Source organism: Lithobates pipiens, unplaced genomic scaffold (assembly GCF_037356315.1).
Source record: "Lithobates pipiens isolate NorthernLeopardFrog02 unplaced genomic scaffold, aLitPip1_a1.2 Scaffold_1, whole genome shotgun sequence".
Taxonomy (NCBI): Eukaryota; Metazoa; Chordata; class Amphibia; order Anura; family Ranidae; genus Lithobates; species Lithobates pipiens.
In genome coordinates, this window is record NW_027507685.1 from 63,030,286 (window position 1) to 63,314,366 (window position 284,081).

Sequence of the window (284,081 nt, forward strand, 5' to 3'; positions counted from 1 at the left end):
GATTTATATAAAGAGCTATAGTAGCGATGGAATATGCTATTAATGGTGGACGGTTCAGAGGTAATCTCTCCCTCTGGAGTCCTGACTGATGGTATCGCTGACGGAGCAGTATTCACTTTAACCAGCAAAGACAGTCTTCGTCCCACTTTTTCTCCCTCTCCAAAATTCACTTGTCTCTGAAATATATGCCTATTGTCAATCTTGCCCCTAACAATCGTCTTGTACTCTTGGTGTTTATCTAACCAAGCCTTCTGTGTGGAAGGGTTTGGATTTGTAATATACTGCCGTTCTGCTACTAGCGCCGCCTTAGAAGCTTCCTCTTCCCGTTTTTTCATCCCGACCTTATTTCTAGCAATTTGCTGAATAAAAAGTCCTCTTAAAAAAGCTTTTAAAGGGGGGCGTGGCTAGCCGGCGGAGCGGATGGACGCTCAGTGAAGAGCTCCTCGCACACACGGGCCAAAAGGGGGAGATTATCCGTTTCACAAGCCTCGTTTCCTGGCGAAATTCACCTCAGGAGGAGCGGGCAAGCCTGGAGATGCCTCAGCGCAAAAGAAAAAGCGGTGGAAAACCGAATAAGCTGCCAGACTACTTCCTTACACAGCGGAGGCAGACGGAGCAAGATGGTGGCGGTGCACGAGGTGGAAAAGAGCATGGCGCTTACACAGCATCCAACAGACAGGTACCAACTCCGAACCTCCCAGACCATCCACACCGCTATTCAGAGAAAACCACTAGCACTCCCTCGTTGTCGGGGGTGACTAGCCCTGCCAAAAGCAAGCCGAGGCTGGATAGTGGTGACAGAGAGGAGGCTGAAGCAAGTTTGGATTCCTCTCTGGAAGACACCAGAGAGTTGCAGGATTCCCTGTCAGAATTCCCCACAGCGAATGCCCCTATTCTGGACACAACATTGAAAGAGATGCTGGTGTCACTGCGCTCCACGATCCATGCTGACATTCAGACTCTCACTAGGAACTTTAAATCAGAATTATCCTCAGTGTCGCAGAGAGTGGCTCATGTTGAATCTAAAATGGGTGAATTTGCTACAACTTTCAATGACCTGGTGGATGCCCATAATGACAGGGATGAAGAAATGATGCTCATGAAACTGAAATTAGCAAATTTGGAGGATAGGTCTAGGAGGAATAATATTAAAATTCGCGGCATTCCTGAATCCGTTAAACCTCCAGACCTGAAACATCACTTCTTACAGATTGCTAAAACAATCCTCCCAGAGGCACCGCTGGAAGACTTACTTGTGGACCGCATCCATAGACTTCCCAAACCTAAACATGTGGCTGCCCATCTTCCGAGGGATACCATCGTCCGTATCCATTTCTACCACATCAAGGATCAGTTTATGGCAGCAACAAGACGCAGAGAATCCCTACCAGAAGATTTGCAGGAATTATCCTTCTTTGCTGATCTGTCGGCGTTTACGATGCAACAACGCAGGCAACTATCCACCATCACGAAAGCGTTACATAACCATCGCATTCTTTATAGGTGGATCTACCCTGCTCGCTTACAAATTGTTCGTGAGGACACTACTCATACCATCTCTACCTTGAAAGAAGGTCTGCGGCTCCTAAAGGACTGGCAAATCCTAGAACCAGAACGTGCGGACGACTCAGATTAAGGATGAGTATGCTTATTGCCATGTGTTCAAGAAAAGGACACGAGCTCAATAGTTTCTAAGTTCTTTTTTATATTCTCCCCCTGATGGCCCGACCGCCATGTAGCCGTTTCAGTTGATCTACGTTTATTTTGTTAGATTTCTATTTCTGTTTGCAGAATTTACTGCCTTTTGAGTCCCCTGTAAGTTGAGCGGTAAATTTTACTGCACTGGTCTGCAAGTAGTTCGCTCACGTACGTGGCGGATTCCTTCCATTGACCGATCTACTCTGCACCATTTTGTGGTCAGTTAATAAGTTTATAATCTCTATTGCACTCTTATCTGTGTGGTATTGTAAACGAGCCATAATTACAGTGTCCTAACCTTCTCTCAGGTGCTCATACGGACTCAGTTTTTTTTTTTTCTGTTTAACAGGTCCTCTTGAGTAGGGAAATAAGTCGTAATAAATTTTACTAGTTTGACTAAAAGAAGGTGATTCCCCTTCGACACCATGCCTTTTCGCATCTCATCACTCAATGTTAAAGGCCTTAATAGCCCTTTCAAACGTCAATTGGCATGGAAAGAAGCTAAACGCTTACATAGCGATGTCATTTGTTTTCAAGAAACCCACTTTGCTACCCACAAAGCACCTGCGTTCCAAAACCGGCAATTCCCCCATGTCTTTCTAGCGAATTTCTCTAAAAAGAAAAGAGGGGTGGCTATCGCTGTTAAGAATACAGTCCAATTTAAACTTATAGAGGTTCTCTTAGATGACTTAGGCCGTTATGTTGTGCTAGTATGTGAAATCAATAATATGACAATAACTCTGGTTAATGTGTATGCACCGAATGTCAAACAACTCTCTTTCTTGAACAAACTATGGAAAAAGGTGTCTGCAGTTAAACAGGGGAGGGTGGTGTGGTGCGGAGATTTTAATGTGGTTCCTGGGGGGGAGATGGATCTCTCCAGTACGGGTAAACGTCAAAAAAAAAGGGTATCTCTGGGGAGCTTCATCTCTCGCTCAGAGCTTTTTGATGTATGGAGGTGTCAACACGCATCTGAAAAAGATTTTACTTTTTATTCAAATGTTCATCATAGTTACTCACGTATTGATATGTTCTTAGTGGATAAATTTACCTTACAGCAAATCTCCAAATCGGAGATCCACTGCATCACATGGTCTGACCATGCACCGATTTCGGTTGATGTAGGGGATACCCGATTGGAAACAAGGGCCAATAGATGGAGAAACGATATCTATACGTTATCTCAACCAGAGCATAGGAAATATATTGAGGAGGAACTTGTAGCATTCTTTGATCGCAATGTACCCTCAGTGAGTGATCCCTTCGTTATATGGAACTCCCATAAAGCCTTCATAAGAGGTTTGCTTATTCAGTTAAACTGTAGGGTCAGGAAACAACGAACGGAAAAATTAGACAACTTGTTGAAAAAAATAAGTCAGTTGGAATCTGAAAACAAACGACAAACCACCCAATCCCTTAGGGAACAATTGTTTTTAACTAGACAGGAATTAAGATCCCTATTGGTAGCACAACATGACCGCCATTACCGATCTCTTAAAGCCCAGAACTATGGTTTTGGTAATAAGGCTAGTAAACTATTGGCCCAGCAAGTAAAGGACAAGGCAATTCGCCAAAAACTGCCCTACCTCTTAAATCCCAGTACTAAAGACACAAATCCACAAGAAATAGCTGACTTGTTTAGTGAGTATTATAAGACACTGTACAACTTACGCTCAGATAAGGAAACGCACCAACCCACCGAGTCCTCCATAACGACATTTTTGGATTCGATTAATCTACCTAAATTATCCAATGATGACCTGGAGCAGCTAAATACACCCTTCACGTTATCGGAAATAGAGAAAGCTATAGCCAACCTCCCACGTAATAAGGCCCCAGGCCCCGACGGGTATTCGTCGGAATATTACCAACTCTTTAGTTCCAACCTGGTTCCACATCTGTCCCGAGTGTTTGATGCCGCGACTGCAGCGGCATCCTTCCCTCCAGAAATGCTCACAGCGACGATCGTTACTCTTCCAAAACCGGGCAAAGACCCTAACGTACCGCAGAACTTTCGTCCGATATCTTTACTGAATGTGGACGTAAAACTCCACGCGAAATTGCTAGCAAATAGATAGACCAAAGTTATTCCCAAGTTGATTAACTATGATCAAGTTGGGTTTGTTATGGGACGTCAGACTACAGATGCTACCAGGCGCATGATCAATCTCATACATATGGTGGAGTGCAGGGGGGAGCCTTCTCTGCTTCTTTCACTAGATGCAGAGAAGGCTTTCGATAGAATTCACTGGGGTTATCTGCGCGGAGTACTCTCCAAATTTGGGATAGAGGGTACGATACGTGACGCTATACTTGCCCTTTATTCACATCCTTCAGCCCATGTGTATACTGAGGGTTTATACTCTAAGCCCTTTGACATAACGAATGGGAACCAGGCAGGGGTGCCCCCTGTCCCCAATTATTTTCGCCCTCGTGATGGAGCCCCTGGCAGAGAGATTGAGGGAGGACTATCTGATAGAAGGCATACGGGTGAGCGGGCAACAGTACAAGATATCACTGTTTGCAGATGACGTCATACTGTCCCTAACTAACCCCTCGGTCTCTCTGCCGGCAGCCCATTCGGCACTCCTGGAATTTAGCAAAATCTCTTTTTATAAAATCAATACTTCCAAATCCCTTATTTTAGGAATGAACATCAGTCCACCACTAACAAAATACCTTAAACACACCTTCCCATACGTATGGGCTAACACCTCAATTAAATACTTAGGCGTGAACCTTACATACCCCACTGATAAATTATATAAAGAGAACTATGCTCCCCTAGTTTCATCTCTACAACAAGATATTAGTAAGCTACAGAAATTTTATCTGTCCTGGTCAGGCCGGATTGCGGCATACAAAATGTTCATTTTACCCAAACTAACCTACCTTTTCAGAGCCCTACCGATCCCCCTTCCGCATTCCTTCCTCACTACCCTACAGAAACAGTTGCTGAATTTTGTGTGGGATGGGAAAAAATCTAGGTGTTCCCCAAACATGCAGCATAGACATAAATCGACGGGGGGCATGGGCATTCCAGTATTGCGAGATTACTACACAGCATTTCTTCTAGATCAACTGAGATATTGGTTTCTAGACTTAGACGTCAAACCGTGGTGTACATTGGAAAGGTCCTGGATGAGGGATTCCCCTCCCTTGGCTCTGCTTATGGCAGCTTGCGTTACTAAACGGAACAACATCCCCAAACATCCTATTATCCAAGCTTCAATCGAAGCATGGAAAGAAATAATATCTGAAGGGAACGAATTCTACCCATCGCAAAAAATACCAATACCTTTAGGCATAGCTAAATGGAATATACCTAATATTAACTTATCTCAATGGGCACTGCATGAAGTGGTAAACTGGACAGATATAACTGCGGAGGGCAAAATACTCTCATTTAGTAAGATACAGGAGAAGTTTCATCTTCCCAGCTCGGAGTTTCTAACATATACACAGTTAGCCTCTTATTTTCAGACATTTCAAGTAGTAAAGTTGCCAGTTACTGAGAAAATATGGCATCATTTACGATCCAACTCAACCAAACCTAAAGGTGTCTCAGTGATATACCAATCCTTGCACTCCAAAGACGCCTTCTCCAAACCCACGCAATTATTAAATTGGGAAAAGGAAATAGGTCAGGAATTCACTGACCTCCAGTGGACAACGGCTATTAAACATATGGGCATGTATTCCAAGTGCTCGAATTATGACGATTTAATGCGGAAAATATGGCTAAGATGGTATTACACACCATACCTTACTGCTAAGTTTGCTGATGGCGCCTCAAACGTTTGCTGGAGAGGATGTGGGAATGTGGGGACATTGCTACATATGCTATGGGCCTGCCCAATTGTACACCCCTTTTGGGCAGCGGTATTTGATTTGATTTCAAGGATTACTATGCAAAGAGCCCCACTCCGGAAAGAACAGGCCATTTTGGGTTTAAATTTAAACGACTTCCAACCAAAGTTTCGTTCAGTGATCATGCATACGTTCTTAGCGGCTAGATCACTGATCATGAGTAACTGGAAAACACCAGAACCCCCATCCATTATCAATGTCAAAGCTAAACTTAACTCCGTAATGACCTATGAGCAAATCTTGGCATATAGGGATGGCAATATACAAAAATTTGATAGGAATTGGCTCCCATGGAAACTGTATTGCAATAGAGTCTAAGACTTATACATACTCTCAAATTAGAGTTTAAACAATTAAACAGGACGACTGTTTTATATATGACATTTAAGATTGTTTTCTTTCTTATGTTCTTGAAAGTGACTTTTTACTCGTTTATTACCAATGGATATGATTGTCATTATTTCCAGACTGTTATCGATTGGAGGTGATATGCATATGCTCATTGTAATCACATTTCAATTGTTCATTTTATGATGATTTCCTACTATATGTACCACCACTGTTTTTTTTCAATAAAAAGATTTATTAAAAAAAAAAAAAAAAAAAAAAAAAAAAAAAAAAGCTTTTAAAGAGTCCCAGACCGCACCCGCCGATGCCGTGCCCATATTAACATGGATAAAATTTTTTAACTCGGTTGTCACCCAGTCGGTATCCTTCATTAGCTCCAGCCATGAGGGATCAATTTTCCATTGCCCAGAATATTGCTTTTTACCTACACGGAGTGTCAGTGTTAAGGGAGAGTGGTCTGAGACCACTCTCGGACCATATTCCACCGTATCCACCCGCGCCAACGCATTGCTGTTCACCAAGACCATGTCAATTCTCGATAAGGTGGCGAAGGAAGCTGAGCAGCAGGAATATTGTCCCTCCATCGGATACCGGGTGCGCCACGCATCGCATAGGCCCACTTCCTGTATAAAGCGAGATAATCTCGTTACGTCCCTTGCTATTGATGTATTTATAATTGGAAATCTATCTAAAGACTTGTCCAAAACTTCGTTATAGTCCCCTACTGCTATAACAGGAATATCAGGTTTATCTATTACGAAAGATAATAGCTCGTGCAAAATCTCCAATTTAAATGGGGGAGGGACGTACATATTGGCTATCACATAGGGATTATTTTCAATTTGACAATATAGAAAGATGTACCTGCCCTTTTCATCTATACAACTACTATAGCAGGAAAACCGGACCGCCTTAACAATAAGGATGCTAACCCCTCTTGCATATGTTGAAAATACAGAATGAAATTGGGTTTGGAATTTCCGACCTTGGAGAGACTGAATTGTCTCACCCGTTAGATGTGTCTCTTGCAAGCATAGCAATCCGGGACCTTTGCCCTCCAATGCTGATAGAACCACATCTCTCTTGGTCGGATCACCCAAACCCCGCAAGTTCCATGATATTATCTTAATTCTTTTCGCCTGCCTCACTTCTTGACTCCCTACATATCGGGCAGATTAGAGAAAAAGTAAAAATAAAACGTAAAAGAAAAAAGAAAAAAAAAACAACCTTTGCGTTTCCCTTAAGTTTACACACGTGCCTCGTGTATACTTCATAGAAGTTTAAATTTTTTCCCATCCCAATGTGATATTTTCTCCCATCGTCCACTAAATAGTGCATTTTTAAGTTTGTGTATACTTGTGTTATTGTTATTATTGCCCCCTTAACCCTCCTACCCACTCCATCTCTCCCACCCCCCATCTTGCCAAACTCCCCACCCCAGTCCCCCCCCTTGCCCAACAGGGCTACCCCCTAGGGGTACTCTCGTGACCTTCTTACATCCCTCCCACCATACCTCAACACCAATCCTGCTAAATGCTTCCACCCAAAACCAACACCCACACAAAGGGGCTTCTTGTCCCCCTCTACCCATACTTTCTTACAATCCACACTCCCTTGCTGCTCAACCCCTACCCCACTCCTGGTTTGTGCACAGAACAGATGCAAATTTTCAAATAATGTAACCCATCTCCCTCCCAAACCCCCCCCCCCCCTCGCACCAAATCCCCAACCACCTAACTATCTAAATCATCATAACTGCCCGATACTATATGTTTAAAGGTCTTTTTTGTTTTCTTCTAGCCATTGGGCTGCCTCCTTTGGTGTATTAAAAAAGGAGGTCCTTCCAAGTGCCACCACTCTTAAGCGAGCCGGGTAAAGGAGCGCGTACTCTATCTTGTATTTAAGCATTTCTCGCTTAACTGGTATAAATTCAGCTCTTCGTTTCTGAAGATCGGGCGAAAAGTCAGGATATAGAGAGACCCTAGCCCACTTAAACCTAATATCTCCCCTCAATCTGGCCTCTCGCAATAAGGACACTTTATCCTGGTAATTAAGGATTTTAATCATTATAGGCCTAGGGCGCTCTCCCACATGACGAATCTTTACCGGGGCACGGTGTGCCCGCTCTATTATAAATAGAGAGGTAAGTACTGTGTCCCCAAAAAGTTCACGGAACCACCCCTCCAGAAAACCAATTAAATTAGTTCCCTCGCAGTACTCCGGGAGACCTATCACCCTAATATTGTTTCTTCGGTTCCTGTTCTCCATCTCATCAAGTTTGTCCGCTTGTATCGTGATTATTTTTTTAAGCGATTCAACTTCCAGCTTCACAGGTCTCAGCTCGTCCTCAATCGTACCCACTCATTTTTCAAGCTCCGACATCCTTAGTAAGGTCCTGTTCAGTTCTTGTCTCATAGATAATAGTTCCTCCTTTATAGATCTTAACTGGGCATCGAAGTTAGATATCGAGTCCTTGCATTCTTTAATTGCATTTAATATATCTCTTAATGTGGGCTCCTCCTCCAAAGTACCCGATGTAGATATGTGGATACTGGTTACGTTGCCTCCGTGTTTGCCATTGCTGGTTTACCACCTCCTTGTCCCTTGCTACCCCCAAGTTTAACTACCGACGAAGTGGGGGGGTTAGCCGAGGAGTAGCCTTGGCTCTTTCTATTGGCGGAAGAATTTTTAAGATCTTTAGGTTCTTTATTGTGCAAGTTTGTTTGCAGGGTATTTAATTTACCGGGTGAGGTCGGGCCAGGGTGGGCATATCGCTCCAATTTTGCCGCCGTCGCTGAAGCCATTTGGTTTGTTTTATCCTTAGCGGAGCGAGTAATTTGTAAACCCTCTAGGGGTGGTTGTTCATCGGGAGATCTTTTCCTAGACATAGTTGCTAAATACCTGCCTGGAACTCGTGGATTTCACCCTATACAAAAGTCAGTAGACCTCGCTTTCCCCCCAGCAATAATGTCGGGGTACCACAAGAATACCCCGGGCTCTTTAAACTTGCCCAGCCTTTAATATCCCTGGTCCTACGATCCGCACGAGCTGAGAAGATGGGGAGAGCAAAGAAGGGTGAACCCCCTGCTCCACCCCCACCCCAGTCCCAGAACCCTGTATTAATGCAGTGGAGGAACCAGTCAGCCCAATTTTGAGCGCAGATCATACATACAAGGGAAGAGGTGTGTATTGCCCTCTATTAAGTTTAAATTTTAATCGCACCCTAAAGGGGGGTTGCGACATTGAGGCGTCTCCCCCAAAATCACCAAAACCTGCCCACGTAATAACAGGATAGCAGTGGTCAATAGTTAATGCTTAATGAGTAGACTCCAACCTCTTCCCCTCTCAAAGAAAATGTCCCATCAGCAAAAAAACAAGCTACATCAGTTGTATATATATATATATATATATGGGCCTAGGTATACCGGGGATCAGGCAGAGCAGTCCAAAAATAGCAATATAGCAGTAATATAGCAGTGATGTCGCAGTAACCTGGGAGAGTCTATTTCCATACAGCAGTACTATTGCAATACAATTGCAGTAAAAAAAAAAAAAGGAGGATCACTTATCTCAGTCCTTAAGCCAAGGGAATGTACTGCTTCATAGCAAACATTCCGAACTGCCAGGTCCGCCAGGTCTTCCCCTCAATACTGCGCAGTATGTAGCCTCATGTTTCCAATAGACAACATAACCTGGCGTCTCTCCACTTCGATCCACAGTGGCAAATGGGGGGATAGAGCTGGAGAATAGCAGGAGAGAGAGGGGGGGTGGACTCCCTCCGGGATGTAATGCGGTGTGGTAAGATGCCTACTACGGGAGTCGTCTCCCTCCTATGCAGCAGGCGTCAGCTGATCAGAGCCTGAGACGCCAAACGAGCAAGCCATCCTGCCGAGATTGTAAGCGGAGCGGGGGGGGGGGGAGAGCGGCAACAATCTCTCACTCACTGACTCTCATCTTCACGTCCTCTCGTCTCCGCCTCACCACACTTTCGCACTGGTCACGCCCCACTGGTCAATTCCTTTATTAAAAATAAAAAAATAAATAAAAAAGATTCCAGCGGTGCTAATCCACTCTTGCTATCCAGCGACGAATCTCCGGTGTCCAGCGATGGATGATCATATCCAGCGACAGGGGATCTCTCAGTCCAGCGCTGTCCATACATCCGTCTTCTGTCTCCACTCCGGAGACACTGCGGAGATCCCAGCACTGACGTTTCTTATATTAGGAGGGCGGGGTCAGGTGACGGGTGGCTCCGCCCTCCTAATATAAGAAACGTCAGCGCTGGGATCTCCGCAGTGTCTCCGGAGTGGAGACAGAAGACGGATGTATGGACAGCGCTGGACTGAGAGATCCCCCGTCGCTGGATATGATCATCCATCGCTGGACCCCGGAGATTCGTCGCTGGATAGCAAGAGTGGATTAGCACCGCTGGAATCTTTTTTTTATTTTTTTTATTTTTAATAAAGGAATTTTTTAAAAGTGTGTTTGTCTTATTTAACCATTTTTACAACTTCTTTGTGAAATGGTAGGGGTACTTTTGTACCCCCTTACCATTTCAAACAGGAGGGGGCTGGGATCTGGGGGTCCCCTTGTTAAAGGGGGCTTCCAGATTCTGATAAGCCCCCCGCCCGCAGTCCCCCACAACCACCGGCCAGGGTTGTGGGGATGAGGCCCTTGTCCACATCAGCATGGGGACATGGTGCTTTGAGGGGTCACAGCACAGACCCCCAAAGCATCCTTCCAATGTTGAGGGCATGTGGAGGGGGGGGCGCTCTCTCGTCCTCCCCTCTTTTTCCCTGCGGCCTGCCAGGTTGCGTGCTCGAATGAAGGGTCTGGTATGGATTTTTAGGGGGACCCCGCGTCAATTTTTTTTTTTAATTTGACGCGGGGTTCCCCTTAATATCCATACCAGACCTGAAGGGCTTGGTAATTGAATTTAGGGAAACCCCCACGCTTTTTATTTTTTTTATTTTTTATCAATGAATGAATTGTCGGCTAATACAGAGAACACTCATTGAGTGTTCTCTGTATTACGGGAGCCGACAATGGAAAGTGATTTTAAAAGACTTTTTTTCCTTGCGAAATGACACTTTGTGCAGGGACAGTTCTAAGCACGGGAAACATGCGCCCCTTCACAGGCATACTATAGACACCCCCCAGGTACGAAATTTAAAGGAATATTACACTCTTATTGTTTCACTTTAATCATTATTAAAATCACTGCTCCTGAAAAAACTGCCGTTTTTAAAACTTTTTTTTGCATTGATCCATGTCCTCTGGGGTAGGACCCAGGTCCCCAAACACTTTTTAGGACAGTAACTTGCATATTAGCCTTTAAAATTAGCACTTTAGATTTCTCCCATAGACTTGTACAGGGTGTTCCGGCTTTTAGAATTTGCCACGAACAGCCCAAATTGTTCACTGTTCGCTGAACAGGCAATGTTCGAGTCGAACATGAGTTTGACTCAAACTCGAAGCTCATCCCTAATGCTGATCATGCTGGAGGTTTCCTGGAATCTCTTCTGTATATCAATATACTGCTGTTTCCGGGCAGCCATTTGTTGTTCTGACTGTGAAGCTCTCTTGTGAGCTACGTGTGCCTCAACAGCGGCCCTCTGCTTCTTGTGAGGGGCCCTCTGCCACTTTTCTTTGTGTTGACCCAAAACTGACTTCTTGCATGGCTGTTTCCAGTTGTCTTGGGCTGGAACAGCTTTCACCTGATCTGGCTGGATGTGTCAGGGGAAGTTTGTCTTTGTCAGACAGTTTCACACTGTGGCCTTGGAAGTTTTCAGGAATCCCCTTTCTCCATTCTAAGCCCTTGTACACACGGTCGGACATTCCGATGGACAATGTCCGATAGGACCGTGTTGTCGGATAATCCGACAGTGTGTGGGCTCCAACGGACTGTTTCTGTCGGTCTATCCGACGGACCAAGTTTTCCAGCTGGGCTATAAAATTTTCTGACAATATGATCCGATCGGACTTTGTCCGATCATGTGTAGAGAATTCCGTGCCACGCATGCTCAGATCAAATTCCTAGACCAATGCTATTGGCTACTAACCTGAGCGTAGTCCCGTCCTAACGAAATAACGTCATCACTTTAAGTACGATTGGATTTTCTGACAACTTTGTCCGACTGTGTGTATGCAACAGTTTCGGACAAAATCCGTCAGACAAAATCCGATGGATTCGGTTGTTGGAATGTCTGACCGTGTGTACAAGGGCTAATAGGGCGTAGGTGTGGGAGGCCCCATAATCTGGTCTGACAGCAATCACCCAGGCCTTCCTATCTGGGGACAATGCCTTCACCACTTCTTTGACCCATTCCTCCTCCCAGTCTTCCCCAGGGAGTTCAATTGCTATGCTCGCTTCTGAGCGAGCGCCTTCCGCCTCACACCACTGGACTACAGTGATGGGGTCCATACTGGTGTCAAGAGGGTGGGCTTGATTGCAGAGTAACAGTAATCCTGGATGAGCCCCCACGTGTAGTACTGACCCCGAAGGAGCTGCTGATATTTGTTTGGGCCTGAATTGGCTCAACCCACTTGACACAGCTGCATAACAGTGTTAATGTGAAGCTTTAACAATATGGATATAGTGTACCTTAACCGTTAGCTGGGCGTCCGTTGCTCCACCTGTTAGGAGAATGAATAAGCTTCACACCAATTATGATTAACCAGAATATAACTTTACTGATACTGGTTTAAAACAGTGGTTACAATAAATTGTATCAGCATCCAAACTTAATGTGATAATGCAATGGGCATTCACAAATTATTAACACTTAAAGGTTCCTTGAATAACCCCTGCAAACTTGTCTCCAAGTGGGAATAGTGTCCAGAGTGACAATGCCTTGACTCTGGGCACCTTAACACTTCCAGTACGGCCGCACTGGGCACACTAATATAAAGTTATCAAACACAGCACAGTATGATCACTCAAGGGCTCCCCCTTGAGGTATGATGCAGTCCTTTTTTGCTACTGTAAATGAAACACAAATTCTCGAAGTGTAGAGTATAATCTTTGATCTTTTTTTCTTCTGCTAGCTATTATACTGCAGGGTTTGTAATCCAAGGGTTTAACAAGTACTGAAGTGGTATAAAGTGGAGAGTGGTAACAACTCCTGCTCTGCAGCAAATGTCTCTGATGTAGATATTCCTTAACCGTCAGTCACTTATCAGTGAGATATAGGCTCAAGGCCTGATTGAACTCAGTCTATAGGGATGATACCTCTCCGTGTGGCACTACATATCTCAGCAACTCTGTAGGATGAGTCTAAGGCCGCGTACACACGCGGGGACTGTTCGCCCAACTTTGTCCGCTGAACAGTGTTTCGGCAAACAGTCCGCTCGTGTGTGGGCTTTCAGCGGACAGTTTCAGCGAACAGTCCGCTGAACAAGGTTTTTCGGAAATTCCGAAAAACTGTCCGCTGAAACAAAGTTTCAGCGAACAGTCCCCTCGTATGTAGGCTTGTTCGTCAAACTAAGTTCCGCGCATGCTCAGAAAGGATTTACATGCCGAAAGTTATAATGCAGTGTATAGGGAGTCGTATTTTTCGTCCCGTCGTACGTGCCGTTCACGTCATCGCGCACGGTTTCAGCAAACTGTTCGTCCGTCGTGTGTGGCCATGTCCATCCATGCTAATTTTGAGCGGACTGTTTGCCAAAACTGTTTGACGGACAAAGTTGGGCGAACAGTCCCCGCGTGTGTACGCGGCCTTAGTGTGTTAGGTACCTTAAATAACTTCTGGGCGTCAGCCCTCTCACCACACCAGGCCTGGAAAGCTGGGAACCTCCGCTCCGGTTCTCTCAGTCCTGCTGCCAGCCAGCACCGTCATGCTGTTCCACTCTGCAAGATGAGCGGGACCCTCACTTGGCTCCATTAGGTGTTCTGAGTCCTCAGATATGGTCACACAGCTTCTCCAGCACACTGTAGTAAGGCACAGTCAATGAGTGCTGTTCTGCTTCGCATAATGCTGGCCGCGCTCTCTCTGGAACACTCCCTCACAGATCCTTGCAGGCAGGCCATGCATCCAGAAGAGACAGAAAATGGCCACGCCGGGCCTTTTATTACTTACCCAGCATGCAGTTCAGCCACTCAGTGTTCATGGGTAGGTGAGTGGGCATTGTGGGTAGGTGAGTCCTGTTACAAAGTAAATAAGCAAATCACTTCCTGCTTAATTAACAGGTGAAAATTAACATGTCATTTTAGGTTGAATACACTAGAGGAAGCCAAATACCACTCTAACATCATTGACTATTGTACAACATTACATGGCAAAAATACCAGCTCTACATTATTTTTTATCCCTTAGGCCGCGTACACACAGGCGGACTGTCTGACGGACTTGGTCCGCTGAAACGTGTTTCAGCGGACAGTCCGCTCGTGTGTGGGCTTCAGCTGACTTTTTCAGCGGACAGTCTGGCGGACTAAGTCTTTCGGAATTTCCGTAATATTGTCCGTCCAAACTTGGTTTCAGCGGACAGTCCGCTCGTGAGTAGGCAAGTTGGACGGACTAAGTATGGCGCATGCTCAGAAAGGATTTACACGGCCGAAGGTTGCATTGCAGTGTATTGGACGTCGTATTTCTAGTCCCGTCGTACGTGCTGTACACGTCATCGCGCAAGCTTTCAGCGGACTGTCTGTTCATCGTGTGTGGTCAAGTCCGTTCATTCAAAAGTAGGACGGACTGTCTGTCGGATTGTCTGACGGACTTAGTTGGACGGATAGTCCGCCCGTGTGTACGCGGCCTTATATTAAAAGTGCAGCACTGTTCATGTTCTTAATTTGAGTATTAGCCTAAACTTTGTAGGTTTGATGTACAAACTTTTTTTGCTTTTATTACATTGTTCTGAGGACATATCTATGTTACGTACAAGGGGACAGAGAAGGTTCCCAGTAGTCCTGTCCTGTTTCTGTTGTCCTGATACAGTACAGTGATTGAGAGTTTTCATTTTAGGACAGCAAGTGTGTTCCTGGTAGAATTATCAGGTGAAATAAGTGCAAACTACTTGTGAAAAGGAAACAAATGCGACCACTACTTCTAAGTAGAGATGGACGAACTTCCGCTGGGACGTTTCGCAAACCGCGATCGCGGCCAAAAGTTTGCGAATTGCAAAGTTCATGGCGGGCCCCATTGACTTCAATGGCAGGCAAACATTAAAAACCTACAGGTCATATTTCCAGCCACAAAATACTTACTAGCTGTGCACACATAGTCCCACCACATGGCCACTGACATAACACATTTATGAAGTGAATCTGGGATCAACAACTACAAGCATTTTTTTTTCATACCTGTGAAATTTTGACAATTCAGGACTCAGGAGCGCATAAAGGCAATGGAGGAGAGGAAAGGTCAGGATAGGCTATGAAGAGTGTGCAGGAGATGATCACCAGCACCGTGATATAGAGCACTGACACCAGCGCCATGATAGAGTGCACTGACACCAGCACTGTGAAATAGAGCACTGACACCAGCACCGTGATAGAGTGCACTGACACCAGCACTGTGCTATAGAGCACTGACACCAGCACCGTCATAGAATGCACTGACACCAGCACCGTGATATAAAGCACTGACACCAGCACCGTGATAGAGTGCACTGACACCAGCACCGTGATAGAGTGCACTGACACCAGCACCGTGATATAGAGCAGTGACACCAGCACAGTGATAGAGTGCACTGACACCAGCACCGTGATAGAGTGCACTGACACCAGCACCGTGATAGAGTGCACTGACACCAGCACCATGATAGAGTACACTGACACGAGCACCGTGATATAGAGCACTGACACCAGCACCGTGATATAGAGCACTGACACCAGCACCGTGACATAGAGCACTGACACCAGCAGTCAGTCTGCTGAGTGGCGGTTGTTGCTACCTCCTCTTCCTGATCCAATGCCAAGAGTGGCTGTGCATCGGAAATGTCTTGATATGGATCGGAAAATAATTCCTGTGACTCAAGAGGAAGGTATATGGTGGTGGTGGTGTTGGTGGTAGTGTCTTTGGGGGTGCACACAGCGGAGAGTGAAGAAGAGGGTGCAGATCGAGAGGATGAGGAGGGTGCAGAAGAGTAAGGCTGAGTGAGCCACTCAACCAAGTCTGGTGCGTCCTTTGACGTAATCGTACACACTGCAAATTACCACTTTGGCTCAAGCCTGTTGCTCCTGCCCTACCCCTACCACCCCTGCGGAAGGGCCTGCCTCTTCTACTGCCTGTCATTTTTTTTTGTTTTCAAAAAAGGTTTTATTAAAGACATTAACAGAAATACAGAGTCAGCAAAATGAATCAAATTTCAACATTAGCAAAAGTAGTTGGATGATAAGGTTGCAGACAGGTGATAAACAAATAGCAGAACACTGCAGGACAAATGGGTCTCACATCCAACCACAGGTCAGAGAAGAAAAGGAGACTAACACGTTCAATGAGCTGACCATCATAGCCAAAATACAAAAGAAGGATCATTAAAGAGAAAGAGGGGAAAAAGAACAGAAAGAAACAAAGGGAAAAGAGGAAAAGATGCAAATAGAGAGCAAAAAAATAAAAAAAGCTGCATGAAAAAAACGAAGGTGCGATCACTTCAATAAGCGAAATAAGAACCATGGGTTCCATTTAAGGTCATAAATTCGTTCCGTATCATGTAAAGTGTGAAAGATCTTTTCAGACAACATCACCTGATCAATACGTGAGAGAACCTGTGCTAGTGGTATCGACTGGGATTTCCAGTGAAGTGCAATAGTCCATAGTACAGCGACGCACATAGAGTGCACCAACCGCACAAAGTGTTTAGGAGTGTCAGGCGGGGTTTGGAAGAGAAGACAGTGGTGATAAGAGAGGGACAGTGCTCGGCCAGCGAACCCGTCCATCAGTCTCAAGACCTCCTGCCAGACAGGGCGAATTAAGTCACAGTCCCAAAAAATGTGAATAAAAGTGCCGGGGTGATTACACCCTCTAAAACAGTTGGGGGATGTAAGGGGATAAATCTGGCGCAATCGTACCGGGGTGTAGTACCACCTGGTGAGAACTTTGATGGCCGTCTCTCTAACAGTTAGGGATCTGGTGCATTTGCGCATATTGTTCCAACCTTCCTCCCAATCCACCACTCCTGCCTCTAGAGCCAATTCCTCCTCCCAGCGCGTTCTATAACGCAGAGACTGACCTTCCGAATGTCCCTCCAGGGCCTTATATATCAGAGAGATCAGTCCTCTTTGACGTGGGAAATTAAAACATACGTCTTCAAAGATAGTGAGCTGTGCCTGGGGACGGAGTCCATAACGGGAGAGAAAGAAGTGGCGGATCTGTAGGTATCTAAAACGTTCAGAATCCGGGAGTTGGTGTTGGGCCTGCAGTGTCGAAAAAGGAACAAAGCCAGAGCCCGACACAAAGTCCTTCAGCTGGGTAAGCCCACAATGGACCCACATACCAAAAGATTCAGGATGGAGGTAAGCCAGGGGGAACCTAGGGTCACCTAGGAAGGAGGCGCCCATAGAGCCACCCAGGACAAGGTCGTATTTCTGCTTAAAGCGGTGCCACAGTAGGAGGCAATCCGCCACTATAGTATTACGGGTGTTTAACGTCGAGTGAGGACGATTAGTTGACCACATAAGTCCAGGGAGGAAGAATGGAGCAATCGAGTCACTCTCAAACCTCACCCAGGGGACTCTAGAATTAGGGATCGACCACTGTGCTTGTTGAGTAAATCTGCAGGAAAGGTAGTACAACCAAATCTGAGGTACCCCCAAACCCCCATTTTTCATAGATCTGTAAAGTACCCCCCTGGCAAACCTGGGAGATTTATTGTTCCAGATAAATCTGTTGAAATGAGACTGAAGGTCAAGGAGAAAACATTTGGAGAGCTTAACCGGTAGAGAGCGAAATAGATACAGCAACCTAGGCAGGATAACCATTTTGAGGGCCGTGATTCGTCCTATAAAGGGGATACGTAAAGAGAGCCAGCTTTTGAGGGTGTTTTTAAGTTTGCTAATCAGTGGGGGATAATTGACCCTAAAGAGGTCCTCGAAATTCCCGGGCAGTCCCACACCTAGGTAGGGAATATGGGAGGAAGCCCAAATAAAGGAGTAGTTTTGTTTAATAAGGGCCAATTCATTTGGGGTAAAGCCTATGGGGAGGGCTACAGATTTGGAAACATTAATGGAAAGGCCAGAGACTTTGGCAAAGTGAGACAGTGTCATAAAAAGATTGGGAAGAGAGACATGAGGGTTAGTAATAAACATCAAAACATCATCAGCATACATGCAAAATTTATACATTTCGTTTCCCTTAGTGTAACCAGTAACATCAGGATGTCTTAGGAGGGCAATAGCCAGGGGCTCTAGGGCTAAAGCAAAAATTAAGGGGGAAAGGGGGCACCCCTGTCTAGTGCCCTTACCTATGGGGAAGAAATCTGAGCTACAGCCAGGCAACTTAATGCGAGTCCTAGGGTTGTTGTAGAGGGCTTGGAAGCCCGTCAGAAAGCTGCCCCGAAAGCCCATGAGTGGCAAAAGTGTGTCTAAATAGTTCCATGTAACACTATCGAACGCCTTCTGTATGTCTAAACTCAGCAGGAGGAGCCTACGGGAGAACAGGTTGGCATCTTGAATAACGTTGGAGGCTAGGCGGATATTATCTGTGATAAAGCGATGTGGAATGAAACCAGATTGAAAGGGGGAAATAAGGGTAGGGATAAATTTTGCCAGTCTGTCTGCTAAGATTCTACTAAATATTTTGATATCGTTGTTTATAACCGAGATTGGCCGAAAATTTTGAGGTAAATTGTGATTTTTATTGGGTTTAGGGATCAGTGACATATTAGCTAACAGCATTTCCTCCGGGAAGCTATCGCCTAACAAAATTGAGTTGAAGAGTTGCATCATTCTAGGGGCTAAAATCATGGAAAATTTCTTGTAATAGAGAGCTGAAAAGCCGTCCGGACCAGGGGCAGAACCCAATTTTAGTGACTTGAGAACCCCTAAGATCTCAGGAACCGTGATGGGGGCATTCAGTGCCTCCATTTGTGAGGGGGAGAGTGTCGGAAGCGGGATGTCATGTAACCAGGACAGGTCAACGGGGGAAGGAAAAGTGTGGGGGGATTCAAGGAGTTTCGAATAGAATTGCTCAAAGATCCTGAGAACCTCCCTAGGATGTGACGATACAAAACCCTCACTATTAGACAGCCTGTAGACATGAGGCGGGCGAAGTGTGTTAGACAACTTCCTAGCAAAGGAGGTCGATGCAGAGTTGTTGAATAACAAACTGCGGGCCTTGGCCCAGCGAAGCGTCTTCTCAACCTTAGATGACAACAAGGAGTCAAGTTCCAGGCGCTTCTGGTCTATGGCACGCCTGGTCGAGTCCAAGTGCAATGAGGATGAGTCTTTGTATAAGTGATCTAACTCTCTGGTTAATTCCACTATCCTAAGTCTGTTGGATTTGTTACGGGCCGCGGAAATACTGATAAGTCTCCCTCTAATGACGGCTTTATGCGCCATCCAGAGAGTCGAGGGCTGTAAATCTGGGCGAGCATTCAAAGCAAAATACTCCTCCAGAGACTGAGCTACCTGGGCTTCCACACCTGCATCCGAGAGAATAGATTCGTTCAATCTCCAGGAATGGGGCGTGGGGGCGAGTCTAATAAAACCCGTGGTGAAGGAAATAGCCTGATGGTCCGACCAAACACAGGGATGAATGGAAGCTTCTAAAGAATTAGCTAGTATAATTGGAGTGGAGTATATGTAGTCCAACCTCGCATAACTATTATGCGGGTGGGAGAAAAAAGTGTACTCCCTGCAGCCTATGTTGTGGGCTCTCCAGGTGTCAGTAAGCTGCAGGTCCCGTAGGCCTCTAGAGAGCGACTTCGGGAAAGCTCTAGAAGTGGTCGATGTCGATGAACGGTCTAGAGTGGCGTTGGCTACTGCATTAAAATCGCCACCCAGGAGCAAGTGAGAAGAATGGTATTGTGCTATTTTCTCAAAAAATGACCCAAAGAAAGTGGCTGAGCCCTCGTTGGGTGCATAAACACTGGCGATAGTAAGTTCTCTGTTGTGGACAATTCCCTGAACAATAACATAACGACTGTCGGGGTCTCTAAATACATGCTTAACCTCCATCGGGAGGGAGGAGTGGAGGAGTATGGCGGCACCCCTGGTCTTGGACGAGTGGAGCGAGTAAAAGGCCTGAGGAAAATCTTTATGGAAAAATTTAGGGTGGGAGGAGTGGGAGAAATGGGTTTCCTGGAGTAGAAGGATTTTAGCTCCAAGACTTTTATAAAAGGAAAAGGCTTTACGCCGTTTGGAGGGTGAATTAAATCCCTTAACATTATGGGAGACACATGTTATTGCCATGGAACGTGAGAAATAACTATAGGTAAGAGATCAAATGTGGTGGCAGGGGGAGAGAGGGAAACTCTCAAGGAATACTCATCCAACTGGCGCCAAAAAAACAGGGGTGCCCTCATATCGACAGCAGGGAAACAAAAAAACAAGATACAGTGCAATAACAACAAGTGTAGCATGAGAACGCTAATCTTAAACATAAATGGAGCCTGAGTGACCGAAGGAGCATAAGACATGGAAAATGATCTACCTATAAGGGAGAAAAACAAAAAACATAACAAAAGAAAGTAAACATTAGAGAGGAAAAGCCCAGAGCCTGATATAGGCCTGGGGAAACACATTATTGCTAAGCGTGGTAGCGTGTGGGAAAGAATAGCCACACCAAAATAACAGTCAAAACCCGAGACAACCAGGTCTCGTGACCAGTAGGGTTGCGCAATGGCGGGGGGAACCCACCAGAGAAGCAACCAACCACTGGAGAGGGGAGCCATACAACAGCTCCTAGGGACTTGTAAAAAAACCAGTGTGTTGGGTAGGAAAACCTGAGAAACACATTGCCCCTCACTCCAGCACGCCCCGCCAACCCCCGAAAAAATGGAGGCGCGGAGCGAGCGGGATACAAGAGGGGAAAAACAGTATAAAAACTAGAACCTAAACATACGCTACCCCCAAAAATGTAAACATGAGTAGTTTATAAACAGCCACTGGAAATTATAGCAAACCGCAGTCTGAGCCTTCAGAGAAAAAAAAAAGAGAAAAAGCATCATCGAGGACTATCCTCCACCCGATCATCGGCACCATATCTGATTCTGCGTCTGTCCCTTCTGGTCGGGGGAGTTTGCCAAATAGGTGTAGCCCGGGGAGTGGAGGGCGGTCTGCGAATCGTAGAGGCATCCAAAAGTCCAAGTTTCACCAGGATCTCCTGACCCTCCAGGACCGAGGTGGCAGAGTATGTCGAGCCGTTATGAGGAATCACAAGACGAAACGGGAACCCCCATCGGTACCTGATGCGGGCTGATTGCAAGACTGTGGTTATCTCCTTTAGATTCCTTCTACGCTCTAAAGTCGCCGGAGCGATATCTGGGAAAATTTGGATAACTTTGTCATCGAGAGTGATCCTCTGCTTGTTGCGAGCTGCTCTCAATATGTCCTCCTTGACCAGAAAGTCCTTCATACAGAGGATGACATCCCTGGGAGGTTTATCCTCCGGGGGTTTGGGACGCAAAGCTCTATGTATCCGATCACACTTGAACGTATTGGCCTCATGGTCAGGGAGCAAGGATTTAAACAACCTAATCACCACCGGGATGAGCTCAGACTCGGATTCCGGGATGCCTCGGATGCGCAGATTATTGCGTCTATTTCTGTTATCGAGGTCTTCCACCTGAGACTGAAGTAGCTGGACCGTGGAGGATAGGGCTTCATGTTCCCTGCTGAGATCATTGTGAGCTATCGCCAATTCATCATGTTTAGTCTCTAACCTCTCAGTCCTTGCGCCCAGAGCCGAGATCTCCTGTGAAAGTGCATGAGAAGTCTTTTGAAGTTCTGATTGAAACTTGGAAGCCAATCTATTGTACATGGATTCCAGACTGTCCTCTAGATCTTCTTTTGAGAGGGCACTGGGACTTCTTCTGTCCGACAATGGAGCCGGTGAGCTTGGGCCCAGTAAACGTGGAGGGGAGGCCGGGTCGGGGGAGAGACGCCCCCCAACTGTCCCCGCACGCTCCATGCTAGATTGTTCCTGTGAGCGTAGAAGGTACTGTGTGAGGGTCTTTTGGGCGGTGCTCCGTGCCTTCTTTTTTTTAGTCGGCATACACCAAGGCTCTGCGGGCTAGGAGATGAGGTGAGAAAAAAGAAAAGGGGGGTGAAACTTGGAGCAAATGTACCTCAATGATAGGCTGAAGTCCCAAGCGGAGCTGATCTGGGCCTCAAAAACACATCTTGAAACTAGTTACATGTGCTGCTACCTTGAGAGGAGGTGGTGTATTGACGCAGAAGCAGCAAGAAAAGCGTCTGTAGCCAATCTGTGGGCTTGCTGTGAGTTGTTGTGCCTCAGACTTATGTAGGGGCCCGATGGCAAACCGTTCCAATGGGACAAATGAAAGGGGAGGCCCCCCAGAAAAAACAATCAATGGGGGGTTAAGGTTCCAGGTAGCAGCCAACCCCAGGGGGGGGGGGGGAGATCATATTGTACTCACTGCGGGTCCAAGGGGAGATGTAGCAATTGCCACGGCCAGGATCCTGGCGAACCACAGGTACTGGAGGTGAAAACTGGAGGAAGTGACCAGGGGGTGGTGAGAAGCGGTGACAAGAAAGGCTCAGCAGGGCCCAAACAGCTCCATCTGTCAGTCCGATCGATCCTTGGGTTAATTATCGCAGGGGGGGGCAGGGGAGGCCCCCACTCGCTCCAGTGATGCCCCACGCCGCCCTAGAGAGCGGAACCTGGAAGGGGAGTTCCACCTGCGGCTAAAATAGGCTCCAGGAGTGTGGACGGAGGGCCGAGGCCTGCTCCGGGTGTAGCAAGATGGCCGCCGGCCGGTGCTTCGGATAACCAGGCCGCAATCCTCCAGGCACAGCAACTCCGCTCCGAACCGCCCGCCGGTCCAAGGCAGGGAAGCCACTCCGTGTGGACGATGGGATAGCGAACCCCCTCTGGATACAGCAGACGTCCGGATACTCCGGGACCGGCATAGGCCGCAAGATGGCGGCGGAGCGCCGCTCGCGTGGACGGTAGCCTCCGGGCAGGCCGGAGCTCGTGGAAAGCCCGGAGAGGCTCCAAAAAGTCCCCAAATGACGGCGGGCAGCACCAGCAGGGCTCGTGGCCGAGGAGAGCCTGATCGGCAGTGTTAGGAGGCCGGATTGCGGTAGATATGACAAGGCCGCAGCGGAGCTCTCCCAGATCGCGTCCGTCCGCTGTGACTTCCGGTCACGCCCCCCCTGCCTGTCATTTTTTAAATTACCCTGTGACAAAAGTCTCTAGAGAAGTGCAGTATGTATGTGGAAGAAGGTATATAACACCCCGCTTCAATCTGTCGTTTTTGGGGGCCACTGGTCTATCACACCAGTTATAATACTTTTTTTTTATTGCGTTTGTCACTCTTTGTAGTATCACTGCAGAACCACTCAGCAGTCACAATGCTGCACAGTGGAAACGCACTATACTATGCTTTCTATATGTACAAGTATTTTATACGTGTATTACACACCTATATACTGCACACCAAATAGTACACCTATACCAGTCCTTAAAAGGACCATTGTGGACCTAGTAGCTAGTGATTTGCAGACTGTCCCTCAGTCACTACACTGATAAAGGACTGCTGCAGAATAGGGCAGTAATCTGCAGCACAGCCTTGCACCAGTACCCTATATATTGTACACCTATACCAGTCCTTACAAGGACCTTTGTGGACCTAGTAGCTAGTGATTTGCAGACTGTCCCTAAGTCCCTACACTGATAAAAGACTGCTGCAGAAACCAGCAGTAATCTGCAGCACAGCCCTGCACCAGCACCCTATATATTGTACACCTATACCAGTCCTTACAAGGACCTTTGTGGACCTAGTAGCTAGTGATTTGCAGACTGTGCCACAGTCCCAACACTCATAAAAGACAGCTGCAGAATCGGGCAGCAGTCAAGTATAATATTCTTTCTATATTTGGAAGAAAGTATATTATATGTGTACAACCCTATATACTGTACCCCTATACCAGTCCTTAAAAGGACCTTTGTGGACCTAATTGTAATAGCTAGTGATTAAACTGACTGTCCCTGCTCCAGACAGCGTCCTGTCCCTACACTGACAAAAGACAGCTGCAGAATCAGTCAGCAATGCACTCAGCAATCACCAGCACAGCAGTGCACCAGAACCCTATATACTGTACACCTTTACTAGTTCTTAAAAGGACCTTTGTGGACCTAATAGTAATAGCTAGTGATAAAACTGACTGTCCCTGCTCCACACAGCGTCCTGTCCCTACACTGACAAAAGACAGCTGCAGAATCCGTCAGCAGTGCACTCAGCAATCAGCAGCACAGCATTCAGCAGCAGTGCACCAGAACCCTATATACTGTACACCTATACCAGTCCTTAAAAGGACCTTTGTGGACCTAATAGTAATAGCTAGCTAGTGATTAAACTGACTGTCCCTGTTGCACACAGTGTCCTGTCCCTCCCTACACTGACAAAAGACAGGCTGCTCCAATCACCAGCACAGCAGTGCACTGAACCCTATATACTGTACTACACCTATACCAGTCCTTAAAAGGACTTTTGTGGACCTAATAGCTAGTGATTTGTGTCACTACAGTCTCTCCCTGCTCCACACAGTGTCCTGTCCCTAAACTGACATAAGACAGAATGTAAAATGGCCACCAGATCAGGTCTATTTATAAAGTAGGGGGAATTTCCAATTGTCCATGTGCTGAAATGTCTCAATTAGCTGTCCTGTACCCCATGATTGATGTGTCATCATGGGTCAAAGTTCTTTCACACTGTAAACACATATGTCTGCCGGGCGAACAGCGACAATAGTGCACCGATCGGGCGAATCGCGAACACGCAAAACCTGCCACGAACCGACCGCTGGGTGAACAGTTCGGCCATCCCTACTTCTAAGGTCTACAGTGTATTGCCTTTTGTTTTGGGCTTTAAGTATTTTCTAAAGCTGAATTCCCTGCAGATAAAAATAAATAAAAGGAGCAAATCAGTTATGCTGACATGTGCTAACAAGAAACATGCTAACATGGGGGAGAAAGCAGAGTGAAATATATGCTCACTAGTGTTCTGCTTCACCTTCACTGTCCAGTCACATACAAGGGGCAGGAACAAGACATAGTGGTATTACTTAAAGTGGTTTGTTCTGCTTCAACTTCACTGTCCAGTCACATACAAGGGGCAGGAACAAGACCTAGTGGTATTACTTAAAGTGGTTATTAAGCCTGAAGAGTTACAAAACCTTTGGTGTGCTATACCCCCCCCTCCCCCCCCCCCCATACTTACCTGGCCTGATTTCGATCCAGTGCTGTGCAAGAGAGCAGCATCACTTTCATCTCTCTCTGTCCTCACTGAGCAAAGAGGCAGCAGTAGAAGCCAGTGGTTCCAGCTGTCAATCACAACCAGTGAGGAGGGAGAGGGTTGGGGCCAAGCTGCACTCTGTGTTTCCACACAGAGCATGGTTCACGAGCGAGTATGCAGGAGTGCTGCCATAGCAAACGCCTTGCTTTGGGGGCATTCGGTAGAGGGGAGAAGCAGTAAGGGACCTGAGAAGGGGAAATTCAGGGCTTCTCTGTGCAAAATCAGGTATAGTAAGTATAACATGTTTGTTATTTTTAAATAAATTTGAAGCTTTAATATCACTTTAACTGTAGCGGAGAAAAGTCAAGTCTCTGGGATGGCTATGCTGTCTAACAGAGTTGTGTAAATCTCTGTAATGAATGGACAGAATTCAAATCATTTGACAGGTAAAACAGCTTTCCTATTTGTTTCATCTATATTTAGCTGTTTACCTCTAGAAAGCCACAAACATAGGTTAATTAAAGCATGTAAAACATAGAGAGAAGAGCACTCATTGACCCACTTTAACATCATACATCACTAATGAAGCTAGAACAAAATTTCCAACATAATATGGAAATGCAGAAATCATCTTGTTGCATATTGCTACACAGTCACCCCTGTGTTATGTTATACATAATTATATATAATTGAGCCAAGAAAGCAGAGGTACCATTCTCTAGAAGGGTTACTAAGAATTAGTGAGCTAATTTGAAAATTCATGTTCTGCCAAGCTAAAAGCAATAAATATTTTTTCATCTCAGGCTATTATTATCCATTTACTGAACCCTTTGCACATAGCCTAATTTCTACTGAACTTATAATGCATCTAGCAGATAAATGGTATTTCATGATATCGATGTCTTTATTTGTCTTACTAAATTAAATCTAAATCCTAAATTCAAGATACTGACAACAACTTACAAAGCCATCCACAACTCTGCACCCAGCTACATCACTAACCTTGTCTCAAAACTCCAACCAAATCATTCTCTTCATTCCTCCCAAGACCTCCTGCTCTCTAGCTCCCTTGTCATCTCCTCCCATGCAGGGCTGTCTTTAATATTAATTGGACCCCGGGCAAAACTTTTCTTGCCCCCCCCCCCCTCCCCCCCCCCTCCCCCATGCAGTTTTGCTCTCCACCTGCTCTGAGACATACAATAAATAGCAGTTAGACTCAAAATCTGTTTACTGGATCAGATCAGGCAGCTATTGCGATTGGTTGCCAGAGGTTACAGCGTATCATTACCACTCACTGACTGGTTGCTAGAGGTTACAGCACACATTACGGCTCACTGATTACTTGCTAGAGGTTACAGCACATGATTTCTGTTTGTTGATTGGTTGCTAGAGATTACTGTGGATATGACCTCAGGGGGGCGTGATATCCCCAATTTACATATGAATGCCGACACTCTTTACATATGAATGTCAGTAATTTACATGTAAACACAGGGTCTGTAGGTGAGTCATCTGTACACAACAATAGGGCAGAGCTGGGGAGCATTAGTAGCAGCACTTCACACTGAGATATTGGGACACGGCACAGGACTAAAACCTCAAGGGATGAGGGAATATAAACCAGGATAGTTGGCAAGTATAAGGCAGCTGCTTTGGGCCCCTCAACAATGACAGGGCCCAGGGCAGTTGCCCCTTTTGCCCTGCCTTGAAAACGGCCCTGCCTCCAGGACTTCTTCAGAGCCTCACCTAACTTCTGGAACTTCCTACCCCAATCTGTCCAGCTATCTCCTTTTCGGAGAGGCCTATCCTGCCCTCATCTGGCCACTTTTGCTTTAGAGGTACAGTATCTCACAAAAGTGAGTACACCCCTCACATTTTTGTAAATATTTTATTATATCTTTTCATATGACAACATTGAAAAAAATTTCAAGTAAAGTAGTGAGTGTACAGCTTGTATAACACTGTAAATTTGCTGTCACCTCAAAATAACTCAACAAAAAGCTATTCATTTCTAAACCGCTGGCAACAAAAGTGAGTACCGCCCTAAGTGAAAATGTACAAATTGGGCCCAAAGTGTCAATATTTTGTGTGGCCACCATTATTTTCCAGCAATACCTTAACCCTCTTGGGAATGGAGACCTTGCGCTCCTATACCTTCCATTTGAGGATGCCCCACAGATGCTCAATAGGGTTTAGGTCTGGAGACGTGCTTCACCTTTACCCTCAGCTTCTTTAGTAAGGCAATGGTCATCGTGGAGGTGTGTTTGGGGTCGTTATCATGTTGAAATACTGCCCTGTGGCCCAGTCTCCGAAGGGGGGGTATCATGCTCTGCTACAGTTTGTCACAGTACATGTTGGCATTCATGTTTCCTCAATGAACTGTAGCTCCTCGGTGCCGGCAGCACTCATGTAGCCCCAGACCATGACACTCCCACCACCATGCTTGACTGTAGGCAAGGCACACTTGTTTTTGTACTCTTCACCTGGTTGCCGCTACACATGCTTCACACCATCTGAACCAAGTAAGTTTATCTTGGTCTCATCAGACCACAGGACATGGTTCCAGTATCCTTCTGGGACCACAGCCATGCAGACCAATTTGATGCAGTGTGTGGTGTATGGTCTGAGTACTGGCAGGCTGACCCCCCACCCCTTCAACCTTTTCAGCAATACTGGCAGCACTCATATGTATATTTCCCAAAGACAACCTCTGGATATGACGCTGAGCATGTGCACTCAACTTTTTTGGTCGATCATGGTGAGGCCTGTTCTGTGTGGAACCTGTCCTGTTAAACAGCTGTATTGTCTTGGCCACCGTGCAGCAGCTCAGTTTCAGGGTCTTGGCAATCTTCTTATTGCTTAGGCCATCTTCGTGTAGAGCAACAATTCTTTTTTTTCAGATCCTCAGAGGGTTCTTTGCCATGAGGTGCCATGTTGAACTCAGTGTTAATTTAGTCGACTAAAACGACTAAAACATTTTAGTCGACTAAATTAATATTATTTTAGTCGACTAAAATACGACTAAAACTAAAACAATTTCGATTACTAAAATATGACTAAAACTAAAATGTCATTTTAGTCAAAAGACTAAAATGGAACTAAAAGAAAAATGTCATTTTAGTCAAAAGACTGAGACTAAACCTAAATTGAAATTTGACTTCAAAATTAACAATGGTCTGTAGTACATGTTCATATCTCAATACCATAAATAACAACATATTTGATTTTTCACTCCAGCAGTAGGGATGAGCCAAAAAAAACCCTAGTTCGGTTCGCACCAGAACCTGCTAACGGCCAGAAAATTTGCACAAACTTTAAAACCCCATTAAAGTCTATGGGACTCGAACGATTGAAATCAAAAGTGCTAATTTTAAAGGCTAATATGCAAGTTATTGTCCTAAAAAGGATTTGGGGACCCAGCTCCTGCCCCAGGGGACATGTATCAATGCAAAAAAAGTTTCAAAAACTGTAGTTTTTTCGGGAGCACTGATTTTAATAACGCTTAAAGTGAAAAAAAGTGAAATATTCCTTTAAATGTCGTGCCTGGGGGGTGTCTATAGTATGCCTGTGAAGTCGCACGTGTTTCCTGTGTTTAGAAAAGTCCTTACAGAAAATTACATTTCTACCAGGAAAAATGTAATTTAAAACTGTTTGCGGTTTTAATGTAATGACTGGTCCCAGCGATATGGATGAAAATCATTGAGAAAAATGGCATGGGTACCCCTTCTGCTCATTACCAGCCTTGTACGGTTATTAAGGGGAACCCGTACCAAAATTAAAAAAAGGAAAGGTGGTGTGGGGCCCCCAGGCCCTATATACTCAGAACAGCAGTATACAGGCGGTGCAAACAAGACAGGGACTGTGTAGATTTGTTGTGTTAAGTAGAATCTATATGTAATTTTGAACTGGTACGCTTTTAAAGTATAGCTCCAGTCAAAAAATCAATTTTTAAGCTTTTTGGAAAACATGGGAAGGGTTATCAGCCCTGTAACATTTTTTTGTTTTGCTGCCTGTGCACCTCTTCACAAGATTTCACCTCACTTTCTGCCCCAATGACAAATGTTTTTTGAAAATTTGGGTTTTTAGTAAAACAAGGATTGGGATAAAGCATTAGTGGAGAGGAGACACGTTTTTCCCATATCAACTCTTACAGGAGAGAATTTCCCTTCCTAGGGGTAGATTTCATCTCACTTCCTGTTGTCTCCTTCCGTTTGCAAGTAGGAGACGTTTGTAAGTTGGATGTTTGAAAGTAGGGGCCTGCCCTATATGCTCTGCAGAAATGTGGGCCTAAGGTGTTGGTGTTGCCACACCAATGTAAGCCCTCAAAGTGACTCTTGGTGGGCACTGGAATGCCCTGCTGTGAACTATTATATCAAGAATTATAATTAAATGCCATTGTTGAACAGTGGTAGAAAAATTGGGCCTTTGGTGGTGGTGGTGGTGGTGCTGGTGCCATAACACTGTAAGTCCTCACAGTTACTCTTGGTGGGCGCTGGAACGGGCCCTGCTATGAAATATTATATCAAGAATTGTAATTACATGCACTTGTTGAACAGGGGCACAAAAATTGGGCCTTAGGCACTGGTGCCACAACACTGCAACATCTCACAGAAACTCTAGTTGGAGAGCAGGAATGAGCCCTGCTGCAAAGTATTGCATCAAAAATTGTAATTTTAAACAGGGGCTGAAAAATTGGGCCTTAGCCACTGGTGGGGGCACCCAGAACCAAAAATATTCTTCCAAGCTATCAGCAGGATCATTGAGGAGGAAGAGGATAATCACTCAGCATACCAGGATAGTCACTCAGCATCTGCATAGGCAGTCTTGAAGGGATCTGACATTTAAAAAAAAAAAATTCGGTTATTCGGATTCATTTTTATGAAGGTCAGTCGATCAACCGAGTCGGTGGACAGGCACACCCTGAAATCGCTTACAAAGCCTCCAGCAGCACTGAATGTGCCTTTGGAAATAACGCTAGATGCAGGACAGGCCAGTAGCTTCAATCATGCCCCTGTTGAAGACACTCTATGTCGAAACGCGTCGGGCCTGCTTTTGGCACCCCACATTGCTTTTATTTTATTTGGTTCATTTGTGATCACCAAGTCATAATTTTTATTCAATTATTTGACTTTTTAAATAAACCTGTCGGTTAAGATTTTCTGACCCGCACCATGTGGAGCTTTCTTTTTTCTTTTTTGGTTTAAATTCTACAAAATCATCCACCCCCTGTTTGGGGTTGCAATTGCCAATTGAATCAGTTCTGAATTGGACAAAGAACCACTCCGGAGATCCCCCTGTGAGACACCCCCTATGGTCTACAGTCGTTTGGAGTCTCCTTAACTTCTGGACGAACCCTCACCAACCTACCACCTGGTCCTAGGTCAGGACCCCAAGCATTTCTGACTCAACCGTTGTAAGACCATGTGAGTCCATCATATTCGGTAAGAGTATTCCACCTATTTCATTGATATCTGCAGACAAGCTGACATATCGGGTTGCACTTGACTAGTAAAACTCCTATCCCTTTTGAAGAAGTTCTATCACCTTTTTTTTGTGTACCAGTCACATAACGGAGGATTTTATTTATTTGTGATTGTATATGGACTTTCTCCATGTGATTACGGACTTTCCTATGTGACCACCAATTTATCTGCTTTTCCGTGATTGCATTCTGATTTCTCTCGTGTGATTACATATCCACTTACATAGAAGCGCTACACTATTTTTTGTCCCAGTAGCTCAATTGTATACTGTGCAAGCTCTGGCCAGTGATCCATGCTCAAGACCCAGTAACTTAGAGGATTTTCCCTGGGAAAGGTGTCCAAGTCTGGTCTTGCCCCTAGGTAATCCTGCACCATGTAAATCGGACGATGGCGATGGTTGCTGGAACCGATCATATCTTGGGCCTGCGGACTAAAAAATTTGCATTGGTCAGACGGTCACCTTCTTTACCGCTCCTTCTGTGACTGACCGAAGCCTCAGCAACACATTGTCCAGGACCAGGAATTTGTAACCTCCCAGTCCCTGGAAACACGTTGCACAGACCTTTCTGCAAGGCATCCCGAAGATGTCTCATCCTCTGCGACAGCAAGATAAGGTCCGCAACCTTACCCTTATACCGTGGATAAAGGAGAGTTGCCAGACAGTAATGATCCCTCTCCTTGATCCGATGAATATGAGGATCCTTCTGCAGGCTTTGCAGGATCAGGGAGGCCATGCAGTGTAGGTTAGCTGAGGCATTTGGTCCGGAGTCCTCTGGGTCACTAAGGATGACATGATCTGCAGCCACCTCCTCTCAGCCATGTACCAGTCCACTGATTTCTTGGGACTGTAAATGATCCCTAAAAGACTGCTGCTGATGCTGAGTGCCAGGCTTCACCTCCATGCTGACACAATCCTCCTCCTCCTCCTCTTCCTGTGTGATCGGCGAGCCAGCAGGATTACTGTCTGGATAAAGGGGGCCTTGAGAGGCAAGGAAGTGCTCCTCTTCCTGCCTCTGTTCTGCCTCAAGTGCCCTGTCCATTATTCCACACAACGTGTGCACCAACAGGTGGTCAAGAGGGACAGTGTCATGGATGCATGCACTGTCACTGCTCACCATCCTCGTGGCCTCCTAAAATGTTGACATGACAGTGCATGCATCCCTGATCATGATCCACTGGTGTGGGGGAAAAAAAACTAGCAAGCACGGCATGGCATCTTTTTGCCTGCGTACTTGCGTAGCCCCTTGAATGCCTATAGAGCTCCACTAGTTCGAGGACAAAGCACAGGAAGAGGCCATGGAGGAAGAAGAGGAGGAGGGGGAGGAGGAGAGAGGTGTGTCACAATCGCCAGTAGTAGCATTTTGGAGGCGTGGTGGCGGAACAACCTCCAACACTACTGCACCTTGTCCTGCATCCTTCCCAGCTGCCAGAAGAGTCACCCAATGCACCATGAAAGATAGGTTACATCCCTGTCCATGCTTGCTAGACCATGAGTCATCGGTAATATGCACCTTACCACTGACCGCCTTGTCATGCGAGGCATGGGCATTGCCTTCTACATGCCAGTAGAGAGCCGGAATCACCTTCCGTGAGAAAAAGTGGCGTTTGGGAACCTGCCACTGAGGAACCGCAAATTGCACAAGCTCACGGAAGGGGGCCGAGTCTATTAACTGAAAAGGAGCAGTTGCAGCGCTAGCAATTTAGCCAAGCTAGCATTCAACTGCTGGGCATGTGGATGGCTGGGAGTGAACTTCTTTCGAAGATGCAGCAGCTGGGACAAGGAAATTTGCCTGGTACAATCAGATTTTCGTGTACCGATAGCAGATTGGCTGCAAGTACATGGCCGTGACACACCTAATTCTACACCTTCATTCCTCTCAGTGCAGGTTTCAGAGAGGACTGAAAGTATAGTGGGGTTGGAGATCCCAGCTGATGAGGAGCAAGGAGAGGTCTGCTTTGTTCTTTAGTGTGGGTCTTTTAGGTACGCTTGCCAACGAACTGCATGGCAGGTCGACATATGTCTGGTCAAGCATGTGGTGCCCAAGCAGCTGATGTTTTGGCCATGCGAGATACGCTTGAGACATGTTGCAAATAGCAGCGGTGCGATCTGATGCACTCATCTCAAAAAAGGCCCACACCAAAGAACTTTTGGAATAACGAGCAGAGGCAGCGCCCTGCACAGGCGGAGCTCTACTGTGTGATGCAGTCAGTGTGCTGCCCTTAAGCTGGCCCCTGGAGAGCATCCTGCCTCATTGGAGATGTGCCTCCTCCTCCTCTTTCCTGTCAGGCACCCATGTGGAATGGTCTACCAAGTCTGTTGTGGCTCAACACCAGCTGCCGAAAATAAGGACAAGCATGTCCCATGGCCACGTGCTGATGAGGATACACCATGTCCACGACCAGCACAGTTGCCTCTAGACACAAAGCCTGCTTGCCCTCTTTTATTGGCTTGTGACTGTATGCCTCTCCTTTTTGGCCTTCCAGACATACTAATGGCCTGTAAGAAGATGCAACTGCACAAAGCTGGGACGTATATACTTATTATACTGCAGCTAGCAGAACCAACTGCCTGCCTGTAGTATTATTACTATGAGAACACCAGCAATTGGGGTAGCTTTAAGTACACACTGTGCAGATGACACAGTACACCAACTATAATTACTGCAGCCTGCGGGATATAGGCTCAGTAGAACACCAGCAATAGGGGTAGCTTTAAGTGCACACTGTGCAGATGACACAGTACACAGACTGTAATTACTGCAGCTGCCTGCCTGTGGTATAGGATAAGCAGAACACCAGCAATTGAGGTAGCTTTAGGTGCAAACTGTGCAGATGACACAGTAGACCGACTATAATTGCTACAGCTGCCTGCAGATAGGATCAGCAGAACACCAGAAATTGGGGTAGCTTTAGGTGCACACTGTGCAGATGAAATAATACACCGACTGTAATTACTGTAGCTGCCTGCCTGTGGTATAGGATCAGAAGAACACCAGCAATTGGGGTAGCTTTAGGTGTACACTGTGCAGATGACACAATACACCGACTGTAATTACTGCAGCTGCCTGCCTGTGGTATAGGATCAGAAGAACACCAGCAATTGGGGTAACTTTAGGCGTACACTGTGCAGATGACACAATACACTGACTGTAATTACTGCAGCTGCCTGCCTGTGGTATAGGATCTGAAGAACACCAGCAATTGGGGTAGCTTTAGGTGCACACTGTGCAGATAACACAATACACCAACTGTAATTACTGGAGCTGCCTGCGGTATAGGATCAGCAGAACACCAGCAATTGGGGTAGCTTTAGGTGCACACTGTGCAGATGACACAATACACCAACTGTAATTACTGGAGCTGCCTGCGATATAGGATCAGCAGAACACCAGCAATTGAGGTAGCTTTAGGTGTAAACTGTGCAGATGACACAGTACACCAACTGTAATTGCTACAGCTGCCTGCGGATAGGATCAGCAGAACATCAGCAATTGGGGTAACTTTAGGTGCACACTGTGCAGGTGACACAATACATTGACTGTAATTACTGCAGCTGTGTCAGGAAGGGCATACCAGCACCCAAAATGGCTGCCGAAGAAGACGACCTGTTACCTCTTCATGTCAGGAAGGGCATTCCAGCACCCAAGATGGCTGCAGAAGAAGATGACCTATTACCTCTGCCCCTGTCAGGATGCCATTGGTGTGCATGCACCATGTGACAGCTTGGTCCGCCCAAACGGGCTATTTAAACTCAGCCAGTTTCCAGGCTCAGTGCTGTCTGCTCTACAGCGTTCCCTGTGTAACCTGCAATTAGCTACCTGACTTCTGTTCCTGTTGTGACCCGGCTTGCTTCCTGACGTTCCTGTTTCCTGCCTGCATCTGACCCCGGCTCGTCCCCCACTCCGCACCTGCCTGCTCCTTCTGCCACTCCGCTGCCAGCCTGTTGACGACCCGGCTTGTAATCTGATTCTGCTTCTGCTTCAGCCCCTGTTCCTGACGTGCCCGTTGTGTATGACCCGGCCTGCCTGTACTTGCCTTCTCTTCAGCCTTGAGGGTGCCACCATCCCTTCTGCTGCATCTTCACTCCTGCCTGGAGGGATCAGTTGTCTACTTGTTCCAGCTACCTGCCTACCACTTCTCTGGGATTTCTACAGACACCTCTACAGCCCGGCCGAGTGCTCCGATCCAGCTCCAGGTTCAGCGATCCTACCAGGCACTCGTGCGACTCTGCATCTCGGTGCTTCCTGTCGGCTCTATCAGGGACTCCGAGTCAGAGCTGTAAGAGAGGCCGTCCTCTGCATATCAGGCTCCATCACCAGGTACGTGACAGTAGCAGACAGCCATGTCCGAGCCTGTGCGAGGACCCTCTCCTATGGAGGAACTCTGCCAACACCTCGCCGGATTAACCCAAGCCGTAAAAGACTTACAACATGGTTATACCCAGCTGGAAGGCCAAATACAGACCTTGTCTGCCTCTGCTCCTGCTCAAGCACCTTCCACTTCTGGGATGCCAGCAACCCCCGCAGTTGTTATGCTACCACCTGAACCCAGAGTTCCAACTCCTGAAAAGTTCCAAGGAGAACGCAACAAGTTCAGAGCTTTTCGCAACGCATGCGAACTCTATTTTTCGCTACAACCACGCACCTTCTCCCTGGAAGCCACCAAAGTCGGGTTTGTCATTTCCTTGCTTCAGGGGGAACCGCAGGCCTGGGCCCACCGACTCCTTGAACAAAAGGCTACATCTCTGATGGACTTGGCCTCTTTCTTTGGAGCCATGGCTCAGTTATATGAAGACCCCCAGCAAGCCGCTACTGCGGAAGCTGCTCTTCACACGCTTCGGCAGGGTCGCAGGGCCGTGGAGGACTATGTTTCTGAATTTAGGCGATGGAGTTCCGATACCAGCTGGAACGATGCTGCCCTGCGTTACCGGTTTCGCATGGGCCTTTCTGATCAGCTCAAGGATGAGCTAGCACGAACAGGTGTTCCTTCCACCTTGGAGACACTTATAAATTTGTCAATCCAGATTGACCGTCGCCTAAGGGAACGTAGGTTGGAACGAGCTACTGACCAGTCACGCCCAGTATGGATGCTTCCAAGAGTGCCTGGTTCTTTCAGTCCTGCTTCACCTGCTCCTGCCGCATCTGCTTCAGATGCATCTGAACCCATGCAGCTTGGTCTCCTCCGCCCTTCTTTGACTACGGAAGAACACCAGCGCAGACACCAGCTAAATCTTTGCCTGTACTGTGGAGGATCAGGACATTATGTGAGGTCTTGCCCAGTCAAAATCCGTAAGTGCCTCTCAGTTACATCCGCTTCTCCTCCATCTCTACCCAATAACTCTGCTCATCTTGCTCTTTCCATTTTGTTGCAGCTCCCAGGAGGAGTTATCCAGACTCCCGCTATAATTGACTCTGGAGCTTGCAGCTGTTTCATAGATTTAGCTTTTGCTGCCAAACATCACATTCCTCTACTACCCAAGGCTCAGAGACTTTCTGTACATCTGGCAGACGGATCCATCATTAAATCTGGATTGGTTACTCATGAAACCATCTCGTTATCCACCACCATTGCCAAGAACCATCAAGAGCTTTTACGCCTAGATGCCATTGCCTCCCCTCTGTTCCCAATCATTCTGGGTATGCCTTGGTTAAAAGCTCATAACCCTCACATTAATTGGGTTACGGAAGAAATCAAGTTTCTTTCCCCCTATTGCCTTCAGCATTGCTGGCAAGAGAATCATCAGAACCAATCTCCCCTGCTGTGCATCGATGTGGAGTCCGAAGCTCGCCAAGTTGTTCCAGTGGCATACCATGACTTTTTGGACGTTTTCAGCCAAAAGGGGGCAGAAACGCTTCCTCCCCACAGGGCCTATGACTGTCCAATTGAGCTCCTCCCTGGGGTTGAAGTTCCTTTTGGCAGGATCTTTCCTCTATCTGAATCTGAACTTGCTGCTTTGAAAGACTACATTGATGAGAACCTTAAAAAGGGGTTCATTCGCCCTTCCACGTCTCCTGCTGGTGCGGGGATCTTCTTTGTAGAAAAAAAGGACCACTCATTACGCCCCTGTGTGGACTACCGTGAACTTAATAAGATCACTGTGAAAAACCGTTACCCTCTTCCACTTGTGCCTGAACTATTCCAGCGACTCGGTACGGCCACTATTTTCACAAAATTGGATCTTCGGGGTGCTTATAACCTGGTTCGCATACGAGAGGGGGATGAATGGAAGACGGCGTTCCGCACTCGGTTTGGGCATTTCGAATACCTCGTAATGCCCTTTGGACTTTGCAATGCTCCCGCTACTTTTCAGCACTTCATCAACGATGTCTTTCGAGATTTCCTGGATCTTTTTGTTGTCGTTTATCTTGATGATATACTAATCTTCTCTCCCTCTCTAGATCACCACCGTAGTCACGTCAAAAATGTATTGAGTCGCCTTCGACAACACAGACTTTATGCAAAACCAGAGAAATGCGTATTTGAACGCCAAAGCATCCAATTCCTGGGTTTAATCATTTCCACTGAAGGCATCCAGATGGATCCCCAGAAGGTTACAGCCATCCTGGATTGGCCTGCTCCCAGTGATAGGAAGGGTGTCCAACGTTTCGTGGGGTTTGCAAATTTTTATCGAAAATTCATCAGAAATTTTTCTGCAATCATATCCCCCATTACAAGTTTAACCAAGCAAGGTACAAGATTCTCTTGGTCTCCGGAAGCTCAGAAAGCTTTTGACACCCTAAAAAGACTTTTCACATCTGCATCTGTCCTGAAACACCCTGATCCAGCCCTACCCTATGTCTTGGAAGTGGATGCCTCAGAAACAGCGGTCGGAGCAATATTATCTCAGAGGCAGGGAGCTAAGGCTCTACTGCATCCAGTTGCTTTTTTTTCCCGCAAGCTGTCTAATGCTGAAAGGAACTATGACGTCGGGGACCGTGAACTTTTGGCCATCAAAGCCGCTCTGGAGGAATGGAGGTACCTGCTAGAAGGCGCTGCACACCCAATCTTGATCTATACAGATCATAAGAACCTCGAGTATTTAAGAACAGCAAAAAGATTGAAACCCCGACAAGCCAGGTGGGCACTATTCTTTTCTAGATTCACTTTCCACTTAACATTCAGGCCCGGATCGAAGAATACAAAACCTGATGCGCTATCACGCATGTTCAGCAAACCTGAAGAAATCTCATCTCCTGATACCATTCTATCCCCTGGGAACTTCATGTTGCTTCAAGGAGAGTTAATAAAACAAATTAAACAAACCCTAGTAAGGAACCCTTCACCAGCTGGGGTCTCTCTACTGGCAAAGGATGGGCTACTTTGGCACGAAGACAAGGTCTTTGTGCCAGAAGACCTCCGAATGGCCATCCTGGGGCGATGCCATGATCATGTGCTGGCAGGTCACTTTGGCATTGGCAAGACAACTGAATTAGTACAACGGACATTTTGGTGGCCGGGGGTGGAGAAGGATTGTAGGAAATATGTAGAATCTTGTACCACTTGCATCCGCAATAAAACCAGCAGATCCAGAGCCTGGGGTCTTCTAAAACCCTTACCAGTTCCCAGTAGACCTTGGAAGATGATCTCAATAGATTTTATTGTAGAACTCCCCCCATCTGAGGGCCACAACACCATTTTTGTAGTTGTCGATAGGCTGTCTAAGATGGCACACTTCCTGCCCATGAAGGGCACACCATCTGCACGAGAAACAGCTCAAATTTTTGTCAAGGAGATCGTAAGGCTTCACGGGATTCCGGCCAATATTGTGTCCGACCGTGGGGTGCAGTTTACATCCAGATTCTGGAGAGCCTTATGTGATTCGCTCGGGATTGAACTTTCATTTTCTTCTGCATATCACCCACAAACAAATGGGCAAACAGAGAGGACTAATCAGACCCTCGAACAGTACCTACGATGTTTCTCCTCATTTTCGCAAGACGATTGGGCTTCTCTGCTTCCCCTGGCCGAGTTTTCTTATAACAATTCAGTACACTCTGCTACAAAGCAATCTCCATTTTTTGCAAACTACGGTTTCCACCCTTCTTTTTTGTCTAATACAATTCCAGATTCCCCTGTACCAGCTGTTTCCGAAACTATAAATTTCTTTAACGCCAATAACAGACTACTACAGGAAACAATGGCCAAGACACAGGCATACAATAAGGAAGTTTTTGACAGGAAAAGAAGAGGAGAATTGATCTTGAACCCTGGTGACCAAGTGTGGCTAGCAACTACTAATTTGAAACTGGCCTGTCCCTCGAAGAAACTGGGCCCTAAATTTATAGGACCCTTTCCGGTGAAGAGACGGATCAATGAGGTTGCGTATGAATTAGAGTTGCCTGAGTCAGTTAGAATCCACCCTGTGTTCCACATAACCTTGTTGAAACCTGCCATTCCTGACCCCTTTCCAGGACGAAGTTCTGGCCCGCCTGAACCTGTAATTATTGACAGGGAGGAAGAGTTTGAGGTAGAAACAATCTTAGACTGCAGGAAGAGAAGAAATCAGATCCAGTTCCTGATAAAATGGAAGGGATATGGGCCAGAGGACAACTCCTGGGAACCCGAAGGTAATATCCACGCCCAACATTTGGTTCAGGCTTTTAAGAACTCCCATCCTGACAAGTGGGCCAAGTTGGGCATCCGGAGGCTGCCCTTTGGGGAGGGGCAGTGTCAGGAAGGGCATGCCAGCACCCAAAATGGCTGCCGAAGAAGACGACCTGTTACCTCTTCATGTCAGGAAGGGCATTCCAGCACCCAAGATGGCTGCAGAAGAAGATGACCTATTACCTCTGCCCCTGTCAGGATGCCATTGGTGTGCATGCACCATGTGACAGCTTGGTCCGCCCAAACGGGCTATTTAAACTCAGCCAGTTTCCAGGCTCAGTGCTGTCTGCTCTACAGCGTTCCCTGTGTAACCTGCAATTAGCTACCTGACTTCTGTTCCTGTTGTGACCCGGCTTGCTTCCTGACGTTCCTGTTTCCTGCCTGCATCTGACCCCGGCTCGTCCCCCACTCCGCACCTGCCTGCTCCTTCTGCCACTCCGCTGCCAGCCTGTTGACGACCCGGCTTGTAATCTGATTCTGCTTCTGCTTCAGCCCCTGTTCCTGACGTGCCCGTTGTGTATGACCCGGCCTGCCTGTACTTGCCTTCTCTTCAGCCTTGAGGGTGCCACCATCCCTTCTGCTGCATCTTCACTCCTGCCTGGAGGGATCAGTTGTCTACTTGTTCCAGCTACCTGCCTACCACTTCTCTGGGATTTCTACAGACACCTCTACAGCCCGGCCGAGTGCTCCGATCCAGCTCCAGGTTCAGCGATCCTACCAGGCACTCGTGCGACTCTGCATCTCGGTGCTTCCTGTCGGCTCTATCAGGGACTCCGAGTCAGAGCTGTAAGAGAGGCCGTCCTCTGCATATCAGGCTCCATCACCAGGTACGTGACAAGCTGTCTGCCTGTGGTATAGGATCAGAAGAACACCAGCAATTGGGGTCGATTTAGGCGTACACTGTGCAGATGACACAATACACCAACTGTAATTACTGCAGCTGCCTGCGGTATAGGATCTGAAGAACGCCAGCAATTGGGGTAGATTTAGGTGCACAATGTGCAGATAACACAATACACCAACTGTAATTACTGGAGCTGCCTGCGGTATAGGATCAGCAGAACACCAGCAATTGGGATAGCTTTGGGTGCAAACTGTGCAGATGACACAGTACACTGACTGTAATTGCTACAGCTGCCTGTGGATAGAATCAGCAGAACACCAGCAATTGGGGTAGCTTTAGGTGTACACTGTGAAGATCACACAATACACCAACTGTAATTACTGGAGCAGCTGCCTGTGGTATAGGATCTGAAGAACACCAGCAATTGGGGTAGCTTTAGGTGCACACTGTGCAGATGACACAATACACCAACTGTAATTACTGGAGCTGCCTGTGGTATAGGATCAACAGAACACCAGCAATTGGGGTAGCTTTAGGTGTAAACTGTGCAGATGACACAGTACACCAACTGTAATTGCTACAGCTGCCTGCGGATAGGATCAGCAGAACATCATCAATTGGGGTAACTTTAGGTGCACACTGTGCAGGTGACACAATACATTGACTGTAATTACTGCAGCTGTCTGCCTGTGGTATAGGATCAGAAGAACACCAGCAATTGGGGTAGCTTTAGGCGTACACTGTGCAGATGACACAATACACCGACTGTAATTACTGCAGCTGCCTGTCTGTGGTATAGGATCAGAAGAACACCAGCAATTGGGGTAACTTTAGGCGTACACTGTGCAGATGACACAATACACTGACTGTAATTACTGCAGCTGCCTGCCTGTGGTATAGGATCTGAAGAACACCAGCAATTGGGGTAGCTTTAGGTGCACACTGTGCAGATGACACAATACACCAACTGTAATTACTGGAGCTGCCTGCGGTATAGGATCAGCAGAACACCAGCAATTGGGGTAGCTTTAGGTGCACACTGTGCAGATGACACAATACACCAACTGTAATTACTGGAGCTGCCTGCGATATAGGATCAGCAGAACACCAGCAATTGGGGTAGCTTTAGGTGTAAACTGTGCAGATGACACAGTACACCAACTGTAATTGCTACAGCTGCCTGCGGATAGGATCAGCAGAACATCAGCAATTGGGGTAACTTTAGGTGCACACTGTGCAGGTGACACAATACATTGACTGTAATTACTGCAGCTGTCTGCCTGTGGTATTGGATCAAAAGAACACCAGCAATTGGGGTAGATTTAGGCGTACACTGTGCAGATGACACAATACACCAACTGTAATTACTGCAGCTGTCTGCGGTATAGGATCTGAAGAACGCCAGCAATTGGGGTAGATTTAGGTGCACAATGTGCAGATAACACAATACACCAACTGTAATTACTGGAGCTGCCTGCGGTATAGGATCAGCAGAACACCAGCAATTGGGATAGCTTTGGGTGCAAACTGTGCAGATGACACAGTACACTGACTGTAATTGCTACAGCTGCCTGTGGATAGAATCAGCAGAACACCAGCAATTGGGGTAGCTTTAGGTGTACACTGTGAAGATCACACAATACACCAACTGTAATTACTGGAGCAGCTGCCTGTGGTATAGGATCTGAAGAACACCAGCAATTGGGGTAGCTTTAGGTGCACACTGTGCAGATGACACAATACACCAACTGTAATTACTGGAGCTGCCTGTGGTATAGGATCAGCAGAACACCAGCAATTGGGGTAGCTTTAGGTGTAAACTGTGCAGATGACACAGTACACCAACTGTAATTGCTACAGCTGCCTGCGGATAGGATCAGCAGAACATCATCAATTGGGGTAACTTTAGGTGCACACTGTGCAGGTGACACAATACATTGACTGTAATTACTGCAGCTGTCTGCCTGTGGTATAGGATCAGAAGAACACCAGCAATTGGGGTAGCTTTAGGCGTACACTGTGCAGATGACACAATACACCGACTGTAATTACTGCAGCTGCCTGTCTGTGGTATAGGATCAGAAGAACACCAGCAATTGGGGTAGATTTAGGCGTACACTGTGCAGATGACACAATACACCAACTGTAATTACTGGAGCAGCTGCCTGCCTGTGGTATAGGATCTTAAGAACGCCAGCAATTGGGGTAGATTTAGGTGCACAATGTGCAGATGACACAATACACCAACTGTAATTACTGGAGCTGCCTGCGGTATAGGATCAGCAGAACACCAGCAATTGGGATAGCTTTAGGTGCAAACTGTGCAGATGACACAGTACACCAACTGTAATTGCTACAGCTGCCTGTGGATAGAATCAGCAGAACACCAGCAATTGGGGTAGCTTTAGGTATACACTGTGAAGATCACACAATACACCAACTGTAATTACTGGAGCAGCTGCCTGTGGTATAGGATCAGAAGAACACCACCAATTGGGGTAGCTTTAGATGTGCACTGTGCAGGTGAACAATACACAGACTGTAATTACTACAGCTGCCTGTGGTATAGGTCCAGCAGAACCCCAGAAATTGGGGTAGCTTTAGCTGTACACCGTGCAGGTGGCACAATACACCCACTGGAATTGCTACAGCTGCCTGAGGTATAGAACCAGCAGAACACCAGCAATTGGGGTAGCTTTAGCTGTACACTGTGCAGGTGGTACAATACACCCACTGTAATTGCTACAGCTGCCTGAGGTATAGGACCAGTAGAACACCAGCAATTGGGGTAGCTTTAGCTGTACACTGTGCAGGTGGCACAATACACCGACTGTAATTGCTGCAGCAGCTGCCTGTGGTATAGGACCAGAAGAACACCAGCAATTGTGGTAGCTTTAGGTGTACACTGGGCAGGTGGCACAATACACAGACTGTAATTGCTACAGCTGCCTGTGGTCTAGGACCAGAAGAACACCAGCAATTGTGGTAGCTTTAGGTGTACACTGTGCAGGTGGCACAATGCACCGACTGTAATTGCTGCAGCAGCTGCCTGTAGTATAGGACCAGAAGAACACCAGCAATTAGGGTAGCTTTAGGTATACACTGTGCAGGTGACACAATACACTGACTGTAATTGCAACAGCTTCAAAGGAAATTCAAAGACACCGTCTCTCCGTCTATCTCTCTCTCTGCCGTTGCAACACACTACTCATGCTGCCACGCAGGCAGCCTTATATAGTGTGGGGCATGCACTAAACTCCCTGAGCCATAATTGGGCAAAGCCACCCTGGCTTTGGCCAATCATGGCTCTCTATTTTTTCTGCACTGTGATTTCGAGTCGAACATAGGTTCGACTCCAACACGAAGCTCATCCCTATCCAGCAGTATATAATGAGTTTTTAAATTGTAGAGAAATGTTAACTAATGCATTGAATGAGTTTTAGTCGACTAAAATGTACTGGAGATTTTAGTCTAAAACGCAGGACATTTTAGTTGACTAAAATCTACTGGAGATTTAGTCGACTAAATTTGCTGCCAAAATTAACACTGGTTGAACTTTCAGTGACCAGTATGAGAAAGGGAGAGCGATAACACCAAATTTAACGCACCTGCTCCCCATTCACACCTAAGACCTTGTAACACTTACAAGTCACTAATTGGGCCCAAAGTGTCAATATTTTGTGTGGCCACCATTATTTTCCAGCACTGCTTTAACCCTCTTGGGCATGAAGTTCACCAGAGCTTCACATGTTGCCACTGAAGTCCTCTTCCACTCCTCCATGATGTTATGAAGGACATGTCACATGACATCGGGGAGGGAAAATGGCTAATTGGGCCCAATTTGGACATTTTCACTTAGGGGTGTTATTATTATTATTATTCAGGATTTATATAGCGCCAGCAATTTACGCAGCTCTTTACAATATAAAAAGGAGACAATACAGTTACAATACAATAAAATACAAGAGGATTAAGAGGGCCCTGCTCAGAAGAGCTTACAATCTAATAGGGTGGGGCAGGTGGTACAAAAGGTTATAACTGTCGGGAATGAGCTGATGGAAGTGGTAGGAGATTAGTTTGAGACGTGATAAGCTTCCCTGAATAGATGAGTTTTCAGGGATCGCCTGAAGGTAGCAAGAGTAGGGGATAGCCGGACCAGTGGAGGTAGCGAGTTCCAGAGGATTGGAGAGGCTCTGGAGAAATCCTGGAGACGAGCATGGGAGGAGGAGACGAGAGAGCTTGAGAGTAGGAGGTCTTGAGAAGAACGGAGGGGACGATTTTGGTGATATTTGGAGACAAGATTGTTGATGTAGCTCGGGGCAGAGTTGTGAATGGCTTTGTATGTTGTGGTTAGTATTTTGAATTAAATTCGCTGGGTGATTGGGAGCCAGTGTAGGGATTGGAAGAGAGGGTTGGCAGACACTGAGTGGTTGGTAAGGTGGATAAGTCTGGCAGCAGCATTCATGATAGACTGAATGTGGGGTGTACTCAGTTTTGTTGCCAGCATTTTAGACATGGCTGCGTGTTAAGTTATTTTGAGGGGACAGCAAATTTGCACTGTTATACAAGCTGTACACTCATTACTTTATATTGTAGCAAAGTGTAATTTCTTCAGTGTTGTCACATGAAAAGATATAATAAAATATTTACAAAAATGTGAGGGGTGTACTCACTTTTGTGACATACTGTATCTTCAAAGCAATTTGCCCAGTCATAGGGATCTCCTTTCTGCAGAGGGATCTTGGGAGGACAATGCAGGCTACATACTGCAGGCTGTGTTTTATGAATAGGTTGCAAATCGCAAGTACATTTGTCGGCAAGGTGCGCTGGAGTGCCATTCAGAATAAAAGGCACTGCATTTCACCAATGTATGCAATATGGCTTGCTGTGCATTGATGTGACATTGTAATGACTGTGACATTGTAATATTTTTAGGTAAAGTAATCTAATCCAACCCAAACTCCTCACTCCAGTGCATACTTACCTTTGAGTGGTGGCATCCCACAGTGCTTACATCCTAGGTTCAAAATTCTTCTCTGGCACCGTCAATGTCAGTGAGTAGAGCCACACTCCTTCAGTATAGTTGCTAGGAGTAAAGCTCTATTCAAGTCTATTCAAGTGTATGCATGACAAGCTCCACAGAAGATTTATCAATCTGAGAGGCTGCCACCACCAGAACGGAGTTTTGGGTTAGTTTGGCCTGGATGGGAAGCAAATAAGGGGCTTGGGATTTTTTGCAAGAAAAGTGTAGTTGTCCTTTAAGATTTTCTCAAACTTTACACAAGCAAATGCAAGAAAAAATCATCCACTATTTTTAATCTTTGATACATTCAATTTTATTCTTTATATATCAAGTAAACACTTTATATACAATAAATTAATCATTTCATACAATGACCCTAATGCAAAAAAAAAACAATCTATAAAAAGGATTTAACAAAAAACATCTTCATGTACATGGACATTTATTTACATTTCACAAATGAGTATAAGTTACAAGTGCAATTAAAATATGCAATACTCTTGCATTGTTCTATCAATAGCCATGCAATCTTTAGACACTTGGATGTCCAGCTTTTAATGCTTTCTACTTTGACATATGCAGGAAGAATGAGTCATACAGCTGACTGCGTCAAGCTATTTGTGTGGTGCTGATTCTAGTGAACTTATATCAGTGCTGGACTGAGAATGAAAACCTGCCATGACATGTACTGGCCATTTCAAGTATAGCAGACATGTAGCAGGACTCCACCCAAAAGAGGAAGTTTGACTTTAAGTCCTCCTCCCTACCTGTCCTGCCTAATTTGGCATGTAATTTTTTTTTTTTTTTTTTTTTGGGGGGGGGGGGGGGGACCTAGCTTTGAAAGGTACCTGTTTCCATTTCCACTCAGATTGCCTATGTAATCCAAGCAGATGTTTTCCTCTCCTCCTCCCTCCCGCAGTCTTCTAAGACACATGAAAAGCCGAAAGCAGCATAGCTGGCTGCCCACATTTAGGCCGCGTACACACGAGAGGATTGTCCGTCCAACTTAGTCCGCTGAAACGTGTTTCAGCGGACAATCCGCTCGTGTGTGGGCTTCAGCGGACTTTTTCGGCGGACAGTCTGGCGGACTAAGTCTTTCGGAATTTCCATAATATTGTCCGTCCAAACTTGGTTTCAGCGGACAATCCGCTCGTGAGTAGGCTAGTTCGACGGACTAAGTATGGTGCATGCTCAGAAAGGATTTACACGGCCGAAGGTTGCATTGCAGTGTATTGGACGTCGAATTTCTAGTCCCGTTGTACGTGCCGTACACGTCATCGCGCAAGCTTTCGGCGGACTGTCTGTTCATCGTGTGTGGTCAAGTCCGTTCATTCGAAAGTAGGACGGACTGTCTGTCGGATTGTCTGACGAACTTAGTTGGCCAGACAATCCGCCCGTGTGTACGCGGCCTTAGGATGCCAGTTCCAGGAACGAAGGCTAGTGAACAACTAGCCCAGATGAGGATGGCACTGGATCCCTTGACAGTTACAGTAAATGTCATTTTAACAAAAGCCAGCAGCTGCAGGATTTGTAGCTGCCGACTTTTAACTTATTTTTTTCAAAGTGAACATCCTCTTTAAAGAGGAATTTCAGCCTGTGAAAAAAAAAAATAAAGTCATCAGCTACAAATACTCAGAAGGAGAAGAGGACGGAAATTTCGTAGAATGCCTCACAACAATTGCAGCAATCTTACCTGGTTTTAACAGGGGAGGAAGCAAACAAGCGGAACTTCCCCCTTTGGGTGGAGCTCTGCTTTAATATGTTTTAAAAAATATTTAGTCAGACATAAACTTTAAAGGAAAATCGTCATAAGCAACATATATGGGCTGCCATGCTAATTTTTCTAAAATACTAGTGCAAATTCCCTGATCTGCCTATTTGTGGCAGGTCAGCTTCTTAAACTTTTCTGAGGCCTGAGCATTGGCATGATAGAAAGAGCTCAACAATGGAAGTTCATGTATGAACCTCACACTAGTGTGCCACAACCTTTACGAATTGCAAAGCAGCGCCATTCACTTGTAGCGTCCTCCAAAGGCAAGAGGGGTATAATTTCAGCAAAGCATTGCATCCATGGCATGTATACACTCCAGGTCACTGCTTCTGCAACTAAAGGGGGAGCAGTTGGCAGCACAACTGCAGGGTTTTACAACCCCTCAAACGTTAACGTGAACAAGCCCTTATTTACTGAATCTGCTGCTCACCCAGCAGCCAGTGCTCTCCTCTATGCCCCTATGCTCAGGCAGTGGACTGTCCCTCAGCATCCTCACTTTCAACACAATAGTATGGGCTCTGCATTGGATTTTATGATGTTAGAGGGCATACAGCCACCAAAGTATAGGGGAGAAGAGGTTGCTAGGATGGGTCTTAAAACCCAGAGGAACATTACCCTAAGGCACTGTACAATACAATTTGAGGGAATTTTCTTACCTCTACATTTTAGGTATGATGTGGTTCAGATGCATTTTAGGTGAGTGCTTAATGTGATGACATTTGTTTCTATGGAAGGAGAAGTTTTAATGGAAAATGCACCAAGGATGCAGAAAGCAAACGTTTTGATAATGCACACCAAGGTGTGAAATGGCTTTTATTGTGCTAATATATGATGCCTCAAGGGAGCCATAAACGGAAAAAATAAATAAAAAAAGCTTTATTTTGTGATGTGGTTTCTAAGAGCATTCAGAAATAATGATCTACATATTCACATTTGCACAGAAAGTAATATATTTGACATGTCTATTTATTCTAAAATGAGCTCATATAGTACAGCCCAGAGGTGTTTTAAGTGTAAGCCACTCTCTGAAAAGGACTCCGCTGAGATAAACTTATTCATAGATACAATTGTATGCTTATGGCAGCACTTCCAACTACTCAATTTCAGATTTGGTAGACATGTTTTCCACCATCTAACAGAAGGCAGAGAACGTTTACAAAGTTTTAAGGTTGATTCACCTATGTTTTTAGTTACAGTAGACATTAGAAAAAAAATATATAACCAAGGTGTGTGGGGTAGGCTAGCAATCTTAAAGGAGATGTACGGAGGCAAAGAAGTTTTAAAGAAAGAGTGCCTGAAAGCAAACACCTGCTGTGCTGTCTAGGTAACAATGCTATGAGAATTTTCAAAAACAACAGATATAAAACTATAATACATCAGTTTAAAAACATATAGAATAAATAAAATTACCAAAAATAATTTAATGTACACCTTTCCTTTTTTTTAAACTCCTGATAGCCTAAATGAAACATAGTCATCGACTTTTGCTCGCATTTACTTCATTACTCTCGCAACAACCCACACTTGGAGAAGGCTCTTTTAGCCCAAGCTTGATATTCCCCAAGAAATTTGAGGGTTGGCAGACCTAGTGAGGGGATGCATGATACTTTTCCAGTTGCCTGCAAGATTTGTATATCAGAGCGCCCAAGGTTTTTGAGGACCTTGAGCTGCTCATGTAACAAAGAAATTGTTTGTGTGGGTATCTGAGGCATCAGAACTGCATTATGACTATGTTTTAAGGGGATTGAAAGAAAGGAAAGGTGTACCTTAAATATATTTTCTCTAATAGTGCAGTTTTGTTGAATTCCTATTATGAGTAACAAAAATTATATGTTATAAGAAATGTATTGTGCTAGATAGTACATGACACTTTAAATATAGCCTAAAGCTGAACTCTGGGACAAACAAATATTCAAGAGACGTGTATCCTTACTTAAGTCTTGGTGTGCTTTGTGTATTTCTTTCAGATCTATTCAGTATTCTAGTGTGAAACTTTGCCTCTGTGAAGAAGTTTGCTGTAATTAAGATCAGTCACTGATGCTCCCTTTCCTTATGCAGGAAGATCAGCCTTGTATCCGCCCCTTCCTGTAGTTTTTAGCAGTCAGCCAGTAGTGGGGTGGACCTGCTTGGTCCCTCCCACTGCTCTGCTCTCTGCACAGCCTTATGCAGCAGAGTGGTGATGTAATTACTGAGCTTGCAAAGGCAATGGTGCACACAGAAAGCATTTATATCCTTTTTGGCTATTGAAAAATGTATTCAAATGAGAATTTTTGTGCTCCGAGTTCAGATTTATTTGACCCGTAAACCTAGAACATAAAATGTGTTGGCAATGGGAAATAGAAAGGTGCCTGGAACAAATTATATACTTAAAATGAATCAGCACTTTGCTCATAATGGGCAAAGTATAAGGATCACTTTAAAGAAGGAGTTTTCTGTAGCATGCATAACCTTCTCTACACAATTACTGTAATCCACAACTAGGCCACATGGAAGGACTATATAAGTAAAATGTAAACACTACCCTCCCTTCCTCGCAATGGCACTCAGCACACCTTAGTTACTGGGACCCACAACTAGGCCACATTAAAGTTCTATGTAAAGAAGTAAAGTGTGAACACTATCCTCCTTTCCTCATAACAGCCTGTGGATTGGCACTTCAGCAGCAGTCATACAGTCTGGCAGCGGAATAAGCTCAGAGTAGGTAATACACCTCAGTCCTTCATCTAAAATCAACTTTTAATTTACCAGTTAAGGTTAAAGTACAGGTTCATCTTAAATCATTCAGCTAAGCAACAGCACAATATTAGTACTAATATATGGCTTATTTAGACATTACCTAGTACCACATACTTAATTTGTACCCTTGAAGCCAAGATTAATCATTTTTGTCTTTTTAAGGTCCACACCCCTCTCTGCCAATCCCTCCACTGGCTTCCAAATCCATCCATAACTCTGCCCCCAGCTACATCACCAACCTAGTCCCAAAATACCAACCAAGCCACTCTCTTTGGTCCTCCCAAGACCTCCTGCTCTCTAGCTCCCTTGTCACCTTCTCCCATGCTCGCCACCAGGATTTCCCCAGAGCTTCTCCCATCCTTTGGAACTCCTTACCCCAATCTATCTGACTGTCCCCTAACCTATCTTTAGACAATCCCTGGAAACCCTTCTCTTTAAAGTGGTTGTAAACCCTTACAAACCACTTTGACCTACAGGTAAGCCTAGATTAAGGCTTACCTGTAGGTCCAAGAAATATCTCCTAAACCTATACGGTTTAGGAGATATTTGCCCAAAGACAGGCACCGCTGTCTACGGCGCATGCGCCGTAGACAGCGGCGCTCAGGCGCACTGAGCGCGGCATTTCCAACAATGGAGCTGCCGCGTGTGTTGGCTCCCGTGCGCATGCGCGGGAGTGACGTCATCGCGGCTCCGAGAGCTGCGAGACCCCACCGAAAAGATGGATGCGCCGGACTACAGGGGACAGCGGTGACATCGCTGGCTCCTGTGTCAGGTAAGTGACACATAATGGGCTACTATGCGATGCATAGTAGTCCATTATGCTTTGCCTTTGCAGGGAATGAAAGAGGAAGTAAACCCATCAGGGTTTACTTCCTCTTTAAAGAAGCCTATCCTGCTTCTAACTAACACTGTTTTACTTCCTCCACCAGCTCATCTTCCCACAGCTACTATCTTTTGTATCAATTGACCCTTCCTTTTTAGATTGTAAGCTCTAACGAGCAGGGCCCTTGGATTCCTCTTGTACCAAATTGTAATGTAACTGTAATGTCTGCCTTTATTTTGTTAAGCGCTGCACAAACTGATGGCCCTATATAAAACCTGTATAATAATAATAATATTATAGGATTATGAGGATTCACTTTTTTCTCCAGAAGTACCACTAACTGCTCTTATTCTATTCCATGTTAGGCCTCTTTCACAAGGGGCGGATCAGTAATGATCCGCCCCGTGATGATCCGCTCGCTCAGCGGGGATCGCTCCGTTGTCCCCGCTGAGCCGGCTGCGGACAGGGCGGTCTCCGCACACTGTGCAGGGCCCGCCTTGTCAGCTCTCCACTCTCCTCTATGGGGATCGGATGAGCACGGACCGTGTGTCCGTGTTCATCCGATCTGCTCTGCAGACGGATAGAAAAATAGGATTTTCCTCCGTCTGCAGAACCGGACTGTTGCGGAGGCGGAGGAAATTGGGTGTCTGCGGATGTTCATCCGCAGACACCCGCTATCCCATAGGGATGAATATATGCCCGTATTTCATCCGCAAACGGATGGATGAAATACGGACATATCATCCGCATGTGTGAAAGGGGCCTAACTTGTACAACTTTACTGAAACCTCATGGTCGGTGTTCCATTACAAGAATATATTATTTTATTTTGTATGCCTAGGTAATCACTGTGGGGGAAGAAGCTGTTATTTTGATTAACGTCTTAGATAATGGTTTCATGAGCTTTAGAAGTACCTGCAATGATAATTTAAAGTAATTTCTCAGTAGCTGAAAATATCCACTTTCAGTTGCTAAATTAACTGTTTGAAATAAAATGTTTCTAGCAAAGAAGACATGTATTATTCACCTCTCACTGCCTGTACTGCCAATCCCTGTAGTAGTCAAAGGACTCTGCAAAATTGAACATTTCTGGAAGTGTTGGATGACTGGTTCCCTATTGCATGCAATTCTTTTATCCACGACCTCTACTTTATTACTATACCCTGTCTTAAGCCTCGTACACATGATTGGATTGTTGTCCAACAGAGCCTCAGACTTTTGCCAAAAAGGGCCTGTGCCTGTATCTTGTCTTGCATACTAACGGCACACAATTGTCGGCCAACAAGCATGAACGTAGAGACTTACTACGTGGAATTTCAGCTCTTGAGCACCACCCTTTGGGCACCTTCTGCTAATGTTGTGTTTGGTGAGCATTGATTCCGAGCATGCGTGTTTGTACTTTGGACTTTTGTGTGATGGACTTGTGTACAGACGATACGGAAATCTGACAAAAGACTGTTGTCTGCCAAAAATTTATTAGCCTGCCATCCAACATTTGTTGGCCGAAAGTTGGACAACAATTGTCTGAAGGAACATATTAATGGCCGGATTTTAGGCAAATAGTCTGTGATCACACAATCCCCTGCCAACAATCAGATTGTGTGTACAAGGCTTTAGTGTAAGGGTCAGCAGGAAGAACCACAGCATGCAGCATGAAAATGGTAATAAAAAGGTAATTGACACTCCCAGAAGTGTCTGATTCTGTGGATTCGACAGCCAGTTTTTCCTCACTACAGAACAGATAGATGATGTTGAAAGTGGGAAAAGTATTTAATGTTTCCTTTACAGGAAACATAGGCTTATTTTAGCAAAAGGGCCATTTAAATTCAGTGTGAGAAACTTGGACCTGTAACTGGCTTAAAGGAGAAGCTTGGAGTTTAAAAAAACAACAACATATATACCCACCTCTCTGCTGCAGCTTCGGTGTGATGCGGCAGCTTTCCAATTTTGGCCTAAGACTGAGAAATGAGCGATCACATCACTGCTGATTTCTGAGCTCTTGGTCTGTTTGGAATGGAGGGCAGAGACTGGAATGGAGAGTAGTAATTTCACTCTGCTCATGCAGCGCTCACTGGGCAGGGAAGAGGGTGGGTGCAGCTGGCTCCTGCTCTCAGCCTTATGCTGAAAGGTGGAGACAGCTGTCAATCTGGCAGCTGAGTGGATCCTGACAAAATTGTTGGGATATTCCCAAAGCCTGGAGTGGCTTTGTCATGCCTGCTGTTAGCTGAATCTGGGTTGCAGGAGAGCAAAAGTAAGTGCAGTCCGGTGACCTATAAGAGAACCAAAGAAATGTTTTGCCCATACTTCTATTTTAAGTATTACAAGAAATATGAGATTTTGATGAAAGATTCTCTTTTATGTGGGATTATAAATGGAATCCTGTGAGCATAAACTGTTTCCCCATTGTTGACCCAGGCCATTGTGTTATTTCTAGAAGCTTAGTTTAAGAATGGTTATCCAGTACTATGTTGTATGTCAAATTTGATTACACAGACAGCTGCTCACCATAAACATTTTAAGCTGAACTCCAGTCAAACAACATAAACAGATATACTGTACATATATAGAAACCGTTTATTCTGCCAAAGCATCTATTTTGTTATCCATCCACTTCTGAAATGTACATAGCTCCATCACATCATACAATCCTGTCTGCCATTGGTTAACACTTACAAGATTTGTCCTTCTCCCAACCTGTGACTAGACGGTGAATGGAGAAACAACAGACTGATGAACTCATCTCTCTGTCACTGTTTTCTCTCTTCCTATTAGCAGACTCCATGTTAACACATCAGTGCTGCAGCACAACTGTCTCCTTGTGCTAATTCTCTTTCTCTCATTCTGAGTTTTGATATACAGCTGCTGCAAGAAACTGATACCAGGCAAAATTCATGTACTTATACTGGTTGAATTTAAAACATACATGTCATTGTTATGTATGAATAAATACCTAGCTACATTAATGTGTGTGTTTTCTTGTTCAAGTATTTTATTAAAGATTACTAGAAAACATTGAATATAATATATAAAAACAAAAGTTTTACATTGTTCCATTAAGATAAAATTATTACAGGAAAGTATATTACTAGTCGAATATGACCTTTCAATTCATAAAAGTGTTTAGTTAAGAATTAAATCAAAACTGGTCCGTGCAGTAAATGAATACTTTTCTATCTAAAGGTTGAGCGGGTAAATGGAATCGCCATTTATTTATAAACAATTTTGTCATGATTATTAAGAACATATATTCTGATTAAGCAAGTGTATTTGTTTCAAATACACAGGATGTGTTTTCAAAGCTGTCTTGATACTGTCTAAATGCCAATCACACCCCCAGCTGTGAATGGCATTTTCCCAGAGAATCTGGAAGTGACACCTAGGTGCGAAGTGACCATCCCTTTGTGAAATAAATACAATTACAACTTGATTAGACCTTCAAAGAGACGCACAAGACTCCCCCCCTTTTTAGAATGTATAAATATAGTCAGATGCCTAGCTTGTGTCAGAACAACATATTTGAATGTATACCATGCACTGTACAAAGTTTGTTCCCCCTGCCTATGGCTAAAACCATAGGCTTGAATATTAAATACATCTTTTATAATGTGATTCAGCAGTCAACATGTTATTGGAATCCCCTAAATTCTCTGGGTTCCATGTCAAGGTCTACCTTACATATATATAAATTTATGTAAAGTCATTATTATATCTGTTGCTCTTACAATAAAAAAACATTATATTTAATCTACTGCTGATGTGGGGCTTGTTATCAATATATGTTATGTCATAATGTGTGTATTTTATATATGCCTGGAGTTCAAGCCTTAAAAATGTAATCCCAACATTGCTTTTATCACAGTCATGCTTTTCCAGGGCAGTTAACACTTCAAATTTCTCATCCATGTTGCTCCTCTTTTTTCCTTTACTCTCCTCACTGCACAATGCTAACAGAGTGCTTCCTTATGGTAGAAAGTCTTCTACGAAAGTTTTCCCCAGCAAAGAAATACAGCATTGGATCAAAGCAGCAGTTGGAAGCAGCAAGGGCCAAACAGATGATAACTTTCTTCTGGTGTAGTATCATTCTATCAGAACTGTTTTGAACAGTGTGAAGGTGAAGAGTCCGCTGGATGTGATATGGCATAAAGCTTATAAAGAAGACAACCAGGACTATGATGATCATTCGAATGGCTTTCTTCCTGGAAGCTTGCTGTTTGTTCAAGTTATTTTTCATTAAGGCCCTAATGATCAGAGTATAACAAACCAAAATGATAATAAACGGAGCGATGAAGCCGAAGGTGAGTGAAATATAGTTGAGGATAAGCAGTTTTTTCAATGAGGTATTTTTTTGGGAAAGGTCAAAGCACTTTGTTAGGTTTGTTTTCGTGTCAAACTCTGATCCACTCATTAAAAATGGGGAAGTTGCTAATAAGACAAATACCCAAATGCCCACACAAGCCCACCTGGCTCTGGTTACTGAGATAAATCGAAGATTTTTCACAGGGTGGACTATCGCCAGAAAGCGAGTGATGCTCATCGCGGTCAGGATGAAGATACTGCAATACAAATTGACGTAGTAAGTGTAGGAGCTAACACGACAGAAGAAGTCCCCGAAAATCCAGTTACCTCGGCTGACATAGTAGGTCACTCGGAATGGAAGGGTGCAGATGAATAGCAAATCAGAGATGGCAAGGTTGAGCATGTAAATGTGAAAAGCTGTTCTCTGTTTGTAGGTTTTTATAAGGACGAACAGTGCAAAACAGTTCCCTACTAGGCCAAAAACAGTAAACATGGAGTATGCAGTGGAGTAGACTTTGTTACGGAATTCATCAATGTCTTCTTTTGCACTCAACATTTCTTCTTCTGAAGCAGCAGTTGTTAAAGTCTGGAAAAACAAAGAGCTAGATTAGGAAAAACGGTTTTCCTCAATTTAACAATATCACTGTTATATAAATAATATTAGTTTTACATTGTCCATTTTTTTGGCATGGCAATAAGCATAGCCATGGGCGTCCGCAGCAGGGGGCAAGGGGGGTCAAGTGCCCCCCCCCCTGGAATCCCCAAGGTGTCTGCCGTAGCCGCCGCCATGCTGCATTTATTTTCACTTTTTTTTTTCCTTTTTTTGTGTCCGCTGGCGACTGCATCCTCCGCCCTCTCCGACTCCCATGGATCAGAGCGCTGGATGGCTCTGTGTACTGCGGCCGCTCTGTAACATGACCCCGCCCCCTCAGACCAGCTCATGTGATAGTAAAGAGAATCAACGTTCCCCCTATCACACAAGCCGGTCTGGGGGGCGGGCCATTTTACAGACTGGCCGCAGTACACAGAGCCATCCAGCACTATGATCAAGAGAAGGAGTTGCTGCAGGTACATCCCCGCCCTATGTGCCACAGTGTCTGGATAGGAGGGCGGGGGGGGGGCCCTGCCAATTCTCCTATCCAACTTATTTTGCTGTCCCCAGTTCACCTTGTGCTCCCTGCCCCCCCCCCCCAGTGCACCCCACCACCACACTCTCCTGCCCCCCCCCTCTCCTCTGCCACACTCTCCTGCCCCCCTCTCTTCTCCACCACACTCTCCTGCTCCCCTCTATCCTCCACCACCACACTCTCCTGCCCCCCCTCTCCTCCACCACACTCTCCTGCCCCCCTCTCTCCTTCACCACACTCTCCTGCCCCCTCACAGTTTTCCCAGTGCTCTCCCCCCTGTTCTCCCCCCCGTGCTCTCCCCCCTGTTCTTTCCCCCCAGTGCTCTCCACTCCCTCCAGTGCTCTCCCCCCTGTTCTTTCTCCCTGCCTCTTCTTTCCACTCCCCCCAGTGCTTCCCCCCCAGTGCTCTTCAGCTCTCCCCAGCACTCTCCACTCCCCACCCCTGTACTCTCCACCCCCCCTGCATTCTGCCCCCACCCATGTGCTCTTCAACCCTACCAGTGCTCTCCACCCCCCATAGTGGTCTCCAGTCCCCAGTGCTTTCCACCCCTGTTCTTTCTGGCCCCCACTGGTGCTCTCCACTCCCCCCTGCTCTTTGTACCCCCCCAGTACTCTCCACCCCCGTGCTCTCCACTCCTGTTTTTCACCGCACCACACTCTCCTGCCCCCCCCGTGCTCTCCTCCACCACCACACTCTCCTGCCCCCCTGCTCTCCAGCTCTCCCCATCCTTCTCTAGCCACCATCCCAGTGCTCTCCCCCGTTCCCCCTAGTGCTCTCCCCCATGTTCCCCCCCCAGTGCTCTCCCCATGTTCTCCCCCAGTGCTCTCCCCCCCTGTTCCCCCACAGTGCTCTCCACTCCCCACAGTGCTCTCCACTCCCCCCAGTCCTCTCCCCTCCGTGCTCTCCCACTGTTCTCCTCCCTAGTGCTCTCCCCCCTGTTCTCCCCCCAGTGCTCTCTCCCAGTGCTCTCCCCCTAGTGCTCTCCCCCCTGTTCTTTCGCCCCCAGTGCTCTCCACTCCCTCCAATTCTCTCCCCTCCAGTGCTCTCCACTCCCCCTTCTTTCCAACTCCCACCCAGTGCTCTCCACTTCCCCAGGACCAGAGGACAGGCTGACTGGGGCCGGAAAATGAGGATGGCTGAAGGTGCAGGTGGCCAGGGACCACTCCATCTCACAGCAGACAGATCCTCTGGAAGGAGCACCGTCCCCATCCAAAATGAGAACAGACCCTTCCTGCTGCTGGCCATCATGGATATCCTGCTGGCATGCAAGGTACCGTACTAAGCATCAACAACACACCTTCCCACAGACAGGGACTGCAGACTGGGACATGGGGCCCAGGAGGGGCTGCAATGATAGGCACAGTAAAGCTGCATTTGATGGACACAGTGAGGCTGCATTTGGTGGGCACAGTGAGGCTGCATTTGGTGGGCACAGTGAGGTTGCATTTGGTGGGCACAGTGAGGCTGCATTTGGTGGGCACAGTGAGGCTGCATTTGGTGGGCACAGTGAGGCTGCATTTGGTGGGCACAGTGAGGCTGCATTTGGTGGGCACAGTAAGGCTGCATTGGTGGGCACAGTGAGGCTGCATTTGATGGGCACTGGAGAGGCTGCATTGAGCTCTTGCATCAAGTCTGCAGTCTCTGACCATCTCCTGTAGCATATCTGCAGTCCCTGAGGGAGTCTGGAGGAGAGTCAAGAGTGGGAGCACCGCCGGGATGGGGGTCATGGGAAAAGTCAGACTTGTGTGGACTGTGGACAGGAGACTATAGGATAAAACCAGAGCCACCAAGCTGGAGCCGACTGACTGAGCCCTGCACAGTGCACCTGAGAGGAGGTCAGTGAAAGCACCGCCAGGCCAGTCGGGGGGGGGGGGGGTCACTGATGTAAGGGGGGAGTGAATACGATAATGTAAGGGGCACTGATATAAAGGGTTTCCTCCTTATATTAGTAACCTAACCCCCTTACCTTCGAGTATTCTTTCTGCAGAAGGTGGTCCCCCCCACGTTCTGAGTTTCTGGGGTCCCCCTTGATGATTGATCACTTACCACTATTAACTGGTAAAATGTATGGTTTTCCCTTTCATGAACAAGAAAATAATTACATTATGCTGTTGGGCTGGTATAATAATGCTGTGAGGCTGGTATGAAATTTTTTCCAGGGCTGGTTTTTGAAAGCATGGGCGTCCACAAGGTTACTCAGGTGGCTGCGTACCATGCCCATATAGCCTAGAGAATGTACATCTTTTTACATTGCAATACATCTGTTGTGGCCATATTTTTATCTTGATGAAAACAGCCTATGCATTGACAGTATGAGATCAAAATATGGCCACAACAGATGTATTGCAATGTAAAAAGATGTACATTCTTTAGGCTATATGGGCATGGAACACAGCCGCCAGAGTAACTTCCAATACAAAGTGAAGATGAATTATCTGTTATATAACACATATGTATTACCAGTGGAAAGATTTTCATGAGATTGTCGAAAAGGGGCGGAGCATGAGTGGCCTTAAAATGATGCCCCCCCTTGGAAAAAGTTCTGCGGATGCCCATGAGCATAGCAGAGGTAGAGGCTGTCCTGGCTATTAGGGTTTCAGCCGTTATCAAAGAATACTTGTTTTTCTGCTCTGGAACACTAGGTGCACTTGAATGTGTTTATTAGCTAAAGGAAACTTTTGTTGTTGAAAGCTTCTCATATGTATTTGTTTTAATTGTGGAACTCTCTTCCACAATCGGTGGTTTCGGCGAGTGTCGCTTATTTCAAAAAACCTTTAGAGGGGCATCTTATTGAACACAATTTACAAGGATATGTTAAGTGGTAGAGACATAAATACGCACACACACACACACACACACACACACACACACACACACACACACACACACACACACACACACACACACACACACACACACACACACACACACACACACACACACACACACACACACACACACACACACACACACACACACACACACACACAAACTGGTTGGACCTTGCCAACTATGTAACTATGTAATTAGGAGACCTACAGGGCCCTTGTTCCATCACTGCAGCATTATTAATCTAAAGTCTATATATATATTAAATTATTTGGAAATATCTTGAATACAACTAAAACATAACAGAAATTTTAAATGTTTTAAATTTCATTTTGGATGGAGTAAAGAGGTTTAAAATGACACTAAACTTATTTTTTTTTACATCATCATTCTAGAATATCAAGTATATCATGGCTCTGTTTTTTTAAAGTCTCCTACCATTGTTTTTAGGCATCTTTTTTTGTCCTGTGCATGCTCCCTATCCTCCACTGCTGCACTTCACTGCTACTAGTGCCGAGCAAGCAATGCCGTTATTTTTGGTCATATGCTCAGATCTATGTGTACTACAATTCTCATAGAGCTGAATGTGTCTGCATGTAGATGTGTAGTCCATCTCAGGGGTGAGCAGGAAAGGGTGGCTACATTCACACACACAGGGAGAACATGGAAAATGAACACAGCTACCCTAGAACACTAAGTGTGATAATAGCAGAAAAAAGTTTGCATTTGAAAGATAAAACAAATGAAAAGAGAGAGAGAAGGTACATTCTACTTATATTTAAGCATATTACATGTATTTGTTTTATTTAAAAAAAAAATAGTTTAGTGTTATTTTATTGCTTTTGTCAGTTTTTTTTGGGTTGTTTGGATGTACCCATTAGAGAAATTTTCTCACACTTCTTGCCAGGATTGGATGTGATGCCATAGACCTAAAATACATTTACAAAGAGCCAGTTATATAGTACCAGAGTATGAGCGAGACATTTTTGTTTTTTAGGTGGTTTAACATATGAAATACATTTTACATTACTTTACATTATTTTTATATATTGTGATAATTAAAATGCCTACTTGTCTTACTGATGTAATCTCTTTTTATACAGCATACACTAAAACAAGAAAGGGGATGCATATACCCACACACAAAAGCCAAGTGGAGGAGAAACAACCTAACATTTATTAGGACTTGGTTAAGTAGTAGGTAGACATGTGCACACTGAAATATTTCGTTTTGGAATTTTGCTTTCGTCCGAAAATAAATTTATTTATTTACTCCCAAAATTCGTTTTTATTCATTTAGTTTTTTCGTTAAAAAATGCATTTGTCCTAAAATCCAAATGAATTCAGGTCAAATCTGTCATTGAAGGCTTATGGTGTCTATCGAATGTTCAAAGAAGATTCGACGGAGCAGCTAAACTGTATGACTCCGTATAGTTTAGCTGCTCCATCGAATCTTCTTAGAACATTTGACAGACACCATAAACCAAAAAGTCGAATCTTTGTTGTTCATGTTCAATGTATATAGTTCAAACAGAAAATGGACTGGTGATAGTGATCACTGATCAGACAGGTAACAAGATAGGCAGAGGCGGCTCTTTAATTAGGCAAATTAGGCGATTGCCTTAGGCCTCGCCCACAGGAAGGGCCTCGCCATCGAGCGATTGCCTAATTTGTCTCTGAGGTGTTGTGCTGCACTGTCTGCTGCTGTGTGGAGTGTCTCTCAAACGGCGGGGTGAGCGAGCGGCGGGCGCGCTGCACACAGCTGCAGACAGAGTGAGCTCCGCGGCGGTGGATGAGGGGGGTGATAAGAGTATGTCCGACTGTCTAATATGCATGGCTTAGGCTGCCTGTGTGTCCAATAGCAGCAGCGCTGTCCTCCGAGTCCTAGCCCTTCCTTCCCCTAACGGCGGCCCCATTGCATGCCGGGAATTGTAGTTCTCCCACAGAGCACAGGCACATAGACTTTAACATGGCCGTCTGGTGCCTGTGCTCTGCAGAGACTACAACTCCCAGATTGCACTGCAGGGCAGAGCTAGAACATCATGTGTTGCTTCTCCAACTGAGTCCTGCTGCCTTTACCAATTTGTCACCAAGGCGAGGAGCAGGATCATCAGGTACAGTTTATATATAGGTTTTTCATATATATATATATATATATATATATATATATATATATATATATATATGAAAAACCTAACAACAATGCACCCCCACCAAATCTAAGAGTCCAAAGGCCATATTAACTCTGCATTGACAAGACAGTTTTATTTTCACACATTCTAAAAATAACTTTTCATCTGCTTTACTGAGGATGCTTTACAGTGGCTGTGTTTGATGGCATGGTGGCTGCAATTGATGGCACAGTGGCTGGGTTTAATGGCACAGTGGCTGCAATTATTGAGCACAGTGGCTGCGTTTGATGGCACAGTGGCTGCATTTGATGGGCACGGTGGCTGTGTTTGATGGCACAGTGGCTGCGTTTGATGGCACAGTGGCTGAGTTTGATGGGCACAGTGGCTGCGTTTGATGGCACAGTGGCTGCGTTTGATGGGCACAGTGGCTGCGTTTGCTGGCACAGTGGCTGCATTTGATGGCGCAGTGACTGCATTTGATGGGCACAGTGGCTGAGTTTGATGGCACGGTGGCTGCAATTGATGGCACAGTGGCTGCATTTGATGGGCACAGTGGCTGAGTTTGATGACACGGTGGCTGCATTTGATGGGCACGGTGGCTGTGTTTGATGGCACAGTGGCTGCAATTGATGGGCACAGTGGCTGCGTTTGATGGCACAGTGGCGGCGTTTGATGGCACAGTGGCTGCGTTTGATGGCGCAATGACTGCATTTGATGGGTACAGTGGCTGAGTTTGATGGCACGGTGGCTGCAATTGATGGGCACAGTGGCTGAGTTTGATGGCACGGTGGCTGCAATTGATGGGCACAGTGGCTGAGTTTGATGGCACGGTGGCTGCAATTGATGGGCACGGTGGCTGCAATTGATGGGCACAGTGGCTGCATTTGATGGGCACGGTGGCTGTGTTTGATGGCACAGTGGCTGCGTTTGATGGCACAGTGGCTGCATTTGATGGCACAGTGGCTGCGTTTGATGGGCACAGTGGCTACGTTTGATGGCGCAGTGACTGCATTTGATGGGCACAGTGGCTGAGTTTGATGGCACGGTGGCTGCAATTGATGGCGCAGTGGCTGCATTTGATGGGCACGGTGGCTGCATTTGATGGGCACAGTGGCTGAGTTTGATGGCACAGTGGCTGCAATTGATGGGCACAGTGGCTGTGTTTGATGGCACGGTGGCTGCTTTTGTTGGCACGGTGGCTGCGTTTGATGTCGCAGTGGCTGCGTTTGATGGGCACAGTGGCTGCGTTTGATGGGCACAGTGGCTGCGTTTGATGGCACAGTGGCTGTGTTTGATGGCGCAGTGGCTGCAATTGATGGGCACAGTGGCTGCGTTTGAGGGCACAGTGGCTGCGTTTGAGGGCACAGTGGCTGCGTTTGAGGGCACAGTGGCTGCATTTGATGGCACAGTGGCTGCATTTGATGGCGCAGTGGCTGCATTTGATGGGCACAGTGGCTGAGTTTGATGGCATGGTGGTTGCAATTGATGGTGCAGTGGCTGCATTTGATGGGCACAGTGGCTGAGTTTGATGGCACAGTGGCTGCAATTGATGGGCACAGTGGCTGTGTTTGATGGCACGGTGGCTGCTTTTGTTGGCACGGTGGCTGCGTTTGATGTCGCAGTGGCTGCGTTTGATGGGCACAGTGGCTGCGTTTGATGGCACAGTGGATGTGTTTGATGGCACAGTGGCTGTGTTTGATGGCGCAGTGGCTGCATTTGATGGGCACAGTGGCTGCAATTGATGAGCACAGTGGCTGCGTTTGAGGGCACAGTCGCTGCGTTTGAGGGCACAGTGGCTGCGTTTGAGGGCACAGTGGCTGCGTTTGATGGCACAGTGGTTGCGTTTGATGGCACAGTGGCTGCGTTTGATGGCGCAGTGGCTGCATTTGATGGGCACAGTGGCTGAGTTTGATGGGCACAGTGGCTGAGTTTGATGGGCACAGTGGCTGCAATTGATGGGCACAGTGGCTGCGTTTTGGCACAGTGGCTGCGTTTGAGGGCACAGTGGCTGCGTTTGATGACACAGTGGCTGTGTTTGATGACACAGTGGCTGCGATTACTGGCACGGTGGCTGCTTTTGATGGCACAGTGGCTCCTGTATCATTGTCCGCCCACAGTCTCTGACCATTTCCTGTATCATTATCTGCGCACAGTATCTGACCATCTCCTGCATCTTTGTGGCATGATTGTCTGTCAGCACCCTGTCAGTGGCTCCAACTTTTCATACCGTGTTAGCCAGGTAAGAGTTTGCTTGTTATTACCATAATAAAACCGTCTCCTGTATCATTGTCTCTGCAAGTCTCTGACCGTCTCCTGTATCCTTGTCCACACACAGTCTCTGACCGTCTCCTGTATCCTTGTCCACACACAGTCTCTGACCGTCTCCTGTATCATTGTCCACACACAGTCTCTGACCGTCTCCTGTATCATTGTCCACACACAGTCTCTGACCGTCTCCTGTATCATTGTCCACACACAGTCTCTGACCGTCTCCTGTATCATTGTCCACACACAGTCTCTGGCCATCTCCTTATTCATTGTCCACACACAGTCTCTGACCATCTCCTGATTCATTGTCCACACACAGTCTCTGACCATCTCCTGATTCATTGTCCACACACAGTCTCTGACCATCTCCTGTATAATTTTCCGCAGTCTATGACCATCTCCTGCATGATTGTCTGTCAGCACCCTGTCAGTGGCTCCAACGTTTGATACCATGTTAGCCAGGTAAGAGTTTGCTTGTCATTACCATAATAAAACCATCTCCTGTATCATTGTCCACAGTCTCTGACCCTTGCCTGTATCATTGTCTGCACAGTCTCTGACCCTTGCCTGTATCATTGTCTGCACAGTCTCTGACCGTCTCCTGTATAATTGTCTGCATAGACTCTGACCATCTCCTGTATCATTGTCCACACACAGTCTCTGACCATCTCCTGTATCATTGTCCACACACAGTCTCTGACCATCTCCTGTATTATTGCCCGTACACAGTCTCTGACCATCTCTTGTATCATGGATGTGAGGTCGGTGACTGTCCTTTAGCTGGATTGGACTGTCTCTTAGCTGGGCTGTCTCTTATCTGGGACTGTCCCTTAGCTGGATTGGATGGGTCGGACTATGTCTATCAGCTGGGTTGGACTATGACTATATCCCTCAGCTGGGACTGCTCCTTAGCTGGATTGGACTTGTTGCATTAAACAGGTTATGTTTTAGAATATGTTGTAAAATTACTTTTTTTTTTGTTTTATACTTTGTTGACAAATTAATTTCACATTTATGAGACAGCACAAAGGATAATGAGTAGGCAGCTGCACAATTTGATCTATATCTGTGTGCGTGTAACATATATACCCACCCACCCTATGTTTAATGATATTTGATTAAAGAATAATTGGCTAGAGAAATTTATAGAAACGGTGAATTCATAGTTCATAGGAATTAAGTTAATATATGCATTCATACAGTTAATTTTTATCATTTTTATAATATTTTTCCCATTATGGGCGTGAGTGGGGCCTCATGTCTAAGTTTTGCCTAAGGCCTCAGAAAGTCTAGAGCCGCCTCTGAAGATAGGGTATATAGAATCTATATAGAATCTCAATATATAATATAGAATCTATAATAATAAATCCCCCCCCCACAACACAGGCAGCCTCTGAGGCTATCACAACACTAGCAACACTAGTATCACTATCAAGTTCACAACACAAACACAATAGCATCAGATTATTATGAAAAAGTTAAGTTGAACTGTAGCTTGCTTCACTATTGTTCTGCTGCTGTGCTTATGCTTAACCACTTAAGGACCGCCGCATGCCATTGTACGTCATTACAATGGCATGTACAGGCACAAGCACGTACATGTACGTGCTTGCCTTCCATCGGGTGGGGGGTCCGATCGGACCCCCTCCCGCTGGATGCGGCGGTCCGGTTCGCTTCAGGAGCGATCCGGGATGAGGGGATGGCCGTTGGTTTCTGGCCATCCCCTCTCAATCGCTCCTGGCGTATGAGAAGCTTCCTCCCACTGTGTATTGTATACACAGGCAGGGAGGAAGTGATGTCATTCTCCTTGGGGCGGTCTTATTGACCGGACTACGAGGAGAGGACACAGTAAGTCTGCACCAAACACTACACTGACACTAAATAACACATAGGCACACAAACCCCCCCCCGATCACCCCCCCCCCGATCACCCCCCGATGTCCCCCCGCCCCCCCGCCCCCCCTCCCCCCCAGTCACAGTGTCACTGATTGCAGTGATCATTTATTTACTGATCACTGCATTCAGTGTCAGTTGTAAAAGTAAAAACTGTCAGGGCAGTTAGTGTTAGGTCCAGGGTAGCCCCCTACCACCCCCCAATAAAGATTTAACCCCCTGATTGCCCTTAAAGTTAACCCTTTCACCCCCTTTTGCCAGTGTCACTAAGTGATAATTTTTCTGAACGCTGCATTAGTGTCGCTAGTGTCGCTAGGTAGCTAGTTATTTTTTTAGGTTCACCGCCAGGTTTTAATAGCGCTAGGTACCCCGATATACTACCCAATAACGGTTTTAACCCCCTGATTGCCCCTAGTTAACCCTTTCACCCCTTTTTGCCAGTGTCACTAAGCGATCATTTTTCTGATCGCTGCATTAGTGTCGCTAGGTAGCTAGTTATTTTTTTAGGTTCACCGCCAGGTTTTTATAGCGCTAGGTACCCCGATATACTACCCGATAATGGTTTTAACCCCCTGATTGCCCCTAGTTAACCCTTTCACCCCCTTTTGCCAGTGTCACTAAGCGATCATTTTTCTGATCGCTGCATTAGTGTCACTAGTGTCGCTAGGTAGCTAGTTATTTTTTTAGGTTCACCACCAGGTTTTTATAGCGCTAGGTACCCCCATATACTACCCAATAATGGTTTTAACCCCCTGATTGCCCCTAGTTAACCCTTTCACCAGCGATCCCAGTATAAGTGTCACTGGTGACGCTGGTTAGCCAGTTAGTTATTTAGGTTCCCCATCAGGTTTTTATATAGCGCCAGGGACCCCCATATACTACCTAATAAAAATTTGAACCCCCTGATTGCCCCTAGTTAACCCTTTCACCAGTGATCACCGTATAAGTGTTACGGGTGACTCTGGTTAGTTAGTTTGCTTTTTATAGCATCAGGGCACCCACCATTTATTACCCAATAAAGGTTTAACCCCCTGATCACCCGGCGGGTGATATCAATTAGGTTTTAGGGTCAGGGTCTGCATCGCCCCAGGCAGCGCTAGGTTAGTGCCAGTACCGCTAACACCCACGTGCAAAGCATAAACCTCCCGTAGTGGTATAGAATCTGAACAGATCAATATCTGATCTGATCAGATCTATACTAGCGTCCCCAGCAGTTTAGGGTTCCAAAAAAACGCATTGTTAGCGGGATCAGCCCAGATACCTGCTAGCACCTGCGTTTTGCCCCTCCGCCCAGCCCACCCAAGTGCAGTATCAATCGATCACTGTCACTTACAAAACACTAAACACATAACTACAGCGATCGCAGAGTCAGGCCTGATCCCTGCGATCGCTAACAGTTTTTTTTGGTAGCGTTTTATATTTAAATCCGGAAGGCAGTGCTTGGTTTTCGGGGTCCAGTACGTGGCTAGGCTCCCAAAAAGTCCCCCACATGTGGTATCCCCGTACTTGGGAGAAGCAGCAGAATTTATTTTGGGGTGTAATTTGACTTATGCCCATAGCATGTGTGAGCAATATATCATTTAGTGACAACTTTGTGCAAAAAAATTTTTTTTTAATATTCCTGCAACTTGTAGCAAAATATAAAATATTTCATGGACTCAACATGCCTCTCAGTAAATAGCTTAGAGTGTCTACTTTCCAAAATGGGGTCATTTGGGGGGGGGGGGGGGGGTTGTGTTATTTTGGCATTTTATGGCCTTCGAAACTGTGATAGGTAGTGAGGAGTGAAATCAAAAATTTGCACCCTTATGCAGCGTACACACGATCAAACAATCCGGTGGAAAAGTCCGGCAAACTCAAGTCCGCCAAACAATGCCCCCGTGTGTAGCCTCCGGCATACTTTTTTGACCCGAAAGTACGGCGGACTTAGAATGCCGTGTTGCACTCTTCCTGCCGGACTCGCATTTCGGTGGACAATCTGGCCGTGTGTATGCCAGTCCGCCGTACTTTTGAAATGAGCGGACTTTTCCCGCTCAGAGAAAAGTCCGCTCATTTTGAGCGGGTCTCCAGGTAGGCGGGGCCCGCGAAGGAGACGTCGCTGGCCCCGCTGCCTGGTATGGACTTAAAGGGGAACCCCAACGCCGAAAAAAAATCGGCGTGGGGGTCCCCCCCAAGTCCACAACAGACCCTTGTCTGCACGCTACCCGGCCGGCCAGGAAAGGGGGGGCGAGCGAGCGCCCCCCCTCCTGAGCCGTACCAGGCCACGTGCCCTCAACATGGGGGGTGCCGTGGGGAAGGGGAGGCCGCACGGCCCCCCCATCCCAAAGCACCTTGTCCCCATGTTGATGAGGACAAGGGCCTCTTCCCGACAACCCTGGTCGTTGGTTGTCGGGGTCTGCGGGCGGGGGGTTTATCGGAATCCGGGAGCCCCCTTTAATAAGGGGGCCCCCAGATACTGGCCCCCCACCCTATGTGAATGAGTATGGGGTACAATGTACCCCTACCCATTCACCTGTAAAATAAAAGTACAAAAAAAGCACAACACACGAGATAAAATACTTTATTGCACAGCTCCGGGGGTCTTCCGTCTTCGGGGGTCTTCTCGCCGGACTCCTCCGCTATCTTCTTGTAGCTCTTTTACTAGCGGAGGAGCCCGGCATTCTTCCTCGCCGCCGGCCTCTTCTTCCGACTTCGGGGGTCTTGTCCCCCTCTTCGGTTCTTCTGCCGGGCCACCGCGCCTTCTTATAGCTCTTTTACAGACGGTGGCCCGGTCTTCTGTCGCCGCCGCCGCCTTCCGTTCTTCTTCTTCTTCTTCTTCTCCAGGAGATGTTGACTCAACGATCTCTCCGGCCGCAATGCCAGGGACGCGCTGCGGTGCCACTTATATAGGGACAAGGGGCGGTGTCACATGGGTTTATGTCACATGGGTTGGTCACATGGGTTGATGTCACATGGCGACAGTCCCAGCATCCTCCGGGACTGTGACATCGTAAGGGGGCGGGGTCACCATGTGACACCAACCCATGTGACATAAACCCATGTGACACCGCCCCTTGTCCCTATATAAGTGGCAGCGCAGCGCGTCCCTGGCATTGCGGCCGGAGAGATCGTCGAGTCAACATCTCCAGGAGAAGAAGAAGAAGAAGAACGGAAGGCAGCGGCGGCGACAGAAGACCGGGCCACCGCCTGTAAAAGAGCTATAAGAAGGCGCAGTGGCCCGGCAGAAGAACCGAAGAGGGGGACAAGATCCCCGAAGTCGGAAGAAGAGGCCGGCGGCGAGGAAGAATGCCGGGCTCCTTCACTTGTAAAAGAGCTACTAGAAGATAGCGGAGGAGTCTGGCGAGAAGACCCCCGAAGACGGAAGACCCCCGGAGCTGTGCAATAAAGTATTTTATCTCGTGTGTTGTGTTTTTTTTGTACTTTTATTTTACAGGTGAATGGGTAGGGGTACATTGTACCCCATACTCATTCACATAGGGTAGGGGGCCGGTATCCGGGGGCCCCCCTTATTAAAGGGGGCTCCCGGATTCCGATAAGTCCCCCGCCCGCAGACCCCGACAACCAACTGCCAGGGTTGTCGGGAAGAGGCCCTTGTCCTCATCAACATGGGGACAAGGTGCTTTGGGGTGGGGGGGCCGCGCGGCCCCCCCTTCCCCAAGGCACCCCCCATGTTGAGGGCACGCGGCCTGGTACGGCTCAGGAGGGGGGGGGGGGCGCTCGCTTGCCCCCCCTTTCCTGGCCGGCCGGGTAGCGTGCTCAGACAAGGGTCTGTTGTGGACTTGGGGGGGACCCCCAAGCCGATTTTTTTCGGCGTTGGGGGTTCCCCTTTAAGTCCATACCAGGCGGTGGGGCCAGCGATGTCTCCTGGGTCTCCAGGGTTCCGCCTACCTGGAGACGCGCTCGAAATGAGCAGGCTTTCCTCCGCGTGTGTGGGCGAGTCTGTTCATTTCAAAAGTAGGGCGGATAGTACGCCGGACTTAGTACGCTGTATTAGTCCGCTGAAAAAGTGCCGTGTGTGGGCAAGTAGCCCGTTCGGAAAGTTCGACGGACAGTCTGGCGGGAAGTCCGCCAGACTAAGTACGTCGGACATTCCGCTACGTGTGTACGCGGCTTTAGAAACCCTGAAGGCAATGATTGGTTTTCGGGTGCCGTACGCGGCTAGACTCCCAAAAAGTCCCACATATGTGGTATCCCCGTACTCAGGAGAAGCAGCAGAATATATTTTGGGGTGCAATTCCACATATAACTATGGCATGTGTGAGCAATATATCATTTAGTGACAACTTTTAGTAAACTTTTTTTTTTTTTTTGTGTGATTCAATCACTTGGGACAAAAAAAAAAAAAATATTCAATGGGCTCAACATGCCTCTCAGAAATTTCCTTGGGGTGTCTACTTTCCAAAATGGGGTCATTTGGGGGGGTTTGTACTGCCCTGCCATTTTAGCACCTCAAGAAATGAGATAGGCAGTCATAAATTAAAAGCTGTGTAAATTCCAGAAAATGTACTCTAGTTTGTAGACGCTATAACTTTTGCGCAAACCAAAAAATATACGCTTATTGACATTTTTTTTACTAAAGACATGTGGCTGAATACATTTTGCCCTAAATGTATGACTAAAATTTAGTTTATTCGATTTTTCTTATAACAAAAAGTAGAAAATATCTTTTTTTCCTCAAAATTTTCAGTCTTTTTCCATTTATATCGCAGAAAATAAAAATCGCAGAGGCAATAAAATACCACCAAAAGAAAGCTCTTTTTATGGGAAGAAAAGGACGCAAATTTCGTTTGGGTACAACATTGCATGACCCCGCAATTACCAGTTAAAGCAGTGCAGTGCGAAATTGTAAAAAGACCTCTGGTCCTTAGGCTGTTAATTGGTCCGGGGCTGAAGTGGTTAATTTCTAAATAATTTATGTTCTCTGACAAACGGACAAGCTAAGATTGACCGTCTTCTGAAATGATTCAGTGTGTGTCTCTCTCTGCTAGCAATCGTAAGTGAAAGTAAGTTGGCTGTACGAGTAATCCTGGACTAATAGAGTTAAGGTTAGGCACATTCGCCCACAGGGTCGATAGACACAGATTGTTATTGTCAGCATCATATTGAATCTCCTATTTATATCGAACTGTTGTCACAACGAAAACGAAAATAAAGCATTTGTTTATGTCGGATCTTTCGTTTTTCGGATTCTGCACTTTCATTATTGTTTGTTAAAACGATAATGAAAATATCTGAAATTCAGATGAAAATGCATTTGGACGAAAACGAATACACATGTCTAGTAGTAGGACCACTGTATGTGTTATTGGTACTAATGGGGAGGAGACCTAGAGATCCCAATGACCCTCCAAACTAGTTGGGAGAAATAAGACCCTCCCATCTAAATAGTGGCAAAAAAGAGAGGAAGCTCAATGAAATCAAAATAACATATCACAAATGGTTTTACTATTCCGTGGCCAATAAAGGTATCTGTGACTCACAGAATTATGACACCCTAAAACTCCTCTTAGTAATGCAATTTTAACATCTGCAGATTTTCAAAAATTGGGCAATTGGCAACTACGGTGGTTTCATTCCAACCTCCCCATCTGTACCACAGTACCCAATTAAAAATGATTCTAATACTGCAGATAAGATATAATCAATAAAGTACTGGGGCTATTGGGAGTCACAGTGACACATGAATTATACCCTCCCCAATTGTTCCGCCTGCCCAGATTAAGCCAAGAGTTAGAATGATACTGTATGAGTCTATGAGTCCTCTCAAGCCAGTAACATGAAGGAACAAACAGAGTAGCAGCCCCCCTCAAAAAAACAGGTGTGCCCCCCAAAAAGAAAACAAATAACTGCTCAAATAAAGAAAATAACTCTACATGTTTCACTCAAATAAAAAGATTCATCAGGAGTGTCAAAATCAAAAAAGTAAATGTGCACTGAAAAATCACATACGGTGGTCCTACTACTTACCCAAGTCCTAATAAATGTTATATTGTGATAATGTAAAGAGTGAAACCTTTTAGTATTGTGACCTCTTCGGTGCTTTAAAGTAGAACTTTAGAAAGTATTTTTTTTAAGTTTTGGATAGAGCAAGGGAGGGTTATAACCCCTGTCAGATATTTTTTTCTATTCTTTTGTTCTATTGTGCAGATTTCCTTCACTTCACATCCCAAAGCCAAACAGGAAGTGAGAGGAAATCCCTGCAAATTAGGGAATATCCTTAGGGACCCCCGGGTCACCAGAACAAGTTTTCCCATTGAAAGATTTCCCTCTGTTACTTTTCTGGGGACAACCCAAAATGTGAGATTTTCTTTTAATTTCACTTTCAATCTTAATGGTAAACAGGACAAAAAGAGAGGGTGAATCTCCTTAACAGGGGCACAGACACCAATAAAAACTGACAAGCGTTCTATTGCCTTACCACTCTATCCAAAACTAAACAAAAGTTTTGCCTTTAGTTATAATTTAAATATTAGCTGGGATATGTTGAAACAAAAGAAAAGATCCCCATGTCCCGGCTGTACCTTTTTTACTAAGTATGGAATACCACATTTTCAGTAGAGTGCAGAGGGGTTAGATATTCTGACAATGTTTTTATTGCTTTCCAAATCCTCCTGTTCTGGGAATGGCTATCCCCCATATCTTGTATGGGAATCACAGGGACAGGTTGTAAATCTCCACACTGGGGACACAGACAGATGTAAATGCCTGCCAGAAATTGTACTGTAATTCTCCACCACTCTAACCAAAACTGGACAAAAATGTGGAGCCAGAGCTATGTTTAGGCTTAAAGTGATAGCAAAGCACAAGCACAAAATAAAAAAATGACATATATGATCAGGGGTGCATCATGAAACCAGTGGGCCCATGTGCAAGATTAAATGTGGGCCCTAGGAAATGAGAGGAAATAAATGCGGCATGCTAAGCACACTGCACTGAAAAGTGGGCATGGTTTAAATTACGGTAAATATTGGGTGTGGCTTAAAGGGGGAGCAGTTAAATAGGTTCTGAGATTACTTATATGGTGCAGAATGTGGTAATGTTAAATAGGGAATGTACAGTGCAGAGTGTATGGTGGTAGGTAGCATGTGAAGGGAGAGGGGTATGGAGTGTATGGCGGTGGGTGGAGAGGTGGGGAGGGGGTTACTGTTTAGGGTGAAAGGTGAAGAGGGGGGGGTTAATGTTTAGGGTGGAGAGGTGGGACGGGGATACTGTTTATTATTATTATTATTATTATACAGGATTTATATAGCGCCGACAGTTTGAGCAGGGCCTTCATTGTTTAGGGTGGAGAGGTGGATTACTGTTTAAGGTGGAGAGGCAGGTAATTGTTTAGGGTGGAGAGACAGGAAAGGGGTTACTGTTTAGGGTGGAGTGGTGGGGAGGTGGGTTATTGTTTAGGTTGGAGAGGCGGCTAGGAGGTTACTGTTTAGGGTGCAGAGGCAGGGAGGGGGGTTATTTTTTAGGGTGGAGAGGCGTTGAGAGGGTTTAGTGTTTAAGGTGGAGAGGTGGGTTATTGTTTAGGGTGGAGAGGTTGGGAGGGGCCTAAACTCCTCAACTCAAACAGCTGTATAAATATTTGAACTATTTTTATTTTAAAACTTGTTGCATGTAAAGTGTGTGTTATCACAGAAGAGCTGCACATTATTTTGTTGTTTGCAGGTTTGTTTCTGTTTGCAGTATTGATCTATGGCAGTAATTTAAATAAGGTTTAGATAGATAGATAGATAGATAGATAGATAGATAGATAGATAGATAGATAGATAGATAGATAGATAGATAGATAGATAGATAGATAGATAGACTTTTATGTAGACGGCTCCTGGGCTACAACAATATAAACGAGTAGACATTGGGGGTTATTTACGAAAGGCTAATCCACTTTGCACTACAAGTGCACTTGTAAGTGCAGTCACTGTAGATCTGAGGGGCACATGCAAGGAAAATAAAAAACATAATTTTATCTTGCACATGACTGGATGATAAAATCAGCAGAGCTTCCCCCTCATTTCAGATCTTCTCTACAGAGACTGCACTTCCAAGTGCACTTGTAGTGCAAAGTGGATATGCCTTTAATAAATAACCCCATTGTCTTTTATTCTTCTCTCCTTCTACTGAGATAATAATAATGTTATGCTGCACCATTCTTCTCTTGACAGCAGGGGAGGGCTAAAGCCAAGCAAGACCATATACTTCTATGCAGAATGTTGAGGGAGTTCCTGGGAGTTGTAGTTTGAGATGGCAGCCATATAATGGGATGAATAGACTTCTTACACTATGGATCCCAATAGACACTGTGCAGTAGGAGGAATGGATAAAGGATTTGTATTAAACTGCCCAAGAAAGTAGGAAAGGAAAGGAGTCTGAGAATGAGCACCTCTGTCTGGCTATTCGCCTGTCAGTGGGAGACCATACCAGTGGAGTTCTTAGCCTGAGACTGGGAGTTAGGACACCAGGGGCAGCACAGCACCTCCCATATCACAACATCTGCACCGCTGCCGAAGGGAGACAGAAGCGTCCACTTTGCTTCCCACTGCCAAATGTCATTTCATGCCTATTCCCTACTGTTAATCACTTTGTATGTGAAACAGTGTTATTACCATTGTAAATCCATTTTATGCTTGACTGGATATATTGGGTGACAATATATTAAAGGGGTTGTAAACCCTTGTGTTTTTTCACCTTAATGCATCCTATGCATTAAGGTGAAAAACCTTCTGTCACTGACCAGCCGGCAGCCCCACAGCCCCCCGTTTTTCTCATCTGAGCCCGTTCATTCCCATGCCGAAGACACGCTCTACCTCTCTGGCCAGGGTTCTCGGTTCTTGATTGGATAGATTGATAGCAGTGCCTATGGATGCAAATGCTGAACTTGGGAGCACGTCCACATGGTAACCCCCAGGGAAAGCACTTCTCCTAGGGGGTTTACCGGTGCAGGGAATCACCACGAGCACCATTGGGGGACCCCAGAAGATGAGGATCGGGGCCACTCTGTGCAAAATGAACTGCACAGTGGAGGTAAGTATGATATGTTTGTTATTAAAACAAAAAAAAAACAAGGGTTTACAACCCCTTTAAGCTTGCCTTTACTACCTGGTTTTGTGTCTGTTTTCTTTGATGTAGCACTACTATTGGGTATGAACTATTACTTTCAGCGAATTCCTGTGATATTGTATATTTGTACACTCAACTTGGTGTGTCAGAGGGGCTGAGGTCCCTGAGAATGTTGAGGCAAAGAACAGAAAACCCATCCTATCCAGCAGCTCCTATGGGAGTAGCAATATATTTAAATAGTTAGATAAACCTTTAACATCTTACCAAGCTCTGGAATGATTTGTGGCGTCTTATAACAGTGGTGCAGGCCGGTAGTACTGGCATTATTGGAGGAGGTCCCACTTAGGTTGGAACATTGCTGTAACACTCTTATGTGAAATGCAGGAAAGACTCAGTCTGGGAAACATAACTACTATTGGTACATGCATCACAGGGCCAGTGGATCTGACCTAAGACCCCAGAAGCAATGAAAGCCAAAGGCAGCCACAAGAGTTGGGGACACTGACAGGAATTCTGAGGGCAGGAATGGAGAGGACAAAATGTGCAGCATTATTGGTACTGTATATAAGTTCTATGTTTTTGTAGACATTAAAGAAGTACAGTAATATTACTCACCTTTTAAAGAAAGCTGTACTGAACTGTGTGTAATGATAGTGTCATTACCTAATCATGAACTGTACTTGAGGACCTAAAATTTTCAGGAATATAGTACATTGGTGCACTTACATACAGAGGAGCCTTTGGTGTGGAGTGATCATTGTAATATAATTGTATTTTATGTTGGTCTGATGTAGTTTACACTTTTGGGAGATAAATTTAAACAACCAGCTGGGGACAGTTGGAGTTGCAATTCTTATTTTTATCAAAAACTTGTATATTCAAATTATTGGACATACGATACATTCCCTTCCCAAGAAACGCAATATTGTAAACGATTGCGGACTTTGTGATTCTTCTGTGTTAACATGTTAAAATTCTTATAATTTCATTAGATAGTATTCAGTTAAATATGCTTGGCTACAGATACTTATTATGTTTGATTTGGCAAAAGATAAATTTTTGACTTTGTAGCAATGTGGACTACAGTCATAATATTCCTGTCATTCTTCACCAAAAGGCATAAGCCTCTAGTGCTAGGTGCCAGTGACTGTCATCTCTGTGAGTCCGACCAAAAAGGATTGTGGGATTAGTAGTTTTTCAGACCCGGCGATTTCTTTGTGTGACATGACATCTGGACTACACATCCCAGGAATCCTTGCTAGAACCCAAAGAGACTCCTGGGAGGAACTATAAAAAAGTTCAGAGATCCGCAATGTGCTCTTGTCTTTCTGGGCCTTGCTGTGCACACATCTCCCTGTGCGGGGAGAGAGGCTGCGGTGTACCACACGGTAATAGAGTGATTCCAACTCGGCCCTAGAGGGTCTATGCCTGCCTGCTGTTTGTCAGACATCCACGCGGCACTCACCTAGCACTCACTACGGTCGCCCGAATCCGTCAGCCGTGGGTCACCACTGGTTGCTGCACTGAAGGACGTCTCTTCCAGGATCGCCGTCTCCATCTGGTCTGGTCGTTAGTGAGAAGGCAATTGCCCATCCTTTACAATCCTTCCCTGCTACTTTATTTGAACATTGTGTTCAGAAACCTTTACCTTGGGAACACTTTACTACACTACTGTTTTTAACACTCTACATAGACACCTTTACTTAAAACCACTTCAAGGAGTATCACTAGCCTTCTTAAGCCCTTCGGCTTTTACCACACTATTGTGCTTTATTGGATACAATCTAATGAGCTCCAACTGCTGGAGAAGACTATCAGGCCTGCATCTTGGATACTGCTGTTATTACCATTTAAAGGGCCATATTCCATCCCCTATTCTGTCTGATCTCTCATTAGGATATAAAGGTTTAAAAGGCCAGCCTGGGGTTTCCCTTCTTTAGTGTGTGACTGCCTGTCCTAGATAGCTAATGTTTTACTGTCCTTACAGGTTATGCTCCAGGTGGTGATCCATTTTGTGTATATATATATATATATATATATATATATATATATATATATATAAAGAGGGCCAGTATGGTGCCCGTAATTATGGGAGGAGCCCGGAGGGTATTTAACCAGACCTCCCACACCGCTCAGTGTCGGTTCCAGTGCGCGGTACAAACGTCACCAGGCCGACCTTTACTTCTCACTACGTATTCGTGAGTGCGTGCTTCATGATCGATATCCCGTTTCCATTCGTAAACTTTCGTTGATCGTCACGCATCGCCGTCGCAGGTAGGACTTTCTTGTTACCTTTTACTCAAGTTTCGTATCAATTCGTTAGGCATGTTTTCTTTGCCAAATTGCCGCACCTTCGGCTAGTACCTCTTTTGCGTTGTCTTTCATGTATATTGTCCTTTCTACCTGCTGTATTCACCAGTGCGTAGGATGCTGCAGCCTCCACAGGCTTTGCGCCAATTTTTGACCATCACTGGTTCGCAGGCCCATGGCCGCCAGAAATTCTCTCAATCCCCAGGTTCAGTCTATCATCCTCATTATTCCAGCTATATCCTATAGTGGCTGCAGTGCAAGCCTGGGGCAGTAGCTGGGCGGGACAGACAGTTACTGTCGTTACAGACAATCAAGCCACAGCCAACATCATAAACAAAGGCCGTTCCAAGTCATTGGCCATAATGTCATTTCTACGCAGGCTGGTACAATTGTCCCTTCAGCACCAATTTAATCTTCTCTGCATCCACATCCCAGGCAAATGTAATACCTTAGCTGATGCCCTGTCCCGCCTTAATTTTGAATACTTCTTTTCAGAGGAACCTGGAGCCGACCCAACCATAACTACTATCCCACACTGGTCTCAGCTAACACTGCATTGAATCCATACCTGCGCAACGCTACCAAGCTCATTAACCTTTCATTTAGGGATGAGCCGAAACACCCCCCGGTTCGGTTCGCACCAGAACTTTCGAACGGACCCCAAATTCGTACGAACTTTAGAACCCCATTGAAGTCTATGGGACTCAAACGTTCGAAATTAAAAGTGCTAATTTTAACGGCTAATATGCAAGATACTGTCCTAAAAAGGGTTTGGGGACCTGGCTCCTGCCCCAGGGGACATGGGTCAATGCCTAAAATGTTTTTAAAAATGGCCATTTTGGCGGGAGCACTGATTTTAATGATGATTAAAGTGAAAAAAAAAGTGAAATATTCCTTTAAATATGGTGCCTGGGGGGTGTCTGTAGTATGCCTGTGAAGTGCCACGTGTTTTCCATGTTTAGAACAGTCCCTGCACAAAATGACATTAAACGGAAATAACATCATTTAAAACTGCTTGCGGTTTTAATGTTATATCTGGTTCCTGCAATATGGTTGAAAATCATTGAGAAAAATGGCATGGGTAGCCCTCCCTGCCCATTACCAGCCCCTTTGGGTCTTGTACGCATATTAAGGGGAACCCAGTACCCATATTAAAAAAAGGAAATGCGTGTGGCGCCCAGGCCCTATATACTCAGAACAGCAGTATACAGGCGGTGCAAACAAGACAGGGACTGTGTAGGTTTGTTGTGTTAAGTTGAATCTGTTTGTAATTTTCAACTGGTACATTTTTAAAGTGTAGCTCCAGTCAAAAAAAATATTTTTAAGCTTTTTGGAAAACATAGGGAAGGGTTATCACCCCTGTATAATTTGTTTTGTCATCCATCTTTTTTCATCTCACTTGCTGTTGTCTCCTTCCGTTTGCAAGTAGGAGATGTTTGTAAGTTGGATGTTTGAAAGTAGGGGCCTGCCCTATATGCTCTGCAGAAATGGCGGAACAAGGTGTTGGTTTTGCCACAACATTGTAAGCCCTCAAAGTGACTCTTGGTGGGCGCTGGAGCACCCTGCTGTGAACGATTATATCAAGAATTGTAATTACATGCCATTGTTGAACAGTGGTAGAAAAATTGATCTTTGGTGGTTGTGGTGCTGGTGCCACAACACTATATGTCCTCACAGTTACTCTGGGTGGGCACAGGAACGGGCCCTCCTGTGAAATATTATATCAAGAATTGTAATTACATGCCCCTGTGTCTGAAAAATTGGGCTGCTGGCACTGGTGCTGGTGCCACAACACTATAAGTCCTCACAGTTACTCTGGGTGGGCACAGGAACGGGCCCTCCTGTGAAATATTATATCAAGAATTGTAATTACATGTCCCTGTTAAACAGGGGCAGAAAAATTGGGCCTTAGGCACTGGTACTGGTGCCACGACACTGCAACCGCTCCCATATACTCTAGTTTTATTGCAGGAATTAGCCCTGCTGCAAAGCATTGCATCAAAAATTGTAATTAAACGCCCCTGTTAAACAGGGGCAGAAAAATTGGGCCTTAGGCACTGGTGCTGGTGCCACCACACTGCAACCTCTCCCATATACTCTTGTTTTATTGCAGGAATTAGCCCTGCTGCAAAGCATTGCATCAAAAATTGTAATTAAATGCCCCTGTTAAACAGGGGCAGAAAAATTGGGCTGACGGCATCACCCAGAACCAGAAATGTTCTTCCAACATATCAGCGGAGGAGGAAGAGGATAGACAATCAACATAACAGGACAGTCACTCAGCATCAGCATAGGCAGTCTTGAAGGGATGTAATATTTAAAAAAAAATTATTCAGTTACATCAGCTTCAGGTGCTTGGTAGCTGTGGGTGATCCAAGACTGATTCATCTTGATGAAGGTCAGTCGATCAACTGGTTCGGTGGACAGGTGCACCCTGTGATCGGTAACAAAGCCCCCAGCAGCACTGAAGGTGCGTTCCGAAAGAACGCTGGATGCAGGACAGGCCAGTAGCTCAATTGCATACTGTGCAAGCTCTGGCCAGTGATCCATCCTCAAGACCCAGTAAGCCAGAGGATTTTCGGTGGGAAAGGTGTCCAAGTCTGACCTTGCCCCTAGGTATTCCTGCACCATGTAAATCAGACGCTGGCGATGGTTTCTGGAACCGATCATACCTTGGGGCTGCGGACTAAAAAATTGTCTGAAAGCATCAGTCAGATGGCCACCTTCTCCACCACTCCTTCTGACCGATGCCTCAGCAACACGTTGTCCAGGACCAGGAGTTTGTAACCTACCAGTCTCTGGGAACGCGTTGCACAGACCTTTCTGCAAGGCCTCCCGGAGATGTCTCATTCTCTGCTCCCTCTGCGATGGCAAGATAAGGTCGGCAACCTTACCCTTGTACCGTGGATCAAGGAGAGTGGCCAGCCAGTAATGGTCCCTCTCCTTGATCCGAAGAATACGAGGATCCTTCCGCAGGCTTTGCAGGATCAGGGAGGCCATGCAGCGTAGGTTAGCTGAGGCATTCGGTCCGGAGTCCTCTGGGTCACTAAGGACAACATGATCCGCAGCTACCTCCTCCCAGCCACGTACAAGTCCACGTGTTTCTTGGGACTGTAAATCATGCCTACAAGACTGCTGCTGCTGCTGCTACTGCTGATGCTGAGTGCCAGCCTCCACCTCCATGCTGACACAATCATCCTCCTCCTCCTCTTCCTCCTCCTCATCCTCTTCCTGTGTGATGGGTGGCACAGCAGGAACACTGTCTGGATAAAGGGGGCCTTGAGAGGCAAGGAAGTCCTCCTCTTCCTGCCTCTGTTCTGCCTCAAGTGCCCTGTCCATTATTCCACGCAACGTATGTTTCAAGAGGTGGACAAGAGGTACAGTGTCACTGATGCATGCACTGTCACTGCTCACCATCCTTGTGGCCTCCTCAAACGGTGATAGGACAGTGCATGCATCCCTGATCATGCCCCACTGGCGTGGTGAGAAAAAACCGAGCTCCCCTGACCCTGTCCTGGTGCCGTAGTCGCACAGGTACTCATTGATGGCCCTCTGCTGTGTGTGTAGTCGCTGCAGCATGGCCAATGTTGGGTTCCACCTGGTGGGCATGTCACATATAAGGCGGTTCTTGGGCAGGTTCAACTCCTTTTGGAGCTCAGCCAGCCGAGCACAGGCATTAAATGATCGGCGGAAATGCACACAGACTTTCCTGGCCTGCTTCAGGACATCCTGTAAGCCGGGGTACCTGCCCAAGAACCGCTGCACCACCAGGTTAAGGACGTGAGCTACACAGGGCACATGGGTCAGTTGTCCCTGTCAGAGGGCGGATAGGAGGTTGGTGCCATTGTCGCAAACCACCATTCCTGGCTTAAGCTGGCGTGGCGTCAACTACCTCTCGGCCTGCCCCTGCAGAGCTGACAAAACATCCGCCCCAGTGTGGCTCCTGTCCCCCAAACAAACCAGCGCAAGCATGGCATGGCATCGTTTTGCCTGCGTACTTGCGTAGCCCCTGGAACGCCTACGGAGCACCGCTGGTTCTGAGGACAGAGCACTGGAAGAGGCCATGGGGGAAGAAAAAGAGGAGGGGGCGAAGGAGAGAGGTGTGTCACAACCAATAGTAGCATTTTGGAGGCGTGGTGGCGGAACAACCTCCAACACTACTGCACCTTGTCCTGCATCCTTCCCAGCTGCCAGAAGAGTGACCCAATGGGCCGTGAAAGACAGGTAATGTCCCTGTCCATGCCTGCTGGACCATGAGTCAGCGGTAATATGCGTTTGGGGACCTGCCACTGAGGAACCGCACATTGTACAAACTCACGGAAGGGGGCCGAGTCTACCAACTGAAAAGGCAGCAGTTGAGGTGCTAGCAATTTAGCCAAGCTAGCATTCAACCGCTGGGCATGTGGATGGCTGGGAGTGAACTTCTTTCGCCGGTCCAGCAGCTGGGGCAGGGACATTTGCCTGCTATAATCGGACATGGGTGTACTGCTAGCAGAGTGCCCGGAAGCACTTGGCTGTGACACACCTAATTCTACACCTTCATTCCTCTCAGAGAAGGTTTCAGAGAGGACTGAAGGTCTAGTGGGGTTGGAGATGCCAGCTGATGAGGAGCAAGGAGAGGGCCGCTTTGTTCTTTGGTGTGGGTCTTTGAGGTACGCTTGCCAACGAGCTGCATGGCAGGTCAACATATGTCTGGTCAAACATGTGGTGCCCAAGCGGCTGATGTTTTTGCCACGCGAGATACGCTTGAGACATATGTTGCAAATAGCAGGGGTGCGATCTGATGCACTCGTCTCAAAAAAGGCCCACACCAAAGAACTTTTAGCATAACGTGCAGAGGCAGCGCCCTGCACAGGCGGAGCTCTGCGGTGTGATTCAGTCGGTGTGCTGCCCCTAAGCTGGCCCCCGAAGGGCATCCTGCCTCGTCGGACATGTGCCTCCTCCTCCTCCTCCTCTCTCCTACCAGGCACCCACGTGGAGTCAGTGCCCTCATCATCCCCTCCCTCTTCATCGCTGTAGCAAACCTGGCAATATGTTGCAGCTTGTGGAACATGACTGCCAGATTGCTGTCCTTCTTGAGTATCCCCTCTCTCTGCATTCACGCTACTGCCTTCCTCTAGCTGAGTGTCATCATCAGAGCCTACAAAACACTGGGCATCCTCCTGGAGCATGTACCCAACACTGTGCTCAAAGAGTTCAGGAGACTCCTCAGGAGGACGTGGTGGGTCTAGGGAAGGAGTCACTGATGATGACATTGAGACGAGGGAAGACGATGCGTTGGCAGCTGCTTTGCTAGTACCCTGAGACTGGATGAGAGAGGATGAGGAGGATGAAGAGGGCTTGGTCATCCCCTCTACCAAGTCGTTGGCATGTTGCGGTTCAACATGTCCAGCTGCCGAAAAGAAGGACAAGCGTGTCCCATGGCCACGTGCTGATGACAATGCACCGCGTCCACGACCAGCACTGTTGTCTCTAGACACAGAGCCTGCTTGCCCTCTTTTATCGGCTCGCGCCTGTCTGCCTCTCCTTGCTGGCCTTCCAGACATGGTAATGGCCTGAAGGGAGTTGGGTAAAACAGCAGTTGGGTAGTGTATATTGTGCTGGAGGCACACAACACCCACTAACTCCTGCAGATGCCTTTATTATAGAACACCAGAGATAAAGGGGTATACTGTACTGGAGGCACACAACACCCACTAAGCCCTGCAAATGGCTCTATTAGAGAACAGCAATAAAGGGTAGATACAGGTGTATATTGTGCTGGAGGCACACAACACCCACTAACTCCTGCAGATGCCTTTATTATAGAACACCAGAGATAAAGGGGTATACTGTAATGGAGTCACACAACACCCACTAAGCCCTGCAGATGGCTCTATTAGAGAACAGCAATAAAGGGTAGATACAGGTGTATATTGTGCTGGAGGCACACAACACCCACAAACTCCTGCAGATGCCTTTATTATAGAACACCAGAGATAAAGGGGTATACTGTAATGGAGTCACACAACACCCACAAAGCCCTGCAGATGGCTCTATTAGAGAACAGCAATAAAGGGTAGATACAGGTGTATATTGTGCTGGAGGCACACAACACCCACTAACTCCTGCAGATGCCTTTATTATAGAACACCAGAGATAAAGGGGTATATACAGATGTATACTGTGCTGTGCTGGAGGCACACACAACTTCCAATAACTACTGCAGATGGCTCAAATAGAGAAGAGCTATGTAGGTGGATATAGCGGTGTGTACTGGGTACAGAGCACGCAGACAGCACGCACAAGCTCCTAACACTACTGACTGCAAGCTCTATTATAAAAGATAGATCACTAGCTATATAGGTGAGGTGAATATAGCGGTGTATACTGCGGTCAGGGCACGCAGACAACAACCACTACAGAAGAGCAAGATCGAAAATCGGCCGATAACGATCGGTGTATACTGTGTTGAAGGTACACAGAACACCCACTAACTGCTTCAGACGCCAACACACTACACAAGGCTGCCGCGCTGGCGGCCTTATATAGTGTGGGGCGTGTACTACACAGCCCGAGCTATGATTGGCCAAAGGCATCCTGCCTGTGGCCAATCATGGCTCTCCTCGCTGCTGGCACTGTGATTGGCCAAGCATGCGGGGTCACAGTGCATGCTTGGCCAATCATGAGCCAGCAATGCACTGCGATGACGCAGTGCATTGTGGGCCGTGAGCGCCACACGAATTTGGCGCGAACGGCCCATAATGTTCGGAATTCGCCGAACGGGCGAACAACCGATGTTCGAGTCGAACGTATGTTCGTCTCGAACACGAAGCTCATCCCTACTTTCATTGTCTTATAATACGCTGAAGGAAAATGTACAACAGATTCCTAGCGGCTTTTCCCGGGGCAAGCCCAGTAGATCTCCACCATATCCTCGCTTTCATTTCATACTGCCACCCGCAGATGACTTTGTCACACAATACTATCAGACTCTATCTGGCTGGCATCCAACACTTTATTTCTTTGCAAGACCCCACCAAGCCATCCTTATTCACCGCTCATGCGGTCAAGACAATCCTGCGCGGTATTCTCAAACAACAGCCGCAAATCAGCAGCAAATGTCTTCCCGTGACCGGCGCCATTTTTCGTGAGATATCGCTCATCCTCTCTCGTTCCCCTTTTGGCCTCTTTCCCAGCCTGGTCATTAAAACAGCCATTTACCTAGCCTTCTACGTTTTTTTGCGCCCCAGCGAATTTACAGTCACCAGCTCCCGCTGTAAGACGCTATGCAGGCGGAACCTCACTCGCCACCAGACCTTCTTCATCCTACATCTAGAGGTGTCTAAAACACAACAGGTGGGCCCAGGGATGGACATCAAGTTTTTCGAAACCTTCAATACCTGGTGCCCTCTTGGCCCTCTTGGATAAATTACTAGCGCACTTATCCGATCCTTCACCCGACAGCCCGTTATTACCATTTCCAGTTAGACCCCTTAGCTGTAATCAGTTTATCAGTCACGTCAAGATCCTCCTACGCAATATAGGCCTTGACCCCGCTCGTTACTCAGGACATTCTTTCCGCATTGGAGCAGCATCAGCAGCCTCACGCAACAGAGTTCCAGTACACGTGATCAGGAAGTTGGGCAGATGGAAATCCACCAGCTTCGCTCGGTACATTCCCGACCCACAGTCCGAAATGTCTCAAGCCTTCTGTGGCCTTGCTCTCTAAACATCTTGTCTTGCCATAATAAACTACTTTCTCCCTAAATCAAGTCTTTTGCGCTCTTCTCTTAGCATACCACCCAGCAGCACAGGGCTCACTGCCCAGCTCACCTGGGTTTACCTTACAGCAGACCAGGGCACACTTCAGGTCTATTTTAAGTTGTTCGTCATGTGGCGTGTTTATGTTTTCCTTCCATGTCTTTGAGGACGGAGGGCTTTGACCATAAATATATATATATATATATATATATATATATATATATATATATATATATATATATATATATAATGTATGTAAATTATTCCTTTGTACTGTTGAACTGTTTCTAAGCTGTCTTCTAGGGAAGTTATTCTTCCGATTCTGGGCTGTTATCTAGCACTTGGTTGACCAATTACAAGCCTCTGTGTATCAATACCACATTACTTACTCCAGTAAAAGCTTAGATAATATAATCATTATTGACTTGTGTGACGTATCATTTAAAGGTGTGGAAGATGTCTGAACCCAGATTGTCAGGTGGGTTGGAATGTTCACAAGGTCATGGTGATGGAGAAGAACAGGTAAATCCAAGCAGTCCTCAAGGGGGCCATGCTACATTTGTGAGCTCGTCTGGGATTTCTTCTGCAGCCGACCCTAGTCAACATAGACAAGAGCCAAGATCCACATGGGAGGCAGTTTCTATGGTTTCGGGTGCTTAGGGCAGAGCCCAGGGAGCCCAAGTAGAGCAAAGTACTGTCTTGGAGATCTCAGCAAGTGATTGTACTGAAAGAGATTTGACAGTGGGTCAGAGCTCTAGCCCCAGGACAGAGGGCTTACATCATGGATGTAGAAGTTGAGTATTTGAAAGAAGGAGGACAAAAATGGGCTATGGACTTTTTAGGCACGAATTGTGACAATTATAAGTTAAAAAAACATTTTATTTACAGGAAATATTACAAAAACATACACAATAGTCAGTATATAAAAGAAAATCATCAGAGCATCCACATCAATTCTTTCTCAATAATGTTACCACTTGCATATACTGTAAATATTCTGAGATTCGTGGAGGCTACCACATAATCATCAAAAAGGACAAAGATTAAACAATAATCCAAAATTAGTGGAACATCAATGAAGGTGGAGTAACAAACAATGTAGTAAGAATACAAAATAGAATTAATAAAGACATGTACATGTATGCTGTAGCACATGAAAAATATATGAGAAAGGTTGGACCGGGTGTTGAAAGGGACCCGATGGAATCGCAAATGGCTAATGTGTTTTGAGGGAGGACCCTCTTCCTCAGAGCCAAAGCGGTGAAATGATGGCCATCCTATCCTCTTTCTTTGTTTCAGTTCTAAGGAAACCCATTGTTCTGAGAAGGGCAGCAAGACCACAGGCATTCAATCTTTTATCTAGAGTGTTGGCACCACCCATCTATAGACTAGGCCCCCAAGCGCAGGAGATTGTGTTGTGTTGTAGTGTGAGGAATGTAACCAGCCATTCAATCAGCCTGAGGCCTCCTATGGTGATTGGGAAAGTGAGAGCTGCTACCCTGGTAACAGTGGATGATTTAGTCTGGAAGGAAAATGGAAGAGAAACCACTGTTCAGTGCCCAAATCTGTCCCCCAGATGGGAAGAAAGGATTAAAGCTCGGTTAGCCAGATGGGAGAAAATGTTTTCCAAGAACGACTTGAAAATTGAAGTGAAGAGTGAAGATAAGCCCTTTCGAGAAAGAGCCAGACGAATCCCTCTGTGTGACATGGAGGACCTTCGGGAACAGTTGGCTGAACTGAAGAAATCGGGGGTCATTAGGGAATTCAGGTGCCCTTATTCCTCCCCTATTGTGGTCATGAGAAAGAAAAATGGGTCTCTCTGGATGTGTATTGAATATCGAACTTTGAATCGGAGGACTATCGCAGATCAGTACACAACTCCCCGTATAAAAGAGGCCCTACAATGCCTATCAGGAGATAAATGGTTCAGTGTACTAGATCTGAAGAGTGAATATTATCAGATACCCATGAATCTGGATGACCAAGAGAAGAAAACCTTTATCAGTTCTCTAGGATTATGTGGCTTATGTAAGTCACAGCCTCCATCCCCTGAGAAGAATTACGGTATCCGGTACACAAATTAGAGTTCCTGAGCCTCAAGTGGCCTGTAGTAGACAAGCTACGGGATTACCTGTATGGGGCCACCTTTGTGGTGAAAATGGATAACAACCCTCCGATTTACTTGCTGTCTACTGCCAAGCTGGATGCCATCGGACATCAGTGGTTGGCCGCTTTGTCTGAGTTCTAGTTCAGTTTGAAGTATCGGCCAGGGATGTAAAACCGAGACACTGATGCTCTCTCCCGAAGACCTTACACCATGGATACTGGTCAGAAGAACTGGGTCCATTTGCCCCTCGAGGGAGTACTAGCCGTATGCCAAGGAGTAGAACACAGACACTGAGGGGTGACAGGGGCCGAAGCCATGGGAGTAACCCCTGCTGGAGTACCAAGATATTACAGTGATTTGACGTTCTTCACCTATAGACATATCCCTCTAGTGCTGGGCGCCAATGTGCCAATGATGTCATCACATCTGTGAGCCAAAAAAAGGTTGTGGGATTAGTAGTTTTTCAGACCAATTCCTTTGTGTGACATGACTACACATCCCAGGAATCCTTATTACAACCTGAAGAGGCTCCTGGGAGGAACTATAAAAGAGTTCAGAGATCCTCACCGCTCTCTCTTCTTCCTGGGCCTTGCTGTGCACACATCTCTCTGTTCGGGGAGAGAGGCTGTGGCCTACCATACATGATCAAGTGATTCCATCCTGGTTCAGGAGGGTCTAAGCCTGCCTGCTTTTTGTCGGACATCGACCTAGCAGATCTACACTACGGTCGCCTACATTCATCAGCCATGGGTCATCACTGGTCGCTTCGCTGAAGGACATCTCTTCCAGGATTGCTGTCTGCAAGGTGTAGTCCAGTCTGGTCGTTGATGAGAAGGCATATTGCTCATCCTTTGCAATCCTTCCCTGCTACTTTATCTGAACACTATTTACAGACACCTTTACCTTGTGAACACTTTACTGCAATACTGTTTTTAACACTGTACATAGACACCTTTACTTAAAACCACTTCACAGATTATCACTAGCCTGCTTAAGCCCTTCGACTATTACCACACCATTGTGGATACAATCTATGGAGCTCCAACTGCTGGTGAAGACTATCTGGTCTGCATCTTGGACACTGCTGTTATTACCATTTAAAGGGCCATATTCCACCGCCTATTCTGTCTGATCTCTCATTAGGATATAAAGGTTGAATAGGCCAGCCTGTAGTGTGTGACTGCCTGTCCTAGATAACTAACTGTCCTTACAGGTTATGCTCCAGGTGGTGATCCATTGTATATATACTATCTCACAAAAGTCAGTACACCCCTCACAACGGTGAAGAAATTACACTTTGCTTCAATGTAAAGTAGTGAGTGTACAGCATGTACAACAGTGTAAATTTGCTGTCCCCTCAAAATAACTCAACACAGCCATTAATATCTAACCTGCTGGCAACAAAAGTGAGTACACCCCTACGTGAAAATGTCCAAATTGGGCACAATTAGCCATTTTCCCTCCCCTGTGTCAAGTGACTTGTTAGTGTTACAAGGTCTCAGGTGTGAATGGGGAGCAGGTGTGTTAAATTTGGTGTTATTGCTCTAACTCTCTCATACTGGTCACTGGAAGTTCAACATGGCACCTCATGGCAAAGAACTCTCTGAGGATCTGAAAAAAAAAGAATTGTTGCTCTACATAAAGATGGTCTAAGAAGTTTGCCAAGACCCTAAAACTGAGCTGCAGCATGGTGGTCAAGACCATACAGCTGTTTAATAGGACAGGTTCCACTCAGAACAGGCCTCACCATGGTCGACCAAAGAAGTTGAATGCACGTGCTCAGTGTCATATCCAGAGATTTTCTTTGGGAAATAGACGTATGAGTGCTGCAAGCATTGGTGCAGAGGTTGAAGGGGTGGGGAGTCAGCCTGTCAGTGCTCAGACCGTACGCTGCACGCTGCATCAAATTAGTCTGTATGGCTGTCATCCCAGAAGGAAGCCTCTTCTAAAGATAATGCTAAAGACAAGGACATAGATTGCTGAAACCATGTCCTGTGGTCTGATGAGACCAATATAGACTTATTTTGTTCAGATGGTGTCAAGCGTGTGTGACAGCAACCAGGTGAGGTGTACAAAGAAAATTGGTCTGGGGCTGCATGAGTGCTGCTGGCACTGGGGAGCTACAGTTCATTGAGTGGACCATGAAAGCCAACATGTACTGAGACATACTGAAGCAGAGCATGATCCTCTCCCTTCAGAGACTGGGCCACATTGCAATTTTTCAACATGATAACAACCCCAAACACCTCCAAGATGACCACTGCCTTGCTAAAGAAGCTGAGGTTAAAGATGATGGACTGATCAAGCATGTCTCCAGACCCAAACCTTATAGAGTATCTGTGGGGCATCCTCAAAGGGAAGGTGGAGGAGCGCAAGGTCTCCAACATCCACCAGCTCCGTGTTGTCGCCATGGAGGAGTGGAAGAGGACTCCAGTGGCAACCTGTGAAGCTCTGGTGAACTTCATGCCCAAGATGGTTAAGGCAGTGCTGGAAAATAATGGTGGCCACACAAAATATTGACACTTTAGGCCCAATTTGGACATTTTCACTTACGCGTTATTTTGAGGGGACAGCAAATGTACACTGTTAAACAAGCTGTACACTCATTACTTTACATTGTAACAAAGTGTCATTTCTTCAGTGTTGTCACAAGAAAAGATAAAATATTTACAAAAATGTGAGGGGTATACTCACTTTTGTGAGATACTGTATATGTAAATTATGCCTTTGTACTTTTGAACTATTTCTAAGCTGTCTTTTAGGGAAATTCTTCTTCTTCCCATTTCCCCATGAAAATGTTAGCAACACTAGGAGCATATTTGGTGCCCATGCCTATTCCATTTAGTTGCTGATAATACTCCTTTTTATTTCAAAAATAATTGTGCTGTAATCCATATGCCAATCACCTTAGGATAAATCGTTTTTTGTTTTGAAATTAGGCTCCCATATGTATTCATGGCCCATTTCTTGGCATCCATTGCATCAGAGTGTGCAATGCTGGTGTACAATGATTCTACATCAGCTGTTGCAATTAAGTACTTCTCATTTGGTAGGATTTTCACTTTCTCTAAAATCTAGTAAATGCTTTGTGTCCCTCAGATATGATTTTTTATGTGGGATTAGTGGTTGGATGAATCTATCTACATATTCACCCAACCTTTACTTAATGGATCGGATCCCATTAATTATGGGCCTCCCTGGTGGTGATAATTGGTTCTTATGATTTTTTGGTACCGTATAGATCACAGATACTCTACAAGCCTCTGGTATTAAATATTTCTCCTCCTTTTTTGTTAAAATACCTTTCATCCTACCTCTTTGTATTAATTTACTCAATTCACATTTGTATTCCTTTGTCAGATTACATTCAAGTTTGATATAAACTGTGTGTTGAGTTATTTTGAGGGGACAGCAAATTTACACTGTTATACAAGCTGTACACTCATTACTTTACATTGTAGCAAAGTGTAATTTCTTCAGTGTTGTCACATGAAAAGATAAAATATTTACAAAAATGTGAGGGGTGTACTCACTTTTGTGAGATACTGTATATGTAAATTATGCCTTTGTACTTTTGAACTGTTTCTAAGCTGTCTTTTAGAGAAATTATTCTTCTGAGTCTGGGCTGTGTAATCCAGGACTCGGTTGACCAATTACATGCCTCTGCGTATCAATACCACAGTACTTACTCCAGTAAAAGTTTAGATACAAACCATATTTGACTTGCATGATGTGTCATTTAAAGGTGTTGTGGAAGATGTCTGAACCCAGTGTGTCAGGTGGGTTGGAATGTTCGCAGGGTCATAGTGATGCAGAAGAACATGTAAATGCAAGCAGTTCTCATTCTCAAGGGGGCCATGCTATAACTTTATTTTATATATACTAATATTTCCTTTGTGCTTAGGACCTGGTAACCAAGGTGACCCAGCTACACCCTAAAGACCAGTTTAAGTAGATGTTTGGTGCAATCAGTTTTTTTTATTCAAAGTCAGTGAAGTAAAGGCATAATGAGAAAATACTAGCAGGGCTGGGTAAATCTTACAACTGAATGGAGAGACATATCCTTTAGCAGGTAAAACAGCTCCAGTATTGGTAGGGATGTGTTCCCTACCAACCTTGCTGTGTTTTGGTTTACTTTTCTTAAAGAACATTGCATTTAACAGCGAACTGTATTACCTAATTTGCCAGTCACACTCTTAAAGCGGAGTTCCACCCACATTTTACACTACACACCTTAAAATAAATTGACTTTTTTTTTTTTTTTGGATCACTTACTTTTTTTGCAGCATGTATTCTTTTTCTCTTCCTCCTTTGTGGCCGTAGTCCCACACATCATTTTTGGCTTTGCATTGGCTCCTGGGAGATGTGTGTCATCAATCCCAGGAGGCTATGGGCATTGCCGGGTCGTAGCATTGCTTCCTGGTTCCTGGAGGGGAAGAAATTTCGATAGCAAACAGGCGGTAACTTCCTCCAATGCCGTTGTTGCTATGAAACTCCAACCTACATTAGATTTGCTTGCGCCGCACTGCACATGCGTGATATGAACAGGTGAATGCTGGGTAGCCAGGAAGAAGAATAGTGCGGCTTAAGATGCCCACACAGGAAATGGACATTTCTTACTTCACAAAGTAAGAAAACCAAGCTGCACAAATACAAAATGTACTTTAGTTTACAGCATACCTTTAATAGAATAAACTAAGAACGAGTATTAGAGGGGTATTTTTCAGCTAAAAAGTAAAACTTCAGCTGGAACACCACTTTAAGGAGTCTCAAGATTCCTATGTTAGCAGTGGATACAGAAAACCCCATCTGTTTTGTCAGCTAGCTAACCCCTGGTGAGCTTATCATCAGTGGGTTGGATTGGGTTTTGATAAAATGTCGTTTTTATATCCTTCCTTTGAAAAAGAGAGATGCGCTTGCTAAAGGGGGCTTTCCTTGATGAGAATGCTGTGTGTCTGGTTTAAGGACTCAGGGCTGGAGCCTGGGTCTAGATGGTATCGCCATGTTGGACTTAAGATTTGCTGCTAGAGTAATGACTGGAACAGAGATACACCCAAACCTCTTGTCTGTGGCTGATGTGCTTGAGTAGTTCTGTGTGATACTTCTGAATGCTGAAACACAGCAACCTCTAGCCAAGAAGTTGTAGGAGCCTCATGTGAGTTTTGGGTAATTCACCTGCATTGTCATCCTCTTCTACTAAATTCAAGTGAAGTTTTAAAAACTGTCTTCAAGTTTGGAACTACTTCCTTAAAGAGTAAGTTAGCAGGATCTATCCTGGGGACTAGGAATGTCCTGTGTGGGGGCATGGGCGTCCGCAGAACTTTTTCCAAGGGGGGGCATCATTTTAAGGCCACTCATGCTCCGCCCCTTTTCGACAATCTCATGAAAATCTTTCCACTGGTAATACATATGTGTTATATAACAGATAATTCATCTTCACTTTGTATTGGAAGTTACTCTGGCGGCTGTGTTCCATGCCCATATAGCCTAGAGAATGTACATCTTTTTACATTGCAATACATCTGTTGTGGCCATATTTTGATCTCATACTGTCAATGCATAGGCTGTTTTCATCAAGATAAAAATATGGCCACAACAGATGTATTGCAATGTAAAAAGATGTACATTCTCTAGGCTATATGGGCATGGTACGCATCCACCTGAGTAACCTTGTGGATGCCCATGCTTTCAAAAACCAGCCCTGGAAAAAATTTCATACCAGTCTCACAGCATTATTATACCAGCGCCCAACAGCATAACGTAATTATTTTCTTGTTCATGAAAGGGAAAACCATACATTTTACCAGTTAATAGTGGTAAGTGATCAATCATCAAGGGGAACCCCAGAAACTCAGAACGTGGGGGGGACCACCTTCTGCAGAAAGAATACTCGAAGGTAAGGGGGGTAGGTTACTAATATAAGGAGGAAACCCTTTATATCAGTGCCCCTTACATTATGGTATTCACTCCCCCCTTACATCAGTGACCCCCCCCAACTGGCCTGGCGGTGCTTTTACTGACCTCCTCTAAGGTGCACTGTGCAGGGCTCAGTCAGTCGGCTCCAGCTTGGTGGCTCTGGTTTTATCCTATAGTCTCCTGTCCACAGTCCACACAAGTCTGACTTTTCCCATGACCCCCATCCCGGCGGTGCTCCAACTCTTGACTCTCCTCCAGACTCCCTCAGAGACTGCAGACATGCTACAGGAGATGGTCAGAGACTGCAGACTTGATGCAAGAGCTCAATGCAGCCTCTCCAGTGCCCATCAAATGCAGCCTCACTGTGCCCACCAATGCAGCCTTACTGTGCCCACCAAATGCAGCCTCACTGTGCCCACCAAATACAGCATCACTGTGCCCACCAAATGCAGCCTCACTGTGCCCACCAAATTCAGCCTCACTGTGCCCACCAAATGCAGCCTCACTATGTCCATCAAATGCAGCTTTACTGTGTCCATCATTGCAGCCCCTCCTGTGCCCCATGTCCCAGTCTGCAGTCCCTGTCTGTGGGAAGGTGTGTTGTTGATGCTTGGTACGGTACCTTGCATGCCAGCAGGATATCCATGATGGCCAGCAGCAGGAAGGGTCTGTTCTCATTTTGGATGGGGACAGTGCTCCTTCCAGAGGATCTGTCTGCTGTGAGATGGAGTGGTCCCTGGCCACCTGCACCTTTAGCCATCCTCATTTTCCGGCCCCAGTCAGCCTGTCCTCTGGTCCTGGGGAAGTGGAGAGCACTGGGTGGGAGTTGGAGAGAAGGGGGAGTGGAGAGCACTGGAGGGGAGAGAATTGGAGGGAATGGAGAGCACTGGGGGCGAAAGAACAGGGGGGAGAGCACTAGGGGGAGAGCACTGGGAGAGAGCACTGGGGGGAGAACAGGGGGGAGAGCACTAGGGAGGAGAATGGTGGGAGAGCACGGAGGGGAGAGGACTGGGGGGAGTGGAGAGCACTGTGGGGAGTGGAGAGCACTGTGGGGGAACAGGGGGGGAGAGCACTGGGGGGGAACATGGGGGAGAGCACTGGGGGGGAACGGGGGAGAGCACTGGGATGGTGGCTAGAGAAGGATGGGGAGAGCTGGAAAGCAGGGGGGGCAGGAGAGTGTGGTGGTGGAGGAGAGCACGGGGGGGCAGGAGAGTGTGGTGCGGTGAAAAACAGGAGTGGAGAGCACGGGGGTGGAGAGTACTGGGGGGGTACAAAGAGCAGGGGGGAGTGGAGAGCACCAGTGGGGGCCAGAAAGAACAGGGATGGAAAGCACTGGGGACTGGAGAGCACTATGGGGGGTGGAGAGCACTGGTAGGGTTGAAGAGCACATGGGTGGGGGCAGAATGCAGGGGGGGTGGAGAGTGCTGGGGAGCCAAAAAAAAAACAGGGGTGGAGAGCACTGGGGGGGGGGGGGGTGGAGAGCACCAGGGGGGCAGAAAGAACAGGGGTGGGGAGAATGGGGGGCTGGAGAGCACTGGGGTGGGGGCTGGAGAGTGATGGGGAGAGCTGAAGAGCACTGGGGGGGGGAAGCACTGGGGGGAGTGAAAAGAAGAGGCAGGGAGAAAGAACAGGGGGGAGAGCACTGGAGGGAGTGGAGAGCACTGGGGGGAAAGAACAGGGGGGAGAGCACAGGGGGGAGAACAGGGGGGAGAGCACTGGGGAGGAGAACGAGGGGAGAGCACGGAGGGGAGAAGACTGGGGGGAGTGGAGAGCACTGTGGGGGGGAGAACGGGGGAAGCACTGGGGGGAGTGGAGAGCACTGGGCGGGGGGGAACAGGGGGGGAGCACTGAGGGGGGACAGGGGGGAGAGCACTGGGGGGAGGACAGGGGGGGAGCACTGGGATGGTGGCTAGAGAAGGATGGGGAGAGCTGGAGAGTTGGGGGGGGGGCAGCAAGAACAGGGGAGGAGAAAACTGTGAGGGGGCAGGAGAGTGTGGTGAAGGAGAGAGGGGGGGCAGGAGAGTGTGGTGGAGGAGAGGGGGGCAGGAGAGTGTGGTGGTGGAGGATAGAGGGGGCAGGAGAGTGTGGTGGAGAAGAGAGGGGGGCAGGAGAGTGTGGTGGAGGAGAGAGGGGGGGGTCAGGAGAGTGTGGTGGTGGGGTGCACTGGGGGGAGGGGCAGGGAGCACAAGGTGAACTGGGGACAGTAAAATAAGTTGGATAGGAGAATTGGCAGGGCCCCCCCCCCCCGCCCTCCTATCCAGACACTGTGGCACATAGGGTGGGGATGTACCTGCAGCAACTCCTTCTCTTGATCATAGTGCTGGATGGCTCTGTGTACTGCGGCCAGTCTGTAACATGGCCCGCCCCCCCAGACCGGCTTGTGTGATAGGGGGAACGTTGATTCTCTTTACTATCACATGAGCTGGTCTGAGGGGGCGGGGCCATGTTACAGAGCGGCCGCAGTACACAGAGCCACCCAGCGCTCTGATCCATGGGAGTCGGAGAGGGCGGAGGATGCAGTTGCCAGCGGACACAAAAAAAGGAAAAAAAAAAGTGAAAATAAATGCAGCATGGCGGCGGCTACGGCAGACACCTTGGGGATTTCAGGGGGGGGGGCACTTGACCCCCCTTGCCCCCTGCTGCGGACGCCCATGTGTGGGGGTCCCACTTGTATTTAAAAGATCCCTTTAGCTGCAAAACACAAGAACTTAAGAATATCAGGAAAGCTGCTGTAAACTCCCATTTGATCGGGACTCAAGATCCCCTGTTACCCAGATGCTGCTACAATGTTAAAACACTTGTTACCCCAACACTTCACATTCCTGATATGTGCCTGCTGTACCATGTACTTGTACAAGAAAGTTTCCTTCATGTGAAATCCCTGGTGTTCCTGCTAGTCCCTCTGCTGTCCTATTTCAAAATTGACCACACTAAGCAGGAGAACACATTATGGTCGGTTCTCTAGCTATGCTTGCTCCCCTCCAATGATCACATTTTTCCTGACATGCCCCTGTTGCACAGCCATTCACTGGCAAGCTCAGTGTAGTGCTGCTTCTCTTCCCCCAGCTCTTATGCAGCTGAATACAAAGGGAATGTATCCACTTATAAAAAAGGGAAAATCTGTATTCATAATGTTTTTATATATCTATACAAAAGTGTTTTGCCTTTCATTTATATTTTAAACTGAATAGGTTGTTTTTAACCACTTCCCAACCGGCGCTCGCCGATGTACGTCGGCAGAATGGCACGGGCAGGCATATTGGCGTACAGGTACGTCCAATCTTAAATGCAGCCCTGCCATCGCGAGTGCGCCGCCGCTGGCGCACTCGCATGCTGGTCAGGACCCCTGTGTGTCCAGTCGCGGGTCCAGCGGACTTGATCGCCACGGGCATACCCGCGATCGTCTCACGGGGCAGCTGAACTGGGAGATGCCGTTGTAAACAGCATCTCCCCGTTCTGCCTAGCAACAAGTGACGCTGATCTCTGCTCCATGTGATTGGAGCAGAGATCAGTGTTCACTAAAAGAAAACCCAGCCCCCAACAGTTAGTAACACGCTCCTAGGAACACTTAACCCCTACACTGCCACCCACTGGTTAACCCCTTCACTGCCAGTGTCATTTACACAGGAATCACTGCATTTGTATAGCAGTGATTGCTGTATAAATGACAATGGTCCCAAAAATTTGTCAAAAATTTCTGATGTGTCCGCCATAATGTCGCAGTCACAATAAAAATTGCTGATCGCCGCCATTACTAGTAAAAAAAAAAAAAATTATTAATAAAAATGCCATAAAACTATCCCCTATTTTGTAAATGCTATAACTTTTGCGCAAACCAATCAATAATCGCTTATCGCGATTTTTTTTACCAAAAATATGTAGAAGAATACATATCGGCCTAAACTGAGGGAAAAAACGTTTTTTTATATATATATTTGGGGGATATTTATTATAACAAAAATTAAAAAAGAATGCGTTTTTTTTTCAAAATGGTCGCTCTATTTTTGTTTATAGCGCAAAAAATAAAAACCGCAGGGGTCATCAAATATCACCAAAAGAAAGCTCTATTTGTGGGGGAAAAAAAGGACGTTTGTTTGGGAGCCACGTCGCACGACTACACAATTGTCAGTTAAAGCGACACAGTGCCGAATCGCAAAAAGTGGTCTGGTCTTAAGCCAGCAAAATGGTCCGGTCTGTAAGTGGTTAAAGGTGATCGTTTACTTTAAGATGTGATGGCTGTGAGGTAGGGATAAGATCACATGATCTCCTTTCCCAGAACTTTGTTACATGTATATAAATTTAAAAAAAAAATTTGACCGTTTGCCAAGAGATCAGTTTTACAGTGTACCTACCCTTTGTTCCTAAGAAGACAAGATGTCCACTAATGTCATTGTAGCCTTATAATAACTGCATATAATGTTTACCTGGTTAGTCAGCTGCATCGTGTGATTAGGGAGAAAGGATCTGTCAAACATTAAGTCTTCTATTTCTGTCTTCAAGGTAATCCACTTCTGATCATTAAATGAATTCCTGAAAATCAAGAAAACATTTTTTAAGCTTTTCTTAAATGGATCGATACAAAACATTCTATATTATTTAAAAAAAACATATCAGTATAAATATCAATGTAAAATTAGAGTAAATCAGTTAAAGTGTAAGTCCATGCTAAAACTAAAATCCATGCATCTATAGACACCCACAATCTAACACTAACCTATCTAGCCCTGTAAAGAAAAAAATTGTATACATACTTTTTCTGAAGTCGATCTGACCCGATCTCCAGCGGCAGAAGCTCTGCAGAGGACACGACCGACAACAGCGGTGAAATTAATGGGAAGTGACATCACCTATAGACTTACTATGGGGCTTCCGTTGTCGGACGTGTCCTCTGCACCCGCCTCCACCACGAAGCCACGGCTAACAGCTCACGGACGGATCAGCTTCAAAAAAGGTATGTACTGTATATTGATTTTTTCTTTACAGGGCTAGATAAGTCAGTGTTAGATCATGGGTGTCTATAGATGCAGGGATTTTAGTTTTAGCATGGACTTAAAGTACAGATCTTACGAATGGGAAAATACAGGACTGGAGGCAAGTTTAAACCATACTCTTTTTCAGTCCACCCCAATCTGTTCATTTTTAGGCAAATCCCATTCTACTGGCATATGGTCCAATAAATCTGAAATATCTTTCCAGTATAAGGATAATTAGAGTCTGTGTGTTTTCTGAAATGTTTAGTTTGTGCCTGGAAACAAATTTCTTGCAATAAACATCACTAAAACAAACATTTTACTCTACGAGATAACATTCTTAAAGCGGTAGTAAACCCGCACGTTTTTTTTTTTTTTTTTTGAAACCTGCAAAGCAAAAGGCATAATGAGCTAATATGCACCGCATACTAGCTCATTATGAAATACTTACCTTAGAACGAGGCCCCAACATCTGGCCCGATCCACGCCGAGGGAGCTGACATGCTCCCTCTGCGTTTCTTCCGGGTATCACGGCTCCGGCGCTGTGAGTGGCCGGAGCCGGGATATCGTCACTCCCGCGCATGCGCGCGGGAGATTTCATTCTGGCCGGCCGGCCACTGCCGGATTTTCAGGCCGAGAATCCCCTTGTGCGCATGCGCCGCTGCAGTCAGCGGCGCATACCGAGGGGAATATCTCCTAAACCGTACAGGTTTATAGGCTTTCCTGTAGGTAAAAGTTACAAAAATTGAGTATACAACCACTTTAAAGTCTTCTCACAGACACAAACAATTATTTGTTTGGAAATGTGTGGGGTCTCCCAATGTATATAAATCATTCTGACCTGAACTATAGAAGCTTTACCTAAAAAGTCAAGCAGAAGACAAAGGACTAGTCACCAGTATCACCTGTGGTATTCCTGAATTTTCTTATCTTGTACTACACTGTGGGGCTGATTTACTAAGATGAATGTGTTGCGTCGGTTCATACCTCCATTTGCTCGCCAGATAAATTATCAAGTGAGCGTATGAACCGGTGCACGCATAAGCGCAACGCATAATATGCCGGCACAATTCATAATAGCGACTGCCATATCATTAACAGTCCATTCACACAGGGGCAACACGACTTCCAGCACGACTTTGGGAGACAACTTGGACACGACTTGAGTGTGCATCACAGCATGACTTGGGGCGACTTACAACACGACTTTAAGTCGACCCCAGGCCAGGCGACTTTAATTTAAAAAAACAAACGGCATGGGTTCCCCTCCCAGAGCATAACAGGCCCTTCAGGTGTGGTATGGGTATTAAGGGGAACCCCGCACCAAAAAAAAAAAATGGCGTGGGGGTCCCCCTCAAAATCCATACCAGACCCTTATCTGAGCACGTAACCTGGCAGGCCACAGGAAAAGAGGGGGGGGACGAGAGAGCGCCCCCCCTCCTGAACTGTACCAGGCCACATGCCCTCAACATTGGGAGGATACTTTGGGGTCCCCCCCAAAGGACCTTGTCCCCATGTTGATGAGGACAAGGGCCTCATCCCCACAACCCTGGCCGGTGGTTGTGGGGGTCTGCGGGCGGGGGACTTATCGGAATCCCGTCCTTACCCCCTGTGTGAAATGGTAAGGGGGTACAAAAGTACCCCTAGCATTTCACCAAAAAAGTGACAAAAGTGTTAAAAATTACAAGAGACGGTCTTTGACAAGTCCTTTATTAAAGTCTTCTTTCATCTTCTTTCTTCCGTGCAATGGGAGACTCCCACTGTGTGACACTTCTCTTCTTCTAAGAGGTCTTATATAATGGAGGTGAGGCCACCTGGTGACCCCGTCCCCCTCTGACGCATGGAACGGAAGCCTCCCATTGCGCAGAGCAGCCCGAAAATGAAGAAGAGACGCCATGGAAGAAGAAGCCGGACGAGAACACCGGAGCAAGAAGAAGCGGATCGGAGGAAGAAGAAGATGGAGGAAGAAGATGAAGAAACTGAAGGATGAAGAAAGGAAGAAGGAAGAAGACCAGAAGAAAGAGGATGAAAGAAGACTTTAATAAAGGACTTATCAAAGACTGTCTCTTGTCATTTTTAACACTTTTGTCAATTTTTGGTGAAATGGTACCCCTTACCATTTCACACTGTGGGGAGGTCGGGATCTGGGGTCCCCTTGTTAAAGGGGGCTTCCAGATTCCGATAAGCCCCCCGTCCGCAGACCCCCACAACCACCGGCCAGGGTTGTGGGGATGAGGCCCTTGTCCTCATCAACATGGGGACAAGGTGCTTTGGGGAGGACCCCAAAGCATCCTCCCAATGTTGAGGGCATGTGGCCTGGTACGGTTCAGGAGGGGGGGGCGGGGCGCTCTCTCATCCCCCCTCTTTTACTGCAGCCTGCCAGGTTGCGTGCTCGGATAAGGGTCTGGTATGTATGGATTTTGAGGGGGACCCCCACGCCATTTTTTTTGGTGCGGGGTTCCCCTTAAAATCCATGCCAGACCTGAAGGGTCTTGTATGGATTTTGAGGGGTACCCCCACGCCATTTTTTTATTTGGCGCGGGGTTCCCCTTAAAATCCATGCCAGACCTGAAGGGCCTGGTATGGATTTTGAGGGGGACCTCCAAGCCATTTTTTTTAGTGCGGGGTTCCCCTTAATATCCATACCAAACCTGAAGGGCCTGAAATGGAATTTCGTGGGGCCCCCACGCATTTTTTTTTCTTCATTTTTTTTTTTTCTTAATGCTAACATGACCTGTGTGCAAATAGCCTTAAAAAAACCCATAGAAGTGAACCAGCGCAAAAAAAAAAAAAAGCCAAGTTGAGAGGTGCGCCTGTTCAACTTATGCAAATTAACCTACGTGGCTTGACATTTACTAAGATTTTGCCGGCGCAGTGAACCAGAGCACTTGAATGGGCGCGAATGGGCGCGAATGCCGCCTGCGCATGCGTCGTGCATAAATTGACCTAGCGCAGTTTCAAGTGTATTTACAGGCACAACAAGCTTGCTCAGAGAAAGTTAATATTCCGTTTTATTTTGGGCATATTTGTTACTTGGACAGTCATATCTATACTTCCTCACATCAACCCACATCACCCCCATAATCTTGGCATTTCCAGCTTTTTAATTCTGAGTTGAAGATGCCGTGCGCCAGGTCTATATCGGCGCACAGATCGCGCCCGTCCGTGCATCGGCATGTTCATAGTAAATGGGGAATTGCGCTGTGTTACAGGCGCAAATGCTTTGTGAATACAAACATGGGCGTGCACCGCTACTCATGGTGCAAATGCTTTGTAAATCAGCCCCTGTGTGTCAATGTGGAGTTGCCCATCTTGGTGTAGAACTTTGCTTCCTCAGGCAAATCCTCATGATAGCTGGTAGTCTCATAACTGAGGAAGGAATAATAAAGCAGCAGTAGTTTGGAAAGCCCATGTAGGCAAGTGAAGTATACTTTCTCCACTGCAGGTAGTGCTCTTCCACATTGGCACTGCAGCTACAGAGTTCAGGAGTGAGCTATACAGAGTGCAGAGTTCAGCCTTCTTCCACAGCTGCTTACTACTGCATCCCCTATCCACATCTCACTTTCACCCCTCTTCAGCTCTGACCTCTGTATGAAATCACCCCCTTATTATCCCCCCTCCTTAAAAGCTCCACCATCTTCCACATGACCAAATTTTGCTCCTGTGTTAAGCTGAAGCACCCAGCCGGCTCTAGTACCCTCCCTCACACTGCAGTTCGTCCTGTTTTTCTCAACTATACATATACACACACAACATTCCAGTGGGGTTTTACAGTGAGTCAGATTAGTACAGATCAGATTGTATTTCTCAGTCACCCTGTGCCCCTATTAGAGACACAGGCTGAGCTGAAACAAGGGTTTCCCAACCTCCCCAAGGGATTCTGGTTTCCACAGGCCGCCCACCCAAAGTGACTCTCGTCACACCTAAAAAAATGTCAAAAATAAAACACAGTACACAGGTTTTTAAAGCAATTTATTAGACAGCTCCAGGCCTCTTCCGACTTCTTCTCCCTCTCTGGCTCTTCTACCTCTTTTGGCGAGGTCTTCTGCCTCCTCTGCTGATGTCTTCTGCCTCTGCCGGCTCTTTTCCCCTCTCCGGGTCTTCTCGGCTCTCCGCTGATGTCTTCTAGCCCTGTCCGTTGTCTTCTGCCTCTGCCGGGTCTTCTCCGCTGTCTTCTCGCTCTTTTTCCGGGTCTTCTCCACTGTCTATTGCCTCTGTTCTTCTTCCAATGTTGACTTGACACTCTCCTGCTCTAATGCTGGGTGCGCTGTGTGCCACTACTTATATTTGCATGGGGCGGGATCCCCCCTGCCCCAAAGCACCCACCCCCTATGTTGAGGGCATGTGGTCTGGTTCAAGAGGGGGGTGCTCGCTCGTCCCCACCCCCTTTCCTGAAATGCTGGGCTGTATGCTCAGAAAAAATTGATTTTGGGAGAGACCCCCCATGCAGTTTTTTTGGTGTGGGGGTTTCCCTTAAAATTTGTACCAGACTGAAGGGCCTGGTATGCTTTTGGAGGGGGAGCCCATGCCTTTTTTTTTTTACATTTTGCGTGGAGTTCCCCTTTAAGATCATCAGAGCACAAGTCACATGGCAAAGTCGGATCAGTTAAGACGGCGAGCCGACTTTGATCTGACTTCAGTGATATTCAATGGGTTGAATTAGGATCAAAGTCAGACCAAAGTAGTGCAGGGACTACTTTGAAGTCGGCACGACTTGAAGTTGTACTAATATAAATGGTAGTCATTGGAAATCATGGGGAACGATTGTCATACGACTTTGCAGTCCCAAGTCGTAGGGCAAGTGTGAAAGGGGCCTTAGACACACACTTGGGGTGGCTGTCTCCTATAGTTGTCATGTATGTTCTTAATGGGATTAATGGACTTCTTTTTTTCAATATAATTTTCTTAAAGGCACATGTCATTTGGTGCGCCAGAACTTTTGAATTATTTTTTACTATAACCCTGTGTAAGCTCTGCTGAGTTAATTTGGAGCCAGCACAAACCCTGTTCTTTGCCTAGTTATCAAGCAAAATTCCATGAGAACAAAGAAAGGTTATTATAGCTAGGAGGATAGAAATTACCCTTTTACTTTGCCCTGCATAAGTAAGAGTGGGAAGAGTCAATTTACATGTATAAATGGTGCTATTTTCTAATACTTTACTGACTTAAGTACATAGATATGCAGGTACAGGTTGCTAGTATGAATGAGGTTATTTTATCTATTAGATTTTAAAATAAGAAATAATGCAGGGTAGGGCTGTAGGGCTCTAAGGTCACCGAAATAAGTCAGAAGCAATGCTAATGCATCCTTTAAGATGAAACATATTTATTTGGATACAGAAGTGCCTCTGATGTTTTTTACCCCACCTTTTCCCGTTTAAGTTATATACAATGTGTAGAATCCAATATACAGATATCTAGCAGCCTGTTAATGTCGTGTGTTATGGGAAGGAAAAAGGTGGGGAAATGTCCTCTAGAGAGTTTAGAAACAGGATGTCTGCTAATTTCGGTATTATACCAGGAAACCATCATATTTTGTTTCTTTGTGAACATGCATCCATCCAAGCTGGCCATATTAATGTGTTTGTTAGGGATGAGTTTCGTGTTCGAGTCGAACATACGTTCGACTCGAACATCGGCTGTTCGCCCGTTCGGCAAACTCCGAAAGTTATGGACCGTTTGCGCCAAATTCGTGTGGCGCTCACGGCCCACAATGCACTGCGTCATCGCAGTGCATTGCTGGCTCATGATTGGCCAAGCATGCACTGTGACCCCGCATGCTTGGCCAATCACAGCGCCAGCAGCGAGGAGAGCCATGATTGGCCACAGGCAGGATGCCTGTGGCCAATCATAGCTCAGGCTGTGTAGTACACGCCCAACACTATATAAGGCCGCCAGCGCGGCGGCCTAGTGTAGTGTGTTGGTGTCTGAAGCAGTTAGTGGGTGTTCTGTGTACCTTCAACACAGTACACACCGATCGTTATCGGCCGATTTTCGATCTTTCTGTTCTGTAGTAGTTGTTGTCTGTGTGCCCTGACCGCAGTATACACCGCTATATTCACCTCGCCTATTAGGCTAGTGATCTATCTTTTATAATAGAGCTTGCAGTCAGTAGTGTTAGGAGCTTGTGCGTGCTGTCTGCGTGCTTTGTACCCAGTACACACCGCTATATCCACCTACATAGCTCTTCTCTATTTGAGCCCACTTGCCATCTGCAGGAGTTATTGGAAGTTGTGTGTGCCTCCAGCACAGCACAGTATACATCTGTATATATACCCCTTTATCTCTGGTGTTCTATAATAAAGGCATCTGCAGGAGTTAGTGGGTTTTTTGTGCCTCCAGCACAATATACACCTGTATCTACCCTTTATTGCTGTTCTCTAATAGAGGCATCTGCAGGGCTTAGTGGGTGTTGTGTGACTCAATTACAGTATACCCCTTTATCTCTGGTGTTCTATAATAAAGGCATCTGCAGGAGTTAGTGGGTGTTGTGTGACTCCAGCACAATATACACCTGCATCTACCGTTTATTGCTGTTCTCTAATAGAGCCATCTGCAGGGCTTAGTGGGTGTTGTGTGACTCCAATACACTGCTGTTTTACCCAACTCCCTTCAGGCCATTACCATGTCTGGAAGGCCAGCAAGGAGAGGCAGACAGGCGCGAGCCGATAAAAGAGGGCAAGCAGGCTCTGTGTCTAGAGACAACAGTGCTGGTCGTGGACGCGGTGCATTGTCATCAGCACGTGGCCATGGGACACGCTTGTCCTTCTTTTGGCAGCTGGACATGTTGAACCGCAACATGCCAACGACTTGGTAGAGTGGATGACCAAGCCCTCTTCATCCTTCTCATCCTCTCTCACCCAGTCTCAGGGTACTAGCAAAGCAGCTGCCAACGCATCGTCTTCCCTCCTCTCAATGTCATCATCAGTGACTCCTTCCCTAGACCCACCACGTCCTCCTGAGGAGTCTCCTGAACTCTTTGAGCACAGTGTTGGGTACATGCTCCAGGAGGATGCCCAGTGTTTTGTGGGCTCTGATGATGACACTCAGCTAGAGGAAGGCAGTAGCATGAGCGCAGAGAGAGGGGATGCTCAAGAAGGACAGCAATCTGGCAGTCATGTTCCACAAGCTGCAGCATACTGCCAGGTTTGCTACAGCGATGAAGAGGGAGGGGATGATGAGGGCACTGACTCCACGTGGGTGCCTGGTAGGAGAGAGGAGGAGGAGGAGGAGGTACATGTCCAACGAGGCAGGATGCCCTCCGGGGGCCAGCTTAGGGGCAGCACACCGACTGAATCACACCGCAGAGCTCCGCCTGTGCAGGGCGCTGCCTCTGCGCGTTATTCTAAAAGTTCTTTGGTGTGGGCCTTTTTTGAGACGAGTGCATCAGATCGCACCGCTACTATTTGCAACATATGTCTCAAGAGTATCTCGCGTGGCCAAAACATCAGCCGCTTGGGCACCACATGCTTGACCAGACATATGTTGACCTGCCATGCAGCTCGTTGGCAAGCGTACCTCAAAGACCCACACCAAAGAACAAAGCGGACCTCTCCTTGCTCCTCATCAGCTGGCATCTCCAACCCCACTAGACCTTCAGTCCTCTCTGAAACCTGCTCTGAGAGGAATGAAGGTGTAGAATTAGGTGTGTCACAGCCAAGTGCTTCTGGGCACTCTGCTAGCAGTACACCCACGTCCGATTATAGAAGGCAAATGTCCCTACCCCAGCTGCTGGACCGGCGAAAGAAGTTCACTCCCAGCCATCCACATGCCCAGCGGTTGAATGCTAGCTTGGCTAAATTGCTAGCACTTCAACTGCTGCCTTTTCAGTTGGTAGACTCGGCCCCCTTCCATGAGTTTGTACAATGTGTGGTTCCTCAGTGGCAGGTCCCCAAACGCCACTTTTTCTCACGGAAGGCGATTCCGGCTCTCTACCGGCATGTGGAAGGCAATGTCCTTGCCTCGCTGGACAGGGCGGTCAGCGGTAAGGTGCATATTACCGTTGACTCATGGTCCAGCAGGCATGGACAGGGACGTTACCTGTCTTTCACGGCCCATTGGGTCACTCTTCTGGCAGCTGGGAAGGATGCAGGACAAGGTGCAGTAGTGTTGGAGGTTGTTCCGCCACCACGCCTCCAAAATGCTACTATTGGTTGTGACGCACCTCTCTCCTCCACCCCCCTCCTCTTCTTCTTCCTCCATGGCCTCTTCCAGTGCTCTGTCCTCAGAACCAGCGGTGCTCCGTAGGCGTTCCAGGGGCTACGCAAGTACGCAGGCAAAACGATGCCATGCCATGCTTGCGCTGGTTTGTTTGTGGGACAGGAGCCACACTGGGGCGGATGTTTTGTCAGCTCTGCAGGGGCAGGCCGAGAGGTGGTTGATGCCACGCCAGCTTAAGCCAGGAATGGTGGTTTGTGATAATGGCACCAACCTCCTCTCCGCCCTCCGACAGGGACAACTGACCCATGTGCCCTGTGTAGCTCACGTCCTTAACCTGGTGGTGCAGCGGTTCTTGGGCAGGTACCCCGGCTTACAGGATGTACTGAAGCAGGCCAGGAAAGTCTGTGTGCATTTCTGCCGATCATTTAATGCCTGTGCTCGGCTGGCTGAGCTCCAAAAGGAGTTGAACCTGCCCAAGAACCGCCTTATATGTGACATGCCCACCAGGTGGAACTCAACGTTGGCCATGCTGCAGCGGCTGCACACGCAGCAGAGGGCCATCAATGAGTACCTGTGCGACTACGGCACCAGGACAGGGTCAGGGGAGCTCGGTTTTTTCTCACCACGCCACTGGGGCATGATCAGGGATGCATGCACTGTCCTGTCACCGTTTGAGGAGGCCACAAGGATGGTGAGCAGTGACAGTGCATGCATCAGTGACGCTGTACCTCTTGTCCACCTCTTGGAGCATACGCTGCGTGAAATAATGAACAGGGCACTTGAGGCAGAACAGAGGCAGGAAGAGGAGGACTTCCTTGCCTCTCAAGGCCCCCTTTATCCAGACAGTGTTCCTGCTGTGCCACCCATCACACAGGAAGAGGATGAGGAGGAGGAAGAGGAGGAGGATGATGCGTGTGTCAGCATGGAGGTGGAAGCTGGCACTCAGCATCAGCAGCAGTAGCAGCAGCAGTCTTGTAGGGATGATTTACAGTCCCAAGAAACACGTGGACTTGTACGTGGCTGGGAGGAGGTAGCTGCAGATCATGTTGCCCTTAGTGACCCAGAGGACTCCGGACCGAATGCCTCAGCTAACTTACGCTGCATGGCCTCCCTGATCCTGCAAAGCCTGCGGAAGGATCCTCATATTCTTCGGATCAAGGAGAGGGACCATTACTGGCTGGCCACTCTCCTTGATCCCCGGTACAAGGGTAAGGTTGCCGACCTTATCTTGCCATCGCAGAGGGAGCAGAGGATGACACATCTCCGGGAGGCCTTGCAGAAAGGTCTGTGCAACGCGTTCCCAGAGACTGGGAGGTTACAAACTCCTGGTCCTGGACAACGTGTTGCTGAAGCATCGGTCAGAAGGAGCGGTGGAGAAGGTGGCCGTCTGACTGATGCTTTCAGACAATTTTTTAGTCCGCAGCCCCAAGGTATGATCGGTTCCAGCAACCATCGCCAGCGTCTGATTTACATGGTTCAGGAATACCTAGGGGCAAGGTCAGACTTGGACACCTTTCCCACCGAAAATCCTCTGGCTTACTGGGTCTTGAGGATGGATCACTGGCCAGAGCTTGCACAGTATGCAATTGAGCTATTGGCCTGTCCTGCATCCAGCGTTCTTTCGGAACGCACCTTCAGTGCTGCTGGTGGCTTTGTTACCGATCACAGGGTGCGCCTGTCCACCGAATCAGTTGATCGACTGACCTTCATCAAGATGAATCAGTAACCGAATAATTTTTTTTGAAATATCACATCCCTTCAAGACTGCCTATGCTGATGCTGAGTGACTGTCCTGTTATGTTGATTGTCTATCCTCTTCCTCCTCCGCTGATATGTTGGAAGAACATTTCTGGTTCTGGGTGATGCCATCAGCCCAATTTTTCTGCCCCTGTTTAACAGGGGCGTTTAAGTACAATTTTTGATGCAATGCTTTGCAGCAGGGCTAATTCCTGCAATAAAACTAGAGTATAAGGGAGAGGTTGCAGTGTCGTGGCACCAGCACCAGTGCCTAAGGCCCAATTTTTCTGCCCCTGTTTAACAGGGGCGTTTAAGTACAATTTTTGATGCAATGCTTTGCAGCAGGGCTAATTCCTGCAATAAAACTAGAGTATATGGGAGAGGTTGCAGTGTCGTGGCACCAGCACCAGTGCCTAAGGCCCAATTTTTCTGCCCCTGTTTAACAGGGGCGTTTAAGTACAATTTTTGATGCAATGCTTTGCAGCAGGGCTAATTCCTGCAATAAAGCTAGAGTATATGGGAGAGGTTGCAGTGTCGTGGCACCAGCACCAGTGCCTAAGGCCCAATTTTTCTGCCCCTGTTTAACAGGGACATGTAATTACAATTCTTGATATAATATTTCACAGGAGGGCCCGTTCCTGTGCCCACCCAGAGTAACTGTGAGGACTTATAGTGTTGTGGCACCAGCACCACAACCACCAAAGGTCAATTTTTCTACCACTGTTCAACAATGGCATGTAATTACAATTCTTGATATAATTGTTCACAGCAGGGTGCCCCAGCGCCCAGCAAGAGTCACTTTGAGGGCTTACAATGTTGTGGCAAAACCAACACCTTGTTCCGCCATTTCTGCAGAGCATATAGGGAAGGCCCCTACTTTCAAACATCCAACTTACAAACATCTCCTACTTGCAAATGGAAGGAGACAACAGCAAGTGAGATGAAAAAAGATGGATGACAAAACAAATTATACAGGGGTGATAACCCTTCCCTATGTTTTCCAAAAAGCTTAAAAATTGATTTTTTGACTGGAGCTACACTTTAAAAATGTACCAGTTGAAAATTACAAACAGATTCAACTTAACACAACAAACCTACACAGTCCCTGTCTTGTTTGCACCGCCTGTATACTGCTGTTCTGAGTATATAGGGCCTGGGGGCCACACGCATTTACTTTTTTTAATATGGGTACAGGGTTCCCCTTGATATGCGTACAAGACCCAAAGGGGCTGGTAATGGGCAGGGAGGGCTACCCATGCCATTTTTCTCAATGGTTTTCAACCATATTGCAGGAACCAGATATAACATTAAAACCGCAAGCAGTTTTCAATGATGTTATTTCTGTTTAATGTCATTTTGTGCAGGGACTCTTCTAAACACGGGAAATACGTGGCACTTCACAGGCATACTACAGACACCCCCCAGGCACCATATTTAAAGGAATATTTCACTTTTTTTTCACTTTAATCATCATTAAAATCAGTGCTCCCGCCAAAACGGCCATTTTTAAAAACATTTTAGGCATTGACCCATGTCCCCTGGGGCAGGAGCCAGGTCCCCAAACCCTTTTTAGGACAGTATCTTGCATATTAGCCGTTAAAATTAGCACTTTTAATTTCGAACGTTCGAGTCCCATAGACTTCAATAGGGTTCTAAAGTTCGTTCGAATTTGGGGTCCGTTCGAAAGTTCTGGTGCGAACTGAACCGGGGGGTGTTCGGCTCATCCCTAGTGTTTGTCACACTCAAAGTTAGGTATCTACACATTTTTCAATTAAAACATTTCATTTGCCAGTTATGTATGATTTTTACTGTTCAAGGCTCAAATTCTGATACCAGAGAATACACTAAAAGTATACCCCATCTCAAATAAGTATAACTCTGAAAACCGATAAGAAAACGTCAAAATATGGGACTTTTAAAAGTGTTAGCCCTTACACACACTGTGAGACATTCCGACGGAAAATGTCCGATAGGACCGTGTTGTCGGATAATCCGACCATGTGTGGGCTCCATCGGACTGTTTCCTTCGGATATATACAACCAACAAAGTTTTAGAGCTGGGCTATAAAATTTTCCAACAACATGATCCGATCGGACTTTATCCGATCGTTTGTAGAGAATTCCGATCGGACAAAGTGCCACGCATGCTCAGATCATGCTCAGATCAAATTCCTAGACCAAAGCTTTTGGCTACTAGCCTGAACGTAGTCCCGTCGTAACGAAAATACGTCATCACGTTACGAACGATCGGATTTTCCGACAACTTTGTCCGACCGTGTGTATGCAACACAAGTCCGACGGATTTTGTTGTCGGAATATCTGACCGTGTGTACAAGTGCTTACACACTTTTATGAAAAAATAAACAAACAATACTTTTCAAGTCAATGCATTTACATTTATATTAAAATATATACATAAATCCACACATGTATAAACAGACTACCCTGTATATAACCTGCCAACTCCAAAAACATAGTAAAGTAACATAAAAGTTTATTTCATTTATAACAATGTTTTCAAAGAAACACTGACAGGTAGATATCTTCTCAAAAACCCTGGCAAAGCACTTTGTCCCATTGTTTATGAGGACAGGGGCTTCTTCCTCCACAATCCTGGCCTGGTGGTTGCATTAGGCTGCAGACGTGGGGCTTATTGGAATCTGGAAGTCTGCCTTAACAATATGAATGCACCCATATACCACCCACAATGTGAACATCAGGTCAAGGTCTTTGAGCAACCAAGATGAAAAAAACAAATGACCCCCCCCCCCCCACACCTTTCATGAGCTGTTAACTAGTTCAGCAGCTTAACCCTTTCATGACTACGTCTATTTCTGACATTTGGTGTTTACAAGTTAAAATCCCTATTTTTTTGCTAGAAAATTACTTAGAACCACCAAACATTATATTTATTTTTTTGGTAGAGAATCTAGAGAATAAAATGGCGATTGTTGCAATATTTTATGTCACAAGGTATTTATACAGCGGGGTTTTAAAGCACTTTTTTGGAAAAAGGGAAACTTTAATGAATTAAAATAAAACAACACAGTATAGTTATCCCAGTTTGTTTGTATAATGTGAAAGATGATGTTACGCCAAGTAAATAGATACCAAACATGTCATGCTTTATAATTGCACGCATTCGTGGAATGGCGACAAACTTTGATACTTAAAAATCTCCATAGGAGTCGCTTTAAATTTTTTTTTACAGTTACCAAGTTAGAGTTATAGCGGAGGTCTAGTGCTAGAATTATTGCTCTCGCTCTGATGATCGCGGCGATACCTCACATGTGTGATTTGAACACCGTTTACATATGCAGCGCGACTTCTGTGTTGGTTTTCTCTGCTGCACGAGCTCACGGTGACGGGGCAGTTTGAATTTTTTTTTTCTTATTTATTTTTATATTACTAAATTGTGTTTTTTTAAAAAAAATGTATCACTTTTATTGCTGTGACAAGGAATGTAAACATTGTACTCTTTATGGAGGGATCGGGGGTCTAAAGGACCCCAAATCCCTCCTTTGTACTTCAAAGTATTCAGATCATTGAAAACGGTGTATCTGAATACTGTTGATTTTTTTAAATCCGGCGCCATTGGCAGCCGAGTAAACAGGAAGTGATGTTGTGACGTTGCTTACGTGTTTACATCAAGGAGACTGGAACAAAGCCATTTCTGGCTTTGTTCCACTCTTTCACTAGGCGTCGGAAGAGCCGGATCGTCGATCGGCTCTCTGATGCCCCTGGGAGGCCCGGGAAGAGCAACGGGAGGGGGGATTCCCCTCCCGCTCCTCCGGGATAACAATCGAGCGGCTTTTAGCCACATCGGTTGTTATCCTTGGAAAGCCGATTGCCCGCTCTAAACAACGGTACAACCCCCGAAAGCCGAGTACGCACCTCTGCGTACGCTCGATGGGAAAGGGTTAAGTTTCAGGTTCTGTTCTTTTTGCACCCCACTTCTGCCAGTCCATTGCCTGTGCCTCACCACAGAGGCAGTACCTAGATGACAGAAGGTCATGTTGATATGAAGGAAAGTTGGGGTGCCTTCAAAGTTGATGTTCAATCCCCTCCCCGATCCAAGCGGAAATTTTTATGGGGATCTATGACAGCACCATCAAAGAGGGAGCACAAAGTGCCCCATACCAAGCTAGCACAGCTGCTGACGGAAAACCAAAGGGCATAGAGTGGCCACTCTCACACATGTTTGCTTTGGTTTTCCCATTTGTTCCTGATACAAGCAAATTGGCCGTTTGCATGCTGATTTTTTTTTTAATGTTCAAGTTTTACATTCTTATTATTTAAGGATTGAGAGGCCTACTGTTTTTGAAACAAATAAAGAAAGGGAAGAAACATGACCTTTGATAGCGTGGTAAAGCAAAAGACTGGTTCAAGCCCAGCCATTTTATCTCCCTCCAACAGAATTTTTTATGATGTGGTATTTCTTTCAAGTGATATTTCTAGCTTTGTTTTTGCTTATCTTTTTCAATTGTTATTTGTTCACTTACTATTGTGTTACCGATCACTTTCATTAAGGCTAGGTTCACATCTGAGCAGGTGGTTCCTACAGCAGGTTGGCACCTGTTCCCACAGCCGCAAACACCCACACAGAAAAAGCAGTGGATGCATGCGAGTGGCATTAATCCTAATGGCACACTGCATGCATTGGAAATCACAATTTCTAAAATGCTGCAGGGACCTTTTTCCTGCGGTTCAAAAGACATGGCAGCCCATTTAAATGAATGAGTTGTCATGGCCATGCAAAGTGAGGCAGACAAAGCTGCATATGTGTAAACCTAGCCTAACTATTGGATATCCATACTGGTCCAATAACCTAACTGGAATTTTCCTAAATGCGCTTTATGTACTAGCCTGCACCGTTGCACTTGTCATGCAAGAGAGTGCCTTCACTGCAATGAGGGAAATTTGAGACTGAGTGCCTACATAGTAATAACCTGGTTTGGGTATACAGTCTTTTTCTAAAAAAAAACGTTTTCCTTTTTAATTAATATAAAGCTAAAAGTTATGTTTGAAATTGTAAATAAAAAATTCTAAATATAATTTTAGAGATAACATAAAATACATTACAATTTTGAAAATGGAAATTATATATTCAGACACAACATCTGGAAATATTGTACAGATTAGACAGTTTGTATGCACTTTTACAAGACAGCAATTTGAAATGGAGAAACCAGGCAGGTTTTAATTAAGAAATCGAAATTAAAGTGCATTATTGCAGCGACTGCATGTTTTAGAAATCCAAATGATAATGTATACAAAGAAAGAAGCCACAAAAATTGAATACAGCCATAGCCCCAATTTGTAAAATAACTACTTGAATCTGTGGCACATTTTGATAAAGCGAACAAAACTGGGCTTTTGATTCTGATTAATTACTTTTTATAGGGTCATACTGCCAGAAAAGTGTGACAGATGCTTTATTGAATTCTCCCAATGTGTTATTTCCCAGAAGAAAAAAAGCTTATATAGTGTATTGACTCTATACACAATGTTTAAAATGTCCTATCCTGGCTCCTCCCCTCTCCTTTTAGCAATAGACAAGGAGATATTTTGTCACTGCCCCAGGTGCGTGCGCAGTTGTGCTGCAGGACTTAGATCTTGAGAGAGCCCTGCGGCACATTTTCATATGCACCAGGGTACCCGGTGTCTACACACACAGTTCTTGCCATGCATGTGTAAAGACCGTTAATTGAGAAGCTGGAAACATTCCCTGACTCTTGCATGGCATTTCCACCTAGGGGATACCACATATGTGGGACTTTTTGGGAGCCTAGCCGCGTACGGGGCCCCGAAAACCAAGCACCGCCTTCAGGCTTTCTAAGGGCGTAAATTTTTGACTTCACTCCTCACTACCTATTACAGTTTTGAAGGCCATAAAATGCCAAGATGGCACAAAACCCCCACAAATTACCCCATTTTAGAAAGTAGACACCCCAAGCTATTTGCTGAGAGGCATGTTGAGTCCATGGAATATTTTATATTTTGCCACAAGTTGCGGGAAATTTACAAACTTTTTTTTTTTTCACAAAGTTGTCACTAAATGATATATTGCTCACACATGCTATGGGCATATGTGAAATGATACCCCAAAATAAATTTTGCTGCTTCTCCTGAGTACGGGGATACCACATGTGTGGGCTTTTTTGGGAGCCTAGCCGTGTACGGGGCCCCGAAAGCCAAGAACCGCCTTCAGGCTTTCTAAGGGCGGAAATTTTTGACTTCACTCCTCACTACCTATTACAGTTTTGAAGGCCATAAAATGCCAAGATGGCACAAACCCCCACAAATGACCCCATTTTAGAAAGTAGACACCCCAAGCTATTTGCTGAGAGGCATGTTGAGTCCATGGAATATTTTATATTTTGCCACAAGTTGCGAAAATATTACAAACTTTTTTTTTTTTTTTTCACAAAGTTGTCACTAAATGATATATTGCTCACACATGCCATGGGCATATGTGAAATGACACCTCAAAATAAATTCTACTGCTTCTCCTGAGTACGGGGATACCACATGTGTGGGATTTTTTGGGAGCCTAGCCGCGTACGGGGCCCCGAAAACCAAGCACTGCCTTCAGGATTTCTAAGGGTGTAAATTTTTGATTTTACTCCTCACTACCTATCGCAGTTTTGAAGGCCATAAAATGCCAAGATGGCACAACCCCCCCCCCAAATTACCCCATTTTGGAAAGTAGTCACCCCTAAATTTAGGGGTACACTAGTGAGACTCACAGGTAAAAAAGCACCTAGGCTGTCAGCGACTGTATCAAAACGCTACAAAAAAAACTGTTAGCGATCGCAGGGATCAGGCCTGACTCTGCGAACGCTGCAGTTATGTGTGTTGTGTTTTGTAAGTGACAGTGATCGATCGATACTGCACTTGGGTGGGCTGGTCTGGGCTTGGCGGAGGGGCTAAACGCAGGTGCTAGCAGGTATCTGGGCTGATCCCGCTAACAATGCGTTTTGGGAAACCTAAACTGCTGGCGACGCTAATATAGATCTGATCAGATACTATATTACTAAGGGAGGTGTATGCTTTGTGTGTGGGTGTTAGCGGTACTGGCACTAACCTGATGCTGCCTGGGGCGACGCAGACCTTATCTGACCCTCAAACTTATATCACCCGCCGGGTGATCAGGGGGTTAAACCTTTATTAGGTAATAAATGGCGGGTGCCCTGAAACTATACAAAAATAACTAACCAACCAGCGTCACCTGTAACAGTTATATGGTGATCACTGGTGAAAGGTTTAACTAGGGGGCAATCAGGGGGCTTTATGCGGTAGTATATGGGGGTCCCTGGCACTATAAAAAGCTGCGGCGAACCTAAATACCTACCTGCCTAACTAGCGTCACCTGTGACACTAATACAGCGATCAGAAAAATGATCGCTTATTAGGCTGGGTTCACACTGGAGCGATGCTGGAACGCCACGAATCTGCGGCGGGTTCCCGCATCACACTGCTCTATGCGAACTGCTGGGAGTGTCAGTGAAATGTTAATGACACCCCCAGATCAGTTCGCATATCGCAGTGCGATCTGCAAACTCGGACAGGTATCGGATCGCATGGTGTGAACACCCATGCGATCCGATTCTGCTGCGGACCAAAAAAAGGGTCCCGTGTGAGTTTGCGGCGGGTGTGACGCGAATTCAGCCATACTATCTGTATGGCTGAACTCGAATCGCACAGAGATCGCATGTGATTTGCACTGCAGTGCGGTGCGAATCACATTCGTTCTCATAAACCGCTGCAATGTGAACCCAGCCTTAGTGACACTGGCGACGGGGGGTGATCACGGGGTTAAACCTTTATTGGGGGGGTTAGGGGGGTACCTTAGAACTAAAGGGGGCTAACCCTAACTGCCCTAACAGTTATTACAGTCACAAATGACACCAATGCAAAAAAAAAAAAATGCAATTGTTGTCACTGTGACTGGGGGTGCAGGGGTGATTGGGGGGGTGATCAGGGGGTGAAGGGGGGGTGAGAGTGTGCCTGGCATGTTCTACTGTGTAGTGTAGTGTTGGTGCAACTCACCGATCCTCTCTCCTCGGTGCCGGAACGAAAAATACCGACACGGAGGAGAGATTACATCACTTCCTCTGCCTGTGTTTACATTACAGGAGAGGAAGTGATGTCATGCTGCACTTCCATTCGTCAGGAGCGATCGCGAGGGGGTGGCCATGAATGAATGGCCGCCCCCTCATCCCGGATCGCTCCTGAATGGATTCTGACTGCCGCTGGCACCGGGGGGGGCCCGATCGGGCACCCCACTCGTGGGGAGGCAGGGACGTACAGGTACGCCCATATGCCTGCCCGTGCCATTCTGTCGACGTACATCGTCGTGCGGCGGTCGGCAACTGGTTAACTTACACATATGTGGTAACGCTATGATTATCAGGAGCAGGAGAATTTATTTGGGGTTCTTTGGTGGCAAATTATGGCAGCACCTGAAGGGGTTAGCACTACATTTGTTTTACCTTGTTGTCATCCTTTGTTGCATCATGTTGCTGCCGATCTCCATCAGCCTCATTGCAGTTACTTCAAACCTGCATGGTCTCCAGTAAAGGCATGTTCAGCAGTGGACCATGCCTGGATAATGTGTACTGCAAAGGCCACATGTCGGTAGCAGCAATGTATAATCACAATTGGGTAATAGGTTGAAATCATTGTTACTTTATAATAGACACTTTCTGGGAGGATCAGTAAGTATTATTTTAATAAAAATATTGTCTTGAATTAAGCTAAAAGGTAAAAGATTATATGAGAGTTACATATACTTTCGAAGTTGACAATATGTCATCTTTAGTATACTTAATTTCCTGACAATTTTCTGATACATATAGTTAATGAAATCCTACAGCATCTGAAATCAAAATGTTAATTTTATGAATTTGGTAAAAGTTAATTAAGTTAATGTCCCCTCTTAGATATGTCAGAACCTTGGCTGCTCAGTTTCCATAAACACTTGTCTTTAGACTAACAATAAACATGCAACATATTAGAAAAAGCATAGACAGATTCTCTCTGGAACTGAATTTCTATGTCTACTTCAAAACTATTTAAATTCTCAACAGTTATTCAAACACCAAGTACAGACACATGAATCACTCTGTACAATAAACTCACTTGTATCCAATATAAAAGTGTCTAATAAGCTGCCACTTTACCTAAATAGGCAATAGTTCATTATGAAGGAGATACAAATACATACCTCCAAATTTTGAGATGGGAACGAGGGACACCTATTAGCAAAAGTATGTAGGCATAGGACACACCCCGTCATGTCCCCTTAAACAAATATTATACCAAAAAAAAAAGATTAGTTAAATCCCCAAGTGCTTTTTTTAACCACTACTAGTCCTTTATACTGGCTTTTGAAATTTACAAACTCAGCAATTTAAAAATTAGATAGAAGGTTTAGCACTGGGAAACACTTTTTGAAAGCTAAAAAGTGCAGTTTATATACAACTATATAGATCCGACTAAAATGAGGGATGAATGAGAAGAAAAGAAGAAAAAGAATTAGAAGAAACACCAAAAACTCCCCAGCCCACCAATAAGCCTGAAGAAATACCCACGTCATCCCATAGTACCCATGTGTATCCTGATCGTCCACCGGATCCACTTACAATCATAAATTTAGCGGTCGAATCAAACGCAAGAACATCTTGCTCAAATAATTCCCTCACTATAGGGCCTGAAATAAATCTACAGTCCAATCAGACCACACCCCCTGTCATCCCAAAAAATAGCCGTACAACAATTACAAATCCAGCATGTACCCAGGAGGATTTTTTAGGATCACCCCCCCCATCTCAGTATCACCAAAAGAAAGTACGTAGGAGAGGAGGAAGGGGGGTAGAGTATAAAGATTGTCTACCCATATATTATCAATGGAGGAGACTTCACTCCTAAATAAAGGTTTAACGTTTGCACCAACTATTCACCCAAACCCCTTTATATTATTCAGAGACCTCAATAAATTTATCCGAGACTTGACAGTCAAAAGGTTTTTACAATATTGAATCCCCCCCCCCCCCCTTAAGCAGCCTACCCCCGGAAGAAGACAATGGAACTATTAACCCTGATGTTGTTTGTGCAGATATTGATTCCTCCGCCATCACAGACCTAGACGAAGTCTATACAGAAAATCCGTTTGCAGATATGGAATTATATACTCAAGATTGCCTAACCCCCCCTGATTCAACATACAAAATTCAAACCCAAGTCCATTTTTAATAGAGTACATAAAAAGGGCCCTTATTTACAAATATTTACCAAGTCATGTATACTGATCTAATTGAAATGTGTAAATCAATTCCAAAAGAAGAAATCCAACCTCTCTAAAACAGAACAAAAGGCACTTGATGAGCTAACCAATAATCATAACATTGTCATAAAGGCAGCAGACAAGGGAGATGGCATTATAATCCAGAATTATTCAGATTATACAGCAGAATCGCTTAGATTGTTATCCAATACCACTACCTACTGCAAACTTACTCGCGATCCATTACCAGAGTTCACCCTGTAAGGAAGAAGCTTGGCTAACAGAGCCTTTGAAGAAAATATCATTTCTAAAGCAGAACTGTCATTTCTCGTCAAGGGTTTCTGAAAAAAACCCTACTTCTCTCATCTGCCAAAAATTCATAAGGACCAGTTCAATCCACCAGGCCGTTCCATAGTAGCAGCTATGTAGAGTATCACCAGCGTTTTTTCCACGTACATAGACTCTTTCCTCCAACCCCTTGCTCAAAACCTCCCATCATACATCAAAGATAGCACACATCTACTGGATATGCTCTCCTTCTACACCTGGAAACGGACTTATCAGTGGGTTTCCTTGGAGGTCATGTCCCTATATACTTCCATTCCCTACACTATAGGCCTTAGAGCAGTAGAACATTTGCTCTCCAAAGACCCCTTATCAACCCCAAACAGGCACAGTTCATCCTGGAGGCCACATAATTCTGTTTGGAACATAATTATTTTGAGTTCAATCACACTTTTTATTTACAATCTCAGGATACTGCTATGGGAGCCAGTTTTGCCCCAAGTTATGCAAACTTGACTATGGGCTATTGGGAACTACAGTATGTCTCACACAATAAGGCCGCGTACACACGGGCGGACTGTTCGCCCAACTTTGTCCGTCAAACAGTTTCGGCAAACAGTCCGCTCAAAATTAGCATGGACGGACATGCCCACACACGACGAACGAACAGTTTGCTGAAACCGTGCGCGATGACGTGAACGGCACGTACGACGGGACGAAAAATACGACGTCCTATACACTGCATTATAACTTTCGGCGTGTTAAGCCTTTCTGAGCATGCGCGGAACTTAGTTTGTCGAACAAGCCTACACACGGGCGGACTGTTCGCTCAAACAAGGTTTCAGCGGACAGTTTTACGGAATTTCCGAAAAACCTTGTTCGTCAAACTGTCCGCTGAAACTGTCCGCTGAAAGCCCACACACGAGCGGACTGTCCGCCCAAACACTGTTCAGCGGACAAAGTTGGGCGAACAGTCCGCCCGTGTGTACGCGGCCTAACCCCTTTGCAGCCCAAATTATCTACTACGGATGCCACATTGATGATATCGTAATGATCTGGGATGGCCCTGGAGAACGTGTAGAGTCCTTTGTAGAACATTGCAACCGCAACTCTCTAGGGCTATCCTTCACTTATGTCAAAGATTCAACAAAATTTGCCTTTTTAGACTTAGAACTTTTTCATAGTGATTCCCAAATACATGCCACAAATTTTGTCAAACCAACCGCTGGAAACTCCTATATCCACTATCAAAGCTGCCATCATCCGAGGTGGATCAAGAACATACCCAGGAGTCAATTTTACAGAATCTGGCAAAACTGTACTAAAGATGAAGACTACCACACACAGGGTAAATTTCTCTCAGAAAAATTTCAGGATAAAGGATATCCGCCAAATCTGGTTCAAGAAGCCTTTCTTCAACAAGCAAAAAAACCATTAGAGGATCTGCAACCAACACAATTCACAATCCAATTCCATGATTGTCATTAAAAAATTGAGAATATCATAGGCAAACATTGGTGCATTCTGCTCAGAGACCCTTTTTTAGTTTTTTCTCTCACTCCACAACCTAAGGTATCTTATCGCAAAGCAAAAGATATAAAGAGTAAAATAGCACCTAGCAGAATTCTAAATGTTTCATCCGCTCCGGTTTCACATATTCCCCTAATTCCAGTAGTGGGAATGTATCAAAGTAAGAAAAAAAATTTTTTTGTATTAAATAAAGGATTTTTAATCCTCATTCCCCTTTTTCTTTCACTTTTTTACACAGCCACAGACTTCCCGCCCACATTCCCAGCTGGAGTTCCTGCACTTGTATTTAAGTTGCTCTCCTCCTGAGAGCAAACAGGCCAGTAGAAGGAGCTGTGAGCCCCGAGCGAGTAGCCTGTATGTTCTACACTCTGTGTCTGGATGCTTGCTGAGCACTGCTGACGTCACTTCCGCTTCCGAGTTCCAGGGTGGTTAGCGTGGAGCTTTCCACACCATGTACAACAGGGACTAGCTGCTAAAACAACCAGGACTAGCATCCTTACAGCAAAGGGGCTGCCAGCGGAGCCTGCACCTTATCACTAACACACTCCAGGATTTTTTAACCTTTGATGGACATCACCACTTTATGAGCCTGCAAACCAGTAAGTTAAAAAACCAACATATATTTATGTGATAGAACTACTGTAGTTGGCGCCTTCAAAACCCCCATTCCTGTTTTGTTTGCTTGTATACTGAGGTTATGGACACCCTCTGAGGATGGCTGCCTTCTCACCTGCAAATAAATAGTGACTGACTTTAATGAGCCATTTAAGCTTATATTGCACCATCCTAATAAGACATTACAAAAATTGGAGCATCACAATCCCTACCTTTCTTTTATATTGAGAAGAAAAGCGGGACAGAGGGACTTTTTTTTCCAAATCAGGGACAGTCAATCGAAATCAGGGACAGTTGGGGGCTATGCAAATAACTAAGGCAATTTCCACTTACATTTCTTACAATAAACTTACATTTTGTCAATGTCCAGTACAACACCCAGCTAAATAAATTCCACAAAAGGCGTTTAACCATTTCAATACAGGGCATTTTCACCCCCTTCCTGCCCAGACCAATTTTCAGCTTTCAGGCTGGGTTCACACCGCTGCGGCAGTGAGAACCGGGTGTGATTCTCACCGCACTGCAGTGCAAATCACACCCGATCTCTGTGCGATGCGAGTTCCGCCATACAGATAGTATGGCTGAATTCGCATCACACCCGCCGCAAACTCGCACGGGACCCTTTTTTTGGTCCGCAGCAGAATCGGATCGCATGGGTGTTCACACCATGCGATCCGATTCCTGTCCGAGTTTGCAGATTGCACTGCGATATGCGAACTGATCTGGGGGTGTCATTAACATTTCACTGACACTCCCAGCAGTCCGCATAGGGCAGTGTGAACTGCCGGCGGGAGGCATGCGATGCGGGAAAACGCCGCGGATTTGCGGCGTTCCCACATCGCTCCGGTGTGAACCTAGCCTCAGTACTGTAACATTTTGAATGACAATTGCACGGTCGTGCAATGACGTATCCAAACAAAATGGTCTTTTTTTCCCCCACAAATAAAGCTTTCTTTTGGTGGTATTTGATTGCCTCTGAAGTCTTTATTTTTTACACTATAAACAAAAAAAGCGAAAATTTAGAAAAATAACACAATATTTTTTTCTTTTTGCTATAATAAATATCCCAATTAAAAAAAAAAGAACATTTCTGCATTTTTTTATTTTTACTGTAATAAATATCCCAATTTAAAAAAAAGAAAATATAATGTTTTCCTCAGTTTAGGGTGATTTGTATTCTTCTACATATTTTTGGTAAAAAAAATCTCAATAAGCGTATATTGATTGGTTTGAGCAAAATAGGTGATAGATTTATGGCATTTTAATTATTATAATTTTTTTACTAGTAATGGCAGCTCTGCGATATTGCGTGGGACAAATTGGACACTTTTGACACTATTTTGGAACCACTGACAATTAAACAGCAATCAGTGCTATAAATATGCACTGATTACTGTATAAATGTCACTGGCAGGGAAGGGGTTAACACTAAGGGGCGATCAAGGGGTTAGATGTGTTACTGTCAGGGCTGGCTTAGCCCTTCCTTCTCGGGGCTGGCTGCTCAGCTGTCGGCTAATTGCCAGCTCTCATCTCTCTCCACAGTTACCAGCTATTTTTGATCATGCTCGTCTGACCTGCCTACTTAAAGCTGTCCAGCTCACTTCACCTCTGCCTTCGCCTTGGTCACATCACAAGAAACCATCTCCTGCGGTTCTGTTTAAAGACTGGCTTGCTGACATCCCTTCTGGCTCTATATCCTGCTTGCTGTTGCTCTACTTGGATCCCTGACTTCTGGCCTGGCTGATTACCCGATCTGGTTATTGAACTCTGGCCTGGCTGACTACTCTATCTGGTTACTGGACTCTGGCTATGCTTTGACTATGCTTTTTCTATTTACCTTTTTGTTTATATTTAATAAACAAGTGTGATTTAATTGTACTTCTGTCTCGGTCTGATTCATGGTTTCTGACAGTTACCTAGGGAGTGATTCTAACTCTGGGGGGGAAGGGACTGACTGGGGGAGGTGACTGATCGGTGTCCCTATATACAAAGAACACATGATTGGTCTTCTCTCCCCTGACAGGCCGTGAATCGGTGTATTTACACACACTGATCCACGTCCCTGTTCTATGACAAGCAATCGTCGGTGCCCGGCGGACATCGAGGCCGCCAGGCATGCACATTGGCTCCTGAGTAAAGCGGTGGGCACGCGCACACCCCCTAGACGGGCAGGAAGCCGAGGATGTCATATAATGGCCACCCAGGATAAGAGAGCCACCTTGCGGCCGTCATATGATTAAACGCGGGATGAGAAGTGGTTAAAAAAGAAGTATTGCCAAGCCAGAGCCATACCAGGCTTTGGAAGGAACCAAAACAATATTACCTGATTGGAAGCTGGCTCTTGCTGAGATCTGGAGTGTGCCCACCCCCTTCGCTGTCCAGTGCTCCAGTGAATACTGAAAGGGCAGAGTGGAGAGCAATGACTGACAGTCAATGCTCTCCTCTCTCAGCAGACGGAGAACTGAGGAGTTAGCAGTCATGTGATCACTCAGCTCCTGGTCTTAGAGCCAACGTGGAGATGAATATGTATGTTTTTTTTTAGTTCATAGTTCTCCTTTAATGCTTTACATTTCCTTTTCTTTCTAAAGCCTCCACACCCTGAAAAGTCACCTGCCAGCAACTGGAGATCTTTGCTTTTTGTGGCATAGCAGAAGTCTTATTGCATAAATCTGATATATCCCCTGCTGAGCCAGGTCTATAGCTCTGCAATCATCAAAGCTCATTCTCCTAATTGGAGATCCTTGACTTTAAATTAGCAAGGGGTGTGTCAAGCCTTTGCAAAAAGGTCACTGCTTCCCCACAGTGCAAGGGTCCCACTCCATAGCGTGCTGCCAGGGGGTAGGCTCTATTATTCTTAGAAGTTCACATCCTAACGCATAGCTGTGGGAGCAATTTACCGCTCTGGCAGATGTTCATTGCCGGCTGCAGTAGGAGGCAGTGTGGTTTACTTTTCTTTTGTTTTGTACAAACGTCATGTGTAGTGTAAAAAATGTACAATTCGATCATGCCAACATACAGCAGCGCAATGTTGAACAGTGCTATGAGATTCAGCATAGTGCTCTGCAATAAAATGCAGTATGTCTAGATTTTATTGCAGCATGTTGCAGCACAGCCATTGGCTGCATTTTAGTGTGAATGGGATACATAGAAAACAATTGTTTCCTTTGTGTCCTTATGATGACAGATGTTTCACAATGCAATAAAACATCTCTCATCACGTAGTGTGAATTAGCCCTTAGGTTTATACACATGCTGTGGCTGAATTTGCACACTTTTGTTTTCATGTACCTGGAATATATTTAGTTAATTTAAACTGACAGTTAAATCAGGATTTACATTTAAACTCCAGGTTAAAGTAGTGTAGCCAGGTGCTAGGCTACAGCAATATGGAGAATGAGACATTGCCTTTATTTTATTCTCTCCCTCTCCCTCTACTGAGATACTGAATTTATGCTGCACCATTGTCCTCCGACCAGCAGAGGGAGAGCTAAAGCCTAGTGAGCCATATAATCAGACAAATAGACTCCTTACACTACAGATCCCAATAGGCACTGTGCAGTAAGAAGAGTAGGGAGATGATTTGTATTAAACTGCCTGGGAAAGTTCTTTCTCTTGGCACAGAGAGAGTTAGAGAGAGAGAGTTCCTATGCCTGGATATTAGGGATGAGCGGAACACCCCCTGGTTCAGTTCGCAACAGAACATGTGAACAGGCAAAAAAAACACACAAACATTGTTAAAGTCTATGGGACAGGAATGTGAAAAATCAAAAGTGCTAATTTTAAAGGCTTATATGCAAGTTATTGCCAAAAAAGTGTTTTGGGACCCGGGTCCTGCCCCAGGGGACATGTATCAATGCAATATATATATATTTTTTTGAAAACTGACATTTTATTGAATTTCCAATTTTAAACAGAGATGCAGGGAAATAAAAAGGTACAATAAGTAATGAAAGGTAGTCACAAGCAACCGCCTATACTTCCATTCAATTGCGTAGATATACAATCCCGACTCTAGAGATCCGTGGGTTATGTAACAGGAACGTGATAAACAACAATACAAAAACGTAAACATTGCATAACCAAATAGGCATATTTAAAGCGGGATTCAAGACCTGAGTAATACCACTGATCCAATCATTAATTAGTTATGTGACATAGATTAATATGAAAGGGGAGATGGAGGAGAGGTGGAAAAAGTAGGTAAAGACACGAAGACTAGTATATACAGACACAAGACAAGAGGAAGATTATGTAATAGGTAGAGAGAGAGAGAGAGCGTAAGAGAATAAAGGTCCGCCCGACCCCGTGTCCCCGCAACCCCCAAAAGGGGGGTCCACCCTGGATCAGCTGGATTTGGGGGCCTCCATCCTATCCCAAAGTTCCCATATCTTATTATGTTTGTCGAGAGTATTATTTAGGGAGGCTGTCATATATTCCATCCGTTTGACATCTCTGATTCTGGTATGCAACTCAACCAGTGAAGGTGCTTCCCTTTTTTTCCATTTTAGGGCTATTAAGCATCGCCCGGATGTCAGCACCTGGGCTAGAAGTTTTTTGGAGTATCTCGAGAATGAGGTAGGAGGGAGGCCCAATAGTAACATTTTGGGGTCCAATGGTATTTGCACCTCAAAAACGGCTATTTTTTTTTAAACTTCAGTTTTTTTGGGTGCAGTGATTTTAATAATGCTTAAAGTGAAACAATAAAAATTAAATATTCCTTTAATTATCATGCCTGAGGGATGTCCTTAGTATGCCTGTAAAGTAGCGCATCTTTACCATGTTTATAACAGTGCCACAACAAAATGTCACTTCTAAAGGAAAAAATTTAATTTAAAACTGCTCGTGGCTGTAATGTATTGTTGGATTCCGGCAATATAGATAAAAATAACAAAAATAACAAAAAAAGAATGTCCCCCCCAAAATCCATACCAGGCCCTTCAGGTCTGGTATGGATATTAAGGGGAACCCAGCACCCAATTTTTTTTTAATTGCCGTGGGAGGCCCCCAAGCACTATATACTTGGAACAGCAGTATGTATATGGCCTGCCCTATATACTCTGCAGAAAATTGGGCCCTAGGTGTTGGTGTTACCAGAACACTGTAAGCCCTCAAAGTTACTATTGTTGGGCACAGGAATGGGCCCTGCTGTTAAATATTGTATCAAGAATTGTAATTACATGCCCCTGTAAACAGGGGCAGAAAAATTGGGCCTTGTGTGGTGGTGCCACAACACTGTAACCCCTCACAGATACTCTTGTTGGGTGCAGGAACGGGCCCTGCTGTGAAACATGACTACCAGTTTCTTGTCCTTCGGTGGCACCCCCTCTTTCTAGGCTCACATTACTCCCTTCCTCAAGCTGGGAACCAACATCAGAGCCTTCAAATCGATGTGCATCCTCCAGCAGCATATAACTCTACCAACTCTTCTGCATGCTGTGACTCAATAACATGACCAGAAGCAGCAAAAAAGGAAAAGCGTGCCCCACGGCCACCTGCAGAGGATGTACCATGTCCACAACCACCACTGTTGACTGTAGACACAGAGGCTGCTTGCCCTCTTTTAGTGGCCTGTTAGTGTCTGGTGGCCTTCCAGTTATGCTGTATTTTTTGTTTTGCAACACCACACTATACTGTATTAGATACTGTGTACACCGTCTGGAGTGTATTAGAAAGTGTACAATGGCTGCACTGTATTGCATACTGTGTACACCACCAGAAGTGTAGTACTGTACACACTGTATTAGATACTGTGTACACAACCTTCAATGTATTAGCAACTGTACACCACAGAATGCACTGTAGATATATGCTACACTGAATGCGGAATAAATATAAATATATATATATTTATTTTTTTATTAACCAGTTCCGTACCGCCGTATTGTAAAATGACGGTGGCAGGAACCCTTCCTTCCTCAGTCCTCGGCTTCCCGGCATTGTGGAGAGCACTCGCCCCATTACTGGGAACCTGATGCCCGTGCCTGGCGGCTGCAATGTCTGCTGGGCACCCGCGATTGCTCATCACAGAGCAGAGACGTGGATCTGTGTGTGTAAACACACAGATCCATGTCCTGTCAGGGGAGAGGAGAACTGATCGTATTATTCTTGTACAGAGGAACACCGATCGGTCTCCTCTTCTCATCAGTACCCTCACCCCACAGTTAGAATCATTCTCTAGGACACACATTTAACCCCTGCAGCGCCCCTTCTCTGCCAGTCCCATTTATACAGTAACCAGTGCATTTTTTATAGCACTGATTGTTTTATAAATGTCAATGATCCCAAAATAGAGTCAAAAGTGTCCGATCTGTCCTCTGCAATGTCACAGTCATGATAAAAATCACAGATCGCCGTCATTAGTGGTAAAAAAAAAAAAAATGAATAATAAAAATGACAAACCTTTTTTTATTTTGTAGACACTATAACTTTTGCACAAACCAATCAATATACGCTTATTGGGATTTTTTTTTACCAAAAATATGTAGAAGAATACAAATCAGCCTAAACTGAGGAAAATAATTGTTTTTTTTTTTTATGGGATATTTATTATAGCAAAATGTAATAAATATTGTGTTTTTTTCAAAATTGTCACTCTTTTTTTGTTCATAGCGCAAAAAAATAAAAAACTCAGAGGTGATCAAATACCACCAAAAGAAACTCTATTTGTGGGGGAAAAAAACGATATATATATATATATATATATATATATATATATATATATATATATATATATATATATATATGCGAACAAACCAACCCAAAACAGAATTTTTTTGTCTGAATGATGCCTGAAATATTTGGTCTTGTATGACCTCATTTGTCATGTGACATTTTTCATCTCCATCTATATATATATATAGCGATATATAGATAAATATACTAGACTGACTGTATATATATCAAATACACTGCCACTAACTGAATAACCTGCCTGATTAATCTAACTCAAGCTATCTCTCTGTCCACGCCAACAACACTACACATGGCCACTCTGTAATAGGGATGAGCCGAACACCCCCCGGTTCGGTTCGCACCAGAACTTGCGAACGACCCCCGCGTTCGGTACGAACGTTAGAACCCCATTGAAGTCTATGGGACTCGAACGTTCGAATTGGAAAGTGCTAATTTTAACGGCTAATATGCAAGATAGTGTCCTAAAAAGGGTTTGGGGACCTGCCTCCTGCCTCAGGGGACATGGGTCACTGCAAAAAAAAGTTTTAAAAACGGCCGTTTTGGCGGGAGCACTGATTTTAATGACGATTAAAGAGAAAAAAAAAGTGAAATATTCCTTTAAATATGGTGCCTGGGGGGTGTCTGTAGTATGCCTGTGAAGTGCCACGTGTTTCCCGTGTTTAGAACAGTCCCTGCACAAAATGACATTAAACGGAAATAACACCATTTAAAACTGCTTGCGGTTTTAATGTTATATCTGGTTCCTGCAATATGGTTGAAAATCATTGAGAAACATGGCATGGGTAGCCCTCCCTGCCCATTACCAGCCTATTTGGGTCTTGTACGCATATTAAGGGGAACCCCGTACCCATATTAAAAAAAGGAAATGCGTGTGGCCCCCAGGCCCTATATACTCAGAACAGCAGTATACAGGCGGTGCAAACAAGACAGGGACTGTGTAGGTTTGTTGTGTTAAGTTGAATCTGTTTGTCATTTTCAACCGGTACATTTTTAAAGTGTAGCTCCAGTCAAAAAAACTATCTTTAAGCTTTTTGGAAAACATAGGGAAGGGTTATCACCCCTGTATAATTTGTTTTGTCGTCCATCTTTTTTCATCTCACTTGCTGCTGTCTCCTTGCGTTTGCAAGTAGGAGATGTTTGTAAGTTGGATGTTTGAAAGTAGGGGCCTGCTCCATATTATAGCGGTATGTACTGGGTACAGAGCACGCACTATCTCCTAACACTACTGACTGCAAGCTCTATTATTAACCACTTGTTAGCCCAATGTTTGCATAAAGTGAAAGATGAAGTTATGCTGAGTAAATAGATATCAAACATGTCACTCTTCAAAATTGCACATGCCCGTGGAATGGCGCCAAACGTCGCTACTTAAAAAATCCCCATAGGCGACGCTTTAATTTTTTTTTTACTGGTTACATGTTTTGAGTTGCAGAGGAGGTCTAGGACTAGAATTATTGCTCTCGCTCTAACATTCTCGGCGATACCTCACATGTGTGGCACATGCGAGCACATGGGGACATGGGCGCTTTAATTTTTATTTTATTTTTTTATTGTTCATTTTACTTTATTTATTTTAGTTTGACATTTTTTCCCCCAAAAATATATTTTTGATCACTTTTATTCCTATTACAAGAAATGTAAACATCCCTTGTAATAGGAATATGGGGTGACAGGTCCTCTTTACAGTGAAATCTGGGGGGTCAATATGACCCCACATCTCACCTCTAGGCTGGGAAGCCTGAAATAAAAAATAAAAAAAAGATTCTGGCTTTGATCGTACTGGCAAGTTGGTAGAAGCACCAGAGGGCGGTGAGGGGTGGGGGGCGTCTATGGCTGGGTATTTCAGGGTATCACCGAGTATGGCTGGGTATCTCTGAGTATGGCTGGGTATGGCAATTTATGGCAGGGTATTACAGAGTATTGGCGGGGTATTGGCGGGGTACTACAGAGTAATAGCAGGGTACTGCAGAGTATTGGGGGGTACTACAGAGTAATGGCAGGGTACTGCAGAGTATTGGGGGTACTGCAGAGTAATGGGGGTTACTGCAGAGTAATGGGGGGCACTGCAGAGTAATGGCAGGGTACTGCACTGCAGAGTAATGGCAGGGTCCACTATGAGCGGCCGTTTACCGTGATCCGTGATGCGCCCCGGCGGTCACGGATGCTCTCGAGTGCGCACACCTCGGGGCACGCGAGAGCAGAATTCTGGGAGGCCGTTAATTAACGGCCTCTCAGAGTTAAACAACCCCCCTGAAGCCGTTAATCGGCAATGGGCAGTTGTTAAGTGGTTAAAGCTAGATCACTAGCTATATAGGTGAGGTGAATATAGTGGTGTATACTACAGTCAGGGCACAGACAACAACCACTACACAGCAGCAAGATAGGAAATCAGCCAAAAACGATTGGTGTGTACTGTGTTGAAGGTACACAGAACACCCACTGCTTCAGATGCTAAGTAACACACTACACGAGGCCGCCTCAAAGGCGGCCTTATATAGTGTGGGGCGTGCACTACACAGCCTGAGCTATGATTGGCCATAGGCAGGATGCCTGTGGCCAATCATGGCTCTCCTCGCTGCCGGCGCTGCGATTGGCCAAGCATGCGGGGTCACAGTGCATGCTTGGCCAATCATCGGGCAGCAATGCACTGCGCCAACGCAGTGCATTATGGTCCGTGCGCGCGTCACTCGAATTTTGACGCGAACGGCCAAAACGTTCGGAATTCGCCGAACGCACGAACAGCCAATGTTCGAGTCGAACATACGTTCGACTCGAACACGAAGCTCATCCCTACTCTGTAAGAAGCCTTAGTCCCCCTGAGCCATGATTGGCCAAAGGCACCCTGGCGAATTATGGCTCTCTCAGCAGTGATTGGCCAAAGCATGCAGGTCAGGTGCATGCTCTGGCCAATCATCATACAGCAATGCACTGCGAACTCGAACCGAACATATGGGGCTTTCATAAAAAATTAGAGCGTCGCGGAACGCCCCATATGTTCGGTTCGTTTTAGAACAAACACCCGATGTTCGAGTCAAACTTACGCTCAACTCATACTGGGGGCTCATCCCTACTGGATAGTCATCTGCCACAAGAGATCATACCAGTAGTGATCCAACAACAAAATAAAACATAAGGTCTCCTACTCACGAGTGCGGTGGTCTGATAACCAAACCATTACACTATCTTAGTGCATTATCTCTAAAACCTTTTGGCTCTGAGGAAGAGGGCATGGCCCTCAAAACGCATGAGCAAGGGTCTCAAACTGGCAGCCCCCCAGCTGTTGCAGAACTACAAGTCCCATGAGGCATTGCAAGGCTCACAGTTACAAGCATGACTCCCACAGGCAGAGCCATGATGAGACTGGAACAGCTGGAGGGCTGCCAGTTTGAGACCCCTGATCTTGAGTGATGTCCGCTCAAATCTCTGGAGCAAGTGGAGTAGACAAACTGATTGATACTATTTGATATGCTTTGCTAATCTGAACATCTGTAAGTAGATTAACTTACATTTTTTTTTTTTTGGTTTGAATAAATGGTTTTAGAGATAATGCACTAGGCTGGGGCAATCTCTCGCTTTGTACCTTTTCAATAAAGATCCAAGCCTGAGACTGGAAGTGAGAACACACTCGGAGGCAGTGTAGAACCACCCACATCACAGTAACTGCATCTCTGTTGCAGGTAGACTGAAGCATTCACTTACCCTCTGCTTCCCACCACTGATCACTGGAGGCTTTTAGGGAGAGACCAAGGGGGCTCCCTCTTCTACAGCAAGAAGTCACTGCAGCATCCCTGAGACTGGTGAGAGGGCTATGCACTCATTGATGATACTGCTAGCAGAGACTGAGCCATTGAGAGCAGGACACCAAGTTTTCCACATCGATACAACACCCATACTGCACTCATTCCAAACCTAGATTGCACCTATACCAACCCTATACTGCATTATACTGAACCTTTACCACATCTGAACAACATCTACCTTGCACTTGTGTCAAGACTATATTGTATTTAAGCTGTACCTATACTGTATACAGATTAAGTGGGACTGTGGTTAAGTGCACCAACGCTCTTAAAGGGCCCCACCGATAGCCAGCAGAAGAACATTTCAAAGGACTGCCCCTCCCGTAATAATTATTCTGCAAGCCCCCTTTGTTCCTCTGCCTCCTCTGCTACCATCCTACTTTTTTTGGGGACAGTGCATACCCAGTCGGTCTAGGACTTGTATCGCCACCATAAATGTGCTCTGGCTATATAGTTTAAGCCCTCAGTAGATTAAACTTTACTACAGCTCACGGCTACACTTGAGGTGGCTTTGCTTTTGGTTATGCCAAATGTCTAGTCCTTACCGCGAATCACTTATGCTAATTTCTGTTATTACCATTGTTAATCTATTTTATACTTGTCTAGTTACCAACCCTATTGGGTGACATTATATTACATTTTCCTTTACTACCTGGTTTAGTGATTGTTTTTTTTTGTTTTTTATATAGCACTACTATTGGCTACTAAGTATTACTTTCAGTGAATTCCTGTGATATTGTATGTTTGTACACTCAACCTGGTGTGTCAGAGGGGCTGAGGTTCTTGAGAAAGTTAATGCAAAGAACAGAGGACCCATCCTAATCAGTAGCTCCTATGGGGTTAGTAAGTACTATAGTAGCTGCTAACCAAACTAAATGACATTTAGTTTACTTATCTTGAAATCATGGTCACATAATTGCCATTTGTATCATGCATTCTTGCTTTATCTCACTCATGGTCTCTTTGTAGCTCCTTCCTCTTTCTTACATTCCTGTAATAAGTGCATGGCATTTTCCAGGGCTTGTTTACTGATGGTGATAGTCTAGAAAACTACAGCTCTATAGCGACTTTTTGCTAAAGTACAAAAACATTATAATTGCCATATGAAAGATGTTTGATACTTACCTGTTTGGTGAGCAGAGCATCAAATCTTCACTTGAAAAGCTACAGGCACTACCGGATCAAAATGTAATCATTTTACAGTAGGGTTTTTAAGAATTGTTCGGTCAGACGTTTAACCACTTTCAGACCGGACCATTTTGCTGGTCAATGACCAGGGGTCTTTTTACAATTTGGCACTGCGCTGCTTTAACTGGTAATTGCGCGGCCATGCAATGTTGTACCCAAACAAAATTTGCGTCCTTTTTTTCCCACAAATAGAGCTTTCTTTTAAAGGTATTTGACTGACTCTGCGATTTTTATTTTTTGCGATATAAATGTAAAAAGACCGCAAATTTTGAAAAAAAAAGATATTTTCTACTTTTTGTTATTAGAAAAATCCAATAAACTCAATTTTAGTCATACATTTAGGCCAAAATGTATTCAGCCACATGTCTTTGGTAAAAAAAAAGTCAATAACTGTATATTATTGGTTTGCGCAAAAGTTGTCACATCTACAAACTAAGGTACGTTTTCTGGAATTTACGCAGCTTTTAGTTTATGACTGCCTATCTCATTTCTTGAGGTGCTAAAATGTCAGGGCAGTACAAAACCCCCCCAAATGACCCCATTTTGGAAAGTAGATACCCTAAGGAAATTGATAAGAGGCATGTTGAGCCCATTGAATATTTTATTTTTTTGCCTCAAGCGATTGAATAATGACACAAAAAAAATGTTTTTTTTTTTACACAAAGTTGTCACTAAATGATATATTGCTCACACATGCCATGGTTATATGTGGAATTGTACCCCAAAATACATTCTGCTGCTTCTCCTGAGCACAGGGATACCACATGTGGTCGACTTTTTGGAAGCCTAGCCGCGTACGGGGCCCCGAAAGCCAAGCACCGCCTTTAGGATTTCTAAGGGCATACATTTGTAATTTTACTCCTCACTACCTATCACAGTTTTGAAGGCCATAAAATGCCAAGATGGCACAAAACACCCACAAATGACCCCATTTTAGAAAGTAGACACCCCAAGCTGTTTGCTGAGAGGCATGTTGAGTCCATGGAATATTTTATATTTGGCACAAGTTGCGGGAAAATTACAAACTTTTTTTTTTTTTTTTTTTTTCACAAAGTTGTCACTAAATGATATATTGCTCACACATGCTATGGGCATATGTGAAATGACACCCCAAAATAAATTCTGCTGCTTCTCCTGAGTACGGGGATACCACATATGTGGGACTTTTTGTGAGCCTAGCCGCGTACGGGGCCCCGAAAACCAAGCACCGCCTTCAGGCTTTCTAAGGGCGTAAATTTTTGATTTCACTTCTCACTACCTATTACAGTTTTGAAGGCCACCCCCACAAATGACCCCATTTTAGAAAGTAGACACCCCAAGCTACCCACCAGCCTCAGCCTCCAGGCCCCAGGCGGGGATGTCCGCCGGTGTGTGCGATGGGCGAACGGCCAGCCGAAGGACGCTACAGCGGTGTCCGGGAGCACCGGAGCGGAGGTAGGCCGCAAGATGGCGGTGATGGGCCTCCCGCAATGTCCGCAGCCCCCGGACGAACCGGAGCTCGCAGGTGTCCCGGGGTTGAGCCAAAAAGCCCGCAGCTGATAGCAGGCAACTCCAGCGACAAGGATGGGGAGGTAAGAGGCCCCTCGGAGAGGTCCAGAGCGCGGATGGTGGCAGATGGAGCGAGGCAGCCGTGGAGCTCCAGGTCGTAAATTTTTGACTTCACTCCTCACTACCTATTACAGTTTTGAAGGCCATAAAATGCCAAGATGGCATAAAACCCACACAAATGACCCCATTTTAGAAAGTAGACACCCCAAGCTATTTGCTGAGAGGCATGTTGAGTCCATGAAATATTTTATATTTTGCCACAAGTTGCGGGAAAATTACAAACTTTTATTTATTTATTTTTTTTTTTTCACAAAGTTGTCACTAAATGATATATTGCTCACACATGCTATGGGCATATGTGAAATGACACCCCAAAATAAATTCTGCTGCTTCTCCTGAGTACGGGGATACCACATATGTGGGACTTTTTGGGAGCCTAGCCGCGTACGGGGCCCCGAAAACCAAGCACCGCCTTCAGGCTTTCTAAGGGCGTAAATTTTTGACTTCACTCCTCACTACCTATTACAGTTTTGAAGGCCATAAAATGCCAAGATGGCACAAAACCCCCACAAATGACCCCATTTTAGAAAGTAGACACCCCAAGCTATTTGCTGAGAGGCATGTTGAGTCCATGGAATATTTTATATTTTGCCACAAGTTGCGGGAATATTACAAACTTTTTTTTTTTTTTCTTCACAAAGTTGTCACTAAATGATATATTGCTCACACATGCCATGGGCATATGTGAAATGACACCCCAAAATAAATTCTGCTGCTTCTCCTGAGTACGGGGATACCACATGTGTGGGATTTTTTGGGAGCCTAGCCGCGTACAGGGCCCCGAAAACCAAGCACTGCCTTCAGGATTTCTAAGGGTGTAAATTTTTGATTTTACTCCTCACTACCTATCGCAGTTTTGAAGGCCATAAAATGCCAAGATGGCACAAACCCCCCCCCCCAATTACCCCATTTTGGAAAGTAGACACCCCTAAATTTAGGGGTACACTAGTGAGACTCACAGGTAAAAAAGCACCTAGGCTGTCAGCGACTGTATCAAAACGCTACAAAAAAAACTGTTAGCGATCGCAGGGATCAGGCCTGACTCTGCGAACGCTGCAGTTATGTGTGTTGTGTTTTGTAAGTGACAGTGATCGATTGATACTGCACTTGGGTGGGCTGGTCTGGGCTTGGTGGAGGGGCTAAACGCAGGTGCTAGCAGGTATCTGGGCTGATCCCGCTAACAATGCGTTTACCTAAACTGCTGGCGACGCTAATATAGATCTGATCAGATACGATATTACTAAGGGAGGTGTATGCTTTGCGCGTGGGTGTTAGCGGTACTGGCACTAACCTGACGCTGCCTGGGGCGACGCAGACCTTATCTGACCCTCAAACTTATATCACCCGCCGGGTTAAACCTTTATTAGGTAATAAATGGCGGGTGCCCTGAAACTATAAAAAAATAACTAACCAACCAGCGTCATCTGTAACAGTTATATGGTGATCACTGGTGAAAGGGTTAACTAGGGGGCAATCAGGGGGCTTTATGCGGTAGTATATGGGGGTCCCTGGCGCTATAAAAAGCTGCGGCGAACCTAAATACCTACCTGCCTAACTAGCGTCACCTGTGACACTAATACAGCGATCAGAAAAATGATCGCTTATTAGGCTGGGTTCACACTGGAGCGATGCGGGAACGCCACGAATCCGCGGCGGGTTCCCGCATCGCATGCCTCCCGGCGGCAGTTCACACTGCCCTATGCGAACTGCTGGGAGTGTCAGTGAAATGTTAATGACACCCCCAGATCAGTTTGCATATCGCAGTGCGATCTGCAAACTCGGATCGCATGGTGTGAACACCCATGCGATCCGATTCTGCTGCGGACCAAAAAAAGGGTCCCGTGCGAGTTTGCGGCGGGTGCGACGCGAATTCAGCCATACTATCTGTATGGCTGAACTCGAATCGCACAGAGATCGGATGTGATTTGCACTGCAGTGCGGTGCGAATCACATCCGTTCTCATAAACCGCTGCAATGTGAACCCAGCCTTAGTGACACTGGCGACGGGGGGTGATCACGGGGTTAAACCTTTATTGTGGGGGTTAGTGGGGTACCTTAGAACTAAAGGGGGCTAACCCTAACTGCCCTAACAGTTATTACACTCACAAATGACACCAATGCAAAAAAAAAAAAATGCAATTGGTGTCACTGTGACTGGGGGGGGGGCAGGGGTGATTAGGGGGGTGATCGGGGGGTGAAGGGGGGGTGAGAGTGTGCCTGGCATGTTCTACTGTGTAGTGTAGTGTTGGTGCAACTCACCGATCCTCTCTCCTCGGTGCCGGAACGAAAAATACCGACACGGAGGAGAGATTACATCACTTCCTCTGCCTGTGTTTACATTACAGGAGAGGAAGTGATGTCATGCTTCACTTCCATTCGTCAGGAGCGATCGCGAGGGGGTGGCCATGAACGAATGGCCGCCCCCTCATCCCGGATCGCTCCAGAACGGATACCGACCGCCGCTGGCACCGGGGGGGGGCCTGATCGGGCCCCCCATCCGCGGGAAGGCAGGGACGTACATGTACGCCCATATGCCTGCCCGTGCCATTCTGTCGACGTACATCGTCGTGCGGCGGTCGGCAAGTGGTTAAACAGATAGCATGGTATGCTGTTTTAGAGCACCCCCTTAAATAATAGCACAGCTAAGTACACATACGCACATTCAGGGCTTTTTTTTTCTCAGAGAATAGGTGCAGGAACGCTGACCTTCACCCTTCGTTTCTGCTCCCTACCCGCCCCTATGCTCCGTTCCTTGGTTTTACCTCCTACCGACCTCCCAGTACCGCCCATTTAGAGAATACAGAACCAAGTATCATTTTTGCTACTAAGTGATTTGTGGGGGATTCGTTAATGATAACAAAGAAAGACAGTAAAATAGATCTCCTGCAGTGAGAAACAATAGACCTTACCCTGGAAACTGTAGACCTGCACCCCCCAGCAATGATAGACCTCGCCCCAGCAAAAATAGAGCCCCCACAACAAAATACCACACCAGCAATAATAGACCCCTGACAGCAACAGATGTCCCAGCAGACTGCATCAATAGACCCTCCAGGAGGCAGCAACAAAAGACCTCTCCCTCAACAGTAGATCCCTCCCAGCAACAATTGCCCCCCCCCCCCCCAAAAACATAAGACTAGCAACAATAGACCTCCATGTAAAAATAGATCCCCGGTGACAATAGATCCCCTAACAGCAAGCATCAATAGACCCTCCAGCACATGCCAGCACTCCTTGCATACATTCATTGCTGGAGGTGTCGGAACTGCATTCCCCCACGTTCCTGCTGAAAAAAAAAGCACTGTGCACATTACTTGGGAGTGGAATTACCTCATGAGGGCTTGAACATTGAATACAGTATTAAGGCTGCACCTGGTAATTGATTTACACTGAGCTTCTATGACAAGAGAGTGTTGAAGGATGAATGTAGCACAAATAACACTGCTTTTCTACATCTAGTGCCCATTGGAATAAGCCATCAAAGACAATAGCAAAGTGATGGCAGCACCCGTTAGACTAGCAAACCATTTATCTAACTGTAATGTAGCTCTTGCTATGTACAGCGCCTCAGTAAAATCAGATACTTAGGAGCTCATATATAAAAAAAAGAGCTCACCATTATAAGGAAGAACAATAGAGTGTAGCACATACTGTAGTTGTAATACTAGCACAATAATTCTAATGTAGACAATCAATTGCTACTACAAGCAACTGCATACGTAGTGATTGCTAATGATTACTTGCTGGGAAATCAGGGGTGATGATTGCTACAACAAAAATTGCCTGTGTGTCCCGCATTAACCATAAAAAAATTATGTTCCATCTTTTAAGGCGGTATTTCTGTATTATGTAAAGGATACAGATACATCTAAAGACCAATATTGTAGCTCCTAACCATCTAAGATGGGACCTTTTTCTTGCTTTTTTAATAAAAGTTGTTCCTGCCACACACCTGGTCATACCTCCCCAATAAAAACATCCCTTTAATATTACAAAAAAAAACAAACGTGTTTTTATGTGTTTACAGACAACTACAAAGGTTTCTGCTTTCAACCAGCAGAAAAATTTGTGGTAACAATTATAGATGACATTAATGCCCTTGGCTGCTGGAAAAGAATTACTGTAGTTTGTGGTGGCAGGGCCAGAATTCAATCATTTTGTTTTGCTACATGGATTAATACCTGAATAAAGGACAGGATGTTTGAGGTTCATTTTTCACAAGTAAGTTATTTTGCTATTGGTTTGCTCCTGGAACAGAATCTGTAGCCTGCAGTGCATTTCTGTCTATGCCATTTCAGGAAATACAGAAAGTAATTCATTGTGCAAGAATCCAGATACAACATGAAGATGTGGATTGCTGACATTGCTGTTGAATCCTGTTCATCTGTTATAAAACTAATAAATATGTTGGTCTCAGTCACTTGAATTCCATCATCCATTTAACGCACCAAACACATCACTTGACTTTGCCCTTTTAATCAGAATTGATGTCTCCACATTTTTTTTCTATCTCCAATTTGGTCAACACATTGCTTATAATGCTGTCAGTGGATTATTTTAAAATATTATTTCTACTTATAGCAGTGGTGGCTGGTGCTTAATATTTTGGAGAGACGGACGACGGAGAACAGTCACCCACCCCCCCTCCCCCCACGCAGGAGAGGAACGACAGCGATCATTGGCCTTACCTTATGCCCCGTACACACGTTCCGATTAACGGACCACAAAAGTCGCTTTCGGACAGATTGTTCGATAATCTGATCGTTAGTACACAGCTTTCGACAGCCGATCATGACAGTCCGTCCAACCAAATCCGAAGGGACAAACAGGAAAACTTTGGTCGGATGACAGCCCATCATACAACAACCGTGTAGCCAGTACAGTATGCGTAAAGTCATTTGACAAACACCACACACAGGGCAGGACTTACCATTGGGCTTGACTGGGCTCAAGCCCATGGGCCCTGCCCAATAGGGGGCCCCGCCAAGATACATAGCCGAGTGTACTCGGCTCGGCTCTGCTCACAGTCATGCCCAGTCCCGCCCTATGATGGACATAACACAGTGAATGGGCATGACTGTGAGCCGAACCGAGTACACTCGACCACTCTCGGCTCTGCTCGGGACTGCGAGAGGACCCGAGAGCCACCGAGATACACAGGACTCTGTATCTGGGCAGCGCCATTTTTAAACTTGAAGACTGCAATGACAAGGCTACAATGACACAAGGCTGCAGATGAATGGGCATTTAAATGTAAGTTTTTTCCTTAAAATTCCCTCCTAAACTTGGGGTGCGTGTTATACGCCAGCACGTGTTATACGCCGATAAATACGGTAATGTATAGAAGGTAGGGCCCAAAAGTGACTCAAGCCCAGGGGCCCCCACCAACCTAAGTCCTGCCCTGACCACACATGATCTGAAACACGAAAATAAACCAGAAGGACACACAGGTCACACGTATTTGACATTTAAAATACGTAGCTACGCACGACGGAAGATTTTTCCAGAATCGTACGACAAAAATCTTACACACATTTTGCACTGTTGTATACAACTAAGATCGAATACAACAGTACAAAATGTGTGTAAGATTTTTGTCGTACGATTCTGGAAAAATCTTCCGTCATGCGTAGCTACGTATTTAAAATTATGTGAACGATCTGTCTTACGATAATCAAAACGTGTACGGGGCATTAAGAAGCCAATGCCGCTGTTGCTCCTTGCTCTAGGGAAGAGCCAGGCTGGGCTTACTGCGATGACCAGTTATAGATGGGGGCAGTGACGCTTGTTTTTGTATCAGTGTATATTGCTCAGGCAATGCACTGGCACCTTCGCAACCATTGAGCTACATGATGGGTGCTTAGTGTGCTCCCGTCCTGCCCTCTAGTGATGGCCGAACGGTTCGCCCGGCGGTCGTTTCGCGGCGAATTTCCGACATTCGCGGTCCGCACGTTCGAACGCCTTTTTCCGTCGTTCGCCGCGGCGGACTTACGTGTTTAATGTATACAAGAACTTTAACCTTTGGTGACACGTTTATCATGTGATACAGGACAGCCAATTGAGACATGACAGCACATGGACACTTGTACATTCCCCCTAACCTATAAATACACCCGATCCGGTGGCCATTTTACATTCTTTCTTCTGTTAAGATAGGGACAGGTTCCTGTGTGGAGTAGGGAGAGATAAACCACTAGCTATTTGGTACACAAAAGTTCTTTTCAGGACTGGTATAGGTGTTAGGTGTTGATAGGTTTGCTGTGCTGCTGATTCTTGCAGCAGCCTGAGTGTCTTTTGTTAGTTTAGAGAAAGGGAAAGGACGGTGTATGCTACAGGGACAGCCAGATTAGTCTTTCATCATCATCATCATCATCATCATCATTAGCTGTTACTATCAAGGTCCACAAAAGAGCTGTTCCAGTAACCACTAATCGTTCTCTTTTTTTGCCAATTTGTATAGGGACAGGAAGGAAGCAGTGTTGTCAGGCAGTGAGGGTAATTTTAAAGACTTGCTGTTATTATTAGTTCCACAAAGGTTCTTTTCAGGACTGGTATCAGTGGTACAGTAATAGGCTTGTACATGTATAATATTCTTTCTTCCAAATATAGAAAGGATATTATACTTGACTGCTGCCCTTCTGCTGCAGTCTGCTAAACATTCACAACTCACTTGTTCCACAAAAGTTCTTATAAGGACTGGTAACTTGGTATAGGGTGCTACGGTACATAGGCTTGAGTGCGGTACAGTCTGCTGTTCTGTAAGGACCGCTATCGGTCCACAATAGATAGGGTTGACGTGCACCACTGCTGACCGCTGCCCTATACTGCAGCAGTCCTTCAGCGGTATAGGGACTGACGTACAGTCTGCTAATCACTAACACACAACCTGCTTGTTCCACAAAAGTTCTTATAAGGACTGGTAACTTGGTATAGGGTGCTACGGTACATAGGCTTGAGTGCGGTACAGTCTGCTGTTCTGTAAGGACCGCTATCGGTCCACAATAGATAGGGTTGACGTGCACCACTGCTGACCGCTGCCCTATACTGCAGCAGTCCTTCAGCGGTATAGGGACTGACGTACAGTCTGCTAAAAACTAATACACAACCTGCTTGGTCCACAAAAGTTCTTATAAGGACTGGTAACTTGGTATAGGGTGCTACGGTACATAGGCTTGAGTGCGGTACAGTCTGCTGTTCTGTAAGGACCGCTATCGGTCCACAATAGATAGGGTTGACGTGCACCACTGCTGACCGCTCACCTATACTGCAGCAGTCCTTCAGCGGTATAGGGACTGACGTACAGTCTGCTAAACACTAATACACAACCTGCTTGTTCCACAAAAGTTCTTATAAGGACTGGTAACTTGGTATAGGGTGCTACGGTACATAGGCTTGAGTGCGGTACAGTCTGCTGTTCTGTAAGGACCGCTATCGGTCCACAATAGATAGGGTTGACGTGCACCACTGCTGACCGCTCACCTATACTGCAGCAGTCCTTCAGCGGTATAGGGACTGACGTACAGTCTGCTAATCACTAACACACAACCTGCTTGTTCCACAAAAGTTCTTATAAGGACTGGTAACTTGGTATAGGGTGCTACGGTACATAGGCTTGAGTGCGGTACAGTCTGCTGTTCTGTAAGGACCGCTATCGGTCCACAATAGATAGGGTTGACGTGCACCACTGCTGACCGCTCACCTATACTGCAGCAGTCCTTCAGCGGTATAGGGACTGACGTACAGTCTGCTAAACACTAATACACAACCTGCTTGTTCCACAAAAGTTCTTATAAGGACTGGTAACTTGGTATAGGGTGCTACGGTACATAGGCTTGAGTGCGGTACAGTCTGCTGTTCTGTAAGGACCGCTATCGGTCCACAATAGATAGGGTTGACGTGCACCACTGCTGACCGCTCACCTATACTGCAGCAGTCCTTCAGCGGTATAGGGACTGACGTACAGTCTGCTAAAAACTAATACACAACCTGCTTGGTCCACAAAAGTTCTTATAAGGACTGGTAACTTGGTATAGGGTGCTACGGTACATAGGCTTGAGTGCGGTACAGTCTGCTGTTCTGTAAGGACCGCTATCGGTCCACAATAGATAGGGTTGACGTGCACCACTGCTGACCGCTCACCTATACTGCAGCAGTCCTTCAGCGGTATAGGGACTGACGTACAGTCTGCTAAACACTAATACACAACCTGCTTGTTCCACAAAAGTTCTTATAAGGACTGGTAACTTGGTATAGGGTGCTACGGTACATAGGCTTGAGTGCGGTACAGTCTGCTGTTCTGTAAGGACCGCTATCGGTCCACAATAGATAGGGTTGACGTGCACCACTGCTGACCGCTCACCTATACTGCAGCAGTCCTTCAGCGGTATAGGGACTGACGTACAGTCTGCTAATCACTAACACACAACCTGCTTGTTCCACAAAAGTTCTTATAAGGACTGGTAACTTGGTATAGGGTGCTACGGTACATAGGCTTGAGTGCGGTACAGTCTGCTGTTCTGTAAGGACCGCTATCGGTCCACAATAGATAGGGTTGACGTGCACCACTGCTGACCGCTCACCTATACTGCAGCAGTCCTTCAGCGGTATAGGGACTGACGTACAGTCTGCTAAACACTAATACACAACCTGCTTGTTCCACAAAAGTTCTTATAAGGACTGGTAACTTGGTATAGGGTGCTACGGTACATAGGCTTGAGTGCGGTACAGTCTGCTGTTCTGTAAGGACCGCTATCGGTCCACAATAGATAGGGTTGACGTGCACCACTGCTGACCGCTCACCTATACTGCAGCAGTCCTTCAGCGGTATAGGGACTAAGAGTTTTGTCACAGGGTCATTTAAAAAATGACATGCAGAGGAAGAGGCAGGCCCTTCCGCAGGGGTGGTAGGGGTAGGGCAGGAGCAACAGGCTTGAGCCAAAGTGGGAAGTTGCAGAAGGTGCGTTCAATTACTTTAAAGGATGCACCAGACTTGGTTGAGTGGCTCGCTCAGCCTTACTCTTCTGCACCCTCCTCATCCTCTCGATCTGCACCCTCTTCTTCACTCTCTGCTATGTGCACCCCCAAAGACACTACCACCAACAACACGACCACCACCACCACCACCACATACCTTCCGCTTGAGTCACTGGAATTATTTTCCGATCCATATCAAGAGGACATTTCTGATGCGCAGCCACTCTTGGTATTGGATCAGGAAGAGGAGGTAGCAACAAGCGCTACTCAGCAGTCTGACGCCAGTACCCAGATCAGCCCAAGGAGGAGGTTGGTCCCCGGTGTTGCTGCCTACTCCGAGATCTCTACTTATAGCGGTGGGGAAGGTGACGTTGATGATGACGTGTCTAGTGATGTCACGTGGGTGCCCACAAGAGAGGAAGAGGAGGGGAGTTCAGAGGGAGATATGGACCAGCAGATAGGGAGGAGAAGCAGCAATGACTTACATTGCACAGCAGGGACAAAGCAGACTGCAAATGTATCAGGAGCGAGTCATCGACCATGTACGGTCACATCTGGCGCTCCCAGGACACCGGCACATGGCTCCGCAGTGTGGGCTTTTTTTAACGTGTCCGCTGCTGACAATAGCGTTGCCATCTGCAATCTTTGCAGTCAACGCGTTAGTCGCGGTAAGCCCAATACTCACCTAGGGACGACCGCCTTAAGAAGGCACATGAGCAGCCATCACCGAGCCCAGTGGGAGCAACGGAACACACAAAGCCACACTGCAGGCTCTCACCGTCCAGCCTCGTCTTCTACTTCTCCTTCTCCTCTCTCCTCACAATTGTCCTCCACTCCACCTTCCATCACGCCAAGCTCACATTTTTCTGCAAAAAGGCAGGCTTCCGTGGGCCTAATGTTTGAGCGTAAAAAAATGATGATGCCGGATAACCCTCTTGCCCAACGGTTGGCGGCTGGCTTGTCAGAACTCATAGCCCGCCAACTACTGCCATATAAACTGGTGGACTCGGAGGCCTTTCGCAAATTTGTGGCCATTGGAACACCACAATGGAAGGTCCCAGGAAGGAAGTATTTCTCAGAGAAGGGCATCCCAGAGCTATATGGCCATGTTCAGCGGCAAGTGAATGTATCTCTGGCACACAGTGTCGGTGCCAAGATACATCTGACCACAGACACGTGGTCTAGCAAACACGGGCAGGGAAGGTATATCAGTTTTACTGCCCACTGGGTGAACCTTCTGACGGCCGTCAAGCATGTAACCCGTGGCACCCGTGTAGATTTGGTTTTACCGCCACGGATTGCATGCAGGCCTGACTCTTCTTCTCCTCCTCCTACTCCATCCTCCTCCCTCTCCTCCTCAGCTGCCTCCTCCTTTTCCGCTGCTAGCGTCTCTTCCACTGCACCGCCCAAGCTCCCCAGAACCTATTCCACATGCCAGGTGAGACGTTGCCATGCCGTGCTGCGTCTGTTGTGCCTGGAAGCAAAGAGCCACACTGGCCCGGCACTCCTTTCAGCTTTGCGTTCACAGGCAGATGAGTGGCTAACACCGCTCAATTTGACAGTTGGTAAAGTGGTGTGTGACAACGGTGCCAATCTGCTTAGCGCATTGAAACAGGGCAAAATCACGCACGTGCCGTGCATGGCACACGTCTTAAACTTGGTCGTGCAGCGATTCCTTGTCAAATACCCTGGGGTCCAGGACATCTTGCGGCAGGCAAGGAAAATCTCGGCCCATTTCAGAAGATCTTACACGGCCATGGCTCGCCTTGCTGACATTCAGCGGCGACACCATCTGCCGGTCAGACGTCTTATTTGCGATTGCCCGACGCGATGGAACTCAACCTTCTATATGCTTGATAGGCTGCTCCAGCAGAAACGTGCAGTTAACGTCTACCTGTATGAACTCTGCGAAAGAAACGGTTCTGGGGAGCTGGGTTTTTTTTCACCGCGCCAGTGGCTGCTCATGCGCGACACATGCAGACTTCTGCGGCCATTTGAGGAGATCACCAAACTGGTCAGTCGCAGCCATGGCGCCATCAGTGACATGGTACCTTATGCCTTCTTTCTGGAGCGTGCATTGCGTCGTGTCATTGATCAGGCTGTGGAGGAGCAGGAGCGGGAAGATGAGGAAGTCGCAATGCTGGATGAATTCCCAGGGGGGGCTACTCTATCTGAGACAAGTCAACAACAGGAGTCTGATGAGGAGTCAGAGGAGGATGGTGCCGGGGCGGATGAGCAGGAGCAAGAAGAGCATGCTTTAAACCTTTCTGGGATCCCTGTTGTGCGAGGATGGGGAGAGGAGAATGAAGAGGACGACATTATCCTGGATGATGAGCAGGAGCCAGGCCACCACACCGCTTCCACTTTAGTGCAAATGGGGGCCTTCATGCTCCAGTGTTTTAATAGGGACCCCCGTATAAAAAGCATGAGGGTCAAGGACCAGTACTGGGTGGCAACGTACTTAGACCCCCGGTACAAACACAAAATGGCGGAAATGTTACCGCCGTCGCAGAGGGCTGTCAGAATGCAGCACTTCCAGGCCTTGCTTCGAGAAATGCTGCATTCTGCTTTTGCGTGCGCTGGCAGAGGAGCAATTCCCACTCCCAGAGAAGGATTTGCGGGTACCAATCCAACAGCGCCTGCAAGAAGAGGCCGGTTTGAAGATGTGTTGGTGACTTCGGATATGAGGTCATTCTTTCAGCCGACCCATCGACAGGTGTCATCCGGATCCAGCATCAGGGAACGCCTAGACCGTCAGGTGTCCGACTACATTGGGTTAACGGCCGATGTGGACGCTCTGAGGAGTGATGAACCCCTAGACTACTGGGTGGGCAGGCTTGACCTCTGGCCAGAGCTTGCCCAATTTGCAATCGAACTGTTGGCTTGCCCCTCATCCAGTGTCCTGTCCGAAAGGACGTTCAGCGCAGCAGGGGGGATTGTGACCGATAAGCGTACTCGCCTAGCTCACCACAGTGTTAACTACCTCACATTTCTAAAAATGAATGAGGCATGGATCTCGGAGGAATTCAACACATGTGACCAGTAGACCATGTATATGTCTATAAACTATTTTTTTAATCAAGCACACAGACCTTCTTAATTCATTTGGCTCACTTCCTTGACCCAAAAAAGCACACCGTACTATATGCCCCTACCCTCCTCTTTGAAGAGGTTGAGCGGTGTCATATTTCTACTGGGGCTGCTTATGATATCCCTGTGCTGTGCTGACTTCCTCCTGGGGGTTCTTATTATGAAGGGATCACACTATCCCTGTGCTGTGCTGACTTCCTCCTGGGGGTTCTTATTATGAGGGGATCACACCATCCCTGTGCTGTGCTGACTTCCTCCTGGGGCTGCTTACGGTGCTGCTGTCAGTGCTGTATGTCACGGTGCTGCTGTCAGCGCTGTATGTCACGGTGCTGCTGTCAGCGCTGTATGTCACGGTGCTGCTGTCAGCGCTGTATGTCACGGTGCTGCTGTCAGCGCTGTATGTCACGGTGCTGCTGTCAGCGCTGTATGTCACGGTGCTGCTGTCAGCGCTGTATGTCACGGTGCTGCTGTCAGCGCTGTATGTCACGGTGCTGCTGTCAGCGCTGTATGTCACGGTGCTGCTGTCAGCGCTGTATGTCACGGTGCTGCTGTCAGCGCTGTATGTCACGGTGCTGCTGTCAGCGCTGTATGTCACGGTGCTGCTGTCAGTGCTCTGTATTACGGTGCTGCTGTCAGATGCCTCTATCACGGTGCATGTGTCATTCCGGTATGTCACGCTGCTGGTGATCATCTCCTGCACCCTCTTCTTTGCCTACCCTGGTCCCTGACCTTCCCTCTCCTCCATTGCCTTCATTAGCTCCATAGTCCTGAATTGTTAGAACAATTTCCCAAATAAAATAAAAATGCTTGTAGTTATCGATCCCAAATTCACCTCATACATGTATTATGTCATTGTCCAGATGGTGGGACTACGTTTTACCCCCTAATAATTACCACGTGGCCGCAAATTCGACATGAAGGTTTGCAAAGTTCGCCTCCCATTGAAGTCAATGGGGCCCGCGGCGAACGGTCGGTTTCGCGAACGTTTGGGTCCGTTCGCATTTCGCGTTCGCGAAACGTCCCGTCGGAAGTTCGTCCATCACTACTGCCCTCATCTATTCATCAGAATGCATTTGCTTCCACTGTGGAGACACTTATAAGTTAGTGTTAGACCCCTTTCACACCGAGGGCATTTTGCAGGCGCTATAGCGTTAGAAATAGTGCCTGCAATCCACCCGAGGGCTTTCACACTGGAGCGTTGCGCTGGCAGGACGTCAGGAAAAGTCCTGCCAGCAGCTTCTTTGGAGCGGTGAAGGAGAGGTGTGTTTACCGCTCCTCCACCACTGCTCCCCATTGAAATCAATGGGGCAGCGCTGTATTACTGCTGGCAAAACGACGCTATTGTGCCATATTTCGGGCGTTTTTAACCCTTTCTGGGCCGCTAGCGGGGGTAAAAGCGCCCCGCTAGCAGCCGAAATGTGCTGCAAATCCGACGGAGTGAAAGGAGTCTTAGGGACCACAGATACCAGGGTACCGTGGCAAGGCTCTGTGGCTTTACGCATGCATTTGCAATTGCATGCAGACAAAACCCCTGCTTTTAACACATACTGTTAGACAGGTTGATTTGGTTGTCTGTGAGCTGGTCGGTAAGTAAGCTTTTTCCCTTGGATTTATCCTTGGCCTTGTTTTTACCTTACGTCGCACCCCTATGCTGCTTACTGCGATAGCCGGTTATAGATGGGGGCAGTGGCACTAAAATATGTGGTAACCATTATGGATGACATTACTGTCTTGGCTGCTGTAAAAGAATTACTGTAGTTTGCGGGGGCAGGGCCAGGATTTAATTATTTTGTTTTACTACATGGACTGGTACTTGATTTAACTGGTTCGGCTCCTGTACTTATACGTCGGCAGAATGGCACAGCTGGGCAAAGTAATGTATCCGTACGTTACTTTGAATTTCCCGCCGCAACCGTGCGCTCCGTGACCGTGCCCACGGGTCCCGCGGACTCGATCTATGCAATCGTGTCACGGAGCTCAAGAATGGGGAGATGCCGATGTAAACAGCATCTCCCCATTCTGCCTAATGACAGCACACTGATTGTCTGCTCCCTGTCATCAGGAGCAGCGATCAGTGTGGTGTCACACACAGCCACACCCCTGTCAGTTAGAAACACTAGGATACACTTAACCCCTCCCTGCCCCCTAGTGGTTAACTCTTTTACTGCCAGTGACATTTTTACAGTAATCAATGCAATTTTATAGCATTGATCGCTGTATTTAATGCCAATGGTCCCAAAAATGTGTCAAAATTGTCTGATGTGTCCGCCATAATGTCGCAGTCACGATAAAAATCGCTGATTTCCGCCATTACTAGTACAAAAAAAAATTTATAAAAATTCCACAAACTATTCCCTATTTTGTAGACTCTATAACTTTTGCGCAAACCAATAAATAAACGCTTTTTGTGATTTTTTTTACCAAAAATATGTAGAAGAATACGTATCGGCCTAAACTGAGGAAAAAATATGTTTTTTTATATATTTTTGGGGGATATTTATTACAGCAAAAAGAAAAAAAATAATGCGTTTTGTTCAAAATTGTCGCTCTTTTTTTGTTTATAGCGCAAAAAATAAAAACTGCAGGGGTGATCAAATACCACCAAAAGAAAGCTCTATTTGTGGGAAAAAAAGGACGTCAATTTTGTTTGGGAGCCACATCGCAGGACCATGCAATTGTCGGTTAAAGTGACGCAGTGCCGAATCGCAAAAAACGCTCTGGTCAGGAAAGGGGTAACTCCTTCCAGGGCTGACGTGGTTAAGGACAGGATGTTTGAGGATAATTTTTTCACAGCTAAGCTATTCTGCTATTGGTTTGCTCTTGGAACAGAATCTGTAGCCTGCAGTGCATTTCTGTCTATGCCATTTTGCGAAATTCAGAAAGTGATTCATTGTGCCAAGAATCCAGCTGCTTATGTAATGTGTGACATGTAGAAGCATCAGACTGAGTGAAGACATCCAGATACAACATGAAGACTTGGATTACTGACATGTTTGTTGAATCCTGTTCATCTGTTATAAAATTAATATATGTGTTGGTCTCAGTCACGGCGCCCCCAGTCACTTTTGGTCTCAGTTTTTTTTTTTTTTATATATCTCCATAACTTTGGTCACATTGCTTATAATTAGGGATGAGCCGTACATACAATAGCACAATTGTGACCAGATTAAAGAAATTTCAAGAGCAGCAACCTGTATACTTACCTTTCCTGAGTGGGGTGTGTTGACTATTGGCACCCTAAGAGAATTGAGTGCTTCTGTAATCCATTGGGTAATGTGGTTCCTGACTCCTTTGTCAGTACAAGGCCTCAGTGGAAATTACCAGATGGGTTCAGAATGGAAATTATTTCCATCATAAATAACATACAAGAACTTTACCAAAAGTGGGTATACATTTTTTATTACCTCACATAGGTCATTCAAATTTCTCATGTTGGTAGAATAACCTGAATGTATTATACACCTGTGTGTGTACACATATGTATAGAATGTCGCGCTATTAATCGCAAACTGCTTGCGATCTCCTAAATGTGATTCTCTTTAAAAGAAATTACAATATGAATATATATGTGCAAAATTCATATACATACAAACATATGCAACTCCTAAAAACTGCTCATGCATCCGTGAATTTCACACAAAGTGATACAAATGTACATATATATATATATATATATATATATATATATATATATATATATATATATATATATATATATATGTATATGTATGTATGTATGTATGTATGTATATATATATATATATATATATAACTATCAAGTCCATATATTCAACAAGAAAGTCAGTTTAAACAGATAAAGTGACAGGTGGCTTCATGTATCAGTGCTCTTGTCCCCCATCAGATGTACCCTTCTGATTTAAGCCTGAAATGTTAACAGTGGCTGATCTGGATCTCTTCTTATCCCCGGCTGTTGCACATGGATTCTTCTCACTGTGACTGTCTTTCTACCATAGACTCCACAGCTGTCTCTTAATTATATCCACCAAGCCTCCTCAGGTTCACATATAAAAAGCAATAAGGCATACCATAGTGTGATACTGCTTTAAAACTTTAATCCTTGAAAACGTTATAAATTCAACTCAGATTTCCACAAATAAAAACACTCATGTAGTGCATGTAGCGGTGAGGGAGGATAGAAAAAACCTATACAGCCCCGGTGTATGCGGTGTGTGAACTCTCCTATTTCTCCTCTGCTCACTACTAGTGATGGACGAACTTCCGACGGGACGTTTCGCGAACGCGAAACGCGAACGGACACAAACGTTCGCGAAAACGACCGTTCGCCGCGGGCTCCATTGACTTCAATGGGAGGCGAATTTCGCAAACCTTTAGGTCGAATTTGCGGCCACGGGGTAATTATTAGGGGGTAGCACGTAGTCCCACCACCTGGACAATAGCATAATACATGTATGAGGTGAATTTGGGATCGATAACTACAAGCATTTTTTTTTTATTTGGGAAATTGTTCTGACAATTCAGGACTATGGAGCTAATGAAGGCAATGGAGGAGAGGGAAGGTCAGGGACCAGGGTAGGCAAACAAGAGGGTGCAGGAGATACAGAGCACTGACAGCAGCACCGTAATACAGAGCACTGACATCAGCACCGTGACATACAGCGCTGACAGCAGCTCCGTGACATACAGCGCTGACAGCAGCTCCGTGACATACAGCGCTGACAGCAGCTCCGTGACATACAGCGCTGACAGCAGCTCCGTGACATACAGCGCTGACAGCAGCACCGTGACATACAGCGCTGACAGCAGCTCCGTGACATACAGCGCTGACAGCAGCTCCGTGACATACAGCGCTGACAGCAGCTCCGTGACATACAGCACTGACAGCAGCTCCGTGACATACAGCGCTGACAGCAGCTCCGTGACATACAGCGCTGACAGCAGCACCGTGACATACAGCGCTGACAGCAGCTCCGTGACATACAGCGCTGACAGCAGCTCCGTGACATACAGCGCTGACAGCAGCTCCGTGACATACAGCGCTGACAGCAGCTCCGTGACATACAGCGCTGACAGCAGCTCCGTGACATACAGCGCTGACAGCAGCTCCGTGACATACAGCGCTGACAGCAGCTCCGTGACATACAGCGCTGACAGCAGCTCCGTGACATACAGCGCTGACAGCAGCTCCGTGACATACAGCGCTGACAGCAGCTCCGTGACATACAGCGCTGACAGCAGCACCGTAAGCAGCCCCAGGAGGAAGTCAGCACAGCACAGGGATGGTGTGATCCCCTCATAATAAGAACCCCCAGGAGGAAGTCAGCACAGCACAGGGATGGTGGGAGCCCCTCATAATAAGAACACCCAGGAGGAAGTCAGCACAGCACAGGGATGGTGGGAACCCCTCATAATAAGCAGCCCCAGTAGAAATATGACACCGCTCAACCTCTTCAAAGAGGAGGGTAGGGGCATATAGTACGGTGTGCTTTTTTGGGTCAGGGAAGTGAGCCAAATGAATTAAGAAGGTCTGTGTGCTTGATTCCAAAAATTGTTTATAGACATATACATGGTCTACTGATCACATGTGTTGAATTCCTCCGAGATCCATGCCTCATTCATTTTTAGAAATGTGAGGTAGTTAACACTGTGGTGAGCTAGGCGAGTACGCTTATCGGTCACAATCCCCCCTGCTGCGCTGAACGTCCTTTCGGACAGGACACTGGATGAGGGGCAAGCCAACAGTTCGATTGCAAATTGGGCAAGCTCTGGCCAGAGGTCAAGCCTGCCCACCCAGTAGTCTAGGGGTTCATCACTCCTCAGAGCGTCCACATCGGCCGTTAACCCAATGTAGTCGGACACCTGACGGTCTAGGCGTTCCCTGATGCTGGATCCGGATGACACCTGTCGATGGGTCGGCTGAAAGAATGACCTCATATCCGAAGTCACCAACACATCTTCAAACCGGCCTCTTCTTGCAGGCGCTGTTGGATTGGTACCCGCAAATCCTTCTCTGGGAGTGGGAATTGCTCCTCTGCCAGCGCACGCAAAAGCAGAATGCAGCATTTCTCGAAGCAAGGCCTGGAAGTGCTGCATTCTGACAGCCCTCTGCGACGGCGGTAACATTTCCGCCATTTTGTGTTTGTACCGGGGGTCTAAGTACGTTGCCACCCAGTACTGGTCCTTGACCCTCATGCTTTTTATACGGGGGTCCCTATTAAAACACTGGAGCATGAAGGCCCCCATTTGCACTAAAGTGGAAGCGGTGTGGTGGCCTGGCTCCTGCTCATCATCCAGGATAATGTCGTCCTCTTCATTCTCCTCTCCCCATCCTCGCACAACAGGGATCCCAGAAAGGTTTAAAGCATGCTCTTCTTGCTCCTGCTCATCCGCCCCGGCACCATCCTCCTCTGACTCCTCATCAGACTCCTGTTGTTGACTTGTCTCAGATAGAGTAGCCCCCCCTGGGAATTCATCCAGCATTGCGACTTCCTCATCTTCCCGCTCCTGCTCCTCCACAGCCTGATCAATGACACGACGCAATGCACGCTCCAGAAAGAAGGCATAAGGTACCATGTCACTGATGGCGCCATGGCTGCGACTGACCAGTTTGGTGATCTCCTCAAATGGCCGCAGAAGTCTGCATGTGTCGCGCATGAGCAGCCACTGGCGCGGTGAAAAAAAACCCAGCTCCCCAGAACCGTTTCTTTCGCAGAGTTCATACAGGTAGACGTTAACTGCACGTTTCTGCTGGAGCAGCCTATCAAGCATATAGAAGGTTGAGTTCCATCGCGTCGGGCAATCGCAAATAAGACGTCTGACCGGCAGATGGTGTCGCCGCTGAATGTCAGCAAGGCGAGCCATGGCCGTGTAAGATCTTCTGAAATGGGCCGAGATTTTCCTTGCCTGCCGCAAGATGTCCTGGACCCCAGGGTATTTGACAAGGAATCGCTGCACGACCAAGTTTAAGACGTGTGCCATGCACGGCACGTGCGTGATTTTGCCCTGTTTCAATGCGCTAAGCAGATTGGCACCGTTGTCACACACCACTTTACCAACTGTCAAATTGAGCGGTGTTAGCCACTCATCTGCCTGTGAACGCAAAGCTGAAAGGAGTGCCGGGCCAGTGTGGCTCTTTGCTTCCAGGCACAACAGACGCAGCACGGCATGGCAACGTCTCACCTGGCATGTGGAATAGGTTCTGGGGAGCTTGGGCGGTGCAGTGGAAGAGACGCTAGCAGCGGAAAAGGAGGAGGCAGCTGAGGAGGAGAGGGAGGAGGATGGAGTAGGAGGAGGAGAAGAAGAGTCAGGCCTGCATGCAATCCGTGGCGGTAAAACCAAATCTACACGGGTGCCACGGGTTACATGCTTGACGGCCGTCAGAAGGTTCACCCAGTGGGCAGTAAAACTGATATACCTTCCCTGCCCGTGTTTGCTAGACCACGTGTCTGTGGTCAGATGTATCTTGGCACCGACACTGTGTGCCAGAGATACATTCACTTGCCGCTGAACATGGCCATATAGCTCTGGGATGCCCTTCTCTGAGAAATACTTCCTTCCTGGGACCTTCCATTGTGGTGTTCCAATGGCCACAAATTTGCGAAAGGCCTCCGAGTCCACCAGTTTATATGGCAGTAGTTGGCGGGCTATGAGTTCTGACAAGCCAGCCGCCAACCGTTGGGCAAGAGGGTTATCCGGCGTCATCATTTTTTTACGCTCAAACATTAGGCCCACGGAAGCCTGCCTTTTTGCAGAAAAATGTGAGCTTGGCGTGATGGAAGGTGGAGTGGAGGACAATTGTGAGGAGAGAGGAGAAGGAGAAGTAGAAGACGAGGCTGGACGGTGAGAGCCTGCAGTGTGGCTTTGTGTGTTCCGTTGCTCCCACTGGGCTCGGTGATGGCTGCTCATGTGCCTTCTTAAGGCGGTCGTCCCTAGGTGAGTATTGGGCTTACCGCGACTAACGCGTTGACTGCAAAGATTGCAGATGGCAACGCTATTGTCAGCAGCGGACACGTTAAAAAAAGCCCACACTGCGGAGCCATGTGCCGGTGTCCTGGGAGCGCCAGATGTGACCGTACATGGTCGATGACTCGCTCCTGATACATTTGCAGTCTGCTTTGTCCCTGCTGTGCAATGTAAGTCATTGCTGCTTCTCCTCCCTATCTGCTGGTCCATATCTCCCTCTGAACTCCCCTCCTCTTCCTCTCTTGTGGGCACCCACGTGACATCACTAGACACGTCATCATCAACGTCACCTTCCCCACCGCTATAAGTAGAGTAGGCAGCAACACCGGGGACCAACCTCCTCCTTGGGCTGATCTGGGTACTGGCGTCAGACTGCTGAGTAGCGCTTGTTGCTACCTCCTCTTCCTGATCCAATACCAAGAGTGGCTGCGCATCAGAAATGTCCTCTTGATATGGATCGGAAAATAATTCCAGTGACTCAAGCGGAAGGTATGTGGTGGTGGTGGTGGTGGTCGTGTTGTTGGTGGTAGTGTCTTTGGGGGTGCACATAGCAGAGAGTGAAGAAGAGGGTGCAGATCGAGAGGATGAGGAGGGTGCAGAAGAGTAAGGCTGAGCGAGCCACTCAACCAAGTCTGGTGCATCCTTTAAAGTAATTGAACGCACCTTCTGCAACTTCCCACTTTGGCTCAAGCCTGTTGCTCCTGCCCTACCCCTACCACCCCTGCGGAAGGGCCTGCCTCTTCCTCTGCATGTCATTTTTTAAATGACCCTGTGACAAAACTCTTAGTCCCTATACCGCTGAAGGACTGCTGCAGTATAGGTGAGCGGTCAGCAGTGGTGCACGTCAACCCTATCTATTGTGGACCGATAGCGGTCCTTACAGAACAGCAGACTGTACCGCACTCAAGCCTATGTACCGTAGCACCCTATACCAAGTTACCAGTCCTTATAAGAACTTTTGTGGACCAAGCAGGTTGTGTATTAGTGTTTAGCAGACTGTACGTCAGTCCCTATACCGCTGAAGGACTGCTGCAGTATAGGGCAGCGGTCAGCAGTGGTGCACGTCAACCCTATCTATTGTGGACCGATAGCGGTCCTTACAGAACAGCAGACTGTACCGCACTCAAGCCTATGTACCGTAGCACCCTATACCAAGTTACCAGTCCTTATAAGAACTTTTGTGGACCAAGCAGGTTGTGTATTAGTGTTTAGCAGACTGTACGTCAGTCCCTATACCGCTGAAGGACTGCTGCAGTATAGGGCAGCGGTCAGCAGTGGTGCACGTCAACCCTATCTATTGTGGACCGATAGCGGTCCTTACAGAACAGCAGACTGTACCGCACTCAAGCCTATGTACCGTAGCACCCTATACCAAGTTACCAGTCCTTATAAGAACTTTTGTGGAACAAGCAGGTTGTGTGTTAGTGATTAGCAGACTGTACGTCAGTCCCTATACCGCTGAAGGACTGCTGCAGTATAGGTGAGCGGTCAGCAGTGGTGCACGTCAACCCTATCTATTGTGGACCGATAGCGGTCCTTACAGAACAGCAGACTGTACCGCACTCAAGCCTATGTACCGTAGCACCCTATACCAAGTTACCAGTCCTTATAAGAACTTTTGTGGACCAAGCAGGTTGTGTATTAGTGTTTAGCAGACTGTACGTCAGTCCCTATACCGCTGAAGGACTGCTGCAGTATAGGGCAGCGGTCAGCAGTGGTGCACGTCAACCCTATCTATTGTGGACCGATAGCGGTCCTTACAGAACAGCAGACTGTACCGCACTCAAGCCTATGTACCGTAGCACCCTATACCAAGTTACCAGTCCTTATAAGAACTTTTGTGGACCAAGCAGGTTGTGTATTAGTGTTTAGCAGACTGTACGTCAGTCCCTATACCGCTGAAGGACTGCTGCAGTATAGGGCAGCGGTCAGCAGTGGTGCACGTCAACCCTATCTATTGTGGACCGATAGCGGTCCTTACAGAACAGCAGACTGTACCGCACTCAAGCCTATGTACCGTAGCACCCTATACCAAGTTACCAGTCCTTATAAGAACTTTTGTGGAACAAGCAGGTTGTGTGTTAGTGATTAGCAGACTGTACGTCAGTCCCTATACCGCTGAAGGACTGCTGCAGTATAGGTGAGCGGTCAGCAGTGGTGCACGTCAACCCTATCTATTGTGGACCGATAGCGGTCCTTACAGAACAGCAGACTGTACCGCACTCAAGCCTATGTACCGTAGCACCCTATACCAAGTTACCAGTCCTTATAAGAACTTTTGTGGACCAAGCAGGTTGTGTATTAGTGTTTAGCAGACTGTACGTCAGTCCCTATACCGCTGAAGGACTGCTGCAGTATAGGGCAGCGGTCAGCAGTGGTGCACGTCAACCCTATGTATTGTGGACCGATAGCGGTCCTTACAGAACAGCAGACTGTACCGCACTCAAGCCTATGTACCGTAGCACCCTATACCAAGTTACCAGTCCTTATAAGAACTTTTGTGGACCAAGCAGGTTGTGTATTAGTGTTTAGCAGACTGTACGTCAGTCCCTATACCGCTGAAGGACTGCTGCAGTATAGGGCAGCGGTCAGCAGTGGTGCACGTCAACCCTATCTATTGTGGACCGATAGCGGTCCTTACAGAACAGCAGACTGTACCGCACTCAAGCCTATGTACCGTAGCACCCTATACCAAGTTACCAGTCCTTATAAGAACTTTTGTGGACCAAGCAGGTTGTGTATTAGTGTTTAGCAGACTGTACGTCAGTCCCTATACCGCTGAAGGACTGCTGCAGTATAGGGCAGCGGTCAGCAGTGGTGCACGTCAACCCTATCTATTGTGGACCGATAGCGGTCCTTACAGAACAGCAGACTGTACCGCACTCAAGCCTATGTACCGTAGCACCCTATACCAAGTTACCAGTCCTTATAAGAACTTTTGTGGAACAAGCAGGTTGTGTGTTAGTGATTAGCAGACTGTACGTCAGTCCCTATACCGCTGAAGGACTGCTGCAGTATAGGTGAGCGGTCAGCAGTGGTGCACGTCAACCCTATCTATTGTGGACCGATAGCGGTCCTTACAGAACAGCAGACTGTACCGCACTCAAGCCTATGTACCGTAGCACCCTATACCAAGTTACCAGTCCTTATAAGAACTTTTGTGGAACAAGCAGGTTGTGTGTTAGTGATTAGCAGACTGTACGTCAGTCCCTATACCAATGAAGGACTGCTGCAGTATAGGGCAGCGGTCAGCAGTAGTGCACGGCAACCCTATGTATTGTGGACCGATAGCGGTCCTTACAGAACAGCAGACTGTACTGCACTCAGGCCTATGTACCGTAGCACCCTATACCAAGTTACCAGTCCTTATAAAAACTTTTGTGGACCAAGCAGGTTGTGTGTTAGTGTTTAGCAGACTGTGCGTCAGTCCCTATACCGCTGAAGGACTGCTGCAGTATAGGGCAGCGGTCAGCAGTAGTGCACGGCAACCCTATGTATTGTGGACCGATAGCGGTCCTTACAGAACAGCAGACTGTAACGCACTCAGGCCTATGTACCGTAGCACCCTATACCAAGTTACCAGTCCTTATAAGAACTTTTGTGGACCAAGCAGGTTGTGTGTTAGTGATTAGCAGACTGTACGTCAGTCCCTATACCAATGAAGGACTGCTGCAGTATAGGGCAGCGGTCAGCAGTAGTGCACGGCAACCCTATGTATTGTGGACCGATAGCGGTCCTTACAGAACAGCAGACTGTAACGCACTCAGGCCTATGTACCGTAGCACCCTATACCAAGTTACCAGTCCTTATAAAAACTTTTGTGGACCAAGCAGGTTGTGTGTTAGTGTTTAGCAGACTGTGCGTCAGTCCCTATACCGCTGAAGGACTGCTGCAGTATAGGGCAGCGGTCAGCAGTGGTGCACGTCAACCCTATCTATTGTGGACCGATAGCGGTCCTTACAGAACAGCAGACTGTACCGCACTCAAGCCTATGTACCGTAGCACCCTATACCAAGTTACCAGTCCTTATAAGAACTTTTGTGGACCAAGCAGGTTGTGTATTAGTGTTTAGCAGACTGTACGTCAGTCCCTATACCGCTGAAGGACTGCTGCAGTATAGGGCAGCGGTCAGCAGTGGTGCACGTCAACCCTATCTATTGTGGACCGATAGCGGTCCTTACAGAACAGCAGACTGTACCGCACTCAAGCCTATGTACCGTAGCACCCTATACCAAGTTACCAGTCCTTATAAGAACTTTTGTGGAACAAGCAGGTTGTGTGTTAGTGATTAGCAGACTGTACGTCAGTCCCTATACCGCTGAAGGACTGCTGCAGTATAGGTGAGCGGTCAGCAGTGGTGCACGTCAACCCTATCTATTGTGGACCGATAGCGGTCCTTACAGAACAGCAGACTGTACCGCACTCAAGCCTATGTACCGTAGCACCCTATACCAAGTTACCAGTCCTTATAAGAACTTTTGTGGAACAAGCAGGTTGTGTGTTAGTGATTAGCAGACTGTACGTCAGTCCCTATACCAATGAAGGACTGCTGCAGTATAGGGCAGCGGTCAGCAGTAGTGCACGGCAACCCTATGTATTGTGGACCGATAGCGGTCCTTACAGAACAGCAGACTGTACTGCACTCAGGCCTATGTACCGTAGCACCCTATACCAAGTTACCAGTCCTTATAAAAACTTTTGTGGACCAAGCAGGTTGTGTGTTAGTGTTTAGCAGACTGTGCGTCAGTCCCTATACCGCTGAAGGACTGCTGCAGTATAGGGCAGCGGTCAGCAGTAGTGCACGGCAACCCTATGTATTGTGGACCGATAGCGGTCCTTACAGAACAGCAGACTGTAACGCACTCAGGCCTATGTACCGTAGCACCCTATACCAAGTTACCAGTCCTTATAAGAACTTTTGTGGACCAAGCAGGTTGTGTGTTAGTGATTAGCAGACTGTACGTCAGTCCCTATACCAATGAAGGACTGCTGCAGTATAGGGCAGCGGTCAGCAGTAGTGCACGGCAACCCTATGTATTGTGGACCGATAGCGGTCCTTACAGAACAGCAGACTGTAACGCACTCAGGCCTATGTACCGTAGCACCCTATACCAAGTTACCAGTCCTTATAAAAACTTTTGTGGACCAAGCAGGTTGTGTGTTAGTGTTTAGCAGACTGTGCGTCAGTCCCTATACCGCTGAAGGACTGCTGCAGTATAGGGCAGCGGTCAGCAGTGGTGCACGTCAACCCTATCTATTGTGGACCGATAGCGGTCCTTACAGAACAGCAGACTGTACCGCACTCAAGCCTATGTACCGTAGCACCCTATACCAAGTTACCAGTCCTTATAAGAACTTTTGTGGACCAAGCAGGTTGTGTATTAGTGTTTAGCAGACTGTACGTCAGTCCCTATACCGCTGAAGGACTGCTGCAGTATAGGGCAGCGGTCAGCAGTGGTGCACGTCAACCCTATCTATTGTGGACCGATAGCGGTCCTTACAGAACAGCAGACTGTACCGCACTCAAGCCTATGTACCGTAGCACCCTATACCAAGTTACCAGTCCTTATAAGAACTTTTGTGGAACAAGCAGGTTGTGTGTTAGTGATTAGCAGACTGTACGTCAGTCCCTATACCAATGAAGGACTGCTGCAGTATAGGGCAGCGGTCAGCAGTAGTGCACGGCAACCCTATGTATTGTGGACCGATAGCGGTCCTTACAGAACAGCAGACTGTAACGCACTCAGGCCTATGTACCGTAGCACCCTATACCAAGTTACCAGTCCTTATAAGAACTTTTGTGGACCAAGCAGGTTGTGTGTTAGTGATTAGCAGACTGTACGTCAGTCCCTATACCAATGAAGGACTGCTGCAGTATAGGGCAGCGGTCAGCAGTAGTGCACGGCAACCCTATGTATTGTGGACCGATAGCGGTCCTTACAGAACAGCAGACTGTACTGCACTCAGGCCTATGTACCGTAGCACCCTATACCAAGTTACCAGTCCTTATAAAAACTTTTGTGGACCAAGCAGGTTGTGTGTTAGTGTTTAGCAGACTGTGCGTCAGTCCCTATACCGCTGAAGGACTGCTGCAGTATAGGGCAGCGGTCAGCAGTAGTGCACGGCAACCCTATGTATTGTGGACCGATAGCGGTCCTTACAGAACAGCAGACTGTAACGCACTCAGGCCTATGTACCGTAGCACCCTATACCAAGTTACCAGTCCTTATAAGAACTTTTGTGGACCAAGCAGGTTGTGTGTTAGTGATTAGCAGACTGTACGTCAGTCCCTATACCAATGAAGGACTGCTGCAGTATAGGGCAGCGGTCAGCAGTAGTGCACGGCAACCCTATGTATTGTGGACCGATAGCGGTCCTTACAGAACAGCAGACTGTAACGCACTCAGGCCTATGTACCGTAGCACCCTATACCAAGTTACCAGTCCTTATAAAAACTTTTGTGGACCAAGCAGGTTGTGTGTTAGTGTTTAGCAGACTGTGCGTCAGTCCCTATACCGCTGAAGGACTGCTGCAGTATAGGGCAGCGGTCAGCAGTAGTGCACGGCAACCCTATGTATTGTGGACCGATAGCGGTCCTTACAGAACAGCAGACTGTAACGCACTCAGGCCTATGTACCGTAGCACCCTATACCAAGTTACCAGTCCTTATAAGAACTTTTGTGGACCAAGCAGGTTGTGTGTTAGTGATTAGCAGACTGTACGTCAGTCCCTATACCAATGAAGGACTGCTGCAGTATAGGGCAGCGGTCAGCAGTAGTGCACGGCAACCCTATGTATTGTGGACCGATAGCGGTCCTTACAGAACAGCAGACTGTAACGCACTCAGGCCTATGTACCGTAGCACCCTATACCAAGTTACCAGTCCTTATAAGAACTTTTGTGGAACAAGCAGGTTGTGTGTTAGTGATTAGCAGACTGTACGTCAGTCCCTATACCAATGAAGGACTGCTGCAGTATAGGGCAGCGGTCAGCAGTAGTGCACGGCAACCCTATGTATTGTGGACCGATAGCGGTCCTTACAGAACAGCAGACTGTAACGCACTCAGGCCTATGTACCGTAGCACCCTATACCAAGTTACCAGTCCTTATAAGAACTTTTGTGGACCAAGCAGGTTGTGTGTTAGTGATTAGCAGACTGTACGTCAGTCCCTATACCAATGAAGGACTGCTGCAGTATAGGGCAGCGGTCAGCAGTAGTGCACGGCAACCCTATGTATTGTGGACCGATAGCGGTCCTTACAGAACAGCAGACTGTACTGCACTCAGGCCTATGTACCGTAGCACCCTATACCAAGTTACCAGTCCTTATAAAAACTTTTGTGGACCAAGCAGGTTGTGTGTTAGTGTTTAGCAGACTGTGCGTCAGTCCCTATACCGCTGAAGGACTGCTGCAGTATAGGGCAGCGGTCAGCAGTAGTGCACGGCAACCCTATGTATTGTGGACCGATAGCGGTCCTTACAGAACAGCAGACTGTAACGCACTCAGGCCTATGTACCGTAGCACCCTATACCAAGTTACCAGTCCTTATAAGAACTTTTGTGGACCAAGCAGGTTGTGTGTTAGTGATTAGCAGACTGTACGTCAGTCCCTATACCAATGAAGGACTGCTGCAGTATAGGGCAGCGGTCAGCAGTAGTGCACGGCAACCCTATGTATTGTGGACCGATAGCGGTCCTTACAGAACAGCAGACTGTACCGCACCCAAGCCTATGTACCGTAGCACCCTAGACAGACCAAGTTACCAGTCCTGATAAAGAGCTTTGTGGAACAAGTGAGTTGTGAATGATTAGCAGACTGCAGCAGAAGGGCAGCAGTCAAGTATAATATTCTTTCTATATTTGGAAGAAAGAATATTATACGTGTACAAGCCTATTACCGTACCACTGATACCAGTCCTGAAAAGAACCTTTGTGGAACTAATAGTAACAGCAAGTCTTTAAAATTATCCTCACTGCCTGACACACTGCTTCCTGCCTGTCCCTATACAAATTGGCAAAAAAGAGTAGGCTGGAACGATTAGCTGGAACAGCTCTTTTGTGGACCTGATAGTAACAGCTAATGATGATGATGATGATGATGATGAAGAAAGACTAATCTGGCTGAGCTGTCCCTAAAATAGCAGCATACAGCGCTCTGTCCCTTTATCTAAACTGACAAAAGAAACTCAGGCTGCTGACCTAACACCTATACCAGTCCTGAAAAGAACTTTTGTGTACCAAATAGCTAGCGTTTTCTCTGTCCCTACTCCACACAGGATCCTTTCCCTACAGTGACAGAAGAAAGAATGTAAAATGGCCACCGGATCGGGTGTATTTATAGGTTAGGGGGAATGTCCAAGTGTCCATGAGCTGTCATGTCTCAATTGGTTGTCCTGTAACACATGATAAACGTGTCACGAAAGGTTAAAGTTCTTGTATACATTAAACACGTAAGTCCGCCGGGGCGAACGACGGAAAAAGGCGTTCGAACCCGCGGACGGCGAAAGTCGGAAATTCGCCGCGAAACGACCGCCGGGCGAACCGTTCGGCCATCACTACTCACTACCAAACTACTCGTCAGACAGTCAGATTCCTACTGGTTTCGTCACACACCTTGTGGCTTCTTCTGGGATTCCTGACTGCCTGACATACCCCCTTGGTTTATATAGTGGCTGCCATCGCCATTTTCCTATAGCCCTTACCGATGGTACTATTGTGATACCGATCGCCTCTATTTTGTCATGGTTTCCCTTCGTTTCTGCATGCTGATGGCATTTCCCTTTGTTTCTACATACTGACAATGGTGAGATGTATTTGTGTTATGATCAATATTAGCCTGATGTCTGTATGTAAATATTCGTTACTCTGTCAAAATATTCGCTGGTTTTCTACAGACATATGCCCCTGTGTTACTATATTATTAATAAGGATATGACTCTCTTTAGTACCAAGGGAGACCCCTAGTGGTGTAAAGGAATATATTTCGTAATATATATGTCATGGTTATGCAATAGAGTTTGTCTGCTTACCTGTTTCCATGTGTTCATCTCTAGAGACCAGCCGACCCTCACCTGACTGCTTTTGTAATCCATCCTCTGGCATGACTCCACCCTAGCTCCTATCAGAGAACTCTATATTAACCTGTGCACTGCAGGCCAACCCTGCTGATCAACCATTGTGTATTCCATTGTGTATTCCTTTGTGTGTTTAGCTTCCTGTTACCTGCCGTGTGCTCTTCTGTTGTTCCGTTACTGACTTTGGCGTGTCCTTGACTATCCCTGTTTGCCTGTGATCCCTGACTATTCCTCTCTGCTTGTGGCCCCGACCTTGGCTTTATCCCTCACTATCCCTATCCTCCTGTTGTCTACTGTGGGTGCGAGCTGGGGGACCCTGGGGGTCCATCCTCACCACTAGAGGCTCTGGTGAACACCTGCTGGCTCTTAGACTCCGCGCTCCAGGGAATCTTATGCTCTAACCTCGGTGGGATCTGTCTCCCGTCCGCAGCAGTCAGCCTTAGGGTCCACAACCTTACGGTGCACTCCTGATCCCTACGGTGTGCATCTGTCACCTCACCTCAAGGTGACCTGACAGTTTGATCAGCCATGGACCCAGCTGATGTGCCGCTATCCGCAGATGACCCATTGCAGGGCTTAGTTCGCAGACTTGAGACCCAAGAATCGTATCAGACCCAGGTGATGCGATTCCTTCAAGATTTGGCATCCATGTTGGACAGGTTCAGGCCTCATTAGGACCCTCGGTTCGACAACCTCAACCGCTATCTGCCGCTGCACCTATCGCATCAGTCGCAGCCACACATTCATTACAACTACCAGCTCCGGCCGGTTTCTCTGGGGACTCCAAGGCTTGCAGGGGGTTCCTTAGCCAGTTTACAATTCATTTTGAACTTCAGCCCCAAAACTTCCTGTCCGATCGGGCGAAAGTAGCATATATTATATCCCTCCTGTCCGGCGAGGCGCTAGCTTGGGCTGCCCCTCTGTGGGAACTGAATGATCCAGTGGTTTCTAGCCTGTCTGATTTCTTGAAACCTTTTCGGAATATCTTCGAGGAACCGGGTGATGTCTCCTCAGCGGCTAGCGCTCTTTTACGTCTCCGTCAAGAGTCCACTTCTGTGGGACAGTATGCTCTTCAGTTCTGTATCCTTACAGCTGAATTGAGCTGGAATAATGAGACCCTAATTGCAACCTTTTTACTTGGCCTCTCTGATAGAGTGAAGGATGCATTAGCAGGAAGATCACTTCCTGCTGATCTGGACAGTGTCATCACCTTGTGTAACCAGATCGATGTTCGCTTTCAGGAGAGGGCCCTGGAAAAAAGATGCCAGCACTCCCCGTTCTTTAGGCAGCCTGAGCCCCCAGTCTCTTCTCTTCGATCAGAGGAGCACCCCCTGCCTACTGAGGAACCTATGCAGTTGGGCTGGACTAAGTTAACTCCAGAAGAACGTGCTAGGCGCACAACTCTGGGCCTATGCCTCTATTGTGGGGCCAAAGTTAATTTCCGTGATACTTGTTCTCTTCGTCCGGAAAAACGCTCAGGACTAATACATCTGGAAGGTGGAGTATTAGACCCTGAAATATCACCTTCACCTTCTTGTCTTCTCCTTTCTGTGTTGCTTCATGTTGGTGCTTCCTCTCGTTCGGTCTCAGCACATCTGGATTCCGGAGCCGCTGCCAATTTCATGGATTGGGAAACTGCATCCTCCATGAGACTTACCCTTTTGCCCCTTACAACGCCATTAGTGGTCTTGGCGATTGATGGTACTGTTCTCCCAGGGGGCCCTATCCGCTTCCAGACTCTTCCTGTTAAGATGTCAGTAGGGACACTCCACCAGGAGTGGATATCCTTCCTTGTCTTACCTAAGGCTTCATCTCCTATCATATTAGGTCTTCCTTGATTACGGCTCCATTCTCCACACGTTGACTGGTCTGCTGGACAGATCCTGGCTTGGGGTTCCTCCTGTTCCTCTTCCTGCCTACTCAAGGGTACCCCAAAAGAGAAACTTCCTGTTACCACCATCCCAGTATCTTCTGCTCTTCCCGCTGTATATAGCGATCTCTGGGATGCATCCTGCAATAGTCGGACTGATGCACTCTCTAGGTCATGTGGTACTCTGGATGAGGGGCCCACCTATGAACATGAGTCGATCATTCACTCCAGTTTGCATAACCATTTACCTTTGCCTGTCCCTAATCTCCCTTGGGCGCACAGCCAGGCTAACTTGTCTGCAAGTTCCACAGTTGCTATGCCCTGTGATGCGATTGAGATGGTCGCTACACCTGACAATACTATTCAGTCGGCCTCTGCACCAGTTATGCCAGTCCAGCCCATGCCCAATGAGCTTCCTGCTTCTTGTTCAGGACCTTCGGTGACCCGGCCTCACCCTACTGCTACTATGTCCGTTCGAACCCGTTTAAGAGGCTCAATCCATCCTTTGGATAGACTGCCTCATTCGGCCACGTGGGGTTTTCAATCTTTTTCTCAGGGTTCTCTGCATTCTGTTTGTGTTTCAGCTATCCAGCTTGACTCTTGTGACATGTCACCTTCTAACCAACCTGACCTCAGGGATCCACTGACCTCTGCCCAGTCTGGTGGTCCTGTTCTAGATGCCCAGCTCATCTTTAAGGGTCTGGGGGACCCTGCTCAGGCTCCTGATCTTCTCATGCCCTTACCCATTCCCAAAAAGCCTTTAGTCCTCAAGTCCTCTCGTCCTCTCCCTACCTCGGTTCCAGTCTCTGAGGATAATCTAAAATATGAGGTTAGTCAAGTTTTGGATTCCCGGCTCCGTAAAGGCATTCTTCAGTACCTCGTACATTGGAAAGGGTTTGGCCCTGAGGAGAGGTCTTGGTTCACTGCATCTGAGGTCTTTGCTCCTAGTCTGTTGAGGAGGTTCCATCTGGAGTTTCCCTTTAAGCCTGGACCCAGGTGGGGGAGGGGAGGCCTCATAATTGGGAGGGTACTGTCATGGTTATGCAATAGAGTTTGTCTGCTTACCTGTTTCCATGTGTTCATCTCTAGAGACCAGATCACCCTCACCTGACTGCTTTTGTAATCCATCCTCTGGCATGACTCCACCCTAGCTCCTATCAGAGAACTCTATATTAACCTGTGCACTGCAGGCCAACCCTGCTGATCAACCATTGTGTATTCCTTTGTGTGTTTAGCTTCCTGTTACCTGCCGTGTGCTCTTCTGTTGTTCCGTTACTGACTTTGGCGTGTCCTTGACTATCCCTGTTTGCCTGTGATTCTGACCTATTGGCGTGTCCCTGACTATTCCTATCTGCTTGTGGCCCCCGACCTTGGCTTTATCCCTCACTATCCCTATCCTCCTGTTGTCTACTGTGGGTGCGAGCTGGGGGACCCTGGGGGTCGCGACCTGGAGCCAGTTGCAGCCAAGTCCATCCTCACCACTAGAGGCTCTGGTGAACACCTGCTGACTCTTAGACTCCATGCTCCAGGGAATCTTACGCTCTAACCTCGGTGGGATCTGTCTCCCATCCGCAGCAGTCAGCCTTAGGGTCCACAACCTTGCGGTGCACTCTTGATCCCTACGGTGTGCATCTGTCACCTCGCCTCAAGGTGAATTATTAATAAGCTTGATATTGCATAAAGCTTGCATTATCTTATGATGCAAATAATACTCATTATAATCCACACTCGATGTCCTAAAAATGATAAAAATAATGAATAAAAAATAATAATAAATGTGATTAAAAATTGGCCAAAAAACTGTTAAGATCAAATTCTTTGTTCAATCCTCTGGGTGCTAAACTGTCTAATTCATACACCCACCCTGATTCCCTTTGACTGAGTGTTCTAACAAAGGGAATCATGGTGAGGGTACATCTGATGGAGGAGGCACCTGTCACTTTATCTGTTAAAACTGACTTTTTTGTTGAATGGACTTGATAGTTTATATATATATATATATATATATATATATATATATATATATACATATATGCACATTTTTTATCACTTTGTTGGAAATTCACGGATGCACGAGCACTTTTTAGGAGTTGCATATGTTTGTATATATATGGATTTTGCACACAGATATTATATATTGTAATTTCTTTATAAGTGAATCACAATTAGCAGATTGCAGGTAGTTAGCGATTAATAGCGTGATACTCTATACATATGTGTACACACACAGGTGTGTGCACGAGCACTTTTTAGGAGTTATATATGTTTGTTTGTATATGGATTTTGCACATATATACATATTGTAATTTATTTTAAAGAGAATCACATTTAGGAGATCGCAAGCAGTTTGCGATTAATAGCGCGACACTCTATACATATGGGTACACACACAGATGTATAATACATTCAGGTTTCAGTTATTCACACTGTGGGGAGGATTTGGGAAGTGTCAGCAGCTGAGATACATTTAGCCTATAGTTTTAACACTAGCAGTCCACAAGGTGATCCACCCATTTTGTTGGTAGAATAACCCATCTTCTATAGAAACTTTTTTTTATCTTCTTTTTTTTCACTGCAGGCAAATAATGGATGTCAAGCAAATGTAACATACCTTCATTGAGTTATTGACGAAGAAGGGGTGCAAGCTGTTTGACATCCAAAGAAGGCTACAGGAGAAGGGGGGCTGGGGGGGACTGCTGCACACTAAAGGTTTTTTACCTTCATGCATAGAGGGTAAAAAATCTTCACCCTTTACAACCACTTTACGGAAACCAGCTGTCAGGAGTCTGTGGTAGTGAGCTCTTATAGATAACCAACTCAGGGTCCCCTAGGGCACGGAGTCTAAGCCCCAGCCTGCTTAATCACCAGAGCCCCTGAAGGTGGGGATGGACTTGAAGTAAGCTGGAACCAGGTCACGGCCCCCAGGTACACCTAGCTGAGGATGTGGAGACCACTCATGTGTACAGAGTTCAAGCAGCAGGCAAAAGGTAATCCAGAATACAAGCCGAGATCAGGTCAGGCAGCAAACAAGCACAGATGGTAAACAAGTGATAGTAGGGATTTCTGTGAGGGTTCTAGTTGTTAGCATATGATGTAGTCATATCACAGGATGGAGAAATGCTCTACAAAACCATATACTGGGAATTTGCTGGCTTTTGGCCAGAGAAGTGACTTTTTATGTGGTTTACTGCCCCTCCGACTTTCAAGTTAAATTTGTTGGCCTTCTAACCATACAGGTTAGAAGCAGGGAGGCAGAAGTGTAGTGGAGGTAGGATGTGAATTTCCTCCTTACGTGCCACTAGATATGTGCAATTCGTTTAGTTCCAAATTAGTTTTTCGACAAAATTTGACAAATTCGTTCATTTGGAAATTTGAAAATTTGAAAATCTGAAAATGTGAAAATCCAAAAATAAGAACGAAAATTTGAAAACCTGAAAACTATAACTATTAACTTATATGTATTGGAATTTCCTATCAAATTTGGCTGTTAATGATTGTAACAAATGCAAATTTATTCAAAGTTACAAATTATCCAAAATAAAAAAATGCTGCATCTAAACAAATGGAAAGTAACAAATTAATAATAATAATAAATAAAAACATATTATTATTATTATTATTATTATTAATAATTAGTTTTGTTCCATTCATTTAGATGTGGTATTCGTTATTTCGGATAATTCGTAACGTCAGATAAATCCGTATTCATTACGTTCATAAACAGACAAATTTCAAAGGAAATTCCAATACCTATGATTTACTAGTTAGTTATTATTAATTAGTTCGTTATTATTTTAGATTTCTGAATTTACAAATTTAAAAATACCACATCTAAATGAGTGTAAAATTTTTCTGAAGTTACGAATTTATTCGAAATAACTAATTTCGACCATAACGATTGACCCGAAAAACAAATGAAGCTAAAAACAAAAAAAAAATTTCAGCAGTGCATATGTCTAGGTACCACCCAAAAACAAATACTGCCATTTGTTCCTTGCAACAGCTATTATGGATCCATCACCTGGGAGATCAGGAATGGGGCAACCAATCAGAGCAGAACACAGGTCATTCAGCCCCAGAGAGTTAATCAGAGTTAAGATTGCTGGAGACACTAAGAACCAATCAGAAGGGGTGGAGAGAGGAAACACAAAGTGAGTGCAGCCAATCATGGGGGAACTGGGAATACAACAATGAAAGACCATCTTCTTCACCTTCCTCATCCTCTGTGTACTCAGCTGTTATAGAGGATCAGAGCAAAGTGTCTCTGGGAGAGCCTGTTTTCAGCTGTGTGTCTATGGTATCAGAACTGTTTCCATTTTATTGCAGCGCCATGACTGGAGCCCCAGATGATGACCCGTAGGTCGGGAAGCCTCTACCACTGCCTATTTCCCCTGACATGTTTGTTAGCAACTATGGAAATGTGAGTTTGATATTTTATTTTTATTAAAGCAAATTTTTTTTTTAAACGTTATTACACCATCTTGGCTCTATCCTTCCATTTTTATGTCTGAGCTGATGCCGGAGTTGTTGCTCTAAAAACGGTGATCATATATAGTCTGTCATATTGAAAGAACTACTTGCCCTGGGATCCACTCAACTATGGAATGCTGAATCCAGTGCCTCAGTAGTTGGAATCATAAGCTATTGTTGACCCCCTAGATATAAGTCTATTCGGGTCATTTCCATCTGGTAAGCCTGTGCTTCTTAAGGTGGTGGGAGCTACACTGCGGTGGAATTGTTTATGGTCATATCAGATTGGAATTCTTGTCTTCACCGAAGTTTGTTGGGATTCACATCTGCACATCTATTTTCACCAATATATGGACTTGATTGTTTATGTATTTATTATTTTTTTCTCTTTTTTTGAAGTTGTTATCCTCAGATTTGGGGTCATGTCTCACTAATAAGTTATAGTTATATGTATACACTATATTAGGTCCATATATACTTCTTTTTTAGTATATATGTTATTTATCTTTATGCTTCACTATTTTGAGTTGTCTTCATTGATTATTTAGGGGCATTTTTTTGATCTTCACAGCCACATATGTTTAGCGCTTACACTTTATACTTGACGCCATGACTGGAGCCAAAAGAGCTGTAACCAAGATCAGGACCCAGCTGTAGAGCATAATACATAAAAAGTGATGACTGTAGAGCCAAAATATAAAGGATAAGAGATGACAAATACGACAGAATGGCTACAAATAAAATAAAAAAAGCCTCATCCTCTACTCACTAATACTACCTCAGGCCCGAACCCTTCAACCTTGGCAAACAGATGATACTACTAGAAGTCTGTAAAAACGTAGTCCTGCTCATGAGCGCCTGTGGCGTAAGACTAATTGGACATGATTCGATTATCGGACGAATGATCATCCATTTTTTTCTGCATGCTAATTTCACGTCGAATCTGATGAGTTTACTAAAGTCATGAAAATTCTCGTACGACAGAATAAAAATTCAGAAGTGATGTCATGTGTTGTAATGCATTTGTATTGCATTTTCGAATGACAGCTGTACTGATTAAATGAAAATCGTATGATCTGGCATTGTACGCAAAAAAATTCCATGCATGTCCGATAGAATAATATCGGATCAACTGTGCTGATTGGATCTTGAAAGCTCTGTACTAATGATATGATTATTGTATGATTGATTCGAATGCGGAATTTTTCGTATAATTTTCGGATCGTGTGTATGGAGCATTCGTTTCAGAGAGATTTCAAACAATATAAATCTGCCTTCCAAAAATACAATTCCAGCCTCCTCTCTGCCAAGTGACCTATTTTATCACTCTCGTTTAGCAACTTATCATCCCATCCCCGTCACCTCTTCTCTAACTTCAACTCTCTACTTCATCCTCCACCTCCTCCACCCAACTCACTCACTGCCCAGGCGATCGCCAATCACTTCAAACAGAAGATTGATACTATTCGTGAGGAGATCTCTACTGTTCCAATACCCTCCACGCTTTACACTCCATGTTCACAGGCACAATCATTACTTCCCACTTTCAACCCCTTCACTATAGATGAGGTTGCTCAACTACTTAGTAATGCCCACCTTACCACCTGCCCTCTGGATCCTGTTCCCTCAAAAGTGCTACGTTCACCCTCTGGCTCTATGCTGCACTCTCTAACCACCCACATCTTCAATCTCTCCTTCTCTTCTAGCATCTTCCCCAGCTCTCTAAAACAAAAATATGCACTTGTCAGACCCATACTTAAAAATTTCTCACTGGACCTATACAATCTTAACAACCTATGCCCCATCTCCTTGCTCCCTTTCTTATCCAAACTCCTCTAACATCCACCTCACTGATAATAGCCTTCTTGATCCCCTTCAGTCTGGATTTCATCCTCAACACTACACAGAAACTGCTCTCCTAAAACTAACAAACGTTCTACTAACGTTGACCACCCCCTCCTCCTCAAAAAACTCCATGCCTTTGGTCTCTGTGACTGTACTCTTCGCTGGTTCTCTTCCTACTTATCCAACTGCACCTTTAGCGTTTCTTACAGCTCTACTTCCTCCTCTCCTCTTCCTTTCTCTGTTGGGGTCCAACAAGGTTCTGTTCTTGAACCTCTCCTATTTTCAATCTAAACCTCGTCCCTGGGTCAACTGATACCACCTCTATCCTGATGACACCCAAATCTATTTCTCTACCCCTCAGCTCACTCCCTCTGTCTCCTCAAGTATCACTAATTTACTATCAGATATATCAGTCTGGATGTCACACCACTTCCTAAAACTCAATCGATCCAAAACCAAACTTATAATTTTTCCTCCCCCATATGCCCCTTCCCCTGATCCCTCTGTCAAAATCGATGGCACAACTATAAACCCGTCCCCACATGCCAAGGTTCCAGGTGTAGTCCTGGAATCTGAACTAACCAATGACACAACAAAGCTCTTAATTCCCTCGCTGGTCATCTCTCGCCTCAACTACTGCAACTCCCTTCTCATTGGCTTACCTCTATGTAGTCTATCACCTCTTCAATCCATCATGAATGCTGCTGCCAGACTCATCCACCTTACCAATCGCTCTGTGTCTGCTACTCCTATCTGTCAATCCCTCCACTGGCTTCTGCTTAGCCAAAGAATTAAATTCAAAATACAAACAACTACGTACAAAGCCATCCACAATTTCGTCCCCAGCTACATCACTAGCCTAATCTCTAAATACCAACCATTTCATTCTCTTCATTCCTCTCAAAACCTCCTGCTCTCTAGCTCTTTTGTCACCTCCTCCCATGCTCGCCTCCAGGACTTTTCCAAAGCCTCTCCAATCCTATGGAATGCCCTACCCCAATCTGTCTGCTTATCTCATACTTTTTTAGTTTTTAGACAATCCCTGAAAACCCTTCTCTTCAGAGAAGCCTACCCTACCCACACCTACCAACTGTATTTTCATTTTCTCCATCAGCTCAACCCCCACAGTTATTACCTTTTGTTTCCACTTGACCCTGCCTTCTAGATTGTAAGCTCTAATGAGCAGGGTCCTCTGATCCCTCCTGTATTGATTTGTATTGTAAGTGTACTGTCTGCCCTCATGTTGTAAAGCACTGCACAAACTGTTGGCGCTATATAAATCCTGTATAATAATAATAATACTAACTATTCTCCTGCCATTGTCAGATGTATGTAGGGCCACCAATAAGTGCCTTCATTCTTATTGTCAGGTTATATACACATTCAAAAGAGGTCACCATGCAGCAATTTACTGTAAAACCATTTCCTAATCATTAAATACATTTTACAAAGGAATTCATGTTCTGTACGGGAAATGTACAACATGCAGGAACAGTTCAATCAACAAAGACATGGCTTGATGAGACTTCAGCTTTAAATAAAGAGCCATTATCAACATTTAACCCCTTCCACCACTCCCTCATAAACAAAATCTATGGCATGATCTCATTTTTTTATAGCTGTGCTGCAGTCTGACCATTCAGAAACAATGTAGCCACAGAAAACTACTGTACTTAAAGGGATTGTAAAGTTATTTTATTTTTATTTTTTTAAATAACAAACATGTTATACTTACCTACCTCCACTGTGCAGCTAGTTTTGCACAGAATGGCCCTGAACCTGCTCTTCTGGGGTCCCTCGGTGGCTGTCTCTGCTTCCTACTGTCAAGTACTTCTCACGTTCATGCAAGCTTCCTTGCATGGTGAGAAGTGTTTGCGGACACGCTCCCGTGATACAACCGTGATACAACCGTGATATAGCTGCTCGCTGTACCACACGGCCCCACCCCTGGCACCAGGGGCGTAACTATAGGGGGTGTAGCAGTCGCGACCGCAACTGGGCCCTGTGCTGCAGGGGGTCCATGCAGCCCCCTCTACATATGGCTGGCAGCAGCATAGGCAGCTAGGGGTACCAGTGCACCATGCACACGGTTGGCTGGAGGTGGCGGGTGACTAGCAGAGCTCCATGCTCGACTATCGCACTGGCTGCTCTTTAGTTGTGCATTCCCCGCACGACCTGTGTCCTGGGCCGGCTCCTCAGAGTACCCCTCTCCTGCTCCATGCATTGCTGCTCAGTCCGATGTCTGTTCTCCCCAGCCAGAGTCCCGCCCCCCCCCCCCCGAGTCTGGCCCACACTGCACTACATACTTCTCCCGGGTAAACAAACTTTAAGCACACAGATGCAGTGCAGCCCTATGAGAGCCGGCTCCCCGGGGGGCACTGCAGGCTTGTCTGCCAGCCCTCCTCCTCCCCGTCATACACAGATAATGAAAGGTCTTTCTGGGAGATATGCTGATCGCCTGTCCAGCACACTGGATGGAGCTCAGGCCAACATGGATGAGTGCGTGGCCTGCAGCTTGGTCATGGTGAGAGAGAGGACCCCATCCTCCATACACCATTACATACCCCCTCCATCTCCCCCTGGGGACAGGGACCCCATCTCCCCTGGGGACAGGGACCCCTTCTCACCTGGGGGCAGTAACTTCATCTGCCCTGGAGAAAAGGACCTCATCTCTTCTGGGGACGGGGACCCCATCCTGCCTAGGGACAGTCCCCCAATGGGGCACCTAAAAATAAAAAATAAAAATAATAAAAAAAAACTAATGATGCCAGTGGTGGAACTACAGGGCTCACATAAGTCATACCTGTGACCACACCCTGGAGTTCCACCGCCGGACTCAGAGGGAAGGGCCCTGGCTGGGGTTCAGGGGGGCCCTTCATGGTTTCTTGCATCGGGGCCCTGAAGGCAGAGGCGGCTCTAGACTTTCTGAGGCCTTAGGCAAAACTTAGACATGAGGCCCCACTCACGCCCATAATGGGAAAAATATTATAAAAATGATAAAAATTAACTGTATGAATGCATATATTAACTTAATTCCTATGAACTATGAATTCACCGTTTCTATAAATTTCTCTAGCCAATTATTCTTTAATCAAATATCATTAAACATAGGGTGGGTGGGTATATATGTTACACGCACACAGATATAGATCAAATTGTGCAGCTGCCTACTCATTATCCTTTGTGCTGTCTCATAAATGTGAAATTAATTTGTCAACAAAGTATAAAACAAAAAAAAAAGTAATTTTACAACATATTCTAAAACATAACCTGTTTAATGCAACAAGTCCAATCCAGCTAAGGAGCAGTCCCAGCTGAGGGATATAGTCATAGTCCAACCCAGCTGATAGACATAGTCCGACCCATCCAATCCAGCTAAGGGACAGTCCCAGATAAGAGACAGCCCAGCTAAGAGACAGTCCAATCCAGCTAAAGGACAGTCACCGACCTCACATCCATGATACAAGAGATGGTCAGAGACTGTGTACGGGCAATAATACAGGAGATGGTCAGAGACTGTGTGTGGACAATGATACAGGAGATGGTCAGAGACTGTGTGTGGACAATGATACAGGAGATGGTCAGAGACTGTGTGTGGACAATGATACAGGAGATGGTCAGAGTCTATGCAGACAATTATACAGGAGACGGTCAGAGACTGTGCAGACAATGATACAGGCAAGGGTCAGAGACTGTGGACAATGATACAGGAGATGGTTTTATTATGGTAATGACAAGCAAACTCTTACCTGGCTAACATGGTATCAAACGTTGGAGCCACTGACAGGGTGCTGACAGACAATCATGCAGGAGATGGTCATAGACTGCGGAAAATTATACAGGAGATGGTCAGAGACTGTGTGTGGACAATGAATCAGGAGATGGTCAGAGACTGTGTGTGGACAATGAATAAGGAGATGGCCAGAGACTGTGTGTGGACAATGATACAGGAGACGGTCAGAGACTGTGTGTGGACAATGATACAGGAGACGGTCAGAGACTGTGTGTGGACAATGATACAGGAGACGGTCAGAGACTGTGTGTGGACAATGATACAGGAGACGGTCAGAGACTGTGTGTGGACAAGGATACAGGAGACGGTCAGAGACTTGCAGAGACAATGATACAGGAGACGGTTTTATTATGGTAATAACAAGCAAACTCTTACCTGGCTAACACGGTATGAAAAGTTGGAGCCACTGACAGGGTGCTGACAGACAATCATGCCACAAAGATGCAGGAGATGGTCAGATACTGTGCGCAGATAATGATACAGGAAATGGTCAGAGACTGTGGGCGGACAATGATACAGGAGCCACTGTGCCATCAAAAGCAGCCACCGTGCCAGTAATCGCAGCCACTGTGTCATCAAACACAGCCACTGTGTCATCAAACGCAGCCACTGTGCCCATCAATTGCAGCCACTGTGCCATCAAACACAGCCACCGTGCCCATCAAATGCAGCCACCGTGTCATCAAACTCAGCCACTGTGCCCATCAAATGCAGCCACTGTGCCATCAATTGCAGCCACCGTGCCATCAAACTCAGCCACTGTGCCCATCAAATGCAGTCACTGCGCCATCAAATGCAGCCACTGTGCCAGCAAACGCAGCCACTGTGCCCATCAAACGCAGCCACTGTGCCATCAAACGCAGCCACTGTGCCCATCAAACTCAGCCACTGTGCCATCAAACGCAGCCACTGTGCCATCAAACACAGCCACCGTGCCCATCAAATGCAGCCACTGTGCCATCAAACGCAGCCACTGTGCTCAATAATTGCAGCCACTGTGCCATTAAACCCAGCCACTGTGCCATCAATTGCAGCCACCATGCCATCAAACACAGCCACTGTAAAGCATCCTCAGTAAAGCAGATGAAAAGTTATTTTTAGAATGTGTGAAAATAAAACTGTCTTGTCAATGCAGAGTTAATATGGCCTTTGGACTCTTAGATTTGGTGGGGGTGCATTGTTGTTAGGTTTTTCATATATATATATATATATATATATATATATATATATGAAAAACCTATATATAAACTGTACCTGATGATCCTGCTCCTCGCCTTGGTGGTTGGTGACAAATTGGTAAAGGCAGCAGGACTCAGTTGGAGAAGCAACACATGATGTTCTAGCTCTGCCCTGCAGTGCAATCTGGGAGTTGTAGTCTCTGCAGAGCACAGGCACCAGACGGCCATGTTAAAGTCTATGTGCCTGTGCTCTGTGGGAGAACTACAATTCCCGGCATGCAATGGGGCCGCCGTTAGGGGAAGGAAGGGCTAGGACTCGGAGGACAGCGCTGCTGCTATTGGACACACAGGCAGCCTAAGCCATGCATATTAGACAGTCGGACATACTCTTATCACCCCCCTCATCCACCGCCGCGGAGCTCACTCTGTCTGCAGCTGTGTGCAGCGCGCCCGCCGCTCGCTCACCCCGCCGTTTGAGAGACACTCCACACAGCAGCAGACAGTGCAGCACAACACCTCAGAGACAAATTAGGCAATCGCTCGATGGCGAGGCCCTTCCTGTGGGCGAGGCCTAAGGCAATCGCCTAATTTGCCTAATTAAAGAGCCGCCTCTGCCTGAAGGTTCTAGTTACGCCACTGCCTGGCACGCCGTGTCATTGGATGTGATTGACAGCAGCGTGAGCCAGTGGCTGCACTGCTTTCAATCCATCCACTCCAGCCAATCAGCAGCCAGGCTGAGTGGCGAAGAGGATGTCGGGGGCGAGCACGGGACTTTCGAGGATAAGTAAAACGGGGGGACTGGGGGCGCCGGCACTGTGAGATGTTTTTTCACCTTAATGCATAGAATCATTAAGGTGAAAAAAACATTTACCTTTACAACCCCTTTAAATAGTCAAGCTGTATTAGTAGAGTTCACCTTCATAGGGTGCAATGGATATCTGAAATGTCGGCTTCCATTTCTGGCAGAACCAGTGAACCACATGATGGGGAGGGGAAAGTTTACTGTCCTCTGTTAATGCCAGGTATGAGATCTTATATCTGAACCATGGCAGTCTTAATAGCCATTGGTCCCTTGGCAAAATAATGGACACCTACCAGCTGGCCCAATTTATGCATCTACTGTCAAGAATTAAAGTATAAATAGTTGATAGAATTAAACATATATTTATTAGTACTTTCAATAAAATTGATTTTAAACAGTTAAATAATAGGAAATAATTCCATAAAACAAAGACTAATGAAAGGGCACATGAGCTATGAATAAGCACCAGAAACTGGTGTGAAACACATTAGCTGTATCTGATTTCTCTGACTTTGTTTACTGTATGGACTGTTATTTATTCAATAAAGGTATTACTTTAAAGTGCGGCTGTCCAGACCCTTTTGTTTTGCATGTGTCTTGCATGCAGCACCCATCTTGTGCAGGGGCAGTGGCGGCCTGTCCATTAAGGGTGCACACGGGCGCCGCCCCTCCTATCCATGCATCCGGCCCCCTGGTCTACAAATGCTGCTGACTTGTAATATTAGGACACTTACCCGTTCAGGGTTCCCCCAATGTCAGCACCCCAGACGATTTTCCGATTGGCTGACAGGTGCTGCCGCCTTCATTGCTGGTAAGGGAAATTGGAAGTAAAGCCTTTTTGGCTTTACTGACAATTTCAGTTCCCTACTGCTTCTCTTTCTAACTGGCCCGGTGGCAGAGGAAGAAGGAGGGTGGAACCGAACTTCCGAGGGATGGCTCCGCGGCGCTGTCTCCTGGAAGTGGGGAAGGGTACCTGTCAAAAACAGCTACCCCCCCCCCCCCGAAAGGTGCCAAATGTGGCACCGGATGGGGGGAGAAGACAGATACATGGAAGTTCCATTTTGGGTGGAACTCCGCTTTAAGTCAAGTGGTCATTTTGGATACTAAGGATGGAATAGGGAGAGGAAGAGGTTAAAAGTAGATTCTGAGCAAGGAGTATGAGGAGTGTTGCTGAATCCTTCACAGGAGCAATAAATCAGTGGTGAATGCTACTCTGTAGTGGAGTCTGATTCTGGGGGTGAGCAGGTTTTCCACCTACAGGTGGAGGTTTACAGGACACATTAAGAAGATATATCATATCCATGGGCATCCGCAGAACTTTTTCCAAGTGGGGGCATCATTTCAAGGCCACCCATGCTCCGCCCCTTTTTGACAATCTCATGAAAATCTTTCCACTGGTAATACATATATAACAGATAATTCATCTTCACTTTGTATTGGAAGTTACTCTGGCGGCTGTGTTCCATGCCCATATAGCCTAGAGAATGTACATCTTTTTACATTGCAATACATCTGTTGTGGCCATATTTTGATCTCATATTGTCACTGTATAGGCCGTTTTCATCAAGATAAACATATGGCAACAACAGATGTATTGCAATGTAAAAAGATGTACATTCTCTAGGCTATATGGGCATGGTACGCAGCCACCTGAGTAACCTTGCGGACGCCCATGCTTTCAAATACCAGCCCTGGAAAAAATTTCATACCAGCCTCACAGCATTATTATACCAGCCCAACAGCATAACGTCATTATTTTCTTGTTCATGAAAGGGAAAAACCATACATTTGAAAGCAAATTTGACGAAGAAAGTATTAGATATAGATATGAAATCACATAGGGCTTATATATATATATATATATATATATATATATATATATATATATATATATATATTCAAATTCCAGTTAATAGTGGTAAGTGATCAATCATCAAGGGGGACCCCAGATACTCAGAACGTGGGGGGGGGGGGCACCTTCTTCAGAAAGAATACTCTAAGGTAAGGGGTGTGGGTTACTAATATAAGGAGGAAACCCTTTATATCAGTGCCCCTTACATTATCGTATTCACTCCCCTCTTACATCAGTGACCCCCCCCGACTGGCCTGGCGGTGCTTTCACTGATCTCCTCTCAAGTGCACTGTGCAGGGCTCAGTCAGTCGGCTCCAGCTTGGAGGTTTTATCCTATAGTCTCCTGTCCACAGTCCACACAATTCTGACTTCTCCCATGACCCCCATCCCGGCGGTGCTCCCACTCTTGACTCCTCTCCAGACTCCCTCAGAGACTGCAGACATGCTACAGGAGATGGACAGAGACTGCAGACTTGATGCAAGAGCTCAATGCAGCCTCACCAGTGCCCATCAAATTCAGCCTCACTGTGCCCACCAATGCAGCCTCACTGTGCCCACCAAATGCAGCCTCACTGTGCCCATCAAATGCAACCTCACTGTGTCCATCAAATGCAGCTTTACTGTGCCGTGAATGCAGTCTCACTGTACCCATCATTGCAGCCCCTCCTGTGCCCCATATCCCAGTCTGCAGTCCCTGTCTGTGGGAAGGTGTGTTGTTGATGCTCAGTACAGTACCTTGCATGCCAGCAGGATATCCATGATGGCCAGCAGCAGGCAGGGTCTGTTCTCGTTTTGGATGGGGGCGGTGCTCCTTCCAGAGGATCTGTCTGCTGTGAGATGGAGTGGTCCCTGGCCATCTGCACCTTCAGCCGTCCTCATTTTCTGGCCCCAGTCAGCCTGCCCTCTGGTCCTGGGGAAGTGGAGAGCACTGAGTGGGAGTTGGAGAGAAGGGGGAGCAAAGAGTACTGGCGGGGTTGGAGAACACATGGGTGGGGGCAAAGAGCGTTAGGGAGTGGAGATCACAGGGGTGGGGAGCGGAGAGCACGGGGGGAACTTGAGAGTACTGGGGGGGCCAACAAGAACAGGGGTAGAGAGCACGGTAGGCTGAGAGCACTGGGGGCGCTAAGAGTGTGGGTGGTGGAAAGCACTGGAGGGGCTAAGACTGTGGGGTGGTGAGGAGCACTGGGGGGGCAGAAAAACAGGGGTGGAGAGCATGGGGGCTGGAGAGTACTGGGGGGGTACAAAGAGCAGGGGGGAGTGGAGAGCAATGGGGGGAGCTTGAGAGCACCAGTGGGGGCCAGAAAGAACAGGGGTGAAAAGCACGGGGGACTGGAGAGCACTATGGGGGGTGGAGAGCACATGGGTGGGGGCAAAATGCAGGGGGAGTGGAGAGTACAGGGTTGGGGAGTGGAGAGTGCTGGGGGGGGAGCCAAAAAGAACAAGGGTGGAGAGCACGGAGGGTAGAGAGCTCTGGGGGGGCTGAAGAGCACCAGGGGGCAGAAAGAACAGGGGTGGGGAGAATGGGGGGCTGGAGAGCACTGGGGTGGGGGATGGAGAGTGATGGGGAGAGCTGAAGAGCACTGGGGGGGAGAAAGAACAGAGGGGAGAGCACTGGGGGGAGTGGAGAGCACTGAGGGGAGAGCACGGGGGGGGAAGAACAGGGGGAGTGCACTGGGGGGGGAGAGCACTGAAGGGAGTGGAGAGCACTGGGGGGAAAGGACAGGGGGGGAGAGCACTGGGGGGAGTGGAGAGCACTGAGGGAAGAGCACTGGGGGGAAGAACAGGGGGAGAGAGGAGAGCACGGGGGGGAAAGAACAGGGGGGAGAGCACTGGGGGAGAACAGGGGGGAGATCACTGGGGAGGAGAACGGGGGGAGAGCACGGAGGGGAGAGGGTTGGGGGGAGTGGAGAGCACTGTGGGGGGGAGAACAGGGGGGAGCACTGGGTGGAGTGGAGAGCACTGGGGGGAACAGGGGGGGAGAGCACTGGGGGGGGGAGAGCAATGGGATGGTGGCTAGAGAAGGATGGGGAGAGCTGGAGAGCAGCAAGAACAGGGGAGGAGAAAACTGGGGGGGGGGGGCAGGAGAGTGTGGTGGTGGAGGAGAGCACTGTGGGGGGGGGGCAGGAGAGTGTGGTGGAGGAGAGCACTGGAGGGGGTGGCAGGAGAGTGTGGTGGTGGAGAAGACCACTTGGGGGGGGCAGGAGAGTGCGGCGGTGGAGGAGAGCACTGGGTGGGGCAGGAGAGTGTGGTGGTGGAGGAGAGCACTGGAGGGGGTGGCAGGAGAGTGTGGTGGTGGAGGAGACCACTGGGGGGGAGCAGGTAAGTGCGGCGGTGGAGGAGAGCACTGGGGGGGGCAGGAGAGTGTGGTGGTGGAGGAGAGCACTGGAGGGGGTGGAAGGAGAGTGTGGTGGTGGAGGAACCACTAGGGGGGTGGCAGGAGAGTGCGGTGGTGGAGGAGAGTGCGGTGGTGGAGGAGAGCACTAGGGGGGGGCAGGAGAGTGCGGTGGTGGAAGAGAGCACTGTGGGGGGCAGGAGAGTGCGCTGGTGGAGGAGAGCACTGGGGGAGGGCAGGAGAGTGTGCTGGTGGAGGAGAGCACTGGGGGAGGCAGGAGACTGCGGTGGTGGAGGAGAGCACTGGGGGGGCAGGAGAGTGTGGTGGTGGAAGAGAGCACTGGGGGGCAGGAGAGTGCGGTGGTGGAGGAGAGCACTGGGGGGGGCAGGAGAGTGCGGTGGTGGAGGAGAGCACAGAGGGGGGCAGGAGAGTGCGGTGGTGGAAGAGAGCACTGGGGGGCAGGAGAGTGCGGTGGTGGAGGAGAGCACTGGGGGGGCAGGAGAGTGTGGAAGTGGAGGAGAGCATGGGGGGGGCAGGAGAGTGCGCTGGTGGAGGAGAGCACTGGGGGGGGCAGGAGAGTGCGCTGGTGGAGGAGAGCACTGGGGGAGGCAGAAGAGTGCGGTGGTGGAGGAGAGCACTGGGGGGGGGCAGGAGAGTGCGGTGGTGGAGGAGAGCACTGGGGGGGCAGGAGAGTGCGCTGGTGGAGGAGAGCACGGGGGGCAGGAGAGTGTGGTGGTGGAGGAGAGCACTGGGAGGGGGCAGGAGAGTGCGGTGGTGGAGGAGAGCACTGGGGGGGGGGGCAGGAGAGTGCGGTGGTGGAGGAGAGCACTGGGGGGCAGGAGAGTGCGATGGTGGAAGAGAGCACTGGGGGGACAGGAGAGTGCGGTGGTGGAGGAGAGCACGGGGGGCAGGAGAGTGCGCTGGTGGAGGAGAGCACTGGGGGGGGCAGGAGAGTGCGCTGGTGGAGGAGAGCACTGGGGGGGGCAGGAGAGTGCGCTGGTGGAGGAGAGCACTGGGGGGGGGGGCAGGAGAGTGTGGAGGTGGAGGAGAGCATGGGGGGGGCAGGAGAGTGCGCTGGTGGAGGAGAGCACTGGGGGGGGCAGGAGAGTGTGGTGGTGGAGGAGAGCACTGGGGGGGGCAGGAGAGTGCGGTGGTGGAAGAGAGCACTAGGGGAGCAGGAGAGTGCGGTGGTGGAGGAGAGCACGGGGGGCAGGAGAGTGTGGTGGTGGAGGAGAGCACAGGGAGGGGCAGGAGAGTGTGGTGGTGGAGGAGAGCACAGGGGGGGGGCAGGAGAGTGTGGTGGTGGAGAAGTGCACAGGGGGGGGCAGGAGAGTGTGGTGGTGGAGGAGAGCACAGGGGGGCAGGAGAGTGTGGTGGTGGAGAGCACTGGGGGGGCAGGAGAGTGCGGTGGTGGAGGAGAGCACTGCAGCCCCCCGATCCTCCTATCCAGGCACTGTGGCACGGATGGGCATCTACTCCTCTGGATGATAGCGCTGGATGGCTGTGTTCGGCGGCCGCTCTAACACAGTCCCGCCCCTCCAGACCGGCTCATGTGATAGGCGGAATGTGATTCTCTCTACTATCATACGAACTGGTCTGGGGGGGCGGGACTGTGTTACAGAACGGCCGCCGAACACAGAGGCAGCACTGTGATCCAGAGGAGAGAGCGGAGGATGCAGCCGCCAGCGGACTCAGAAAAAAAAAAGCAGCATGGCGGCGACGGCAACACCTTGGGGATTCCGGGGGGGGGCACTTGACCCCCCTTGCCCCCTGCTGCGGACGCCCATGATCATATCTTATATTTATACACAGTGGTGTGGATCACTTAATGGGATTGTTGTTCTGAGATATATAATGGGCATTTTTTTACACCATTTTTTAATTTATTTTCATTTATTGAGCGTTATAAGTACTTGATAAGTGTATGACTTTAAGTTTGAAGTATTGTTTTGCACTGCACTCATTTTATGTATTAAGTGTTAAATGTAGTGGGATAAGTGAAATCACTAGTAGAGTGGTAGTGGCAATTTTACCTCGTCTTTAAGGCATGTACACTGTAGTTTTATGAACACGTTTGTAACACAATATTGAGTTTTTTTTTATTGCATGGATTGTATTTTATAAGTATTAGGCCGTGTACACACGGGCGGACTGTCTGCCCAACTAAGTCCGTCAGACAATCCGACAGACAGTCCGTCCTACTTTCGAATGAACGGACTTGACCACACACGATGAACAGACAGTCCGCCGAAAGCTTGCGCAATGACGTGTACAGCACGTACGACGGGACTAGAAATACGACGTCCAATACACTGCAATGCAACCTTTCGCCGTGTAAATCCTTTCTGAGCATGTGCCATACTTAGTCCGTCGAACTAGCCTACTCACGAGCGGACTGTCCGCTGAAACCAAGTTTGGACAGACAATATTACGGAAATTCCAAAAGACTTAGTCCGCCAGACTGTCCGCCGAAAAAGTCCACTGAAGCCCACACACGAGCGGATTGTCGTGTTTCAGCGGACCAAGTCCGTCAGACAGTCCGCCCGTGTGTACGCGGCCTTATTGTCATTTATTTGTGACATTTTTCCTAAAGGATGGTAAATGCATATAGGTCTTTAAATTTAAAGTAGTTCTAAAGTTAAAATGTTTTTTTTACCTTAATGCATTCCCTGCATTAAAGGGTTTATAAACCTTCGCTTTAAAAAAAATAAAAATAACAAACATATCATACTTACCTCCACTGTGCAGTTAGTTTTGCACAGTGTGGCCCCGATCATCATCTTCTGATGATGCATTAAGGTGAAAAAACATAAGGGTTTACAACCCCCTTAAGGTAAAAAAAAAAATTACCAGTTGTTGTGCTCCTCCCTTCCTAAATATTTACCTGAGTCCTCTATCGATCCAGTGCTATTCCTTGCTGCAACTCTTTTCTCTTCACTCCCTGATCTAATAGGAGACTCGGATAGCAGCGGTTGCCACTGGCTTCTGCTGCTGTCAAGCAAATCTTGTTAGGAGGGAACAGGCGGTGTGCCAAGCCAGACTGTGTATACCTATGGACACACACAGCCTGACTTAGGAGCACACCCACATATGTGCCCCCATAGTCCACAACTTGCCATGGGGGCACACGCAGGAGAAGAGGAAAGGAGGAGTGGAGAGCGCCAGCCAGGGACCCCAGAAAAGCAATGAAATTGCAATGGAATTGCACAGAGCAAGTATAACATGTGTATTATTAAAAAAAAAGAAAAAAAAAAGATTTTATAATCATTTAAACCTATAACAATGTTGTCTATGATTTTGCTTGTGTGTGTAGGTATGTGTGTGGGAGGGGGTTGCCAAAATGTGAATGAGATTATTTTTCCAACTAGACACCTCAACAAATTTAATGATGAGTTCATGCAGCCATGCATGAGTTCAGTCATATATATATATATATATATATATATATATATATATATATATATATATATATATATATATATATATATATATATTTTTTTTTTTTTTTTATAATAGCATAGGAGGTTAAATCTTCTGTCTTTTTTTTGTTTTGTTTTGTTTTACTGTCTGTGTCCCCATTTATTTGTCCTAGGCAGGAAGTGAAGGGAAAGCCAATTTTTAATAACAGTTGTTGCCAAAACAAGAAGTGAAGGAATTTCCTCTCGCTTCCTGTGTTGTTTCCAGGGCAAGTATTAAAGGGAAATCTACCAAACATGAAAAGAAAAGAAAAAAAAAAGAAAAAGAACTTTATATATACATTCAGATAGCGTCTGTTTCACATTGAACTTTTTTTATTTTGCAATGACCTTTCAATGGTTTTGAGGCAAATACTTGCTTGCACAGTTGTTATGGCAACCGAGATAAGATTAAATTCAAACAATGAAAGAAACAATTACCTTATCAAATTGACACAAAATAAAATAACTACTGCTGTATATCTATATATATATATATATATATATAAATATATATTATATATTATATATATATTATAATATTTGCACACATCTCTCTCAGGTTTGCCTGTTTCTAGGCTTTTTCTAGAGCAGGGGATGATAGCGGTTCAGATTTGCAATTCATGATTTTAGAGGAGGTACCTAGAGATCGGAGAGGGGGTGATAGGATACCCAAACTAAAACAAAGAGAAGTTTTGTGGATAAATAAATTTAGATCATTGCACCCTGAAGGAATGAACAGAGATTATGACCTATTTTTGTTTTTATAGACTTGTGTGAGATGTATTTCATGTTTCTTATAGGTTTATATATACAGGACAGGAAGATGGAATACACTCTCAACAGGACTTTGGCTGACTCAAGAGCCTTATTCAAATATAGGACTTTTTTGCAATTATTTTTGTGTGTGCATTTATGCAATTTTTTAATATTTTTTTGTTCCTTTTTTGATCCTTTATGAATGAATGAATAACTTGTATAGCGCTACATATGCAAACTAAATCGCCTCAGGGAGCTTTTGCCATCAGTGTCCATCTGGGATTTCAGAAGAAATGGGTCTTGAGCTTCTTCCTGAAGGCCAGATAGTTTTCTTCCGAGCGGATGTCCGCGGGTATATTTGCCGATTTATTTGTTAATTGATACAATAACCAAATTTGATCTCTATTTTGGACAATGTAACTGTTAGATGTATGATATTTATACATTAACCACTTGAGACCCGCGCTATAGCCGAATGACGGCTACAGCGCGGATCTCCTTTGTCGGGACTACGTCTATGGATGTCGTCCCGTGCACGAGCGGCCTGCGCGCCCTGTGATCGGCGAGTCTATGAGACTCGCCTGATCACCGATCCGAGCAAGGGGTCGATCCCGACCCCTTATCACGTGATCAGCTGTCAGCCAATGACAGCTGATCATGTGATATAACGGAGCCGGTAATCAGCTATTATTCTTCCTCGCGCTGACAGCGCGAGGAGAAAAAAAAAGAGCCGATCACCGGCGGCCGTGATCGGGACATCAGTCCCGATCACGGCCAGCCCTGCCAGTGCCCACCTGCCCCCTGCCAGTGCCCACCTGCCCCCTCATCACTAAACATAATTAAAAAATAAGTGCCCCCCCGTCAGTGCCACCCAGCAGTGCCCACAGTGCCACCCAGCAGTGCCCACAGTGCCACCCAGCAGTGCCCACAGTGCCACCCAGCAGTGCCCACAGTGCCACCCAGCAGTGCCCACAATCTGCCTCAACAAAGGTGCTGCACCCCAGTGCCACATATCCATGCCCATCAGTGTCATCTACCAGTGCCCATCAGTGCCCAGCAGTGCCGCCCATCAGTGCCCAGCAGTGCCACCTATCAGAGCCACCTATCAGTGCCACCTATCAGTGCCCATCAGTCCCATCTATCAGTGGTACCTATCAGTGCCCCTTAGTGCCACCCATCCGTGCCACCCATCTGAGCCACCCATCTGTGCCATCTTATATGTGCCCATCTTTGCCCATCAGTGCCACCTTATCTGTGCCCATCGGTGCCGCCTTATCTGTGCCTATTAGTGCCGCCTTAACTATGCCTATCAGTGCCCACCAGTGCAGCCTATCAGTGCCCACCAATGCAGCCTATCAGTGCCCACCAATGCAGCCTATCAGTGCCGCCTCATCAGCGCACTTCAATGAAGGAGAAACATGACCTGTTTGCAAAATTTTATAACAAACTATTAAACATGATTTTTTTTTTTTTGCATCTTTTTTTTGTTTGTTTAGCAAAAAATAAAACTCCTAGCTGTAATTAAATACCACCAAAAGAAAGCTCTATTTGTGGGAAAAAAATGATAAAAATTTTATTTGGGTACAGTGTTGTATGCCCGCGCAATTGTCATTCAAAGTGCATCAGCGCTGAAAGCTGAAAATTGGTCTGGGACTGAGGGGGGTTTAAGTGCCCAGTAAGCAAGTGGTTAATGATGTTCTTTCTAGAGGCTGTTTGAGGTAGGTTAGCAGGTTAAACTGCTTTTCACTAATTAGCGGTAATTGATTGAGTGTGATACACCTGTGAAGGTACATCCTGTAGAGTTGAATATAAAAGTATATAGTTAGTAATGGATCGTTGCATGAAGCCTGAGGATGAGATGCTCGCAACTGTACAGTAGCTGATATTTGTAACCTTTTTATGCCTTGAGAGCAACTGATGCAATATAAGATTTTTGCATTGGAGAATGTGTCCTTTTGTTTTTTCCTATTGAATACTGGTTGAAATTTGGGAGGTCACCCTGACATTGATCTCGACACAAATCATTATAGAAACAGTAGAAGTAAGACACCGAAGATTTATTATATATATATATATATATATATATATATATATATATATATATATACCGTATATATATATATGCATTCGTATTGCATTTTTCGAACATTAGCTGTATTGATTAAACGAAAAATCGTAAGATCTGGCGTCGTACAAAAAAAAAAATTTGTGCACGTCCGATAGAATAATATCAGATGAACTGTCATGGTCAGCTCTCGAAAGCTCTGTACTAATGATCCGATTATCGTAGGATTACTTCGAAACCGTTATTTTCCGTATGATTTTCTGATCGTGTGTACGGGGCATTTGGCTATCAGCATTTTCAAAAGGGGAAGTTGCTCTCATTAGAAGTTTAACCAAAATGACAAAATACTTTTATATTAGAGTAGGTAATTTTTTTGGCAAATATAAAGTGTAGGGATGAGCTTCGTGTTCGAGTCGAACGTACGTTCGACTCGAACATTGGCTGTTCGTCCGTTCGGCGAAGTCCGAACATTTTGGTCCGTTCGCGCCAAATTCGTGTGGCGCTCACGGCCCACAATGCACTGCGATGGCGCAGTGCATTGCTGGCTCATGAATGGCCAAGCATGCACTGTGACCCTGCATGCTTGGCCAATCGCAGCGCCAGCAGCGAGGATAGCCATGATTGGCCACAGGCAGGATGCCTGTGGCCAATCATAGCTCAGGCTGTGTAGTGCACGCCCCACACTATATAAGGCCGCCAGCGCGGCGTCCTTGTGTAGTGTGTTGGCGTCTGAAGCAGTGGGTGTTCTGTGTACCTTCAACACAGTACACACCGATCGTTTTCAGCCGATTTTCGATCTTGCTGTTGTGTAGTGGTTATTGTCTGCGTGCCCTGACCGCAGTATACCCCGCTATATTCACCTCACCTATATAGCTAGTGATCTATCTTTTATAATAGAGCTTGCAGTCAGTAGTGTTAGGAGATAGTGCGTGCTGTCTGCGTGCTCTGTACCCAGTACATACCGCTATATCCACCTACATAGCTGTTCTCTATTTGAGCCCACTTGCCATCTGCAGGAGTTATTGGAAGTTGTGTGTGCCTCCAGCACAGTATACATCTGTATATACCCCTTTATCTCTAGTGTTCTATAATAAAGGCATCTGCAGGAGTTAGTGGGTGTTCTGTGTACCTTCAACACAGTACACACCGATCGTTTTTGGACGATTTTCGATCTTGCTGTTGTGTAGTGGTTGTTGTCTGCGTGCCCTGACCGCAGTATACACCGCTATATTTACCTCACCTATATAGTGATCTATCTTTTATAATAGAGCTTGCAGTCAGTAGTGTTAGGAGATAGTGCGTGCTGTCTGCGTGCTCTGTACCCAGTACATACCGCTATATCCACCTACATAGCTGTTCTCTATTTGAGCCCACTTGCCATCTGCAGGAGTTATTGGAAGTTGTGTGTGCCTCCAGCACAGCACAGTATACATCTGTATATACCCCTTTATCTCTGGTGTTCTATAATAAAGGCATCTGCAGGAGTTAGTGGGTGTTGTGTGCCTCTAGCACAATATACACTACCCAACTGCTTTTTTACCCAACTCCCTTCAGGCCATTACCATGTCTGGAAGGCCAGCAAGGAGAGGCAGACAGGCGCAAGCCGATAAAAGAGGGCAAGCAGGCTCTGTGTCTAGAGACAACAGTGCTGTTCGTGGACGCGGTGCATTGTCATCAGCACGTGGCCATGGGACACGCTTGTCCTTCTTTTCGGCAGCTGGACATGTTGAGCCGCAACATGCCAACGACTTGGTAGAGTGGATGACCAAGCCCTCTTCATCCTCCTCATCCTCTCTCACCCAGTCTCAGGGTACTAGCAAAGCAGCTGCCAACGCATCGTCTTCCCTCCTCTCAATGTCATCATCAGTGACTCCTTCCCTAGACCCACTACGTCCTCCTGAGGAGTCTCCTGAACTCTTTGAGCACAGTGTTGGGTACATGCTCCAGGAGGATGCCCAGTGTTTTGTGGGCTCTGATGATGACACTCAGCTAGAGGAAGGCAGTAGCGTGAGCGCAGAGAGAGGGGATGCTCAAGAAGGACAGCAATCTGGCAGTCATGTTCCACAAGCTGCAGCATACTGCCAGGTTTGCTACAGCGATGAAGAGGGAGGGGATGATGGGGGCACTGACTCCACGTGGGTGCCTGGAAGGAGAGAGGAGGAGAAGGAGGAGGAGGAGGCACATGTCCAATGAGACAGGATGCCCTCCGGGGGCCAGCTTAGGGGCAGCACACCGACTGAATCACACTGCAGAGCTCCGCCTGTGCAGAGCGCTGCCTCTGCGCGTTATTCTAAAAGTTCTTTGGTGTGGGCCTTTTTTGAGACGAGTGCATCAGATCGCACCGCTGCTATTTGCAACATATGTCTCAAGCGTATCTCATGTGGCCAAAACATCAGCCGCTTGGGCACCACATGCTTGACCAGACATATGTTGACCTGCCATGCAGCTCGTTGGCAAGCGTACCTCAAAGACCCACACCAAAGAACAAAGTGGACCTCTCCTTGCTCCTCATCAGCTGGCATCTCCAACCCCACTAGACCTTCAGTCCTCTCTGAAACCTGCTCTGAGAGGAATGAAGGTGTAGAATTAGGTGTGTCACAGCCAAGTGCTTCCGGGAACTCTGCTAGTGGTACACCCACGTCCGATTATAGCAGGCAAATGTCCCTGCCCCAGCTGCTGGACCGGCGAAAGAAGTTCACTCTCAGCCATCCACATGCCCAGCGGTTGAATGCTAGCTTGGCTAAATTGCTAGCACTTCAACTGCTGCCTTTTCAGTTGGTAGACTCGGCCCCCTTCCGTGAGTTTGTACAATGTGCGGTTCCTCAGTGGCAGGTCCCCAAATGCCACTTTTTCTCACGGAAGGCGATTCCGGCTCTCTACCGACACGTGGAAGGCAATGTCCTTGCCTCGCTGACTCATGGTCCAGCAGGCATGGACAGGGACATTACCTGTCTTTCACGGCCCATTGGGTCACTCTTCTGGCAGCTGGGAAGGATGCAGGACAAGGTGCAGTAGTGTTGGAGGTTGTTCCGCCACCACGCCTCCAAAATGCTACTATTGGTTGTGACACACCTCTCTCCTCCACCCCCTCCTCTTCTTCTTCCTCCATGGCCTCTTCCAGTGCTCTGTCCTCAGAACCAGCGGTGCTTCGTAGGTGTTCCAGGGGCTACGCAAGTACGCAGGCAAAACAATGCCATGCCGTGCTTGCGCTGGTTTGTTTGGGGGACAGGAGCCACACTGGGGCGGATGTTTTGTCAGCTCTGCAGGGGCAGGCCGAGAGGTGGTTGACGCCACGCCAGCTTAAGCCAGGAATGGTGGTTTGCGACAATGGCACCAACCTCCTCTCCGCCCTCCGACAGGGACAACTGACCTATGTGCCCTGTGTAGCTCACGTCCTTAACCTGGTGGTGCAGCGGTTCTTGGGCAGGTACCCCGGCTTACAGGATGTCCTGAAGCAGGCCAGGAAAGTCTGTGTGCATTTCCGCCGATCATTTAATGCCTGTGCTCGGCTGGCTGAGCTCCAAAAGGAGTTGAACCTGCCCAAGAACCGCCTTATATGTGACATGCCCACCAGATGGAACTCAACATTGGCCATGCTGCAGTGGCTGCACACGCAGCAGAGGGCCATCAATGAGTACCTGTGCGACTACGGCACCAGGACAGGGTCAGGGGAGCTTGGTTTTTTCTCACCACGCCAGTGGGGCATGATCAGGGATGCATGCACTGTCCTGTCACCGTTTGAGGAGGCCACAAGGATGGTGAGCAGTGACAGTGCATGCATCAGTGACACTGTACCTCTTGTCCACCTCTTGGAGCATACGTTGCGTGGAATAATGGACAGGGCACTTGAGGCAGAACAGAGGCAGGAAGAGGAGGACTTCCTTGCCTCTCAAGGCCCCCTTTATCCAGACAGTGTTCCTGCTGTGCCACCCATCACACAGGAAGAGGATGAGGAGGAGGAAGAGGAGGAGGAGGATGATTGTGTCAGCATGGAGGTGGAGGCTGGCACTCAACATCAGCAGCAGCAGCAGCAGTCTTGTAGGGATGATTTACAGTCCCAAGAAACACGTGGACTTGTACATGGCTGGGAGGAGGTAGCTGCGGATCATGTTGTCCTTAGTGACCCAGAGGACTCTGGACCGAATGCCTCAGCTAACCTACGCTGCATGGCCTCCCTGATCCTGCAAAGCCTGCAGAAGGATCCTCGTATTCTTCGGATCAAGGAGAGGGACCATTACTGGCTGGCCACTCTCCTTGATCCACGGTACAAGGGTAAGGTTGCCGACCTTATCTTGCCATCGCAGAGGGAGCAGAGGATGAGACATCTCCGGGAGGCCTTGCAGAAAGGTCTGTGCAACGCGTTCCCAGAGACTGGGAGGTTACAAACTCCTGGTCCTGGACAACGTGTTGCTGAGGCATCGATCAGAAGGAGCGGTGGAGAAGGTGACCGTCTGACTGATGCTTTCAGACAATTTTTTAGTCCGCAGCCCCAAGGTATGATCGGTTCCAGCACCCATCACCAGCGTCTGATTTACATGGTGCAGGAATACCTAGGGGCAAGGTCAGACTTGGACACCTTTCCCACCGAAAATCTTCTGGCTTACTGGGTCTTTAGGATGGATCACTGGCCAGAGCTTGCACAGTATGCAATTGAGCTACTGGCCTGTCCTGCATCCAGCGTTCTTTCGGGAACGCACCTTCAGTGCTGCTGGTGGCTTTGTTACCAATCATAGGGTGCGGCTGTCCACCGAATCGGTTGATCGACTGACCTTCATCAAGATGAATCAGTCTTGGATCACCCACAGCTACCAAGCACCTGAAGCTGATGTAACAGAATCATTTTTTTTTGAAATATCACATCCCTTCAAGACTGCCTATGCTGATGCTGAGTGACTGTCCTGTTATGTTGATTATCTATCCTCTTCCTCCTCCGCTGATATGTTGGAAGAACATTTCTGGTTCTGGTTGATGCCATCAGCCCAATTTTTCTGCCCCTGTTTAACAGGGGCGTTTAAGTACAATTTTTGATGCAATGCTTTGCAGCAGGGCTAATTCCTGCAATAAAACTAGAGTATATGGCAGAGGTTGCAGTGTGGTGGCACCAGCACCAGTGCCTAAGGCCCAATTTTTCTGCCCCTGTTTAACAGGGGCGTTTAATTACAATTTTTGATGCAATGCTTTGCAGCAGGGCTAATTCCTGCAATAAAACTAGAGTATATGGCAGAGGTTGCAGTGTGGTGGCACCAGCACCAGTGCCTAAGGCCCAATTTTTCTGCCCCTGTTTAACAGGGGCGTTTAATTACAATCTTTGATGCAATGCTTTGCAGCAGGGCTAATTCCTGCAATAAAACTAGAGTATATGGCAGAGGTTGCAGTGTTGTGGCACCAGCAGCAGTGCCTAAGGCCCAATTTTTCTGCCCCTGTTTAACAGGGGCGTTTAATTACAATTTTTGATGCAATGCTTTGCAGCAGGGTTAATTCCTGCAATCAAACAAGAGTATATGGGAGAGGTTGCAGTGTGGTGGCACCAGCACCAGTGCCTAAGGCCCAATTTTTCTGCCCCTGTTTAACAGGGGCGTTTAATTAAAATTTTTGATGCAATGCTTTGCAGCAGGGCTAATTCCTGCAATAAAACAAGAGTATATGGCAGAGGTTGCAGTGTGGTGGCACCAGCACCAGTGCCCAAGGCCCAATTTTTCTGCCCCTGTTTAACAGGGGCGTTTAATTACAATTTTTGATGCAATGCTTTGCAGCAGGGCTAATTCCTGCAATAAAACTAGAGTATATGGGAGAGGTTGCAGTGTGGTGGCACCAGCAGCAGTGCCTAAGGCCAAATTTTTCTGCCCCTGTTTAACAGGGACATGTAATTACAATTCTTGATATAATATTTCACAGGAGGGCCCGTTCCTGTGCCCACCCAGAGTAACTGTGAGGACTTATAGTGTTGTGGCACCAGCACCACAACCACCAAAGGTCAATTTTTCTACCACTGTTCAACAATGGCATGTAATTACAATTCTTGATATAATCGTTCACAGCAGGGCGCTCCAGCGCCCAGCAAGAGTCACTTTGAGGGCTTACAATGTTGTGGCAAAACCAACACCTTGTTCCGCCATTTCTGCAGAGCATATAGGGCAGGCCCCTACTTTCAAACATCCAATTTACAAACATCTCCTACTTGCAAACGGAAGGAGACAACAGCAAGTGAGATGAAAAAAGATGTACGACAAAACAAATTATACAGGGGTGATAACCCTTCCCTATTTTTTCCAAAAAGCTTAAAAATAGTTTTTTTGACTGGAGCTACACTTTAAAAATGTACCAGTTGAAAATTACAAACAGATTCAACTTAACACAACAAACCTACACAGTCCCTGTCTTGTTTGCACCGCCTGTATACTGCTGTTCTGAGTATATAGGGCCTGGGGGCCACACGCATTTCCTTTTTTTAATATGGGTACGGGGTTTCCCTTAATATGCGTACAAGACCTAAAGGGGCTGGTAATGGGCAGGGAGGGCTACCCATGCCATTTTTCTCAATGATTTTCAACCATATTGCAGGAACCAGATATAACATTAAAACCGCAAGCAGTTTTAAATGGTGTTATTTCCGTTTAATGTCATTTTGTGCAGGGACTGTTCTAAACACGGGAAACACGTGGCACTTCAGAAGGCATACTACAGACACCCCCCAGGCACCATATTTAAAGGAATATTTCACTTTTTTTTTTCACTTTAATCGTCATTAAAATCAGTGCTCCCGCCAAAACGGCTATTTTAAAAACATTTTAGGCATTGACCCATGTCCCCTGGGGCAGGAGCCAGGTCCCCAAACCCTTTTTAAGACAGTATCTTGCATATTAGCCGTTAAAATTAGCACTTTTCATTTCGAACGTTCGAGTCCCATAGACTTCAATGGGGTTCTAGAGTTCGTTCGAATTTGGGGTCCGTTAGAAAGTTCTGGTACGAACCGAACCGGGGGGTGTTCGGCTCATCCCTAATAAAGTGTCTGGAATGGCAGGGTAATTAAACATCTTATACAGAGACATACTGTAAACAGTATGGTTTTAGAATGAAATATTACAGACTGAGGAGCTCTGAACTCCAAATTGCTGTTTGCTTTGAAGCTCTATTTTTAATGATGCGCCAAGTTCAAAAGTATAAAGCTGAACTTTGGATCACTTACTGCTTTTATATGGCACATAATCAACTATTTAAAAAACAAACTCTTAATTGCCTTTAATCACTACATGCTAAACTCTGAGCCAATAGCTAAATACATAGTTCAAATACATTATATATATATATATATATATATATATATATATATATATAAAGTTATTTTATCTGTTAAAGTAATTTTATCCAAGCCATATATGTGCTTCATACACCTCTGCCAGACAGCGCAGTCAGGATTGCTTTCTGCAAGGCTCACTTCCAACTAGTGGCCCTGTTAGGATTGCTATGAAAGCAAAGAAAATATTTACCTGCTCCTATAGCATTGTTACTTTGCTGAACCAGTATCACTTTTCTCCCACTGGCCACTCAGATTTTGCAGATTTTCTGGCAGTCAGAGAGATCTCTGCCATAGGAGCAAGTCAGTGGTCTTTTAAGGCCAGGTTCACAATGTTGGGCTGAAGTAATGTTCATGTTAAAGAGGAAGTAAACCCTGATGGGTTTACTTCCTCTTTGTCTCCCTGCAAAGGTAAAGCATAATGGACTACTATGCATCGCATAGTAGCCCATTATGTGTCACTTACCTGACACAGGAGCCAGCGATGTCACCGCTGTCCCCTGTAGCACGAAGCGCCCATCTTCCGGGTATCGCTGCTCCGGCGCTGTGAGTGGCCGGAGCAGCGATGACATCACTCCTGCACATGCGCATAGGAGCCACCACTAACGGCATATCGCCGCTAGCAGCGGCATGCTCGGGGCGCCGTTGACAGCGTGCCTGTCTTTTTGCAAATATCTCCTAAACTGAGTAGGTTTAGGAGATATTTCATGGACCTACAGGTAAGCCTTAATCTAGGCTTACCTGTAGGTCAAAGTGGTCTGTAAGGGTTTACAACCACTTTAAGTCATTAGCTCTGTTAACTCTTTTACCCTTCTTGTGTTAGCATGCATATATGCAGCAGACAGCTATTGGCTCTGCTGCCCCTCCTTTTCCCAGTCTGAATTCTTCTGTGCGATGTAGTAGGAGTAGCTGATATAAAGACAGATTCAGGTACTTAACTTAGCTGAATGCAGAATATGTTTACTTTTTGTTAAATAAATATACAACTTCATTGAATTGTCTCTTTTATATCCGACTTGAGTTCAGCTTTAGACTCGGTTCGCACTGGAACCAGCTGCGGATCACACAAGAGCGCTGTGCGTCCCTGTTCTCTGTTCCAGCAATGAATCAGGGCAGAATCTTTGGCTGAATTTGGACCTGAAACGGAGCCAAAGACGCACATTGTTTCTGTGCATTCCCCTGGTATGCAAATTGGATGCGAGGGAAACCCTCATCTAATTCGCATAGGTGTGAACCCGGCCTTAATGAATATTTATCACAACTCTACACTCTAATTTTTGGAAAAGTCTCACCTATAGAAATACACAGCCAAAACAAATGAACCTAATGAATAAATCATGAGCATTTCTTGCTATAATGCGGTCATTTATGAATAGTATTGCATATCACAAATTAAGTTGACAAATTACATCATCAAAGAAGGGGAAATGTGCTTTGCATGAAAAATTTTACTGAAGGGGCATATACCTGTACATTCACCGGCCACTTTATTAGGTACACCTTGCTAGTACTGGGTTAGACACCCGTTTGCCTTCAGAACTGCTTTAATTCTTCATGGTGTGGATTTAAAAAGATGTTGGAAACATTCCCCAGAGATTTTGGTCCATACTGACATGATCACATCACACAGTTGCTGCAGATCCATGATGTGAATCCCCCATTCCACCACATCCCAAAGGTGCTCTATTGGCTTGAGATCTGGTGACTGAGGAGGACATTGGAGTACAGTGATCTCATTGTCATGTTCAACAAACCAGTGGTGAGATGATTTGAGCTTTGTGACATGGTGCATTATCCTGCTGGAAGTAGACATCAGAAGATGGGGACACTGTAGTCATAAAGGGATGGACATGGTCAGCAGCAATTAGACTTGTGCACAATGGAAAATTTCGTTTAGTTTCGGTTCGTTGTCATTCGTAAAATACATCATTTCGTTCTGTTATATTCGTTATGTTACGTTAATACGTTTTCGGATAGTTCGTTATTATTCGTAGAGTGTCGAATTCATTCGTTCGTATTCGTTGAAATTCCCTTTTTATGTATGTATAGACATTCATGATAATGATTCGTAGTTTGGAAAGTCGTTTGTTTACTGAATCTTTTAACACACACAATGACAACGTCTCTTCTCCTCGGCTCAAATACAATACAACACCCTTCTAACTCAGTTCTCAGGAATGCACTTTGCCAGTAATCCATCCTCCGGCACAAAATTAATTAGCTGATTGGACTATAAGATTTACTTTGAGCTGACCTTTTGTTTCATTAGATCTTTAAAGAATTACCAAATTCATTTGAATTCATTTGAATTCATTCGTTATATTTCTTTCGTATTCGTTGTTATTCGTTATTTTTTTATTCGGACATTTGGATGCATCGATTCGTAGTTTGGAAACTCATTTGTTTATTGAATCTTTTAACACACACAATGACAACGTCTCTTCTCCTCGGCTCAAATACAATACAACACCCTTCTAACTCAGTTCTCAGGAATGCACTTTGCCAGTAATCCAACCTCTGACACAAAATTAATTAGCTAATTGGACTACCGTATATACTCGAGTATAAGCCGAGATTTTCAGCCTCATTTTTGAGGCTGAAAGTGCCCCCCTCGGCTTATACTCGAGTCATCGCTGTCTGCCCGCTCGATCAGCGTGTCGAGCAGACAGACAGCGGCCATTCTATTCAAAAGCCGCGCCTCCGGCTCCGCCTTCGCCTGTGATAGGCGGAACACTGAATTTCCCAGCAGCCTGTGTTCCGCCTATCACGGACATCGTATCATCCTCGTACTACGGACGAGGATGATACGACGTCTGTGATAGGCGGAACACAGGCTGCTGGGAAATTCAGTGTTCCGCCTATCACAGGCGAAGGCGGCGGCGCAGCTTTTGAACTTTACAATGGCCGCCGACGAAGAGGGCACGGGACGGAGGCAAGGGAAGGCACGGCACGGGACGGGACGGGACGGCGGCGGCAAGGCACGGCACGACACGGGACGGATGCAAGGAGGCAAGTCACGGCACGGGACGGAGGCAAGGAGGCAAGGCACGGGACGGAGGCTCGGGACAAAGGTAGGCTGGACACACACACACACACACACACACACACACACACACACACACACACACGGATGGAGACACACACAGGGATGGATGGATGGATGGATGGAGACACACACACACACAGGGATGGATGGATGGATGGATGGAGACACACACACACACAGGGATGGATGGATGGATGGATGGAGACACACACACACAGGGATGGATGGATGGATGGATGGAGACACACACACACAGGGATGGATGGATGGATGGACACACACACACACAGGGATGGATGGACGGACACACAGGGATGGACGGACACACAGGGATGGACGGACACACAGGGATGGACGGACACACAGGGATGGACGGACACACACACAGGGATGGACAGGCATGTCTCACCCTCGGCTTATACACGAGTCAATAAGTTTGCCAGTTTTTTTGGGGGTAAATTGGGGGCCTCGGCTTATATTCGGGTCGGCCTATACTCGAGTATATACGGTATACGATTTACTTTGAGCTGACCTTTTGTTTCATTAGATCTTTAAAGTATTACCAAATTCATTTGAATTCACTCAAATTCATTCAAATTCATTCCTTATATTTCTTTCGTATTCGTTGTTATTCGTTATTTTTTTATTCGGACATTCGGATGCATCCGAATGTCCAAAAGATGCAAAATTCGGCCGAATTTAGATTCGTTACAAAACGAATTGCACAAGCCTAGCAGCAATACTCAGGTAGGCTGTGGCATTTAAACTAAGCTCAATTGGTACTAAGGCATTCTTACCAACTGTCCCGAATTTCCCTGGACATTCCCAGGATTTGGACCTTTCTCCCAATTTAAGCATTTCCCGGGAAATGTCCCGGGAAATTATTTTTCTCCTGATTTTTCACGGCTCCCCGCCGCCTCCGCTAGAGAGCCATTTTACCGAAGACCTAGAACAAGAGGCGTAGCCGGGTGAGTGGCTGACAATAAAAATTGAGCTGCGGCACCGCCCCACTGCCGGTCTGTTTGTGACCTGTTGTGGAAAGGGGCGGCGGCGCCGCAGCTCAATTTCTATTGTAGCCACTTGGCCTGACCCGCCTCTATCTTGATTACCTCGGATGGTTACTAATAGTGTATGGTAATTGCGGCCAAAACTCTACTGCAGGCACACCAGATGTATAGAGGAGCTCCGCTGGGGACACCTGATGTAAGGAGGGGCTCTGTTGGGGACACCTGATGTAAGGAGGTGCTCTGCTGGGGGCATCTGATGTAAGGACAGACTCTGCTGGGGGCACCTGATGTAAGGAGGTGCTCTGCTGGGGGCATCTGATGTAAGGACAGACACTGCTGGGGGCACCTGATGTAAGGACAGACTCTGCTGGGGGCACCTGATGTAAGCACAGACACTGCTGGGGGCACCTGATGTAAGGACAGACTCTGCTGGGGGCACCTGATGTAAGGACAGACTCTGCTGGGGGCACCTGATGTAAGGATGTACCATTCATGCAGCCTATCAGTGCAAAGCAATGTCCATCAGTGGCACCTATCAGTGCCCATCAATGCCCATTAGTGGCGCCTATCAATGCAGCCTCATCAGTGCCTACCAGTGCCTCCTCATCAGTGCCTATCAGTGCAGCCTATGAGGGCTGCCTCATCAGTGCACATCAGTGCCAATAAGTGTAGGCTATCAGTGCCCATCAGTGCAGCCTCATCTGTGCACATCAGTGAGTTACCCGTTTGCCAAATTTTATAACAAACTATGAAAACGTGTTTTTTTTTTTTTCAAAATTTTTGGTCTTTATTCATTGATTTAGCAAAAAACAACAAAACCCAGTGGTGATTAAATACCACCAAACGAAAGCTCTATTGGTGTGAAAAAAATTATATGAATTTAGTTTGGGTACAGTGTTGCATGACCACCCAATTGTCATTCAAAGTGAGAAAGCACTGAAAGCTGAAAATCGGCCTGAACAGGAACGAGGTAAAGGTGCCCTATGGCAAGTGGTTTACCACTTTCCGTCCAAGCAATAGCAGATTGATGTCCAGGATCTGGTTCTGTTATCCTGACTGGGCGTCATATGACGTCCAGCATATGACGTCCAGCAGGATAACATGCTGGTGCGCGCCCACGGGGGCGCATCGCACCGATCGTGAGTGCGGTGTGTCAGTCTGACATGCTGCATCTTCGATTGTAATAAGAAGCCTCTGTCAGAGGCTTCTTACCTCGTGATCAGCTGTGACCAACCAAGTGGCAGTAAATGGCATTCCTCGGTTTGCGCTGAATGGGAGAGTCGATCGGAGGCAATCGGCGGCTCTCCCTGTCAGAGAGTAGGGGGTCTGTGCTGATAATCAGCACATTGATTATCAGCTCAGCCCCATCAGATGTAATTAAAAGCTGACAATCGGTGCCCAGTCAGTGCCCCTTATAACCCCCTGCCAGTGCCCAATAAAGTGCCAGTCAATACCTGCATGGTATTGAAGCGGTTAAGGAATAAGCCAAAGGTTGGTGACAGATGGTTGCAGGTTTGGATCAAGCGGAAGTGTAGCTGAGGAACAAGCTAAAGATCAGTAACCTGTGGTTGTATGTAGGGATCTAGTGGAAGCGTAGTTGAAAAACAAGCCAAGGGTCAATAAAGATACGAATGACAGCAGGAGTAAAAATATTGGTTGGAGAGAGCAAAATAATCTAGTAAACAGGAAGTGTAGAGACATGGCTTGAATCAGGAAGTTCATGTGAGGAGTAAGGTTAACCAAAAACAAGACAGACAGCAGGGTCATCCAGGGAATCAGGCAGGGAGCTGTCCAGCATCTCAGGTGGCAAAGCAAGAATAGACATATCCAGATGTTGTATGGTTTCCAGGTTCATATCCGGATGTTGCCAGCAACCAGTGGTCCAAACTCTAACGGTGGATGGTGCCTCATGGAGATTGCTACTGATTCCCCATCAGGTCTGCTTTCCTTCTGATTGACAGTGGGCAGATTCTATGGCCACTAGCAGCTATGAAATCAGCCTGCCATCAATCACAAGAAAGGCAGACTATAGCCACTTTTGGGCTGCATAGCAGCTATGGAATCTGCCACCTGCTGTCAGTCCCAAGGGAGGTAGACCTGTTGGGGAACTAGTCTCTCAGCATCCCCATTAGGCTTTCCTCTCAGCTCAACTCCACTCCTCAGCTGTTTTGCCCGTTTGTGCAACTGGCACAGAGATCAGGTATGGAGAAATGCTATTCCAGCATTACTGAGCTACACTGACAATGGAATACCTGGTATGGACACGCTGGCCTCAGTGGTGGTTTCCACCATGCCCGCTTTGACAGATTCATGTACTTTTTTTCTAAACAAATACATGACTCTGTTGCAAATGCCAACATTTGTCTATGACATTCTTTATAAATTCTAGGGTGCGTATATATTTAAGCACATGTTGAAAGCCTAACAACCAAATACTCTGTTTTTTTCAAAACATGTCTGGTCCCAAACCGCAATAGGAAGTTTCCCTATTGTGTTGTATGTAATCTGGGCAATGCATTACATAAAGTTTGGGAATATCTCTCAGTGACTTGGCAGTTTTTCCTTTGTTTATGAATCTCACCCCCAGCTTTTACATGATAACAGCACCATGTAAGGAGGAAGTATTTGCTGCAGTCGCAATTTTGCAGCATCAAGTAGCATTTCTACATGTCCTGTACATGTGATCAAATATAATTGCAGCAATTTTTCTGCTGATCAAGATTGTTAGAATAGATAGTTATAGTAAACAGTTTATTATAGTTTTTCCCTGGCATCAGATCATATATATAACAAATATTATGGAAATTGGATTTGCATTATAAGCAAAGGCTCAAAATTAATGCTGTTGCGTTGATAAGAAAAAAATAAATTTACAAAAATTATTCCTATCTTCTCAAGAAACATTTATACATTCAGAATGTACATCTTTTACAATGCCTGCCTGCTTTCTTTTCTTAGCTAAAGTTATCAGTAGGCATAGCCTTCAGCATACAGATATATGCTATTTGGAATGGACACACCAGAAACAGGTCATTTGTAAACAGCTCTTTAGCACTGTAAAACCAACGTATGCAGTTTTGCTACCTGTGAGTGTGTGACCAAGCCAGTATCACTCATTTTAAGGACTATAAAACCACAATTTAAGAATTCCTGCAGCAGTCTCTTGCTATTAAATTATGCCCATAAAGTGACCTTGACTAAAAAAAAGAAAAAAATAATAACAAAAAAAAAAGACAGCCTGTAAAAGAAGAGAAACGACACTTACCAATCCCTCAGTCACTGATGTCAATCTTTGCATCATACCAGCCAAATAAACCTCAGCATCCTTCTTCTGCATGCTGTGACTCCACAATGGTCACATGGGGGTCGTTTTACTATAGCACTTAGTCTGCAAATGGGCTCACTCCTGTGCATTAGTGACTACTTTTAGTTTAAGAAAGGATTTACTAAAGCACTCAGTCAACAAATAGTCACAATTTGAAAATTTACTATCGGTTACAAAACTTAGCGACTTTGTCTGTGTAACATTATCTATTTAAATAAAATCCAAACAGACATTGACTTCTCCTAGTTCAAATGTCTCAGTAGAAGCAGAACTGAGCGTGCCCAGACCAGGAAACCTAGGAACTGCTTTCCCTCTGGGCTTTTTTGAAGTTTTATAGTAAATACCAATGATTGCAAGCCTGGAAATGTTGTTCGAAATGCGGGAACCTGTTTTTGTTTTTTCGAAAGCCCAATTAATAAACAGGTTAACATTTTGTAGCGGTGCCCCCCATATGAGCTGAGTGTAGTGAGTGACCTACCTGTCACCCTGCCCAGCCCGGCATTCACTTCCCAGTCACTTTTGAGACAATGAACAGTCTATGTGATTGGTTTGTGTTTTTATTGAGGGGTTTGAACTTGGATAGGGATAGGAATATATGGGATGCCCAGTAGAACAAACAATTGGTTGATAGTATATTACTCAGTTGGAACAACTATACACAATTAGCTACTCCAGCACATCTCTTGCTTGCAGACTGTTACTCTTTCTCTCTCTCCAGCACAACACTTAACTCCAGGCACAACTAGCACTTGGTTAAGCCCAACTCTGACTCAGTCAGGGCTCAGCAACTGCCCTTTGCAGGCAGTGACCGCGGGTCCCTTTATTGTAGCAGTCCTATGGTGGACTACTGCTCCCAGCAAATCTTCTTCAGGGTCTGCTAGCCCTCCTGGCTGCAGCTGCCCTACTTCACTGCCCGTGACATTGCAATCCTCACCGGCTCCACATCCAGCTCTGGCCATTTCCTCTCAATACTCTGGCATGCCTCTCCAGTCCTTCTGGCTGCCCATGTCACTCAACAGCCCTCCTGGCTGCAAACCGGTGGTTCCCTCCTGAAGACTTGCCCAGCAGTGCTAGCTCCTGCTGTCCTCTGACTCCTCTCTGTGCCTCCTGTTCAGATCCTCCATGTGTTCTTGAAAGGATCCATCCTGCACCCAGTTCCAAGGTCACCCCCCAGACTTGGGAGCTCCTTCAAAGGCCCCAACAGCCTAGCACTCCATCCTCAGCTCTCCCCCCACCCCCAACAACTCCTCCCCAGCTGGGCTGACTCTGGGTATTTAAGGAGGCCTGCCCTCTGCCAATCCTAGTTGGAGATTGGTCAGGGCTCCCTGAAACACCACAGACTGCTTCTCCCCACTTCCCCTCCTTCTCGTCTAGAACCCTCTAGAAGTAAGAGGGAGGTAACCGTGGAGTGATTCTGTCTGTGAGTCACAGCTGCTGCTCTGAACCACTCCCAGCCCACACAGATCAAAACAAACAGGCTAGGCCTGCCTAAATTCACCTGTACTCACCAAAAATCTTACCTGTAGCCCCTACCTAAGTAGAGGGTGCTGCAATTTATATACTGTATGTAATACTGGAAAAAAACATGATATTCTTGCTGTTTGGACATTAACTGAAATACAGCTTCTCTGTAGAAGCACACTGCAAAATGATATTTGCACATCTAGCCAACATCAAAAGGGGCTAGATAAGTGCATGAGTTTGTTAACACTTGATTAGTAGGACCCCTGCCCCCAAACCTTGACAATTTGGCCCAGATCTGGCTAAAATGACAGCTTACCTCCTGGATTGGGAGATCATGTGGATAGCTGATGTGGTGATCAAGAAGTCAACTGTAAGCCTGGGACAGGAATACACTTTTATGACCATTAGTTTAAGATATCTTCACTGACTGCAATTAACAACCCCCCAACCAGAGTGCATGTTTCAAATCTGAACAAAAAGGGCCCTTGGTATGAACGATTCTGTGAAGATGTGTGTACAATAGAAGACAGACTCCCCCTTTCCTTTTTCCCTGTTCCATCTCCGTCTCCACTGTTTCACCCCTTTTCCTTATCTGTAACTATAATGTATTTATCTCCATATTTTAAATAAACCTTTATAAACCTTTATTTTAAGGCCCCTGAGCGGGCCATCCATTGACTCCTATGGGTCTGATTTTAGTGAACCGGGTGGCAGACGGATGTCAGCGGAGACGTGTCCACTGACGCCCGTCTGCCATCCGATCTGCTAAAATCAGACATATGGCGAACGTTCGCCATCTGTCTTGGCGGATCGGATCAGCTGAGATCTGATGAAAATAGACATGCTCTCCATAGGCATCAGTGGCGCTTTGACAAGCCCCTCCCTGCTCAGTGAGCAAAGATGGACCTGGCGGACTCCGCTAAAATTATCCGCCTCATGTAAATGAGGCCTAAGAGTTAGTCTTCCTTCATTAGAAGCCAGAAACCCCAAACCGAGCACATTTTACACTGTATATATTTAACGGTATACATCAATACTTGTAACTTGAACTTTTACTATTCACAGAAACACCAACATAGGTATTCTAAGAACTTTCACATTTGCTTTGTAATTGTATTTAGCTGTGTTTTTTTGCTTCTTATACAAAATGTATCTTTAATAATTGTTTAAATAATGCCAGTACTGTGTGTGTGTGTGTGTGTATGTATGTATGTATGTATATATATATATATATATATATATATATATATATATATATATATATATATATATATATATAATTTATATTACGTGTTTTTTTGTTTTTTTTGGAGCATACATTTTCTGCAATATATATACTTACAGTATGTATGTACTGCCATGTGCATTGAGCATGCCTTTTGACTTTTAGACTTTTGAGATATATTACCTAAATTGTAGAAAAGCTGCACTTGGTGCTCAGCAACTAACAAAAATCGAAATCAAAACTCCCACAGCTGTCTTCACAAACAGCATATAACACCAGTTCTGAAGCACAATTAAAAGGAATACAAATGTTGTGCTGTGTTACTACGTTCACTATATGTTGGTAATGTGTATTCCAATACAAAGGATCATAATATTATCCAAAAAAAATGATATGTGTCCCAACATCACAAATACACATAAAAATTAAGAAAAAATAAATCAGAGGGTGACACCACAATAAAGAAAAAATATCAATAAACATAAATCTTGATCTAAGTCCACCACTGATATGTAAATGTCCAAATAAAATAAGTTGTGTAGGAGGGTTCCACTATCATTGCAAATCTTGCCTTATGTTTTCACTCATTAATCACAATAAGCAGCATTGTTAATTCCCCACCAACACCAATTGCAGGCTCTTGCCAAGTGCTAAGACCCAAAATATAGGTGGTGGTATAACAGCATGTTGTCAGTAATCATCCCTTCATAGTCTGGCATATGACATAGCACAGCAACAGGTTGTTCAATGACATTCAGGAACCCCAGAGTACATCAGCAGGGATTCACTGTTCCATAGTGCAACCTGCAGATTTTATGTAATAAATATTGTGCATCTACTCACATAAGTACAAGAATAAATCACGTGGCTTAATGTACATGGTGGGGTGGAGGTGAAAACAGTGACTGCTTTGTTTTTTCTTTTCTTGTGTGTGCAATTTTGGAAAAGTGGTGTCCCCCTCTGAATTTGGGGCTGGTTCACACCACAGAGATGCAGTCTGCATGCATGTGGCAGCAAAGCAGCTAAGTGCTGAGCACTTCTGCCTAACAGCACTGGGGTCGCTGGTTTGAATCCCAACCATGGCACTACCTACCTAGAGTTTGAATGCTCTCCCTGTGCTGCCTTGGGTTTTCTCCCACACTCCAAAGACATGCCGGTAGTTGAGGTGGTTCCTGTCTAAATTGTTCCTGGTAGGTGTATGAATGTGAGTTATGGACTTTAGATTGTAAGCTCCTTTAGGGTGGCATCTGATGTGAATGTACAACATATACATAAAGCGCTGTGTACAGTAAATTGTCAGTGCTATATAAGTAACTGAACTGATAATAATGAATGTTTTTATATGTGTTTTTTTGCAATCTGGTACATTTTTAGAAGAGTTTCACATAATGGAAACAAAAAGAGCTGACATTACAAATAAAAAGTGTGTGTGTGTGTGTGTGGGGGGGGGGGGGGGGTTGAGCTCTCGCTCTTCCACCCCCCTTTCCTGGCCTACAGGACTGTATGCTCAGATAAGGATGGCATGGGGTTCCCCCTCAAATCCATGACAGGCTGAAGGGTCCATGCTCATTTTTGACATGTTGGCTATGTGCTTGCTATTAGATCTTTGATCTGTAGTGTGTGAATTGATGCACATAGCCAAGTGCTAACACAGTTGGAAAAGATTTTGTGTCTGCAATCAGGTGCAAACACTTTAGGCATAATGAATGGACAGATTGAATGACACTGATGTCCTTTATTGCGAATGTGTAGTAGTGATCACAATCCAACCTATGTTCTATAAAAGACTGCAGCAGTAGGGCTTGCTTTGCCTGAGAAGAGGCCAAATGATCTGCTCCTTGTCCTTCCCCTTTTTGGGGGGAATGATATTGTGCATAATGACCAACACTCCACTAAGGCTGTTTTAATGTTTGATTTGTGTATTTGCTGTAATTGTTGTGCATTTGTTTCTCAAAAGTGGGTTTTTGCAGGCATAGCTTAAAATTTTTGTGTGTTTTTCTTGTCTGACCATGCATATATGAGCATCTGCTGACTCTTGTCTCATTATTGTTACTAACAGTCAATTGTTCTACTCTTACAACTCATAACTTAGCTTAATCATGTAGACAGAAATGCAATTTCCTGGTTACCATAATCAGAAATGTATGTGTGTGGGAACGAGGGATGCTACTATGCTGCAATTTGTTATTTTTTTTTCGTTTGTTTTTTGTTCCCCTATTTTGTTTTTGAGAATTTTGCACCTAACAACAAATTGATAGGTGTGGGTGGGGTGGTTTTACTCCCAACCATGTACCTTAACCACTTGCCGCCTGTCATATTACATCTGTTCATTTAAACAGAGAATACGTGCGATCATGTACGTGCATCCCTGTTCCTTCTATGGCGGCGTGTCATGAAGACAAAGCTCGCCACTGGGGGGGAGGGGGGGCAGCCATTGGGCATGGCTGTTTACCACGTGATTGGCCCTGATGAAGTCACGACCGATCACAGATGGTACCGCCCCACTTTGCATGGTGCATGCACGCCGGTGGCAGCGTGTTCCTGAGAACACTGCTCGTCACCGACGCTGGTAAACAGCCATTGGCCAGTGGCTGTTTACCACATGATCCTTTCACAGCCGATCACTAAATGTAAATACAGAGCGATAACGAGATATTACCGGGTTCTCCTCCTCACACACCGATCGTGTGTGAGAAGGAGATTGCGGTAACATCTCGTTACCGCTTACAGTGTACACCAATCACACTGATTTCTTCCCCCCCCAATAAAGAGGACCTGTCACCACCCATCAAAGTACCTGTCACAGTCCATATGAGTATGTGTCACAGTCCATCTGAGTACCTGTCACAGTCCATCTGAGTACCCGAGTTCCTGTCGCAGTCCATATGAGTACCTGAGTACCTGTCACAGTTCATATGAGTACCGAGTACCTAAGTACCTGTCATCACCCTTCAGAGTACCCAAATACCAGTCACCAGCCCATCAGAGTAACCGAGTGCCTATATGTTGCCGATCAGAGTAACCGAGTGCCTGTTACCAGCCCCCCAGAGTACCCGAGTACCCATCACCAGCGCATCAGAGTACCCGAGTACCTGTCTGCAGCTCATCAGAGTACCTGAGTACCCATTTGTAGCCCATGCCTCATAGAATATACATTTGGGTGTTTGCTTTGCAAAATGGGGTCATTTTGTGAGTGATTTCATTGTCCTGGTACTCAAGGACCTTCAAAAGTGTGATAGATAGGAATGAAATGAGATGTGCAATTTATGCTCCTAGAATGCATGAAGGTACTACTTCAATGTTGGGCCTCTGTATGTGGCCAGGCTGTGTAAATGTCTCACACATGTGGTATTGCCATACTCGGGAAGAGTATCAGAATGTATTTTGGAGTGTAATTTTTTGCTATATATATGCTATGTGTTAGAAATATCTTATAAATTGACAACTTTGTGTAAAAAAAAATTTTTCATTTTTTTTATGCATTTTCCAAAAACTTCAGGAAAAAAAATGAACCGTTCAAAAAAGTTGTGGGCAATTCCATTGTCCTGGTGCTCCAGGGCCTTCAAAAGTGTAATAGATGGTTGGGAAATGAGATGTGCCATTTATGCTCGTAAAACGCCTGAAGGTGCTACTTCAATGTTCTCTGTATGTGGCCAGGATGTGTAAAAGTCTATCACATGTGGCATCGCCATACTCGGGAAGAGTAGCAGAATGTATTTTGGGGTGTAATTTGTTGTATGCATATGCTGTGTGTGAGAAATAACCTGATAATAGGGCAATTTTGTAAAACTAAAAATAAAAAATAAAAATCTTAATTTTGCAAAGAATTGTGAGAAAAAATTACAACTTAAAAAAATGCACCATGCTACTTACTTAATACCTTGAAATGTCTACTTTCAAAAAAGGGGTCATTTGGGGGGTATTTGTACTTTCCTGACTTGTTAGTGTCTCAAGAAATTAGATACACCTGATGTACTGAAGGCCTGTGTGATCAATTTTCAGTGATTGGCACCATAGTTTGTAGACTCTATAACTTTCACAAAGGCCAAATAATATACACTAATTTGGGTTGTTTTTACCAATGATATGTAGCAGTATAAATTTTGATTGAGTAACTGTCATTCAAAGTGTGAAAGCGCTGAAAGCTGAACATTGGTCTGGGCAGGAAATGTGTTGCCTGGTTAATATTTGCCTTTTGTTCCCTGCTGTCTGCTATGAAAGTTAAGTTGTGATCCCATTTATATTATAAGCTCTTATGAGCAGGGCCTTTCTAAGTCTATTGTAATGTAGCACCATAAATACTGTTTATTTTTGCACAAGTAAATAAATTTACCTAATTGTGTTGCTGCTGTGCAAATGTAGAATATTTAACTATTTATGTATTTGTTGGATCTTGGATCAATAAAACTTTTTTTCCTTCAAGTGTAATATATTAACACCCACACAAATAGATAAAGCTATAATAGGCTACAAAATAAACATTTTACTCTGCACACATGCAAGACATTAAATAAATAAATAAAAATACCCCCCCCCCCCCCCCAGAGTTGCCACCTCATCCCTTTAATCCTGAACACCTTTGAATTACACAGGTTTTGAGGCTAATTAAATGCAGATAAGGCACCAAGTGAGTTTAATTACCACCTTAATCAGCCACAGAGCCTGTGTACTTAATATGTGTCCGGGTTTAAAATGTAGGCATAACATATATCATTATAAATAGATATTCTAATAAAATTTGAATTATGGCCTGGATCTACTCTAGGATGGACGCTTAACTGCAGAGCTCCGGTTCCACAAGAATCTAAATATAGCAGCTACAGACATGATCCACAATGGGGAGTACAACCCGGAGCACCTCAGCACCTCAGCAACCCATTCCCGCTCACCCAGAGACCAGGACACACATCTAAGTCGCCACATTCCGGAGATATTCCAGACACGGTCCCAGGGAGCCCCGCTCCTCCAGCAGAGACGCACACAGAGTCCCGGTGCCGCAGTCCTCCCTCTCCTGACTCACACCCCACCTCAGCACTTAGCTTGTCAGACCTTAGAACGGTAGCCGCCGACATAAAAAACATATTGTCAGCAGTAATTTCAGACCTGCGACCCGACATACAGGCTATAGTTCTGAGGGTGGAAGAGGTAGAAGAGGCACAAGCCTGTCATGATGCCTCACTATGCCAAATGCAGCAAGTGGCAGAGTCCCATGCTGTCCACCTGAGGGAGATAAACCACCACATGGAGGATTTAGATAACCACGAAAGACGCCACAATCTCAGGGTAAGAGGCCTCCCGGAATCATTTGAATCAGCACAGCCCACACGCTCGGGCATTGCCCTCTTCAATGACCTGCTAGAGAGACCCCCTGACTCCCCGGTAGCCATGGAGCGTATTCATAGAGCACTGCACCCGAGGGGCAGGGACACGGACCCACCTAGAGACATTATTTGTTGTCTAAATGATTTCCTACTAAAAGAGGAGATACTCTGTAAAGCAAGAGGCAGACCACACTTTACATTCCAGGGGCAGACATTAAGATCTTCCAGGATCTTTCCAACATAACTCTAGAAAGAAGGGGGGAACTGAGACCCCTGCTGGATGTTCTGAGAACCAGAGCTATAGTTTACCGCTGAAAATACCCTTTTTGCTTATCAGCTACTCTTAATAGCCACACTGTGAACCTCAGAGTCCCAGAGGACCTAGAACACTTACCGTTGGTGGATTTGCCTGATTGATATAGCGACCTCTCGCCATTGCTCAGGGCGGTCTCCATGGAGGGCCTTGCCGAAGCAGGAAATGACAGCTTCAACATACACCGCTGACGCACTCACCTGTCGCTGTCACCATCCAAATCATTGGGAATGCCGAAAAATGGAAGCCCCACATCCTCACCAGATCACCGCAGAGCCAGACATTCCTAAAGAGGTAACGCGATCTTATTCAATTTAATTCTGCTGTACCCCATAGACACTATCTTTGGACTCCACTACCACTACGATCTCCCCATCACACCAATGTGCCCAACACTGCTTATTGACTATTCTCAAGATATTTTCTCCTGTGCTGGGCATGCCCGGAATCCTGGCTCTGAGAGGTCGATCGACTGCTCAGCCAATCATTGACCCCTCGCAACACTAGAGATGTAAAATGTCCGGAATTTTTTTTTTAAATGCTACATTAGCACTTTTTTGTCTTTTTAAGATTGAAAGTCTGTGAAAATGCCTCCATATGCTAGATGTTGGTCTCACCATTTTTCTGAGGGGAGTAGGAAATAAAAACAAAAAAAAAAAGACTACTTTGCAAGAAGACACTAATCTATGGTTGTGTGTGGGGGAAGAACCAGATTACTGGTAATTAAATTATTATTTACAAAAAAGTTTATAAAGATAAACTAATGTAGCTAAATGATTCAGTTTTCTGGATTCAGAATCAGATAAATGTAAACTCTTGCCTTTTTTAATTAAGTATATACTTTCAGGTCCTTTTTGTTGCTCTGTATTTTTTTCCAATGCTTTTGAGGCCTAGTGAAGAGGACAGAACAAACCAAACACACCCACTAACATGCAAAAGCAAAACTGAAACCTTTGTCTTATTACAATAGCAGCACAGCACCTCCTAAAGGAAGAAATGCATACTGTTCTTGCATTGGAGGGTTCAGTTTGTTACCTAGGACTTGTTTGTCCTCACTCAGTGCACATAAATTAGAATAATCTGATATACATTTTTTTAGAAATGATTTGGAAAATGTTTGAACACACTGTCTTAAAATATTTTATTCATCATGTTAAAATAAAATATTCCACAATTTTTTTTTCTTTTTCCAATTTTTGGGAAAAAAACAAAAAAGCCTTCAGGAAAAAAAACGGAAAAACAATGGGTTTTTTTTTCCGAATTTTTCATTTTTTTTTCTGGGCCTTCACATCTCTATGCAATACTCTATGATACACCTCCTGAACAGCCTCTTTTTTTACAGATTATGCACCTTATTGCTTACAGCATGCTATTTCTGGACTATGACAACCCCAAGGAACAGGTGACAAAGTTCATCCTCTAATTGATCAATAGACCCTAATCAGATAGGATTAGAACAATCTTTGACTACAGGATATGACGCAATATGTCTTCCTCCACTACCTGTACAGTAGGAAGATATGTTCCATTATACAATTACAGGCAGATAACACCAATATGGAATGTCTCCTTCCTAACTGCCGCAATCTACTGTATACCACCTAGCATACTTAACTCGAGTTTGTTAGGACGAGAGGGGATAGAGCAGTCACACCTACCTTCTCCAAATTACTTACTCTACAACGATCCCTGATACCTCAGGAATAATATTCCTGGAGACGGAATGCTTAACCTCAAACCTGTAAAAAATTATAAGATCCCTATCAAAGAGGCCAGTCCCCACAATAAAGCCAGGCTCTCCCTAGAAGCCAGGCCCAAGAACATAGTGAATTAATTATTTTTAGCCAGAATCCAATAGGAATGATTGTACTGAGCATTTTTTTTTTTGTAGAGCACAATCATACAGGGCAGGGTCTTAAGGGGTACAACCTCACGAGTCCAGGTTCCATGACCATGTTTTACAAATCTGAAGTTTTAAAGTTGGTCTCTTGGATTAGTGAGGATAGATAAATCGATAGATGTAGTACTGTTAAGCTAAGCTGGCTCAATATCCATTTCAACTCCTTTCTTTTTGTTTTTTCTTAAGACTTCTTGTTCAGATGTTGTTTGTTGTTATTTAATTTGTAGATCACCCGGTACCATCCCTTTAATGGTGTTACTCAGAGGCAACTTGCCCCACAACACATACGTACTCTCCAAAGACTTAAGAAGGTAATAACTCATCTCCTCACACATTGCTAAGACGAACTATCCTCTCCAATACACACATCATTACTTATATAAACTTACATAAATGCAAATCAATACATCCATTCCCCATTCACCACCATACAACTTTTATCTTTAGCAATTAGACCTCACAGGAACTAGAGTGACAATCCATTCAGGAACTGTACCCAGCTACCCTCACGCACTGGTACAAAGGGAGTCAAAGGGAGTCTCAATCCTCATATCCAAAAATGTCTCTATTCAGATTGGACACCCTCATTGATGACCAGGGCAGATACATCTTCCTGAAGGGGATCTTTCAAAATCGACCAATTTCCTTGGCCAACATCTATAGCTCAAGCAGATCCCAGGTCTCATTTTTTCGCACAACTATGTAAACTCTCGCCACCTTTAAACATGGTATGTTAATACTGGGAAGCGACTTCAATGTTCCACCGGACCCCTTCTAGACACGTCAACTGGATCCTCCAGCCTACCATACTGAGCTTTAAGCCAAATAAACTCAGCCTACAGACCCTCTTATTACATGGCGCACCCTTAGACCACAAGAAAAAGCTTTCACCTTCTTCTCAACCCCTCACAACAAATATTCAAGACTAGACTATCTCTTCCTAACACAACATGATCTCTCTTATCTTACCAAAGCAACAAAAATAACCGATGACTGTATCAGATCACCATCCAATCACGATTACACTTTCCCTTCCTGACAAAATTACACTTTCCAAAATATGGAGATTGGACCCCAAGATCTTGACCGATGACACTCAAGTACACACACTTAACAAATGCCTAGACAATTACTTTACAGACAATGACACCCCGGATACTTTGAAAATAACCCAATGGGAAGCACACAAGTTTGTCATACAATGTAGACTCATTTCCATGGCAGCTAACAACAACAACTCTCAGACCTGTTCAAAACATGCAAGACACTGGAAGCCCTCCACAAAAAGACACTAGCACAACAAACGTACCAGGAACTGACTGATACACATAAACTCATACAAAAAGAATTAGGCCGAACAATCAGGAAAAACTATATGCTGTCACAAAAACTTTTTTATGAATTTGGGAACAAAAGCGGAAACCTATTAGCCCAAGCACTACGTGCGAGAAAAGCCAAAGCAATAGTCCACCAGTTACACTCCCTGACAGGAAACGTCTATACGAAAAATGACAACATAGCTCACAAATTCGATAAATTTTACTCGTCCCTATACCATATTGACAAAGCGAATATATCAGCACCCTCTCCTGAGACAAGACATAACAGAATTGTGGAATTCATTAACAAATTCTGCCTCAAAGGAATCTGCTAATTCTGCTGATGCACTAGAAGTCCCAATCACCCCAATGGAATGGAAAGAAGCAGTCAAGAAACTAAAATCGGGAAAAAGCCCTGGCCCAGACGGCCTGTTGGCAACATACTACAAAACATTCGCAGACACTCTATGTGCTCCATACTTAAAAGCATTTAACTCCATATCCCAATCCAACACACTTACCCCAGGAATGCTAGAAGCTCACATTACTGTAATACCAAAGGCAGATAAAGACCAAATACAGGCGGCAAACTATAGGCCAATTTCGCTTCTTAATGTGGTGATCAAAATTTTCTCAAAAATTTTAGCTAATAGACTACTACCACTACTCCCCCCCATCGTCTCCCGAGATCAAGTAGGGTTTGTCCCTGGAAGAGAAGCCAGGGACAATACTTTGAAAGCTATCAGTCTACACCATCACATCACATCATCAAAGCAAAAAGGCTTTTTCCTCTCACTCGAAACAGAAAAGGCATTAGTTTGGGTAGCATGGGATTATATGGCAGCAGTCTTACAAGCACTGGGCATGATATGGGATATGATCAGTCTTGAATTTTCCCTATATGCTAAACCCACGGCTCGGATTAGAGTAAATAACACCCTGTCGATTGCCTTCTCCATAGCTGATGGAATAAGGCAGGGATGCCCCTTGTCTCCCATCCTCTTTGTCCTCACCCTGCAGCTTTACTTTTCTCCATCAGGCAGAACCCAGACATTCGAGGGATCAGCACCAACCAGAGAGAATACAAACTAGCTGCTTATGCAGATGATATTTTTTTATTTCTCTCAAACCCTCACACCACACTACTGGTATTACTAGATGAATTCAGACGCTTCAACCTAATCTCCAAACTTAAGATAAATTTCTCTAAGTTATTTGCACTCACTATATCTTTACCACAATCCCTAATTACACAATGCAAAGAGAATTTTCCCTTCCAATGGCAGACAGATGCAATTACCTATCTCGGAATACAACTACCTGCCAAACTGACAGATTTATATGCGTAGAACTACCTACCAATACTGACCAAACTAACCGCTGATCTTAAAAATTGGAACAGACCTGTGTTCTCATGGTTCGGAAGGGCGGCGATATTGAAAATGAATGCATTACCAAGATTTTTGTATATCCTACAAACAATACCAATACATATACCGCAGCCATTCTTCAAAACCTACAGAAGTCTTAGCTCCAACTTCATATGGGGTGGACACAAGCCCGGAATAAAATACACAAACTTAGCCTTGCCCAAACATCTAAGAGGTATCGGTCTCCCGGACCTCCTGAACTATTATAAGGCAGTTCATCTGACCAGAATACTTGACTGGAATTTACACACATCTTCAAAAGATTGGGTGAGTCTGGAAGATTAATTTTCTAAATTAAACCTGGCATCAGTTCCATGGATACTTGATCGCCATATTCCCCCGGAGCTTAAAGAACACCATCTCATCAGGCCAACCACACAGTGCTTTAACAAAATATGTAAACAATCCCCCATATCAACAATACAAGGCCCATTATCTCCAATAAGACTGAACCCTGACCTCCCCCCAGGGCATGACAGCTGACTTTATAACACAACATTGGTCGGGAGAAAAGATTCTTGCTCATAATTTTTTCGAATAAGGTAAACTCTACACAGCACCTCTCCTCTCTACACGACTTGACAGACCCCCGATACCACCATGGACATACCTCCTAATTGCACAGTATCTAAAAACAATGGACAAGAATTCCTCATGTTCTAGACAGCTCACACCTTTTGAACACCTCTGTTCATAGTCGCCCCCCAAACACACTTGATTTCTGCCACACACTCCCTTCTTTTTATGGATTGCCATTTCAATAACCCAGCGATATGCAAAGCTTGGGAAAAAGACCTATCACTCTCTCTGACGCAAGTAGATTGGAGTAACATTTACCTCAACATCCACAAAGGGTCCATTAATGTCTTCACTCAGGAAAATGGTTACAAAATTCAATACTAATGGTATCGAATTACTATATAAATTTAACCCAACAATTCCAGACTCCTGTTGGAGATGCAAAACACAATCGGGCACATTGCTGCACATCTGGTGGGAATGCCCACAAATTCAATCATTTTGGAAGGAAGTACATCGCATAACCTCACTTGTCACTACATATGATCTAGAATGGTCACCTGCTCAATTTCTCCTACAACATTCAATTCTTTCTCATCGTACCTACCACAAATCCCTGACAATGCACAAGGTAAATTCAACAAAACAGTGCATACTGATACATTGGAAATCCAAAACCGTCCCATCACTGAAGGAATGGTTTGGTAGAATTAATAGAATCACAATGTTAGAAGAACTAATCCACATAGAACGAGATTCCCCCAGCAAATTTGCCATAAAATGGGCATGTTGGAAACATTTCCAAACCACATCAGGATACGCCTTCTTAAACTCTCCAACCAAATAAAAATGAATTTTACACATATTGAATCCAGTACTCTAGACTGCCTATGATTTAATAGCACCGTCCTCTCCTCACAACTCCATAGAAACTCCACGAGGAGGGAAGCAAGAGACGGTCAACCTTATTCCAAGAGACAGTAGCCCTGTACCCCTTGCCATTCAACCTCTCCGATTCCCCCCCCCCCCCCCCCCACACACACACTTGGACAAATCCGCTCTCCCATTATCAAAAGCTAACCCAAGGAGAGACACACTTACCCCACACCCCCACTCCCACTCCACTATCCCTTAACCTATCCCTAGGTTACATTTCCTCTACCCTCATACGTTCCATCACTCTCCTTTCCCTTCCTTCCCTGCCCTCTCCACAATTATTACCACAACAGGTTACCACTATTTACACACTATACACCTGTTCTGCTTGAGCCCCTCTATAAACTTTGAGATCACCTATGCACTCATAGAAATGACTTGGATGGTCAAGAGAGAAACCAAATGATTGAACTTTCATAATATTAGAAACGGTTTCTTTTTTCGGATGATACACCCAAAAACATAAATCCAACATTGGGATGACACAATGGTTACTAAGATTTACCACAAGCAGTAGACTTGAACAAGAGGATAGAACCATTATTTGTGACTTGAAATACTTTGATGTCTCGATATTGTAAATCAGAGTCTATAGAGACAATAATGATCATCATGGTTATCTGTACCATAACCTGTTATTCCGGATATTTCACTTACTGTGTATGTTCAATTATTCTGTACAATGACAATGTCAACCTGTTTGTTCAAAAATGCAAATAAAAACTTTTCTGAGAAAAAAAAAAAAAAGAAAATAGAGTAGTAACAGAGAGAAAGACAGGTAAGTGTGAATTTTACAGCAGATATAAATTCTAACAGGGTGCAATTTCATTTCCTTAAGCACTGCATATCAAATAGCCATGTTTTTATTTTTTTTTAGAAAATACTTTCTTACTTTTTTTTATCCTTTTTTGCATTTTTGCACTAATGATCCCTTCCAGGGTCTTTGTTCTCACTTCCAGTCTACATTCATGTAACCCAGTAGCAGCTGCATGAAGTTGCTCAAGGACAGACTTCCTGATTGTGACAATGGAGGCACTTGCCCATAACAAAACTGCATATGGGGGTGATTAACTAAAGAAAATTTTCATTTTTTGCAAACTTAGAACCTTAGTTAAGGAGGTAAAATGTGTGCTACTTTTACTAAGAGATGGGGTGCTTTGCAGGGAGAAAAAAACAGCAACATCACTGCTCCATGTATAGAGAGAGCTCTGTGTTAGTAAACACAGGGCTCTGTACTGAGATTCGCCTTAGGCTTCATGTACACGGGACATTGTTCAACCTCTCCTAAACGATTTAACTTGAGAGATGGAAGCCGCTGTCTAAAATTGGACGTTTAGCCGTGTTTACATGCCACGTTTAGATGCATTTACGTCTAGAAGCATTTGAAAAAAAACTAAAAGTTTTTTTTTTTAAATAGGCAAAAATGAAAAGCGCCAGTAAATGAAACGCGTCTAAATGCGAGTTGCCACATTTAGCCGCGTTTGAAATGCCTCTAAACACAGCTTCTGGACACATTTTTTGGGGTCCAAAAAAAGCCTCTAAACGCAACTGCCTAGAAACGACTATAAATGAACCTGTGTACATGTTCTGATAAGATAACAGAGGAGAGTTCAGGAGCAGTTGAAAAAAATGCCCAACTGCTCCTAAACGGAGTTTACCAGCAGCAGTGTACATGAAGCCTAACACATTATTAGGCATACAGTTAACCCTTTGATCACCCCTGATATTAACCCCTTCTCAACCAATGTTGTTAGTACAGTGGCATAGCTCGCAACTGTCCATGATTTAGGAACTGTCCCTGATTCGGGACAGTATCCCTCTGTCCCTTTTTTCCCCTCCTCATTTGTCCCTCATTTTGGTCTGATCTATATAGTTGTATATAAAATGTACTATTTATCTTTCAAAAATGGTTTCCCAGTGCTAAAGCTTTCATCCAATTTCTAAATTGCTGCATTTGTACATTTCAAAAGCAAATATAAAGTAATAGAAGGTAATAAATAACTGGGTGGGTTTAGTCAAAACTTTTTCTTCTGTATAATTCTTTAAGGAGGGGTCACAGAGGGTGAGTCCTATGCCTACATACTTTTGCTAATAGGCGTCTCTCGTTCCCATCTCAAAAAGTTGTGGGGTATGCGGTGGCAGAATATAGCATTAGCACTGATTCCTGTATAAGTGTCACTGGTGATATCAGTGTCAGTTAGTTAGTTCCCACCCAGTGTCAGCCAGTGTCAAATTGTCCACTGCACTATCACAGTCAGACTATAAATCGTTGAACTCCACCATTACTAGTATTAAAAAAATATATGAAAATTCCAGTATGTATATCATCATTTGTAGAAACTATAACTTTCACACAAACCAATAAATATACAATTATTTTTTTTTTTTTTGTACCAAAGACATGTAGCAAAATGCATTTTGGCCTAAATTTATGAAGAAATTTCATTTTTTTATTGGATATGTTTTATAGCAGAAAGTAAAAAATATTGCTTTTTTTTTCAACATTTTCGGTCTTCATTTATATAATAAAAAATAAAAAAACCCAGTGGTGATCAAATACCACCAATAGTAAGCTCTATTTGTGTGACAAAAACTATATATATTTAATTTGGGTACAGTGTTGCACGACCGTGTAATTGCCAGTAAATGATAATTTTTTGCCACCTTATTTTTTAACTGAAGTGATCAAATGTGGGACCTAATGTACAAGCTTTAGCATTTTGATTAAAAAGGTGTCTATGCCTAGCCACAAATATCTTCTCTCTTTGCCATTCTACCCAAGTTCTACCTCTTTTTTTTATAAACGAGGGCTCAAGGTTGGGAAACCACCACCTATCCACCTTTACAGTCGGGATTCCAGAGTCACATTATAAATACCTATTTTTATTTCAATTTTTTTTATTTGTGATCACATAACCTCTGTTCTCACATGCATAAGGAGCTTGGAGAGTTGGAGTGGAGAAACAGCAGTTCACTGATCTTCCTAGAGATCCAGGGTCACCCCCATTTTTGTGTAGAGCAGCTCTCCTTGTGGCTGAGGTGGGCAAGAAACAAGGTGGGGGGGGGGGGGGGGGTTCTGAGGGTGTTAGGCTGAATTTGCACAACAGAATGTGTTTCATAGGAAACCATGGTAAATGGACTGTAGTACAAATCTGCAAAATGCAAAAAGCGTTAAAAATGCATAGGTGTGTCCAGCCTTAGGGCCGGTTCACACAGCGAGGCGATGCGAGGCGACACGGCTCGCCTCGCCTCGCTCCCGCAAGTCGCCCCCGTTCTGTACAATGGAACCGTTCTGAGAGGAGCGACTCGAGTCGCTCCGACTCAGAAAAAAGGTTCCTGTACTACTTCTGGGCGACATCGGGGGCGACTTGCATTGACTTCTATACAGAAGTCCTCTGCAAGTCGCCGCTGAGGTCCCCGCAGGTCGCGGCGAGGCAAGTCGGAGACGCCTCGCCGCGCCTCGCTGTGTGAACCGGCCCTTAGTGTCACACTGTGAGAGGGTGGGAGGGGGGGTGCTGGGTGTGTCAACAGGGGTAGGGGCAGTTGTGCTAGTGTCGCTCCACTGGTGGCTGGAAGGGGGTTGTTTGCAGCCCCCCCACAAAGAAAAAAAGCACACCACCAGCCGCCACTGATGCAGAAACTGTAAAATAAAACACTTGTCTATGCTTTGTATCTTTATAAAGCTACTTCAGAATAGAGGAAGAGGGCGAGCAAAGAAGAAAGAAAGAAAATAGATTAGTAACAGAGAGCAAGACACGTAAGTTTTACAGCAGATATAAATTCTAACAGGATGCGATTTCATTTCCTTAAGCACGGAATATCAAATAGCCATGTTTTTATTTTTTTTAGAAAATACTACTTTCTTACTTTTTGATCCTTTTTTGCATTTTTGCACTGATGATCCCTTCCAGAGTCTTTGTACTCAGTGGAGTTAATCTCAATGTGTTTTAGAATCAGCTGATAAGTTTTCAAAGGAAGTATGTCTCAAAGTAATAGTGCAACTATCAAAGGAGGAGCAGGCGTCTGTAACCACAGTGTTACCACACTGTTGGGGAACTCTCTCTTAGAATATTTTGTTTCAAGACTGCAGTCTTTAAGAGTAAACCCACAAAAAAAATGATAATTTTGTTTTCCTTATGTATTTAGGTTACTAATTAAAAATGGAAGGGACTGATTCGATAGAATCAACTGGTGCACTCTTTGGGGTCGATTTACTAAGGTCCCTTTCACACCGGGGTGGGAGCGGCTTTGCCGGTAAAACTTTACCGTCGTTTTAGCGGCACTATTCGGTCGCTAGCGGGACGGTTTAAACCCCCCACTAGCGGCCGAGAAAGGGTTAAAACCACCAGTACAGTGCTACTACAGTAGCGCTTTGCCGGCAGTATAGCCGATCTGCCCCATTCATTTCAATAGGCAGGAGCAGTGAAGGCGCGGTATATACAGATGCTACTAGCAGGACTTTTTTTTACCATCCTGCCAGTGCACCGCTCTAGTGTGAAAGCCCTCGGGGCTTTCACATTGGAGACAAAGCAGTGATTCTTTCAGGGCACTTTGCAGGCACTATTTTTAGTGCTGTAGTGCCTGCAAAGCACCCCAGTGTGAAAGGGGTCTAAGAGTAAAAATCTGGTGCAGCTGTGCATGGTAGCCAATTAGCTTCTAACTTCAGCTTGTTCAATTAAGCTTTGGCAACAAAAATAAACCTGGAAACTGATTGGTTTCTATGCAGAGCTGCACCAGATTTTGCACTCTCCAGTTTAACCCCATACGCAAATTTGCGTTGATGGATTGAAGGGGTTATACCGGGGTGATGCCTGCAGCAGCGTTTTTTTAGAGCAGCGGTTGGCTCTTTGTTGATAACAACTGATGCAGCCAAAAGCTACTTGGCTGTTATCTTAAAGGAGCAGGAGGGGACGCCCCCCCCCCCCCTCCTGTCGCTCTTCCCGGTCCTCCCGTCCCACCGGGAGACCTGAGCAACCAGCCGGCGCATTCGCTGGCTAGGCTAAGACCCGTATGAAGCCGGATTCAGCTCTGATAGGGTCTCCGATGTAAAATCCTGGAAGCAACGTCACAATGTCACTTCCGGTTTACTAATAGCGCCAATTTAAAATGACAGTATTCAGAATCGTCAATTTTGCCAATCTGAAAACCAGTGCAAAGTACAAATAGTGCAGATTACCCCTGTGTGGGAAATGTTTGGCCCCTGCGTGGGCGATTTTGTATGCCATTAAAAATTCAATAAAAAAAGATTTTACAAAAAAAAAGTACAAATAGTGCAAAGGAGGGATTTGAGATCCCTCCATAAAGAGTACTTGTCACCACATTTACATTCCTTGTGACAGAAATAAAAGTGTCAGTCAATCAGTGTCAGTGTCAGTCAATCAGTTTTTTTGTAAAGCGCCTCATCCCTGCGTGCTGATACAAATAAGAAACCGCATATATATATATATATATATATATATATATATATATATATATATATATATATATATATATATATATATATATATACATATATATATAATGTTTGTGGGTTCTAAGTAATTTTCTAGCAAAAAATACTGATTTTAACTTGTAAGCAACAAATGTCAGAAATAGGCATGAAAGGGTTAAGTAAATCAACCCCAGTGTGTTCTGATGCAGGGTCCCCCTGATTTCGGTGGCTGGCACTGGCTAGCATCAGAGCCAGATACACACAGGCCAAATACATCATGAACTTTTGAGCGAGAGCAATAATTCTATTAATAATTCTATGTATTTGGTTCAGATGGTATCAAGTGTGTGTGGCAGCAACCAGGTTAGGAGTACAAAGACAAGTGTGTCTTGTCTACAGTCAATCATGGTGGTGGGAGTCTCATGGTCTTGGGCTACATGAGTGCTGTTGGCACTGGGGAGCAAGTTCATTGAGGGAACCATGAATGTCAACAATTACTGTGACATACTGAAGCAGAGCATGATCCCCTCCCTTCGAAAACTGGGCCTCAGGGCAGTATTCCAACATGATAACGACAGAAACTGAGGGTAAAGGAGATGGACTGGCCAAGCATGTCTCCAGACCTAAACCCTATTAAGCATCTGTGGAGTATCCTCAAATAGAAGGTAGAGGAACGCAAGGTCTCTAACATCCACCAGCTCTGTGATGTTGTCATGGAAAAGGCCTCCAGTGGAAACGTGTGAAGCTCTGGTGAACTCCATGCCCAAGAGGGTTAAGGCATTGCTGGAAAATAAAGGCGACCACACAAAATATTGACACTTTGGGTACAATTTGGACATTTTCACTTAGGGGTGTACTCACTTTTGTTGCCCGCGGTTTAGACATTAATGGCTGTGTGTTGAGTTATTCTGAGGGGACAGCAAATTTACACTCTTATGCACGGTCAAACCGGAAATTCCGATGGAAAAGGTCAGATCGGATTATTTTGTAATCTATCGGACTTTCGAAAAATTTGAGAGCAGGATCTCGAATTTTCCGAGAAAAAAATCTGCTCGGACTTTTTCGGATCGCTTGTAGAGCATTCCGATCGGACAAAGTGCCACGCATGCTCAGATCAAATTACGAGAGCTATTGGCTACTAGCCTCAATGTAGTTCCGTCGTAACGAACGAATGTCATCACGTTCCAAATGATCGGATTTTCCGCCAACTTTGTCCGACCGTGTGTATGCAACACCAGTTTAGGACAAAATCCGTCGGAAAAATGCGACGGATTTTGTGGTCGGAATGTCTGACCGTGTGTACAGGGCATTATACAGGCTGTACACTCATTACTTTACATTGTAGCAAAGTGTAATTTCTTCAGTGTTGTCACATGAAAATATATGTTAAAATATTTCCACAAATGTGAGGGGTGTACTCACTTTTGTGAGATACTGTATATTAGAATCTTTATTTATTTATTTTACTATACAACTAATGGCGATGTTCAGCGACTTATAATGGAACTAATAGTGTGGCAGCCAATCTGACACTAACTGACGCTGGAAGGGAACTAACTTCTACCAGTGGCACTAATATGGTGCTAATAATATGCACTGTCACTGTACTAATGACATTGGCTGGGAAGGGGTTGACATCTGGGGCAATAAAGGGGTTAAGTGTTTGCCTAACCATGTTTACTGTATGTAGTGTGCGCTGTTTTTACTAAACCAATTTAAAGAGGTTCTGGGGTGTTATGCTATTCAGAGGGGGCTCATGCCATCCAGCCACTGAGTTGTTTCAGAGCAGCTGGATAGGTCAGAGCTGTTTGGCTAGCTAGTAAAGAGCTGAACAGCTCAGAGTACTTCAGCGGTCTTAGCATTGCTTTGAAGTAGTTTATTGGTAAGATAATGGGAACCATGCCATATGACATCATTCTAGTAATTAAGGACTCTAATGCTTTTCTAGTGGAAACTGACCAAATAATCTGGAGGAGTACTTAGCAAAAACTGCATGAATTTTAAAATGAAAAACAATATATCTATGTCAATCATCTCTAGTATGCTATGGCATATCTTCACATACTTTGACTTACATTGAGTAAGCAGTTGAATATACTGATTACTGATAATAATTTATTAGTCAAATCCATTCACCTACTGAAAGATGCATATATTAGTAACTGAGATTTATAGGTTCATCGCTGAAACTCTTCCACAAAAGCTTGGTGTGTTTATTAGGTTGGCCATATTCAAATACTACTAAATCACACAAAAAGCGATGAAACAAAAAACCAAACATTATTAGCACATTAAGAATTCACCACTTTCATGATTCCCTTCAGTATTGCATTTCTAAACACTGGTAAGTTTGTACTCACACAGATGAAATATTTCAGGTCCAAACACATTGAAGTGCAGCAACAGCGACAACTGTGAATAGCTCAGTTGCCTAACACCATTTTAATATAACAATCTTTAAAATGAATAATATAAGAACTTAAATTTCAGTCTTTGGGTGGATAGTTATCAAAACGAATTATGAGTATCTTTTCACCACTGTTGTTCCACCTAAGGCTGGGTTCACACCGCTGCGAGTGGAAGACCCGGATGTGATTCGCACCGCACTGCAGTGCAAATCACATCCGATCTCTGTGCGATGCGAGTTCAGCCATACAGATAGTATGGCTGAATTCGCATCGCACCCGCCGCAAACTCACACGGGACCCTTTTTTTGGTCCGCAGCAGAATCGGATCGCATGGGTGGTCACACCATGCGGTCCGATTCCTGTCCGAGTTTGCAGATCGCACTGCGATATGCGGACTGATCTGGGGGTGTCATTAAGATTTCATTGACACTCCCAGCAGTCCGCATAGAGCAGTGTGAACTGCCGGCGGGAGGCATGCGATGCGGGAAAACGCCGCGGATTCGCGGCGTTCCCGCATCGCTACGGTGTGAACCTAGCCTAAATGTTATTTATACCCTAATAATGATTTTGTTTAAAAGAAAACAATTTCTGTACAGGTAAGCTGCGATATACACTCACCGGCCACTTTATTAGGTACACCTGTTCAATTGCTTGGTAACACAAATTGCTAATCAGCCAATCACATGACAGCAACTCAATGCATTTAGGCATGTAGACATAGATGGTTTTCACACCGATCCGCGGAGGGCGTCAGCGGTAAAACAGCGCTATATTTTTACCGTCGTTTTAGCGGTGCTATTCGGCCAAAAAGGGGAGCAATGTCGGCAGTATCGCAGCGCTGCCCCATTGATTTCAATGGGGAGCAGCGGTGGAGGAGCGGTGAGTTCACAGCTCCAAAGAAGCTGCTGGCAGGACTTTTTGTGACACTCTGCCAGCGCACCTCGGGCTTTCACATTGGAGTGAAAGGACTGGAGCCACTTTTTTTCAGGCACTATACAGGCCATACTTGTTATAAGAGACAGCTTTTAACCTCCCTGGCGGTATGATTATGTCAGATTTTTGCGTCTCAAAGCAGTACAATTATTTTGCATAGAAATGTGGCGTTTTATATTGTAGGCCTGTAATTCTTAACAATAACAGACTTAAATCTGTCCAAACAAGAGTCTAATAGATATGCCAAGAATGAAGTTTGAAACACAAAATCATAAAATATAATATAATAAATAAATATAAATAATTATGAAAAAAATTTTAATAAAAAAATTATAAAAAAAAAATAATATAACAATAATAAAATTAATTTCCTCATGATTCACTATCGCTCTATTCTGCAAGTTTTCTAATTTACTATCGCTGTTTTATAGCTGATCTAAATCCCCTTTTGATGTAAAGGGTCACTTTTTGGTTGCCTTGGACAATCTCAAGTTTCCAGGCAGAAAGAACAGTTTATATAATATAAAACTGCATGCATGGCACTGGACAAAGCACTGGGGACATAGGGGAGGTGAAATAATTTCATACACTTTTTTGAATTTGCCGCCGGGCTCCGCCCTCAGGCTTTCACACTGGAGTGAAAGGAGCTGCTTTTTTAAGGTGCTATACAGGCACTATTTTTAGTGTGAAAGGGGTCTTAGTGAAAACAACTTGCTGAAGTTAAAACCAAGCATCAGAATGGGTGAACCCCCCCCCCCACCTGAACAAGGGTGGTCGCTGGCTTTTTGGTAAGCCTCCATTGCTTATTCCTAGGTGACGGGCTGCACTAGTGGTGGGAACGTATTATTTGGATTTCGTTTGTGAGCACTTCTTTGTTGGATTATTTCACCCATGAACTGTTTTTTTGTGTTTGATACACGTGTTTGTTGCTCATGGATTGATCATATTAACACATATGGACTATTATGATGTTTTTTTGATCACTTGATTATTTAGAATACACCCTTGTATAATCATGTTTTTTATTCATAATCATTTGCATTATTAGTTTATTACCCAGCGCTGCACTTTTTGTCTATTTATATTTCTTTGTGCTCTATATCGGGGTTATAGTGCTTAGCTGCAGGGTATCCTTCATGGTTTATTTATTCATTTATTTATGTATTGTTAATTTCACACCTAGCGCAATTCTTTTCTAATTTTTTAACACATTTTGATATACATTTTTGCTGCTGGTATATCTGTAATTGATATTTTTGATTATACCGTAGATCCCAAGTGGTCACTGACACTACTGGGGTTTTTGATGGTTATGATGATCCAAGGGATGATCTAGCGGGATGCTTCCTAAGATTAAAAAATCTTACCATCACTGAGGTTTATACTAGATGAGACATAGCATATCTAGAGGAGTATGTAAAAGCTAATATGGTCCCCAGGAGCATAAGATGGGATGTCAATCCCCAGAAAGAGGATAGTGAACTAGCAGAATGGTTACATTTTTTTAATGAAGCAGGGGTTAGTTTGCGTTTCTTTTTGGCAGAAATGCTAAAAAATTAACAATGTTGGCTCTAGAGATTAACAGTATTAAAAGTAAGCTGATCGATCCTTTTTTTAAATAGAACAGGATTATGTGCATAGATCAGAAGCACTGAAATCATTATTGATCAAAGAGGAGTCTGAACAAAAACAAAAGAAAAAGAAAAATATAATAGGGATGTGAAGGACTATAGGGAGAATGTGGTTTGCAGGTGGCAGGTCACGCCTCCCTCTGATCCTCCACCCAGTGGCACTGGTCCCCATGATATGTTTGGTACTCAGAGGACACAGGAAGGAAATCAGTTGGTTCATTCTGATGCACATCACATGCGTCACCACTCCCCCAATCCGTCTAGAGGTGGGGCCTCCCAGCAGCCTCCTAACCTTTCTAGAGGAAGAGGAGGCAGGAGAGGTTTTATTTCTCTCCCCCCTACCACTCACCTCCACCTTGGAAACATTGTGATAGACATCAGGTGTACCAAAGGTATAGTGACAAGCATGATCACCGCAGTGATATTGGAAATCAAAATCACTATGGGGTTAACACCATGAACAGATTCACTCCTCTGGGTAATGATACCGGGGAGGGTGCATCTGGACTTGGTGAAAGCCACGGCACTTCATATCCCTCTCAAAGCCAACATATGAGGGAAACACGTTTTGGACGGGATTTTCAGTTGGCCAACAGGGGAAGAAACAAATGAAACAGCAATGCAAGAGAGGGAGCAGAGGAGGGAGGGGCCTTCACTCCAAAAAGGAGGATTTAGATGCTAATGGTATCACAAGACCCTAACGAACCCTCCAGGGAGGCCCATCATCAGTGGTATAGTTTCTATCACATCACGTGTAGGTAAATATATTGATTACTATCTACAACCACTGGTGGTGGGCACTTCCTCTTTTCTCAAAGACACTAAACATGTCCTGAATTTATTGGGCGAAATTGAATGGAAGGCATCTTACATGTTGGTTACTAAGGATGTCGCATTGCTTTATATGGCGATATCTCACAGATTGGGCCATGAGGCTGTGCGACATTTCCTCATCGAGACTCCAATATTTCCATCACGCAATGTAATTTCGTGATGGAACTATTGGACTTCTTAGTGGAACACAATTATTTTTTGGCATAATGGTACCCCTTATTTACAAACAAAGGGAGGGTCCATGGGACCAAAATTTGCTCACAGTATGGCCAATCTCTTCATGGCTAAATGGGAGGAGGATGTGGTTCTACATGACAAGTCTCCAAAACTTGTAATGTGGAAAAGATTTATAGATGATGTCCTGTGCATATGGGATGGGGACACTGAATCTGTAGCCACCTTCTTATCCTTCTTAAATAATAATGATAGGGGTATCATACTCAGCTATGAGGCCAGTTCCACTCAAATCCACTTTTTGGATCTAAGGATTGACATTGAGGATGGCAGGATTGTAACATCCACCTTTTTTAAACCGACCAACAGGAATGGGTATATCCCAATGGATTCCTGTCATCACCGTTCCTGGCTGCGGTCGGCGGTCCCAAAGGGTCAATTCTTATGCTTAAGGCAGAATTGTACCAATGTGGAAGAGTTTCGTAGGGAAGCTCTGGTTTTAAAGTCCAGGTTCCTGGATAAAGGCTATGATCAAGCGGTCTTTGATTTCAGAGGTAGGGAACAGGGATCGTCAGCCTTTATTGGAGGATAAGCCCCCCAAGTTGAAAATAGGGAAGACTTTGGCTTAGCCTTTCTTATCACTTATTCCAGCCAACATTTATATTGTGTCTCCCATCCCCTTTTTTAGATATATTTTTCCTTTTTCCCTTTTTCTTATTTTGGTAGTTGTCCACAAGATGGGACTATTTTAATTAAATATTTTATATAGTGTTTTTGGAGCAGTATCATGATTGGCCTATAGGTGTTAGTAATTGGCAGTAATTTGCTGATTGGGATGACGCCAGCACCTTTTAGTATATATATTTTTCCTTTTTCTTTTTCAGGTATTCTGGTAGTTGTCCACAAGATGGCGCTATTTTAATGAAATAGCTATTTTCTATAGTGTTTTTTGGAGCAGTATTACAACTGGCCTGTAGGTGTCAGTAATTGGCAAAAAAAAATTCTGCTAAACAGGATGACGCCAGCATTGGCAGGAACTGCTCTCTATGCTTTGCCCAATAAGCTTTGAACGATGCGCACAACAACCTATGGATGCACTTCTTCGCCATGCCATGAGGGTACATAAGGTGCACGCGTGTGCACCCCTACTGATTTGAGATGATAGAAAGACAACAGTAACTCAATTAACCACTCGTTACAACCAAGGTATACAGAATACTATCTCTGAATACACAAAACAGCAGCAGAAGACCACACTGGGTGCCACTCCTGTCTGCTAAGAACAGGAAACTGAGGCTACAATTCACACAGGCTCACCAAAATTGGACAATGGAAGATTAGAAAAACGTTGCCTGGTCTGAGTCTCGATTTCGGCTGCGACATTCAGATGGTAGGATCAGAGTTTGGAATAAACAACATGAAAGCATGGATCCACCCTGCCTTGTATCAACGGTCCAGGCTGGTGGTGTAATGGTGTGGGGGGATATTTTCTTGGCACCCTTTGGGCCCCTTAGTACCAATTGAGCATCGTTTAAATGCCGCGGCCTACCTGAGTATTGTTGCTGACCATGTCCATCCCTTTATGACTACAGTGTCCCCATCTTCTGATGACTACTTCCAGCAGGATAAAGCACCATGTCACAAAGCTCAAATCATCTCACCACTGGTTTCTTGAACATGACAATGAGATCACCGTACTCCAATGGCCTCTACAGTCACCAGATCTCAATCCAATAGAGCACCTTTGGGATGTGGTGAAATGGGAGATTCACATAATGGATGTGCAACTGTGTGATGCTATCATGTCAATATGGACCTAAACCTCTGAGGAATGTTTCCAACACCTTGTTCTATGCCAATAAGAATTAAGGCAGTTCTGAAGGCAAAAGGGGGTCCAAACCTGTACTAGCAGAGTGTACCTAATAAAGTGGTCGGTGAGTGTGTATCATTTTTGAGTTTGGATACACTGCAAATCGATTTGAACAAAAGACCTGAAAAACGTCACAAATGCGAGTGCTGTCTTAGACCCCTTTCACACCGAGGGCATTTTGCAGGCACTATAGCGTTAAAAATAGCGGCTGCAATCCGCCCTCAAATAGCTGCACCATTGTCTCCAGTGTGAAAGCCAGAGCAGGACGTCAGGAAAAGTTCTGCCAGCAGCTTCTTTGAAGCGGTGAAGGAGCGGTGTGTTTACCTCTCCTCCACCACTGCTCCCCATTGAAATCAATGGGGAAGCGCGGCTATACCGCCGGCAAAACACCGCTATTGCGGCGCATTGCGGGCAGTTTTAACCCTTTCTCGCCCACTAGCGGGGGTTAAAAGCACCCCACTAGCGGCCAAAATAGGCTGCAAATCCGATAGTAAAACTCTGCTAAAAATAGCGGCGTTTTACCGCCAATGCTAAGGGCGGCGCAGTGTGAAAGGCGCCTTACTAACTCCAAAGATTGCTGTGCTTTGGACCTGTATAAGGTTTTTCCTTATATAAAGCTGGAAATAGCATATATGTATGAAATCCCATTGCATACTTGTTATAAGAGACAGCTGTTAACCTCCCTGGCGGTATGATTTAGTAATATCATAGTATTATGTCAGATTTTTGCTTCTCAAAGAGGTACAATTATTTTGCATAGAAATTTGGCGTTTTATATTGTAGGCCTGTAATTCTTAACAATAACAGGCTTAAATCTGTCCAAACAAGAGTCTAAGCCCTTGTACACACGGTCGGACATTCCGACAACAAAATCCATCGGATTGTGTCCGACGGATTTTGTGCGAAAATGGTGTTGCTTACACACGGTTGGAAAATCCGATCGTTTGTAACGTGATGACGTTATTTAGTTATGACAGGACTACATTCAGGATAGTAGCCAATAGCTTTGGTCTCATAATTTGATCTGAGCATGAGTGGCACTTTGTCCGATCGGAATTCTCTACAAATGATCGGACAAAGTCCGATCAGATCATGTTGTCAGAAAATTTTATAGCCCAGCTCTAAAACTTTGTTGGTCGGATATTCAGACGGAAACAGTCTGATGGAGCCCACACACGGTTGGATTATCCGACAACACGGTCCGATCGGACATTTTCGGACGGAATGTCCGACCGTGTGCACAAGGGCTAATAGATATCCCATGTATGATGAAGCTTGAAACACAAAATCATAAATTATAATATAATAAATACATATAAATAATTATTAAAAAAAAAATATATATATATATATATATATATATATATATATATATATAAAATAGAAATATTACAATAATAAAATCAATTTCGACATGATTCACTATCGCTCAATTCTGCAAGTGTTCTAATTTACTATCGCTGTTTTCTAGCTGGTCTAAAACCCCCTTTTGATGTAAAGGGTCACTTTTTGGTTGCTATGGACAATCTCAAGTTTCCAGGCAGAAAGAACATAATATTATATATAATATAAAACTGCATGCAGAGCACTGGACAAAGCACTGGGGACAAAAGGGATGTGAAATAATTTCATACAGTAATGTAATCTGTAAGATTACTGTGTACTCTATGTGTTATGAATTTTCACTTTTTTGAATTTGCCGCCGGGCTCTGCCCCCCGTGCGTTGCGACCTTTGCAGGGAACGGAGCCTGGCACAGAGAGGCATTGGGTGGAGGACACAGCCCATGGACACAACGGGGGGACATCGCAGGATCGTGGGGACAAGGTAAGTATACCGGATCCTGTAATGCAATCCCTAGTGTGGCTCGGGGTTACCGGTAATAGTACTGAAATTTAACCCGAAGCCACACTCAGGAAAACTGCCAGGGAGGTTAAAGCTCTACTCAAGGCAGATATAAAAGTCATAAATGAATATAGCTCTGTAATCATTAATACATCACTAAATGTATTTCTTAAATGCAAGCATTGTATGTACCTAACTTTGATTTTTTATCAGCCTCTCTGTACAGCATAGCTCAGACTGGGGAGGGGAGAAGCAGTATTCAGCTGTTTGCCTGACGTTCAGCTTTAAATATACTTGTTGGTTTATTTGTATACCAAATGCTTTAAATATTGAAGAGCTAATCACACCCTCTCTCTTCCCTATATTGCCGTATTAAAGATTAGATAGGGAATCAGCTAGTCCACAGCTACTCCTAAGCCATCCACAGTTGGTTCAAATCTTGGCCAGTTCAGCAGGAACTGGGTGAGATTTGAACCATGTATGGGCAGGCTAACCTTGGTACAACCAGCCTGGCGGATTTTACATGCTCCCATGGTTCTAGCGGGTAGGTACCGCCCGCCTCTCTGGGAGACGACGCCCGGCGGCATTCCGGAACAGCTCCGGACGCGGCATGTCAGTGCGCACACGCGCGAATTTCGCGGGTGCGCATGGCGTGCTGACGTCACGCCAGTGCGACGGAACTGTATTCATTCCGTCACTTCCGGAATGGCATTTCCGGAAGGCCGGGGAGACCACATGTGGTCAGCCATTTTGGCGACCATGCGGGTTGATCCGGCGGGCGGAGGACTGGGTGGAGTCCATCTGTGATAGCCAGAAACCGATACAGCTGGGTTGTTGCTGACTATATATACTTTGTCCTGAGGGAGGGTAATTCATCCCTTCCCAACTAGGAGACTATTTGTTGCTGACGTTTTACTGCACACTAAGGTAAGTCACTCCTATGATCTCACGAGGCACTTTTGGTCTATCTCTCAGATTATTATGATCACTATTGCCCTTATATTTATTTACAGACTCAGGTCCCCTGCACCCTATTGAGTCACATAAGAGCGCAGGGTGAGTGCATTTTGGACTTCTGAGGCTAGGACCTTATGGTCTCACCCCTCTATGCACCGCATTTATCCTGGTCTACTTTCCAAGGAATTTTCCATCTAAATAACACATATTTAGGTAAATACCTTTTCCTTCTTTTGCATGCCATTTTAGCAACATTACACTCACATATGGATATCTTTCTCTTTATCCCATTACTTTTTTTCACTACGTGGCACAGTTCTAGGGTCCTTCACGTTTTCCCTCTTGCATCACCCACCAGTATAGTATTGGATTCACGGATTAATGGGTATACCACTTATTTCTTATGTATTACTTATCAGCTTTAGTCTCTTTATATATTCTTCTTATATGTCTCCTTATGTCCCCTTACTCACTATCAGTAAGGGGCCCTCTCCAGTATTTTTGGAGTTGATAACGTCTAATCAGCCCTTTTGCGTCCTGTCCTATTGTAGGTGCGTTCCATCTGGCCTTCGGCTGTTGACGCCTGTATCCCCCTCCGTGTGTTACACTGGAGGTGGATCCATGCATGTGATCTCTCGCAAGTTACACTTCTGGACTCTGCTTCCCTTCCTCCCCTCTTTTGGGCTGGTTACAGCGACAAAGGCCAATTGTGCGATCTTTGGTACATCTATGCAGGGCGGGAGAGGAGTGTCTTGGGCTACGTGTGCCTTCCAATGAGGATCCCCACTGTGGACCATAGTCTTATTGTGTGTGATGCACATTAATTGGTAACTATACAACATTGTGATGTCAGATGTATATATTGCCTACAGCAAATTGTTCTTAGTATACTACGATGAACAATTCTTTTTTTATATATATCTATTTATAGTTGTCTTTTTCTTCCATAATAGACAAACCTTCTGAAGAAGACCCCTGTGAGGGTCGAAACGCGTCAGAGTCATTTTCACATTGTATATACAGGTGTACAGTGTTTATGTGATACAATTATCTTTTTGTCTATACATGTGCATCCATAATATGTTTTTATTGCCAAGTGGAGTTCAATTCTTGACTATTATGTCAGTTATTTAATCCTCTTTTTTATGTAATAAATATTATAAAACAACAAATTCGCCCAATATTCTGTCTTTTCAGTAGTTTAATCCCTACTTGCATATATATGCCTTTTACTACACTATAGATATTATATTGCTGCCCAAAAAACCCCACCACAGGGGACATTCTTTTTCTTTTTTTCTATGGACAAACTCAAGTTTCCAGGCAGAAAGAACATAATATTATATATAATATAAAACTGCATGCAGAGCACTGGACAAAGCACTGGGGACAAAAGGGATGTGAAATAATTTCATACAGTAATGTAATCTGTTAGATTACTGTGTACCCTATGTGTTATGAATTTTCACTTTTTTGAATTTGCCGCCGGGCTCTGCGTTGCGACCTTCGCAGGGAACGGAGCCTGGCACAGAGAGGCATTGGGTGGAGGACACAGCCCATGAACACAACGGGGGGACATCGCAGAATCCTGGGGACAAGGTAAGTATACCGGATCCTGTAATGCAATCCTTAGTGTGGCTCGGGGTTACCAGTAATAGTACTGAAATTTAACCCGAAGCCACACTCAGGAAAACTGCCAGGGAGGTTAAAGCTGTACTCAAGGCAGATATAAAAGTCATAAATGAATATAGCTCTGTAATCATTAATACATCACTAAATGTACAGTGGTGTGAAAAAGTGTTTGCCCCCTTCCTCATTTCCTGTTCATTTGCATGTTTGTCACACTTAAGTGTTTCGGAACATCAAACCAATTTAAACAATAGTCAAGGACAACACAAGTAAACACAAAATGCAATTTGTAAATGAAGGTGTTTATTATTAAAGGTGAAAAAAAATCCAAACCATCATGGCCCTGTGTGAAAAAGTGATTGCCCCCCTTGTTAAAACATACTATAACTGTGGTTGTCCACACCTGAGTTCAATTTCTCTAGCCACACCCAGGCCTGATTATTGCCACACCTGTTCACAATCAAGGCATCACTTAAATAGGAGCTGCTTGACACAGTAAGGTCCACCAGAAGATCCTTAAAAGCTACACATCATGCCGAGACCCAAAGAAATTCAGGAACAATTGAGAAAGAAAGTAATTGAGATCTATCAGTCTGGAAAGGGTTATAAAGCCATTTCCAAAGCTTTGGGAATCCAGTGAACCACAGTGAGAGCCATTATCCACAAATGGCGAAGACATGGAACAGTGGTGAACCTTCCCAGGAGTGGCCGGCCGCCCAAAATTACCCCAAGAGCGCAGCGACGACTCATCCAAGAGGTCACAAAAGACCCCACAACAACGTCCAAGGAACTGCAGGCCTCACTTGCCTCAGTTAAGGTCAGCGTTCATGCCTCCACCATCAGGAAAAGACTGGGCAAAAATGGCCTGCATGGCAGAGTTCCAAGGAGAAAACCACTGCTGAGCAAAAAGAACATCAAAGCTCGTCTCAATTTCTCCACAACACATCTTGATGATCCCCAAGACTTTTGGGACAACATTCTGTGGACCGATGAGACAAAAGTGGAACTCTTTGGAAGGTGTGTGTCCAAGTATATCTGGCGTAGAAGGAACACTGCATTTCATAAAAAGAACATTATACCAACAGTAAAATATGGTGGTGGTAGTGTGATGGTCTGGGGCTGTTTTGCTGCTTCAGGACCTGGAAGACTTGCAGTGATAAAAGGAACTATGAATTCTGCTGTCTACCAAGAGATCCTGAAGGAGAATGTCCGACCATCTGTTCGTGTACTCAAGCTGAAACGAACTTGGGTTCTGCAGCAGGACAATGATCCTAAACACACCAGCAAGTCCACCACCGAATGGCTGAAGAAAAACAAAATGAAGACTTTGGAGTGGCCTAGCCAAAGTCCTGACCTGAATCCTATTGAGATGTTGTGGTATGACCTTAAAAAGGCCGTTCATGCTCGAAAACCCTCTAATGTAACTGAATTAGGACAATTCTGCAAAGATGAGTGGGCCAAAATTCCTCCAGGACGCTGTAAAAGCCTCATTGCACGTTATCGCAAACGCTTGGTTGCAGTTGTTGCTGCTAAGGGTGGCCCAACCAGTTATTAGGTTTAGGGGGCAATCACTTTTTCACACAGGGCCATGATGGTTTGGATTTTTTTTCACCTTTAATAATAAACACCTTCATTTACAAATTGCATTTTGTGTTTACTTGTGTTGTCCTTGACTATTGTTTAAATTGGTTTGATGTTCCGAAACACTTAAGTGTGACAAACATGCAAAGGAACAGGAAATGTGGAAGGGGGCAAACACTTTTTCACACCACTGTATTTCTAAATGTATTTCTTAAATGTATTTCTTAAATGTAAGCATTGTATGTACCTAACTTTGATTTTTTATCAGCCTCTCTGTACATAGCTCAGACTGGGGAGGGGAGAAGCAGTATTCAGCTGTTTGCCTGACGTTCAGCTTTAAATATAATTGTTGGTTTATTTGTATACAATTGCAAAACAAAGTCTGATACCAAATGCTTTAAATATTGAAGAGCTAATCACACCCTCTCTCTTCCCTATATTGCCATATTAAAGATTAGATAGGGAATCAGCTAGTCCACAGCTACTCTTAAGCCATCCACAGTTGGTTCAAATCACGGCCAGTTCAGCAGGAACTGGGTGAGATTTGAACCATGTATGGGCAGGCTAACCTGGGTACAACCAGCCTGGTGGATTTTACATGTGGTTAACGCTATTGGCTGTTATAGCCACTAGCAATGATCACTGTTCTCCCGCGTGGACGGCTTCCCCTGCCTTGCTGCTGGGTGAACACAATGGCTCGGCGGGAGGGATTCCCCTGTCAACACTGTCTGTGGTTGCAGGAAAGAAATTTGCTCCATCTACAGCATTATTAACAGACAAAACACTATTTTACTGTCCATAACTTCAATCACAGCCTTGACCATGGACTAGATGAGACTTGAGTAATTTAATAGTAGTACTGTCTGGTAGATTAAGAAACAGAATAAAGTCAATTGCAATTTTCAGTTGCTGCAACCTATATATGAATAAAGTAACACGAACTAACATGAATATGCTCTTATCTGTTTATATCGTAATGTTATACTGGTCTTCTTGTCTAGTCTTCTAGTGCCAGGACTGTCCATTGACAGGTACATTGTACACAACACAATAGTACAATGATCTCATATATCGTTGTTTATAAAGTGTTACGTTGGTGTGTGTATATACACAGCAACATCCCTGTGTCCTGAAACTGAATAGACACAAAACATGGAAGCCATCAGTCAACAACAATAGCGTTTTCTTGCCATAAACTGTGCTTTGACCCTGTAAATGGGCTTAGTTGTGTCTCATTTTCTTCTCATCCCTATTCAAGTCAATGTGATTGAGAAATCAACTCAATGCAACTTTAAAAAACAATTCAGAACTGGCTTGATATAGGACAGCTACATCAGGGCAAGTCACAACAACTCAAAGGCAAATCAAAGCAATTAAGGGGGTTATTTACTTAAGGCAGATATTGCAACTTGGAAGTAAAGTCGCTGTAGATCTGAGGGGGACATGCAAGGAAAATAAAAAACATTTTAGCTTGTACATGATTGGATGATAAAATCAGCAGAGCTTCCCATCATTTCAGATCTTCCCCTCAGATCTACAGCGACTGCACTTGCAAGTGCACGTGTAGTGCAAAGTGGATTTGCCTTTAGTAAATCAACCCCTTTGTGTCATCCCAACTCATACTGTATTCAACTTGTTAATTCCTGACTACATGAGCCATTTAACTGCATCTAAAGCCTGCAGAGAAGTCTGTACCAAAAGCCCTGCCCATTGTGGATTACATGTAGTAAATTTTAGGTAGGGGTAGACGGTGCTTCTGCTTTGTCTGAACATGGTACAATGCGATTTTACCATCTATTACATTTTATATATAATTGTACATAAATCTAAGCATTTGTACAAGATCCAATGTATACATAAAATTGGATGAGGTTTTAGAAAACAGAGATTAAATAAACTGGAAACATCTGAGAAGAATATAAAATGGGTGGCATGTCCTTTAAATTCTTAGGCTGGCCGTACATGTTCAATCGTCTTGTACAATTTTTCTTTAGATTTACCAAAAACCATATAATATGAGGTCAAAACTAAATGACTTTCAATTGTATCCAATTAGGCAGGCCCTTGTACTACATAGTTTAAGGTAAATCTAAAGGAAACCTGGACAAGAAAATTGAACATGTATTGCCAGCCATAAGCCTCATACACACTATCAGATTTTCTGCTGATTTTTGTCTTCAGATTTACCAAAACCAAGTAGTGCAAGGGCCTGCCTGATTGCATATAAATTGAAACTCCTAAGGTTTGACCCCACATTATATGGATTTGGTAAATCTGAAGACAAAAATCAGCAGAAAATCTGATAGTGTGTATGGGGCTTTACATTACATTTTCTAAGATATTTTCATTCGTGTACCATGGAATCTAAACTTTCCAGGTTGCATGCTTGGATTGTGATATCTGTGATCACCTAAAGACTACCTAGGCATTAACACTGCCTATTTCAGTCTCCCAGGTTGCTGGTCCGAGGTCTTAGCATACAATTTGGGAAATAGGCGTTGTACAAAGTGGTTGCATAAAACTATTTAAAATAAACAAATCTTAGCTTGTGATGTCTTAACTTAAAGAATTTGTCTATTTGCTAAACTAAGCCTAGGGCTATGCAAGCAAGTCAACCTATCTCAGCTTTTTAACTATTTGCTGCATATCATCTACATAGCAATACAATTTTAATGTGTTTTGATATAAAGATAAGGATTATCAAATAAGGAAACACTTGCATTTATAAATGTAAAGATTTTTGCATATACTACATAACAAATGAACATACATCATAAGACATAATATTTTTCATAATATATTTTGCATAATATAACATGTATACACAGTTTAGGTTAAGTACTTGTATTAAAGACTCACCCATAAAATGTCCCCTCCTTGTGAAGTGCTTATTCTTCGTGATAAAAGTGGAAGTCACACAAGTCAATAAAGTTATGTCTGTGCTCACTGCTCAGCAACAGATGTGAGAGTTTTCTCTTCTGCAGAATAAATAGCATGCCTTTTATGCGCACCACCCCACTGAGCACACACCATTCCTGGCAAGAGACTGCAGATCTAACTTTTACACTCAATATTTCAACAGCATCTCTTCTCTTCATGAACAGACTTACTACAACCCACAGAGGCAGTGTACCCTGATAAAGTGGTATTAAAGCCAAAAGCAAACATTTATTACATTGGTAATTCTTTTTTTTTTATTCAAGTATTCTTTATTAAAAAAAATTTTTCTTTTATACATACATTCCACAAATAACATTTAATCACATGTAACATACATACATTCATTTTTACCTTTGTACAATAATTACACTACCCACTTACGTTATTATCCTCAAATAACAGAATATCGTTATCATCCTTTATTCTATTACAACTTTTATTTTCAAATCCCCAATATACCTCTCAATCTATTTCCTCCGGAGACGGTATATCCTGTTATCTAAACTCTCCCACTTCTCAAGGGACTGACCCTATTACGTCTGTCCAGGGTTTGCATATTTTTTAAAACTTTTTAGGACATCCTCCCTTGATATTTACAGTTTTTTCCTTCCTTATTGCATCAATAAGTACTTTGAACTATTATCTACATGTTGGGGAAGTTGTTGCCAACCACCTCTGTGCGATCAGTTTCATTGCTTAAATAAGCACCTAAGCCAGGTGTGCCCAACCTTTTTAAGAGCGAGGGGCACTTAAGCAACTTGGGTGGATGATGGGTCATGGCTACTCTATAGTCCCTCCGATCCGATCCACCCAGAGGAAAGGGGACAAATTCCCTTCTATTTTTTTTTGGGGATTTTTAGGATTGGATTGGAGGCAGGTGGGAGTAAACGGACAAAAGTCTGTTTATATCTTCCGCTCTGTAGAGGTGAATTGAGGGTCTGATTGAGTAAGGCTGATCGTGTGAAAAGGACCTAAACTGCTTTCACACTGATGTGCTGTGGTTTACCGACACCGCGGGTGCAGCGTAGTGCACCTGTGTTTATCCTGTGGGTTAACTGAACTTTGCCAAAGACTCTGCCTGTCGCCGGCGCTGTACAGGAAGCATCGGATATGGGGCTCTGCTCTGCAGCCACTTTCCTCTACTACCAGCTTCATTCACAATGCTGATGCTGTGGTATGACGGGTCGGCAACCTGCAATCTGGGCTTGCTAACCCGTCATTCTAGAGCAGGATGTCGGGGGCCACATCAGAGGGCTCTGCAGGCCACATGGGGCCCCCGGGCCACTGGTTGGCCACCCCTGACCTAAGCACTGCTATTTGTGTGCTATTTCATGCACTATCCCCATCAATACAACCCAGTACGCATATCTTTGGATCTGCATTAACCACTTAAGGACCGAGCCTCTTTTTGAGATTTGTTGTTTACAAGTTAAAAACAGTGTTTTATGCTAGAAAATTACTTAGAACTCCCAAACATTATACATTTTTTTCCTAACACCCTAGAGAATAGAATGGCGGTCGTTGCAATACTTTCTGTTCCACCGTATTTGCACAGTGGTCTTACAAGAAAAAATACATTTTTTTAATGAAAAAGATAAGACAACAGTAAAGTTAGCTCCATTTTTTATTATATTGTGAAAGATAATGTTACGCCGAGTAAATTGATACCCAACATGTCATACTTCAAAACTGCGGTCACTTAAGGAATGGCGAAAAACTTTTACCCTTAAAAATCTCCATAGGCGACGTTTAAACAAATTCTATAGGTTGCATGTTTTGAGTTACAGAGAAGGTCTAGGGATAGAATTATTGCTCTTGCTCTACCGATTGCAGTGATGCCTCACATGTGTGGTTTGAGCACCGTTTTCATATGCAGGCTCTACTCACGTATGTGTTTGCTTCTGCACGGGAGTTCGGCGGGACAGGGCGCGTCTAAAAACATATTTTTTATTATTATTTATTTTACCTTTTTTTTTTTTAACTGTTTCTTTTAAAATAAAAAAATTGTGTCACTTTTATTCCTATTACAAGGGATGTAAACATCCCTTATAATAGAAATAAAAGAATGCCAGGACCTCTTAAATATGAGATTTGGGGTAAAAAGACCTCAGATCTCATATTTACACTAAAATGCAATAAAATAAAATAAAAAATGTGTCATTTAAAAGAATTTAAAAAAATGGCACCTTTAAGAGCTATGGGCAGATGACGTCACTTCCGCCCTGCAATGGTATGGAGATGGGTAGGGGCCATCTTCCCCTCACTCGTCTCCATACCCAGCAAAGAAGAGGATTCGATCGCCTCCGCCATTGCCGTCTTGCTCCGGGAGGGGGGCTCCTCTCCCGCCACAGATAAAAGTGATCTTGTGACGAATCCACTGCAGAGACCAATATTATCGGAAACCAGACCGCCGGCCGAAGAAGAAGATATTCGATATTCCTCTTAAAAGTTAGGATGTATATCGGCCTGCGGCGGTTTGGAAGTGGTTAATAGATGTTCCATAAGCTACATTTATAGTGCCAAGAACCCCTCTCCAATATTTATACAATTTTAGCCCAGATTCACATTGAGATGCGGGAATGAAGCCGTGCGAGTTCAGCTGAACTTTAACTCCCACATGTCAGTCCTGATTTCAGCTGCGAATTCACAGACATCTGTGCGGAATTCTGCACAGATGTCAATGGAAATAACAAGCTGAAATCGTAACAAGTAGTACAAAAACTACTTTTTGAAATCGGTGCGGTGCCACAAATGCGGCGTCGCACCGATTAGGAAGGTGTCATTGCCGAAAGGCAAATCGCATGTCAAATCGCACCAGTGTGAACCAGGGCTCAAGTATCTCCAAACCATGTGAAAAAGATCCCTGTTTGGGTCCCCACATCTTGGGCATGTAGCCTTCAGACAGGGCTAGACTGGGGCAGCCCACTTTAATTTTGCAAACAAGCACAAAACAAAAGTGAACAAGTGAAGTGGGAGGGCTAACGTCATGCAGGAACATTGCTACAGCCTCATTGGCTGGAATTTCAGAAACCGGCATTGCTGCACAGCCATTGGCTTTTAGGAATGCAGCAGTGCTGAGGCTAAGCCGGGTTGCGCACTATGAAGTGAGGTGATGGGCAGTGCGGATAACACAGCTGCTTTATTAAAGTAATTGAATGTACTTACAGCAAACTTTACTAGGATAAAGAGACAAACTGTTTACTTGGCTTGGTAATGCAGTATCGTGTGCTTTATTCTTTGCATATACAGAGTTTTCTGTGGTTGGTACTGGACTGGAGGGAGTGGTAAAAGGCTACTTTTGGAAGAAAGCCATCATACCTGCATTGTTGCTTTTTGAGTGAAGTAGCTGCAAATATCCGTCAGATGACAAGCACACATGGCCTGATAATTTTATAAAGTCAATTTTTTTGGTAAGCAGATGGTATGTGCTCTGTCTTGTTAATGGTATACTGAAGTCAGTGCAAACAGCTTGCAATGAATCTGCACAAGTGTATCACGGCAAATATTTATTGGGCTTTTTATATGAAATGTATTTACTGCACTAGCACTTTGGATGTACATATGTTAATTATTCTCTCTATATCTATCACATTGCACTTTAGGCACTTTTACATGAGAAATAAAATTGGATCTGCCTGTCTGTTTTTCAGGCGGACCCAATTGGGCCCTCTATTCTCTTGGAGCAGCGAGTATAACCTCCAATCCAATCCTGTCCACTGAAAACAAATGGAAGGGGATCTGTTCCCCTTTGTGGCTTGGATTAGATCACAGTTGGTGTAAACGGACAGCAAAGTCTGACATCTGACCATCCATATTGCAGAACAGGCTCTGTCCCACCTTGCTCAGTGGGGATCAACTCATAGATCCCCCACTAAGCGAAGCAGAGCCCCCATGTGTCTTCTGCTCTGTCTCCATCTTCTATGCTTTGTCTCTATGTAGCTTCTCTAACTGCCCCCCCCCCCCATATCTCTTTTCCCCTTGCTCTATCTCTCCTTCTCTGTCCTCTTTTCCCCATGTGTTCACAATACAGAGGGTCCCCATATACATGCAGTAGTCAGTATAATAAGCAGCACAAACAGTCAGAAATAAATAGGCATTCAATCAATGCCCTCCTACCTTCCACCGAGGATCTTCACCTGTAACCTTCCAGTTCCTGTGCCTGTTGGCTCCGCCCCCTGCTCTCACTCGGCTCTTCTCCCTTGTCTCCCGGGCTCCCTCTCATCTGAATGACCTCCAGTGCAGCAGGGATTGTTCCTGTGCTGGACTGGAGGTGGGAGTCCATGGCAGGGGATTGTTTATAGGGTGAGCTGGAGGGGGGAGAAACAAACATCCACAGTCTCCTACAACTGACTGGGAGAAGAGACAGGTCTGGGAGAAGAGATAGAAATGTGTGGAGGCAACTCTGAACGTCACAGTGCCCAGGGCTGAGCTGCCTGTCACTGTGCTCTGCTGTGCCTAGTGAGGAAAACGTGCGAGTAGGGGCGGCTCCAGCATAAGGCTTTCTTTAGAGAAGCCTCGGCTTTAGCGCCCCCTCTCTCCTGGCGCTCTCAGGTGGCTGCCTGGGCTGCCTTATGCTGGCGTCAGCCCTGACCTCATATCTCTGTCAGAAACCATGAAATCAGACCGAGACAGAAGTACAGTTAAATCACACTTGTTTAATAATAAAGGTAAAAAGAACAAATGTAGTCAAAACATAGCCAGAGTTCAGGAACCAGAACGGATAGTCAGACAAGCCAAATGTCAGGGAGCTGGGGATGAGCGTAGTAAAACAAAAAGCAGGATCTGGAGGCAGAGAGGATGTCAGCCAAGCAAGTCTTTTAACAGGAATGCAGGAGAGTGTCTCTGTGACGTTGACTAAGGCGAAGCTAGAGATTCTCTGGGCTGGACAGCTTAAAGTGGTTGTAAACTCTCCCCCACAACTTTATCCCATGTAAATCAGCATAAAAAAACCCTAATGAACACTGCTTGTAGATATCTCCTTACTTGCATAGTATTGTTGTAATCCTTTTTGTTTTTTAGAATGACGTCACTGAGCATGCCCATATCTCCCCTGATTTACGGCACACTCTGTGTGCTTGTCTGTCTATTATCAGGACCTCCTACAGCACAACACTGAAATCCCACGAGACTGTATCACTCAGAGCTTCCTACTACACCCCATGTGATCATGTGACATCACAGGGAGTGTAAACCTGGGCATCGGACAGCATTACTGAAGTCTTATCAGATGAAGCTAATAAGACTAACATAGGTAAACACTAGATAATGTGCACAAGTAAATACTATGAAATAAAACAAGTAAGCTATGAGCAGAGAATCAGGGTTGCCATAGAAACATTGGCTTGAGAAGGAGGCTTGGTTAACAGTACAGGAAGTGTTCAATGTAAGGGCGGAAATACACTCTACTGTGAACTCAGAAAACAATACTTAAGATAGGGTTGCCTTACCCCTGGAAACATGTTTTTTAAAGTTTCTTTAAACAGTAAGTAATATGCGATTTGGGCTGGTTTATAATGGCTATAGTTTGCTAATTACTTATTATAATGGACTAAATGAAAAGAAGCATCAGAGTGGGAGAGTTTACTTCCTCTTTAAGGACGAGCAGGATATCATCAACAGCTGAGTACCTGTGAAGAGATAGGAATTGGCAATTAGCCGACAGCTGAGCGGCCAGCTCAAAGAAGGAAGGGCTGAGACCAGCCCTGACAATCTCTGAGCCTGTTCTAGAATCGTTCTGCTCTTTCCCCTTAATCTCCTCTATTAATTCTGAACAACAAGACAATAATCCCTGAAAGATGATACCCTTACGTTTCTTTTCTTTTGTTTTCTTATCAAAGACACTATCAGATAAAAAGCATTTCATTAAATCCCATGACTTTCTATATTCTTGGGGAATCTCATAAGGCCCCCCATGACTTTTTATATAATTTAACAGCCACATATTCACATTCCGTCCCTTAATGCTGACCTCCCCACCAGACACAGCCAAAGCCATTGTGGAAAAAAATGCTATTTAGAAAATAAGGACAAGTACACTTACTAACTTGCTAGTTTTCCTAGGCTTTTAATCTTCTCCAGGTCCTGGTCCAAGGGTTCAAAACTTACTTCCTGGGTCCTCACGGTCTTCTGTCACCTCATAGGATTGTTGTCACCACCAACTTCTGTTACTAAGTCCTAAAAATGCTCTTCTGGTTACTTGAACGGCAATGTAGTGATGTAGTAGTGGGATGATGGCAATTAATTAATTATTAGGCTGATGAGAATCATTTTCAGCAGCAATCGGTTCTTCCAGAGAATAACTTTATTGTTTTCCAACACAGGAGAAAGTTCACAATACTTGCAACAGAAGACAAACTCCAACAGAGTAAATATGACAACGAACTGTAGCCTTCAGAGTCCCATTTGTCCTAGACTATATTCTAGACCTGTGCCCACATCTCTTGATGGAGAAAGAAAGAATGATTGAAAGAATGACTGCCAGCTTGAATCGTCCCCTTGAAACACTTGAAATACTAGTCTGACACGGGGGGAGGGTTTCTGCTAGTTCAGACATGTAAACAAGCCACCATTTCCATGACTATCCCCTCATGTCTAATTACTATAATCACCATCAATAAATACTTCTTCTATGGTCCTTTATCATCCTTAAGTATGTAAGCAATGTACCTTTCGAAATGTTAAATTGGATTAACAGGCCATTTCTCGCATACCCTAGGTAGACTTGCATAAGATTAACATAGCAAAGGGTCATAAGCTGTCCTTTTGTTATGTTAAAATTGAGTTGGCTTGGACAAATTCTGTCCTTGTCAATATGGTACTGTATATGTGTGTGTATGTATACACATATATAATAATATAATATCCTACATAAATCGGCCAAGTCTTTTATGTAAATGGACCTTGTCTTAGAAAAGGTGCTTTATGCACTACTGATGGGATATGTGCATTCTTTCTTTACTGATGTGTTAGAGATAATACACAGCCACCCCAGATAAGAGGTCACAACAGTGATTCCTGAAGGTATATTCAAGTCCTGACCTTATCAAGGACCTTAACCCTTCATGGACTCTATTTTTATAGTTTTTTTTATGTAAACACCAGGAAGCCATCAGAAAGATGGTGGAGTGATGGCTCTGTACATTCCATTGTTTTGACTTTCTGCATATTGTCATTATTCTCTATCTGATATATTTTTTTAGCAGCAACCAGCAGTATTCCTGTTTTGGCATTGATAGGGTTTGTCAATACATGTGATCAGGATATTGGATACCTTGGTTTCCATTTTTCTATTTGCTACTTTTTACTAGTTTCCAAAATGTCTGTGATTGTGGACCCTGGAGGTAATTTTGTGAGAGTTTCATAAACCAATGCAGTATTTTCCTCATTTCCAAGGAGGTGTAGCACACAGTGACAGGGGGCCTCTCATGTAATTCAACAGTAAGACATAAAAGATAACCCTCTCTGTGTAGAGCTGGCATATTCAAATACCTCTATCCCCACTCCCAAGTGGTTTACTGTTCAGCCCCGACTGGCAGCCCACAACTTTTGTTTCCAAAACATCTCAGCTTTCTAGTGCACACAAATGCCACTGCCCATTTATTCCCAAGAATTGTCTGTACTCCAGGGACACCATGAGTATGGACCATCCATAGGATGAATGAGGCAGAGGTAGGCATATCTGGGTTGTTTTGAATGCAAAGTCTATGCCTGTACTTGAACCTGAGAGCTGTGTCTAGCAATAACTCATCTTGCTGAGCTACCTGAGATGCTGGACAGTTCACTGGACAATTCCTTGAATGGTCCTGTCTTCAACCTTGAACCTTGAACTCTTTGGTCCTCCCAATGAACTTCCTGATTTACAGTGGGAAAAATAATTATTTGACTCCCTGCAGTTTGTCCACTTACAAAGAATGAAGGATATAACATTTTTATAATAGGTGAATTTTAAATGATAGAGACCAAACCAACCAAAAATACAGAAAAAACACATGATACAAATATTATAAATTGAGTTGCAGTTCAGTGAGTAAAATACATATTTAATCTCCTACCAACCAACAATAATTTTGTCTCCCACAGGCTGGCTACAGTATGTGTTCATGTGGTAAACAGATTAGTTCTTTCAATTTAAGAAGGTGCTCCTAAAGACAACTCGTTATCTGTATAAAAGACACCTGTCCACAGAATCTCTTTCTTGCATTCAAACCAATCATGGGCAAGATCTGTCAAAGGACATCAGGGACACGATTGTAGACCCGCACAAGGCTGGAATGGTCTACAAGACCATCAGCAAGAAGCATGGTGAGAAGGATGCACCTGTTGGAGCGATTATTCTCAAATGGAAGAAATACAAAATAACAATCAGTCGCCCTTGGTCTGGAGCTCCATGCAAGATTTCACCTCATTGGATAAAGATGATCATGATACAAGTGAGGGATCAGCCCAGAACTACACGGGAGGAGCTTATGAACAATCTCAAGGCAGTTGGAACCACAGTCACCAAACAAACCATCGGTAACACAATACACCACCATTGATTGAAATCCTGTAGCGCCTACAAGGTCCCCCTCCTCAAGAAGGCACATGTACAGGCCTGTCTATAGCTTGCCAATGAATATAGAAACGATTCAGAGAAGGATTCGGAGAAAGTGCTGTGGTCAGTTGAGACCAAAATTGGGCTCTTTGGCATTAACGCGCCTGTGTTTGGAGGAAGAAAAATGCTGATTCTGACCCTAAGAACACTATCCCTACAGTCAAGCATGGAGGCAGAAGCACTATGCTTTGGGGCTGTTTCTCTGCTAAAGGTACATACCAACTTTTCTGCATTGAGGGGCCAATGTACGGAGCTATGTATTGTAAAATCTTGGATGAGAACCTTCTTCTCTCAGCCAGAACACTGAGGATGGGTCGTGGATGGGTATTCCAGAATGAGAATGATCCAAAACATACTGTCAAAGCAACAAAGGAGTGGATCAAGAATAAGCACATTAAGGTCACTGAGTGGCCTAGTCAGTCGCCAAATGCTAATTCTATAGAAATTCTTTGGAGGGAGCTGAAACTTCAAGTTGCCAAGTAAAGGCCAAGACACCTTAAATATTTAGAGAAGATCTGTAAGGAAGAGTGGATCAAAATCCCTCCTGAGATGTGTGCAGACCTGGTAACCAACTACAAGAAATGTCTTATCTCTGTGCTTGCCAACAAGGGTTTCTCCACCAAGTACTATTGTTTTTTTTCGGACTATAAGATGCACTTTTTCCCCCAGAAATATGGGGGGAAATGTCCCTGCGTCTTATGGTGCGAATATACGATAAGTACCACCCCCCGCGGCCGCTGGCACCGCCCCGCCACGATCCTCGGCCTTAAGAAAGGCTGCGGCTTTGGCCTAGCTCCAGAGCGCCGGCCATCTTGGTGCACCCGTCGCCCATTTACAATGTGTCAAATGATGGAGCGATCACTTGTAAACATGTCATGATGACGCCGGTTCCTCTCTCCCCTCTGTGTACAAATCTGTACAGTGGAGGGGAAAGATCGGATGGCAACAGTGCTGTGGGCTGCATCTGTAGTGCCCACAGCGCTACTCTGTGACAATTGCAGTCACAGCCATCCCTCCATACCCTGCCAATACTCTGCAATACTCTGCCATACCCTGCCAATACTCTGCCATACCCTGCCAATACTCTGCCATACCCTGCCAATACTCTGCCATACCCTGCCAATACTCTGCAGTATCCTGCTAATACTCTGCAATACCCTGCCAATACCCTGCCAATACTCTGCAATACCCTGCCAATACTCTGTCATACCCAGCCAATACCCGGTAATACCCAGCCATACTCTGCGAAACCCAGCCGTACCCAACCACCTAGTGCATAGTGTCCTGATGGAGGAGGGAGAAGTGCCAGCTGTCCCTCAGGGAGCCTGGCACCATAGAGGCAGATAAACGCAGGGCCGGTGACTCTGACAGGAACGGCCGGAGGAAGAGGCAAAGACAGGAGTTGGCTCTCAGGAACAATGGCCAGGGAGGAGGAGGAGGACGGACCGAGGACAGGAGGAATAGGCAGGCCGCTGGGATAACATCAGGTAAGGCAATGGTAGCTCTGCATTTCTATGGTAATGGTCACTCTGCATTTTCTATGGTAATGGTCACTCTGCATTTTCTATGGTAATGGTCACTCTGCATTTCTATGGTAATTGTCACTCTGCATTTTCTATGGCATGGTCACTCTGCATTTCATGGGCACTGGAAAATATTTTAGTACACTATTTGGTTCAGAATATATTTTTTTCTTATTTTCAACCTCTAAAACCTAGGTGCATCTTATGGTCAGGTGCGTCTTATGGAGCGAAAAATACAGTAAGTCATGTTTTCCTTGGGGATCAAATGCTTATTTTTCTCACTGCACTGTAACTCAATTTATAATTTGTATTATGTGTTTTTTTCTGGATTTTTGATTGATATTCTGTCTCTAGTATGTAAAATAAACCTATGATAAAAATTATGGACCCTTCATTTCTTTGTAAGTTGGCAAATTTGCAAAATTTGCAGGGGATCAAATATTTTTCCCACTGTAAGCCATGTCTCTGCACTTTTTGTTTGCCAGATTATTGTGCTCTCTCCAGTCAATATCTTGTTTTTGTCTTTCCTAATGCCATCCATATCTTTGTTACCACTCGTTACTGACCTTTGGCTTGTTCCTCGACTATGCTTCAGGTTGATTCTAATTTGCAACTACTTGTTACCAACCTTTGGCTTGTTTGCTGACTACACTTCTGTTTGATCCTTACCTACTATATCTGCTACTGGACCCCAGCATGCAAACCTCCTGGTGGGACAATCCGGAGGACTGCAAACCTGGTACTAACATGCAGCTAAACTCATCTCCATCATCAGGAGCTCTGGTGAAAACCTGTTAGTGTTTAGAATCCGCACCTAAGGTGATCCTGCATTATTTGCCAGGGTGACCTGCTTATATACCAATCCTGCTGGTTAGTGGGAGTTCCTCTACTGCTATAGCTACTGGTCTCTAAACCTGACCCCAGACCATGACAATAGGACACTGGACTGGCTACACAGTGAAGAACTCAGGAGTGGGGCTGGAGGTACATATTTAACTATACTGATTACACTCATAGGGGTGGGTGGTCTATTTAACCAGTTCCCAACCTATAGCCAAATGACGGCTACATGTTGGATAACTCTGGGAGGGCGTACAGTGACGCCCTCCCAGAATTCCGCTCTTGCGTGCCCCCTGGGGCACGCATCCGAGAATGTCTGTGACTGCATCACGCATCACGGTAAATGTCCATCAAATGACTGAGCGATCACTTGTAAACAAACCGGTATCATGTCATGACGCCGGTTACTCCCTCCCCTCTGATCACTTGTAAACCAACCGGCGTCAGTGGAGGGGAGAGTTTGGTGGCAGCAGCACTGTGGGCTGGATCTGTAGTGCCCACAGCGCTGCTCTGTGACAAATACAGTCACATCCACCAATCCATCCATCCATGCTCAGCCATCCCTCCATGCTCTGCAATACTCTGCCATACCCTGCCAATACCCTACCATACCCTGCCAATACTCTAATACACCCTACAATACCCTGCGATACTCTGCATTACTCTGCCAATACCCTGCCAATACTCTGCATTACTCTGCCAATACCCTGCAATACCCTGTCAATACTCTGCAATACTCTGCCATACCCTGCCAATATTCTTAAATACCCTGTCAATACTCTGCAATACCCTGCCAATACTCTGCCATACTCTGCCAATACCCTGCAATACCCTGCCAATACTCTGCAATACTCTGCTAATACACTGCCATACCCTGCCAATACTCTGCAATACCCTGTCAATACTCTGCAATAGCCTGCCATACCATGCCATACCCTTCAATACCCAGCCCTGCCCTGCAATACCCAGCCATGCCTTTCAATACCCAGCCATACGCTGCAATACTCTGTGATACCCAACCATTCTCTGCAATACCCAGCCATACTCTGCCATACTCTGCAATACTCGTTGATATCCAACCATACTCTGCAATACTCGGTGATACCCAGCCATACTCTGCAATACTCGGTGATACCCAGCCATACTCTGCAATACTCGGTGATACCCAGCCATACTTGGTAATACACAACAATACTCGGTGATACCCAGCCATACTCGGTAATACACAGCAATACTTGGTGATACCCATCCATACTCAGTCATACCCAGCCATGCTCGGATGTACTCAGCCTCTGTATGTGGCCAGGCTGTGGAAGGCTCACACATGTAATATCGCCATACTCAGGAGGAGTAAGAGAATCTATTTTGGGGTGTCATTATTGGTATGTGCATGCTATGTGTTAGAAATATTGTATAAATGGACAACTCTGTGTTAAAAAAAAATGCATTTTAACAACTTTCATATGGCATCCTTGACTTTGTGTGGGGATATCTGAATGATGCCTGCAGCTACAGGCATCATTCAGATATCAGATTTTTCAGCCGGCGATTCCCTACACCACCAAGAATGATCATAGCGGCTGTTCCGCTGTTTGATCATTATTACAGGAGGCAAGAGGGGACATCCCCCCTCCCGTCGCCCTCCAGTGCTTCTACCGATTCGCCAATACGATCAAAGCCAGGATGTTTTTTTAATTTATTTATTTCAGACTTCCCAGCCTAGAGGTGAGATGTGGGGTCTTATTGACCCCATATCTCACTGTAAAGAGGACCTGTCATGCCATATTCCTATTACAAGGGATGTTTACATTCCTTGTAATAGGAATAAAAGTGATACAAAAATACATTTTTGGGGAAAACAATTTCAAACTAAAATAAATAAAGTAAAATGAACAATAAATTTTTTTTTTAATGGCCCCTGTCCCCATATGCTCGCATGCAGAAGCGAACGCATACGTAAGTCCCGACCACATATGAAAACAGTGTTCAAACCACACATGTGAGGTATTGCTGCAAAGGTTAGAGCGAGAGCAATAATTTTGGCCCTAGACCTCCTCTGTAACTCAAAACATGTAACCAGTCAAAATTTTTAAAACATCACCTATGGGTATTTTTAAGTAGCAAAGTTTGGCGCCATTCCACGAATGTGTGCAATTTTGTAGGGTGACATGTTAGGTATCTATTTACTCTGCGTAACTTCATCTTTCACATTAAAATGAATTTGAAAAATTGCTACGCAAATACTGTGTGAGATAAAAAGTTGCAATGACCGCCATTGTATTTTCTAGGGTCTTTGCTAAAAAAACATATATAATGTTTTGGGGTTCTATGTAATTTTCTAGCAAATAAATGATGATTTTTACATAGGAGAGAAATGTCAGAATTGTCCTGGTTGCTCCAGAACGCCTGAAGGTGCTCCCTACATGTTGGGCCTCTGTATGTGGCCACGCTGTGTAAAAGTCTCACACATGTGTTATCGCAAAACTCAGGAGTAATAGCAAAATGTGTTTTGGGGTGTAATTTGTGGTATGCATATGCTGTGTGTGAGAAATAACCTGCTAATATGAAAATTTTGTGGAAAAAAAGAAAAGAAAAGAAAAATCTTGATTTTGCAAAGAATTGTGGGAAATAATTACAACTTCAAAAACCTCATCATGCATCTTTCTAAATACATTGGAATGTCTTCTTTCTAAAAAGGTGTCATTTGGGGGTTTTGTACTTTTCTGGCATGTTAGGGTCTCAAGAAATTAGATAGGCCATCAGTACTTCAGGTGTGATGAATTTTCAGATATTGGCACCATAGCTTTTGGACTCTATAACTTTCACAAAGACCAAATAATATATAATATACACCAATTTGTACTTATTTTTTTTACCAAAGATATGTAGCAGTATACATTTTTGGCAAAATGTATGACAAAAAAATTTGCTAAATTTTATAACAGAAACACAAATAATTTTTTTTTTTACAGAATTTTCGGTCTTTTTTTTTTTTATAGCACGAAAAATAAAAAACACAGCGGTGATTAAATATCACCAAAAGAAAGCTCTATTTGTGTGAAAAAAGGACAAAAATTTCACATAGGTACAGTGTTGCATGACTGAGTAATCGTTTGATAGATTGTCACTTGCCACGCCACCTGCCACCAGATGCGTATTGTCACTTGCCACGTCACCTGCCACATGTTGCGACTGTCACTTGCCACGTCACCTTCCACCCGTTGCAACTGTCACTTGCCATGTCACCTGCCACACGTTGCAGATTGTAACTTGCCACGTCACCTGCCACACATTGCAGGTTGTCACTTGCCACATCATCTGCCACCAGATATGGATTGCCACTTGCCACGTCACCTGCCACACATTGCGGACTGTCACTTGCCACGTCACCTGCCACATGTTGCGGATTGTCAATTGTCACGTCACCTGCCACCAGATTCAGATTGCCACTTGCCATGTCACCTGTCATTTGTTGCCGATTGTCACTTGCCATGTCCCTTTCCTGCTGTCAGGGGTGGAGGCCTGCATTCAGTGTGAGTGATTGGGATGAGTATGGACAAGATGGAGGGAGGAGGTGCTGCAGGTGGGAGGGGCCAAAACACTCAGGAGCAGACGCATAGAAGGAAGATTGCTGGCACTCTGCCTCTGCCACACAGTGCCGCTCCTCCAGGCAGCTCCTGTCACGTCAGCTCTGAGTCTGAGACTCCGAGTCCAACGTGAATCACGTGACTGACTCAATGACATCACTCGTTGCTAGACACCAGGCGGCCCAGGCGCTAGCAACGAGTGCAGGGATGCCAAGCCAACAGCTCAGCTCCACCCACCTCCTAGCTTCTCCTGGTCCAGCGGTGCCGTGTGACACACCAGAGTCTCTCTCTCGGCACCGCTGATCACTGATGAGACAGAGAGAGAGGATCGGGCATAGCAGTGCTGCAGCCTGCAAGTGACTGACAATGAAATCATGTCAGTCATTGTGATATTTTCGAGGGGGGAGGGGGCAATTGCCCTGTTGCCCCCCCTGGATCCTCCCCTGGGCAGGCGTGGAACTATAGTCTGGTTAGGCGCTTAAATTATTCCCTCTCGGAGTCAGGTCAGTGGGAGTGGCCATCCCGATGTGCCCTCTGGGAGAGGGTATTTAAGACACGGACGTCATGTGGTTTGGGGTTCTGGTCCAGTTTGAAGAGTTGAGTACTTGGTCCTGTTCCTCCTGACTAGCCCCCAGGAAGGCTATGGCCTGGGGTGCGGATCCACCCGACTTTAATGCTTTGAGGCTGGCTAGCCCAAGGCAGGGAAACTAAAGGATGATTCTGAGGTGGTTGGGTGCTGGGGAGAGACCCAGTATACTTCAAGCATTCCAGGGGAGGACTCTTTAGAAGATTACCACAAGTGAGGTTGGTTTTCTTAACAAGAGCCTGGAAGGGCTGAAGTAACCGAGAGAAAATCCGGACTTGTGGATATCACCAAGCTGGTTGAAAGATCCAGGTATCCTACAAGTGTTCTACAGCTTAGTTTCCTATGTGTTCTGCAACAACGTCGGTGATAAGGATTCTGTTCCTGAGTAAGCACCTTGTTGGCTGCTAGGCCTTGTGAGAGAGGGACTGACAACCTGAGTGCTCATCCAGCTGTGAATGGCTATTCTCTGGATGCAGTCAAAGTAAGCAAGTTCCTTAACGTTTATAGACTTTCAGTGGCGTAACTAGAACGTTCAGGGCCCCGATGCAAGAAACCATGGAGGGCCCCCCCCCCGACCTCCGGACAGGGCTCTTTTCTCCGAGCCCGATGGTGGAACACCATGGCCCGGTCTCAAGTGGGTGGCCGTATATAAAGGAACCGATTTTTCCATTTTCATTTCCCCCTGCTTCTCCTCCTCTCCCACCCACAGGCATTCAGCAGCTGCAGGAGAAAAATTGAGAAACCGGTGTTTCACAATCTTTTTCCAGTCAGGGCACCCTTTAAGTACATCCCTAGGTGAATGGGGCTGCACTCCAACCCCCCTGCAACTGTGTGCATTGCGTGCAGTTGCAGCATAGTGATGATGCATTTAAGGGGTTAAAACTGGTGGTCAGTAGGCAACATATTGCCTCTCTACCGGCTGTTAAATGCCTCTGAAAAGCGATCTGAGCATGGATCGCTTTTCGGAGAAACTGCATTTTACATACAATGTGCATACATACATGTAAACACACACACACACACACATATATTTAAATGCACATATGCACACACATATAAACCAGTGGCAGCTGGTGCTGACATTTTTAAGGGGGGCGCAAGCAAACTGAAAAATTCTGAAAAAAACATAAACTACAGCCACTGTGCCCATCAATTGCAGCCACTGTACCATCAAACGCCACCACTGTGCCATCAAATGTCACCACTGTGCCCATCAAACTCTGCTGCTGTGTCCATCAAATGCCACCAGTGTGCCCATCAAATGCTGCCAGTGTGCCCATCAAATGCTGCCAGTGTGTCCATCAAGCTCTGTGACTGTGGCCATGAAATGGAGCCACTGTGCACATTAAATGCTGTTGGTGTGCCCATCAAATTCTGCCACTGTGAATCCCCACCGCCCGCTCGCTGTCTGCCTGCCACTTACCCTGTCTTGGTGGGGCAGCGGGTAACGGCCATGAGTGGGGTCCTCCATGCATCTCCTGCCATCCTCATCTCCCGTCCTCTCCTCCTGATAGGCATCCAATAGCTGCGCCTATCGTTTCAGCCAATCAGGTGACGGGTAACAGACCTGCACACCTAATTGGTGGAGAGGCGGTTCAGTGTTAGGAAAGTGAATATTAATTCACTTTTCTAACACACCTGGGTGTACTGTGAGCGTCAAGCATGGTGCTCCCAGTTCATCTATTTTGAAGCCTTTTAGAGCCTATGGCTCTAATCAGGTGCTGCAAAAACACCCCCAGCTGCTGTAATTCAGGCGTCCAGCACCCCAAAAGGGACCAGACACCTAAATATAGGGGTGGCAGCGGTGGCCATGGATATATTCATGCTATGCTATGCACGAATCTATCCATTGGTCATAGAGGGGGTGGCTGGAGAGAGGGGGCGGTACCTGTGCACCCTTTTGGATGCACCGCCTCACACGCACGCACACATATGCATGCATGCTCACACGCACACATACATGCATGCTCACACACACACATACAAACATGCTCACACACACACACACAAATACATGCATGCTCACACACACACACACATACACGCATGCACACACATACATGCATGCTCATACACACATACAAGCATGCTCACACACACACACGCACACATACATGCATGCTCACACACACACATACAAGCATGCTCACACACACACATACAAGCATTCACACACACACACACACATACAAGCATGCTCACACACACACACACACACGCATGCTCACACACACACACACACACACACATACAAGAATGCTCACACACACACATACAAGCATGCTCACACACATACATGCATGCTCGCTCACACACACACACACACACATGCTCACACGCACACATACATGCATGCTCACACACACACATACAAACATGCTCACACACACACAAATACATGCATGCACACACATACATGCATGCTCACACACACATACAAGCATGCTCACACACACACACACACATACATGCATGCTCACACACACACACATACAAGCATGCTCACACACACACACACACACACATACAAGCATGTTCACACACACACATACAAGCATGCTCACACACACACACACACACACATACATGCATGCTCGCTCACACACACACACACACACACATACACATATAAAGACAAATACAGTAGCTAGTCTTATAAAAAAAAAACGGCAGACACTTACCTTTGCTTTTCCTGCCGGGTACTGCACTGTAGGGGGAGACAAAGAGCACACACTGTGCTTTCATTTAGTCTAATGTGAGGAGCTCCCCGAATAGTGCCGATTTCAGTTTGGCTGATGATCGGGGAGCTCCTCTCAGCTTCCCCCCCATTGAAGAGTACAGGGAGCCCTCAAGGCCCCCCTGCAGCAAGGGGCCCGGTCGCTATGGCGATCTTGGCGACCCCTATAATTCCGCCACTGTAGACTTTGACATTGAGAGTACCTGAACTCCTTTCCAACCCTCTGATCCCAAGTTAAAGACTGTTCAATGGTTGATGTTTGCAAATAAAAATCCATTCAACTGGATCTATTGTCAGTCTCAAGTTACTGGGCCATCTACCACGGGACATCCCCTAGACGTGTCGTAAGAAGAAGCGGAAGGTAAGGGTAAGCCCAAAAATAACCAGCAGCTCCTTCGGGGGTTAGTGCTACATGTGCTATACCATAGTGACTCGATTCTTTGGTTTGTTATATAAAATTAACCTAAACTCAAAAAGTAAACAACAGTTATAGTGAACATTTTTATTAAGATAATGCAGGTTACAAATGTAGAAACATCAATTTCAAAAGTATACAAGGTTAACAGAAGTATAACAAACACTGTAGACAAAATATTAAAGATAAAAGATATAGATATACAAAAGATATTGCATTAGATTCTGTAAGTGCAGAATAGATTTGGTATATTAGCAATAGATGGCATGTGGCTAAAAACCATAACTATGGGCTATAGAGAAAAAGGAACAAACAGGCTGTCTAGTGATATTCTCACAGTTGTCAGTGCTGTGGTATGGGGATCAAGCTTGTGGTCCTTTCTTGATTAGACATAACATGTAGAGATTAGCTATTTAGTGGGTAATATTGTTATCAACTGGGTTATATTCAGAGGCATGGCGGATTTCCACTTCCGAGCAAGGGAAAGCCGGGCCGCTATAAAGTTGTGGGTGATAATTGAATGAAAATGATTTGTGCAGTCCTCGAGCCCTACCCCCAGCAAGGCTAATTGTGGTGTCAGCTCAAAAGTTATTACGGTGATTGACCCAAGCAAAGCATGTACATCTTTCCAAAATCTAGAGATTGCAGGACAACTCCATATGTGTGAGGAAGATCCTAGATTTCCACAAGCCCTCCAACAATTGGAGGGGGAAGATGGGAAGAGTTTGTATAATTTTTCTGGAGTGTAGTACCAGAAATGTAGCATCTTTTGGGTTATTACCCAATGGGTGAGGTACTTGGAAAACTGTAGGGTGGCACAGGATGCTTGGTGCCATATATTAGGGGAGGCTGAGAAGTTGAAAGCTCTTTCCCATTTACACATCCCTGGGAGTTTTTGCGTCATTGGAGGGGAGTTTAGAATCTTATATAGATGCAAGATCCCCTTTTGGGAGGGACTAGGTTGTTCACAGAATTGAAGAATCCCTTCAACCTGGTGGGATTCCAACCAATGTACCTCTTTAAGTGTGTGAGGTATTTGTAGATATTTGTTAAAGTCCTGCTGCCAGATAGGGTATTTTGATTGTAGTTCTCAGAATAATTTTAGGTTCTTGTCTTTGTAGAGGCCCCCCTTCTCCAAGGCACCCCCCATGTTGAGGGCACGCTGCCCGGTACGCCTGGGGGGGGCACTCGCTTGTCCCCACCCCCTTTCCTGGCCAGCCGGGTAGCGTGCTTGGATAAGGGTCTGATAAGGACCAGGGGGGGGGGCATAGGGATTCCCCTTTAAGTCCATACGAGGTGACGGGGCCAGCGACGCCTCCTTCGCTGGTCCCAGCTACCTGGAGCCACGCTCAAAATGAGCGGACTTTTCTCCGGGTGGGAAAAGTCCGTTCATTTCAAAAGTACGGCGGAATAGCACACACGCGGTCGTATTGTCTGCCAGACAGATTGATGTGCAAAACTACAATCTTTTTGGGTAAAAAAAGTCTGCCGGAGCCCACACACGGGCAGATTGTCTGGCGGACTTGAGTCCGCCGGACTTTTCCACCGGATTGTTTGATCGTGTGTACAGGGCTTTAGAGCTTCATGTGGTAGGCCTTTGGTTTGTTGGAATTTGGATTCCCATACTTTAATAGTTGTATTGACTGTGTTGAGGAAAGAGCGTTGCAGGCGGTGGTGTAGTAGGGGTGCAGCAAGGAGTTGGGAGCTTTTAGTTTGAAGGGCTGCTTCTTCTATTTGCACCCAGGATGTTGTAGACATGGATGTCCACCATTGTTTGGCTTGGTTGAGGAGTTTGGCTTTATAGTAAGCTTGAACATCTGGTGCTCCAAGTCCCGCCTTGTAGGTGTTCAGAGGGTAGAGGATCTCACTCTTGGGTGCTTATTGTCCCACATATAGTTATTGAGGATACGTTGTATTGAGGCAAGTTGAGTTGAGAGCAGGGTGATTGGAAGAATCTGAAAAATATATAATATGTGTGGCATCAGGAACATTTTGGTAAGGGCAATCTTACCAGCCCTGGATGTTCTCACTTTGTATATTTCAGAGCACACGTTGCTTAGTTTCTTAAGAAAAACATTCATAGTTAAGTTGTAGTATATCTGTGGATGGAACTGTTAATTTAATGCCTAAGTAAGTAATGTGTAAGCGTGAGAGGAATTGTTTAAGAGAACTGTCATGAGTAAGCAGTAATGTTTGTCTGTCAGCTTACCTCTTCATGTTTCCTGCTTAAGAGGCCAGCCACTCTCACCTGGCTACTTCAATAATTTCTCCTTAAAGCATGGCTCTACCCCAGCCCTATCAGGGAACTCTATATTAACCCGTGCACTGCAAGCCGGCTCTGCTGATCAATATTGTGTGTTTGGCTTTCGTGTGCAACTTGCTGTATCTGATTTCCAGTTACCGATGTTGGCTTGTTCTTGACTATCCTTACCTGCTTGTTACCCCGACCTTTGGCTATCTCCTGACTATCCTTTGTTGTGGCAGTCTGCTGCTTCCACTCTATCTCTCTGTAGTCTACCATGAGCGTGAGCTGGGAGGCCCTAGGGGTCTTGACTTGGAGCCAAACTGCAGCTAAATCAATCCCCACCATTAGGGGCCTCTGGTGAACACCCGCTGGCTCTTAGATTCCACGCCCTGGGAAATATCATGCTCTAGCTCCCAATGTCATCTGTGTAGGTACTACAGAGTACCTGCTCTCCTGTATATCCTAGAGCTCCATCTGCAGCAGTCAGCTGTAGGGTCCACTACCTTGCAGTGTGCTCCAGACCCCAACGGGATGCATCTGTCACCAGGACTTAGGTGACCTGACAAGAGCTATTTAGACATACACCGAGCATAGTAGATTTGGTAAAATTAATTTTATATAATGATATTTGTCCAAACAGTAGAAGTAGGTCATAAAGGAATGGGAGAGATTTTTCAGGATTAGTCATGACAACCATGACGTTGTCTGCTTATAGCCCTATTTTTTGGGTCATTTCACCCACCTGTAGGCCCGTATTCTGTGGATTACTTCTAATTTCTTCTGCCAATGGTTCCATTACTAAAGCAAATATAAGGTTCAATAATGGGCAGCTCTGCCTTGTACTGTTTGAAATATGAAAGGACTTAGAGACCCTACCAGTGATTCAGACTCTAGTAGACGGTGAGGAATATAGGGTAAGAATATCTGTGGATATATGTCCAGTTAGACCGAATTTTTGTAGAACTGCTTTCAGATAGGTCCAATGTACCCTATCGAACGCCTTCTCTGCATCCAAAGAGAGGAGCTGGTTCCATCAGATGTTTGTCTATGTGGGATAAACCCAACCTGATCTGGATAAATTAGTGAGGGGCTATAAAGAGATATAGGGGAGGCTAAGATTATATATTTATAGTTTGATATCCTTGTTTAATGAAGAAATAGGCCTGTAATTTACCGGGTTTTCGAATAACTTGTTTGGTTTGGATATAGTACAAAATAGCACTTCTAGGGATTCCTCAGGTATTTCTAAAGACACAATAAAATGATGGAAGGTTTGACGCAAGTATGGGACCAGAGTGGAAGAGTAAGTTTAAAAATATTTACTGCAGAACCCATCAGATCCAGGTGTTTTATGTAGAGGGAGTGATCAGATGGCTTTTAAGATTTCAATTTCGGAGATTGGTTGATTAAGTGACTGCACCTTGTCTGGTGTAAGAGTGGGGAGATGTACAGATTTCAAGAATTGGTCTATTTGGGCTGGCTCTGGTTTGGGTTCTGAATTAGAGGTACGCAAGTTGTATAATTTCGAGTAGAAGTCGTTAAAGTAGTCTGCAATATTTTTGGAGATTACTCTTTGTCCTTGTGGGGTATGCACATAGGGGATTTTAGAAAGGGCTGCTTTTTTTATCTGTTAGGATAAAATAGGGCCAATAGGGTTCCAGGTTTGTTGCCATGTGCATACCAGTTTAGATGTAATTTCTTGATATGAAAGTCAAAAGATGAATGCAAGTAGTTATATAGATCTTCTCTATGATTACAGAGGAGAGCTGAATCAGTTGCGTTGGGGTGGTCTTTGTTACTCTGTTCGGCCTTACGTATTTGGTCAGTGAGGGAATTAAGCATCTCTTCTCATGAGCACCCTGCTTTATAAAGATCCCTCTAACAACCACCTTATGGGCGTTCCATGGTAGTGGAGCATTGGTTACAGATCCATCGTTTAGGCAAAAGAAAGATTCCAATTCTGTTTTGATTTGTTCTTGATACAATGGGTGAGAAAGTAAGGAGGTGTTAATAAGCCAGGTTGTGCATCTCGGTCATGTCTTATTAATAGATATTGTTAAAGTTACTGGTTCATGGTCTTACCAGGTATTTAGGCCTGTGTTAGCTTGAGATACTGTCTGGAGGGTAGATTTGCGCAGCAGGAACAAATCAATTCTAGAATAGGACTCCTGGGCAGCAGAAAAATAATCTCTTTCCAACCCATGCAAGCACTGCCATGGATCATATAGGTCTTCCAAGAGCATGAAAGAATGAAGAGCTGTTGGAGTCTTTCTGTGAGTAGAAGAGGAGTCTAGGGTAGGGTCATCTATATTGTTGAAGTCGCCACATAATACTACACTATCTTTGGGGAAAAAGAAATTTGTGTAGAGTGACAGTATGTGAAAGGCTGGTCTGTCTTATCCACTAATAACAATAGAAAAAAATAGGCCTGGTGCAACAAGCACAACACATACCCCTCAGGATGTTTATTAGATGGAGCAGTGAGTATTTAAAATATATACATTTTTATTCAAAAAAGTTCACAAAATATGTATATGTATAAAGATAAATCAAATAATCAGTATATCAGCATGTGTAACATAGTATTAGCTCACAAAAAGGGGCCTAAGACACGTATTTCTTTGAGAATGACGCTGACATTTTTCAGACTATCCGTCCTTTTTCACAGGCATTACAGTCATCTCATCTATACATGTTCTACAATATAAACATATTGATGTTATATTGGGAAAGTAACATCAATATGTTATATTGTAACATCAATATGTTTATATTGTAAAAAAAACTGTGTCCCCCGATGTAAATCTATCATCACGATCACAGTGACGTCACAAGGGGGCAGGGCCATCAGGTGTTGTCTCCAGGTGGCTCCATGCCTTACCAATATAAGTTCTGTCAAACGGCAAGCCAGGCATTTGGCGGTTTGCCTTAGTTGACGGCAAAGTGTTTTTAGGTTTACTTTTAACCACTTAAGGACCGCCGTATTGCTAATGTACGTCATTACAATGGCACCGGCAGGCACAAGCACGTACATGTACGTGCCTGCCTTCCAGCGGGTGGGGGGTCCGATCGGACCCCTCCCACTGAATACGGCGGTCCGTTTCGCTGCACACGCAAAGCATAAACCTCCCGTAGTGGTATAGAATCTGAACAGATCAATATCTGATCTGATCAGATCTATACTAGCATCCCCAGCAGTTTAGGGTTCCAAAAAAACGCATTGTTAGCGGGATCAGCCCAGATACCTGCTAGCACCTGCGTTTTGCCCCTCTGCCCAGCCCACCCAAGTGCAGTATCGATCGATCACTGTCACTTACAAAACACTAAACACATAACTGCAGCGATCGCAGAGTCAGGCCTGATCCCTGCAATGGCTAACAGTTTTTTTTGGTAGAATTTTATATTTAAATCCGGAAGGCAGTGCTTGGTTTTCGGGGTCCCGTACATGGCTAGGCTCCCAAAAAGTCCCCCACATGTGGTATCTCCGTACTCCGGAGAAGCAGCAGAATTTATTTTGAGGTGTAATTTGACTTATGCCCATAGCATGTGTGAGCAATATATCATTTAGTGACAACTTTGTGCAAAAAAAAAAAAAATTGTAAATTTGCTGCAACTTGTGGCAAAATATAAAATATTTCATGGACTCAATATGCCTCTCAGTAAATAGCTTGGGGTGTCTACTTTCCAAAATGGGGTCATTTGGGGGGGTTTTATGCTATTTTGGCATTTTATGGCCTTCGAAACTGTGATAGGTAGTGAGGAGTGAAATCAAAAATTTGCACCCTTAGAAACCCTGAAGGCAGTGATTGGTTTTCGGGGTGACGTACGCAGTTAGACTCCCAAAAAGTCCCACATATGTGGTATCCCCGTACTCAGGAGAAGCAGCAGAATATATTTTGGGGTGCAATTCCACATATAACTATGGCATGTGTGAGCAATATATCATTTAGTGACAACTTTTTGTAAACTTTTTTTTTTTTTTTTTGCGTCATTATTCAATCACTTGGGACAAAAAAAAATATTCAATAGGCTCAACATGCCTCTCCACAACTTCCTTGGGGTGTCTACTTTCCAAAATGGGGTCATTTGGGGGGGGGTTTGTACTGCCCTGCCATTTAAGCACCTCAAGAAATGAGATAGGCAGTCGTAAATTAAAAGCTGTGTAAATTCCAGAAAATGTACTCTAGTTTGTAGACGCTATAACTTTTGCGCAAATCAATATTGACATTTCTTTTACTAAAGACATGTGGCTGAATAAATTTTGCCCTAAATGTATGACTAAAATTGAGTTTATTCGATTTTTCTTATAACAAAAAGTAGAAAATATAATTTTTTCTCAAAATTTTCTGTCTTTTTCCATTTATATAGCAAAAAATAAAAATCGCAGAGGCAATCAAATACCATCAAAAGAAAGCTCTATTTGGGGCGTGGCTTGAGCGCGCACAGCGATGGACGCTTAGACAGTGAGCTCCGCTATCCAGACCAGACAAATAGCGATTACCGGACGATCGTTCTGCCGCCATCAGCTCCAAAGAACCCCGCAAGACTCTCCCGAACCTCCGCCACACCGATGTCTTGCAAGCGGTACCAGGAGAGAGGCCCGAAGCGACTGGAGTCCTTCTCCTTTCAGCCTCGCAACAAGGCCCAAGATGGCGCCGCCGGCACAGCGCGGGCCGCCCTGAGCTACACGGACCTCCCTGACGACCATCCTCGGGACATACCAACAGAAATGCAAGCACCCTACCCTCCTGATACATCCCCCTCAACCCCGGCCTCGCAGAGCCCAGTGAAATCGAAGATGAGGATGGATCCTCACAACCAGGCCTCAGGCGCAGTGAGTACCGGCCTACATAACGAATCTGCTATATCTGATTTACAATCATCCATTGCTCAATTCCCAACTACAGGTCAACCGGTTCTTGACACAACAATGAAAGATATGCTTTTATCTTTGCAATCGTCCCTTATGTCCAATCTTTATCCCTGATCAATACTTTCTCCCTAGAGCTGAAACACATGGACAATAGAATGCAGTGCTTAGAGTCCAAGATGGGAGAATGTACTGACACGGTCAATGAATTGGTTGACGCATATTCTGAACAAAGAGATGAATCTCTTTGGATCAAAGCCAAACTCGCGGACCTCGAGGACCGCTCACGGAGAAATAACGTAAAAATACGCGGTATTCCGGAATCCATTCAACCCGCAGAACTGCATAACTTTGCGTACACCATGTTTTCCAGCATGATACCTGAGCTTACACCTATTGAACTCATTATTGATAGAATTCACAGACTGCCAAAACCACGCCACCTTGAGGCGGATATACCCCGGAACGTGCTCCTCAGGGTTCACTTCTTTCAGGCGAAGGAACAAATACTTCAGAAGGCTAGAGATCTATCTCCATTACCTGCGCCATACTCCAATATCCAACTGTACGCAGACTTGTCTCAGTATACACTGCAATTGCGGCGGCAATTACGTACCATAACTAAAGCCTTGAACAACCATAAGATCACTTACAAATGGCGTCACCCAGCGACCATCCTGACCAGCCATAATGGTATTCCACACACCATCTCTACATTAGAGGGTGGATTGAAGCTCCTTCACGCATGGGGTATCCTGATAGACCCCCCTCGCCCTCAACCGGGTCCTGATGGACAGCACAATCCATTTGTTTTTGGTCCCACTCGGGAGAAACCCAAATCTGACCTGTCCGCCCTACTACGTTCCACGACTATAATAGTCCGGTCTGGAGCTGCGGCTATACATCTGATTGTTGAACTCTTCCCCACAAAATAGTCAGTTGCTCACGAGAGCGGTCGGATACTGACATTCTTGTGTTTTCTTTTTGTTTTTACTGTGTTTTATTTATTTATTTATTTTCTTCACCTGTTCATTGTTCATTGTTTTCTTCTCCTCTGGTGCACTTTTTATCAACCCATAGCTACCGATATAGCAAGACTTCCATGAGTGTCTGACACACACACTCCGAACCTACAGACTGTTGTTATCCTGGAATCCTACCTGGTATTTTCATTGCACCTGTAACGCCGTTTTCTTCCATCTCATCTCACTAGGACTTCCTGATTCTGCTCTTAACGGATTCGCTTGTACCGGCTGGTACCCTAGATTGTGATCTGATACACCCATCTACTGTAAGTACTCACTCTGACAACACACATCCCTCCAGCATACCATGGGCATCACCATCCTTTCTCTTAACGCAAACAGACTCAACCACCCTGTGAAATGCAACTCTCTTTGGAAATCAGCTTTGGCACACAATTGTGATATTTTATGTGTCCAGGAAACCCATTTTGCCACAGACGCCACACCTAAATGTCAACACAGACTGTTCCCACATGTCTTCCACTCCTCTTCCTCACAGAAGAAGCGGGGAGTATTGATAGCCATAAAGAACACGGTACTATTCACGGTGCAGGATTATATTACTGACACGGATGGTAGATATATTATATTGAACTGTACAATCAACAATGTGCCCTATACTCTTGTTACAATTTATGCTCCTAACCAGGGTCAAATGACCTTTCTTAGGAAAACATTGAAAAAAGTGAAAAAAGTACAAAAAGGTCTTTTACTGCTTTGCGGAGACTTTAATCTAGTCCCAAATAACTTAATGGACTCGACAGCGGGGTCCAAACGTTATGCCTCCCCTTTGGAGTCTTTTATTGTTTCTAATGACTTGTATGATGTCTGGAGGTGTTGTCATGCGAGCGAGAGAGATTTTACATTCCTCTCGCCGCGTCACAACACCTACTCACGTATTGATTTGTTTTTAGCTGATAAACAAGTTCTTCAGAGAACTTTGGGTTCCAGCATCCACACCACCACCTGGTCGGATCATGCCCCCATCAGCATTGACATCTCTGATGACTCCTATCATACAGATTCTTTTATATGGAGAGTAAACAATTACCTCCTTACTTCGCCACAATTCTCCGTTCAAGTCAAGCAAAGTTTAGAAGAATACTTCCTGATTAGGGATGAGCTTCGTGTTCGAGTCGAACGCATGTTCGACTCGAACATCGGTCGTTCGTGCGTTCGCCGAATTCCGAACGTTTGGGCCGTTCGCGGCAAAATTCGTGTGGCCCACAATGCACTGCGATGGCGCAATGCATTGCTGTCTCACGATTGGCCAAGCATGCACTGTGACCCCGCATGCTTGGCCAATCGCAGCGCCAGTAGCGGGAAGAGCAATGGTTGGTCACAGGCATCCTGCCTGTGGCCAATCATAGCTCAGACAGTGTAGTGCACGCCCCACACTATATAAAGCTGCCTTTCAGGCGGCCTCGTGTAGTGTTTGTTAGCATCTGAAGCAGTGGGTGTTCTGTGTACCTTCAACACAGTTACACACCAATCGTTTTTGGCTGATTTACTATTTTGCTCTTGTGTAGTGGTTACTGTCTGTGCCCTGACCGCAGTATACACCACTATATTCACCTCACCTATATAGCTAGTGATCTAGCTTTAATAATAGAGCTTGCAGTCAGTAGTGTTAGTGCGTGCTGTCTGCGTGCTCTGTACCCAGTACATACCACTATATACACCTACATAGCTGTTCTCTATTTGAGCCCGATTGTCATTTGCTGGAGTTATTGGAAGTTGTGTGTGCCTCCAGCACAGCACAGTATACAGCTGTATATGCCCCTTTAACTCTGCTGTTTTCTTGTTATTGTCTGCGTGCCCTGACCGCAGTATACACCGTGATATTCACCTCACCTATATAGCTAGTGGTCCATCTTTAACAATAGAGCTTGCAGTCAGCAGTGTCACTCAGGAGATAGTGCGTGCTGTGTGCCTGCTCTGTACCCAGTACATACCGCTATTATCCACCTACATAGCTGTTTGGGCCCGATTGACATCTGCTGGAGTTATTGGAAGTTGTGTGTGCCTCCAGCACAGCACAGTATACAGCTGTATATACCCCTTTAACTCTGCTGTTCTATAAAAAAGGCATCTGCAGGAGTTAGTGGGTGTTGTGTGCCTCCAGCACAATATAAACTACCCAACTACTGTTTTACCCAACTCCCTTCAGGCCATTACCATGTCTGGAAGGCCAGCAAGGAGAGGCAGACAGGCGCGAGCCGATAAAAGAGGGCAAGCAGGCTCTGTGTCTAGAGACAACAGTGCTGGTCGGGGACGCGGTGCATTGTCATCAGCACGTGGCCATGGGACATGCTTGTCCTTCTTTTCTGCAGCTGGACATGTTGAACCGCAACATGCCAACGACTTGGTAGAGTGGATGACCAAGCCCTCTTCATCCTCCTCATCCTCTCTCACCCAGTCTCAGGGTAGTAGAAAAGCAGCTGCCACAAGCTGCAGCATACTGCCAGGTTTGCTACAGCGATGAAGAGGGAGGGGATGATGAGGGCACTGACTCCACATGGGTGCCTGGAAGGAGGGAGGAGGAGGAGGAGGAGGAGGAGGAGGCACATGTCCAACGAGGCAGGATGCCCTCCGGGGGCCAGCTTAGGGGCAGCACACCGACTGAATCACACCGCAGAGCTCCGCCTGCGCAGAGCGCTTCCTCTGCGCAGAGCGCTTCCTCTGCGCGTTATTCTAAAAGTTCTTTGGTGTGGGCCTTTTTTGAGACGAGTGCATCAGATCGCACCGCTGCTATTTGCAACATATGTCTCAAGCGTATCTCACGTGGCCAAAACATCAGCCGCTTGGGCACCACATGCTTGACCAGACATATGTTGACCTGCCATGCAGCTCGTTGGCAAGCATACCTCAAAGACCCACACCAAAGAACAAAGCGGACCTCTCCTTGCTCCTCATCAGCTGGCATCTCCAACCCCACTAGACCTTCAGTCCTCTCTGAAACCTGCTCTGAGAGGAATGAAGGTGTAGAATTAGGTGTGTCACAGCCAAGTGCTTCCGGGAACTCTGCTAGTGGTACATCCACGTCCGATTATAGCAGACAAATGTCCCTGCCCCAGCTGCTGGACCGGCGGAAGAAATTTACTCCCAGCCATCCACATGCCCAGCTGTTGAATGCTAGCTTGGCTAAATTGCTAGCACTTCAACTGCTGCCTTTTCAGTTGGTAGATTCGGCCCCCTTCCGTGAGTTTGTAAAATGTGCGGTTCCTCAGTGGCAGGTCCCCAAACGCCACTTTTTCTCACGGAAGGCAATTCCGGCTCTCTACCGGCATGTGGAAGGCAATGTCCTTGCCTCGCTGGACAGGGCGGTCAGCGGTAAGGTGCATATTACCGCTGACTCATGGTCCAGCAGGCATGGACAGGGACGTTACCTGTCTTTCACGGCCCATTGGGTCACTCTTCTGGCTGCTGGGAAGGATGCAGGACAAGGTGCAGTAGTATTGGAGGTTGTTCCGCCACCACGCCTCCAAAATGCTACTATTGGTTGTGACACACCTCTCTCCTCCACCCCCTCCTCTTCTTCTTCCTCCACGGCCTCTTCCAGTGCTCTGTCCTCAGAACCAGCGGTGCTCCGTAGGCGTTGCAGGGGCTACGCAAGTACGCAGGCAAAACGATGCCATGCCGTGCTTGCGCTGGTTTGTTTGGGGGACAGGAGCCACACTGGGGCGGATGTTTTGTCAGCTCTGCAGGGGCAGGCCGAGAGGTGGTTGACGCCACGCCAGCTTAAGCCAGGAATGGTGGTTTGCGACAATGGCACCAACCTCCTCTCCGCCCTCCGACAGGGACAACTGACCCATGTGCCCTGTGTAGCTCACGTCCTTAACCTGGTGGTGCAGCGGTTCTTGGGCAGGTACCCCGGCTTACAGGATGTCCTGAAACAGGCCAGGAGAGTCTGTGTGCATTTCCGCCGATCATTTAATGCCTGTGCTCGGCTGGCTGAGCTCCAAAAGGAGTTGAACCTGCCCAAGAACCGCCTTATATGTGACATGCCCACCAGATGGAACTCAACATTGGCCATGCTGCAGCGGCTGCACACGCAGCAGAGGGCCATCAATGAGTACCTGTGCGACTACGGCACCAGGACAGGGTCAGGAGAGCTTGGTTTTTTCTCACCACGCCAGTGGGGCATGATCAGGGATGCATGCACTGTCCTGTCACCGTTTGAGGAGGCCACAAGGATGGTGAGCAGTGACAGTGCATGCATCAGTGACACTATACCTCTTGTCCACCTCTTGGAGCATACGCTGCGTGGAATAATGGACAGGGCACTTGAGGCAGAACAGAGGCAGGAAGAGGAGGACTTCCTTGCCTCCCAAGGCCCCCTTTATCCAGACAGTGTTCCTGCTGTGCCACCCATCACACAGGAAGAGGGTGAGGAGGAGGAAGAGGAGGAGGAGGATGATTGTGTCAGCATGGAGGTGGAGGCTGGCACTCAGCATCAGCAGCAGCAGTCTTATAGGGATGATTTACAGTCCCAAGAAACACGTGGACTTGTACGTGGCTGGGAGGAGGTAGCTGCGGATCATGTTGTCCTTAGTGACCCAGAGGACTCCGGACCGAATGCCTCAGCTAACCTACGCTGCATGGCCTCCCTGATCCTGCAAAGCCTGCGGAAGGATCCTCGTATTCTTTGGATCAAGGAGAGGGACCATTACTGGCTGGCCACTCTCCTTGATCCACGGTACAAGGGTAAGGTTGCCGACCTTATATTGCCATCGCAGAGGGAGCAGAGGATGAGACATCTCCGGGAGGCCTTGCAGAAAGCTCTGTGCAACGCGTTCCCAGAGACTGGGAGGTCACAAACTCCTGGTCCTGGACAACGTGTTGCTGAGGCATCAGTCAGAAGGAGCGGTGGAGAAGGTGGCCATCTGACTGATGCGTTCAGACAATTTTTTAGTCCGCAGCCCCAAGGTATGATTGGTTCCAGCACCCATCGCCAGCGTCTAATTTACATGGTGCAGGAATACCTAGGGGCAAGGTCAGACTTGGACACCTTTCCCACTGAAAATCCTCTGGCTTACTGGGTCTTGAGGATGGATCACTGGCCAGAGCTTGCACAGTATGCAATTGAGCTCCTGGCCTGTCCTGCATCCAGCGTTCTTTCGGAACGCACCTTCAGTGCTGCTGGTGGCTTCGTTACCGATCACAGGGTGCGCCTGTCCACCGAATCAGTTGATCGACTGACCTTCATCAAGATGAATCAGTCTTGGATCACCCACAGCTACCAAGCACCTGAAGCTGATGTAACCGAATAATTTTTTTTGAAATACCACATCCCTTCAAGACTGCCTATGCTGATGCTGAGTGACTGTCCTGTTATGTTGATTGTCTATCCTCTTCCTCCTCCGCTGATATGTTGGAAGAACATTTTTGGTTCTGGGTGATGCCAGCAGCCCAATTTTTCTGCCCCTGTTTAACAGGGGTGTTTAAGTACAATTTTTGATGCAATGCTTTGCAGCAGGGCTAATTCCTGCAAAAAAACTAGAGTGTATGGCAGAGGTTGCAGTGTGATGGCACCAGTGCCTAAGGCCCAATTTTTCTGCCCCTGTTTAACAGGGGCGTTTAAGTACAATTTTTGATGCAATGCTTTGCAGCAGGGCTAATTCCTGCAATAAAACTAGAGTGTATGGCAGAGGTTGCAGTGTGATGGCACCAGTGCCTAAGGCCCAATTTTTCTGCCCCTGTTTAACAGGGGCGTTTAAGTACAATTTTTGATGCAATGCTTTGCAGCAGGGCTAATTCCTGCAATAAAACTAGAGTGTATGGCAGAGGTTGCAGTGTGATGGCACCAGTGCCTAAGGCCCAATTTTTCTGCCCCTGTTTAACAGGGGCGTTTAAGTACAATTTTTGATGCAATGCTTTGCAGCAGGGCTAATTCCTGCAATAAAACTAGAGTGTATGGCAGAGGTTGCAGTGTGATGGCACCAGTGCCTAAGGCCCAATTTTTCTGCCCCTGTTTAACAGGGGCGTTTAAGTACAATTTTTGATGCAATGCTTTGCAGCAGGGCTAATTCCTGCAATAAAACTAGAGTGTATGGCAGAGGTTGCAGTGTGATGGCACCAGTGCCTAAGGCCCAATTTTTCTGCCCCTGTTTAACAGGGACATGTAATTACAATTCTTGATATAATATTTCACAGGAGGGCCCCTTCCTGTGCCCACCCAGAGTAACTGTGAGGACTTATAGTGTTGTGGCACCAGCACCACAACCACCAAAGGTCAATTTTTCTACCACTGTTCAACAATGGCATGTAATTACAATTCTTGATATAATCGTTCACAGCAGGGCGCTCCAGCGGCCACCAAGAGTCACTTTGAGGGCTTACAATGTTGTTGCAAAACCAACACCTTGTTCCGCCATTTCTGCAGAGCATATAGGGCAGGCCCCTACTTTCAAACATCCAATTTACAAACATCTCCTACTTGCAAACGGAAGGAGACAACAGCAAGTGAGATGAAAAAAGATGGACGACAAAACAAATTATACAGGGGTGATAACCCTTCCCTATGTTTTCCAAAAAGCTTAAAGATATTTTTTTTGACTGGAGCTACACTTTAAAAATGTACCGCTTGAAAATGACAAACAGATTCAACTTAACACAACAAACCTACACAGTCCCTGTCTTGTTTGCACCGCCTGTATACTGCTGTTCTGAGTATATAGGGCCTGGGGGCCACACGCATTTCCTTTTTTTAATATGGGTACGGGGTTCCCCTTAATATGCGTATAAGACCCAAATAGGCTGGTAATGGGCAGGGAGGGCTACCCATGCAATTTTTCTGAATGATTTTCAACCATATTACAGGAACCAGATATAACATTAAAACCGCAAGCAGTTTTAAATGGTGTTATTTCCGTTTAATGTCATTTTGTGCAGGGACTGTTCTAAACACGGGAAACACGTGGCACTTCACAGGCATACTATAGACACCCCCCAGGCACCATATTTAAAGGAATATTTCACTTTTTTTTTTCACTTTAATCGTCATTAAAATCAGTGCTCCCGCCAAAACGGTAGTTTTTAAAACTTTTTTTTGCAGTGACCCATGTCCCCTGAGGCAGGAGGCAGATCACAAACCCTTTTTAGCACACTATCTTGCATATTAGCCGTTAAAATTAGCACTTTCCAATTCGAACGTTCGAGTCCCATAGACTTCAATGGGGTTCTAACGTTCGTGCCGAACGCGGGGGTCGTTCGCAAGTTCTGGTGCGAACCGAACCGGGGGGTGTTCGGCTCATCCCTATTCCTGATTAATCAATCCTCAGTTTCCGACCCGGGGGTGGTGTGGAACGCTCACAAAGCTGTCATGAGAGGTGTGTTCCTCCAATTGGGGGCTAAAGCCAAAAAACAAAGAACCCAGAGATTAGATAAACTCATAACTGACATTGCCTCAGCTGAATCCCTAAATAAAACCAATCCCTCCCAAGCCCTCCAAGCTAAAATATTTACGTTACGTAACGAGCTTCGGTCGCTATTGCTAGAAAGACAGGTAAAAACGTATAAATTGCTTAAGGCCACATCCTACACTACTGGTAACAAAGCAGGTAAAATAATGTCGCTAAAAATCAAAGGGCACAGGGATAAAACAAAAATCCTGTATCTTTACCATCCACACACCAACGAAAAACTCCTTAAACCTAAATCCATAGCCGATGCCTTTAGCACATACTATCAAGACCTTTATAACCTTAACGAAGACTCAAACAGCACCCAACCTACCCCTGAGTTAATTCAAGCATTCCTGAAGGACCTGTCCCTTCCGGCCATATCTCAAGAACAACTCTCAGAATTAAATTCGCCCTTTTCGATCACTGAGATTATAGCAGTGATAAATAAACTTCCTTGTTCCAAATCCCGAGGTCCGGACGGCTTCACGGGGGAATATTACAAACAATTCAAGGACATCCTAGCCCCTGCCCTGTCCCAAACACTTAACCTAGCAGCCAAGTCCGCATCCTTCCCAAAAGAAATGCTTACTGCCATGATAGTGACCTTGCCCAAACCGGGGAAAGAACCTACATCTCCTAAGAACTTCCGCCCCATCTCATTACTAAATATTGACTTAAAAATATACGCAAAACTGATAGCCAACAGACTAGAAGACATCATACCCTCCCTAATCTCCCTAGATCAATCTGGATTTACCAAAGGGCGCCAAACATCGGACGCCACAAGACGACTACTTAATATTATACACCACACAGAATCTTCTAAACTCCCCACCATTCTCCTGTCCCTTGACGCCGAAAAGGCATTTGACAGAGTCCATTGGGGTTATTTAGCGGCAGTACTAACCAAATTTGGAATTGTTGGCCCAATACAGGATGCTATAATGGCTTTATATTCTTCTCCCTCGGCCCGAGTATTCTCTGCAGATGTCCTTTCCTCACCTTTTCAAATTTCTAATGGCACAAGACAGGGCTGCCCACTCTCGCCTATCATTTTTAACCTAATCATGGAACCTCTAGCTGAAAGAATTCGAGCAAATACTGAAATCACTGGCATTCCCCTCGCTGGAATGGACCACAAAATTAACCTATTTGCGGATGACGTGATCCTTATGATAACTAATCCTGAACGCTCACTCCCTGCAATCCAAAAGACGCTCGCCTGGTTTAGTGCTGTTTCATATTACAAGGTAAACGAATCCAAATCGTCTATCTTGGACTTAGGTCTAGACTCTTCCATTAGCGCCCATATCAAAGAGTGCTTCCCTTTCACTTGGGCAGAAAAGAGCATAACATACCTAGGTATCCAACTGACCAAATCTACGAAATCTCTATTTGCTGCCAATTATCTACCGCTCCGAACCAAACTACAATCAGATCTCACCAGATTAGCGACCTTCGAATTCTCATGGACAGGGCGCCTAGCGGCATTCAAAATGTTGCACCTTCCTCAAATTCTTTATTTATTCCGCACCTTACCCATCCCACTTCCCCTTAGCTATTTTAGATCTCTCCAATCACTACTATCAAAGTATGTCTGGCAAGGTAAACGTGCCAGATGTGGACACTCCCAACTAATCAAGCATCGAATGGCTGGAGGCACAGGCTATATAGACTTTCAAGACTACTACATGGCCTCTATCCTTACGCAAACCAAAGCATGGTCCCCACTCTCTCCTAGTCCCTCTCTGTGGGGGAAAATGGAAGCTTCTCTAATTCCAGGGGGAAACCTATCCTTATGGCTATTCGCCACAAGCCTAGGGGCAAAACCCCCTAGCAAAATCTCTCTGCCCATGGTAGCAACGGTTAGAACGTGGACAAGATTTACCCAATTAGCAATGTCTCACTCTAAAGGGGTGACAGTTCATATCCCTATAGAGACCCTGCATCTACTGATGCAGTCAACATCCTATGAATGCTGGAAATCTAAAGGTATAACCTCTCTATCAGACCTTATCGACAACAAAACCATAAAATCATTTCCGACGTTACAAAAAGAATTCCACCTCCCAAACTCTGATATCTTTTTGTATCTACGCACCAAACATTGCCTCGCGTCACTTAAATCATGGGAGTGTACGCTACCCCATGAAGTATGGCTTTTCTACAAATCCACCACGGTAAGATCAAAAGGTATCTCCCTCTTCTACAAATTACTCCACCATAAATCTACTTTTATTAAATCAGCGGCACTACTGCACTGGGAAACAATTCTAGACCGCAAATTTACACTGGAACAATGGGAGATAGCCTGCCAATCCACTTATAAAGCTACATGTTGCGCCTCACTATGGGAATTGGCATATAAACTGACTTATTGTTGGTATTTGACCCCTGACAAAATCTCTAAATTCGACTCGACTAATGATGGGACGTGTTGGCGGAAATGCGGTCACTATGGGAACTTAGTACATACCTTTTGGAACTGCCCCAAACTCCAGGGTTTCTGGCACACAGTATTCAATCTCATATCTGAGGTCACCAAACACTCTATCACAGAATCTCCCTATCTAGCCCTACTATCTTTGACTATTGATCAATTCTCTAACCCGACAAGAAATATCATAATTCATATACTTTTGGCAGCACGGTTAACTATTGCACGGAATTGGAAGAACATTGATCCTCCTACACTACTGGAGGTAATTCAAACTACCCATTCACATTACTCACACGAAACTATACTAGCACTTAGACAAGGTTATAAAAGTAAACTTATTTCCAGATGGCAACAGTGGAAGGACTGGGTCAGCTCCTCTGACCTAACTCCTCTATTTAAATCCTAAATCTTTGAAATGACTTTCGAAAACGAACATAAGCAGAGGGACGGATGGCTTCGCTCGGGCACAGAATAGATCCCCCAGGGGGTGCTCGGGCGGACATCTTCCTTCTTTCAGGTAGTAGCCGACTCTCACCGCTTACCTGAACCAGTCTGCCACTGTTCATTAAAACTACTTTGTCCCTCAGGGGTGATGCCTACCCCACTGTGTGTGTCCCATATTCTCACTACTATCCTAGTTCACGGAATAGATGACACTTGTTATGACTTACCAACGTTTCTTCCACAATTAATATGTTTTATGTTTTTTCTTTTGTTTTCTTTTTTCTTTCTTTTGTCTGTTGTTTGCGGTTTGGGTTATATGGATATCAGATACCCTAGATATATTGCTTACGTTATTGTGACTTACCACATGTATTACAATTTTGGTTAAACATAACTGTATATCCATTGTCACCTATTCATTGTATTATGAAAAATTGAATAAAAAACTATTGAGAAAAAAAAAAAAAAGAAAGCTCTATTTGTGGGAAGAAAAGGACCAAATTTCGTTTGGGTACAACATTGCATGACCGCGCAATTACCAGTTAAAGCAGTGCAGTGCGAAATTGTAAAAAGACCTCTGGTCCTTAGGCTGTTAATTGGTCCGGGCTGAAGTGGTTAAAGTGGTCATTCATCTTTTGTAGCTTTACTGTATGATGCTTTTGGGGGTCTTTGGGAGGAGGAGATTGTAGCATGAATGTACTTGTGACTTTATATTTTATTTATTACAGGTACTTATATAGCGCCATCATCAGTCCCTGCCCTCAAGGAGATACAATCTAAGGTCCCTAACTCACATTTCCTACATACACATACTAGGACCAATTTAGCCAGGAATCAATTAACCTACCAGCATGTCTTTGGAGTGTGGGAGAAAACCCACGCAGGCCCAGGCAGAACATGCAAACTTCATGTGAACCAATGACCCTAGTGCTGTCAGGCAGAAGTGCTAACCACTTAGCCACTGTACTGCCCATATTTATAAATTATGGATATATTGTTTTTATTACATATCATATGTTAATGTGAGCTATGTTTGTTAATTTTACTGCTGTTTGATAATATGGACTTTGGATGTTCACACTAATTATTTGTTTTGATGAAATGGAGGATGATCAATAAAACACATTAACCCTTAGCCTTTGAAACATATCACATGGCAATGGAACCTGCTAACCATGAAGGAAAATGTTATTGCATGATACGTAATATAATAATTATAAGGTTAGTTAGAGGTGTTTGAAAGCAGACTTAGGTAATGTCTGTTTTTTTTCTAGATATGATAAAATGATGATTTAAAACAAAATAGTGTGTAGCGCTGGCTCCTGAAGAGCACGCGCTATGTGTTTTTGAAATTTAATGTTACACCTGGATGCCAGTTTGGTTTGGGTTTTATTACTCCAAATTTTGACCTCAGCATCAGTCTGACTAGACTACAGGATGTTCTGCCTGGCCACAGGGGGCTCTGTCACTTTTGACAGGCATGGTAACACAGTCTGGTTGCGTGCTTTAAAGAGGGATTCCACCAAAAAAAAAATATTAAAAGCCAGCAGCTATAAATACTACAGCTGCTGACTTTTAATAAATGGACACTCACCTGTCCCGGGTTCCAGCGATGCCGAGGCCGATCGATCGCTCGGCCCTCGGCTGCTGCCGCCACCATTCTAGGTGAGGGAATCAGGAAGTGAAGCGAATCGGCTTCACTTCCCGGTTCCCTACTGCGCATGCGCGAGTCGCGCAGCGCAATAGGAATTCTCCGTGCTGTCTCTGAGACCCGTGTGTGTCCCAGCAGACAGTGCGGCAGGACAGGAAATGGCGTAGACTCCCACGGGAGTCTATGGCCGGAAGTGGGTGTAAATACCTGTCTTTGACAGGTATCTCCACCCCCCTCCCCCCTGAAAGGTGCCAATTGTGACACCGGAGGGGGGGAGGGTTCCGATCAGCGGAGGTTCCACTTTAGGGTGGAACCCCGCTTTAAGGTTACTTTCTCTCTGAGACAGCCCAGTGGGAGTGTCACTCTTGGTGTGCTTTCTGGGAGAGGGTACTTAAGATGCGGATGTCACGTGTTTCGGGGTTCCGGTCCAGAAGTATGTTCTGACTGCATGGTCCTGGTACTCCTGACCAGCTCCCAGGACGCCCATGGCCTGGGGTGAGGATCCATCTGACTTTACGTCTCGGGGCTGGCTAGCCTGAGGCGAGGAAACTAAAGAAAGGATTCAGAGGTGGTACGGTGTATCAAGTTGTGGAGAGGCCCAGTGACTTCATAGTTACCCAGGGGAGGACTCTTCAGGGGAAGGCCATGCAAGAATTGGCTTCTCAGCAAGAGCCTGGAGAAGCTGAAGGACCTACATGAATCCAGTCTCATGCGGTATTGCCGGACCGGCTGTAAGATACTGGTACCACACAGGCATTCTACAAGTTCAAGTTTCCTTACACATGTTCTATAACTAAGTCTGTGGCAGAGACTTATTTCTACATGTTCTATAACAAAGTCTGTGGCAGAGACTGGCTGCTAGGCCTGGTGAGAGAAGGACTATCCAACTAGGGTGAGAATCCTGACTTTGACACTAATGCCACTAACTACACACGATCAGACTATCCAGCGGACTTAGCCCGGCAGACAAACCGCCGGACTTTGAAGCGGAGGTCCGCCGGACTTTCCGAACGAGCGGACCTGCCCACATACGCCTGACTTTTGAAATGAACGGACTTGCCCACACACAGAGAAAAGTCCGTTAATTTTGAACGTGGCTCCGGGTAGACGGGACTGGTAAAGGAAGTCAATGTTGTCGCCTTCGGCGGCAAGATTGACACCTCGCTAGCCCCTTCACCTGGTATGGACTTAAAGGGGAAGCCCTACGCCGAAAAAAGGGCATGGGGTCCCCCCAGAGCACATATCAGACCCTTATCTGAGCACGCTGCCCGGCCGGTCAGGAAAGGGAGTGGGGACGAGTGAGCGCCCCCCCTCCTGAGCCGTACCAGGCCGTGTGCCCTCAACATCCATGTGGCCCCCCCACCCCAAAGCCCCTTGTCCCCATGTTGATGAGGACAAGGGCCTCTTCCCGACAACCCTGGCCATTGGGTGTCGGGGTCTGCGGGCAGGGGGCTTATCGGAATCCAGGAGCCCCCTTTAATAAGGGGGCCCCCAGATACCAGCCCCCCATCCTATGTGAACGAGTATGGGGTACAATGTACTACCATGTCCCAGCATCCTCTGGGACTGTGACATCATAAGGGGCGGGGACATCACCTAGTGACCCCGCCTATTGTCCCTATATATATATATATATATATATATATATATATATATATATATATATACATTGTCGCTGCACAACGCGGCCCTGTCGTTACAACCAGAGACAGCGTTGAGCCAACATCTCAAGGAAGAAGAGAAGAAGAAGAAGAAAAGAAGAGAAGGCGGTGGTGGCGACGATGACAACAGAAGACCGGGCCACCGCTAGTAAAAGAGCTGGAAGAAGGAGCGGAGGCCGGCAAGAAGAACCAAAAAGGGGGACAAGACCCCCGAAGTCAAAAGAAGAGGCGGCGGCAGCGACAGAAGACCGGGCCACCACTAGTAAAAGAGCTATAGGAAGAAAGCGGAGGCCCGGCAAGAAGAACCGAACAGGGGGACAAGACCCTCGAAGTTGGAAGAAGAACCCTGGATGGCGGCGGCGACGAAGAAGAATGCCGGGCTCCTCCGCTAGTAAAAGAGCTAGAAGAAGATAGCGGAGGAGTCCGGCGAGAAGACCCCCCAAGACGGAAGAAGACCCCCGGAACTGTGCAATAAATTATTTTAAGACCTTGTGTTGTGTTTTATTTCATTTTTTTTCACCAGGTCAATGGGTAGGGGTACATTGTACCCCATACTCATTCACATAGGGTGGGGGGCCGGTATCTGGGGGCCCCCTTATTAAAGGGGCTTCCAGATTCCAATAAGCCCCCAGCCCGCAGACCCCAACAACCAATGGCCAGGGTTGTTGGGAAGAGGCCCTTGTCCTCATTAATATGGGGACAAGGTGCTTTGGGGTGGGGGGCTGCATGGCCCCCCCTTCCCCAAAGCACCCCCCATGTTGAGGGCACGTAGCCTGGTCCGGCTCAGGAGGGGGGCGCTCGCTCATCCCCACCCCCTTTCCTGACTGGCCGAGCTGCGTGCTCAGATAAGGGTCTGATATGGGCTGTGGGGTGGACCCCCACGCCATTTTTTCGCCATAGGGCTTCCCCTTTAAGTCCATACCAGGTGATGGGGCTAGCGAGGTGTCAATCTCGCCACCGAAGGCAGCGACATTGACTTCCTTCGCCAGTCCCGTCTACCTGGAGCCGCGTTCAAAATTACCAGACTTTCCTCTGTGTGTGGGCAAGTCCGTTCATTTCAAAAGTCCGGCGGACTAGCACACAGACGGCCGGATTGCCCGCCGGACGATTCTTGAGTCAAAACTTCTTTCTAAGTCTGCCGGACTTTTGGGGAAAAAAAGAGTCCGCCGGAGCCCACACACGGGCGGATTATCCGGCGGACTCTGGTCATGCCGGACCAAGTCCGCCGTATAGTCTGATCGTGTGTATGCGACATTAGAGTACCTGGACTTTTCACCTAAACCCTCTGATCCTATACTGTTGCTAACTATGTTTTTTGCAAATAAAAATCCCTTTAAGCGGATCTGTCATTGGTCTCTATAGCTTTTGGGCCATCTACCACGGGAAACCCCTAGATGCAATTCGAGGTGAAGAAGGTAACGGTAAGCCCAATAAAACCAGCCGCTCCTTCAGGGGGTCAGTGCTACAAGTGTATTTATTATGCATGCATTATCTGTCTCTGTTTAGGGAAGACATAGTAAAATTAAATAAGGTCGTTAAGGTCGTGTTTGTTAAAAAAAGAGATTGTCTCTTAATCATTATGACAATCTGATGAGATCATTAAAAAATATAGGTGGGGGGAGTAGAGCGGAAGGCAAGAAGTGTAGTTATACATGTCACTTTTATGCAAGTGAAGAACAGATCTGCTGATGAGCTGAGATCTGCTAATAGATAACGTGTAAAGAATTAAAGGTTTGTGGGTTATGTGCAACATCCCTAATACAGAAGTTACAAGATCAAATATTAGGTTCCCATAGTAATACTAGCAATATACAGTGCATCCGGAAAGTATTCACATCGCTTCACTTTTTCCCCATTTTGTTATGTTACAGCCTTATTCCAAAATGAATTAAATTCATAATTTTCCTTAAAATTCTACAAACAATACCCCATAATGACAACATGAAAGAAGTTTGTTTGAAATCTTCTTAAATTTATTAAAAATAAAAACCAAAAAAATCACATGTACATAAGAATTCACAGCCTTTGCCATGACACTCAAATTGAGCTCAGGTGCATCCTGTTTTCGCTAATCATCCTTGAAATTTTTCTTGTTCAACTTGATTGGCATCCACCTGTGGTAAATTCAGTGATTGGACATGATTTGGAATTGTCTGTAGACATCTGAGCATAGGTGTGCACAGCCTATTGTATTAGGGTGAGCACCTCAAAACTCAAACACACATGTGTGTGTATATATATATACACACACACACACACACACACACACACACACACACACACACACACACACACACACACACACACACACACACACACACACACACACACACACACACACACACACACACACACACACACACACACACACACACACACTCTAAATAAATGTAAAATGTAGTAGGGCAGTGGACTGTGTCAGTAGTTTTTATTTTTGAATTATTTTTTAATAACTTCAGCCCCGGAAGATTTGGCTGCTCAATGACCAGAGCACTTTTTACAATTTGGCCCTGTGCTGCTTTAACAGGTAATTGCGCGGTCATGCAATGTTGTACCCAAACAAAATTTGTGTCTTTTTTTTTCCACAAATAGAGCTTTCTTTTGATGATATTTGTGATATAAACGGAAAAGGATAGAAAATTTAAAAAAATAAATATTTTTTCTACTTTTTGTTATAAAAAAATCCAATAAAATTATTTTTAGTCATACATTTAGGCAAAAATGTATACAGCCACATGTCTTTGGTAAAAAAAAAATCAATAAGAGTATATTTATTGGTTTGTGCAAAAGTTATAGCGTCTACAAACTACATTTTCTAGAATTTACGCAGTTTTTAGTTTATGACTACCTATCAAATTTCTTGAGGTGCTAAAATGGCAGGGCAGTACACCCCCCCCCCCCATGACCTCATTTTGGAAAGTAGACACCCCAAGGAAATTGCTGAGAGGCATGTTGAGCCCATTGAATATTACATTTTTTTTTGTCACAAGTGATTGAAAAATGACAAAGAAAATCAAAATCACACAAAGTTGCCACTAAATGATATATTGCTCACACATGCCATGGTTATATGTGGAATTACACCCCAAAATACATTCTGCTGCTTCTCCTAAGTAAGGAGATACCACATGTGTGAAACTTTTTGGGATCCTAGTGGCATACAGGACCCTGAAAACCAAGCACCGCCTTCAGGATTTCTAGGGAGTAAATTTTTGATTTCACTTCTCACTACCTAAAAATTGAGTAATAATCAAACAGATCAATACCTCTCCCTCAGTGCTCATAGAAAAAATATAATGTTTTTAAGACTGCTAAAAAGTCCACTTTATAAGTGAATATGAACAAATATGAAAACAGAAAATGTAGCGCTATAAAGTGATTATACTATGGAACCTGGAAGTGGTTTCCTAGTGAATGAGAACAACCTGCGTTTCAGGTGACAAAAAAATATTCTAAACTCATAAAAAAAAAAAGTGTAAACAACATCAAAACAGAGTGCAGTGATTGATACAGTGTTGCCAGAACAGTGCCTGAATGATAAAGCAGCAATGGGATCACATAACATAAATCCTCTGTGAGAAAGCTATTATCAGTTCATCAGTATGTACAGTTCATCAATTTAAGCATGAATCTCCTTCCAAGACCAGTCTTCCCGTATCAGCCAGGACAGCGTGGACACCAACGGCAACAATCTATTTGTCTGTAGCACTCTCAGCAACACTTTATAAATGTAAGGTAGGTACTCTTACCAGAGCTGTTGGACCCGCATGCCCTACGACAGTGGGTCAAAAGAGCTTGTGATCCTGAAAGGATGCCTCCAGTAGGCTGAACCGTGATGTGGAATCCTCCTTTGGGTGTACTCCGTCCCGGATGGAGGTAAGTAGGCCAAAGTATGCCAGACGATGTTATACTCACTTTCGAAAGTGATGATATCCCAAAGGCCAAATGCGTTCAAGTATCAGAAAAAGGCTCATAAGGGTGACATGAAAAAGAAAAAAAGAGGGCTCCGGATGGTGTAGGTCAAAAAAACGGTTGGGTTTATTAAAAATATACAAAAAATATACAAGTTGTACAAAAAATAAAAAGTGATCACAAAAACAATTAATATAAGAAAAAAGCAATATGGGGTGCAAGTAATGCTGCCCGACGCGTTTCGACATAAGCGGTCATCAACAGGGACTTACTCTTACCCCCATATTGCTACCTTTTAAATGCACTACTCTAAACCTGATCCACCCATACCTGGGCGGGACAGGAAATTGAAGTTAATTGATTAGCCATTCAAATATTCAGCACATGCATGAAATAGACCATTCATGAGCTTATTTTGACCCAGACACACACATGTCCCCATCTACACACAAACACCAAGAAATAGGATCAACCATCATATTGATACATGGACACAAATCACGATACAAAACAATGAATGCATTGAGTACTGCACCTGGACACTGCAGATGTCTCAGCTCACACCATCAAGCTGCTGTTTCACCAACCAAAGAATCCCACTTCCGGGGTCACTAAATAGTATATAAGAATTAGCCACATAGTGGCAACTAACACAATATTACAAGTGGGTCTAAGGCAGTAAGGCAAAGAGGTGTATTGTAGTGTTTAATTACAATGAATATTATAATAATAAGAGGGCACAAACACGATCACAGGACACTATTTTTCATGTAACCATGAGGCTGTCTCTCTCCAGGTGGGTCACATGACCGCCAGAATCAGGAGGTCACATGAGCCAGAAAGAGAGAGGAAAGTGGGCGTCCAATGTAAGCATGGAGATAAAACACCATGGTGCATATATGAATGATCCCTCATTCACAAAGCCCCAACAGCCAACCAGGACGGGCACAGACTCTATAGAGAGCCACCGGTCCACTCTACTAAATCAGCTGTGATCGTTGTAAACTCAAAACACAGGCGATTCACGGACAGGCAGTACCAGGTGGTCAGAAGGAGGAGGTCCACCCCAAACACACTAACCAATCGGGGTATGCACGGCCTCGTCTGCCCCTACATCACAAATACATCACGTGATACGCGCGTTCCTCAGCGCAAAGCATGGTGTATCTCGTAAGATCAGCGCGTCAATACACTCCATTCCCCATAGGGCGCGGCGCACGCCACAGACACCAAGAGGGGCGGGCCGTGTCCTCACCCACAATGCACCGCCGAGCATAGGGAAAAAGGAAGTGCGCTGAGGGAGGGGGGGGGCATGGCCGTAACTAAAACGTGTCCCCGTTATAAGGATAGGTCTTGAATGGATGCCCAGTGACTACATAACATCCAGTCTAACATCCAGTGAAAAAAAGGACTTGATAATCCGCCCCGCCGATAAGGGAGGGGGGATTGTCGTTTTACACAAAAAAGCCTACATTGAGGAAATGAATAGACTCCTCGATGACCCTAGTACTTATAAACTTTTACCCGGGGACCCCACAGTTAAATATAAAAAGGCCCTCATAGAGATAGTAAATGAGGGCTTCTCGCTTAACATCTTGAATCAAAAAGAGAGAGAATTTTTAGTTCCATTGGCCCCACGTATCCCTATCATCTACCAACTACCGAAAATTCATAAGGACCCTGTACACCCACCTGGCCGCCCAATAGTAAGGGGCATTGATTCAGTTACATCACGAATCGGGAAGTACATAGATCATTATCTTCAACCTTTGGTCAAATGGGTTCCATCACATTTACAGGATTCTAGAGATGTTATTAGATTGATGGAAGGGGTACAATATCATGATGATATCATCATGGCCACTGTGGATGTCTCTGCCTTGTACACGTGTATCCCACACCATCTAGGTCTAGCTGCTGTTGAATTTTACTTGTTAAGAGACTCTCCGCTCTCTCCTATTCATAGGAATTATATCATGGAACTGTTAAGATTTGCCACTGGGCATAATTATTTTTTGTTTCCAGGCTCTTTCTTTTCCCAAATCAAGGGGGTTGCAATGGGGGCTAAATATGCCCCGAGCCTGGCCAATCTTTTTATGGCCCAGTGGGAGGAGGATGTCGTCTATGCCCTTAATAAACCTGTATTGGTCCTATGGGCCAGGTACATAGACGACATCCTCCTCCTATGGAGAGATAGTCATGTCTCATTAGATTC

The 284,081-nt window shown here is 45.5% G+C and overlaps 1 protein-coding gene across 1 annotated transcript; it reads right to left on the reverse strand.

Moving 5' to 3' along the window:
- Nucleotides 1–54,347: 54,347 nt before the first annotated feature.
- CYSLTR1 (cysteinyl leukotriene receptor 1) lies at nt 54,348–238,004 on the reverse strand. The gene is made up of 3 exons (XM_077449656.1): nt 237,851–238,004; nt 96,653–96,758; nt 54,348–55,438 (listed from the first exon to the last, which is right to left on the reverse strand). The coding sequence occupies exons 2-3, from the start codon at nt 96,701–96,703 to the stop codon at nt 54,488–54,490; spliced, it is 1,002 nt and encodes a 333-aa protein (XP_077305782.1). The 5' UTR covers nt 96,704–96,758; nt 237,851–238,004; the 3' UTR covers nt 54,348–54,487.
- Nucleotides 238,005–284,081: the final 46,077 nt, after the last annotated feature.

Coding starts and splice junctions, on each gene's coding strand:
- CYSLTR1 (XM_077449656.1), bottom strand. CDS start 96,703: ATGTTTGACAGATCCTTTCTCCCTAATCACACGATGCAGCTGACTAAC. Junction 55,439..96,652: donor CGATGCAGCTGACTAACCAG/GTAAACATTATA, acceptor TTGTTTTTCCAG/ACTTTAACAACTGCTGCTTC.